This window comes from Lepus europaeus, chromosome 8, assembly GCF_033115175.1.
Source record: "Lepus europaeus isolate LE1 chromosome 8, mLepTim1.pri, whole genome shotgun sequence".
Lineage (NCBI taxonomy): Eukaryota > Metazoa > Chordata > Mammalia > Lagomorpha > Leporidae > Lepus > Lepus europaeus.
In genome coordinates, this window is record NC_084834.1 from 100,051,704 (window position 1) to 100,329,662 (window position 277,959).

A 277,959-nucleotide genomic window follows, 5' to 3' on the forward strand; every position below is an offset into this window, starting at 1 on the left:
ACACACACACACACACACAATCTTCCATCTGCTGGTTTAATCCCCAAATGGTGGTAACAGCTAGGTCTGGGCCAGATCAAAGCCAGGAACTCGGAACTCCATCTGACTCTTCCTTTTGGGTGGCAGGGCCCCAGGTACTACGGCCATCTCCCACTGCTCTCCCAGGTGTGTGAGTATGGAGTTGCACCAGCAGTGGAGAAGCAGGCAGGGGTCTTAACCTGCTGCACCACACAGCACTGGCCCAAAAATGTACTCCAGAAAAGATAATCATTTTTGTTGCTATTGTTCAATCTGAGAATCATCCTCATTGTCTGAAATGTCTGGATGACAAGCATATTTTTAGTTCTAGATTTTTAATTTAGTACAGTAAAATTCTTTTTTTAAATAACAAAAGTAATACAAATAATCCCAGAGTGTGAAGTAAAACTGCAAGTCTCTCCCCAGTAACCAATTCCCAAGGAATAGCCACCATTAATATGCTTATTCATCCAAACTTTTTCTCAGCTATACACTATATTATAATTCATCTGAGAAAGTAGATTATTTCCAGAATACTGGTACATTTGACTATTAAACCACTTCTTAAAAAAAGATTTATTTACTTATTTTTTGAAAGGTGGGAGGAAAGACAGAGAGAGAGAGACAGATAGAGAAAGAGAGATCTTCCATCTGTTGGTTCACTCCACAAATGGCTGCAACAGCCAGGGCTGGGCCAGGCTGAAGCCAGGAGCCTGAAACTCCATATGGTTGCCAACTTGAATAGCAGAGGCCCAAACACTTAGGCCCTCTTCTGCTGCCTGCTGCCTTCCCAGACATATTAGTAGAGAACTGGATTAGCTGGGACTCAGACTTGTGCTCTGATACAGGATGCTGGTGTCACATGTAGCAGCTTAACCCACTGTACCACAACCCCGCCCAGCCCCTGACAGTCAAATCTCTTCCTCTTCTTCTTCTTTTTTTTTTGACAGGCAGAGTGGATAGTGAGAGAGAGAGACAGAGAGAAAGGTCTTCCTTTTTTGCCGTTGGTTCACCCTCCAATGGCTGCCGCGGCCGGCGCACCGCGCTGATCCAAAGGCAGGAGCCAGGTGTTTCTCCTGGTCTCCCATGGGGTGCAGGGCCCAAGGACTTGGGCCATCCTCCACTGCCTTCCCGGGCCATAGCAGAGAGCTGGCCTGGAAGAGGAGCAACCGGGACAGAATCCGGCGCCCTGACTGGGACTAGAACCCAATGTGCCGGTGCCACTAGGCAGAGGATTAGCCTATTGAGCCGCGGTGCCGGCCTCTTTTTTTTTTTTTTTTTTTTTTAAGATTGATTTATCTATTTGAAAAGCAGAGTTACAGAGAGACAGAGGTAGCAAGAGAGAGAGAGAGAGAGAGAGAGAGGTCTTCCATCCACTGGTTCACTCCCCAAATGGCCACAATGGCTGGAGCTGGGCTGATCCAAAGCCAGGAGCCAGGAGCTTCTTCCAGGTTTCCCACGTGGGTGCAGAGGCTCAAGGATTTGGGCCATCCTCTGTTGTTTTCCCAGGTGCATTAGCAAGGAGCTGGATGGGAAGTGGAGCAACCAGGACTTGAATTGGTGCCCATATGGAATGCCGTTACTACAGGCGGTGGCTTTATCTGCTACACCACAGCACTAGCTCCAATGAATAAATTTTTAAAAGACTCAGTAAAATTTTTCATCCATTTTTTAAAAATGAATATTTATTTATTTGAAAGGCAATGCTATGGAGAGAGACACACATACAGGAAGAGAGAGATCTTCCATTTGCTGGTTCATTCCCCAAATGACCACAAAGGCCAGCACTGGGCCAGGCTGAAGCCAGGAGCCAGGAGCTTCATCCGGGTTTCCCATATGTGTGGCATTGGCCCAAGCACTTGGGCCATTTTCCGTTGTTTTCTCAGGCTATAAGCAGGGAGCTGGATCAGAATTGGAGCAACTGGGACATTAACTGGCACCCATGTGAGATGACAGTATTGCAAACAGCGACTTTACCCTCTATGCCACAACACCAGCTTCTTAAATAGTCTTCCATCCACTTCTTACATAGTCTTTATTTAATTTTTTAAGCCGGCGCCGCGGCTCAACAGGCTAATCCTCCGCCTTGTGGCGCCAGCACACCGGGTTCTAGTCCCGGTCAGGGCACCGATCCTGTCCCGGTTGCCCCTCTTCCAGGCCAGCTCTCTGCTGTGGCCAGGGAGTGCAGTGGAGGATGGCCCAAGTGCTTGGGCCCTGCACCCCATGGGAGACCAGGAGAAGCACCTGGCTCCTGCCATCGGATCAGCGCAGTGCGCCGGCCGCAGCACACCTACCGCGGCGGCCATTGGAGGGTGAACCAATGGCAAAAGGAAGACCTTTCTCTCTGTCTCTCTCTCACTGTCCACTCTGCCTGTCAAAAATAAAAAAAAATAAAATAAAAAATTTTTTAAACTTGACCTTGACGTTGTCATTCTCTCTGAATAATAAACACTAAGGATATAAAAATGGGTTGTTAGACAACTATCTTAAAAATAAACTTTTGGAAGGAATTTTTTTTGTTAGAGTGTGGTTTTATATGAAAATCATGGGAGATAAAAGTTTTTTTAAAAGGTTTTACCACTGGCTGATTTACAGATTACAAATCAGTATATAGGCAAAGTATGCTATTAGACTAGTCTAACCTAAACAGATGTGAGACTAGTGAAGACTTTGGAACAAATGCATTATAAAGTCTTTTATTTTTAAAAAATAATTTATTTATTTGAAAAAGTGATGGAAAGCGAGAGAGAAAGAGAGATCTTCCACCCACTGTTTCACTCCCCCAAATGGCCCCAATAGCTGGAGCTGGCCCAGGCTGAAGTTAGGAGCAAGGAATTACATATTGGTAACCTACAGGGGTGGCAGGGGCCAAGACACTTGCACCATCATTTGCTGCCTTCCCAGGAACATTAGCAGGAAGCTGGATCAGAAGTGGAGCAGTTGAGACTTCAATTGGCAATATGATATGGTATGCTGTGTCATAACTCCAGCACCAAGTCTTTCATATTTGCTTAATTTTAGGTTTATCATTCCCATCTAATTCTCCCATTGGAAAACTGATCATTTGTGTTCATTTACCTTGACTTCAAGAAAGTGTCAAGGCAGATGTTTGATGCAGTGGTTAAAATACCTCTTGGGATATCTGCATCCCATAACATAGTGCCTGAGTTCAAGTTCTGGCTGTAGCTTCTGATTTCAGTTTCCTGTGACTGTGTATGCTGGGAGGACAGCAGGTGATGATTAAAGTACTTGGGTCCCTGCCACCCAGATGGGAGACCTGCATTGTATTCTAGGCTCCTGTTTCAGGTTGGCCCAGCCCCAGCTGTTGTGGATCTCTTTCTCTCTGCCTTTCAAAAAAATAGAAATAAAATAAATGAAAAAGAAAGTATCAAGCCACTTTACATTTTGGCACTGTGACAAATATTCTACAAAACTCGAGTTGAATGAAAAGTCACATAAATCACTATTGTATTTATTTATTTATTTATTTTTTACTTTTATTTAATGAATATAAATTTCCAAAGTACAGCTTATGGATTACAATGGCTCCCCCCCATAACTTCCCTCCCACCCGCAACCCTCCCCTTTCCCGCTCTCTCTCCCCTTCCATTCACATCAAGATTTATTTTCAATTCTCTTTATATACAGAAGATCAGTTTAGTATATATTAAGTAAAGATTTCAACAGTTTGCCCCCACATAGCAACACAAAGTGAAAAAATACTGTTGGAGTACTAGTTATAGCATTAAATAACAGTGTACAGCACATTAAAGACAGAGATCCTACATGATATTTTTAAAAAATTGATTAATTTTCTATGCAATTTCCAATTTAACACCAGGGTTTTTTTTTTTTTTTCATTTTCAATTATCTTTATATACAGAAGATCGATTCAGTATATACTAAGTAAAGATTTCATCAGTTTGCACCCACACAGACACACAAGGTGTAAAAATTCTGTTTTAGTACTAGTTATAGCATCACTTCACATTGGACAACACATTAAGGACAGATCCCACATAAGAAGTAAGTACACAGTGACTCCTGTTGTTGATTTAACAATTTGACACTCTTGTTTATGGCGTCAGTAATCTCCCTAGGCTCTAGTCATGAGCCTTTAGGGTTCACCGACTTTGATCTTATTCCGACAGGGTCATAGTCAAAGTGGAAGTTCTCTCCTCCCTTCAGAGAAAGGTACCTCCTTCTTTGATGCATTTATTTATTAACACAATGGCTCCTTAATTCTTCAATATTTTGTCACTGCAAATACAATTGCACAAGGCAGTTTTTGAGCAGATCTCATTGGAGAACTCTATTTGACTCCAACGTAATTATTTGGGTCTATAAAGTCCATTTCCTGATGCTAGCATTGTGGCACAGTGGGTTAACCCTCTACCTGCAATGCCATCATCCCATATGGGCATCAGTTTTTGTTCCCGGCTGTTCCAGTTCTAACCCAGCTTCCTGCTAATGTGCCTGGAAAAGCAGTGGAGGATGGCTTAAGTACTTGGGCACTTGACATCCACATGAGAGACCTGGATGGAGTTCCAGGCTCCTGGCTTCAACCAGGTACAGCCGTGGCTATTGCAATAATTTGGGGTGTGAACAAGCAAATGGAAGATCTGTCTCTCTCTCTCTCTCCTTGTAATTTGCTTTCAAATAAATAAATAAATCCTTTTTTTAAAAAAGAACATTTACAAAGAAAATATGACTCTCTCCAACAAAAAGTTCATTTCTTGAATTTCCTCAGCTCCTGTGCTTCAACGAGCACGATCCGCATTAGGAGTTGCTAAGGTTTGGATTCTGTATGGTGAAAAATTCAGATTCCCTGGATTATCATAAAAGTAATCTGTACCACTTTTAAACACAAGGGTTTAATGAAAAGTATTTCTACAATAGAAGTTGTGCTTCAGCAATTTCAAATAAGTAAAAACACATTTAAATGTAAATATGACTGTAAATGGCCTGATGAAATGATGCATAGCACCAAGAAACAGTAGGATCATGTGTTCAAGGTAAGACATCCTGGACTGGAGACCCAGATCTAGGCCTAGATACAAAACAGATCTCGTGAAGTTGGAAACTTCATTTGACAGCTCTACTTTTTTTACCTGTTAAAAATGACACTTATGAAAAGATTCTTATTTTTTTACAAAAACAATTTTGTTGTGAAGATTGAATGAGCTGGGTCTGGGCCTCTTAACTTACAAGGCCTAAAGCCCACCAGATTATTATCAAGCCCCTTCTATCAGGTTCTATTTGCCTCTCAATCAGAAAAATTACTTGTAGCTTAGACAGCACCTTTCTTAGCTCCTCTAATAATGACTCTGTCCTTTGTTCTAGACCCTGTCTAGTGCACTTGAGCCTCATTCCTTTGTAATCATAACCTCTACTCTACCACCAATGGCTCTACTCCCAACCTGTGTGTACTGATGGTCCTCTTCCCCACTTAATGCTGTATAATTGTTCAGACCTGGTTAAGGCCACTCTTAGGATCATTGGTTACTATCCTCACCCTGTCTTTTATGACCTTGTCTAAATATGATCAGAGTCGGGGAACTTGGAAGGCTTCCATAGCCTTGGCAACTCATGACGACAGCCTAGGGTGGTTACTGGCGCCATAAACTAGAGTGTCAATTTGTTGGGTCAACAACAGGAGCCACTGTGCGCTTGCTCCTGATGTGGGATCTTTGTCCTTGATGTACTGTACATTTTGATTTAATGCTATAACTAGTACTCAAACAGTATGTTTCACTTTGTGTTTCTATGTGGGTGCAAACTGTTGAAGTATTTATACTAAATTGATCTTCTGTATATAAATAGAATTGAAAATGAATCTTGATGTGAATGGAAGGGGAGAGGGAGCGGGAGAGGGGAGGGTTGCGGGTGGGAGGGAAGTTATGGGAAGGGGAAGCCATTGTAATCCATAAGCTGTATACTGGAAATTTATATTCATTAAATAAAAGTTAAAAAAAAAAAAGAAAAAAAAAAAAGAACATACGAAGGAATGTTAAAAAAAAAAAAACATTTATAAGTTGTAATCTACTATACAAAAGCAGAAACAAGGCCATGAGATATTTATTTAAAATTCAGGGTAATATATATATATATATATTTAAGATTTATTTATTTGAAAGTTAGAGTTACAGAGAGGCAGAGAGAGAGGTCTTCCATCTGCTGGTTCACTCCCCAAATGGCTGCAACAGCTGGAGCTGAGCCAATCCGAGGCCAGGAGCCAGGAGCTTCTTCCGGGTTTCCATTGCGGGTCTAAGGGTCCAAGCACATAGGCCATCTTCCACTGCTTTCCCAGGCCATAGCAGAGAGCTGGATTGGAAGTGGAGCAACCGCAACTCAAACCAGTGCCCGTATGGGATGCTGGTGCCGGAGGCAGAGGCTTAGCCCAGAGCACCACAGCGCTTGCCCCGCAGGGTACTATTTCATTCATTCTTTTTTCCCACCCAAACTGGAGAGGTTTAGAATAGCGTTATACTTTTCTCCTTCATTCATTTTATTTGACCTTTGCTGCACAACTCAGACTTCGGTTAATCATATTCACTGTCTCATCTGATTTTAATGAGACAATACTGTTTATAAGACAGAGTGCACATGTCCACCATTAAGAATTTTAACCAGCTTCTGTAATATATTATGTGCTAAAGGGAAAAACAACACCACATTAAGCACATACTTTCCACTTTACTAATAAAACATTTACTGAATAACTTGTGGGGAAAATCTAGAGAGGGTTATTCTACCAAAAGTTGAGAACAGCCAACTACAGAAAAACTGAAAAGTAAATGAGGAGAAACCAAAGGTGAAAGATAATCAAAGACAAGCCTCTAGGGAATCTTTTCTCCAGTCAAGAAGGAGGTACTCAAAGCTTACTTAAAAGAGAGAGGAAAGAGCTATTAGAGTAGTAGAATAGCTGATTGGAAAGAATATAAGAATGGTGTGAAGGGAGTGAATTGGGCAAGCAGGATAGGAACAAAAGCACAAGTGTTCTTAAGGGAGAGAAAAATTGAAAAATGCTTACAAAAAGAGAGTAAGGTAATAAGCCAAGAGAGTGCAAATGTCCCTGAGGTTTCACACTCACAAGAGTGCTATTCATGTCCACATCTGTCTCTGCCACTAGATTTTTAGCTCCTTACAGCGAGGTGCCATATCTTATTCTTGTGTCTCCCAGGCCAACTAGCTCAGTTCTTTGTTCACAGAAAGTGCTCAATGAGTGTTCAGTTTCCTGTACTGTAGCTTACATGCTGGCTAGGAAATGCAGGGAAAGGGACAAAAAGAGACCAACTCAATAATTACATACTGGCTCATCTATCCATTCTACAAATCCTTGGTGAGCACCATGTGCTGGGAAGGTTCTGAGGATAGAGCAATGAATCATATGTGTTAAGATTCTGTTTTTCTTTACAAAAATATAACCCAGATCTCCCAAGTTTAGCAGCACAAGAAGAATTTCCAGATGATCAGGTGACAGCTGAACTGCAGGGCCCTGCCTGTTTCCCCTAGCTTTCTCTTGCCCTTGAGGCCCATAAACCGAATGCCCCTGAGACAAACACTGAGGGAAATGGGGGGCCTGCATCCTTTAAGCCCAAGAAAGGACAAATGACCTGTCCTGGTTTTCTGCATACACCTCAAAGAGTTTATAGAAGATTGGGGGAATTCAAAAATCCTAAATAAGATCATGAATTTGATAAGTTGAAGCTATGATACTTTGCTCTCCAAAGCTCATATGCATCCCTGAAGGGGACAGAAAAAAGGCAATTTTAAGACAGAACGGTCTATGTATCTTCCTTCTTAGCTCCCTGTGTGCCACCACATTGTAGATGAAAGGGAGTCATCTTTAATAACTGTTAGTTTGGAGTAGAGTCATCTTCCAAACATCCCAATTCCTTGATCTTTGAAGACCAAATGTCATGTCACATCAATTTTGGGCCCACCCACTTAGTAAAACCTCCCTGTCTGAGCCGTGCCTGTTTCCTTGGCAGTTGTTATCAGACCTGGTCCTTCAGACAAGACTCTACTCGCAGGTCTGAGGCTCTCCTCTCACGGACTCTTGAGGATAATTGCATCACAACATAATAAGCTGAACGTTCACCCAGGAGAGACAAACACACACTGTAACAGGATGAGTGAGAAGGGTTAGCTTCCCACGTAGAAGGCACCATTCTCTAGTTTCCTCGTCCATGACTCATTATAGAAATGGACTCTGTATATATTTCAAAACAATAATAGAAGGCTGAAAAATATTTGATCCTGTGCAGATATCCCACTAAATTCCATACTATGTCATACAGAAAGATGAAAAAAATTCATGTACAAAGGTTCAAAATTGCAACTCCTCCACTTCAGCTGAAAGCACTCTGGAAGGGAAGGTGATTGTGGAGAAGGGTGGAAAAAGAGAAGCTCCCTTTCACTTTTTAAAGATTTATTTGTTTGTTTGAGAGGTAGATGGGGCCGACGCTGTGGTGCAGTGGGTTAACGCTCTGGCCTGAAGCGCCGGCATCCCATATGGGTGCCAGTTCAAGACCTCGCTCCTCCACTTCCAAGCCAGCTCTCCGCTATGGCCTGGGAAAGCAGTAGAAGATGGCCCAAGTCCTTGGGCCCCTGCAACCGCGTGAGAGACCTGGAAGAAGCTGGTCTGGCTTCGGATCAGTGCAGCTCCCGCTGTTGTGGCCATCTGGGGAGTGAACCAGCAGATGGAAGACCTTTCTCTCTGCTTCTCCTCTCTCTGTGTAACTCTGACTTTCAAGTAAATAAATAAATCTTAAAAAAAAAAAAAAAGAAAGAAAGGTAGAATTACAGAGAGAGAGAGAGAAAAGAAGAGACAGAGATCTTCTATCTGCTGGTTCACTCCCCAAATGGCTGCAATGGCCAAAGCTGTGTCACACTGAAGCCAGGAGCCTGGAGCTTCTTCCGGGTCTCCCATGTGCATGCAGGAGCCCAAGCTGTTGAGCCATCTTTTGCCACTTTCCCAGGTGCATTATCAGGGAGCTGGATCAGAAGTGGAGCAGCTGGGACTGGAACTGGCACCCATATGAGATGCTGGTACTGCAGGCATGGCTTAACACGCTGCACCCCAGTGCTGGCCCCAAAGAGAGACTACTTTCAAAAAAATGTCTAGTAAGTGCTATAGCAACACTCACAAATATTACTGAATTTTCATCTCGTTGAATCTTCACATGGGTCCCATAAATTAGGAGCTATTATGCTTATTTTGTAAGTGTGCAAAACAAAACACAAAGGGTATACATGAAGAAGTCTATTCATATTTAGCTTATAATTATTGTGCTAAATTTGATTGAACCAAATTTCATGCACTCAATAGTCACTGTGAATTCACTATGTGCAATGTATTGTAGAGAAAACAAAGTGGCATACATTTTCTGAATTCAATTACTTCCAGTCTATTAATGGGGAAAATAATTCACTAATGAGGAGCTGTTCATAAATAATACAATGCACTAAAATAATATTTTCAGATGATAATAGTAAATCTTGAAGAAACTATCCAGTTGTTTAAGAAGTAAATAGCTGGTGAGAAAAAAAGAGGCAATAAACATTTAACAGTATACTTCCTGGACATGTTGGTTCAGGTTAAAAATTCTCAAGCTCTTTTAAAAATTGAATTTGCTCAGTTATAGTGAGTCATTCATTCAGAGACAGCCTTAGGCTAGGGACATTAATTAGAACCAATTGTTGCAGATCCAAACCTAGCACAAATCTGCACTTTAAAAGTCAGGAGTAGGGAGCAGCCTCATATCTTTTCAGAAAAGAATGGTTCTGGGAAGATCAAAAAGGAAAGCCAATACAAAGGGAAGTGCATCAGAAGGTAAGAAAAGTACAAACAGAAAGAGAACAGTGACTCTAAGAAGTAATAAAAACTACAATGTACAAGGGGACTTCAAAAAGTCAGTGAAAAATGGAATTAGAAGAGAAGTTTATGTGAGTACAACAATTTTTTTAAATCAATGCATAGTTTTTCTGTACTATGCGTTTTCTGTGAAGTTTCTGAAGACCTCCTCATGTAACATAGTAATTGCTAAACACACAATTTTTTTTAAGATTTGTTTTTTGAAAGTCAGAGTTAACAGAGGAGAGGCAGAGAGAGAAAGGCAGAGAGAGAGAGAGAGAGAGAGAGATCTTCCATCCGTTGGTTTGGCCACAGCAGCCAGGACTGGGCCAGGCGGATGCCAGGTTGGAGCTTCCTCTGGGTCCCCCATGTAAACACAACAATTTTAACATCAAAAAGACTTGGGTTTGGATGCTAACTGCCCTGAAGAAAGTTATTTGACATTGTTGCCCTTCATGTTCTTCATTAGTAGAGGAAAATAATAGTAATACTTACCTGATTGTAGTGGTTATAAAGACCAAATAGGCAAACACAAATAAAATAAACTATTGTGAGCTCTAGCATGTGGTTCCTATTTTGACCATTCAGTAAGCTAAGGTGATTTCCTTGAACTCAGTAAATAGTTGATAAACCACTAGTATCATATTAATTAAATGGAATACTAAGAAATCTATAAAATACATATTAAAACAGTGGTTCTTAAGTGGTTTGTTCCCACTCACGTGGGGCCATTTTGGGAGCTGGCAGGGAAGAGTTTTGGATATCACAATAAATGGTGTGGGGGCAGGTGCTGTGGTGTAGCAGGTAAAGCATCCCATATGGGTGCTGATTCCTGGCTGCTCCACTTCTGACCCAGCTCTCTGCTATGGCCTTGGAAAGCAGAAGTCTTTGGGCCTCTCCACCCACCTGGGAGATGTGGAAGAAGCTCCTGGCACCTGGCTTCAGATCAGCCCAGCTCCAGATGTTGGGACCATTTGGGAAGTGTACCTAGCAGATGGAAGACCACTGCCTCTGCCTCTCTGTAACTCTGCCTTTCAAATAAATAAATATTTAAAAACAAATGGTGTGAAAGTGGAGAAGTGATATTTGGGCAAGTGGGGAGGCTACAGTTGCTAGTGTTCTCAGGAAAGTCCTGGACATGGAAAGATGCATACCATAAGATTTTCAAGTGTCTCTTTGGGCAGACAGGAAAGACCTGGTTACAATACTCTGAGTCTAGAACCAACTCCATTTTATTTCTTAATGTTTTATGTTGTGCTTTTCCTCCCTCAGTCTTAATACAAATTTTCTAGAAATGCAGCTATTATGTAAATACATAAAAGAATATTTTGTTTTTCTTAGAATTGTGCCAAGAATAATTCATGACTTTGGAAAAATCATGTTAGACCAATGAGACATCAACACATCTGTATATCAGTTTGCTCCTGAAGCCCTGGGACTCTTTTTTTTTTTTTAATAGAAAACTTTTATTTAATAAATATAAATTTTGAAAGTACAACTTTTGGGGCCGGCGCCGCGGCTCACTAGGCTAATCCTCCGCCTTGTGGCGCCGGGTTCTAGTCCCAGTTGGGGCGCCAGATTCTGTCCCTGTTGCCCCTCTTCCAGGCCAGCTCTCTGCTGTGGCCAGGGAGTGCAGTGGAGGATGGCCCAAGTGCTTGGGCCCTGCACCCCATGGGAGACTAGGAGAAGCACCTGGCTCCTGCCATCGGAACAGCGTGGTGCGCGGGCCGCAGCGCGCCAGCCGCGGCGGCCATTGGAGGGTGAACCAACGGCAAAGGAAGACCTTTCTCTCTGTCTCTCTCTCTCACTGTCCACTCTGCCTGTCAAAAAAAAAAAAAAAAAAAAAAAAGAAAGAAAGAAAGAAAGTACAACTTTTGGATTATAGTGGTTCTTCCCCCCATATCCACCTTCCCACCCACAAACCATCCCATCTCCTACTCCCTCTCCCGTCCCATTCTTCATTAAGATTCCCTGGGACTCTTGTTAAAGCTACATATGGGTACAAGCATCTGACTTCTTCATGATACCCTCTAATGTAGTCCTGCTAGAGCATTTCATTATTTCACTATAAGTTATTACTTCTAATGATCCTGTATATTATAGATAAGGTATTATATTGCTTTTAAATCAAATTTTATGTTTATATATTAACTGTGTTCTCTTGGTGAGGAAATAAGTCCTTCTTTTTAGACATTTTATTTTATTTTATTTTATTTTTTAGACAGGCAGAGTGGACAGTGAGAGAGAGACAGAGACAGAGAGAAAGGTCTTCCTTTGCCGTTGGTTCACCCTCCAATGGCCGCCGCGGCCGGCGCATCACGCTGATCCAAAGGCAGGAGCCAGGTGCTTATTCTGGTCTCCCATGGGGTGCAGGGCCCAAGCACTTGGGCCATCCTCCACTGCACTCCCTGGCCACAGCAGAGAGCTGGCCTGGAAGAGGGGCAACCGGGACAGGATCAGTGCCCCGACCGGGACTAGAACCCGGTGTGCCGGCGCAGCAAGGCGGAGGATTAGCCTATTGAGCTGCGGCGCCAGCCGAGGAAATAAGTCCTTAAAATGCTCTGCTACTAAAGGAGAATGTTGGGTCTGAGGGGGTTGAGGCGCATGCTCTAGGATCATGCTAAGAAAATGTAACAACATAAGGTTCTGCAGCATTTGATCACATTTGTGTGTTTCATTTCTATGGAAAATTATGGCAGTGTATGGTTAGGTTCCAAAGAACCAGATAAGAAATGGAATGTGCATTCTAACTCTGACTTCATTATTATTATTTAAATATTTACTTATTCATTTTATTTGCAATGCAGAGAAATAGGGACAGATAGAGATGCAGCCAGCCAGCCAATCAGCCAGAGAGATACCCCATCAGCTTTTTTACTCCTCAGATGACCTTAAAGCAGGGCCTGGGCTAGGCTGAAGCTAGAAGCCTGGAACTCAACCTGGGTCTCTCACATGGGTGGCAGGTACCCAGCTTTTTGAACCATTATCTGCTGCTTCCTGGAGTGCACATCAGCAGGAACTGTAATCAGGAGCAGAGCTGTTTTCAAACCCAGGCACTCCAACACGGAATGTGAGTGTCCCAAGCAGTGTGTTAACCACTATGCCCAGGTCTATTGTTTTAAAACAGAAAACCCCAAGATTTAAGCTAAATTATTAACAGTGTGAGATTTTCTTTTTTTTTTTTATTAAACTTTTATTTAATGAATATAAATTTCCAAAGTATAGCTTATGGGTTACAATGGCTTCCCCCCTCCCATAACTTCCCTCCCACCCGCAACCCTCCCCTTTCCCGCTCCCTTTCCCCTTCCATTCATGTAAAGATTCATTTTCAATTCTCTTTGTATACAGAAGATCAGTTTAGTATATATTAGATAAAGATTTCAACATTTTGCCCATATAGCAACATAAAGTGAAAAAACTACCATTGGATTACTAATTATAGCATTAAATAGCAATGTACAGCACATTAAAGACAGAGATCCTACATAATTTTTTTTCAAATTAATTAATTTTCTATGCCATTTCCATTTTAACACCAGGTTGTTTTTTTTTTTTTTCATTTCCAATTCTCTTTATATACAGAAGATCACTTCAGTATATAATTAGCAAAGACCTCATCAGTCTGCGCCCACTCAGAAACGCAAAGTATAAAAATACTGTTTCAGTACCAGTCATAGCATCACTTGGCTTTAGACGACACATTAGGGACAGATCCCACATGGGGTGTAAGTACACAGTGACTCCTGTTGCTGACTTAACAATTTGACACTCCTGTTCATGGCGTCAGTAATCTCCCTAGGCTCTAGTCATGAGTTGCCAGGGCTATGGAAGCCTTTAGAGTTCGCTGACTTTGATCTTATTCCGATAGGGTCATAGTCAAAGTGGAAGTTCTCTCCTCCCTTCGGAGAAGGGTACCTCCTTCTTTGATGGCCCCATTCTTTCCACTGGGATCTCACTCACAGAGATCATTCATTTAGGTCTTTTTTTTTTTTCCATGATATCTTGGCTTTCCATGCCTGCTATACTCTCATGGGCTCTTCAGCCAGATCTGAATGCCTTGAGGGCTGATTCTGAGGCCAGAGTGTTGTTTAGGACATCTGCCATTCTATGAGTCTGCTGTGTATCCCACTTCCCATGTTGGATCTTTCTCTCCCTTTTTGATTCTATCAGTTAGTATTAGCAGATACTTGTCTTGTTTGTGTGATCTCTTTGACTCTTAGACCTATCAGAGCTATCAATTGTGAGCTGAAATTGATCACTTGGACTAGTGCGATGGCATTGGTACATGCCATCTTGATGGGATTGTGTTGGAATCCCCTGGCACATTTCTAACTCCACCATTTGCGGCCAGTCCGATTGAGCATGTTCCAAATTGTTCATCCCTTCCCTCTCTTTTTCCACTCTTAGATTTAACAGGGATCACTTTTCAGTTAAAATTTAAACACCTAAGAATAATTGTGTGTTAATTACAGAGTTCAACCAATAGTACTAGAACAACAACAACAACAACAAATACTAAAAAGGATAAAGTATTACATTGCACATCTAAAGCCAGGACAGGAGCTGATCAGTTCATTGTTGCTTATAGTGTCCATTTCACTTAACAGGTTTCCCCTTTGGCGCTCAGTTGTCACCGATCAGGGAAAACAAATGATATTTTTCTCTTTGGGACTGGCTTAATTCACTCAGCATGATGTTTTCCAGATTGCTCCATCTTGTTGCAAATGACTGGGTTTCGTTGTTTCTTACTGCTGTATAGTATTCTATGGAGTACCTGTCCCATAATTTCTTTATCCAGTCTACTGTTGATGGGCATTTGGGTTGGTTCCAGGTCTTAGCTATTGTGAATTGAGCTGCAATAAACATTAATGTGCAGATGGCTTTTTTATTTGCCAAATTAATTTCCTTTGGGTAAATTCCAAGGAGTGGGATGGCTGGGTTGTATGGTAGGGTTATGTTCAGGTTTCTGAGGAATCTCCAGACAGACTTCCATAGTGGCTTAACCAGTTTGCATTCCCACCAACAGTGGGTTAGTGTCCCTTTTTCCCCACATCCTCTCCAGCATCTGTTGTTGGTAGATTTCTGAATGTGAGCCATTCTCACCGGGGTGAGATGGAACCTCATTGTGGTTTTGATTTGCATTTCTCTGATTGCTAGTGATCTTGAACATTTTTTCATGTGTCTGTTGGCCATTTGGATTTCCTCTTTCGAAAAATGTCTATTGAGGTCCTTGGCCCATCTCTTCAGTGGGTTGTTTGTTTTGTTGTTGTGGATTTTCTTGATTTCTTTGTAGATTCTGGTTATCAATCCTTTATCTGTAGTATAGTTTGCGAATATTTTTTCCCATTCTGTTGGTTGCCTCTTCACTTTCCTGACTGTTTCTTTTGAAGTACAGAAACTTCTCAATTTGATGCAATCCCAAATGTTAATTTTGGTTTTGACTGCCTGTGCTGTTGGAGTATTTTCCAGGAAGTCTTTGCCTGTGCCTATATCTTGCAGGGTTTCTCCAATGCTCTCTAATAATTTGATGGTTTCGGGTCGTAGATTTAAGTCTTTAATCCATGTTGAGTGAATTTTTGTGTAAGGTGATAGGTATGGGTCTTGCTTCAAGCTTCTGCACGTGGAAATCCAATTTTCCCAGCACCATTTATTGAATAGACTGTCCTTATTCCAGGGATTAGATTTGGATCTTTGGTCAAATATAAGTTGGCTGTAGATGTTTGGATTGATTTCTGGTGTTTCTATTCTGTTCCATTGGTCTATCCATCTGTTTCTGTACCAGTACCATGCTGTTTTGATAACAACTGCCCTGTAGTATGTCCTGAAATCAGGTATTGTGATGCCTCCGGCTTTGTTTTTGTTGTACAGGATTGCTTTGGCTATTCGAGGTCTTCTGTGTCTCCATATGAATTTCAGCATCATTTTTTCCAGATCTGAGAAGAAGGTCTTCGGGATCTTAATGGGTATTGCATTGAATGTATAAATTGCTTTTGGGAAAATAGACATTTTGATGATATTGATTCTTCCAATCCATGAGCATGGAAGATTTCTCCATTTTTTGGTATCCTCTTCTATTTCTTTCTGTAAGGTTTTGTAGTTTTCATCGTAGAGATCTTTAACGTCTTTGGTTAAGTTTATTCCAAGGTATTTGATTGTTTTTGTAGCTATTGTGAATGGGATTGATTTTAGAAGTTCTTCCTCAGCCGTGGCATTGCCTGTGTATACAAAGGCTGTTGATTTTTGTGCATTGATTTTATATCCTGCTACTTTGCCAAACTCTTTGATGAGTTCCAGCAGTCTCTTAGTAGAGTTCTTTGGGTCCCCTAAATAAAGAATCATATCATCTGCAAAGAGGGATAGTTTGAGTTCGTCCTTCCCGATTTGTATCCCTTTAATTTCTTTTTCTTGCCTAATAGCTCTGGCCAAAACTTCCAGAACTATATTGAATAGCAGTGGTGAGAGAGGGCATCCCTGTCTGGTACCAGATTTCAGTGGAAATGCTTCCAACTTTTCCCCATTCAATAGGATGTTGGCCGTGGGTTTTTCATATATTGCTTTGATTGTATTAAGGAATGTTCCTTCCATACCCAGTTTGCTTAGAGTTTTCATCATGAAAGGGTGTTGTATTTTATCAAATGCTTTCTCTGCGTCTATTGAGAGAATCATATGGTTTTTCTTCTGCAGTTTGTTTATGTGGTGTATCACATTGATTGTTTTGCGAATGTTGAACCATCCCTGCATACCGGGGATGAATCCCACTTGGTCTGGGTGGATGATCTTTCTGATGTGTTGTTGCATTCTATTGGCCAGAATTTTATTGAGTATTTTTGCATCTATGTTCATCAGGGATATTGGTCTGTAATTCTCTTTCAATGTTGCGTCTCTTTCTGGCTTAGGAATTAAGGTGATGGTGGCTTCATAGAAAGAATTTGGGAGGATTCCCTCTTTTTCGATTGCTCTGAATAGTTTGAGAAGAATTGGAGTTAGTTCTTCTCTAAATGTCTGGTAGAACTCAGCAGTGAATCCATCTGGCCCTGGGCTTTTCTTTGTTGGGAGGGCCTTTATTACTGTTTCAATTTCTGTGTCAGTTATTGGTCTGTTTAGGTTTTCTATGTCTTCCTGGCTCAATTTAGGGAGGTTGTATGTGTCCAAGAATCTGTCCATTTCTGATAGATTTCCCTGTTTGCTGGCATACAAGTCCTTGTAGTAATTTCTGATGATTCTTTTTATTTCTGTGGCGTCTGTTGTTACGTTTCCCATTTCATCTCTGATCCTATTGATTTGGGTCTTTTCTCTTCTTTTTTTAGTTAGTTGGGCCAATGGGGTGTCAATTTTGTTTATTTTTTCAAAAAACCAGCTCCTCGTTTGGCTGATTTTTTGTAATGTTTTTTTGGATTCAATCCTGTTGATTTCTTCTCTGATTTTAATTATTTCTCTTCTCCTACTGGGTTTGGGTTTGGTTTGCTGCAGATTTTCTAGATCCTTGAGATGAGTTGAAAGCTCATCTATTTGGTGCCTTTCCAATTTCTTGATGTAGGCACCTATTGATATAAACTTTCCTCTTAACACTGCTTTTGTTGTATCCCATAGGTTTTGGTATGTTGTGCTGTTATCCTCATTTACTTCCAGAAAATTTTTGATTTCTCTTTTAATTTCTTCTATGACCCATTGTTCATTCAGGAGCATGTTGTTCAATCTCCATGTGTTTGCACGTGCTCTAGGGATTCCTGAGTTGCCAATTTCCAATTTCATTCCTTTGTGGTCTGAGAAGCTGCATGGTATGATTCTAATTCTTTTGAATTTGCTGAGACTTGCTTTATGGCCTAGTATGTGGTCAATCCTAGAGAGAAGAATGGGTCTTGCTTCAAGCTTCTGCATGTACTGCTGAGAAGAATGTAAAGTCCTTAGATGTAGGATGAAATGTTCTGTAGATATCTGTTAGATCCATTTGGGCTATAGTGTCATTTAAATCTACTGTCTCCTTGTTGATCTTCTGTCCTGTTGATCTGTCTATCTCTGAGAGTGGAGTATTGAAGTCCCCCAGTACTATTGTATTGGGGTCTAAGTCTCCCTTTAAGTCCCTTAACAAGTCTTTTAAATAAGCTGGTGCCCTGTAATTAGGTGCATATACGTTGATAATCGTTATATCTTCCTGTTGAATGGATCCCTTAATCATTATATAGTGCCCCTCTTTGTCAGAGATTTTCAACTTTATGGTTCTATGATTCTAAACAAGGTTTTGTGGATTATAGATTCAGGTTTTGTTTCCTAAAGTATGCTGTAAAAAAACAAACACTGCTACAACAGGACATTTATGAGTGTTAAGTAGTTAGGATTCAATGGTCAATACATTTGGGAAAACACTGGGTTAAAGAAAGTTAAACATGTCTCTTTAGGTAAGACTTCTTAATTTCCTTGTTAAACTTGAGAGTATTATGGGCTTTCAAGAAAAAAAAATGTGCCATATAGCATTTTCTGCATTTGAGTACAGAACTCCTCCCTCCCTGTACCCTAAGAATCTCATGGAGAGTAGCCCTGCATAGGAGGTGCTGTGACACACTAATTTAAGATGATGTATGGTATTTCAGAAGTTCTTATTTTCTAAGAACCAAATCCCCACAGTGTGTTCTCACGCATTATAACATGCAATGAGGAAAAGATTTTGTGCAGTGATTCTCTTAAATCTTATTTGATGTTGGAATCTTAACACACAAGATCAGGTTGGCAGAAAGAAGGAACTGAAAAGGTTAACTTAAGAACACTAATTAAAATGTGTGGTGAGCATGAGTCATTTTAGAACTAAAGAGTGAAAGAGAGGCTCTGTCTTTACTTCAAGAGATTTGCTCTATTTCATAGATGCTGTCAAAAACAAAACAGGTGTATTCAGTTAAATTAATTAAATCTGAAAGTTTGTAAACAGCACATTGTAGATATAGAATGTACCATTATACATTGAAAATAAATAGGAAGAGGTTAGAAGATTTGAAATGTTAGAAATATTCTTCTCACTGGGCTATTTTTGGAGACTGGGCCACCAATATAGAGAAGTCAAATAGAAAAGTAGAATATAATTCTGGAAAGAACGCAACAACAAGATCATCTCGGTTGCCGAAGAGCACAGTTCCTCTAGCTAATGATTATTTTAAAGGTCAGCTGGTGGAAGTCCACCAAATTTGTTTTGTGTAGGTGTATCCACAGTTGGTGTGGGTTTAAAACAAAACAACAAAATGCTTGACATTTAAAGAGTTAGTCCAGATTATATTAAGTCTCAAATTTCAAAATGTAAAGTATTTAATGCGTGGAATATCTGTTGTAAAATGTTAACATCTTGACAAATGGTGTGCTTCTGGACCACAATTTCTGGCACAAGGTGGTGTTTGAGAACCAATTTTAATCACATACTGAGGAAACTTAATCATGAAGGTCAATCTACAAACACAATTAAAACAAAACCAAATCATCAGATAATGGATTCTAAAAGAAAAGTAAGGTTTCTTACTTTACTAATGTATACAGTCCTTAAGGGCAAAAACTACACTACATTTCACTGGACAGTTAGTAAGTTCCAACACACACAAGCCATTAAAGTAGACTTCTGGGGTGGGGGCAGGGACTGTCATCCTACTAACCCAGGATCCAAATTCATTGCTTATGGGCCAACCAGATTTTGTATGTCTTCCAATGGAGAACACCATGAAGTACAGAATGTACCCATGATGCATTCTGGCCAAAAACATTTAATTTGAATCATTAAACCTTTAGCTACAACATCAAGGTTATAGGAGAGGAAGACAGTGGAACCAACCCAAATTCCTTATAACACAAGGAATCAATTAGACAAACCAGAAAGTATGACATTCTTCAGAACAATGTTGTCCGGATCCCTTCAACTCACAGTCACAAGAAAAGGGACAGTGCCAGGAGAGAGGCTGGAGAGCCATATTCGTTGGATGTGCTGTGTGATCCTGGAATGGAGACTGGTTTGAACAAAGCAGCTCTAAAGCACATTTTTATGTCACTAAGGAACTAAAAATATATCTATTCCGAGGCCAGTGCCACGGCATAAGGGTTAAACCACCACTAGCAATGCCGGCATCCCCTGTGGGCTGGTTTGTTCCAGGCTGCTTCACTTCTTTTTTTTTTTTTTTTTTCCCACACTTTATTCATTCATTTATTTATTTGTTTATTTATATTTTTGACAGGCAGAGTGGACAGTGAGAGAGAGAAAGATAGAGAGAAAGGTCTTCCTTTTTTGCCGTTGGTTCACCCTCCAATGGCCGCCGCGGCTGGCGCGCTGCGGCCGGCACACCACGCTGATCTGATGGCAGGAGCCAGGTGCTTCTCCTGGTCTCCCATGTGGGTGCAGGGCCCAAGGACCTGGGCCATCCTCCACTGCACTCCCTGGCCACAGCAGAGAGCTGGCCTGGAAGAGGGGCAACCAGGACAGGATCGGTGCCCCGACCGGGACTAGAACCCGGTGTGCCGGCGCCGCAAGGCGGAGGATTAGCCTAGTGAGCCGCGGCGCCGGCCTGCTTCACTTCTGATCTAGCTCCTTGCCAATGTGCCTTGGAAATCAGAGGAAGATGGCTCAAGTGCTTGGGCCCCTGTCACCCATATGAGAGACTCAGATGGAGTTCCTGGCTCCTGCCTTTTTGGCCTGGCCCAGCCCTGGCTGTTGTGACCATTTGGGGAGTGAACTCGGAAATGGAAGACATTTCTCTCTTTCTCTCTCTCTCTCTCTCTGTAACTGCCTTTCAAATAAATAAATAAAATATAAATATATAGGGGCTGGCGCTGTGGCGCAGTGGGTTAGTGCCCTGGCCTGAGGCGCCGGCGTCCCATATGGGTGCCGGTTCTAGTCCTGGCTGCTCTTCTTCAGACCCAGCTCTCTGCTATGGCCTGGGAAAGCAGTAGAAGATGGTTCAAGTCCTTGGGCCCCTGCACCCATGTGGGAGACCCAGAGGAAACTCCTGGCTCCTAGTTTCGGATCAGCACAGCTCCGGCATTGTGGCCAATTGGGGGGTGAACCATTGGATGGAATACCTCTCTTTCTCTCTCTCTCTCTCTCTCTCTGCCTCTCCTCTCTCTGTGTAACTCTTTCAAATAAATCTTTTAAAAATATATAAATATATATATATTCTGTATATTGGATAAAGTAAAAATTTAAATAATGGAAATCATTCGTTAATAAAAGCAGGCTACCAGATAGCATATATAGTAAGAGTTCACTTAGTTAAGGAAAGAGAGAGAATCAGGATGCACTCATATACCACTGGATTGTTAAATGTAGTGGGATGTAATGTTTTTATTTTTGCTTATCTGTATTTCCAAATTTTCTACAATGCAAATTCATTAATAATCGGCTACTTATAACAATAAATACATGGCCCTCAAAGAAATGACAGTTTCCCTATGATCTGTGAGGCTGTATTTAGTAAGAAAATATGACAAAGGTCAGTCTTAATGAATCTTAATGCTAGGAGTGAATGCAATATTTCCAGTCGGTTGCAAAAATTCTTCCACCCCACCCTACTCCTATCCCCCATTCCTCTGTCAGTCACATATTCCTGGGAACCTTTCAAAGTTAAAAATGAACTGTTCTGTCTGTCTGCTAAAGATACACAGAAAAGAGGACTTCAGCTCCTGGCCCCACTCTAGGAAACATTGGATGGAGCAGCTTACTCACTTGTGCCCCAGGAAAGGAGGGGCAGTAAGCCATATGGGCTTGAGTTGAACATTCACTAGGACACATTTTACTGATTAATAGGATTCCTGGGCCTAATGTGCAACTCAGCACTTTCTTCTTTACATTAGATACAGCCGACTGTGTTTCCAGCTCTGATATGCTAGCACATCTAGACAGAACCTGCAGAGCCTGTGATCACTGTGACAAAGCCTTTTGGGCTCTCTCTGTTCTACCTGTAACTGTCTTTCCACTCATCTCTCTCTTGCAATTCCAACTTCTTGCTTGCCACAGGGTAAATCAGGCAACCCAACTGAATTCATTTCCACGGGAAGGAATCCCCAACTTTGGTTCCATCTCAGTGGTGTAGCTCATTCAGTGCACTCCTCAGTATAGTATACTTCTAAAGACTCTACTATATTAAATGTCCTTTACTGATATGAAAAATAGACTTCATTTTTGAAAGAAATATAAAAGTGGTTCAAGTAGAAAATTAAAAGTACATGAAATAGGCTGGCGCCGTGGCTTAACAGGCTAATCCTCCACCTTGCGGCGCCGGCACACGGGGTTCTAGTCCCGGTTGGGGCGCCGGATTCTATCCCGGTTACCTCTCTTCCAGGCCAGCTCTCTGCTATGGACCGGGAAGGCAGTGGAGGATGGCCCAAGTCCTCAGGCCCTGCACCCGCATGGGAGACCAGGAGAAGCACCTGGCTCCTGGCTTCGGATCAGCGAGATGCGCCGGCCGCAGCGGCCATTGCAGGGTGAACCAGCGGCAAAAAGGAAGTCCTTTCTCTCTGTCTCTCTCTCACTATCCACTCTGCCTGTCAAAAAAAAAAAAAAAAAAAAAAAAAAGTACATGAAATAAATAGTCATTCCTCACATTACTTTAGGAAAATTATGATACTATGTTGTGCTTATAGAATAACATAATAGGTAGTAGAATCTTGATAACATGTAAAGTTTCTCTCCTTCTCTTCATTCCTTTATGTATGCCTTTCACTTTCTGTTGAATGTTTTGGCATTTGAATTAAGAAACTTACAATAAAAAGGAAAAATATATCCAAAGGTTAAACATCTATATTTTCTTTGAAATTTGGGATTTCATAGAGTTCTCACTGAAAAATCACCTTTATGGCAATTCACCTTTGAGCAGATTCACAGAGTATGAAGCCTGAGTTATATCACATAATCTTTGTATGAGTTCTAGTTCTAGATCCTAGAACTGCATGTTGCCTTGAAAAACAAGTACAAGAGAAACAGAAAAACATATCCTTCTTTGATGCTTTTAGCATGAGTGCACAGTGACATTTGGTATTTTTGTTAAGGCAGTTATGTGGGTCAACCCATGCATTAGCATATAATCTTCCATCTACCAAAAGAGTTAGTCACGTGGAAATATTAATCTATTCAATCAGACAATTGTAATTGCTGCACTATTAAAGGAAGGAAGGAAGAAAAGAGGATGGTAAGAGGGTAGGCTGGTTCTAGGGAACTAATTAGGGTGTGCTATCATAAAGCAAGGCCCTAAAGCTGATACTGAAGAAATTCGTTGTCAGAAGAGAGTCAAAAGAGACACACTTCTGTTAACCATTTGCTTGTCTTGTTGTAATAACAAAATTATAAGACATAATAATATCTAGTGTTTTTGCTACTTATTTTTTTTCATGATATTTTTGCTTAGCTATTTTTACCTTCAAGTTGTTCATGAGAAAGCTTTGAGAAGTGAAAATCCTGGTAAATTGCCAAAGGTAGCAAAATAATTTAACAATAAAATTATAAGTAGATGGGGCTGGTGCTGTGGCGTTGCAGGTCAAACGGCCACCTGCATTGCTTGCATCCCATATAGGTGCCAGTTCAAGTCCCGGCTGCTCCTCTTCTGATCCAGAAGAGGCAGAAGATGGTGCAAGTCCTTGAGCCCCTGCACCTGTGTGGGAGACCTGGAAGAAACTCCTGGCTCCTGGCTTCGGATCAGCACAGCTCCGGCCATTGCGGCCAGTTGGGGAGTGAACCAGCAGATGGAAGACTGCTTTCTCTCTCTGCCTTCTCTCTGTGTGTAACTCTCACTTTCAAATAAAATAAATAATTATTTTTAAAAAAAGAAAAAAAATAGAAGTAGAACATATTATTCCTGCCTCCCACTCTTGTGTAAATAGATCTGTGTATTTTTGCAATTTCTCAGACTTATGGTTATCTCTTCTCTTTGTGAAGAGATTTTTTTAAAAATAAATATGTGCTTTAAATATTTTCTATGTATGGTTATATCTTCTCACTATTTCATTGTTTTGTTTTCATGATTTTTTACTTTTGATAATATCTTACAGAAGAAGAATGCACAGTAGCTACTCCTTAAAAGCATCTTTTTAAAGTCTCGATACTTTTTTTTAACATTTATTTTATGTACTTGAAAGGCAAATAGCTGGTGCAGTTGAGGCTTGGCCAGGCTGAAGCCAAGAGCCTGGAGCTCTATGCAGGTCTCCCATTTGGGTGACAGGAGCCCAGGTACTTGTGCCATCTTCCACTGCCTTCCCAGGTACATTAGCAGGGAGCTGTATGGGAAGTACAGCAGCCTGGACTTGAACCAGAACTCTGATATGGGATGCCACTGTCATAGGCAGGGGCTAAACCACCTGTGCCACAACTCCACCCCACCTGCCCCTCCAAACTCACATATTAAAAAAGTTCAGCACAAACCCATATAATACGTTTATTAATTTAGTCAGGAAACATTTAAGTGCACACTATTCTTAGGCTTAACATTTAGTATTTTTTTAGTTTTTTACTATACCAAGCTTACACATCAGAGAGAGTCCCTTCTCTCACTGCTTTATGGGTGTTTAGTTGGGGGTAAGGCATACCTTGTTGTGGCGGCACTGAGTAAGGCTTCATGAAGGCGCATTGGAACAGGTGCTTGAAAGATGTGCTTGTTTGATCATGTGGAAATGGAAGGGTGGGAAACGGAAGCCAAGAACAACATGAATACAGGGACAAATGGGGAAAGTCAGTTAGGTGTGGGAAACAACTTTGGATGGAACTTTGGGTGAGCAAAGGAGAATGTGCTAAGTTTGGAACTGCTGAGTACAAGTTATAAAGATTCTGGAATAAAGGGCAGTGCAGGAGACTTTACTGATTAGCACTGGATTAGAAATATAGATATAAGGTTCAGTGCTGTGGCACAGCAGGTAAAGCTGCCTCTTGCAGTGCTGGCATCCCACATGGGCGCTGGTTCGAGTCCCGGCTGCTCCACTTCCAATCCAGCTCTCTGCTATGGCCTGGGAAAACAGCAAAAGGTGGCCCAAGTCCTTGGGTTCCTGTACACCTGTGGGAGATACAGACAAAGCTCCTGGTTCCTGGCTTTGGATTGGCCCATCTCTGGCCATTGAGGCCACTTGGGGAGTGAATCAACAGATGGAAGACCTCTCTTTCTCTCTCTCTTTCTTACTCTGCATCTCAGCAACTCTGCCTTTTTTTTTTTTTTTTTAAGATTTATTTATTTATTTGAAAGTCAGAGTTACAGAGGGAGAGAAGGAGAGGCAGAGAGAGAGAGGTCTTCTATCCGCTGGTTCACTCCCCAATTGGCCACAGTGACTGGAGCTGGGCCGATCTGAAGCCAGGAGCCAGGAGCTTCTTCCAGGTCTCCCATGCGAGTGCAGGGGCCCAAGGACTTGAGACATCTTCTGCTGCTTCCCCAAGCCATAGCAGAGAGATGGATTGGGAGTAGCCTGGACTCAAACGGGTGCCCATATGGGATGCCAGCACTGAAGGCAGCGGCCTTACCCGCTACTCAACAGCACCAGCCCAAACTCTGTTTTTCAAACAAATAAATAAATGCATCTTTAGGAAAAAGAAAAGAAATATAGATATGAACATAAAACACACACTCCTACACTTTCCATGGTATCTGCAATAGGAAAAGGCTGCAATTATTAAAGGGGAGAACTAATATATATATATAGTATATATATACTATTATATTATATATTATATATTAAAATTTCTTTATTCTCTCTCTATATATAGTATATATATAATATAATTTCTTTATTCTCTCTCTCTCTCTCTCTCTATATATATATATATATATATATAGAGAGAGAGAGAGAGAGAGAGAGAATAAAGAAATTTTAATACTTGACAACCCAGAATTTAAATACAGATGTTCTTTGGAATATCAAAAACAAAACTCTACCACCCTTTCAGAGATAGCAATAGAGACAGAGATTACTCATCAGTTTCAAAAAATATACCATGAAAGTTTTGTTGATAGTCCCTAATTTTGAGTTTGCTTTGCTAGAGTTAAAAGTTGTGTTTTATTTTATTAGCTTATTTGTTAGACAGGCAGAGTAACAGAGAGAGAGAGAGAGAGAGAGAGAGAGGGAGGGAGATATATATATAGAGAGAGGTCTTAGATCTACTGGTTCATTCCCCAAATAGCTGCAAAACTGGGAAGGTCCAGGCTGAAGGCAGGAGTCCAGAACTCCATTCAGGTCTACCAAGTGGGTTGCAGGAGCCCAAGTACTTGATGATCCTCTGCTGCTTTCTTACACACATTAGCAGGGAGCTGGATAGGAAGTGGAGCAGCCAGGCCTCTAACTGGCGCTCTGATATGGGATGCCACTGTCAGAAGCTGTGGCTTAACCTTTATGCCACAATGCCTGCCCCTAGAGTAAAAAATACTTCGTTATAAAACTCAACACAATGTCTTAACTCCACATTTTTGGACTCACCGGTCATTCAGTGTTGAAGTGATAGGTTTGTATTTATGCTGCATTTGCACTGAAGCTGCCCAGTAGTTTATTTATGGTGGCAGTGAGTTTAATTGAAACATGGTGTCACCTACCTTCCTTTTCAGCTGGTTGTGTCCTTTCATTATATTTTTTGATCAGTGAAATCTAAGCAAATATTTTTGGTAGACTTTCTAGGCAAGTGCTTAGGGGTAGGAGTAATTTTTTGTCTTTCCAGGAAGATGAATAGGAGAGCTGTAATCCTAATGGTCATATCTCTGTTAATGTCTTTGGTGTCTGAATGGAATAGAAAGCAGCATCCATCTTTGCAAACGAGTTAGAAAAATTCCTCCTCGAGGTAAATGCAATCCCTTAGAGTATCCAGCCTCCATTCATTTGATCAGATGCATTTGCAGTAAACAAACTGCACAACCATATGGGGCGGCTCTCACAGCCATATTGGAAAGCAGGAAAAGAAGCCATGCTCTAAAGATAGCAAAGTCCGATAGCGAGGGAGGTGGGTCCTTGCCGACCACGGATGTGCCACATTAGCTCTGAACTATTTCCAGACGTCTTTCACGTGAAAAAAGAATAAAATTTAAGTTACTGCTATTTCTGATTTATTTCACTAATAGCTAATTGCTATTATATAAAACTACATGTTATGCTTTGAGAACCGTGACTGTTAATTAATGAAGCCAAGACTCCTTGAGAATTATGTATCAGATATTCTGTGCTGTGCTAGGGATCAAGACAGAACTGAGAATTGAGGACAGATGTGTACATATGGTCAGAGGGGACTGTCACGTGGTTGCTCATCTTGTACACTGCACAGAGACATCAGACCAAGGGGTAAAGGGAGCCTGTACTTGGACAACCTGCCTTTAGACAGAGAGGGCAACTTTCTTCATGCATCCCCCAAAATGGGGTGCCTTTTTTTTAAAGACTTCAGCTCAACCCATAATCATGCCTTATTGTACTTTAGCTTAGTGATTTCCAAACTTACCTTAGCAGCAGTTAGCTTTCTTTGAAAGAATACTTAGTCATACAGAAACACAATGTATTAGTGCAGGTGTTTTGGTTGTAGAAGTCTCACTCAAGTTAGATTAGCTGTAAAAGAAAAGTTAGGTTACTCTAATCACACTCAGTGCAGTAGAGGTCAGTTCAGCATGCTAAAGGAGTCCATAATAGAGTTTTAGAGAACCCTTCAGAGAGGAAGTGATGCTTAAAGTAAATCTTGAAGGATGATTTCAAGAAGAGGGCAGAGTGGGAAAGAGCATCCAATGCTGAGGAAATAGGATGTACAACAGTAACTAAAAGACCATGTCCTGTTTCAGAAATGATGAGTAGTTCATTAAAGGCAGGGGTGAGAGAGGCTGCAGGATAAGTGGCTGCAGGTGGTAGTAGGAAGAGAGCAATCAATAAGGCACATATGAGGGCCTTATTGATTATAACTTGTGGCAAAATGGAATTAAAAAATAAGCTGGGGCCAGCACTGTGGCATAATGGGTAAAGCCACCACCTGCAATGCCAGCCAGCCAGCCAGCCATATGGGCATTGGTTCAAGTCCTGGCTGCTCTTCTTCCAATCCAGATCTCTGCTATGGCCTGGGAAAGGAGTGGAAGATGGCCCAGGTCCTTGGGCCCCTGCACTCAAGTGGGAGACCTGGAAGAGGCTTGAGGCTCCTGGCTTTGGATTGGCGCAGCTCTGTGGTCATCTGGGGAGTGAACCATCTGGGAGTGAACTCTGCCTTTCAAATAAATAAATGAATCTTTTTAAAAATAAGCTTATTTTGGTGAAAACAATTTAAAATCCATATTTTTTATAATACTTATTTTCATGAACTTTTTAAAAAATTATATTTATCTGAAAGGCAGAGTTACAGAAAGAGAGAGAGAGAGATCGATTTTCCATCCACTGGCTCACTCCCCAAATGGCCACAATGGCAGGGGCTGAGACAGGCCAAAGCCAGGGGCCAGGAGCTCCTTTCAGGTTTTCCAAGTGGGTGGTAGGGGCCCAATTCTGGGCCATCCTCTGCTACTGTCCCAGGCACATTAACAGGGTACTGGTTCGGAAGTGGAGCAACCAGGATTTGAGCTGGCACTCACATGGGGTGCTGGTGTTGCAGGTGCTACAATAGGCCCACAGGGCCCTCCATGAACTTTTTTTTTTTTTAACTTTTTGAATATTTATTTATTTGAAAGTCAGAGTTACACACAGAGAGGAAAGGCACGGAGAGAGAAGTCTTCCATCGCTGGCTCACTCCCCAATTGGCCGCAACAGCTGGAGCTGTGCTGAAGCCAGGAGCCAGGTGCTTCCTCCGGGTCTCCCACATGGGGGCAGAGGCCCAAGGACTTGGGCCATCTTCCACTGCCTTCCTAGGCCATAGCATAGAGCTGGATTGGAAGAGGAACAGCTGGGATTAGAACCGGCACCCATATGGGATGCTGGCGCCTCAGACCAGGGAGCTAACCCGCTGATCCACAGCGCCGGCCCCCTTCCATGAACTTTTAAGAGACCCCCTCATATGTCAGCATTTCAGAATTTTTTTGCATGAAAATAAACTTATTTTTTCAAAACAAACTTTTTTTTTTTTTTGACAGGCAGAGTGGATAGTGAGAGAGAGAGAGACAGAGAGAAAGGTCTTCCTTTGCCGTTGGTTCACCCTCCAATGGCCGCCGCGGCCGGCGCGCTGCGGCCGGCACACCGCGCTGATCCCAAGGCAGGAGCCAGGTGCTTCTCCTGGTCTCCCATAGGGTGCAGGGCCCAAGCACTTGGGCCATCCTCCTCTGCACTCCCTGGCCACAGCAGAGAGCTGGCCTGGAAGAGGGGCAACTGGGACAGAATCCGGCGCCCCGACCGGGACTAGAACCCGGTATGCTGGCACTGCTAGGTGGAGGATTAGCCTGTTGAGCTACGGCGCTGGCTTCAAAACAAACTTTAATTACCTTTTCTTAAAACATTTTGATGTACCCTTTAACAATTGTGAGGTTTTAGTCTACAACTTATGGGAAGTCACATAAGGGCCACAGTAATATGAAGAAAATGTGTTTTAGAAGATGTTGGGGTTATACTTGGTTGGAGCACATTAATAGACAAAATATAAAAACTCAAGTAAGAGGTGATGGGCTGACTCGAAACATTGCAGGAGTGGATGCTTGGAGCAGCGGTTAAGATGCTGCTTGGGATGCTGACATTCCTTATTACAGTGTCTTGGTCAAATCCTGGCTCTGCTTTGTAGTCTAGCTTCCTGGGAGGCAGCAGGTGATGGCTCAAGTACCTGGGCCCCTGCCACTTATGTAGAAGAATTGAATTCTGGGGCCCTGGCTTTAGCCTGGCCATGCCCTGGTTTTTGCAGGCAATTAGGGTATGAACCAGTGGTTGGAAGATTCATCTCTGTCTCTGTTTTTCTTTTATTCTTTTTTTTTTAAAGATTTATTTTTATTTATTTGAAAGAGTTACAGAGAGAGGCAGAGCCAGAGAGAGAGAGGTCTTCCATCCGATGGTTCACTCCCCAAATGGCCACAGTAGCTGGAGCTAGGCCGATCCGAAGCCAGGAGCCTGGAGCTTCTTCCAGGTCTCACATGCTAGTGCAGGGCCCAAGCACTTGAAAAATATTCTACCGCTTTTCCAGGCTATTAGCAGAGAGTTGGATCAGAATTGGAGCAGCTGGGATTAGAATCGGTGACCATATGGGATGCCGGCGCTGCAGGCCAGGGCTTTAACCTGCTATGTCACAGCTCTGGCCCCTCTGCTTTTCAAATAAAAATAAAACAAACACATTAAAATATTTTTAAAAGATTTACTTATTTATTTTAAAGGCAGAGTTACAGAGAGGCAGAGACAGAGAGAGACAGAGGTCTTCCATCCGATGGCCAGAGGTAGGCCAATCCGAAGCCAGGAGCCAGGAACTTCTTCTGGGTCTCCCATGTGAGTGCAGGGGCCCAAGGACTTGGGCCACCTTCTACTTCTTTCCTAGGCCATAGCAGAGAGCTGGGTCAGAAGTGGAGCAGCTGGGACTCGAACTGGTGCCCTTATGGGATGCTGGCACTGCAGGCGGCTTTGACCTGCTATGCTACAGCGCGGGCCCCTAACACATTTTTGAAAAACAGATTGGCAGTGCATTGAGATGAAGGGAATAGATTAATAAAGAAATGTAGTAGAATTGATAGATATAGGGGGCCGGTGCTGTGGCATAGAAGGTTAAGCCTCCACCTGCAGTTCCAGCATTCCATATAGGTGCTGGTTTGAGCCCCAGCTGTTCCACTTCTGATCCTGCTCTCTGCTAATGCGCCTGGGAAAGCATCAGAAAATGGCCCAAGTCCTTCAGCCCTTGTACTCATGTCGGAGACCTGGAAGAAGCTATTGGCTCCTGGCTTTGGCCTGGCATAGCCCTGGGCATTTGGGGAGTGAACCAGCAGATAGAAGATTTCTCTCTCTTTCTCTCTCTCTCTCTCTTTCTCTCTCTCTCTCTCCTTCTCTCTGTGCATTTCTGACTTTCAACTAAATAAATAAAAAAATAAAATCTGTTTTTAAAAAATCGATAGATCTTGGTGAGGATGGGAGAGAAAAGTTCAGGATGATTTCTAGGATTTGCATTGGGGAGCTATTTATATGTATGGTTTTGTAATCTTTAGCATGATAGTAACATTTTTAGTAGGATATGGCTATGCAAGGCTAGGAAGAAACTTTGAAGGAAAGACAATGAGTGCAGTTTTAGACAGACTGGTCTTAAATATGTGTAGACAGTCCATTTGGAAATATCCAGAAGGAAATTAACTATATCCATCTGAATGTGATTACTCTGGAGATGCTGATTTGGAATTCCAAAGCATATATGTGGTAGTTACAACTTGTAGGTATGATATCTAAGACAAAGAGAGTGTTTTTGGGTCTAATATGAAAAACTTTTCCATGGCTTAAAGAGGAGAGAGTTCATTAAGACTTCTTAGCTACCAAATATCTTCTATGCAGTCAGTGTCTGAAGTCGCCATTGTTGTGATTTCTCTTTTTTGGGTTAAGTTTGTATTTCTAAAACTCTTTTAACAACAGTTATCTAGAGACTAGTTATCTAGAGACTAGACTAGTTTTAGTTCCTAAAACTGATTTTGCTGCTGACTGCTTGGGTGATGTTCAGCAAGTCACTTTGCCTCAGATTCCTCATGTGGAAAATAAGGAAGCAGGACCATCAATATTTGGTAGTCTACAATTCATTAGTAATGACCTAGTGTGGTTTTATTCAGTGAGTTTTAAAAATATTTATTTTCATTTTATTTGAAAGGCAGGGAGAGAGATTGACCCCTCTCCCATTGGTTGGCTCAGTTCCCCAAATGTCTGCAACTGCCAGGCTGGGCCAGGCCAAAGCCCAGAGTTGGGGACTTAATCCAGGTCTCTCATGTGGGTGGCAGGGATTCAACAATTGGAACCATCATCTGCTGTCTCCTAGGGTGTCCATTCGCAGAAAACCAGAATAGAAGGCAGAGCCAAGATTCAAACTGGACACTCTGATATGGGATGCAGGCATTCTAAGCAATATCTTCACCACTCTGCCAAACACCCACAACAAGTTCATTGATTTTAAAATTTATTAAGCAGAAGTTATCTGCTTACCTGAAAGAACTGTCACATAGAAACATAATGTATTAGGATGTTTTGGTTGCAGATGTCTAATTCAAGTCAGATTACATGCAAGAGATAATTTATGCAAATTTACTAAATTTAGCTATATTATGTAAAAAGGTGCAGCTGGGATGCCAGAGGTTGCTGGAGTTTGAGATTGCCAGGAATTGCTCACTTGCAGTCCCCACTTCTCGTCTCTGTGGTAGTGTCATTCTACGTCATGCAGTATGTGACTACTCACCACTCTGACTTCCTTCTTGGCTTTCTGTTACAGTTGAATAACCCTTCTTTTTATTTATACCTGAAAACATCATGGGGAAAAATTGTGCTTGCTTAGGCTTCATTTATCTCTCCTTGTAGCCAAGGGGTTGGGGAATTCTCTTGAGCTTCAGTCGCCACTAGAATCATCTGTTTAGAGCACATGCAAGAATAGTTCCCTCAAAGAGAAAAAGCATTGTCTGATGAAAAAGAAAGGCAACTGGGCAAATAAACAGTCAATATTTAAAACAAATAAAATGGAGGCCTTCTAGATGAAGTCCCATCTCCCTGGTTCCTTCTGGGTACTCTACATGGCTTCTGAAACATACTGTTAGAGATCTTTGGATTAGAAAATGGATGGGATGGCATATAAATCACCTACAAGACCTTGAGAAGTGGAGCTACTAGGTACCGGGGTTGGTGATGCTTGCCTAATAGAAATTTGCTAGAATATAAGAAAGTACTAGAAAAGGTGCTAATATTGAATTGGGATGGAGATTCTATTCCTGGATGAAGGGGCCTAAGATGGGGAGCAGAAAAAGTGGAGACAAGAAGACATCAAGACAAACTTTGCTTACTTTATTTAATACTTTATGAAGAATCAAAGCATCATACAGCACAACACTGCTAATGGTGGAAAATGTTCATCTTTGGCTAAGATGGGGGGATGGTTCTTGGTGTCATCCACAGCCATCCTGGTGAAAGGAACAAAAGGGAGTTTGATGGAAACAGACTTGATGGGCCTGGAGAGGGGCAGAGGCAATGAGCAAAGTATCTCTCTTGGATGAGCATCCATAGTAGATAGTACATCAAAGAAATACAAGAAATACAAAGGAGAGGGAGAGAAATGAGTAAAAGAGGGGAAGATAGAAAGAAATACAGTTCAGTAAAAGGTAGACCACATCACAGAAATATAATTTGGAAGCCCTTTCACATGGTCTGGGAAGTAAACCTTCAAGATTATCTTGATGAATATTTGGTTTTAAATTAATTTTACTAATGAATATGAGGTAAACATAAATTCATTATTTTACCAACTATATTGAATAAGTATTTTGGAAAACTTATATACTGGGAGTAGGTGTTTGGTATAGCACTTAAGAGGCCTGCTTCCCAGATTGAGTACCTAGGTTTGATTTCCAACTTTAGCTCTGGACTTCAGCTTCTTGTTAATGAAGATCCTGGGAGGAAAAAGTGATAGCTCGAGTATCTGGGTTTCTGCCACCACCATGTGAGACCTGGATTTTGTTTCAGCTCTCAGCTGTCGTTGGCATTTGGGGAGTGAACCAGCCCCATTGGCAGCACTCTGTCTCTAAAATACATGAAAAAATGTTTAAAAAGAAAAGTTATACAGCTATTAGTATAAAATTGTGCATTGAAATCAGCAAAATTAATTTTTTATCAATGGTAATGATTTTCTTAAATACACAATGGAAGTATTTTGTTTGAACTAGCTGCTCAACAGAATTTCAGAGAAGTGACAAGAGTCTTAAGAGACCAGCTACCTACCTGAGCTATCAGCAAAACCACGGAGAGATAGGAAGATTTATTCAGATCAAGTATTAATCATTAACACAGGTGATCTCTAGAATATTTACCACATTTTTAATTCAGAAAGGATGAATGAATTCTGCAAAAAAGATTAAACCTACGTACTGTTTCTGAACAAATTGTACCTATACACTACTTTTTTTTTAAAGATTCATTTTAAGAATCTTTAAAAATAATTTATTTGAAGTTGGAATTAGAGGGACAGGCAGAGACAGAGAATCTTTCATCCACTGGTTCACTCCCCAAATGACCAAAATGGCCAGGGCTAGGCCGGGCTGAAGCCAGAAGGCAACAGCTCTGTCTGAATCTCCTATGTCGGTGCAAGTGCCCAGGAACATGGACCATTCTCTGCTGCCTTCCCAGGTTCATTATCAGCTCCTCTGCTGCTTTCCTAGGTTCATTATCAGGGGGCTGGATCAGAAGTGGAGCAGCCAGGACTTGAACCGGTGCCCATACGATATGCCAGCATCTCAGGCAGGGGCTTAACTCGGTATGCCACAATGTTGGCCCCTACACTGCTACTTTAAATCAATTTCATCAGAGACCTTACTTAAGCCATAAGCTTCAATAAGATAACTCACTTTTTTTTTTTTTAAAAGATTTATTTATTTATTTGAAATGCAGAAGTTACAGAGGCAGAGGGAGGGGGAGGGGGAGGGGGAGAGGGAGGGAGACAGAGAGAGAGAGAGAGAGAGAAAGTAAGTAAACCATCCACTGGTTAACTTCCCAAATGGCTGCAACAGCCGGAGCTGGGTCAGGCTGAAGCCAGGAGCCTCTTCAGAGTCTCCCACTTGGTTTCAGGGGCCCAAGGACTTGAGCCATCTTCCACTGCTTTCCCAGGCCATAGCAGACTTGAACTGGCACCCATATAGGATGCCAGCACTGCAGGCGGCTTCACCTGCTATGCCACAGCACCAGCCCCAATAAGTCACTTTTTTTTTTTTTTTTATTTTTGACAGGCAGAGTGGACCGTGAGAGAGAGACAGAGAGAAAGGTCTTCCTTTTGCCGTTGGTTCACCCTCCAATGGCCGCCGCGGTAGGTTTTTTCTTACAGAGATCTTTTTTCTTTTTTGATTAGAACAAAAAAATTGCAGCAACTTTCAAACCTGAAAAATTCCCAGAAATAGTATCTCAAAAACCAGTTACAATTCTGTTGCAAACTTTGATTTACAACAAAACTGCAATTTAAAAATGGTTAGGGGACTTGTGGTGTAGTGGGTTAAGCTACACAGCTTAACCACTTGAGCTTTCCATATGAGTGCTGGGTTGAGTCCCAGCTGCTCCACTTCCAATCCAGCTCTCTGCTGTGGCTTGGGAAAGTAGAAGATGGCCCAAGTGTTTGGGCTCCTGCCCAAATAAATATTTTTAAAAAATACTGCTTTTTTTAGTTTGCTTGTTTATCATGAATGGATAATGGATTTTTTTTTCAAAGATTTTATTTATTTGAAAGGCAGAGTTACAGAGAGCAGAGGCAGAGGCAGAGACAGAAAGAGAGGTCTTCCATCCACCAGTTCACTTCTTAGATGGCTGCGATGGCTGGAGCTGTACTGATCCAAAGCCAGGAGCCAGGAGCCTCTTCTAGGTCTCCTACACGGGTACAGGGACCCAAGGACTTGGGCCATCCTCTACTGCTTTCCCAGGCCATAGCAGAGAGCTGGATTGGAAGTAGAGCAGCTAGGACTTGAACTGGTGCCCACATGGGATGCCAGCACTGCAGGCAGTGGCTTTACCCACTACACCACAGCTCCGGCCCCACTTTTTTAGTGCTATATCATCCATATGAAATGGTATAAAGAGAACATCTCTGGCAACAAGAGATACTTAAACTTAACCTGCATTCAACTGATTTTTGTATACCAACATCCAGTATTTTTAGTGCTAAATGATACAATTACTGTGTTTCTTAATGGATTTTTATCCATTCAGTATTAAAAATTTAGAGGAAGGTGCTACTTTCCCTACAGTTAAGACACAGGCTAGGACACCTGAATCCCACACTGGAGCTCCTGAGTTCCATACCTGGTTCTAGCTCTTGATCCTGGCTTCCTACTAACACACACCCTGGAAAGCAGCAGCAATGGCTCAAGTAGTTGAAGCCTGCCACCCATGTGGGATACCTGGACAGAGTTACAGGCTCCTGATTTCTGACTGGGATAACCCCCTGGCTCTTGAGGGCATTTGGGGAGTGAACAAGCAGATGGGACCGCTGCCTCTCAAATTAAAAAATACACACACACACACACACAAAACACAACAGATAATGTAGAGGTCAACAATGAACACCACATAGAATCTTGTAAATCTGAGCTTCAGGACCCACATTTAGTATTATTATTATTTTTTTTAACATTCACAATGAACCTCTGCTTCTCTCCTACCACAATCACTTTTGCCGGGCAGCCTATAGGCGTGGGTAGATATGACTCAAGTAAAAATGCCAGTGCTATCAATTAGTCTATCTTCCTAGACAATGTTGTGATTATTAATTTTGTGTCACCCTTCATTCCATCACTTCTGATTTGTTCCGTGAGAATTTCCTGTTTATGTGACAGCCTCTTCTACAAAGAGTGTGAACTACTTAAGAATGGGAACTATATATGCTTGACCGTGTATCTATTTTCCAATGGTAAATACTGTGTCTTCAACATAACTCACTCTGCAAGTTTACTATAGATGCATGAAAAGTCAGAAATCTATCTATCCACAGGTATGTAAAGAAAGTTAAAAATCTTAGGGATAACACATTTGATTTAACGTTTCTTAAGTATTTATTTCCTTCTTTCCTTTAACTTTCGCTAAGTCTTTGTCCTTGGGGAACAGTGAGTGTCAAGGAGAAACACTGCAGTATGATGCCATTCAGGCATTCACAGGTTCACTATTCCGGGCTCCTTAACTGACCTGTTTGGTTTTGCTGCTTATAAAGCCAAAAATAATTATTCATTATGTCAGCCCAGACTTGAAATCCTCGGGAATGAGAGAGAGCTCTTCCACAATTACGACAACCTGGACTTCTTACAGAAAGTGGCATGGGGGTGGCGGTGTTAGCGAGGAAAACAGGAACTTAACAGGAGAGAACCAAAGCAGGCCGCGTCTCCTCTCGTCCGGACGGGTGTCTTCACGTTCATGCTTCCTGATGAAAGCAGCAAGTGTTCTGCTGCGATGGCTGACTCTTTTAAGAGCTGTTCGGTTCAGGTTTAAAACATGATTTGCATTTTTACCGTACCTTTCCCCACCAGAGATGAAGGAAGGCATTTTAATTTCAATATTAAGGCCCAAGATGAAATACAACCAAAACAATGTGCTCAGTGTGCTGAACAGCACTCCCGTGGGGGCGAAAAAAAAAAAACCAAAACAAAACAGTGAACCGTGCTAATGTACCCTTGACCAAAATAAATAACTCAAGTCCAGAGCATGCGTTGAAAAAGGGATTGAAATTGCGCAAAATTGCCATAGAGCTGTATTCAGCCTCTGGCTAATTTGCATTTTGGGTTTCTGGTGGTTGAAAGTTGAAGCTGGCTCAGGAAAAAAAAAAAAAAAAATTACAGCCCAGAAACTTAAAATATCAACGCCACACTTACCAATTAACACGAACATTTCTAGTTTACACTCGGATGTTTTCATTCTGTAGCTGGCACAAATAAACTGCCCCAGGAGCGTAATTCTATCGCGAGAAGGGAGGATGCGAAATTAGGACGGAGCTATCTCCACGCATTCTTTTATTTACCTTTCACGACACAACTTACAGGAGTTACACGTAAAACCCAAAACAAAAAACCGGAGTTGTCAGGAAACCCTCGCTTCGCTCACTTCGCCTCAGCCGGCGTCTCCTCAGCCGCCGAGACCGGCGCTCGGCTGCTCTCGGGCCGCCTGAGGCGAGCGCGCAGCGAGGCGCGTTCTTCCGTCTCTTCCCGCACGACTCAGTGAACGCGGGCTTGACATCCACCCAGCCTTCTCGGCCTTCCTCCCCGCGTCCACAGAGAGGACTGGGGAAGAAAACTGCAAGGGTAAAGCCGAAACCGGCAAGCCCCCTGGCCGCCGCCGCCGCCGCCGCCGCCGCGCGCACGCGCACGCGCACCCCCGGCGACCGCGGCGCGCGAGGGGCGGGCCCAAGGCGCGCGCCTGGAGCTCCGCCCCGCGGCCGCCCCGCCTCCTCCCCCTCACCCCACCCCTCAGCGCCGGGGAGTGACTGACTCCCGCCAGCCCCTCCACGTCAATCAACCCTCCTCCTTCTCGCACTCTCTGCACCTTGTTATTAATCTCAATACCGATATTGCCCGGACGTCTCTCCCCCGGCTCTCGGGGGGTTGTGAACGTGTGTGAGCGAGAACGAAGGCACCGAAAGCTGGCGTCTCTGTTCAGCCAAGGCCCCGGCAGCAACAGGCGCGGCAGCAACCCCCGCAGCGGCGGCAGCAGCCCCAGCGCCAGGAGGCCAAGGCCAAGGCCGGGCTCTGCGAGGCTCTCGGAGCTATAGCCGCGGCTTCGGCAGCTGCGGGGGCGCAGCTTCCTCCGGCGGCGGAGGCCTTCGCGTCAGCGGCCGCGGGGCCTCTCCAGTGCGACCAGGGTCACCGTCCTCGAAGCCCAGCGGCGCGGCCCGCGTCCCCCCTCCCCGCTCCGGCTCCTTTTCGCTCCCTCCGGCCGCCCTCCGCGCCGCCGCCTCTGCCGTTCCTCAGGCGGCCCGGCCCGGCCCGCCCGCCCCGCGTCCCCTCTGGCCGGTGCCTCTCCCCCCGGCGGGCTGCCTGCATGTCTTTACTGCCCTCAGCCCCGCCGCCACCGCCGCCGCCGCCTCCCCCGCCGCCGCAGCCCCAGCACCAGCCGCCTCGCCGCCGCCGCCGCCGCCGCCGCCCGGACCCTGGCGCGCTGAATGCAGGTGAGGCGGGCGGGGGGGACACGGCAGGCCCCTCCGCGACCCCGGGCCCGGCGCACCCGGCCGCCCGCGAGCCTCGGGCCCCGGGCCCGGCGTGCCGCGGCGGCTTCCCCTCGGGGCGGCCGGGCGTGGGTGTTTGTGTTTGCGTCTGCGGCCGCGGCTCCGGAGGGGAAGCATCTGTGGGGGCCCGCGCGCGCGCGCTCGCGGCGTGTGTGTGTGTGTGTGTGAGTGTGTGTGGTGTTTCCCCTGCCGCGGGGAAATGGCTGCTGTTGCTCCTTGTGGGCCGGAGGCAGAGAATGAGGTAGAGTGTTTGTGTGTGCCGCCGAGTCGGACCGATCGCGGGCGTTGGGGAGGACTAGCGCGTCCCCGGGGACATGAGGTGGGAGAGGGACGAATATGCGTGTGGGTGTGCGAGTTGGGACTTTGGCGGGCGGCCTGACGGCCCGCGAGTGGGTGTGTGTCGAGTGACCGGAGGGGGCGACGGGGTGACCCGCGCTGGTCGGAGGCGGGCGAAGGCTCCGGGTGTGTGTGTGTGGAGTGTCGGGGGGCGTCCGGGACCCCCGAGTGGCGTGTCCCTCCCCCTTTGTGGCCCAGGCTCCCGAGCCTCGCAGGTGAGAGCTGCCCCGCGGGGGCCGGGCCGGGCAGGGAGGTGAGCGAGTGCGGCCCACGCGAGGCGGCGGGGCCCGGCGAGCTGCGGGTCTGGGTTCCCGGGGCCGCGGCCGCGGCAGGAAGCGCGCCGGCCTGCAGCGCGGCCTAACCGCCTCGGCGCCCGCCCGCCTGCCCGGACGCCTCCCGGGACGCGGAGCCCGCGCGGGCGCTCGGTGGTGCCTCGGGCCTGGGCAGGTGAGAGTCGGAGGCGGGACGCGCCGACTGCCGTCGCCCCGGCCGCCTCCGCGTCCCCCGAGGAGAGGCGAAGGCTTATTTTGGCGTTCCACGGGCGCGGGGACCCCAGGGAAAGTGGTTCGGAGCCGTCCATCGCGGGGAAGACGCGCTGTCGAGACCACTTCCCTTCGGGCTGCGTGGAGGGACTGAGAAAACATTTGCGTTTTGTGTTGCAAATACTTTCTGGTTGGTGAGATGTAATTTTTTTTTTTTTTTTTTTGCTTCCACGAGGTCGATTCGCTGGGAGGGGCGGGGGAACACCGGGAACCGGGCTTTGCTGGCCTGTGGTGGTGGTGGCTTGGCTCGGCGTTGTGCATTTGAAATTGTCGTCTCCTGCCTCCTAGGGGAAAGGCGTGTTCGCGCCGGGCTGAGCGAGCCGAGCCGAACCGAGCCGAGCCGAGCCGGGAGGTCGGGGAGGAAGAGGAAGTTCCTGGAGCTGTCATGCTCCTGAACTCGGCCGCCCGCTTGGCTTGGGCTCTCGAGGTGGATTGTGTTGGAGTCGAGCGAAGCCGTGTGTACGCAGTAGAAGGGCAGCGCTGCCTTTGGGGAGATGCGGCTGCCTTCCCGCCTCTCATGATCCTCCTCGTCAGTCGAAGCGCCGAGCAGGCAGCCTCTATTGTGTACTCGGTGTGTGCTCCTGGAAAGCTGTTGGGAGAGTAGTCTTAAGCAAAACGCAATATGAGCCTGCTAGCTCATAGGCGTGCAGTGTGTTTCAGAACCAAGTGTAAATGGCATTTGGATAATTATTTGCTGATTTACTTTTGTCGACTCCACCCTCTTTACATTGGAACGGAGTTAGCTCATCTAGCTAGAACTCTACTATGGATAAAGCCATAGTACAGATTGAGCGTTTGTGGGCTGTGCTTTGAGTTCTGGCCAGAGGTTGCTTGTCCCTGTCTAAACCAGGTCTCATGAAGAAATAGTGCATCCTGCTCCCCAGCAAGAGATGGATGTTTGCTGTTGGCACTCCTGGAAGAACAACTTAGCACATGCAGTTTAGTGGAAAAAGGATGTTTTACAGACTTCAGTTACAATCCCAGCTATGCCATTTTTCTTAGTTATTTTGACCTTAGGCAAGGTATCTAGTTTCTACAGGACTGAGTTTTCGAGTATCTACAGGACTGTGTCTTCTAATCTGAAACAGAGAGTTAATACCTTTATGATACTACAGTTATGAGATTAGAAAGAGAAAACGTTTGGTACGTAGTAGATGCTTAGTTAAATTTTAGTTCTGCCTCTTGCAGCCCTATCAACATTGAAAAACATAAGTACCTATTAATTATCCAGAACAATATTATGTAACTGTAAGCTTAAAATCATGACAATGGAATATTTCTGTCCTTGGTTGTACATAAAGTATAAAAAACAACACATATAAAACTTTGTTCTAGAAATATCATTAAAATGGGCTAGTATATTAGTTTGTAGGGAATAGCTAAATTTTTTTTAAAGATTTATTTATTTTACTTTACAGTCACAGTTACACAGAGAGAGGAAGAGAGAGAAAGAGAGGTCTTCCATCCATCCCCTGGTTCACTCCCCAGATGGTCGCAACGTCCAGAGCTGGGCCGATCCGAAGGCAGGAGCCAGGAGCTTCTTCCAGGTCTCCCACATGGGTGCAGAGGCCCAAGGACTTGGGCCATCTTGTATTCTTTTCCCAGGCCATAGCAGAGAGCTGGATCGGAAGTGGAGCAGCCGGGTCTTGAGCCGGCGCACATATGGGATGTCAGCACTGCAGGCGGCAGCTTTACCCGCTAAGCCACAGTGCGGGCCCCATGATATTTTTCCTATTTTTTTAATTGCTAATCTCTAAGTTTCATTACCTCTTAGGGGTTTTTGTTATATTACCTTGGAAAAAAGTTTTAAGCACACATAGCATATATGTTCTAGTATACTGAAGTATTAAAAAGGATCAAGGAACCAGAATTTACCTATAGAAATCCAGGGTTAAGTGCTACAAAAGTAGCTCATGTTGTCTGATTCCAGTAAACGAAATCCTTTGGAATATTCTTCTGAATATAAACAAAAGTCCTGTATCAACTTTCAACAGTTTTCCATTTTCTGTGTTACTGTTTTTTTAAAAAAATTTTTTTAATCCATTTTCTGTTTTATATAGAGTCATAAATGTGTTGTTCTTTCGATTTTAACTGTATTGTGGGGAAAAATAATGTCTGAGTTTTATGAAATTTAAGTAAAGGCAACAGGGAGGTTGAAGGATGTTTTTTGGGTAAAGGCAGGGCAAAGAGAATGTAGGAGGAGTTTCTTTGGTTTCAGTTTATAAGGTCTCTGATTACCAATGCCAGTTTTCTCAGTGAAGCCTTATGTCATTATTATTGGTAACAATACTGATAAATTTTCAGGAAATCTCACTAGCTTTTTCTAACATTAAAATTTCAATATAGCTTTTATATGCAAAAATTTATGTGAAGGATAGTAGGAACAACTTTATTAAAATGGAAAATGCCATGTTTTTGTTAAGTGTGTTGTGGTATGTGTTCACAATGAACAGAATAATCTGCTTGTATATAATTTTAAGGAATCCTAATACTTTCAAAACAATGAAATAGAAATGAATTTTGATCTTAGCACTAGGCAAGTAATTTTTGTTAGATATTATGAATTACAGTATTTTGAAGCAATTTTTTTTTAAATTGGGTGAGTTGGAGAATGCATTACTTGTTAATTATGAAAACAAATTATACTGAGCTATTAAAATTTGTACAGTGAAAATCACTATTAATAATAGGACTGATCATGCTGCCATTGTTCAAATTAAAGGAATTGTATTTCAATGAAATCAATGTGGAAAAATTGTTTAGGTTTTGAAATTTAATTTACGTAAAGGAGCTTTTAAACAATCTTTTCTAAATATCCATTATTAATGCCTTTAGTTAGGAATTGGAATACTTAGGGATTTTGTCATGTATCACTTGGAATGATGCTAATTAATTAGGGTAATAAATGTACTCAAATTTTAGTGGCTTAACACATAGAAGTTCATTTTTTGCTTACAAGACAGTACAGTGCAGGTGTTCTGGTTAGTGAGCTTGTGGCTTTCCTTGTGAGAATTTATTTTTTTAAAATTTTTTTTTCTTAATTACATTTCCGTGGACTTTTTTTTTTTTTTTTTAATTTATTTAAAAGGCAGAGTTACAGAGAGAGGGAGAGAAAGACAGAGATGTCTTCCATCACTGGTTCACTGCCAGTGGCCACAATGGCTGGAGCTGGGCCAGGCCAAAGCCAGGAGCCTGGAGCTTCATCTGGGTCTCCCATGTGGTTGCAGGGGTCCAAGCACTTGGACCATCTTCCACTGCTATCCCTGGCACATTAGCAGGAAGCTGGATGAGAAGTGGAGCAGCTAGGACTTTTACTGGTGCCTGTAGGTGATGCCAACACTGCAGGTAGAGGCTTAACTTTCTATGTCACAGTGCCAGTCCCTTTTTAAAATATTTGTTTATTTTATTTGAAAGAGTTACAGAGAAGGAGAGGCAGAGAGAGAGAGAGATCGATCTTACATCTGCTGGTTCACTTGCCAAATGGCCAAAGTGACCAAGATGGGCCAGGCCTGAGCTAGGCTGAGCCTGGACAGCGAAAACTCTTTATCTGTAAGGGGTTTGAACAATAAATGAATTTCAGTATTTATTTAAGGATTTACATTTTACAGAGAACATTACAGTTGGATTCTGTAATTTTTTCCTTTAAGATTTTATTTATCCGTTTGAAAGGCAGAGATAGAGGAGTCTTGTTGCAGTTGATTTCTTCTGAGAGGATTCGTTCTGAGAGGAGGAGTGTGGTGGGGGCAAGAGGCACAGAGTCACCATACAGACCCCTGGAGTCTGGTGAAAGCAGGCCTGAGGCAAGCAGCCCGCAGACTCGTTTATTTCAGCTGCTACAGCTGCTTATATAGCCAAGGCAGCCAATCTGGTCAAGGGATGGTCTATGCCTTAACCAATCACAGCCTGTTGCCAGGCAGTTTCCAAAGCCATCCAATCACAGCCTGTTGCCAGTCAGGCTCTGTTGTCATGTGGTTTCCGAAGCCATCCAATCACGGCCTGTTGCCAGGCAGTTTCTGTTGTCAGCGGCCATCTTGGCATGACCTTCTCACCTCAGCGGCCATCTTGGCATGACGTTTTCACTTTCTCATTCCACCACACAGAGTTTTTTTTTTTTTTTTTTTTTTTTTTAAGATTTATTTATTTATTTGAAAGTCAGTTACACAGAGAGAGAAGGAGAGGCAGAGAGAGAGAGAGAGGCCATCTGCTGGTTCACTCCCCAACTGGCTGCAATGGTTGGAGCTGCACCAATCCGAAGCCAGAATCCAGAAGCTTTTTCCAGGTCTCCTGTGTGGGTGCAGAGGCCCATGATTTGGGCCATCTTCTGCTTTTGCAGGCCATTAGCAGCGAGCTGGATCTGAAATGGAGCAGCCTGGACTCAAACAGGTGTTCAAATGGGATTCCAGTGCTGTGGGTAGAGGCTTAACCTTTTAAACCACAGCACTGGCTCCTGGATTCTATAATCTTTAGTGAGTTTATTCATTACTATTCTGTATTTTCACTATGGTTTACTGGGTTCTAGCAGAATTATTTCTCTGTATTTTGTAGTCAGTTCAGATCAGTATTGTAAAACTCTGAATTTTATTTCCTGGGGTATGTTTTCATAGGAAACACAATATTTTTCTTTGCATTTTTTTTCTGTTGCTAGAATAGAGCATTATTATTAGTAGTACTTTATTTTAAGGAAATACCAGTTAGTTGGACCCTACTGTGATCTTTTGTTGCTGTTGTAGTGATTCAAGTGACCAACATTAATATATGTGAGACTTAACCTAGAAAGAACAATAAAATCATCAAGTAAACAACAAGAGATTAATTATTAACCGTGTTCATGCTTCAGGATAAAATTACTACAACTTTCTTTGAGTAAGTGCACTCTAACAGTGGACTTGGAGCTGTAATACACTAAATGGATTTTGTCTCTGTACAACTTTCATTTTTTTAAAAATTATTTGAGAGGTAGAGTTGAAGAGAGAGAGAGAGAGCGAGAGAGCGATATCTTCTGTCAGCTAGTTTACTCCCTAAGTGGCCACAACCTGCTGTGTCTAGACCAGATTGCAGTCTGGAGCCTGGAATTGTAGCTGGATCTTCCACGTAGGTGGCAGAGGCCCAACTATTTGAGCCACTTTCCACTGTTTTCCGGCTTTCCCAGGTGCATTAATGGAGCTGGATCAGAATTGGAGCAGCCACGACTCGAATTGGCACCCATATGGGATGCTCTGTGTTACTTTTACTTACTATGATTTTTTTTTTAAAAAGTTATATTTATTTGAAAGGCAGGGTTACAGAGAGAGAGAGAGAGAGAGAGTTAGTTCTTCCGAGAGAGAGAGAGAGAGAGAGAGAGAGTGAGTTCTTCCATTCTCTGGTTCGTTTCCCAAATGGCTGCAGTAGCCAAAGCTGGGCTGATCTGAAGCCAGGAGCCAGGAGCTTCTCTGGGTCTCCCATGCTGGTGTAGGGGTCCAAGGACTTGGGCCATCTACCATTGCTCTTGCAGGCCATAGCAGAGAGCTGGATCAGAAGAATAGCAGCTGCGCCCATATAGAATGCTGGCACCACAGCCTGTGGCTCCACCTTAAGTAGGCCACAGTGATAGCCCCACTTAATTTGATTTTTTAAAAAAGTTTATTTATTTGAAAGGTAGAGAAATGAAAATAGATATCTCCCATCTGCTGATACACTCTCCAAATGCCCATAGTAGCCCATGCTGGGCCAGGCTGGTGACAGGAGCTGGAAATTCAGTCTGGGTTTCCCACGTGGGGAGTAGGAACCCAACTACATGAGCCATCACCATTGCTTCTCATGGTTGCACATAAGCACGAAGCTGCATTTGGTAGTGAAGCTGGACTGGAACCAGATGCAGGCATCTTAGGAGTTATATTTCGCACAGTGTCAAACTTCTTCCTTTTTTTTTTTTTTTTTTAATTTATTTGAAAGGTAAAGTGCAGAGAGAGAGAGAGAGAAAGAATCTTTCATCTGCTGGTTCTTTCCTCAAATGGTTGCAACAGCCAGGACCAGGAGAAAGCCAGAAGCCAGAAACTCCATCCTGGTGTCCCACATAGTTGCAGGGGCCCAAGTATTTGGGACATCTTCAGGCGCTTTCCGAGGTTCATTAGCAGGGAGCTAGAATGGAAGTGGAGCGGCTGGAGTATGAACAAATGCTCTCATATGGGATGCCATCATCACAAGCAGTGGCTTGATCCCCTGTGCCATGACTCTGGACCCCAGTACTTTTTATTCTATATATATAGATATACACACACATGTATATATACCTTTATATATACATATTTTTATCTTTATTCAATAAAATATATTTGAGTAGCCTTATTAACTTCTCCATTGTAAATATTTCTAGTTTTTTGTATCTTGAAAACTAAAACTAAAAATTGTGAGGACCCATTCTGTATCAATTATTATACCCAGTTCTAAAGAAACATATGAAAGATGCAGAAAAGAGCTTTGCTAGGTTATAGCTTTATGAGTACAGGGGATAAAGCATATAATTTAGTTTTTTCAAAGCAACGAATACAAAATATGCAAACCAACATAATATAAACTGTATATAACTATTTGGAGTGCGAGTAACATAAATGGAATGGTGCATAGATCAGGAATTACCTAAAGAATTGTTATTTTTTTTTAAGATTTATTTATTTGAAAGGCAGAGAAAGAGAGAGAGAGAGACAGAGAGAGAACCTTACTCTGCTGGTTCATTCCCCAAATGGCAACAACAGCCAGGCCTGGATCAGGCTGAAGCCAGAAGCCAGGAAATCTATCCTGTTTCCCATGTGCGTGGCAGGGGTTCAAGTATTTGCCTTCCCAGGTGTATTATCATCAGGAAGTGGGATCGAAAAGTGGAGTAGCCCGTACTCAAACTAGTACTCCGACAGAGTATATTGGCATTTCAAGTGGATGCTGAACCCACTGCATCAAATGACAGCCTGCTTTTTCTTTTTTAAAGTAGCTTTTTTGGTGATATAATTTACATAGTAGAAATAACCCATTTGAAGTATACAGCTCCATAGTTTTTAGTTTATTTATGGTTGTGTAACCATCATCATAATCACTTTAAAGAACATTTTTGTCACCTGAAATATAAACCCTAAATTCTGTTAAGAATTGTTCTACACAGTAATTGATTTACTTTCTGTATAGAATTACCTTCTTTGGACATTTCATATAAGTGAAAATATGTGTGCTTTTATGAAGGCATTCTTTTACTTAATATGTTTTCAGTATTCATCCATGTAATATTATTTCATTATTTTCATTTCAAATATTATGCCATTTTATGTGTATACCACATTTTGTTTACCATTTATCAACTAATACACGTCTGGGATTTTTTCCACTTTTTGACTATTAAAATTATGCTCTGTGAACCTTTTATTGTGTATATATGTTTTCAGTTCTTTGGAATATATGCCCAAGAATGAAATTGGTATTATATAACATAATAGAAATATGGTATTTCATGTTCATACTTATGAGGAATTTCTAGAGTGTTTTTAGAGCAGCATACTATTTTACATTCCCAGCAGTAGTATATGAGGGCTCCAGTTTGTTCACATCCTTGCCAGTTGCCTGTTGTTTGATCATCTCTTTCCTGGTAGATGTGAAATGATACCTCTTTGTTTTGATTTGCATTTCTTTTGTGGCTAATAATACTGAGCATCTTTTTCTGTGATTATTTGCCATTTGTGTATATTCTTTGGAGAGATTGTGAGAAAGGTTCAAATCCTTTGCCCATTTTTATGTTGTTACTTTTTATTATTGGGTTGTCCTTTATATGTATTAAAGATTTGTACCTATTACATATGGTTTGCAAATATCTTCCCTCATCCTGTGAGTTGCCTTTGCACTTTCTTGATGGTGTCTTTTCAGACACAAGTTTTACCATGATGAAGTCATGTTTCTTTTTTCTAGTTGCTTTTGTGTGTTTGGTGTCCTATCTAAGAAACCATTGCCTAAACTAAGATCACAAAAATATGTTCTATTTTTGTTCTAGGTATTTTCTCTCTTACATTTAGGTCCTTGACCAGTTTTGACTTAACTTGAACATTATATGATGATGATATTATGGTGTAGAGATCTAACACTTTTGCATATAAATATTCAGCTGTTCCAGTGCCATGTGTTAGATTATTCTTTCCCCCATTGAATTGTATTATCACGGTTGTTAGAAATCAGTTGATCAGTCCATAAATGTGAAGGCTTAGCTTGAGAATTTCAGTTCTATTCCATTGATCCATATTAGCCTTATACCAGTCCCTTTTTTTTTTTTTTTAAGGTTTACTTATTTATTTGGAAGGCAGAGTTAGAGAGAGAGAGAGAGAGAGAAAGGGAGGGAGGGAGGGAGAGAGAGAAAGGGAGGGAGGGAGACAGAGAGAGAGAGAAAGAGAACCTTCCATCCTCTGGTTCACTCCCCAAATGATTGCAATGGCTGGGTCTGGGTCAGGTCAAAGCCAGGAGCCTTATATGGGTCTCTCACATGGGTGCAGGAGCCTAGGGACCTGGGCCATCCTCCACTGCTTTCCCAGATGTACTAGCAGGGAAAGGAAGTGGAGTGGAGCAGCTGGGACTCAAACTAATGCCTATGTAGGATACTAGTGCTGCAAGTGGTGGTTTGACCCACTATGCCACAGCGCTAGCTATCAGTGCTGTTTTTATTATTGTACCTTTGTAACTGAGAAGCATAAATCCTAGAAAATTTTTGTTCTTTTTCAATATAATTTTGGTTATTTGGGTCTCTTATATTTTCATATCAGTTGTAGGGTCAGCTTGTCAATTTCTACAAAGAAGCCAGCAGGAATTTTGATAAGATATTTGTGTAATCTGTAGATAATTTGGGAAGCATTGCCGTCTCAACAATATTAAGTCTCCCTGTCCATGAACATGAGATGTCTTTCCATTTATTTAGATATTTAATTGCTATTGATGATGTTTTACAGTTCTTAGAGTATGAGTTTTATATTTCTTTCTTTCTTTCTTTTTTTTTTTTTTTTTTGACAGGCAGAGTGGACAGTGAGAGAGAGACAGAGAGAAAGGTCTTCCTTTTGCCGTTGGTTCACCCTCCAATGGCCGCCGCGGCTGGCGCGCTGTGGACGGCGCACCACGCTGATCTGAAGGCAGGAGCCAGGTGCTTCTCCTGGTCTCCCATGGGGTGCAGGGCCCAAGGACTTGGGCCATCCTCCACTGCACTCCCTGGCCACAGCAGAGAGCTGGCCTGGAAGAGGGGCAACCGGGACAGGATCGGTGCCCCGACCGGGACTAGAACCCGGTGTGCCGGCGCCGCAAGGCGGAGGATTAGCCTAGTGAGCCGCGGCGCTGGCCGAGTTTTATATTTCTTTTGTTGCATTTTTTTCAGATATTTTATTTCTTTAGATGCAGTGGTAAATGGAATTTCATTTTCAGGTAGTTCAGTGCAAGTGTATAAAGACTTAATTTTTGTGTATTGATTATATATCCTATCCCTTGCTGAACTTACCAGTTCTAATAGTTTTTAAGTGGATTCCATAGACTCTTCTATAAGTAAGGAACATATCATTTGGAAGTACATATAGTTTCACTTCTTTTCCAATGTGAATACATTTTATATCATTTTCTTGCCTAATTATCTTGGAATGAACCTCCAATATATTGTGGAAAAGAAGTGTCAAAGCAAACATTTGATTCACAGCAGATCCTTCTCTAGTTTCAGATCATAGAAAGCATTCAGTCTTCCTCCATTAAATATAATGTTAAACAGAAACAGAGTTTTCATAGATGTTATTAAGTGAGGAAATTAATTTTTATTCCTAGTTTGTTGAGTTTTTCTTTCTTTCTGTCTTTTTTTTTTTTTTTTTTGCTGGAAAGCTGTTCAACGTTGAGTTTTGAAGAAAGTGTGAAATGTGGATTAGGTAAATAAAGATGTGCAGTGATTGTGTATCTCATGGCAGGTATAGGGAAAGAAACCAGCCCATTCACCAGTGACCTCAGCCCTTTTAAGAGCTGCTGTGTTCAAAGGACTTGCTTCATCTCTCTGGCCTGTTGTTTTTATCAGACTGGAGAACAAGGAACTAATTTCTAAGGTGCTTGCTTCAGGGTGAAAGAATAACTAAAATCTTACTTTCCTAGTTTAGTGAGTATAAACCTTTGAGGAAAAAAAAAAAATGACCAGTGATGAATGGCATAATTGTGTAGGGAAGAAGGGCTAGACTCTCCCACCCCCCATTTCCCTATCTGTCTTTCTTCTCCTTCCTACTCTTTTCATGGTTTCTAATAATCTTTCTGTCAATCCATGTGTACATTTTGAGGTCCTTAATCCTTTACTGAAGATTTGAATAATCTGAATATTTTGAGTAGTGGGGTATTGTTTCTTTTGAAAAAAAAAAAATCCAATAAAAACATTATGGAGAATTTCTGTTTAGTTTGGTAGCTAGGTTTGGAGGGGAAACAGGAACCAGAGAGAATGCTAATTCACAAATTAAATATTGACTACAGAATTAAAAAGAGGTGAACTAACCTTTGCTATATTGGAGGTATGGTTAATGACGAATTCTGTGTTTAGTCTAGTATAGTTAGAATCTATCATTAGACTCCCCCCTCCCAAACATTTCTGCATCCATGGTTTGGCTTTTGTAAATTTTCTTGATAGTGTTCTAAAAAATGTAATTGATTTCTTAGGAATTTTGTTCTGTAAGGTAAAGCTAGGTTTGGTTTGGTTTCGTTTTGTTTCTCTTTTCTTTTCTTTCTTTCTTATTTATTTATTTATTTTATTTATTTTACTTGAAAGAGTTACAGAGAGAGAAGGAGAGGCAAAGAGAGAGAGGTCTTTCATTCACTGGTTCACTCCCCAGTTGGCCACAATGGCCAGAGCCGCGCTGATCAGGAGCCAGGAGCTCCTTCCAGGTCTCCCATGCGGGTGCAGGGTCCCAAAGGCCTGGGCCATCTTCTACTGCTTTCCCAGGCCATAGCAGAGAATTGGACAGGAAGTGGAGTAGCCAGGACTCAAACTGGCATCCATATGGAATGCCAGCACTGCAGGCAGTGGCTTTATTTGCTATACCACAGCACTGGCCCATAAAGCTAGGTTTCACTTGGGTGATTGTTTTGTTTAGCTTTTGAAAAAAAATTTTTTTTGACAGGCAGAGTGGACAGTGAGAGAGAGACAGAGAGAAAGGTCTTCCTTTGCTGTTGGCTTACTCCCAATGGCCACTGCAGCCAGCGCACTGCGCTGATCCGAAGCCAGGGGCCAGGTGCTTCTCCTGGTCTCCCATGTGGGCGCAGGGCCCAAGGACTTGGGCCATCCTCCACTGCACTCCCAGGCCACAGCAGAGAGCTGGACAGGAAGAGGAGTGACTGGGACAGAATCCAGCACCCTGACCGGGACTGGAACCCGAGGTGCTGGCGCCACAGGCGGAGGATTGCTTTTGAAATTTTAATTGTGTTTCCATGTAGGTACATTGTGATTAGGTACATATATTTGGAAAAATTTTTACTTTTTACTTGTTTGAAAGGCAGAGAGAGACACGGAGATTCCATTTGCTGGTTTGTTCCCTAAATGCCTACATTAGCCATGGCTGGACTAGGCCTAAGGTAGGAGCCCAGGACTCCATCCAGGTATCCCATATGTGTGGCAGTGTACCAAGTAGTATTCCAGCCATCATCTACTGCCTCGCAGGGTGTACATAGGAAGCTGGATCAGAAGTAGAGGAACCAGGCATTGTGCTAGGATATGGGATGCAGACATCCCAAGTGGTGTCTTAACCAAACACCTCTCCCCACACCTCTTTGCTTTCTTTTCTTTTTTACTTTTTTTTTGACAGGCAGAGTGGACAGTGAGAGAGAGAGAGACAGAGAGAATGGTCTTCCTTTGCTGTTGGTTCACCCTCCAATGGCCGCCGTGGCCGGCATGCTGTGGCCGGCGCACCACGCTGATCTGAAGGCAGGAGCCAGGTGCTTCTCCTGGTCTCCCTTGTGGGTGCAGGGCCCAAGGACTTGGGCCATCCTCCACTGCACTCCCGGGCCACAGCAGAGAGCTGGACTGGAAGAGGGGCAACCGGGACAGATTCTGGTGCCCCGACCGGGACTAGAACCCAGTGTGCCGGTGCCACATGCGGAGGATTAGCCTAGTGAGCCGCGGCGCTGGCCAACCTCTTTGCTTTCTGATGACTGTGATTATTATATTTAAACAAAATAAAACCCAGAAACTACCCACTTACAGGATCTGTTCTACCATAGATTTGAATTTAGTATAGTGCTTTGCAGCATCAACATGTAAATTTATGAAACAATATGATGTGAATTATATACAGAATGGTAACCTTGAGACATTTTAAGAACTGGAGTCACCGAAAATATGTCTACCCTATTAGTAAATATTTATTGAGAGTCTACTCGCTACAAGTTGTTGTATTCAGGGTCCTAGGGAATAAAACAAAATTTAGACTATAGTCTCTTTACCAAGGAATGGAACTAACACTGATTACTGGGTGTCGAGGACTGTCAAAAGCCACTTCCTGCCCCTTTTTTTTAAGTTTATATTTATACTTATTGTTTCATTTATTTGAAAGGCAGAGAGAGAGAGAGAGAGAGAGAGTGAGCGAGCGAACGAACGAGTGATCCATCGATCTTCCAGCTACTGACTGGTTCAGTTCCCAAATGCCTGTAATAGCCAAGATTGGGCCAGGCCAAAGGCAGGACAAGACTTGTTAGGGACCCAAGTACTTGCCCTCACCTGCTACCTCCCCGGGGTTGTGTATTTTTCTTTCTTTCTTTATTTGAAAGAGAGAGGAGAAAGAGGGGAATCTTCCTTTCACTCCTCAAATGAATGCAATGGCCAGAGCTGGGCCAGGCCTAAGCAAGGAGCTTCTTCTAGGTCTCCCAAGTGGGTGCAGGGGCCCAAGTACTTGGATCCATCTCCAGCTACTTTCCCAGGTGCATTAGCAGGGAGCTGGATGGGAAGTGGAGCACCAGGACTCGAACCAGCGCCTATATGGGATACTGGCACTGCAGACAGCGGCTTCACCCGCTACGCGGCAATGCTGGCACACAGGGTGTCTATTAATAGGAAACTGGAATTGGATATTGTGCTTAGACTTGAATGCAGGCACTCCAGTATGGGATATGAGTGTCTCAAATGATTTTTTAAAAATATTTATGTATTTGAAAGGCAGAGTTACAGAGATGCAGAGGCAGAGAGAGAGGGTCTTCCATCCGTTGGTTTACTCCCCAAATGATTGCAACGGCCGGAGCTGGGCTGATCTGAAGCCAGGAGCCAGGAGCTTCTTCCGGGTCTCCCACATGGGTACAGGGGCCCAAGGACTTGGGCCATCTTCTACTGCTTTCCCAGGCCATAGCAGAGAGCTGGATTGGAAGTGGAGCAGCGGGGACTGGTGTGCATATGGGATGCTGGCACTGCAGGCAGCAGCTCCCCCCCCCCCCCCATGACTTCTTAATTGCTGTGCCAAATGCCTATCCCTACTGGCCTTTATTATTAGAAAATATTCAAGTTAACTTATATGCGCAAGGTTGCCATTGGATCTGTTTGATTCCAAAACTCTTAGACATTTTTTACTTGTGCGGCATTTAAGTTTGGATTAAGCAAACAAGGCAAAATATTCCAGCTGACAAGTTAACATTAAGTGGTGTAATATACAGAACACATAAAGATTTTAATCTACTAGGATGAATAAGAGAGGATGAAATCGCTCTTGCTTTTAGAAGGAGGAGAAAAAGGAAGAGGAAACATTAATAGTTTACTGCAACATCTTCCTTGTTGTTTTATCGACTTCTGTTATTGCTTCTTTAATTTCCTTTCCTTTATATACTCTGTCAGCAGAGAAATCCTTGTAAAATTCTCTAATTTAAAATCCTTTGGTAATAATGATAGTTACTATTTTCTGGTTATCAGCTATGGTAGGGGTTAAACTGTAAAGACAGGACAGTTTGTAGGACAGGAGTTGGTAAGCTTTTTCTGTAAAGGGACAGATACACTGTATGTTTTGCCTTTGTGGTCAGTCAGGTTTCTGTCACATACTTTTTTTTTCTCCAAAGATTTTAAAATTTTTCTTATTTGAGGGATAGAGTTACAGAGAGAGGGGGATAGACAGAGAAAAAGGTCTTTCATCTGCTGGTTCACTCCCCAAATGGCCGCATGTCCAGAGTTGGGCCTGTCTGAAGCCAGGAACTAGGAGCTTCTTCTGAGTCTTCCACAAGGGTGCAGGGGCCCAGGCACTCAGGCCATATTCTGCTGCTTTCCCAGGCCATAGCTGAGAGCTATGAGGAGAGACCAGGACACAAACTGGCACCCTTATGGGGTGCTGGCGCTGCCCGCAGAAGCTTAGCCTACTGCACCACGGTACCCAACCTCCCATTTTTTTTAAACAATCCTTTTAAAATATAAAGACTATTCATTGCTGTTCAGTCTACTGTGTGCAGTTCATAGATCCCTGTGTTGGAGAGTTATATGAATTAACTAATTTCTTGTTATAATCCTGGTAAAATTGATATTATTAATCCCTGTTTTACAGGTGACAATACTGAAGCATTCCAAATTGGATGAAAGTTACATGGCAAGGAATTGACAAGGTCAAATTTAGGTCTTTGAAATCCTTAAGCTTGTGAACTTTCCAGGATATTGGTATTTCCTCTTGCAGATAGGAATCAGATGCAGATTTCATAGTTTTTTTTTTTTTAAGATTCATTTATTTATATATTTGAGAATAGATTTACAGAGAGAGAGAGAGAGACAGAAAGATCTGCCATCTACTGGTTCACTCCCCAAATGGCCGCAATGTCCAGAGCTAAGCTGATCCAAAGCCAGTAGCCAGGAGCTTCTTCATCACGTGGGTGCACGGGCCCAAGTGTTTGGGCCATCTTCTGCTGCTTTCCCTGGGCCATAGCAGAGAGCTGGATTGGAAGAGGAGCAGCCGGGACTAGAACTGGTGTGTGTGAACAAATTTGTAGATGCAGGAAGACACATCCCGCCTCAAGGGTGAATGGGAAATTAAGTTAGTATCTGGTTAACTTTTGGGGCCTGAGTGGCCCCAAATAAGGCACATTGGAACATGATTATGGAGGGGCTTAATGCTTGGGTAAGACATTTTAATTTTGTCTTTGAATCATTGACACAAAGATTTCAACTTTAAAACTGCAGGTGGTTGTTTAAATTCATAAATTGTGGCAGGCATTTGGTACAGCAGTTAAGATGCTGCAGAGTATGCTTGTATCCCATATTGCAGAGCCTGAGTTTGAATCCCAGCACTGCTTCTTATCCCAGCTTTCTTATACTGTGCGTCTTTAGAGGTAGCAGGTGAGGGAAGAAATACTTGGGTTCCTATCATTGACTTACGAGACCCAGATTGAGTTCCTAACTGCGACTTCAGCCTGGCCCAGCTATGGCTGTTGCAGGCATTTGGGGAGTGAACTAGCAGATGAAGCTCCCTCTGTATCTGTCTTTCTCGCTGTTTCTCTGCCTTTTAAATATAAATAAATTAACAAAATCCATAAACTGGGGTCTGTTATTTATAGTTGACTTTTGTGCTGTAATATTGCTTTAAATGTTTTTATAGGATATTCATTATCTGTACAGTTAAGACTAATAGATACTACAAATGTGACTGGAATCTCATAATTATCAATATTGTTAAAGACATAGAGAAGCATTGAATGATTTTGAGCAAGATGGCAGTAGTTAGAAACTTTAAAAAAATTTATTTATTTGAAAGGCAGTGTTGGGGAGAGAAAGATCTATTTGATGGTTCATTCCCCAGATTGCAATGGCCAAGGCTGGGCCAGGCGGAAGCAAGGAACCCCAAACTCCACATCTAGTAGGTCTCTCACATGGGTGATAGAGGTCCAAGTACTTGGTCATCTTCTGCTGCTTTCCCAGACACTACTATGGAGCTGACTCAGAAGCACAGCAGCTTGAATTGAGTTTTATAAAGGTTAATATGGTTGAGGCATGCAGAATTAGGTGAGAAGAAGAGACTGATGAAGGGAGGTCTTTTAAAGATTAAAGTATAAAGTGGTAAGTCAGTAAATACGATCTATGTTTGTTGGGAGTGAAAAGAAAAGTTTTAAGTCACACCAATGATAGAATATGAAGAAAGAGACAAATGACAGAACAGAGGAAGAGTTCAGGGAAGGAAATTACAGAATTTATGTAAAATGAACTGGTGATTTCTGTTGTTACCTGAACTCGGGTACTACTAGCTTTATGCCTGAATAATTAAAATAGTCTCGATTGGTTTTCCTGGGGCTGGTGTTGTGGCATAATGAGTTAAGCCCACTGCCTGTGATGTTTCCCATTTGGGCATCTTTTGATCCAGCTCCTTGCTAATAGCCTGGGAAAAGCAGCAGAAGATGCCCAAAGTACTTGGGGCACTGCCATCCATTTGGGAGACCCAGAAGAAACTCCTGGCTTTGGCCTGGCTCAGCCCTGGCCATTGTGGCCATTTAGGGAGTGAACCAGTAGATGGAAGATTGCTTTCTCTCTCTCCTTCTCTTTCTCTCTGCCTTTCTCTGTAACTCTGTCTTTCAAATAAATAAATAAATTTTAAAAAAATGATTGCTATTTCTTTCCTAACTGTGATTTTTTTTTTAACTTTTATTTAATGAATATAAATTTCCAGTGTACAGCTTATGGATTACAATGGCTTCCCCCCCCCCCCATAACTTCCCTCCCACCCGCAACCCTCCCCTCTCCCGCTCCCTCTCCCCTTCCATTTGCATCAAGATTCATTTTCAATTCTCTTTATATACAGAAGATCAATTTAGTATAAAGATTTCAACAGTTTGCACCCACATAGAAACACAAAGTGAAACATACTGTTTGAGTACTAGTTATAGCATTAAATCACAATGTACAGCACATTAAGGACAGAGATCCCACATGAGGAGCAAGTGCACAGTGGCTCCTGTTGTTGACCCAACAAATTGACACTCTAGTTTATGGCGCCAGTAACCATCCTAGGCTGTCGTCATGAGTTGCCAAGGCTATGGAAGCCTTCCAAGTTTGCTGACTCTGATCATATTTAGACAAGGTCATAAAAGACAGAGTGAGGATAGTAACCAATGATCCTAAGAGTGGCATTTACCAGGTTTGAACAATTATACAGCAGGAACTAGGAGCTTCTTCCGGGTCTCCCATGCGGGTGCAGGGGCCCAAGGACTTGGGTCATCTTCTACTGCTTTCTCAGGCCACAGCAGAGAGCTGGATTGGAAGTGGAGCAGCCAGGACTAGAACCGACACCCACATGGGATGCTGACGCTTCAGGCCAGGGCTTTAACCTGCTGCGCCACAGCGCTGCCCCCCCCCCCCTTTTTTTTTTTTATAGATTTAGAGAGAGTGATTTTCAAAACTGGTTCATTCCCCAAATGCCATCAATAGCCAGTGCTAGGCCTGGCTGAAGTCAAGAGCCAGGAACTTCATATGGGTCTGCCATGTGGGTTGCAGTAACCCAAGTACTTGGGCCATCATCTGCCGCCTCTAGGTGCATTAGCAGGAAGCTGGATCAGAAGTGTGGGATAACCAGTATATTCATATTGGATGCAGGTGCCTGCTGGGGCACACAACACCTGCCCCACAGTGATATAATTTTTTGCTTATGCAAATATACAGTTTCTCTGAGATTTATGGACCCTAGGTGAATGCTTCTAAAAATTTTTTTCATTTTATTTGAAAGGCAAGAAGAGGGAAGGAAGGAAGGGAAGGAGGGAGGAAGGAAGGAAGAGGGGTAAGTGGGGAAGAGAGATGAAGATAAGGAAGGAACAAAGGAATGAAGGAAGGAAGAGGGATTTAGGCAGGGAGGAGAGATGAAGACCTTTCATCCACTAGCTTACTCCCTGAATGCCCACAACAGCTGGCAAGACTGAAACCAGGAGCCTAAATTAATTCTTTCTGGGTCTCCCATGTGGGTGGCAGGGACTCAGGAACTTGAGTCTGCTGCCTTTGTATGCATATGGACATTTTTGGCTATTACAGATCTGTGAGAATCCATGTATGAGTTTTTATGTAGTTATATGTTTTCTTTTGGATATGTGACTAGGAGTGGAATTGCTAGGTAATAATGGCAATTCTGTATTTAACTTTTTGAGGAATTGACAAACTTTTTAACAGCAGGTATACCATCTCACATGTCAAAACCTTGTGTTTTTTAATGGCTTCTTTCTAACGCATTTTATTGATGAGCCGTCATTCAATCCATTAATGACTGACAATTTCTGCATTTTTGGTGTTTATTAACACTAATGAAATGAAAATGTGTAGGTACTCCTTTGTATACTTTTTTTAAAGGATGAATTTCTAGAAGTGGAGTTGATGGATCAAAATAATTACACATTTAAAATTTTAATACATCTTGTCAGATTGTTGTTAGGAATACATAAAATTATACTTCTACCAGTTGTGTAATAGTTGCCTGTCACTCCAGACTTTTAGTCACATCATTCATTTTTGCCATTCTGAGTCATATGTTTGCAATTTTTTGACTAATAGCAAGGATACCTTTTTTTTCCCCTCACAATTTTTGGAGCTACTCTGTTCTCTGTGATTTACCTGATCATGACCTTTACCCCTAATTTTTCTTTTGGGGTGATTGTCTTCTTACTGGTTTGTAAAAGCGGTTTATGTTTTAAAAACATTAATTTGTTATCCACTATAAATATTACTCAGACTATTTCAGTTTTCTCCTTATCTTTTGACTTTGGTCTTTGCCTTATAGGCATTAAAAAATTAAAACACTGTTTAATGTGTTCTTCTTTTTTAAAATAGTTTTTGTCTTAGAGTATCCTGTAGCTGAAGATTATTTTCTGTGTTTTAAGAATGTCTAAAATTAAACTTGGTATGGTTTTGTAGAAAGAAGCTTGGATTTTATTGTCAGACTTACCTGTGTTCAAATTCCAGCCCAACATCTTACTAGTTTTGAAGTGTTGGATGTGTCACAACTTCTCTATACTTCAGCTTCCTAGTCTTGAAATGCAATTATTAATATTTAGTGTATACTTTTAGTGCAGTTAAATTTGATAATGCATACAAATCTTGTACCATACTAGCTGGGCATTTAGTGCATAGGTTTCTTGTTTACTTTGTCTTCCATAAGCCCAGTTAAAATCTGGTTTTTCCAGAAGGAAAGAGAGAGGCAAGTTTCAGGAAATAGTGTGGTCCTAAGTTTTAAAACCAGAGGATCTATGTATGTGGGATGAGTATTGACTAAAAATGAAATTGAAAATTCAGTTAGTATGATTCTTTGATGTTTAATGAGAACATTTTCAGTGGCAGGGTGAGAGACAGCAGTATTTAATGGGATGAGACCTAAACTCATATGTAAATGCATATGCAACATGTATGTATTGTTTTTCTTACCTGCAAGAAATAATTCTAACTGTTCCTTTTCCTCTCATTTTTAGGGTAGTAGTAAAAGGATAGGGTTAGCAGTACTAACACATACTATATCTTTTATTGTGTATATAAATTGTACACAAGTTTAGGTACTTTTTTATCATTAGTTACAAATTACAGCATTTGCAGCACATTTTATAACTGTTTATCAACTTGGTCAAGAACTACTGCTCATTAGAATTTTGTCAGCATAGCTGCCTGCAACACTGGCATCCCATGGACACCAGTTCTTGTCCTGGCTGCTCTGCTTTTGATCTAACTCCCTGCTAATGGCCTGGGGAAGCAGTGGATGACAGCCCAGGTACCTGGGCACCTGCCGCTCATGTTGGAGAGCCAGAAGAAGCTCCTGGCTTGGGCCAGTGGTGGCCATTCTGGCCATCTGGGAAGTGAACCAGTGGATGTAAGATCTCTCTTCCTTCTCTTTCTCTGACTCTTTCAAAATAAGTAAATCTAAAAAAAATGTTATTTGTGAAAGTAGCTGTTTTGTGGAATTCATGCAATTCTTCATTAAATTATAGTGATTTATAAACTATTATGTTTCCTTTGTGGAAAGTAACTTTAAGTACATTTCAGAGATGGTAAATAGATAAATGTTAGTGATTGTTTACATTTTTCTCCTCTCTCCTACTGTAGAGTAGGGGATACAACTCTGTAATGGGTATTTGATAAATGTTTATTAAGTGTTACATCCCTCCGCTTCGTCTGCCTTTTGGTAAAACAATGTCAAGAAAGTTGAAAATATTTTTTTAGGAAAAATAGAGATATATTTGGCTCTTATGCAAATGAAGTACTAATAGACATGGATTATATATAATTAGGTTTCAGAAAGTGGTATCAAAATCTTTGAATCTAGATGACTGCCTATTATTCCAAATATGTTGTATGTATACTGTACTGTTATTTTGTCAGCTTCAAAACAATAAGGAAATTCTGTATTGGTTAGCTCAGGAGGAAGGTAATGAGTTTAACAAAACAGGAAACCTGCTTTTCTAACCTTTGATGAGCTTGTGAAGTCGGCATTTTGACTGCAGGACTGAAATTTGGAAGAAAATTATGTTTAGTTTGCCTGTGACTTTTGTAGAGTATCTCCTTGCCAGGAAAACATAGAAGTCCAAGTTAATGCTCTGCTGCCTTGGTGGGGAATGTTCAACAATACTCTTCCTCTGCTGACAAAATCTGGGATCTGTGTTTCTTAGTGGCTGGTTTCTGCTTTCGCATAGGGCCAAAGATCCTTTTCCTGGAACCAGCTTGACTCAAAGCTTTTGAAAGTTCTCTTGTTCTTCATCCTTTCAAGCAACTATTTTAGGAACTGTTTTAAAGTTGACACCCCTTCCCTTCAAATCTTTTCCGCTAGTACAAAGCACCACCTTTTTGGCAGTCCTTTCTATGAGTAGGGTGGATACTCGTTAGGCATTTATTTGTGCCAAAAGTTAAGGGCTAACTCTTTGTTTAATGCTATCTGCTTTGCATCAGTGTGAGTCAGTGTTACCCTTACCTTTCTTTTAAATTCTTTCATAATTAAGATGTTGGTACTTTGAAGCTCTTTCCTGGATGTCACTTTTCTTTGTAATTCATCAGATTTTATCCCAGTCAATTACTGAGCTTTTTCTGTTTTATTCCACTGGTTTTTAAAATAATTTTGTTTTTTATTTGAGAGGTAGAGACAGAGAAAGATAGCTCCCCATTCACTGTTTCATTCCCTAAATGCCCACAATGGCTGGTGTTGGGCCAGACTGAGGTGGGAATTGGGGACTCATTCCAGGTCCTCCACATGGTTGGAAGGGACCCAAGTACTTGAACCATTACGTCCTGCCTCCCAAGGTGCAAATTTGTAGGAAGCTAGAATTGGGAATGAAGCCAGAACTGGAACCCACGAACTCTTAGAGGGTATATAGGCTTCCCAACAGGCAGCTTAACTGTTGGGCCAGAATGTCTGTGCCCCTTTTCCTGTTTTTAATGGAGACTTACAGATTTCCATATGGCTTTTCTACATTCTGAATGATTCTCAGAATAGTAATACTAGATTTTAATGCCTGTTTTTATGTGTATTTGATAAGTTTATCTAACATTGAAGCATTGTATAATTGGATTCAGGTCCAAAGTTGGGACAGCTACTATGGTTAGTCTCTGATTTGTTATTTTATATTTGATATTTAAAATATTTTCCCAAAGAAATAGAAAAGCTAAAATAATTATGAGATTTATTCAATATGAAAATGGTTCCTTAATGAAACCCTTAGTTTTGGAGCCAGTGCTATGGCACAGCAGGTTAAACTGCTGCTTGCAGGGCTAGCATCCCATATGGGTGCTGGTTTGAGTCCTGACTGTTCCACTTCCTATTCAGCTCCCTGCTAATGCACCTGGGAAAGCAGCAGAGGATGACCCAAGTGGTTGGGTCCCTGCTACCCACGTGGGAAACCCAGATGAAGTTGTGACTCCTGACTTTGGCCTGGTCCAGCCCTGGCTGTTTAGGCCATTTGGGGGGTGAGCCAACAGATGGAAGATCAATCTCTTTCTCTGTCTGCCTCTACCTCTTTGTAACTACCTTTCAAATAAATAAAATTGTATTTTTTTGTACTGTCAAATTCACTTCTAATGCTGGAAACCAGTTTTTTTTTTTTTTTTTTTTGACAGGCAGAGTAGACAGAGAGACAGAGAGAAAGGTCTTCCTTTTCCGTTGGTTCACCCCCCAGTGGCCACTGCAGCCAGTGCACTGTGCTGATCCGAAGCCAGGAGCCAGGTGCTTTTCCTGGTCTCCCATGTGGGGCAGGGCCCAAGGACTTGGGCCACCCTCCACTGCCTTCCTGGGCCACAGCAGAGAGCTGGATAGGAAGAGGAGCAACCGGGACAGAATCCAGTGCCTCGATCGGTACTAGAACCCTGTGTGCTGGCGCTGCAAGCGGAGGATTAGCCACGGCGCCAGCCTTTTTTTTTTTTAAAGATTTATTTTATTTATTTGAAAGTCAGAGGTCCACTCCCCAATTTGCCACAATGGCTGGAGCTGCGCTAATCTGAAGCCAGGAGCCAGGAGCTTCCTCTGGGTTTTCCCACACAGGTGCAGGGGCCCAAAGACTTTATACTGCTCTCCCAGGCCACAGCAGAGAGTTGGATCGGAAGTGGAGCCGTCGGGACTTGAACCAGCACCCATGTGGGATGCTGGCTCTGCAGGTGGTGGACTTACCCGCTATGCTACAGCGCCAGCCCTGGAAACCAATTTCTAGGCCTTAAATTGTTTTTAACTGCCATAAAAATTGTACAGTTTTGGGGTGGATGTTGTGGTATAGCAGGTTAAGCTGCTCGTTGGGGCACCCACATCCCATACTGGAGTGACTGAGTCATGCACCCAGCTTCCTGCTTATGCACACATAGAAAGCAGCAGATGATGGCTCAAATACTTGAGTTCTTGCCACCCATATGGGAGACCAGAATTAAGTTCCTGGCTCTTGGCTTCCGCCCAACCTGGCCCTGGCTGTTGGGGCATTTAGGAAGTGAACCAATGGATGGCAGATTTATTGTTTTCTGCCTTTCAAATTCATAAAATAAATCATTTAAAAATTGTACATTTTTATAGGATGAAACCAATTTCTTGAATTAGTGTTTTTCCTGATGTAATGTAATGTCCCTAATTTATATGCAGATGATTGCTTGCTTATGTAAACAAAACAATTTTTTTGATAAATAAAAAAAAGTTCAATTTTATATTCTACTAGAGATGTAGAGCCTACATTTGGAAAGTAAGAGAAGGAAAAAGATGAAACATTTTGTATAAATTGTTAGACTGTTACTTTAGCGTTTTCTTATTTAAATACATTGTACTGAATCCCATTTTTCTAGTGGATATGTTACTTTGAGCAAAAGAGCCCTCATACTTTTGATATGCTTATGTTTTAATGATATGGCTTATATTTGATATTTTTATAGGTACCCTTGCAACTTGAGTTTAGTATGAGTCTGCACATATTTTCAACTTTGTTTATAACAGCGAAGATTTTTTCTTTATTGTTAGGTTTGAAGAAACACTCTGCTTGGATTTTTGTTAATATGTATTTCAGTTTATACAGCTAATTAATTTAGGAGAATACTTTTCTTTGCCAGTACTTACATTGATCAGCTGTTTTAGGAGAAAATTTGCAGTAAACTCTTACTGAATTCTAGATATCCTTTTGAGTACAGTAAGTTTGCTTCTGATTTTTCCCTCCACTTAACTTTTTTTTTTTTTTTGGTAAAGATTTTCAAAATAAATAAAGTCAGAATTAACACAGAGAGAGCGGGGCAGACAGAGATCTTCATCTTTTGCTTCACTCCCCAAGATGGCTGCCATGGACAGAACTGGGCCAGGCTGAAGCCAGGAGCCAGGAGCTTCTTCCAGGTCTCACACGTGGGTGGCAGGGGTCTAAATGCTTATACTAGCTTCTGCCGCTTTTCCTAGGCCATTAGCAGGGAGATGGAATGGAAGTGGAGCAGCCGGAACACAACCAGCACCCAGATGGCATCCCTGCATCACAGGCAGCAGTATTACCTGCTATACCACAATGCCAGCTCCTCCTCTATTTAACTTTAATAGGTTAATTTAATAGAAAATAGGAGTTCAAAGGAAATTATACATCAGTTAAATAAAGGAACCTTTGATTATCAGTATGTTGAGAATAGACAGATGATATTTATTCTTGAGCATATGCCATATATTTTAGATATTTCTGTCTTTACTACTTTAGTATGTAGTGGAGTGGAAACTTCTGTGACTTTCTCTGGATATATCTAACATTTGTTTCTCTAAGGGATATGAGCTGTATAAGGGTTAAGCTCACATAGAACTGGGAAGAGGCCGGCGCCGTGGCTCAATAGGCTAATCCTCCACCTTGCAGCGCCAGCACACCGGGTTCTAGTCCCAGTCGGGGAGCCGGATTCTGTCCCGGTTGCCCCTCTTCCAGGCCAGCTCTCTGCTGTGGCCTGGGAGTGCAGTGGAGGATGGCCCAAGTGCTTGGGCCCTGTACCCCATGGGAGACCAGGATAAGCACCTGGCTCCTGCCTTTGGATCAGCACGGTGCGCCGGCCGCGGCAGCCATTGGAGGGTGAACCAACGGCAAAAGGAAATCCTTTCTCTCTGTCTCTCTCACTGTCCACTCTGCCTGTCAAAAAAAAACAAAAAACAAAAACAAACAAAAAAAACTGGGAAGATGGAGCACAAATGAAAAAGACTTATTAATGTATTTGAAGGGCAGAGTGACAGAGGGAAAGATCAAATACCTGCAACAGTTGAGGTTGGGCCAGACTGAAGCCAGGAGTTCAGAACCTCCATCCAGGTCGCCTACAGGAGCCCAAGTACTTGGATCATCTTTCACTGTGTTCCCAGATGTATTAGCAGGAAGCCGAATAGCCAGGACTTGAACCAGCACTCCACTATGGGATGCAGATAAGCCAAGCTGTGGCTCACACTGTGCAACAGTGCTCACTCCTCAAACCATTGTATTTATTTCAATATCTATGCTAGTGACTGATGAAGTAGGAAATTGAAGAGAAAGAACTGTTAGTGTGAGAATTCATTATAATGATGGAAACATGTTACTTTTGTCTAATCTCTAAAATTGAATAGTAAGCTATTAAATGGTTGTATAATATTTGTTGTTCATGTGTCAGAAAAATGAACTATTTTTGAATCACTATTTATTCCAGGTTACTTGGGTTTTAGGGTATTAGATAAGATAGTTATAAGGTTTTGGATATTTCCAGGTTTCTGGCCATTTTCTCATCTGTCTTGTTAGAGATCTCTGTATCTCTGAGGTTTCTAATCTATGCATATGAAGAAAAATGAGAATTACGTTATAAACTGTATTAATATATAGCCATCTGGTGGGCTGTTTTAAAAATCAAGGCCTGGTATTGCCTCCTACTCAACAATCCTGCTTCTAGATGGGTATTTGGAAATCTGTTTGCTGAAATGGCCAAACTTACTTCCCCCCCAACAGAATTACTTGAAATTTATCCGTGTTGCATATATATTTTTTTCTTTTTTCTTTTTTTTTTTTTTTGACAGGCAGAGTGGACAGTGAGAGAGAGAGAGAGAGACAGAGAGAAAGGTCTTCCTTTGCCGTTGGTTCACTCTCCAATAGCCGCCGCGGCCAGCGCGCTGCGGCTGGCACACTGCGCTGATCTGAAGGCAGGAGCCAGGTGCTTCTCCTGGTCTCCCTTGTGGATGCAGGGCCCAAGGACTTGGGCCATCCTCCACTGCACTCCCGGGCCACCATAGCAGAGAGCTGGACTGGAAGAGGGGCAACCGGGACAGAATCTGGCGCCCCGACCGGGACTAGAACCTGGTATGCCAGCGCCCAAGGCGAAGGATTAGCCTATTGAGCCATGGCGCCGGCTCCGTGTTACATATATTGATAACTTATTCCTTGCTGAGTACATTGTATGGATTTTTAAAAATTTTTTAAATTTTATTTTTTGACAGGCAGAATTAGTGAGAGAGAAACAGAAAGGTCTTCCTTCTATTGTTTCACTCCCCTAATGGCCGCCACAGCCAGTGCTGTGCTGATCAGAAGCCAGGAGCTAGGTGCTTCCTCCCGGTCTCCCATGCGGGTGCAGGGCCCAAGCACTTGGGCCATCCTCCACTGCCCTTCCTGGCCACAGCAGAGAGCTGGGCTCAAAGAGGAGCAACTGGGACTAGAAACCCGGGTTGCCGGCACCGCAGGTGGAGGATTAGCAAAGTGAGCCACAGTGCCGGCCACATTGTATGGATTTACCATAATTTATCCATTAGGTAGTTGGTGGACATTTGTGTTGAGAGAGAGAGAGAGAGAGAGAGAGAGAGAGAGAGAGAGAGAGAGAAAATTTTCATTCTCTGCTTCAATCCCCAGATGGCTGCAATGACCATTATTGGGCCAGGCCAGAGCCAGGAGTCAGGAGCTTCATCTGGGTATCCCATGTGTGTGGCAGGAGCCCCAAGCACTTGATTCGTCTTCTGCTGCTTTCCCAGGCTGTTAGCAGAGAGCAGGATCAGAAATGGAGCAACTGGGAAATGAACCTTCATCCATAAGGGGATGCTGGCCTTGTAGGTGACAGTTTAACCTGCTATGCCACAACACCAGCCCCTGTTCTTCAGTTTTCCACTTTCACAAATGGAGCTGCTAAAGACACTGAGTTTGGTTGACTCTTTGGGTGAACAGATGTTTTTGTTTTTCTTGGGTCATTATATAGGAATGAAATACCTGGGTCATACAGTAGGTGTATATTTAACTTTTTAAGACTGCCAAACTATTTTATATATATTTTTGTATAAATTATTATTATTATTATTATTATATAAATATATATTATTATTTTTTATTCTCACCTACAGTAGTATAAGAGTTCCAGTTGTTTATTATTCTAACTTGGTCAAAATTTTAGTAATTTTAGTAGGTATATAATAGTTTCTTTAATTTTAATTTAATTTTCATTTTCCCAATGACTAGTGATGCTAAACATCTCCGTGCTTATTTGTCGTCTTCTTTGGTGAAATCTTTGTTGAAGTGTTTTGCCCATTACAACTATTTTGAATTGAATTTGAATTTGAGAGTTCTTTGTTTATTCTTGAATATACTTTTTTTTAATCATACAAGTGATCTGCAAATACTTTTCCCAGTTTTCTATATTTTCTTTCTTTTTTTTTTTTTTTTTTTTTTTGACAGGCAGAGTGGATAGTGAGAGAGAGAGACAGAGAGAAAGGTCTTCCTTTTTGCTGTTGGTTCACCCTCCAATGGCCGCTGCGGCCGGCGCATCTCACTGATCCGAAGCCAGGAGCCAGGTGCTTCTCCTGGTCTCCCATGCGGGTGCAGGGCCCGAGGACTTGGGCCATCCTCCACTGCCTTCCCGGGCCATAGCAGAGAGCTGGCCTGGAAGAGGGGCAACCGGGATAGAATCCGGCGCCCCAACCGGGACTAGAACCCGGTGTGCCGGCGCCGCAAGGTGGAGGATAAGCCTGTTAAGCCACGGCGCCGGCCCTTTGTTTTCTTTTTTTAAAAAGATTTATTTATTTGAAGTAGTTACAGAGAGAGAAGAGAGACACAGAGCGAGATATTCCATCTGCTGGTTTACTCCCTAAATGGCTGCAACAGCCTGGGTTGGCCCAGGCCAAAACTGGAGTTTCTTTTAGGTCTCCCATGTGGGTGCAGGGGCCCAAGCACCATCCTCCACTGCTTTCCCAGGTGCATCAGCAGGGAGTTGGATCGGGAGCAGAGCATCCAGGACTCGAACTAGTGCTCATATGGGCTGCTGGCACTGCAGTCCCTCTTATTTTCTTAATAATTGTTTCAAGAAGCAAAAATTTATGATGCAGTCTACTTCATCAGTTTTTATCTATCTTTTGTTTTGGTGTTTAAGAAATCTTTGCCCAACTAATAATCATTAATATTTTCTTCAAGATGCTTTTCTCTTTCATGTAGGCCTGTTTTGAGTATATTGTGTATGGCATGAGGTAAAGATTGAGTTTCATTTGCGTATGATAGTCTAGCACTGCTTATTAAAGATTATATTTTCCTCATTGAGTTGCCTTAGTGCCTTTTTTGAAAATTAAATAACCATAAATGCATGAGGCTGCTTCTAGACTCTTTGTTGTCTTGGACTGTTTTTTTTGTCTTTGATATGTCTGTCTTGTTTCCATGATTAGTTTGGCTTCATAATAAAGCTTGAAATTAAATAGTGCAAGTCCTCCAGTTTTTTCTTTTCAAAGTTGTTTAAAAGTAGCTCTTAAGTTTTTTGTGTTTCTCTAATATCTACATGCTGAGATTTCATTGGAATTGTGTTGACTCTAGATACCAGTTTTGGGGGAATTGGCATTTTAACAATATTGAGTTCTGGTAAATGAATATGACATGACTCCATTTATTTAATTATTATTTTTTTAAACATTGTATTACAGTTTTCACTGTACTGGTCTTGCATATCTGTCTTCATGTGTATCTCTAAATGTTTATAATTTTTATGTCATTATAAATTGTACTTAAAAACCTTGATTTCAGGTTGTTTGTTACTTGTACATAGAAATACAGTTGGTATTGGAGGATATATTTGTCTTGTAACCTTATTAAACTTGTTCAGGTAGCTTTTTTTTTGTATGGTCTGTAGAATTTTCTACATGTATTTGTTTCCTATGAGTAAAGATAGGTTTAACTCCTCCTCCCAGTCTCAAAACCATCTGTTTTTTTTTCCCTTGCTTGCAAGGAAAAAGGCTTGTAGTTAAAAAGTTGAAAAAAAGCTTGTAGTTACAAAGTTGAATAAAGTGAAAGCAGACGTCTTCATCTTGTTTCTGATGTTTAGGAAAGCATTCAGAATTTCGGCATAAGTATGATGTTAGCTATAGGTTTTCCATTCATGCCATTATCAGGCTGAGTATATTCTCTCCCCCTTTTTTGTATTGAGAATTTTTCTTTTAAAATAGGAATGGTTGTTGGTGTTTTCAAGAGCTTTATTTGTGTATTTGTTGAAATGATTATGTATTTATGGCACATAGGTGAATTATTATTTGTTTTCAATATTTATTTATTTATTTATTGAGAGGCAGAGGGAGAGATAAAGATCTTCCATCTACTGGTTCACTTCCTAAGTGGTCACAACGGCCAGAGCTGGGCCAATCTGAAGCCAGGAGCCAGGAGCTTCTTCTGGGTCTCTCACACGGGTGCAGGGGCCCAAAACACTTGGGCTATCTTCCACTGCTTTCCCAGGCCATCAGCAGAGAGCTGGATTGGAAGTAGAGCAACCGGACTTGAACCAGCACCTGTATGGGATGTGGGTACTGCAGGCTGAGGCTTAACCTACTATGCCACAGTGCCAGCCTTGTTTTTTTTTTTTTTTTTTTTTTTAATGTTAGACTAACTTTGCATCCCTGGGATAATTACCACCTGCTATATGGTAAATTATCCTTTCTATGTATTGCTGGGTTTGAGTAACAGTTTTAGAAACATTTTTGAATCTGTATACATAGTTTTGAATCTACATACGATATAATTTTATTTCTTGTTCTGTGTGTCTGCTTTATTTAAGAGCTTATGTAGAACTGGCATTATTTTGTTCTTAAAGGTTAACCAAGGTTTCAGAACTCCTGGATCATATAAGATTTCTAAAAATTTAATTCTGTTCTCATATTATAGGATGTACATATTCGTAGCAACTGCTAGGTCTTATTGCTTATTAAATGTATCTGGTAGTGGAGTGGAGAAGTAAGTTTTGCTAGGTATAAGAGCAAGTCAGTATTTTCTTTGAATTTTTTCAGTGACTCAGAATTGATCCCAAGGGACTGATGATAAGTAGAGAGAAAAGCAAGATTTCATATATATAACCATTGTGTGCTTGAGTTGGCTTGTGCAGGCTTGAAAGAACCAGTTGTTAATTATTTAGGAACTTTCCTAGACAGTTATTAAACCGAACCTATTAAAAATCAAGTTATATAAACATAAAATTAAATAACATTAGAAACATTGCTTCCTAATTTTCTTACCTTTTTTTTTTTTTTTTTTTTTACTGTGTATGTTCTTGAGGTTGTTTGAGGTATATTTGAAATACTGTGTAGTGGGCAGGCGCCGTGGCTCATTTGGTTAATCCTCCGCCTGCGGTGCCAGCCTCCCTTATGGGTGCCAGGTTCTAGTCCCGGTTGCTTCTCTTCCAGTCCAGCTCTCTGCTGTGGCCCGGGAAGGCAGTGGAGGATGGCCCAAGTACTTGGGCTCCTGCACCCACATGGGAGACCAGGAGGAAGCACCTGGCTCCTGGTTTCACATTGGGGTAGCGCTGACTGTAGCGGCCATTTGGGGTGTGAACCAACGGAAGGAAGACCTTTCTCTCTGTCTCTCTCTCACTGTCTAACTTTATCTGTCAAATAAAAAAAAAAAAAAAAAAAGAAATACTGTGTAGCATTGTGATAGTGGTCATCTCTTCCTAGCTCCTCATTCATTGAGATATTTCCTTGGATATCTTGAAACCTACCATTCATGTGGGACATTATATATTACAGATGCATGTGTGAGAGTGTCTGCATCACAGAAATAGGCAAATAAAGACTAATTTGTTGTCTAGATATTAGAAAATTATGGAGGAACTGTTAATCCAATTTAAGATGCAATGTTTTGAGTCTGTTGTGTGTAGCACAAAATGTTAAGACATATTCTCTCAGTGTTAGAAAACCATTATCAACAAAGAAACTGCTCATGTCTCTGATAAACAACTGAAGTTCTGATAAATCTTTTCTTTTTATGTGTTTATTTTTATTTATTTTTCATATTTGAAGGACAGAGTGAGAGAGAGAGAGAATGAATTTTCCATCTGCTGGTTTACTCCCCAACTTCCTGCAACAGCCAAGGCTGGGTCAGACCTAAGCCAGGAGCCTGGAACTCTATCTGGGTCACCTTCATGGGTGGCAAGGGGCTCAAGCATTCAAGCCATCTCTTATTGCCTTCCAGGATGCATTAGCAGGCATGCTGGATCAGAAGAAAAGCGTTAGGGACTCCTACTGGCCCTCCAGTATGGGATGAGGGCATCCCAAATGGTGGCTTAACCCGCTGCCCCACAATTCCCATCAGTCGGATGACTCTTCGTTGCTTTAGTTTTGTTTTTTTAATGTACATGAAATGATCAGCTGTCATTCATGTTGCAGTTATATTCGTTTGTCAGTTGCAACTCTAGGTTGGCTATAGAAATGATTTTAGCTGAAATCAATGATTACATGGAATTTACAATGATTTTTATTTTTTTTTAAGAGATTTACTTTTTTTTTATTTGAAAGGCAGAGTTAGGTAGAGAGAGAGAGATATCTTTCATCCTCTGGTTTACTTCCTAAATGGCCACAAAGACCAGATCTGGGCCATACCGAAGCCAAGAGCCAGAAGCTTCATTGGAGTCTCCCACATGGGTGCAGGGGCCTACTTGGACCATCTTCTACTGCTTTTCCAGGTGCATCAGAAGGGAGCTGGATTGGAAGTGGAGCATTTGGGACCTATATGGGATGCCTGCACTGCAGGCAGCAGCTTTATCTGCTACACTACAGTGCTGGCCCCATACAGTAATGAATTTTATGTATTACTTTTCAGTTTTGTGTTCCACATGCTTCATATTATTAAAACTGATAATAAGTACACCCACATACTCTTCTCTACTAGAAAGCTTGTCTGTCTTCACGCACTGAACAATTCCTGTAGTTATGTTGACTGTTTTTCTCAGATCCCCTTGCCAAACACCCAGCAATCAATGGCTGCTGCTTAGTACTCAGAGAAAGGCCCAGAATTTTTTTTTTTTTTTTTAAAGATTTGTTTACTTATTTGAGTTACAGAGAGGGAGAGGGAAAGACATACAGAGATCTTCTAACCGCCAGAGCTGGGCCTATCTGAAGCCAGGAGCCAGGAGTTTCTTCCAGGTCTTCCATGTGGGTGCAGGGGCCCAAGACCTTGGACCATTTTCTGCTGCTTTCTGAGGCACATTAACAGGGCGCTGGATCTGAAATGGAGCAGCTGGGACGTGAACCAGTGCCCTTATTGGATGCTGGTATTGCAGGTGCTGGCTTTTTACCTGCTAAGTAGCAGTGCTGGTTCTGCAAATATTTTCTATTCCAGGAAAGGAAGTTAATTGTTTGAAGGTAAATTATTATTCTTGGGCACTCATAAATGACCTTTAGGCTCTTAAAAACAAAACAGCTAACTATGTGTATTTTATTTGGATTTAAAATTACTTTACAACTATTGAATAAATACAGTGTTAAATGTTTTGGATAGTAAGTTTTAAACACACTTCTGAATACAATATTTTTTTTTTAAAGATTTGCTTTATTTATTTTAAAGACAGAGTTACACAGAGAGGTAGAGTGAGAGAGAGAGAGAAAGAGAGAGAGAGGTCTTCCATCTGATGGTTCACTCCCCAAATGACCGAAATGGCCAGCGCTAAGCTGATCTGAAGCCAGGAGCCAGGAGCTTCTTCCAGGTCTCCCACGTGGGTGCAGGGGCCCAAAGTGCTTGGACCATCTTCTACTACTTTCCCAGGCCATAACAGAAAGCTGGATTGGAAGCAGAGCAGCCCGGACTCAAACCGGTGCCCATATTGGGATGCCTGTGTGTGTGTGTGTGTGTGTATTCTCTGAGAGGGATATGATCTTGAATGTATTTCCTTTGATTATTAGGTTTGTCATATTGAAATATTTTTCATAGTAGCCAATGATTTTAAGATTTATTTATTTATTTGAAAATCAGAGAGAGAGAGAGAGAGAGAGTGAGTGTCAGACTTTCTTCTGCTGGTTCATTCCCCAGATGGGCTGAGCCAAAGCCAGGAGTTCCTTCTGGGTCTCCCATGTGGGTGCAGGGGCCCAAGGATTTGGGCCACCTTCCACTGCTTTTCAGACCATAGCAGAGAGCTGGATCAGAAATGGAGCATCTGGGTCTCGAACCAGCGCCCATTATGTGATGCTGGCACTGCGGCTTTACTCGCTATACCACGATGCTGCTCCCCAATGATTTTTTAAAATATTATATCTGTATGAGTGATTTTATAGTAGAAAAATACCTGACATTCACTGCTTAAATAATGCTCAAGCAAAATCAGGTTAATTTTTCTCAATCAGAATATGAAAAAAAACTTTAGAAAAATGTAATGGGTACAACATGAATAAGGGTTAGAGAAATTATAGGCCTATGAGCCTTATAAGCCTTATAACAAAAATGCTTTTCAGAAATGCTAAATGTTCTGATTTTTAAGATTTATTTATTTGAAAGAGAGAGAAAAAGTAAGAGATGTTACATCTGTTGATTCACCCTACAGATGGCTGCAATGGCCAGGACTGGGTCAGGCCAGAGCCAGTTTCTTCCAGGCCTCCCACATGAGTGGCAGGGACCCAGGCACTTGGGCCATCTTCTACTGCTTTTTATCAGGGAGCTGCATTAGAAGTGGAGTAACTGCGACAAACCCGTGCCCAAATGAGATGCTGGTGTTGCAGGCTGTGGCTTTATCCGCTTCACCACAACGTTGGCCCCTCATTAGTTTTTGTATTTTTCACAGTACAAGATTGTTATCTTGATATTTTGCAGCTGTTTTTAGGTCATCACCACCAGCAACGTCATTTCATCTTTTGGAGGCTTTATTGCCACTGTATGCCGTGCATTTTGTTGCATAGATAACTAGTTGATCTGAAGTAGATCCCTAAGAATAAATTTTGAGTCTTATTTACAGTATTTCTATGCAACAAAAAGTTCTTGTTACTACTGGTACCTAATGACCTGGTTTGCCAGTAGAATCACAGAAAAAATGTCTTCACTGGGTTAGGAAACCAATTGCTGTCACCTAAAATTAAATGTATGATATGTGTTTAATCTGTTTAGCTTAATTCCGTAGTAAAACTTTTTTCATTTCCCATTTAAAACTTTTTTTTTTAAGATCTTATTTATTTATTTGAGAGCTAGAGTTATAGACAGTGAGAGTGAGAGACAGAGAGAAAAAGATCTTCCTTCCGTTGGTTCACTCCCCAAATGGCCACAACGGCTGGAGCTGCGCCAATCCGAAGCCAGGAGCCAGGAGCTTCTTCCGGGTCTCCCACATAGGTACAGGGGCCCTAGGACTTGGGCCATCTACTACTGCTTTCCCAGGCCACAGCAGGGAGCTGGATTGGAAGTGGAGCAGTCGGGACTAGAACCTGGACCCATATGGGATGCCTGCGCTGCAGGTGGATGATTAACCTACTGTGCCACAGCGCCGGCCCCTAAAACTATTTTTAAAAATATTTGAGAGGCAGAGAGAAAGAGAGTGACTGAGAACACTGCTTTCAGATGGTTTACTCCTCAGCCTATGACAGCCAGGGTGAACTTAGTCCAGGTCTTCAGGTGAGTAGCAATGACTCACAGCTACTTGAGCCATCACTGTAGCCTACCAGGGTCTGCTCTAGCAGGAAGCTGGAACAGGAGAACAGGAACTGGAGGCGAGTGTCACCTGACACTGATACGGGATGTCTGTACCTGTGTTTAACTGACAGCCAAATGCCTGCCCTATGCTTTCTCCTGTCTTTGGTGGCTCTAGAAATTATCTGTTATTCATCATCCTCAACCTTAGTGATCAGGATGTTTTGTTATCTCTGTTCTTATTTCAGAGTAGTGACAACAGGGAGTACAACTATCAGATGAGGAAAATAAAAAGTAAAAGTAATAAGAAATGCCAAATTCCTTATAGAATGTTTTAAAAGAAAGATATTCTAAAACTTTTTCAGGTAGTCCCATGAAAACGTTTGATTCTCCATGAGGAGAAAGCCATTGTCTGTCTTGTTCACTGTTGAACTTTTAGTGTCTGGAACAATAAATGGTAATAGTGGGCATGCAAGGAATATTTCTTGAATAAATGTTAAGTTGGTTAGAAACATAAGACTCGGAAGACTATGCTCAAAATGATGAGTGATTTTATTGTCATAAAACACAAGTTCGGTTTTGTTTGTTTAGAATCATAGAGCTGGATATGTCATGAAAATTTGGACTGAAGTTCTTTTTGGATGTTTGTATTATTTATTATCTATGGACTTTAGTTGAATATAAAATTAGGACAAATGCCATCTAGAGGCCCTTGACATAGAAGTGGGATGGAATTGCTAATTTTTTTTATCTCAGTGTGCCTCTGAATTCTTGTTGATTGCCATCAATCTTTAATTTTGTCAATATGATCTATATATAGTGCAAATTGCCAGGTACTGTTTTAGTATCAACTGGTAAGTCCATTCATGTATGGCACAGCTTTTGGGTGATGGTTATGGTGATAAAAACTATGTGTAGTTGAAAGTTGATATTGATGAGGGTATTTGCTTTGTTAAAGTAAATATAGACACGTTTTCTCAGGGAGGAAGCTCATAGTGGTTAATACCACATGGAAAGATCATGGTGTTTAGTAAGTAACATCCATAATCTTTGATAATAGTTGCTGTATAAGATTTATCTGTGATTGTTTAAAACTGTAAAGTCATTGATATTTGCTTAAAAATGTAAGCAGGATATCTAATGTAGACATCATTTTATGTTTGTCTAATTTTGGGAATTCTGCACACATCTGCTTCCCCACCTAAGATTGCTTTTGTAGTGATGATCACTTAATATTTCTAATGATTTGTATTTTAGAGTTGGATTCATTAAGTTATAAGTCTTTAATTTATGAAGTACTCTTTGGTCATTCTAGCATTCACTCTTAATGTGAATCTTAAATGAAATAACATTAATTGTCCTGAACTGCAGACTGAGATCCTAAAACTTAGGTTTGTGAGAGTGAAACTGTGGTCTAAGAGAGATCTTTTATCTTTCTATATGCTAAGGGGGGTACTTTTTATTTATTTATTTATTTGAAAGAGTTACAGAGAGGAGGAAGGGGAGGAGGGGATATATATATATATATATATATATATATATATATATATATAGAGAGAGAGAGAGAGAGAGAGAGAGAGAGAGAGAGAGATTGAGAGAGATTGAGAATCTTCTATCCACTCTTTGGTTCATTCCCCAAATGACTGCAACATTCAGGACTGGGCCAGGCCGAAGCCAGGAGCTTCTTCTGGGTCTCTCACATGTGTGCAGGGGCCTAAGCCCTTGAGCCTTCCTCTGCTGATTTCCCAGGCACATTAGCAGGAAGCTGGATCAAAAGTGGAATAGCCAGGACTCAAACCGGCACCTGAATGGGATGCTAGCACTGCAGGCCATGGCTTTAACCTGCTGAGCCTATAGCACTGGCCCCAAGGGGTACTATTTTTATAAGCTACTCTTAATAACCAGTCTTGTTGTATGTTTTGTTGTAGCTTTTAACAGTTTGCTCTAAATCATCTCATTTTTTTTTTTTTTTCCAGAAGGAGTTATGCTGCTTTGTTCCCAATATAAAACCTGAGATTTGGGATTTTTTAGCAGTAGCGTATTTGGGTGTATTTCATATGTATTTTGTAATATGCTATTCATGAAATAGCTTGCTATATAGGTATCATACCTTTATTTCATTTGTAGTTTTAGAAACTTGAAAAATTTTCATGCAAAATTACCCTAGTAATGTACAATACTGCTTGTAATTTAGAAAACATTGTAATATATTTTCCATGAAGTCAGTATTTTACAGGTTTACCACAAGTTTTTGATTAGTGGGACTAGAAGACTGATAAATTTGTGAGTCTTTGCAATATGTTGTGTTTTAATGGCCTTTGATGATCTCCACCATCAAACTTATTTTAGGATAGTTCATATAGAGACCAAGAAGTAAAAGATAAGCAGTCTCCTCATTTAGAATTGAGAGTTACTCTCAGAAATTTTGCAGAAGAATCTCTGAAGACTAAATAGGTGATAGGCTCAGGGACAGGGAATGGATGGCAGGTTCTTGTTTCTTTTTTTAAAGATTTATTTTACTTGTTTGAAAGACAGTTACAGAGAGGTAGACAGAGAGGTCTTCTATCTGCTGGTTCACTCCCCAACTGACTGCAACTGCTGGAGAAGCCAGGAGTCAGAAGCTTATTCCGGGTCTCCCATGTGAATGCAAGGGCCCAAGCACCTGGGCCATCCTCCACTGCTTTTCCCTGGCTTTTCCCTGGCGTGTTAACAGGGAGTGAGATTGGTAGAGGAGCAGCCGGAACTCGAACTAACACCCATATGGGATGCCAGAACCTAGGCCAGAGCCTCAACCTGCTGATGGCAGGTTCTTTGAAACAGCTTGTACAGTTAGTCGGGAAATGTTGTGGAGTCTTTTTCATAGTGTTGAAATGGGATCAAAGACTGGTAACTGAAAGATGCCACAAAGAGATTTTATCTATTTTGTTACATAATTAGGATCTCCAGTGTAAGTGAGATCCTTTGGCAACTGATGTAAGGTCAGTCGGGGTGCCTGGGTTCAGCTCCTGGCTGATTGTGTAGACAGTGGTGATGCCTCAAGTAACTGGGTTCCTGCACCCATGTGGGAGACTTGGATTGAATTCCTGGTTTTGGCTCTGACTGTAGCAGGCACTTGGGGAGTGAACCTGTAGATGGGAGCTCACTCTTTCTGTTTGTTTCTGGATTTCAAATAATAAAAAAAGGTATTGTAGAAATTGGAACTAACACAGTTCAAAACCTGATGTTTGGAGCAGTAGTGAATCATCAAAACTGTAGATTCTACTAAATTAATTAACTCAATGTAGATTCCATCAGATTATCCAAATCTAGATTTCATTTAGAAAACTAAATGACTTTTTTTTTTTTCCAAATAAAGATTTCTTTATTTCTTGAAAGGCAGAGTTACAGAAAGGGAGAGATAGATCATCCATCCCTTGGTTCACTCCCCAGAAAGCTGCAGTGTCCTGGGGCTAGGCTGGACTGGGCTGGGCTGGGCTGAGCTGAGCTGAGCTGGAGCCAGGAGCCTGGAATTCCATCTGGGTCTCCCATGTAGGTGACAGGGGCTCAGGTACTCAGGCCACTTTCTGCTGCTTTCTCAGGTACATAAGCAGGGAGCCATATTGGAAGTGGAGCAGTGGAATCAAGTCAGTGCTCACATGGAATAAAGGAGATTAAGGCAGGGGCTTAACCTACTGTGCCACAGTGCTGGCCCCTAGTGAATTGTGTTTTTTTTTTTTTTTTTTTGACAGGCAGAGTGGACAGTGAGAGAGAGAGACAGAGAGAAAGGTCTTCCTTTTGCCGTTGGTTCACCCTCCAATGGCCGCCGCGGTAGCGCGCTGCGGCCGGCGCACTGCGCTGTTCCGATGGCAGGAGCCAGGTGCTTCTCCTGGTCTCCCATGGGGTGCAGGACCCAAGGACTTGGGCCATCCTCCACTGCACTCCCTAGCCACAGCAGAGAGCTGGCCTGGAAGAGGGGCAACCGGGACAGGATCGGTGCCCCGACCGGGGCTAGAACCCGGTGTGCCGGCGCCGCAAGGCGGAGGATTAGCCTGTTGAGCCACGGCGCCGGCGTGAATTGTGTTTTTATTGACATCCTCATCAAATCCAAGAGAGATTTCTGACTCAGACTATGATGGTGTTAATATTATTTGGTCTCTACATATTAAAGATATTAGTAAATATTTTATGCAGCTTTTTTTTTTTAAAATAACTCAAAGATTTACAAAGATGGAAACATGAAAAATTGAAAATATAGAGGTGGGCATTTGGCACAGTGGTTAAGACTGTTTTGAACACCTGCATCCCGTATCGAATGGACACCTGCATCCCATATCGAAGTGCCTGAGTTTAAGTCTAACTACACTCTCCATTTCAACTTCCTGCTACTATGCAGCCTGGCAGGCAACAAGTGATGGCTCAAAGTACTTGGGTTTTGGCCACAATAGGGGATACCTGGACTGAGTTTTTGGCTCCTCCCTGGTTTAGCTCTGACTGTTGTGGACTTTTGAGGAGAGAACTGGCAGATGGGAGAAATCTGTCTCCCTCTCTCTCTTTCTGTGTTTCTTTGCCTTTCAAATAAAGTGAAAAGTATTTTTTTTTAATTTAAAAGTTAATTGGTACCAGAAAAATGGTAATTATTAATATATCTAACTTTTTAGAATATTTGTGGATTATTTGCTTCAGAATGTTAGAAAGGCATTGACTGTAAATTTGCTGTGGATGGAAAAAGTATGAAGTAGGAGGCAGATTTTAGGATTTCAAAGCATACAATTATTCCATAAATACATATCAACCACTAACTCTAGTGGGAACCATAATTAATGCAATCCTATTAAGTTGGTCTTTAATCCTGTGCCTTGTGTTTTTAAAAACTGTTGTGAAATTTATTAAACTTGTGGTTCTGCAAATTTAATAGTCTTTGTGTTTTATGCATCCTCATTGTAGATAATGCATTATGTAGCATGTCTTTGGGTCTATGTTTGATTTGGCTTTGTTTAATCTTGTAATGTTATCTGAAAACTTTATTTTCAGAAATATTTTATGTAGGCTGAATGTAGTAGAAACACTCCCCCCCCCCCCATGGAAAATAATTGTATTCTTTATGCTCTGAAGCTCTAAGACATTTATGGAAAATAAATATGGCTTAATATCACCCTGATTGTATGATAATATTAAAGAGCTAAATATGGAAACTAATTACTATTAACAGATGAACAGATCTGAAAAACTTTCTTTTTTCCTCATTAAATAAATGTAAAGAAATTTCTTTTCAGGATTGAGGGAAGCTATGATATAGGAAATTTCAGTTGTGTTCTTATAAATTGGCTTTGATTTCCATTTTTAAAAAAACGATTGACTTATTTGAAAGGCAGAATTACAGAGAGAAAGGGAGACAATGGGTCTGGGGTATGTTTGGGGAGAGTTATTCCATGTACTAATTCACTCCCCAAATGGTTGCAACTACTGGTCCTGGGCCAAGCCTACATCAGGGGACTGGAATTCCATCTGGGTCTCACACATGAGTGGCAGGGGCCTGCTTAGGCCACCCTCCCACTGCTTTCCCATGTGCAATAGCAGGGAGCTGGATCTCAAGTAAAGCAGCCAGGACTCAAGGACTCACATGGGATGGTAATGTCACAGGTAGTACTTAACCCATTGTGCCACAGTGCCGGCCCTAGCTTTGATTTCTTGATAGGCAATAGATTATCTCTGATTTTTTTCTGAAGTAACATATATATTCTCTTTATGTAACAAATTTCAGAATACCTGATGGTAACTCATTTGGGTATAAATTCTAAACTCAGGAAAAGCACCAGGGGCCAGTGTTGTGGCATTGCAGGTAAAGCTGGTGCCTGTGATGCTGGTCCCATGTGGGCTCCTTTTTGTATCACTACTGTTCCACTTCCAATTCAACTTCTTGCTGTTTGCCTGAGAGAAGCAGCGGAAGATGGCCCAAGTGGTTTGGCCTCTGCCACCCAGTGGATGGAGGATCACTCTCTGTCCCCCTCACCCCAACTCTGCCTTTTTAGACTTATTTGAAAGAGGTACAAAGAGAAAAGAAGAGTCAGAGATGTCTTCCATCTGCTGGTTGGTTCACTCCTCAAATGTCTGCAGTGACCAGGGCTGGGCCAGCATTGGCCCCATAATTGGTTTTTATAAATAAAGTTTCATTTAGTTTTATTTATTTGAAAGGCAGAGTGGGGGCGGAGGATGCGCTCACTCTCTTCCATCCACTTATTATTCTCCAAAGCTCACATCTAGGGCAGAACCAGACTAAAGCCAGGTGCTAGGACCTCAGTCCAGGTCTCCTGTGTGGATGGCAAGGACTCAAATACTTGAGCCACTCCCTGCTGCCTCCCAGGTGTGCATTAGCTGGGAGCTGGAATTGGCAGTAGAGTTGGGACTTGAACCTACACACTTTATATTGGATGTGGGTGTCCTAAGCCCTGTTTTAACCACTATGCCAAAGTACATGACCCATGACAGATTTTATTACTACCAAAGAGCAATTCTTGTATTGGACCCTTTGAATAAGGTTACTTTTAGAGCAGTTTGTCATAAAATAACATATCTGAGGGATTTTAGGCCTAGTTCATCATTGATGATTCTTTAGTAATAATTTTGGTAGTTACATGAAGAAAACTGTGTAATATTTGTTTTAGTTAGCTGGCCATGTGTCAGTTAGGTGGCCATGTAATGCATCCAAATGAGACGGTTTTTCATGTGAAAAGGATGCTTTTGATTGCAAGTTAACAGAAAACACAGCTCACACTAGCTTAAAAACAGTAAGGGAATATATTGACTTGTATATCTGCAAAGGCCAGGGTTTGGGAGTGCTACAGGTGTGATTCACTAAGGACCCATGCTCTGTTTCTCAATTTTTTGGACTCTAAATTCTATGGCTGGCTCTTAAAATAATCAGGTAGCTGCTAAAGATGATCTGGGCTATTTGTTTATCACCAGCGGGAGAGAGGAGCTTCCTTGTCCCATGAATATAGAATGAATCTAGAGGGCTTGTGTTTTTAGATACTTCTGAGGAAATCTGTGTAAAAAGGGAATGTTACATGCTGATTGCTTTAGGCATGGGACATGTCACTGAGGTAAGGATAGAATTACTTGGTTCTAGACTAGTCAGAGAAAGGTCAAGCAGTGCAGATAAATGAAGAGTAAGGGGTTAGGAAGCAGCAAAATGTTCATAGCTTGCTTGCTTTTTCCCTTAGGCATCTGTTAATGAGTTTCTGTAAGAGCCTAGCATACAGATAAATGTGTTTTTCTTCACATGAAAATTGTAGTGTAAAGTGACTTACCAGCTTGGCAACAGGAAAGAAAAAGAAAACTCACTCTCTCACTTTTCATGTCTTCTGTAAGACTGTAATCAATTATTGCTGTTGTTGTTTTAACAGACTAATAGGGATGCCAAAGGAAAAATATGATCCTCCAGATCCTCGCCGAATTTATACCATCATGTCAGCAGAGGAGGTAGCCAATGGGAAAAAATCTCACTGGGCAGAATTAGAAATTTCAGGTGAGTAGAATCTGAAGCATATAGTTGGGATGTAATAGTAATAATGAACAAAAATTGACTGTTGCCATATTTATTTCTTTGTTATACATTTAAAAATAGATGGACTAAATGAAAAAATACGGGTGCTGTGGTATAAGTGTTTAGCTGTTAGTAAATAAATACCTTTGTTCTTGTCCTTTGTAAGAACTGGCAGATCAAATTGAGGATATTGTGGTTTCAGTTTCTAAGTAAAATTAGATTCTTAGATGCAGTCTCTTCAGGGTGATTATTTTTATTTTTGTAAATTGAAATCTTTGCTGTCTTCCTATCATCCCAATGTTGAACAAGAAGGCAACCTAGAAGCTATTGTTTCTGATGGCTATGTCTAACAAATATGTGACAACTCTATAGAATATTAGGATTTGTCAGAATAGAATTTGATTCCTAAAAACTTATAACCAGTTTAATAATGAGGAAAAATATCAGACAAACTCAAACTGAAGGACATTCTACAAAATACTTAACAAGTAATCCTCGGAATTATCAAGTTCATGAAAAATAGGAAAAACTGAGAACACATTACAGACCAGAGGAGGCTAAGGAGACATGATGACTAAATGCAGAGTGGTTTAGCCTGAGTTGAATCCTGGAACAAAAATGGGCAAAAACTTGTGAAACTCAAGTGAAGTAGAGTTTAATTAACAGTAATGAACCTTATGATTGTGTTATTTTGACAAATATATCATGGTGATATGATTCTAATATTAGGGAAACTGAATGATGGGTAGGCAGGAACTTTGTATTAGCTTGCTAACTTCTGTAATCTAAAATTATTACAAAATTAAAAGTTTATTAGGTACAAAGACTTTTTATGAATTGCTACAATGTAGATTATATGAGGAGTTGTCAAAAAGTTTATGGTGGGCCAGCACTGTGGCTCAATAGGCTAATCCTCCGCCTGCGACGCCGGCACCCCAGGTTCTAGTCCCGGTCGGAGCACCGGATTCTGTCCCGGTTGTCCCTCTTCTTGTCCTACTCTCGGCTGTGGCCCAGGAGTGCAGTGGAGGATGGCCCAGGTCCTTGGGCCCTGCACCCTCATGGGAGACCAGGATAAGCACCTGGCTCCTGGCTTCGGATCAGCGTGGTGCGCCGGCCACAGCGGCCATTGGAGGGTGAACCAACAGTAAAAGGAAGACCTTTCTCTCTGTCTCTACCTCTCTCACTGTCCACTCTGCCTGTCCAAAAAAAAAAAAAAAAAAAAAGTTTACGGTGTCAAAATTGCTGCTGATTAAGAATCACAGTTAAACTGTGGCTAAAACTGAAATAGGTTTTTCTTTTACCCATAACCTTTTCACATGAAAACTTTGTTTCCTATTAAAAAACATTTTAAGTGATTATATACAGCAAGAAGGAACATGCCGTAGGAAGAATCCTGAACAGAAGATAAAAGTTTGAGTTTACTGCCTAATATCTGTATAAAATGTCACATTTCGCCTTTTAGATTTTGTGCTGTCCTTTCCTCCTGTGCTGGCTATCAAAATCTGTTTGGAAAATAATAAAAAATTAAAATACTGTTGTAAAGCTTATGAAATATCTTAATGTAAATTATGCTGTATAATTAATGATTATTATAGCTAAGACAGGTATCTCTTTATAGAACCTGGCACTAGATGACTTTCCTAGAGTTACACAGCTAATAAAGATAAAGATCAGGACTCTGAACCAAGTCTTTTGACTTTTTCCAGTATATGTTTTACTATAGCCTTCAGATGCCAATTGATTGAGCTTATCATGTGGTATCTTCTTGAGTATGTTGCACTTTGTGAAAAATCTTAATCCAGAGTAAATTAGTCTATAATTATGACATCAGAAAGCCGGGGAAGTTGGCTTCTCTAAGTTTGGTTCTAAATCACAGTAACTTATTCTTGTCTATTTAAGGTTTGTAGGGTGAATCAGGCCCTGGATATAGATAAATTTAGCCCTCCTAATTTTTTTTTTAAAGGACTTCTTTTTTTAAAAAGAAGATTTATTTTATTTATTTGAATGAGAGTTACAGAGAGAGGTAGAGACAGAGAGAGGGGTAGGTCTTCCATCCGCTGGTTCACTCCCCAGATGGCCTCAACAGCCGGAGCTGCGCCAATCCGAAGCCACGAGCCAGGAGCTTCTTCCGGGCCTCCCACACGGGTGCAGGGGCCCAAGGACTTGGGCCGTCTTCTACTGCTATCCCAGGCCTTAGCAGAGAGCTGGATCAGAAGAGAAGCAGCCAGGACTAGAACTGGTGCCCATATGGGATGCTGGCACTTCAGGCCAGGTCATTAACCTGCTGCGCCACAGTGCCAGCCACAGCCCTACTAATTTTCATGGAATATATGAGAAACACTTTTGTTAGGATTGTGATGCTAAAAAAAAATTCAGATTATTCCACTACTAGACCTCAATTCAGATTCTTTCTCAATGAACCAGACTGCAGTGGTCTTTATATTTTGCCATATTTCATTTAACATAGAAGGTTCGTGAGAAAGAGTGGTTGTCAGGTGCAAGTGGCTTGAGATTAAAGGAGGACCAGATGTCTTTTGGAATCAATCAAATGGCATTAATTACAAAATTAAAGTGTCAAAGATACACTGTCTATATGAATTTGCAACATCTTCTACCACATTTTAGTCCTTGCAGCTCGGTCTTCATCTTGGACCTAGTTTTATGCTTTAATATTTTACCTTTTAGGTAGAGTGCGGAGCTTAAGTACATCACTTTGGTCATTGACACACTTGACAGCGCTGCACCTAAATGACAATTACCTTAGTCGCATTCCACCTGATATTGCCAAGCTTCATAATCTGGTTTACCTGGATCTGTCATCCAATAAACTCAGAAGTTTACCAGCAGAACTAGGAAACATGGTGTCTCTCAGGTAAGGAAATACTACATACGTAAGTTACCATATTTAATCCTAAATTTACTGAATATGAAACTAATGGGCTGTTAGCCATCTTACAGTAGGATTTACATATGCATGTGAAGATGGAATGATAGAAACTGTCTAAGCATAATGCTTGAGTCACCCTCCATTAAACTCTTCCTTACTTGAAACTTGGAGTTTCCTGGCTAAGAATGTTCTTGTGTTGCCTGTTTCTTGTGACAGACCTCAAGTGGGGAGAGGCTAAAACATTTAGTCTCACTTTGGGCTCAGGTAAGAGAAATCATAAATAATGAAATTTTATTTGTAGTCAAACTTTGAGGAACTTATCTGTATTCTGTAAAACGAGGTATACTTGTATTTTATAACTCCTTAAGGAAACCTTAAAACCTGATAAAATGGTTTTGTTTCTAGTTCTTCAGTATTCTCTAAGGATTTCTTCATAGGAGAAAATTTAACTGAAATCCTAAGACTTTGCATCAGTATTCCCAGTGAAAACCAGAACTACTTTCTACCTTGTTTATATACTTTGTTTATATACTAATATTTTAAAAATTGCAATCACATGTTTAAAATTAAACATGAATATTGTTTTAGGATCTTTTTAGGATCTTGTGCATCACCATTGAATTATGAGTTTGCTTTGTTCTGAGTTTCTACTTTATGGTTATCTACTAATGAAAGTACTATTTATTTTTTCTATACTCTGCTAAAATTTTTTGTCATAGACTTAGACCTTATCTATGCTATCCTATGCCTATTTGTACCATCTTGTGCTTAATTTATGCTCTATGTTTCTGATTGTTTATCATTGTGCTTTTTTTGTGTTTTTTTTTTTTTTTTTTTTGGACAGGCAGAGTGGACAGTGAGAGAGAGAGAGACAGAGAGAAAGGTCTTCCTTTGCCGTTGGTTCACCCTCCAATGGCCGCCGCGGCTGGCGCGCTGCGGCTGGCGCATCACGCTGATCCAAAGGCAGGAGCCAGGTGCTTCTCCTGGTCTCCCATGGAGTGCAGGACCCAAGCACTTGGGCCATCCTCCACTGCACTCCCGGGCCACAGCAGAGAGCTGGCCTGGAAGAGGGGTAACCGGGACAGAATCCGGTGCCCCGACCGGGACTAGAACCTGGTGTGCTGGTGCCGCTAGGCAGAGGATTAGCCTGTTGAGCCACAGTGCTGGCCCTTTTTGTGTTTTTACATTTCCTATTTAATTATCTTTTGCTTCCTTAGCTAATTTCTTTGTCTCTTTTGTTTTCATATTTTTTTGTCATGATGTTGTAATCAGTTATAAGAAATGATGCGATATTACAAGTATTGGCTTTTTTATATGAATTAGACTAGGTCCCAGTTTATCTGTTGTCTTTGGATACTGATTTGCATATGATAGACATTTTGGGTGAAGAGAAAAGAGTGTGGATTTAGCTAGAGATTGACAAGCAGTTCCTACACTTCTAACTTTAATCTGTGTTTGAGAATAAGTAAATCATAGAAACCCTGTTAACAGTTGTGACAGTCATACATTTTGTAGTATTTTAATATTGTACAAAATTTTTGGATGAATATACTGGAATGCCTTGGATATAAACATCACTCATGGTATGTCAGAGGGAAGGTTAAAGCTTACAAATGTGAGTTTTAATGAAGTTTGGTATATTAAAATGAAGCAATGTTTTTTTTTTTTTAAACAGGGAATTGCTTTTAAATAACAATCTGTTACGGGTTTTGCCTTATGAACTTGGTCGGCTCTTCCAGCTACAAACTCTAGGTTTGAAAGGTGAGTGTTTTTTTTTTTTAAGATTTATTTAATTTAGTTTGTTTATTTGTAAGAGTGACACAGAGGAAGAGGCAGAGAGAGGTCTTACATATGCTGGTGAAGCTGTACTTATGCAATTTGTGTTTATTGAATAAAAGCTCTCTAAAAAAAAAGAAAAAACATATGCTGGTACATTCCCTAAATGTTAACTCTATCCTGGTCTCCCATGTGGATGGTAGGGGCTCAAGTACTTGGGCCATCTTCCATCTTCTTCTGCATTCCCAGGCACATTAACAGGGACCTGGACTGAAAGCAGAGCAGCTGGGACCTGAATCAGCCTTCGCATACAGGATGCGGAGTCACAAGCAGCGGCTTAACTTGCTATTCTACAATGCTGGCCTTAGTTGTTGTTGTTCTGGTTTTTTTGTTTGTTTGTTTTAAAAGATTTATTTATTTATCTGAAAGGCAGAATTATGGAGAGGCAAGGGCAGAGAGAGAGAGAGAAAAAGAGGGAGATATTCACTACCCAGATAGCCACAAGGGCTGGAACTCCACCCATCAGAAATCAAGAGCCAAGAGCCTCCTCCATGTCTCATGTAGTGAAGTGCAGGGGCCCAAGCACTTGGTCCATCTTATACTGCTTTCCCAGGTCACAGCAGAGAGCTGGATCAGAAGTGGAGTAGCCAGGACTCTAACTGGCGCCCATATGGAATGCTGGTGCTGCAGGCAGCAGCTTTACCCATTACGCCACAGTGACGGCCCCAAGACAGATTTTCTTGTCTACTGGTTCAGTCCCCAAGTGCTAGTGTGTTTCTAGCACAACCAGGGTTGGGGCAGGCTGAAGCCAGGAAACCACAACTAGGTCTAGGTCTTTCATATGAGTGGAAGGGACCCAAGTACTTGAGCCATCATTTGTAGCATCCTAGGGTGCACATCAGCAGGAAGCTGGGTAGGAAGCAGAGGAGCTGAGATTCAAACTCTATTCCAATATAGCATGTGAGTATCCCAAGTGTGATTTACCCTCTGTGACAAATACCCACCCCGTGTTCTGGGCTTTTTAGTCTGATTTTGAAAATGTGATTTTACTTAGTGTGTCTGTCTGTCTGTCTCTCTCTTTGTTTTAACATTTACTTATTTATTTGGAAGTCAGAGTTACACACAGAGAGAAGGAGAGGCAGAGAGAGAGAGAAAGAGGTGTTCCATCTGCTGGTTCACTGCCCAAATAGCTGCAATGGCTGGAGCTGCGCTGATCCTAAGCCAGGAGCCAGGAGCTTCTTTTGGGTCTTCCATGTGGATGTAGGGGTCCAAGGACTTGGGCCATCTTCCACCTCTTTCCCAGGCCATAGCAGAGAGCTGGAAGAGCTGATTGGAAGTGGAGCAGCTGAGAGTTGAACCAGCACCCCCATATGGGATGCTGGTACTTCAAGTGGCGGCTTAATCTAATATGCCACAGCCCTGGCCCCTTTACTTAGTCTTGAAAGAAAAGTAGTTCTTCGGATATCACATTGAACTTTCAGTGTGTGCCATCAGAGTAATGAACTCTTATGGGGAAAATTTTTTGTTTTGTTTTTGTATTTTATCTTTACTTTCTATAAAACTCTTAAATTTGTTACAGGAGCTATTTTAAATTAAAACTGTAGTCCTTCCTACAGACTTTTTTTTTTTTTAAAGGATGGCTTTATTTACTGATAGAATAAGCCATAGGCAGGGTGCCCCTTGTTTAGCATTTGTTAGAACAGATAAAATAGCATTGACATTTTATATGATTATAAGAAAGAAAGCATTGCAATAGTTAAGATTAGCTATATATAATTAAATACATTAATAAGTGATAAGTTATTGTATCTAAATAAAATTCATTAATCCTAAATTACTGCTCTCCTCTTAAAACATGCATTTTGCTCATTAAGTTTGGGATGAAAGTCTTACTCAATTCACACAAGTACAGGCATTGTGGTACATAAGTAGGTTAAACTGCTGCTTGCAATGCCAGCATCCTGTATCAAGTGCCGGTTCAAGTACCAGCTACTCCATGCTTCTGATCCAGCTTCCTGCTAGTGAACCTGGGAAGGTAGTGCCTGATGGCTCAAGTCTTTGGGTCCCTGCCACCCACAGTGAGAGCCTGGATGGAGTTTCAGGCTCCTGGCTTTGGTCTGGCCCAGCCTTGGCTGTTGCGGGCATTTTGGGGGAGTGAATCAATTGACAGGAGATCGATTTCTCTCTCCCTCTCTCTCCTTCCCCTCACTCTGTCCCTTCCTCTTTTCCTTTCTCTCCCTCTTCCTTCCCCACTTACTCTTTCTGCCTTCCCTCTCTATGTCATTTTGCCTTTTCAATAAATGAATCCTTTAATAATTTATATAAGTACTGAAATGTCTTAATTTTGTTCTGTGGTGTAGCTATATGAATCAAGGTTTATTTTTAAATTCAGAGGATTAACTATGAATACTATATTGATTGAATATTTTTGCTCTGTACTTGTAGGAATGCAGGTCAAAAAGCCATATGAAGTATATACTTTCATGTATTTTATTTTCCTTTTTCAAAGATTATTTGAATTTCCATGAAAATATACTATTTGTATTTGCTTTTGTCATGTAATGGAGCATTGAATGATGAAGTTTAAGAATGGAAAAAATGCTGATATTATTGGTTGAAATGCCAAAAATGACATTAGGCTTCCTTACAGAGTTTCATAAATTAGATAATTTGAATGGTCTGATTGTGATTTTAGTTCTTCTCTAGGATTATTATGATTTTTATTATTTTGATATATAAAATGGAGAGGGGAATACTTACATTTGAAACACTTTCCTGATAGTTAATACAAGGCATTTGAAATTTAACTTTTGAGGGACATTTCACCATGTTTTGTGTATTTTAAATCTCATTCTCAAAAAAATGAAAAAGCCGTTAAGCTAGAGGAAGAATGGGGGCAAATCATTCCCTTCTATTACAAAATTATGGAATGATTTCATTACAATCTTAGATTCATGCAGTTGAATCAAGTAGATCTACCCTTGTGTGGATTTGCCCTTATATAGACCACATTTCTGAAAAAATACATTTCTTACTCTCTCATAATTCAATTCCATGTTGTATAGAGACATGTTTGTAGAAAATTCAGACTAAATGTCAGCTGAATGAATCAGTCTGGTTATTTGTTTCCTTGGGTGCTTCGTTCTAATGCACTAGTTGCAATGTCTTTCAAGTTACTGCCTTTGTTTGCCCTTTGCTTCTAGTGGCCTTTATCTCAAGTAATGCATATTCATTAAAATCTTTTCTCGAACCTCTAGTCTGTCAACTTGGGCACCAGCTCTGCTTCACCTACTGTGACCTCGCTTTGTTCATAACTATGGGTGCTTCAGTTTGTTCTATAGTAAATATAGATTGAGTATCCCTTACCAGAAATGCTTGGGACTAGAAGTATTTTGAATTTCAGTTTTTCTTGTGTTTGGGAGTATTTTCATATACTTAATGAGATATTTTGGGGGTAAGATCCAATTATTTTATTTAAAGATTTATTTACTTGAAAGGCAGAGTTAAAGAGAGAGAGAGAGAGAGAGAGAGAGAGATCTTCCATCTTCTGGCTCACTCCCCAAATGGCCACAACAGCTGGAGCTGGGCTGGTCCAAAATCAGGAGCCATGAGCTTCTTCTGAGTCCCATGTGGGTGCAGGGGCCCAAGCACTTGGGCCATCTTCCACTGCTTTCCCAGGCACATTATCAGGGAACTGGATTGGAAGGAAGTTCAGTAGCTGGGGCTTGAACCAGTGCTCATGATTGGCACTGCAGGCAGCAGCTTTACCTTTGTTCCACAGCACTGGCCCCATAAGATCCAATTTTAAATATCACCTTCATTTGTGATTCGTATACCTTATACACATAGACTAAAGGTAATTTGATACAGTATTTTTAGTGTGCTAATGTTTTTACCAAGACCTGGCATGTGAGGTTGGATAGTTTTCCACTCATGGTTGCATGTCAAGTGCTCAGAAAGTTTTGGGTTTTGGAATATTGCAAATTTCAGATTAGGAATGCTTAACCTGCATCTATATGTAGCCTTTTTGTCTTTTTTGAAAAGCTGTTTAGGTTTTCTGTCAGTGCCATTTTTTGTTCAGGTGATTCAGTATAAAAGAGCAAGGAACTTTCATAAAGGAAAGAAAATGAGAACTTTTCCCACCTTTTAACAAAGTTTGAGGTGGTAAAAACAAGAATGGCTTTATGAAGCAACTGAAGGAATAAGGTGTCTTTATTTTCTTCCTTTGAAAAACAGGTGAAACTTTTAAAAAATTTACTTATTTATGCAAAAGTCAGAGGTACAGAGAGCAAGTAAGAGACCGAGATCTCCCAACCCTGCTTCACTCCCCAGATGGCCCCAATGGCCAGTGATGCACCAGGCCGAAGCCAGGAGCCAGTAGCTTCATCCAGGTCTCCCATGAGGATGGCAGGGGCCCAAGTACCTGAGCCATCTTCCATTGCTTTTCCCCGGCTGTGAGCAGGGAGCCGGACTGAAGTGGAACAGCTAGAGTCATAAAGGGTGCCGGCATCACAGACTGGCTGCGTTGCCCGCTATGCCACAGTGCTGACCCAGACAAGTGAAACTTTTAACAGTGATCTGGCTCATCTTAGACTAATAAGATGTGTTTTTATTTTTATTTATTATTATTTTTTAATTTGAAAGGCCAAGTGACAGAGGAAGAGCGGGATTGGGGAGGGGATGAGGAGTGTGGGGTGGGGAGAGACAGACAGGACAGAGACAGAGACAGATTGATTAGATCTGCCACCTGCAGATTCACTCCCCAAGTGGCCACAATGACCAGGGCTAGTCCAGGCTGAGGCCAGTAGCCTGGAACTCCATCCTGGTTTCCCATCTTGACCATCTTCAGCTGCTTTTCTAGGCACATTAGCAGGTGCTGGATTTGAAGTGGAACAGCCAGAGCTCTTAACCAATGCTCCGTTATGGGATGCCTGCATCTCTAACAGCAGCTTAACCCACTGTGCTATAATACCAGCTTACAAGAAACAAATTTTTAGAAATTGTATTTTAAGACTGAAGGACTGTGGATGGAGGATAGATTACCTGAGAAATTAGGGTAAGAAGGCCAATTTTAAACCTATAGGCAAGGTCAACCCAATTATGTCTCTTAAAAGTTCCAGTTATTGACCTTATGGAAGTTGTAAGTAAAAGCATTTCTCATAGTTACTTTAAAATTCATCTCCTAAGATATAAGACAAGACTTTGTCTGCCATATGGGCTGAGTTGTCCTCAAGAATTAAACATTGATGCCCATGTCACAAGAATATGTAGGAACTCAGTAATTCTATTTCTAGCCTCTTTCTCTTAAAATAAGGTGAACCTTGTCTGTGGAAGACTTTTTTAATTCATGAAATGTATCATAAAAGAGTAATGACTAAATGAATAATGATATGCCCATTACCCAATAGTCTTACTATCTTATTTTTTTTAAAAATTTTTGATTTGAAAGGCACAGTTAGAGAGGGAGAGACGAGATCTTCCATCTGCTGGTTTGTTCCCCTTATGGCTGCATTGGCTAGGGCTGGGACAGACCAGGGCAAGAGCTTTTTCCAGGTCTACCTTTTGGGTACTTGGATCACCTTCTGCTGCTTTCCTAAGCACTTTAGCAGGTATCTGGATTAAAAGTGGAGCAGCAGGGGCTTTAACTGGTCATATGAGATGCTTTACTCACTATGCAACCGGTGCCCACGTGGTAGCTTTACCCACTATGCAACAATGCCAGCCCCCTCACTATCTTTTTTCAAAAGCACTTGGAAATGTAATTTTCACTGATGTAGGAGGCAAAGTGTATTTATTTATCGATTTCTAGAAACTCATATATAACACAAAAATAAGGGAACAATCTAGTAGAAAAGAACTTAATGATTTATATAAAAGGATATACAAATGACTAAACATTTGGAGAGTTGATTGACCTATGCATAGTAATTATGTGTGTGGAAGCTATTCAGTTACCATTTTTCATGTATAAGAGCAGAATAATTCAGATGAAATAATTCTGTTGGTTGAGATTATATGGAATTAGCATAATTGTGCTTTGTCAGTGTAGGTCTTCTTCCTCAAGTTTTTTAAGATTCCTGTATGCTTTCTCATGATTATATCTTCCTGCCTTCTCTCAGAGGTTACTGTTGTCCAGAATTTAGATATCAGGTTAAGAATGTATTTGTGTTTTACCATTTATGTAAATTGAGTCCTTCACATTGTAATTTTCTGTTACTAAAACATGTTTTTATGATTCAGTCATGTTGATGTGTATGTGCAATTACAATTCACTTGCAGACAGATATGTGAATATGCTGTGATTTATTCATTATATTGTAAATATTTAGATTGTTCCCTTTTTTTGGACTGCTTTAAGCAATGTTACTGTAAGCACTGCAGCCACAAACATTCTAATTCTAGTACATATCTATAATACAGTTTCTAGGAGTGGAATTGTAGGGTTTCATTGGTCTGTATATCTTTAGCTTTATTGTGTAATGCCATATTTTTTTTAACTTTTATTTAATAAATATAAATTTCCAAAGTACAACTTTTGGATTACAGTGGCTTTTCCCCCCCATAACTTCCCTCCCACCCGCAACCCTCCCATCTCCCGCTCCCTCTCCCATTCCATTCACATCAAGATTCATTTTCAATTATCTTTATACACAGAAGATCAATTTAGTATATATTAAGTAAAGATTTCAACAGTTTGCACCCACACAGAAACACAAAGTGTAAAGTACTGTTTGAGTACTAGTTATAGCATTACTTCACATTGTACAACACATTAAGGACAGAGATCCTACATGGGGAATAAGTACACAGTGACTCCTGTTGTTGACTCAACAATTGACATTCTTATTTATGGTGTCAGTAATCTTAGGTGTTTAAATTTAACTGAATAGTGATCCATGTTAAATATAAGAGCGGGAATAAGAGAGGGAGGAGATGTACAATTTGGGACATGCTCAATTGGACTTGCCCTAAACGGTAGAGTTAGAAATGTGCCAGGGGATTCCAATTCAATCCCATCAAGGGGGCATGTCCCAATGCCATCTCACTAGTCAAAGTGATGTTTCAGTTCATAATTGATTATAATGATAGGATTAAGAGTCAAAGGGATCACATAAACAAGACTGGTGTCTGCTAATACTAACTGATAGAATTAAAAAGGAGAGAACTATCCAACATGGGAAGCGGGATACACAGCAGATTCATAGAATGGCAGATGTCCTAAACAGCACTCTGGCCTCAGAATCAGCCCTTAAGGCATTCAGATCTGGCTGAAGAGCCCATGAGAGTTTCTCAGGCATGGAAAACCAAGACACTCTGGCAAAAAAACAAAACAAAACAAAAAAACAAAACAAACAAAAAAAACCAAAAACCTAAATGAAAGATCTCTGTGAGTGAGATCCCAGTGGAAAGAACGGGCTGTCAAAGAAGGAGGTACCTTTCTCTGAAGGGAGGAGAGAACTTCCACTTTGACCATGGCCTTGTCTAAATAAGATTGGAGTTGGCAAACACAAAAGGCTTCCATAGCCTTGGCAACTCATGACAAGAGCCTAGGGTGATTACTAACACCATAATGTTTTACAAAGTACTTGTTCTTTTTTTTTTTTTTTTTTTTTTAAGATTTATTTGTTTATTTGGAAGTCAGAGTTACAGAGAGAGAGAGAGAGAGAGAGAGCAAGAGAGAGGTCTTCCATCCCATGGTTCACTCCCCAGTTGGCCGCAATGGCCAGAGCTGCATTGATCCGAAGCCAGGAGCCAGGAACTTCTTCTGGGTCTCCCATGCAGGTGCAGGGGCCCAAGGACTTGGGTCATCTTCCCAGGCCACAGCAGAGAGCTGGATTGGAAGTGGAGCAGCCGGATTTCGAACCGGTGCCCATATGGGACACTGGCGCTTCAGGCCAGGGTATTAACCTGCTGTGCCACAGCACTAGCCCCTTTCCTAATTGTTTATAAGGTTGAGCATCTTTTTATGTGTTTAGTGGCCATTAATGTTTCTGCTTTGAAATTACTATTGATGTCTTTGGCTATTTTCAATTGAATTATTTCTTACTGATTTATGGACCATTTTGTGTTATAAATATCTTCCGCTACTCTTTGGATTTTCTCTGTTTTCTTTGTGGTATCTTTTAATGAGTGAATTTGATTTTTTAAATTTAGTTGAATTTTAAAATATTTTGTTATTAATTAGTATGTTTTGTTGAAGAAATCCTGCTGTTCCCTAGGTCTGAAATACATTCTCTTAACGTTATCTTCTAAAAGTTGTAGTTTTTTTCTTCATGGTTAATTCTTTTTATTTTTTTAAAGATTTATTTATTTATTTTGAAAGAGAGAGAGAGAGAGAGACAGAGAAAATGCGCCCACCAGATGGGAGATATTATGTATGCTAATTCACTCCCCAGACAGGCGCAACAGTTAGTGCTGAGCCAGGCTGTAGCCAGGAGCTTCATCTGGGTCTCCCACGTGGGTGGTGGAGGTCCAAGCACTTGGACCATCTTCTGCTGCTTTCCCAGGCTATTAACAGGGAGCTGGATGGGAAGTGGAGCAGCCGGGACATGAACAGGCAGCAGCTTTAGCTGCTGTGCCACAATGCTGACCCCCATGGTTAATTCTTTAATTTATTTGGAATGGGTTTTTCAGTACAGTAGAAGAGATCTGAGTTTTTGAGTGATCTATTCTTGATTTTTCTTTTATGTTTAGCAAATTATTGCTTGGTCATTTAGTGAAGTTCTTCCTTTTCCCACTGATCATTGAAGTTACCTCTCTCATATCACTTATGTGTAGCTTTATTTTGGGGATCTCTGTTCTGTTCCAGTGGTCAATTTATCTAATCTTGTCCTGATTGCCATGTTATTTAATTATTAATATAGCTTTATATTAGGATTTGATCTGTTTTGTGAAGTCCTCTCATTTTTTAGTAGTGTTTTGACTGTTACTCAAATCTAAGGAATTCCGTTTTTCAGAAAAAAACTGTTTGTTTCTTGGAATTTATCGATATTCTGGAGCAGTTCAGAAAGAATTAACATCATAATTAAAATGAATCTTCCTAATCATGAATTTGAGCTTGCTATCTATTTATTTAGATTTTATTTACTTTTTGCATAGTAGTCTTGTACATCTTTTGTTATTTATTTTTGAGTACCTTATGAATTATTTCTATTGTAAACCATGACTTTTTGTTTTTAAAGTTTTTCCCCTTGCTTATTTGTTGAGTTTTAGAAATATAATTAGTTTTTTTTGTTTGTGTTTTTAATTAATCTTACAGTAAGCTTTCTTGACTAAACTGAAATTTTTTCTAGAATGTTGTCTCCCAATTATTTTGGATTTTATATGTAGATAATTATTTTCTGGTAATACAGTTTTGTTTATTTTAAATTCTTGTGAATTTAATTTCTTTTCCTTTAATGCACTAAAATTCTGCACAATATTGAATAGGAGCATTAATAGTGGGTATGCTTCTGTTATTAATTCTCAACGAAATGTTTCTAGTAGTTTTCCATTAAGAACGATAGTTACTGTGTATTTTTGGTTAAAAAAAATTCCATTTTTTAGATTCTACTGATTTTCTGACTTTCCTAAGTTGTTAATTCTTTTTTTTTTTTTAAAGACTTATTTATTTATTTGAAAGGCAGAATTACAGAGAAGTATAGGCAGAGAGAGAGAGAAAGAGAGATCTTCAATCCACTGGTTCACTCCCCAGATGGCTGCAGTCGCTAGAGCTGTGCTGATCCAAAGCCAGGATCCAGGAGCTTCTTCCAGGTCTCCCATGCAAATGCAGGAGCCCAAGCATTTGGGCCATCTTCTTCTGCTTTCCTAGGCCATGGCAGAGAGCTACATCAGAAGTAGAGCAGCTGGGACTTGAACTGGTGCCCCTATGGGATGCCAGCACTGCAGGAGGTAGCTTTACCTGCTATGCCACAGCACTGACCTCAAGCTGTTAATTCTTGTTTAAATATTTTATCAAATGCTTTTCTTTATCCATTGAGATAATATTTTTCACATTTCAAAGGCTGGTTTGATAGATTACACATTTTTTCCCAACTTCAACCACATTTATATCCCTGAGCTAGACATAAGTTGGTCATGTGGTTATATGCTTTTATATTCTGCTGGATGTAATTTGACAATGTCTGTTAAGAACAGTGAAGGTATGGAGGCTTTACCCTACTTACAAGCTTCAAATAAGTTAGCAGATTATTGCTTCATGGATAATGGCAGAAGACGTGAGTCTCTTGGGTCAGAGACAGAGCCAAAATGGGACCAGGTGTGCGCTTTGTACACAGAATGTTTGCATTGCAGTTGAGTAAGTCAGATAAAAGGGTCCAGTACTTTTTAGGCAAACAGGAAGTTCTATAACAAACAGTAAAAAAAAAACTAGTTTTGCTTCCCCAGAGGGAACAGTTCCATGGTAGTAATGCTGTAGCTGCCTTGACCTATTCAGTGGCATTTAGAGTTAGAAAAACCGTGCAGTATCAGGAGACAGATAAGCTGTGCAGTCTCACCTTACAAGGATGCAGAGGGAAGCATAAGGCCTGCTTTCTTGCCCAAAAATATATTTTCATGGATTTTTTCTATATGTTTATGAATAAACTGGACTTGCATATTTCATTATTTTTATTCAAGAATGTGTAAGGTTTATATTGGCTTTTGAAACAGTGGAAGAAAATTACTTACTTTTCAGTTCTCTAAAGAGTTTGTATAAGCTTGAACTAATCTGTTCCCTGAAATTTGGTTGAACAGCGCTGTAAAACCATTGTTGCCCAATGTTTTCTTTGAAGAAATTATTTACTACCTTAGTATACAAGATTGTTTCAAAAAGCTCATGGAAAATAGAATTAAAAGATAAATTTAGGGATTGGCATTTAGCCTAGTAGTTAAGAGACTCCTGTGTCTCACGTTGGAGTGTCTGGGTTTGATTGCTGTCCCCAGCTCCTGACTCCAGCTTCCCGCCGGTTCAGATCCTTGGAAGCAGTGGTGATGGCTCAAGTGATTTGGGAAAGCTGGACTGTGTTCCCTGCTTCAGCCCAGCCATTGCATGAGCATTTGGGGAGTGAACCAGCAGATGGGAGTTCCTGTTCTCTCTCTGTATGTATGTATGTGTATAAGAGAGAAATCTCTACCTCTCACATTTAAAAAATTATTTTAAAAATTATATAAAATTTATTTTGGTACAAAAATATTTGGAATCAATGCCTGGTTTTCTCAGTCTGTATTTTCCATGAACCCTTTGATGATACCTCATATTTTTGGTTACAAGAATTACTGAGAGTTTCTTATTAATCATTCAGTTTTGTTGGACCATATCTGTACCATTGGAATTTATCTTTTTTTAAATTTAGAAATTTATTTGCATAAGTACTGATAATATTTCCTTACTATAAATTTAGGCTCTGGTCCATTCGTAACTGTATTAACTCTTTTCATTTTTAGGGTTGTTTCTGAGATGGGCATTTGGCCTGGTGATTGTGACATTAGTTAACATGCCTAAATCCCAAGGCAGGCGTTGTGGCTTAGCATGTAAAGCCACCGCCTGAGATGCTGGCATCCTATATGGGTGCCAGTTGGAGTCCTGGCTGTTTCATATCTGATCCAGCTCCCTGCTAATGCATCCAGTAAAGCAGTGGAGGCTAGCCTAGGTGGTTGGGCCCCTGCACCCATGTGGGAGACCTGCATGAAGCTCCTGGCTCCTGGTTTTGGCCTGGCTCAGCCCTGGTTGTTGCAATCATTTGGGAGCATGAACCAGCAGGCGGAAGATATCTATCTCTCTGTGTGTCTCCCTCTCTCTCTAACTCTGCCTTTCATATACATAAATAACTTTTTTTTTAAAGATTTATTTTATTTATTTGAAACATAGAGTTAGAGAAAGAGGTCTTCCATCCGCTGGTTCACTTCCCAGATGGCCGCAACAGCCAGAGCTGCGCCGATCCGAAGGCAGGAACCAGGATCTTCTTCCTGGTCTGCCGCGTGGGTGCAGGGGTCCAAGGACTTGGGCTGTCTTCTACTGCTTTCACAGGCCATAGCAGAGAGCTGGATCGGAAGTGGAGCAGCCGGGACTAGAACAAGTGCCCAATTGGGATGCCGACGCTTCAGGCCAGGACTTTAACCCACTGCGCCACAGCACCAGCCCCATAAATAACTCTTTTTTTTTTTAAATTCACTTACTGTATTTGAAAGGCAGAATTACAGAGAGGGAGGGACTGAGAGAAAACTTTGATTTGCTAGTCTACTCCCCAAATGGTTGCAGTGACTAGAGCTGGGCCAGACCAAAGCCAAGAACCTAGAGCTTCTTACTCTCCCATGTTGGTGCAGGGGTCCAGGCACTTGGGCCATTTTCCACCGCTTTCCCAGGTATATTAGCAGGGAGCTGGATTGGAAGTAGAGCAGTTGAGAATTGAGCCGGTGCCCATGTGTGGGATGCCAGTGCTGTAGGTGACAGTTTAATCCACTAAGCCACAGCGCTGGCCCTAATAAATAAATCTTAAAAACAAAACAAAAAACAAACAAAAAAAAAAGAGGATGCCTATATCTTATGGGAGTGTCTGGTTCAATACCTGCCTCTGGCTGGTGATTCCAGCTTCCTGTTAATGCAGACCCTAAAAGGCACAGAGATAGCTCAAGTAGTTAGTTGGCTTCCTGCTACCCTCATGGGAGTCCTGGATTGTGTTCCAAGCCTCAATCCAGCCCTGTCATGGGCATTTGTAGGGGGTGAACTGGTAGATGGGAGCATGCATTCTCTCTCTCTCTCTCTCTCTCTGTCTCAGTCTTTCTCTCTCTTTCCCCTGCCCCCCACCCCCGGCTTTCTAATAAAAAAAATTGCTTCTTCTATCTTTATTTTTAAAGATTTATTTATTTGAAATAGTTAGAGAGGGAGAGAGAGAATATTCCATCTGCTGGTTCACTTCCCAGATGGCTGCAACAGCCAGCGCTGAGTCAAGCTGAAGCTAGGAACCAGGAGCTTCATCCAGATTCTCCCACCTAGCACTTAGGCCACCCTCCACTGCTTTCCCAGGTGCATTAGCAGGGAGCTGGATCAGAAATGGAGCAGCTGGAACTCAAACTAATGCCCATTTAGGATGCCAGCATTGCAGGTGGTGGCTTTACACACTTCGCCACAGCACCTGCCCTGGGATTTAGACATGTTAACTGTTGTCATAATCACTAGGCCAAATGCCCATCTCAAAAACAATCTTAAAAATGAAAAGAATACCCTGAGGGCTGATTCTGAGGCCGGAGTGTTGTTTAGGACATCTGCCATCCTATGAGTCTGCTGTGTATCCCACTTCCCATGTTGGATCTTTCCCTCCCTTTTTGATTCTATCAGTATTAGCAGATACCTATCTTGTTTGTGTGATCTCTTTGACTCCCAGACCTATCAGAGCTATCAATTGTGAGCTGAAATTGATCACTTGGACTAGTGCGATGGCATTGGTACATGCCATCTTGATGGAATTGTGTTGGAATCCCCTGCACATTTCTAACTCCACCTTTTGCGGCCAGTCCGATTGAGCATGTTCCTAATTGTTCACCTCCTCCCTCTCTTTTTCCACTCTTAGATTTAACAGGGATCACTTTTCAGTTAAAATTTAAACACCTGAGAATAATTGTGTGTTAATTACTGAGTTCAACCAATAGTACTAGAACAACAAGAACAACAACGAATACTAAAAAGGATAGAGTATTACATTGTACATCTAAAGTCAGGACAGGAGCTGATCAGTTCATTGTTGCTTATAGTGTCCATTTCACTTAACAGGTTTCCTCTTTGGCGCTCAGTTGTCACCGATCAGGGAAAACAAATGATATTTTTCTCTTTGGGACTGGCTTAATTCACTGAGCATGATGTTTTCCAGATTGCTCCATCTTGTTGCAAATGACTGGGTTTCATTGTTTCTTACTGCTGTATAGTATTCTATGGAGTACATGTCCCATAATTTCTTTATCCAGTCTACTGTTGATGGGCATTTGGGTTGGTTCCAGGTCTTAGCTATTGTGAATTGAGCTGCAATAAACATTAATGTGCAGATGGCTTTTTTATTTGCCAAATTAAATTCCTTTGGGTAAATTCCAAGGAGTGGGATGGCTGGGTTGTATGGTAGGGTTATGTTCAGGTTTCTGAGGAATCTCCAGACAGACTTCCATAGTGGCTTAACCAGTTTGCATTCCCACCAACAGTGGGTTAGTGTCCCTTTTTCCCCACATCCTCTCCAGCATCTGTTGTTGGTAGATTTCTGAATGTGAGCTATTCTCACCGGGGTGAGATGGAACCTCATTGTGGTTTTGATTTGCATTTCTCTGATTGCTAGTGATCTTGAACATTTTTTCATGTGTCTGTTGGCCATTTGGATTTCCTCTTTCGAAAAATGTCTATTGAGGTCCTTGGCCCATCTCTTAAGTGGGTTGTTTGTTTTGTTGTTGTGGTTTTTCTTGATTTCTTTGTAGATTCTGGTTATCAATCCTTTATCTGTAGTATAGTTTGCGAATATTTTTTCCCATTCTGTTGGTTGCCTCTTCACTTTCCTGACTGTTTCTTTCGAGGTACAGAAGCTTCTCAATTTGATGCAATCCCAAATGTTAATTTTGGTTTTGACTGCCTGTGCTTTTGGAGTATTTTCCAGGAAGTCTTTGCCTGTGCCTATATCTTGCAGGGTTTCTCCAATGCTCTCTAATAATTTGATGGTTTCGGGTCGTAGATTTAAGTCTTTAATCCATGTTGAGTGAATTTTTGTGTAAGGTGATAGGTATGGGTCTTGCTTCAAGCTTCTGCATGTGGAAATCCAATTTTTCCAGCACCATTTATTGAATAGACTGTCCTTATTCCAGGGATTAGATTTGGATCTTTGGTCAAATATAAGTTGGCTATAGATGTTTGGATTGATTTCTGGTGTTTCTATTCTGTTCCATTGGTCTATCCATCTGTTTCTGTACCAGTACCATGCTGTTTTGATAACAACTGCCCTGTAGTATGTCCTAAAATCAGGTATTGTGATGCCTCCGGCTTTGTTTTTGTTGTACAGGATTGCTTTGGCTATTCGAGGTCTTCTGTGTCTCCATATGAATTTCAGCATCATTTTTTCTAGATCTGTGAAGAAGGTCTTCGGGATCTTGATGGGTATTGCATTGAATGTATAAATTGCTTTTGGGAGAATAGACATTTTGATGATATTGATTCTTCCAATCCATGAGCATGGAAGATTTCTCCATTTTTTGGTATCCTCTTCTATTTCTTTCTGTAAGGTTTTGTAGTTTTCATCGTAGAGATCTTTAACGTCTTTGGTTAAGTTTATTCCAAGGTATTTGATTGTTTTTGTAGCTATTGTGAATGGGATTGATTTTAGAAGTTCTTCCTCAGCCGTGGCATTGCCTGTGTATACAAAGGCTGTTGATTTTTGTGCATTGATTTTATATCCTGCTACTTTGCCAAACTCTTCGATGAGTTCCAGCAGTCTCTTAGTAGAGTTCTTTGGGTCCCCTAAATAAAGAATCATATCATCTGCAAAGAGGGATAGTTTGAGTTCGTCCTTCCCGATTTGTATCCCTTTAATTTCTTTTTCTTGCCTAATAGCTCTGGCCAAAACTTCCAGAACTATATTGAATAGCAGTGGTGAGAGAGGGCATCCCTGTCTGGTACCAGATTTCAGTGGAAATGCTTCCAACCTTTCCCCATTCAATAGGATGTTGGCCGTGGGTTTTTCATATATTGCTTTGATTGTATTAAGGAATGTTCCTTCCATACCCAGTTTGCTTAGAGTTTTCATCATGAAAGGGTGTTGTATTTTATCAAATGCTTTCTCTGCGTCTATTGAGAGAATCATATGGTTTTTCTTCTGCAGTCTGTTAATGTAGTGTATTACGTTGATTGTTTTGCGAATGTTGAACCATCCCTGCATACCGGGGATGAATCCCACTTGGTCTGGGTGGATGATCTTTCTGATGTGTTGTTGCATTCTATTGGCCAGAATTTTATTGAGTATTTTTGCATCTATGTTCATCAGGGATATTGGTCTGTAATTCTCTTTCAATGTTGCAGTGGGTAAAGCTGCTGCCCACAGTGCTAGTATCCCATATGGACGCCGGTTTGAGTCCTGGCTGCTCCACTTCCGATCCAGCTCTCTGCTATAGCCTGGGAAAGCAGTAGAAGATGGCCCAAGTACTTGGTCTTCTGTGCCCTTGTGGGAGAAGCTCCTGGCTCCTGGCTTTGGATTGGTACAGCTCTGGCCGTTGTGGCTAACTGGAGAGTGAACCAGCAGATGGAAGACCTGTGTGTGTGTGTGTGTGTGTGTGTCTGTGTCTGTGTCTGTGTAATTCGGCCTTTCAAATAAACAAAATCTAAAAAAAGGGTTATATTTATTTGAAAGATAGTCTCACACACACACACACACACACGCTCAGTTCCTTTGTCTGCTAGTTCACTCACTAAATGGCCACAATAAGTGGGCCTGGGTCAGGCTGAAGCCAGGAGTCAGAAACTGCATTCAGGTCTCCTGTGTTGTTGGCAAGAGCTCAAGTACTTGAGCCAGCACCAACTACTTTCTCAGGCACATTAGCAGAGAGCTGGACTGGAAATGGAGCGGCCCCAGGTACTTCCATATGGGATGTTGATACTGTGCAACAATGCTGGCCCTGCCTCTTTAATATTAGGGTTTTATCGTGTAATGTGTTTTGTCTGCTATTGTAGCTATGCCAGTTTTCTTTTGGTTAATGTTTGTCTAATATATCTTTTCTCATCTGTTTACTTTCAACTTTTTATGTACTTAGGCTTAGTATTTTTTACAGATAATGCATAGCTAGACTGTTTTTTAATCCAGTCTGACATTTTTCTTAAATGTGTGCTTCAGACCAGTTGCCTTCTCTATACTATAATCAAATTATTGATGTTTATGTGTCATTGCCATCCTACTTTTAGGTGCCACTCTTTGTGTAAATTTTCCTTTTTTTTTTTTAAAGATTTATTTATTTGGGGGAAAGTCGGAGTTACACAGAGAGAGGAGAGGCAGGGAGAGAGAGAGAATGAGAGAGAGAGGTGTCTTCCATCTGCTGATTCACTCCCCAAATGGCCACAATGGCCAGAGCTGTGCCGATCTTAAGCCAGGAGCTAGAAGCTTCTTCCAGGTCTCCCAAGCGAATGCAGGGGCCCAAGGACTTGGACCATCTTTTTACTGCTTTCCCAGACTATAGCAGAGAGCTGGATCGGAAGGGGAGCAGCTGGGTCTCGAGCCCATATGAGATGCCGGCACTGCAGGTGTCAGCTTAACCCACTATGCCACAGCGCCGGCCTCATGATAAGCCTTGATGTTTGAGTATTATGAGACTTCCAACTTGTTCTTATTTTTCAAAGTTGCCTTTAAGCTATTGTTTATTTTTTAAACATTTATTTTTATTTGAAAGTCAAACTATCAGGGAGTGGGAGAGAGAGAGAGAGAGAGAAAGAGAGAAAGAAAGAGAGAATCTTCCATCCGCTGGTTCACTCCGCAAGTATTAACAACAGCAAGGGCTGGAAGGGGCCTAAGAGAGAGAGAGAGAGAGAGAAAGAGAAAGAGAGAATCTTCCATCCGGTGGTTCACTTCGCAAGTATTAACAACAGCAAGGGCTGGAAGGGGCCTAACACATGGGCCATTATCTGCTGCCATTCCAGGCACATTAGCAGGAAGCTGTGTGGGAAGAGGAGGAGCTGGGACTTAACTGGAACCCTGAAATGGGATAAGGGTGTCCTGAGTGGTTAACCTGCTGCATCACAGCACCCTCCCCCTTCTGTTAGTAAAATGGCGCAGTCTTATCTGTGGTGCCATTTATGCCTCGGACGCCATCTTAGGCCCTGGCCCCCAGCACCACCTTGCATAGTAGGCTTTGGTCCTAAGCCGCATAGGATTCGCTACTCCTACTTCCCTGCTCAGTTCCTGGCAAAGGTTTCAACAGGACCTATTCCCGAACACCTGCTCTCTCTCTGTCTCTTACTCTCTCACCCTCTCGCCCTCTCGCCCTCTCCCCCCTCTCCCCCTCTCCCCCTCTCCCCGAGGCCCATTGGGCTTCCCCAACCTGACAATATACCTTTCCTCTAACTCTTGGTGTGTTTTGTGGCAGCCTTAAATCTGCCATGACACTTTTAGATATTTCGCCTTTCTATGTAAATTTTAGAATCTGCTTATGATTTGTGCTGGAATTTTTATTGGGATTGTATTGAATAGGTAGATCACTTTGGGGATAATCAATGCTTCAATCTTGAGGTTTAATACTGAGTTTTTCAATTCAATATAGCTGCATTTATGTAGATCTTTGATTTATTTCTTTAATGTTTTCTACTTTTTAGTATGCAAATTGGCAAATATTTTTCCAGATTTTTACATACAATTTGATGTAGTTTTAAAATTTATCTCAGTCTTTTTTCCCACGAACTTTTTTTTTTATGATTTATTTACTTATTTATTTGAAAGGCAGAGTTACAGAGAGGCAGAGGCAGAGAGAGAGAAATCTTTTTTTTTTTTTTTTTTTTTTTGACAGGCAGAATGGACAGTGAGCGAGAGAGACAGAGAGAAAGGTCTTCCTTTTTGCCGTTGGTTCACCCTCCAATGGCCGCCGTGGTAGCGCGCTGCGGCCGGCGCACCGTGCTGATCCGATGGCAGGAGCCAGGTGCTTTTCCTGGTCTCCCATGGGGTGCAGGGCCCAAGTACTTGGGCCATCCTCCACTGCACTCCCTGGCCACAGCAGAGAGCTGGCCTGGAAGAGGGGCAACCGGGACAGGATCGGTGCCCCGACCGGGACTAGAACCCAGTGTGCCGGTGCCGCAAGGCGGAGGATTAGCCTAGTGAGCTGCGGCGCCGGCTCGAGAAATCTTCATCTGCTGGTTCACTCCCCAAGTATCTGCAACAGCTGAAGCCAGGAGCCAGGTTCTTCTTCCTGGTCTCCCATGCAGGTGCAGGGACCTAAGCACTTGGGCCATCTCCCACTGTTTTCCCAGGCCATAGCAGAGAGCTAGATCAGAAGTGGAGCAGCCAGGACTCTAATCAGTGCCCATATGGGATGCTGGCACCACAGGTGGAGACTTTATCTGCTATGCCACAGTGCTGGCCCCACTATTTGATACATTTTGATGTTGTAAATAATACTGCTTGTTAAGTTTTAATTATTCATGTTTCAGAATTAAACCCAGTTTTTAAATTGATCTTATCTTGCAGTGTTTGTAGACTGGTCATCTATGAGAAGAGATCATTTAATTTCTTCCTTTACAATATGTAGTTTTAGTTTCTTTTTCTTGCCTTATTACACTAGCTAGAACCTCTGGTACAGTATTAAATAGAAGTGGGATAGTATACATCTTTACTTTAATATTGATAGTAGAGGCCATCTTTCAACATCAGCATCAATTGAAGAGTTTGATAATTTTTCCTTCTGTTTCACATTTGTTGATGGTTTTTGTCATTGATGCAAGTTTTGGAAGAGTTTCCAAAACATTGCTGTAATTGCTTTCTTAAATGATTGGTTGAGTTTTTTTTTTTTTTTTTTAATAAAACCATATGTGCTTGTAATTTTCTCTATTGAAACATTTAACTTCTAATTCATTTGTTTTTCTTTTTAAGAGATGCAGGACATTGAGATTGTCCCTTTTTGTCTTTTTTCCTCTTTGTGTCTTTAAGTGTATCGTATGTCTTTTGTAGATAGTATATAATGATTTTTTAATGAATTCTGCTAATCTTGATGTCTTAGTTCATTTTATGTTGGTATAACAAAATCCTACAGGCCACTGCCAAGTAAGGAGGTTTGTTTGGCTCATGATTCTAGCAGCTGAAAGATTCAAATACCATAGTGCTGGCATTCTGGTGAACATTCCCTGATTGGGTCACCAAAGGATAGAGAAGCAGAAAAGGGATGCATCTCCTGCAGAAGAGGCTAAGCATGTTAGATGGCCTTGCTTCGTACCGTTCCATTCTTGCTAGAAGAAGTTCAGTTCTGTTGAGAACTATGTTAACTACGTGAGAACTATGGTGTCCCGTGACCTAATTACCTTCCTCCAACCTCTACCTGTTAAAGGCGCCACTGCTTCAACACTGTCCCATCCATTTTCATTTATGTAATTACATTTATTTAATTTCTTATAAAATAGGATTTATTACTGCCAATTTGCTATTTGTTTTCTGTGTCATATGTCTTTGTTTCTGTATTCCTCAACAAAACCTTGTTTTGTGATAAATATGTATTTGCTAATGTACTAATTTAATTCCTTTTTATTTCCTTTGCTGTATTATTTTGATTTTTATGCTTAAAGGCTACCTTGGAATTACAATTAACATCTCCATTAGTCAGAATTCAATTTAGATTATTGTCAATTTAATTTCAATAGTATTAAAAAAGTTGTATCTAGGCCGGCGCCGCGGCTCACTAGGCTAATCCTCCGCCTTGCGGTGCCGGCACACCGTGTTCTAGTCCCGGTCAGGGCGCCGGATTCTGTCCCGGTTGTCCCTCTTCCAGGCCAGCTCTCTGCTGTGGCCAGGGAGTGCTGTGGAGGATGGCCCAAATACTTGGGCCCTGCACCCCACGGGAGACCAGGATAAACATCTGGCTCCTGCCATTGGATCAGTGCGGTGCGCCGGCCGCAGCGCGCCAACCGCGGCGGCCATTGGAGGGTGAACCAACGGCAAAAGGAAGACCTTTCTCTCTGTCTCTCTCTCTCACTGTCCACTCTGCCTGTCCAAAAAAAAAAAAAAAAGTTGTATCTATAGCTCCATTCACCTCTTTTGTGCTGTTATTATCATAGATAATATGATTATAGATATTATAGATATGATTATAGATTATCATAGATAATATGATATGATCATAGATAATATGATTCTTACATGCTGTGCGTATCAACATAGATGTATAATTATTGCTTTATATAATTGTCTCATCAGATAAAAGAAAAAAATTAAAAATGCATTTTTGCTTTCTTTTTTATTTACTGCCACTCTTAACTGTTTCATTTAGAATTGAGTTACTATCCAGTGTCTTCATTTCAGCCTGAAGGAACTCCTTTTAGTATTTTTTGAATAAATAGTTTGTAGTGACAAACCTAGTCGATTTTTGCTTATATGGGAATGCCAACCTCTCCTTCATTTCAACGTCAGTTTTTTTCCAGTCCAAAAATTCTTACTTGACAGTTTTTATCCCCTTAGCACTTAGAACATGTTTTACTGCTTTTGAGCTTTTCATGGTTTCTGATGAAAAACCAGCAGTTAATCTTACTGATGAATCTATACATGATGAATCTCCTTTCTTGTTACATTTTGGATTCTCTCTGTGTGTATTTTAAATATTTATTTTATTTATTTGAAAGTCAGGGAAGGAGGGAGGGAGGGAGAGACAGAGAGAGAGAGAGAAAGACACAGAGAGAGAAAGAGAGAGAGAGGGGTCTCTTACATTGCTGGTTCACTCTCCAAATGGCTCTAGCAGCTGGGGCTAGGCCAGGCTGAAACCAGGAGCCAGGAGCTTCATCTGCATCTCTCATGTGGGTGCAGGGGCCCAAGTACTTGGACCAACTTCCATTGCTTTCCCAGGCACATTAGCAGGGAACTGGATTGAAAGTGCAGCTGTGGGTTTTTGAAACGGTGCCCATGTGGGATGCTGGCGTCGCAGGCGGAAGCTTAACCACCAGAAAGGCCTTTCTGTATTCTTGACTTTTTCCGAATTTTGTTATAATTTATCTAGGTGTAGATCTCTTGCATCTCATCCTACTTAGAATTTAGCCTCTTGGATACATGTATTCATGATTTTCATAAAATTTGGGATGCTCTGAGCATTTTTTTTTTTAAATTTTTCAATTGTTATTCTTTTCTATCTTTACCTTCTGGGACTCTTCGCTTTGCAAATGTTGGGACCCTTCATGGTTCTCTGAGGCTGCATTTGCTTTTCTTATTTTGTCTCTTGGGTCTTCAGACTGTACCAATTCAATTCAACTATCTTTTAAAAACTTACTCATACTTCCTTTTACCTGCTGAAGTCTGCTGTTGAGCCCTTCTAGTGATTCTTTTTCTTTTTCTTTTGAAGATTTGTTTATTTGAAAGAGTTACAGAGAGGCAGAGGCAGAGAGAGAGAGGGGGAAAGGGAGGGAGGGAGGTAGGTTTTCCATCCGCTGGTTCACACCCCAAATAGCCTCAGTGGCTGGAGCTGGGCTGATCCGAAGCCAGGAGCTTCTTCTGGGTCTTCCATGTGGGTGCAGGGGCCCAAGGACTTCAGCCATCTTCCACTGCTTTCCTAGGCCATAAGAGAGCTGGATGCCAGCGCTGCAGGCATCCAGCTTAGCCCACTATGCCACAGCTCCAGCCCTTGATTATTTTTCACTGTACTTTTTTACTTCATGATTTGTTTGCTTCCTTTTTTGTAATTTCTATTTCTTTTTTGATAGTCTATTTGGTGAGACATTATCTTTGTACTTTAACTCTTTAGATATGGTTCTCTTTAACACTTTGAACGTACAGATGCTCCTCAACTTACAATAGGACTGTGTCCTGATAAACTTTAAATTTATACAGTTTCTTTAAATGTATATAATCAGGTTAAATACAGTAGAATTCAGTTTGGAAAATTGATATCTTTATAGAGTGCATTTTTGTCCAGTCTTGCAATGTTAAGTCTTATAGTTTTCATTTTTATCTTTTACTTTAGGCAATCCTTTATCACAGGATATTCTCAACTTGTACCAGGACCCAGATGGAACCCGAAAGCTACTGAACTTCATGCTTGACAATCTAGCAGGTAACTATTAATGAAAAAGCGGTAAACTGTACAAATGTATTTTTAAAAAAACATTCATTTATGTATTTTGAAAGCAGAGTTACAGAGAGAAGGAGAGAGAGAATGAGAGAGAGAGAGAGGGAGATCCCTTTCATCCACTGGTTTGCTTCCCCAGATGGCTGCAATGGCCAAGACTGGGCTAGGCCATAGCCAGGAGCCAGGAGCGCTGCCAGGTCTCTGGGTCGCTCATGTGGAATGCAGGGGACCAAGCACTTGGGCAATCTTTCAGTGTTGTCCCAGACACATTAGCAGGGAGCTGGATCAGAAATGGAGCAGCTGGGACTTGAATCGGCATCCTTATGGGATGCTGGTGTCACAGGTGGCAGCTTAACTTGCTGTGCCAGAGCACCAGCCTCTACATATATTAATAGCACATATATCAGATATTGCCTAAAAGCATGTGACTATTTTTTATAACTATTTGTAGAGTTGGAGTTTCTGCCTTTAGTCATTTCTATGGTAGTATGATGTTCTTTTCATGTTCTGAGTGTTTTCTGTTTACTAAGAAATATGTTAAGAACTTTAGTTACCTTAACTTGTTTAATCTTTCTAAGAACCTAGGAGGTAGGAATTTTTACTCATTTTTTACAGATCTAAATCCTGAGATTCAGAGACCAAGCAGTTTACACATAGTTAAAAGGGGTATAAAATCAAAAATTTTTTTCTCTTAGTTACAAAGATATGTATTTTTTAAAAAATTTATTTGAGAGCTAGAGTTACAGGTAGTGAAAGGGAGAGACAGAGAGAAAGGTCTTCCACCCACTGGTTCACTCCCCAAATGGCTATAAGATCTGAAGCCAGGAGCCAGGAGCTTCTTCTGGGTATTCCACGCATGTGCAGGGACCCAAGTACTTGGGCCATCCTCCACTGCTTTCCCAGGCCATAGCAGAGAGCTGGATCGGAAGTGGAGCAGCTGGGACTTGAATAGACATCCACATGGGATACTGGCTCCACAGGCAGAGGATTAATCTTCTGTGCCACAGCGCCACAGTGCCAGCCCACAAAGATATGTATTTATCAGTTGTTTCAATTTGATATAAATTACTTGGAACCTACACATTTTATGTATTTTTTTTAATGAATGAAATAACTATAGGTGATCATCAGCTTACAGTGTTTTGGACTTCATAATATAGTGTGAAAATGTGCCCATGCAACCATTCTTTTTCACTTTCTGTTGTATTTAATGAGATAGTCAGTATTTAATAAAATAGGCTTTGTGTTAAATAATTTTGCCCAACTGTAGGCTACTTTAAGTGTTCTGAGCATGTTTAGGCTAGGCTAAACAGTATACTTGATTAGGTTAGGTGACTGAGGCTATTTTCAACCAACAATGGGTTTATAGGGCTGTAATCCCAATATAGGTCAAGGAAGATTTGTAGTTCAGTGCCCTACACGTTGTGGAAAATTTGCAGGCAGGCATTTAAGAACACTAGAGTTATGTGACTAAAAGGATTGTATTCCAGATGCATGTTTATTTATATAGCAAGAGTTTTTTTTTAAGTATTTGACTTAAGACATTTTTGTGTTTTATTGAAGCACTGAAAATATGGGTAAAAGTATGAAGATATCATTAAGTCAGTTATTTTTCTTGGGATAAAGTCTTCCAAAGTACAGAGTTCTGAAATAGGGCTCAAGAAATTGAGAATTAAAGCATAGAGGACATCATCACAATATTTTAGACATTCCTTCCTCCACCTTGTAGAGTTTATGATAAGGTAAAACCAAATTAATATGACCTAAAAAGTGTTTGGCTGAAAAGACTAGAAATTGGTGAAAGAGAATTAAGCAAATTTATTGTTGATCTTTTTAGTAGGAGTATGTGGCCATTTGAGCTAAAATTAAATACCTCACTTGTCTATACAGATACAGCCAGTTGACCTTGACATATGCTGTGTGTCTGTTATTTCTAATGAGTTCTTTGTGTGTTTTATACAAGTTGTTTGTTGGTATATGTATTGCAGATACTTTCCTCCTAGCTATTGCTTGCTTTTCCTTCTCTTAATTTATCTTTTGAGGAACAGAAAAACTTAAACATATTTCAGTTTATCTATCTGTTCTGTTAGGGATACTGCTTTTGTGTCCTCTTTAAGAATTTTTCTCTACCATAAGGTCATGAGTATATCTTTTATGCTATTATTTAGAGACTCTAAATGTTTTTTTAAGTTTTATTTATTTATTTGATAGAATTACACAGAGAGAGAAGGAAAGGCAGAGAGAGAGAGAGAGAAAGGTCTTCCATCCGTTGGTAACATTTGGAGCTATAACCTTCCTGGAATTGATAAATTGTGTGAGTTTTTGCACACATAATATTGACCAAGCAATTTGTTGATAAGATTATCCTTTCATTGTTGTTTTTAGTTTATTCTTTATCATAAATTCACTGTTAGTATAATGTATGGGCTTGTTTCTAGAGTCTCTATTCTTTCTCATAATTTTAAAAATATGAGAAAATTAATTTTAAAAATTGATTTATTTGAGAGAGGCAGAGTTACAGACTGAGAGAAGTCTTCCATCCACTGGTTTACTCCCCAAATGGTCCCAACGGCCTTAGCTGGGCTGACCCGAAGGCAGGAGACAGGAACCTCCTCTGGTTCTCCCTCGTGGGTGCAGGAGCTCAGGCATCTTTGCTATCTTCCACTGCTTTCCCAGGCAATAAGCAGAGAGCTAGATCAGAAGAGGAGCATCTGGGAAACGAACCAGCACCCATATGAGATGATGGTGCCACAGGTGGAGGCGCAACCTATTACTCCACAGTGCTCCAGAGTTTTCTAAGGAATTTGTAATTATTTGTTCAAGCAGATGGATACTCTCAAATCTGTCAGATAATTTCAACATCTGATTCATGTAGTGTTAATGTTGTGATAGACTCTTCTCACTACTAGTTGTGATTTTCCTGGTTCTTAATGTGACCAGTGATTTTTATGTGTACTCCAGGCTTTTTGGACGTTACGTTAGGTGACTCTTATCATTTCTAAGTCTTCAGTTGTGGCAGACAGTTGCCCTGTTTAGCTTTAGCATGTAGGTGTTGTTCTCGCTTCCAGTTTTAGCAGACACCTCCACTGTGGGCAAAGCAGGCCCACTGCTGTCAGCCAGTGTCAGATATCGGATGGGTTGCCACTTAGAAGCTGGAGATACTGCTTTTATTAGAATGGATCACTGTTATTTTTTTTATGAGAAAGTAACCCATGTAACTATTCTGTTCTTTAGTCTTATTATTGACCAGACGGCTTCGTCTTTTAAAAATTGCTTTTAAATATCTCACATGAAGGGGCTGGCCCTATGGCCTAGCTGGTTAGGCCACGGCCTGCAGTGCTGGCATCCCACTTGGGCATGTTTGAGTCCTTGCTGTTCTACTTCTAATCCAGCTCCCTGCTGATGCTCCTAGGAAAGCAGTGGAAGATGGCCCAAGTTCCTGGGCCCCTGCCACTCACGTGAGAGACATGGAAGAAGCTCCTGGCTCCTGACTCTGGCCTGGCTTATCCTTGGCAGTTGCAGCCACTTGAGGAGTGAATGGAAGATTTCTTTGCCTCTTCTCTCTCTCTTTCCCTCTCTCTCTCTCTCTCTCTCTCTCTCTGTAACTCTGCCTTTCAGATAAATAAGTGTTTAAAAAAAAAAACTTAGAAGACTATATTATTAACCTTGTTAAAATTCTTGTTAAGCTACAATTCCCTTTGTCCATTACCTTTTATCTCAATCTATCCCATGTAGGTAATCATGATTGTAAGCTGGATGTATATACTTGTGCTTTATTAGACATTGATTTATGTACAAAACTTACACCAGGAGAAATTTTATATTCTAAATCTTTGATGTGCTTCTAGAATTTTCAAATAAATTTATAATTTTATTATATAGCTTTCTACTTCTTAATTAAAAATATTATTTAATCGAGAGGCAGAGGAATACAGAGACAGAAAAGCAGATAGCTGTCACTCCTCAAATGCCCACAATTGCTAGGGCTGGGTCAGGCCAAAGCTGGGAACCACTGACTAAATCTGGGTCTCCACCTGGGTGGCAGGGATTCAACTACTTCATCTATGACAGGTTGCCTCCTAGAGCTGGCATTAGCAGAAGATTTGAATTGGCAGCAGGGTTGGTACGTGAGCTGTTTTTTTCTACTTTTCACTCAGCGGTTTTCTTTGGATATTTTTCTACTTTTAACACATATACAGACTTCAAAAATTTCTATAAACTTCAGAAAGTTTGTAGAAATGCTTATTAGTAAAAAGTTGCACAAATTTCAAAAGGTTTTTTCATGCCAATATAAACATGTTGTAATTTTTCTATGAACTTAAAAGAAAAAAACTTGTCTTTAAACTTTATTTGGGAAGCGTAGACAAAGAAAAAACTCTCATACACTGGTTCACTCCTGCAATGGTTGAAGGTCTGAAGCCGAGAACACCGTCTGGACTGTGATGTGGATTCCAGGAACACAAGTACTTGAGCCACCACTGCTGTTTCCCAGGGTCCTTGTTAGCAGGAAGCTGGAATCAGGAACCAGAGCTGGGTATTTATTAAAACCCAGGAACTCTGGTGTGGGGCATGCACACATTGACTGGCATCTAAATTGCTAGACTGAACCCCTGCCCCTCCATGAACTTTTAAAAAATACTATGATGTGGGGCTGGAGTTGAAGCATAGCTGGTAAAGTTGCCTCCTGCAGTGCCAGCATCCTTTGTGGGTTCAGGTTCACGTCCCAGCTGCTCCACTTCTGATCCAGCTCTCTGCTATGGCCTGGGAAAGCAGTAGAAGACGGCCCAAATCTTTGGACGCCTGTGTGTGGGAGACCTAGAAGAGGCTTCTGGCTCCTGGCTTTGGATTGGTGCAGCTCTGGCTGTTGTGGCCATCTGGGGAGTGAACCAGTGGGTGGAAGACCTCTCTCTCTGCCTCTGCTTCTCTATAACTTTGCCTTTAAATCTTTAAAAAAATTACCCTGATGTATCTTGTTTCTTTTCATCTGTACCATAGATTTCCTTAAAATGGATATAATTTAGCCATTTCACCTTTGCTTTTGTTATGAAAAACAATGCTGTGATGAATACTTTTTAAAAATTCTGTTTTAAGCAGAAGGGGCTCATCTCAGGAAATAACTGCTAGATATGGGAACATGGCTTTTTTAAATTTTAGAATATGATGCCAGTTTGTTCTCCAGGTAGTTATATGAATTTGTATTCCCACAGCTGTACATGCAAAGTGGCTGCTTCCTGTCACTGTCACCAACTCTGGATATTATTAAATTTTAAAAAAGTTATGTCAGAGCATCTCATCTTTTTAATTTTCCTGGTTACTGGTGAGACTGAGAATCCTTTCATATGTTTTTGGCTATTTGGATATTGTTGATGAATATATATTCAACTTTCACTGATATGTTGTGATATGTTAAGATTTGGGAACCACCAAGATGTTCACATTAACTTATTTATTTTGAGAATTTTCTTGATCTCTGAGTTTTTAACATCTTTTTTTTTTTTTTTTTTTTTTTTGACAGGCAGAGTTAGAGAGAGAGACAGAGAGAAAGGTCTTCCTTCCATTGGTTCACCCCCTCAAATGGCTGCTACGGCCGGCGTGCTGCGCCGATCCGAAGCCAGGAGCCAGGTGCTTCCTCCTGGTCTCCTATGTGGGTGCAGGGCCCAAGCACTTGGGCCTTCCTTCACTGCCTTCCCAGGCCACAGCAGAGAGCTGGATTGGAAGAGGAGCAACCGGGACAGAATCTGGTGCCCCAACCGGGACTAGAACCCGGGGTGCTGGTGCCGCAGGCAGAGGATTAGCCTAGTGAGCCACGGCACTGGCCCATCATTTTTATTTGAAAGGCAGAGAAACAGATAGAAAGATCTTCCATCCACTGATTCATTCCCCAAATGTGCGGTGTAGCTGGTGCTTGTGGGCCAGGCCAAAGCCCAGAGCCTGTAACCCAATTTGGATTTTCTCCGTGAGTGACAGGGACCCTTCAGCCTCTCAGGATGTGCATTAGCAGGAAGAGGGAATCGAAAACAGAACCAGGGCATGAACCCAGGCACTCCAATATAAGATGCAAGTTAAATCTTAACTGCTGGGCCAAATGTTCACTCTGATTTCTGAATTTTTAACTAAGCCACCTTATGTAGATTTTGCTGAGAATCCAAGAGCTAGAAACTTTTTTTTTAACTACTATTAATTTGATTTGTATATATGACTTTTCATTTTGGAGACAATTGCCATGATTCTGGAATGATGCTCCTAGCAGGTACAGCGTGGTTCTAGTATTCAGTACATTGAGCCTGTTGGATGAATTATTTGTGCTCTTGTGGTAACATTTGTTTCTTTCCTGGCAGAATACAGAATATGTGATTAAATGTTCACTCTGAAAATATGGCTGCTAAAACAAAATAACAGACTTTAGGAACACTAAAATGGTTTAGTAAAGTAATGCTTTTTTAGATCTGGGACTACTATGGTCAAAATTTCTGGCTGGTTGAAGATAGGGTGTTTTGTTTTAAAGGAATACATTTCTCAACCACTAATAATATGGGTAAATCTATAAACTTGAATCAAGTTGTCCTGTAAGTAAATTTTTTAGAAGGAAGAAGAAAAAGTAGCAGTTAAATCTTAAATCAGTGAATTTTTCTTTCATCTGGTAATTGGGTAGCATTTAAGTTCTATAATATTGATAACTATATCTGAGCATTTAATGTTTAACCAGTGCCTTCCTTTTTCTATACAATGTAATTCTAGTCTTATCTGTTTCTCTGTGTTGACATTATATAAAAGAGTAAAATCAGAAAATGAGATCCCCTTATGGAAATTCAGTTATTTTTATTATACATTTATATATTTCTGTATCTTAAAGATGTTTGAGTATTTTGATCCATTAGTGTGTTGGAACTTCACATAGCTTTGATTTCTCATGTGGAATAAAGCCAAATGAATACAATTTACATATAAATTTAAGATGAGATTTACTTAATGTTTTAAATAAAAACTTCTTATAAATACTTTGCAAATGTCGTTAATAATTTGTTCAGCATTTCTTCTGTTATTCTCTGCCCATCTCTTCTTAAACTTCTTATGGTTCTAAATCTTTTATTAAATTTCATCATTAGATACTTATGTTGATTTGTGGACCATTACGGAGGCTGATTTTACATTATTAAAAAAAGTAAAACTGATTTTAGAAAATATAAAATTAACTTACATATACAAAATTTTTTTTTTTTCAGTTCATCCAGAGCAGCTTCCTCCGAGGCCATGGATTACATTAAAAGAACGAGACCAAATTCTACCATCAGGTAGTTTTTTCTCATTCTTTCTTGACTTTGTGTCAGAAATACTTAAATACCATCAGAGCTTCGTGATCTATGGATAATAAGCCTTTGTTTGACCTACCATTTATAGATGAGTTTAAAAATACTGATGGGTAGAAAGGCCTAGGTGCAGGTGTCTTGTATCTTTCACAGTGAAGCAGCTCTTGGTTTTAAAATTAGTCCTTATATTATAATACAGCTTTTGAAATGGCATCTTCCCACTGAGAATTGAATGGTCTAAGAAAAATAATAAGAATGGCTTTTTTTTCTGGTAAGTTTTTAACTACTTAGGCACTTTACCTTTCTTGAGAGGTAGGCTGATAACTTTTTAGAATTTTTTGAAAGATTTGTTTATTTAGAAGGCAGAGTGACAGGGAGAGAAGGAAAGACAGAGCGAGAGTGAGCCTCCATTTACTGGTTTCTCTGAATACATTTCTCATCATCTGAAACTGAACCAACATCAGTCAAGTGTTCCTTAACCTTAGGTTCTTCACATCTTTTTAAAATAAATGGTTCTCATTTATTTCTTGCCGTTAGTCTCACCAAGGGTGTTTTTTAAAAATAGAAATACCTGGACCCTGATATTCTGACTCAGTCTGGACTCAATCAGCAGTTGTTTTTGCTTTTGTTTTGTTTTGTTTTGTTTTAAGTTTGCCAAAGTGGTTCTGATGGGGAAGCAAGGGTAGAGGATAACTGATGAAGATTAGAATTTTTTCCGTATTTTAACATGCACATGCCTATGAATCACTTGGGGATTTTGTTAAGCTATTCAGCAGTTACATTTTTGTTAAGCTATTCAGCAGTTATATTTCAAAGCTCCCAGGTGATGTGTAGCTGATGCTGCTGGTCCTTAAAGTACACTTAAAGCAAACCATCTTATCCTGACTATTAGTTTGTTCACAGTCCATTTATTATTCAGGGTCATTACAAAAATTATTTGAGAGAGAGACAGAAGGAGAGCTCTCTTCACTGTCCAAACGCCTGCAATGGCAGGCACTGGGCCAGGCTGAGCTGAAGCAAGGAGCTAAGAACTGAATCATGTGGGTGGCAGGAACCAACTACTTGAACCGTCACTCCTGTCTCCAGGTCTGCATTAGCAAGAGGCTGGAGGCAGGTGATGAACTCAGGTACTCCGATGAGATGAAGGCATCTTTGTCTTTTTCTCTTCTTTTCTTTCATTTTTCTTTAGATTTATTTATTTATTAGAAAGGCAGTTACAGAGAAGCAGAGGCAGAGAGAGGGAATGATCTTCCATCTGCTGGTTCATTCCCCAAATGGCCAGAGCCAGGAGCCAGGAGCCAGGAACCTCTTCTGGGTCTCCCATATGGGTGCAGGGGCACAAGGACTTGGGCCACCTTCCACTGTCTGAGCCTCTTAACTGCTAGGCCAAATGCATATCTTAATTCAAGAAAATTTTAAGATGAGAATTTCGTTTGACAAATGAACATTTGATTGGCAAAATGTATTCTCTTGTAACTAAATTTTGTTACAGTCTGTACTATTCTAGCTCAGAATAGGGTCACCAGTACAAGACCCAAAAGAGTTTTTAGATAGTATGTTAATAAAAAGTAATGAAGTTAGAGTCCTTTAATTAGAGGGAAACTAAAATGTACTTTTGTCCCACTGTACAGAGAAGCTTTTCTTGGCAAATTATGTACAAAAGTTAGCATGCTGATTTAAAATGAGTTTTTTTATTTATTGAAGTTTCTTTTCTTTTCCTTTTTTTTTTTTTTTTTTAAACAGGCAGAGTGGACAGTGAGAGAGAGAGACAGAAAGGTCTTTATTTATTGAAATTTCCTCAAAAATCTCAAGTATGAACAACATTCTAATTCAAGGCTAATAAAGAACTTCAGTATGATGTATTCTAATGAAATTTTAGTATTTCTATTTTAGTATTTACTATGTTAATTTTCCTCTAGTCTTTTATAAAGATGATTTTTGGATTATATATGTATTCCTGTGCAGGTTATGCATGATACTGCTTTAGAAAAAGTTGCCTAATTTTTCCCTGTTTTTTGTTTTTCTCCCACTTCTTAGCATCATTCACGGTTATGTGTTACAATGTGTTATGTGATAAATACGCCACCCGGCAGCTATATGGCTATTGCCCCTCCTGGGCATTAAACTGGGAATACAGGAAAAAGGGAATTATGGAAGAAATTGTTAACTGTGACGCAGATATCATTAGTCTTCAGGTAACACTATAGAGATTAAATTGTCTTTAACTTAAAGGTGAACTTAAAAATAATAGAAGTTCTTCCCTCTGGGAGTGATCCTTTGTTTGAAGTGAAACTCTAAAGGAATTATTTTATTTCTTTCTCTTAAAAAAGGAACAATTTTAATAAGCATTTAAGATATTCCACAGGGAAACTATGTTGCTTAGTATAGCCATCCACTTAACATTAATTTGCTATTTTCTTAAATGAAAAAATAGTCTCACCCATTACTCATGTTAAGAGTTCATCCTATGAAAAAACCTTTGGTATTACTGAAAGAGAAAACTACAAATGATTGCTGAATCTTTTAGGAATATAAATTTAACTTATAATAGAGTTGTTAAAAAGAAAAAGTGCTTCCCCACAGTTAAAATATTATATTGTAAGTCATGCATTTTTGCCCTACTTTGTAAGGAATTTACTCATCTGTTTTATAATTTTATTGTAACAAAGACTAAAAAATAGTCCTTTTCATGGAATATGTATCACTTTTTTCAACATTTGGCTAATAATTAGGTAAAAAAATTATCCAGTTAAAAAGTAATTTTTTTCAGCTACTTTTCTTAGCTACTTTCAAAGCATTTTAAAGACTTAAATTTTTTTTTAACATTTTGATTTGACAAATAAGAATTGTTTATATTTGGGGGAGTAGTGTGATATTTTTGATACATATGTACATTGTAGAATGAGCAAGTCAGGGTAATTAACATATTTATCACATTGGTTAAGTATTTCTTTTTTTGAAAGATTTATTTGTTTGAGAGGCAGTGTTACAGACAGAGGAAGGGACAGATAGAGAGGTCTTCCATCCACTGGTTCACTTCCCAAATGGCTGTAACAGCTGGAGCTCAGCTGATGTGAAGCTAGGAGCCAGGAGCTTCTTGTTTCCTGTGCTGGTACAGAGGCCCAAGCACTTGCGCCATCTTCCACTGCTTTCCCAGGCCATAAGCAGAGTGCTGGATCAGAAGAGAAGCAGCTTGGCGCGAACCAGCACCTGCAGTCAGTGCTGCAGGTGGAGGTTTAACCTACTATGCTACAGTGCCAGCCCCTATTTTTCTGTTGTCTTGGAAATAACAAGAAGTAAACATCTTCAAAATTAAAAATATTCTTCTGAACACTAAGACTGACACAGAGTTGAGGGGAGGAAGAGGCAACCGAAATTAGACTGTTGTAGTTACTTGATTTGGTTTCATATATACAGTAGTAGTCTTGGTCTTCTAAGTACAGCTTAAAGAATAAAAACAGTTCAAGAAAATTGCTTTTCTGTGTTAAAATAATACCATGTTATAAAGTGTTTATTTTAGGGAAATTTAAATTTGCGAGAAAAGATAAAGTATTATGTAAAAAAAATCTCATTCCTTGTCTCAAAGATAATTGCTCTGTCAAAACATCTGGAGTGTTTTCTGCATATTTTCTTTGTATTCACTTACGAATTTATTTACAGACATATTTTCAAGATAAAATTGAGACCTTAATGTTGGTATATTTTCTTTTTTGTTACAATTGTTTTTAATGTACTATTCATGTTACTAAAATTCTTAAAAACACATTAATATGTGAATATATATTTATTAATATAGCCTTTTCCATACTGTTAGAAATTTAATTTTTATGGTGTTTTGCTTTTTCCAAATTATGCTGTTTTGAGCATTTATATACATCATTATCTTTGTATTTGATTATTTCATTTTGAAATTTGTTAAAAATATTTAAGGGACAAGGGATAAATTATTAGCAGAGAACAAATAATGATTGACAACTCCCTAAAAATATGTTAAAGTAGAATTTTTTAATTGATCTGTTTTTCTCATTCTGGGATATCATTCCTTTTCACCATGATTCAGCAGAATAAATAATTTTAAAATATACCTTTTTATATATCAAATTTACTGTTCCCTTCTACCTTATTGGTCATACACTAAATTTACTTATTTGTTTTGGGGAAAGTATAGTGGAATGGAGTCAGGAGACCCAGGTTGTAATCTTGCTCCAGCTGCTAACCACCTGTGTAAGCATGAGGCATTCAGGTCACTCTTCTGTTTTCCTCATGTTTAAGGAGTTAGCATAGTCAATGGCAGTTGCTAGCAGCAAGGTAAGATGGTCACCTGCCATGTGAACTGTTTTAATTTAATCAAGCCTACTGATAATGCTGAACATTTTAATGTCTTAACCGAAGTTATACACTGTCATGTAGATGATAACTTTTCTTTCATCTCAGGAAGTGGAAACAGAGCAATACTTCACTCTCTTTCTGCCAGCATTGAAGGAGCGTGGATATGATGGATTTTTTTCTCCAAAGTCACGTGCCAAAATCATGTCTGAGCAGGAAAGAAAGCATGTGGATGGTTGTGCAATATTCTTCAAAACAGAAAAGTGAGTTTAGTAAACAAAGCACAAAAGTCGAAACTTACTTCTCTTAATCATCACACATCTAAACTTGTCTTTGGTTTGACCCTTTAAAATAACAAAAAGCTAGAAAGCAAGGGTTGTACAATTTAAAAAACTGTTGTTAATGATTTATTTCTTAGGCCATGTTTTGGAAACAAGGATGCTTAGTATTCTATATATCTTTATTGCCAAATAACATAAAATTTCTGAGACTTGAATATGGTCTTAAAATTGTGTTTCAGAATATATTTTCATAAAGTAAAATTTTTTATGTAAAAAACTGTTACCTTTTATGATTATCAATATGAAATTGGATTTTTTATAGTTGTTCTTTTTTCAGAATTATTCATCTTATAAACTTTTTCATTGTTTTCAATTAACATTTCAAACTTGATTTACTTGTTCATTTATTAAATGCTTACTGAGCATTTGTTTTGTCTCAAGTCCAATGCCAGATACAATAGACACAAAGGAAACACAGTTTCTAATGTCATTGAAAGCTCAAATCAAGTAGGAAAAGGTAGCCATATAAGATAACTACAATTGAAATATGTAAAGTTTGATAGAGGTTAAATCCCATGGTTGATAATTTGCATTTGATACATAAGATAGATAATCATCTGCTTCATCTACCTGGTTAGCATAAACCTGCAGGGTAAGCATATACATTTTCTCCCTGATTATTACCTATTATAACAAATTCAGTCACTTTTTGTGGATACAGCTGTATTACTTGCATGGCATATTATTCTAAGTTAAAGAAGTTTAGTGAATTTGTAAGAGATTTGGTCTACTTCCCATTTATCTGTGCCTATTTTCCTGTCCTTTCCACGGATTTTCATTAGATGTTATTCTCATTCTGGTTGATATTTAGGGCATATCCCTATAGTAATTGAGGTCAGAATATACTAAATTTTTCTAGTGTTTTGGTATTTTTTGTAACTCTTAACAATAACAAATGTTGTTACTTTCATAGTGTTTACCACATATCAGATCTTCTCTAGTTATATGGATTGTCTTACTTAATTTTAGAAGATACTCTTAATGAGTAGGTATACAGCTATTGCATAATTTTTATAGATGGAGAAATCATGGCATAGACAGGCTCAGTAATTTGCCCAAGGTTACTTGTTAGTCTGACTTCACAGTCCATACTTTTAGTCACTGTAATAAACTGAACCTTAAGCTTCTTATTTGAGCTTTCAGTGTTACTTTGTACTTCAGTCAGGAAAATTGCCTTTAATTGGACATTTGCTACCTATTGTTCATACAGAAATTAGCTTTGAAACACTTCAACCTAAATTTAAGAAAATAGTGTAGGGTTAATCTTATGAGTTAAAATTAACTGAAAATTGATCTCTGTAAATTGGAAAGCAAGGAGGAGAATATCCAATGCTAAACTATTTGGGAGGGAAGGAGAGGAGGAAGAATCACCATGTTCCCAAATTTGTATATATTAAATGCATGAAGTTGTATTCCTTAAACAAAATAAAATATATGCATATATTTTTAAAAAGTACTAATATCATTTAGACAACTAACAACAAATTATTTTGATGTACCATTGTTTCTTGGAAGATAATATGGGGGACTTTATCATTTCCCTCACAGTTTTCAGAGGAAAAAATCTAAAATTCCTTAAGTTTACTAGATGTGGTTAAGATTTTGAAATTATGAAACTTGTCTTGGAAGCCTTAAACTTTGGATATTTGTAATGAATTACTAAAAATGCTGTGAAATAGTTAAGAAATGAGTACAAAGGAAATAATGAGATGCATTCTTTTTTTCCCTTCTTTCTTCAACTCTTTGTTCCTAAATAGTAACATAGACCCAGCAACATTCAAGATTTTGAGTGTGACAACTATTACATTGTACCTCCTCTGAGCTTCTTCTTTCTGGAAATGGCAGGACTATACCTCCTGTGATAGATTAAAACCATCTTTCCTAGTACCAAATATTTATCCAACACTTTCTATCACAGTATCCTATGCTAAACTATTTGGAATTTAACATTAAGTACATTACCCTGTCTTCAGTGTTACTTTAGATTGGCGAGATAATATAGTGAAAAGACTGAGTTTTTGAAACGAGGTGTTTCTCCTTCACGTTTATTTAGCTGTATAATCTTTTTTTTTTTTTTTTTAAATATGATAGGTACAGATATAGATAGTGAGAGAGAGAGAGACAAAGGTCTTCCTTCCATTGGTTCACCCCCAAAATGGCTGCTATAGCCAGCGCTGCGCTGATCTGAAGCCAGAAGCCAGGTGCTTTTTCCTGGTCTCCCATGTGGGTGCAGGCGCCCAAGCACTTGGGCCATCCTCCACTGCCCTCCTGGGCCACAGCAGAGAGCTGGCCTGGAAGAGGAGAACCGGGACTAGAACCCGGCGCCCATATGGGATACCAGCACCGCAGGTGAAAGATTAACCAAGTGAGCCACGGCGCCGGTCCTAGCTGTATAATCTTAAATGAGTCATTTATCCTATCTGGACCCATTTCTTAATTTGTATATATTCTTACCTTGTAAGATAAACTTTTTGTGTGGTTTACAAAACTAACAGAGCAAAAAGATGGTTTTAGAAGAATGCTTTGACTTTCTCCTTGTTTTTTCTCAGTCTTTTTTAAAGCCAGAATGTTTGATAATTCCTGATTTTCATTGATGAAGATAAAAGTATTTCTTAATAAAAGCTAGGACAAAGATTACCAATATTCAGAGAATTAGAAAGCAGTGCAATGTATTACTAATTTATTTTAAAGGGAGAGTGATGGAGATACAGAAAGAGACCTTCTGTCCTCTAGGTCACTCCCCAAAAGGCCACAGTAGCTGGGGGTGCGCCATGCCCAAGTTAGGAGCATGGAACTCCATCCGGGTCTCTCACATGAGTGGCAGGGGCCCATGGAATTGGGCTATCATCTACTGCTTTTCCAGGCAGGGAGCTGAAATCAGAAGCAGAGCTGCTGGGACTTGAACTGGTGCTGCTAAACTCGTAGCACCACAACACCAGTTCCTACAATATTCTTTAAGTCATATTATTCTAGGTTAATTTACTATTTGGGCAATCAGAGATACTTCAAGATTTGGTAGTAACTTTTGGTTATCCCTAGGAACATTTTTTTGCTAGATACACCAGAAAATAGGATTTTGATTGATAAAATGCTAGAAATCAGCTTTTGCTTTGTCTTTATCTTAAGTATTATCTATAATTCAAGGCATTTAATAAAATATAAACATACATACATGTATGTATGTTTGTATTTTAATTATACATAAAATTTGTGCATAGAATCTGAGTTGTAAATGTTTTAGGCCTAGAATTTAAATTTCTTTTTGCCATGTATTTGTCCTATAGCCTTTACTATTAGAAATGAGATCGTGGAACCAGATACAAAACTTGAAGAAGTCTAAAATGAGAAAAAAATGAAGTTGAAACCAGACCTGGTTACTAGACTTACTTGCTGTTCCTGATGTTAGCAGTTCTGATTGTGTGATCATGCTTTATTTTCAAATCAATGAGAAAGGGAAAGATGAGAACAGCAATTTAGAATAGTGTGACCATTACACTGTGAAGAGGCAGTTATTGTCATAGGATTGGGGACTTAGGTTATCATGGTACTTGGTTGTTCCTGTATTACCTCATTTGATAACCTGCTTCCGGGAAAGGCCACAGTCTTCCTTTTCCTTTCTGTGTGATTATAGGTGGTTTTGTGCTTGGAAAGAGGGCATTCAAAAGGTACAATATTATTCCAAAATGGCCTTTTATAAAATTTCTATCTCTTTTCTCATGCTAGTTTCTATTATAGGTGGAGTGCTTTCAGTGATTAAAAGAACTGTACAAATATAGGGTCGTGATAATTTTTTCCCCTTGTTTATCCCTGTCTCTAATATTGTCTTTTCTAATTATTTTCTGGCACTCCCATGATTATTTGAATAGACCAAAGAACATTTTATAGCATGTAATACTGAATATGCAGCAAGAACTTGCCATTTATTGGTGGATATTTAAGATGGTAATGTATGGAAGAGAAATTTATTTTATATCCCTTTAATTAAAAGATCTAGAGCTAGATTTAGTAGAAATCAGTTAGAGGAAAGCAAATTTTCATTAAGAAAGAGATTTCCAATAATTGGATTCCCACTCTTCTCTTTTTTCCCCAAAAATAATGACCTGGCTTTGGTAGAAAACTATCCTTTTATTAAAAATATTGCTATTAAAGCAGGATTTTTAACATTCCTGTGGAACTCTGTGTTGTTATAAATAAACATTATAAGTTCTATGAATATTTATAAGATATCTCAAAAAATAAATGCAGTTCTTAACTGTAATTTAAAAACAACATGTACTCTAATATTACAAATACCAAATTTTAGTACTTTGGGAATCACTGATATGTTTCTGAAGTGCTGCTTAATCAACTTTTTAAAAATTTTTATTTAACAAGTAAGAATTTCCAGAAAAAAGCTTATGGATTACAGTGGCTCCCCCCCCCCCCCAATAACTTCCCTCCCACCCGCAACCCTCTCATCTCCCTCTCCCTCTCCCATTCCATTCACCTCAAGATTTATTTTCAATTATCTTTATATACAGAAGATCAATTTAGTATATATTAAGTAAAGATTTCAACAGTTTGCACCCACACAGAAACACAAAGTGTAAAGTACTGTTTGAGAGGGATCACACAAACAAGACTAGTGTCTGCTAATACTAACTGATAGAATCAAAAAGGGAGAGAACGATCCAACATGGGAAGCAGGATACACAGCAGACTCATAGAATGGCAGATGTCCTAAATAGCACTCTGGCCTCAGAATCAGCCCTTAAGGCATTCGGATCTGGCTGAAGAGCCCATGAGAGTATTGTAGGCATGGAAAGCCAAGGCACCCTGGGGGAAAAAAAAAAAGACCTAAATGAAAGATCTCTGCGAGTGAGATCCCAGTGGAAAGAACGGGGCCATCAAAGATGGAGGTACCTTTCTCTGAAGGGAGGAGAGAACTTCCGCTTTGACTATGACCCTATCAGAATAAGATCGAAGTCGGCGAACCCTAAAGGCTTCCATAGCCTTGGCAACTCATGACTAGAGCCTAGGGAGATTACTGACGCCATAAACAAGAGTGTCAAATTGTTAAGTCAACAACAGGATTCACTGTGTACTTACATCTCATGTGGGATCTGTCCTTAATGTGTTGTCTAATGTGCAGTGATGCTTTAACTAGTACTGAAACAGTATTTTACACTTTGTGTTTCTGTGTGGGTGCAAACTGATGAAAGCTTTACTTAGTATATACTGAATTGATCCTCTGTATATAAAGATAATTGAAAATGAAAAAAAAAAAAACCTGGTGTTAAATTGGAAATTGTATAGAAAATTAATTAATTTTTAAAAAATATCATGTAGGATCTCTGTCTTTAATGTGCTGTACACTGTTATTTAATGCTATAACTAGTACTCCAACAGTATTTTTCACTTTGTGTTGCTATATGGGGGCAAACTGTTGAAATCTTTGCTTAATATATACTAAACTGATCTTCTGTATATAAAGAGAATTGAAAATGAATCTTGATGTGAATGGAAGGGGAGAGAGAGTGGGAAAGGGGAGGGTTGTGGGTGGGAGGGAAGTTATCAGGGGGGGGGGAGCCATTGTAATCCATAAGCTGTACTTTGGAAATTTATATTCATTAAATAAAAGTTAAAAAAAAAAGTACTGTTTGAGTACTAGGTATAGCATTGATTCACATTGTACAACACATTAAGGACAGAGATCCTACATGGGGAATAAGTGCACAGTGACTCCTGTTGTTGACTTAACAAAGCTTAATTGACTTAACATCTGTGTATCTTTGTGAATCAGGATTTTTTTTTATTAATACTTTGTAACCAAGTCAAAATAGAGAAGTCAGCTGACTATTGTGTCATCTGTATCCTCTCTTTTCAAGTTTGTATACTCATCAAAACAGGCTGTTTCCAGTAATTAAGTTTGTTTTAACTTAATACTGCTTTTTATCTGTTTCATATATGAGAGTCTGACTAGAAACTGTTTGAAGGGGGCCCACGTTGTGTCATAGCAGGTTAAGCTGCCGCCTACGATGTCAGGATCCTGTATGGTTGCTAGTTTGAGTCCCGGGTGCTCCACTCCAGTCCAGCTCCCTGCTGATGTTACCTGGGAAAGCAGCCAAGAATGCTTAAGTCCTTGGGCCCCTGCACCCACGTGGGAGACCTGGAGGAAGATCCTGGCTTCTGGCTTCTAGGCTTCAGCCTGGCCCAGCCCTGGCTGTTGCAGTCATTTGGGGAGTGAACCAGCAGATGAAAGATCTCTGTTTCTCTCTCTCTCTCTGTAACTCTGACTTTCAAATAAATAAATAAATAAATAAATCTTAAAAAAATGTTTGCAGAAGTCTGATATGGAGGATGGTCACTCTTGTCTGGAGCATATTTTGAATTTGTTTTTTCTTGTTTCTCTTGCCTTATACCAGGCCACCATGATTTCTCTAAACTTCAAAATCTTTCTAATTGGGCTCTGAGTTCTATTTTGACCTGTGTAATCTGTTCTCCACAAATAGCTTGTATGATCTTGAAAAACTATTAACAGTATTTGCTTGCTTACAACACTTAGTTGTTCCTTTCATTTCCAGCATAATTTCATACCCTTTGATTTCTTTCCCAGCCTGAGAGAGAGAGAGAAAGAGAGAGAGAGAGAGAGAGAGAAAGAGAAAGAAAGAGAGAGAGAAAGAAAGAAAGAGAGAGAAATAGATCTTCCATCTGCTGCTTCACTCCTGAAATGGTTACAGTGGCCAGGCTGGTCCAGGCCAAATCCAAGAGCTTCATCTAGATCTCTTACATGGGTGCAGGGATCTAAGCACTTGGGCCAACTTCTGCTGCTTTCCCAGGCGCATTAGCAGAGAGCGGGATTGGAAGTGGGCAAGCCAGGACACAAACTTGCGCTCATATGGGATGCCTGTTTGACAGGTGGCAGCTCAATTTGCTGTACCACAACACTAGCTGCCATGTGTCTCTCTCAAAGCTAGGAGGAAGGTGGGGCAGTGGGGCTTTCACAGGAGTAAAGATGTCTTCTCTCCACTTAACAGTGTAGTGAAAAGTATATTTAGTAGGTTTTGATAATTTATATATTTCACAACATTATTAAAATTAGGCAGGAAGAAGTTAAATGAGTTAAGGCCATATTGGTATTAGTCCTACACCCCCCACCCCCCACCCCCGCCCCAATTGAAAGAGAGATAGCAAGCTCTCGAGCTGGTTCACTCACCAAATGTCTGTGACACCCTGGGCTGAGCTAGTCTGAAGTTAGGAGTCAGGAATTCAGTCTATGTCTCTTAATGGATGGTAGGAATCCAGTTACCTTTTTTATTTTTAATTTGAAAAGCAGATTACAGAGAGAGAGGGTGAGAGGGAGATATCTTCCATCTGCTGGTTCATGCTCCAAATGACCACAGTGGTCTGCTGGGGCAGACTGAAGCAAGGAGCCTGGAACTCCGTCCTGGTCTCCCGGTTGGGCGGGCAGTGGCTTCACACGCTGTGTTACAATGTGGGCCCTGAACCCAATTACTCGAGTCTTTACTGCTGCCTTGTAGGGTCTGCATTAACCAGAAGTTGGAGTTAATAGCCAAAGGCAAGTGTGGAACTCAGGCACTCCAGTATGGAACATAGGTATCTTAACCACTGGGTCAGCTGCCTGCCCCCATACGTCTATGAAATGTCAGCAGTAGAGTAAGTCTACTAAATTCAGCAACTCTACTATATTTAATAATTTGCCAGTAAGAAAAGAAAATGCTGTTAGCACAGAAGCTGTCATCACAGGAAGAGTTATTTCATCATCACACAGAATCTGTTTTTCTGAACATTTATGTATATCCCTGTATTTTTGTTGCCAAATATCTTGATGTAGTATGAATAAAACTCCCAAGTAGGTTAGGTACATTTTATTCTGTTCTTTCTCATTAACTTGCTGGCTCAAGTTAAGATTGTGTGCACTTTTAAATACCAGAAAATTCCAACAGCAGATGAAACAAGTAGGGGAAGAGTAATTTTTTTTTGCACAAGAAATCTAGAAATAGGTGGTCCAGGGCTGGTTTAGCTGTTTTCCCATCCATAGAAGGTTGGCTTTTGCCTTCCTCCATCTTACTACATGGGCACAAGATTGTTGTTCTTTCTCTATGCACTAGCTAGAAGGGGCAAAGGTGTAAAAGGATAATGGAACATGTATGTTCTTTGCTAGGTGGGGCCTCGGATGTGTTATTTTTTTGGAGAAATCGTATTTCTTGGGTTTTATTAGCCAAAACCATATCACATGCACACGAGCAGCTACAAAATGAAAAGGAGACAGTGGATAATATCTATAACTTAAGCCCCTTTATTTGATGTCTTTTAGCGTGATAGTCTAAGTACCTAAAATTGCAATGATGCATTTTACCTTTTAGATTTACATTGGTGCAAAAGCATACAGTGGAATTTAACCAAGTGGCAATGGCTAATTCAGATGGATCCGAAGCTATGCTAAACAGAGTGATGACAAAAGATAACATTGGTGTTGCTGTGGTATTAGAGGTCCACAAGGAACTATTTGGAGCAGGTGAGTACAAGTTAACATGTTCTTACTAAAAATAACACTATCTCAAGTTTTCTTAGCTCAAAGCAAATGAAGAGAATCTTGCTGTTATTTATGGCAAAGTTATTTTCGTGTTTTCTGAGGATAGTTAAAGGAGATGGATTGGAAAATAGTACTAAATCTGTAAAACATCACGTTTCTTGGGATATTCTATGGCCTCTGTCAGTGTTTTTCTTCCTTCCAGGTAATCTGTGTGAAGTCTTTTTAATATACTATTATTTCCAAAAGATTCTTTGAAATAGGGAATGTTTTGGTTGTGCTGAATTTAGATGATGAATTGGGATGACTTATTCTCTTTTGAACCATATTTTTGGCTTTTTGAGTGTGAATCTTTTGTCTTTAAGGTTAAGTGCTTGACATGTCTTCTCTAATTACTTTGTTATACCTTGGTTATTGTAAGAGCAGAATCTTTTATCTACAGTACTTCAGAGTGTTAGATTATTTATAGCCTCCTTCAGAGTAAAAACCTCATTATATACTTTACATTATTCAAAGTTTAAAAAAACCCTTTTGCTTGCCTTTGAAAATTTCATCATTTATTAGTATATTTTAAGCAAGAGCAAGAAGGGGGTAAGACCACATTAGGGGTTCCCCACCTCCTTAGTTTTTACAGAAGAAAAGACTTTTGCCTTGAGTATTGATTTGAATTATTCATGCATGTAAATCATGCTTCCTTTTCTTACCATCCTATAGCTTACCCTTCATCAAATACAGTTGGTCTTTCATGGATTTCTAGTTTTCTTTCTGCTTTATCTTTCTGTTTTTGCCTACTTTTATATCTTTTCCAATTCTGTTTTTCTCTTTTATACTTTTGGAGTTTTCCTCCAAATTTCCAGAAGATTAATTCTACATTGTATTGTAGATACTTCTGCTTTCTGAAATATGTATCTCTTGTGCTCCTGGAGGGAAATTTAGTAAAGTGCTTATGTCTCCTTGAAGAGGCAAATTTGTACATATTTAATACAATGAACATTTAGTTAATGACCAAAAGTGACACCATAAAGTTGTAAGAAAAGAAGACACCTTAAAACATTTGGGTTACAGTTATTTTTTCTTTTCTTTTTTTTTTTTTAAACTTTTATTTAATGAATATAAATTTCCAAAGTATAGCTTATGGGTTACAATGGCTTCCCCCCTCCCATAACTTCCCTCCCGCCCGCAACCCTCCCCTTTCCCGCTCCCTTTCCCCTTCCATTCATGTAAAGATTCATTTTCAATTCTCTTTGTATACAGAAGATCAGTTTAGTATATATTAGGTAAAGATTTCAACATTTTGCCCATATAGCAACATCAAGTGAAAAAACTACCATTGGATTACTAATTATAGCATTAAATAGCAATGTACAGCACATTAAAGACAGAGATCCTACATAATTTTTTTTTCAAATTAATTAATTTTCTATGCCATTTCCATTTTAACACCAGGTTGTTTTTTTTTTTCATTTCCAATTCTCTTTATATACAGAAGATCACTTCAGTATATAATTAGTAAAGACCTCATCAGTTTGTGCCCACACAGAAACTCAAAGTATAAAAATACTGTTTCAGTACTAGTTATAGCATCACTTCGCTTTAGACGACACATTAGGGACAGATCCCACATGGGATGTAAGTACACAGTGACTCCTGTTGCTGACTTAACAATTTGACACTCCTGTTCATGGCGTCAGTAATCTCCCTAGGCTCTAGTCATGAGTTGCCAGGGCTATGGAAGCCTTTAGAGTTCGCTGACTTTGATCTTATTCCGATAGGGTCATAGTCAAAGTGGAAGTTCTCTCCTCCCTTCGGAGAAGGGTACCTCCTTCTTTGATGGCCCCATTCTTTCCACTGGGATCTCACTCACAGAGATCATTCATTTAGGTCTTTTTTTTTTTTTTTCCATGATATCTTGGCTTTCCATGCCTGCTATACCCTCATGGGCTCTTCAGCCAGATCTGAATGCCTTGAGGGCTGATTCTGAGGCCAGAGTGTTGTTTAGGACATCTGCCATTCTATGAGTCTGCTGTGTATCCTGCTTCCCATGTTGGATCTTTCTCTCCCTTTTTGATTCTATCAGTTAGTATTAGCAGATACTTGTCTTGTTTGTGTGATCCCTTTGACTCTTAGACCTATCAGAGCTATCAATTGTGAGCTGAAATTGATCACTTGGACTAGTGCGATGGCATTGGTACATGCCATCTTGATGGGATTGTGTTGGAATCCCCTGGCACATTTCTAACTCCACCATTTGCGGCCAGTCCGATTGAGCATGTTCCTAATTGTTCACCTCCTCCCTCTCTTTTTCCACTCTTAGATTTAACAGGGATCACTTTTCAGTTAAAATTTAAACACCTAAGAATAATTGTGTGTTAATTACTGAGTTCAACCAATAGTACTAGAACAACAACAACAACAAATACTAAAAAGGATAAAGTATTACATTGTACATCTAAAGTCAGGACAGGAGCTGATCAGTTCATTGTTGCTTATAGTGTCCATTTCACTTAACAGGTTTCCTCTTTGGCGCTCAGTTGTCACCGATCAGGGAAAACAAATGATATTTTTCTCTTTGGGACTGGCTTAATTCACTCAGCATGATGTTTTCCAGATTGCTCCATCTTGTTGCAAATGACTGGGTTTCGTTGTTTCTTACTGCTGTATAGTATTCTATGGAGTACATGTCCCATAATTTCTTTATCCAGTCTACTGTTGATGGGCATTTGGGTTGGTTCCAGGTCTTAGCTATTGTGAATTGAGCTGCAATAAACATTAATGTGCAGATGGCTTTTTTATTTGCCAAATTAATTTCCTTTGGGTAAATTCCAAGGAGTGGGATGGCTGGGTTGTATGGTAGGGTTATGTTCAGGTTTCTGAGGAATCTCCAGACAGACTTCCATAGTGGCTTAACCAGTTTGCATTCCCACCAACAGTGGGTTAGTGTCCCTTTTTCCCCACATCCTCTCCAGCATCTGTTGTTGGTAGATTTCTGAATGTGAGCTATTCTCACCGGGGTGAGATGGAACCTCATTGTGGTTTTGATTTGCATTTCTCTGATTGCTAGTGATCTTGAACATTTTTTCATGTGTCTGTTGGCCATTTGGATTTCCTCTTTCGAAAAATGTCTATTGAGGTCCTTGGCCCATCTCTTAAGTGGGTTGTTTGTTTTGTTGTTGTGGTTTTTCTTGATTTCTTTGTAGATTCTGGTTATCAATCCTTTATCTGTAGTATAGTTTGCGAATATTTTTTCCCATTCTGTTGGTTGCCTCTTCACTTTCCTGACTGTTTCTTTCGAGGTACAGAAGCTTCTCAATTTGATGCAATCCCAAATGTTAATTTTGGTTTTGACTGCCTGTGCTGTTGGAGTATTTTCCAGGAAGTCTTTGCCTGTGCCTATATCTTGCAGGGTTTCTCCAATGCTCTCTAATAATTTGATGGTTTCGGGTCGTAGATTTAAGTCTTTAATCCATGTTGAGTGAATTTTTGTGTAAGGTGAAAGGTATGGGTCTTGCTTCAAGCTTCTGCATGTGGAAATCCAATTTTCCCAGCACCATTTATTGAATAGACTGTCCTTATTCCAGGGATTAGATTTGGATCTTTGGTCAAATATAAGTTGGCTGTAGATGTTTGGGTTCATCTCTGGTATTTCTATTCTGTTCCATTGGTCTATCCATCTGTTTCTGTACCAGTACCATGCTGTTTTGATAACAACTGCCCTGTAGTATGTCCTGAAATCTGGTATTGTGATGCCTCCGGCTTTGTTTTTGTTGTACAGGATTGCTTTGGCTATTCGAGGTCTTCTGTGTCTCCATATGAATTTCAGCATCTTTTTTTCCAGATCTGAGAAGAAGGTCTTCGGGATCTTGATGGGTATTGCATTGAATGTATAAATTGCTTTTGGGAGAATAGACATTTTGATGATATTGATTCTTCCAATCCATGAGCATGGAAGATTTCTCCATTTTTTGGTATCCTCTTCTATTTCTTTCTGTAAGGTTTTGTAGTTTTCATTGTAGAGATCTTTAACGTCTTTGGTTAAGTTTATTCCAAGGTATTTGATTGTTTTTGTAGCTATTGTGAATGGGATTGATTTCAGAAGTTCTTCCTCAGCCGTGGCATTGCCTGTGTATACAAAGGCTGTTGATTTTTGTGCATTGATTTTATATCCTGCTACTTTGCCAAACTCTTCGATGAGTTCCAGCAGGCTCTTAGTAGAGTTCTTTGGGTCCCCTAAATAAAGAATCATATCATCTGCAAAGAGGGATAGTTTGAGTTCGTCCTTCCCGATTTGTATCCCTTTAATTTCTTTTTCTTGCCTAATAGCTCTGGCTAAAACTTCCAGAACTATACTGAATAGCAGTGGTGAGAGAGGGCATCCCTGCCTGGTACCAGATTTCAGTGGAAATGCTTCCAACTTCTCCCCATTCAATAGGATGTTGGCCGTGGGTTTTTCATATATTGCTTTGATTGTATTAAGGAATGTTCCTTCCATACCCAGTTTGCTTAGAGTTTTCATCATGAAAGGGTGTTGTATTTTATCAAATGCTTTCTCTGCGTCTATTGAGAGAATCATATGGTTTTTCTTCTGCAGTCTGTTAATGTAGTGTATTACGTTGATTGTTTTGCGAATGTTGAACCATCCCTGCATACCGGGGATGAATCCCACTTGGTCTGGGTGGATGATCTTTCTGATGTGTTGTTGCATTCTATTGGCCAGAATTTTATTGAGTATTTTTGCATCTATGTTCATCAGGGATATTGGTCTGTAATTCTCTTTCAATGTTGCGTCTCTTTCTGGCTTAGGAATTAAGGTGATGGTGGCTTCATAGAAAGAATTTGGGAGGATTCCCTCTTTTTTGATTGCTCTGAATAGTTTGAGAAGAATTGGAGTTAGTTCTTCTCTAAATGTCTGGTAGAACTCAGCAGTGAATCCATCTGGCCCTGGGCTTTTCTTTGTTGGGAGGGCCTTTATTACTGTTTCAATTTCTGTGTCAGTTATTGGTCTGTTTAGGTTTTCTATGTCTTCCTGGCTCAATTTAGGGAGGTTGTATGTGTCCAAGAATCTGTCCATTTCTGATAGATTTCCCTGTTTGCTGGCATACAAGTCCTTGTAGTAATTTCTGATGATTCTTTTTATTTCTGTGGCGTCTGTTGTTACGTTTCCCATTTCATCTCTGATCCTATTGATTTGGGTCTTTTCTCTTCTTTTTTTTCGTTAGTTGGGCCAATGGGGTGTCAATTTTATTTATTTTTTCAAAAAACCAGCTCCTCGTTTGGCTGATTTTTTGTAATGTTTTTTTGGATTCAATCCTGTTGATTTCTTCTCTGATTTTAATTATTTCTCTTCTCCTACTGGGTTTGGGTTTGGTTTGCTGCAGATTTTCTAGATCCTTGAGATGACCTGAAAGCTCCTCTATTTGGTGCCTTTCCAATTTCTTGATGTAGGCACCTATTGCTATAAACTTTCCTCTTAACACTGCTTTTGTTGTATCCCATAGGTTTTGGTATGTTGTGCTGTTATCCTCATTTACTTCCAGAAAATTTTTGATTTCTCTTTTAATTTCTTCTATGACCCATTGTTCATTCAGGAGCATGTTGTTCAATCTCCATGTGTTTGCACGTGCTCTAGGGATTCCTGAGTTGCCAATTTCCAATTTCATTCCTTTGTGGTCTGAGAAGCTGCATGGTATGATTCTAATTCTTTTGAATTTGCTGAGACTTGCTTTATGGCCTAGTATGTGGTCAATCCTAGAGAGGGTTCCATGTACTGCTGAGAAGAATGTAAAGTCCTTCGATGTAGGATGAAATGTTCTGTAGATATCTGTTAGATCCATTTGGGCTATAGTGTCCTTTAAATCTACTGTCTCCTTGTTGATCTTCTGTCCTGTTGATCTGTCTATCTCTGAGAGTGGAGTATTGAAGTCCCCCAGTACTATTGTGTTGGGGTCTAAGTCTCCCTTTAAGTCCCTTAACAAGTCTTTTAAATAAGCTGGTGCCCTGTAATTAGGTGCATATACATTGATAATCGTTATATCTTTCTGTTGAATGGATCCCTTAATCATTATATAGTGCCCCTCTTTGTCTCTCCTAACAGTTTTTGTAGTAAACTTTATGTTGTCCGATATTAAGATGGCTACTCCCGCTCTCTTTTCATTTCTGTTGGCATGGTATATCTTTTCCCAGCCTTTCACTCTCAGCCTGTATGGATCATTGTTGGATAGATGGGTTTCTTGTAAGCAGCAAAAGGATGGGTTTTGTTCCTTAACCCAATCAGCCAATCGGTGTCTTTTAACTGGACAGTTCAAGCCATTAACATTCAAAATGACTATTGAGAAGGAGTAACTTTGCCCTGCCATTAGCCAAAGATACTTTCTAATATATGGTTTGAGATACCTGTGATCTTTTGGTTTGAGGTTTCCTACCTTTACCTTCTTTCATATTGGTGACCGTGTTTCTGTGTTTCTGTATGTAACACATCTTTAAGCATCTTTTGCAGGGCTGGACGAGTGGCGACAAATTCTTTCAATTTCTGTTTGCTGTGAAAGGTCTTTATTTCACCTTCATTCATAAATGAGAGCTTTGCAGGATATAATATTCTGGGCTGGCAGTTTTTCTCTCTTAGCACCTGGGCTATGTCTCGCCATTCTCTCCTGGCTTGTAGGGTTTCTGAAGAGAAGTCAGCTGTGATTCTAATTGGAGATCCTCAGAGTAATCTGGTGTTTCTCTCTTGCACATTTTAGGATCTTTTCTTTGTGTTTCACTGTGGTGAGTTTGATTACGACGTGTCGTGGTGAGGATCTCTTTTGGTCATGTTTATTAGGGGTTCTATAAGCTTCCTGTATTAGGATGTCTCTCTCTTTCTCCAAACCTGGGAAGTTTTCTGCTAGTATCTCACTAAAAAGGCCTTCTAATCCTTTCTCCCTCTCCATGCCTTCAGGTACTCCTAGAACCCGAATGTTCGGTTTTTTAAGAGTATCCTGTAGATTCCTGACAGTATTTCTTAGATTTCTGATTTCTTCTTCTTTTCTTTGATTTGATTGTTTCCTTTCCTGTTCTCTGTCTTCTAAGTCTGATATTCTCTCTTCTGCTTCGTCCATTCTGTTTTTAAGGCTCTCTAATGTGTTTGTCATTTGATCTATTGAATTCTTCATTTCATTATGATTTCTCGTCACTATCACAGTTTCTTGTTCCACTAGTTGTTTCATTTCATTTTGATTCCTCCTTAATATTTCATTTTCACGAGAGAGATTTTCTATCTTGTCCATTAAAGATTTCTGTAGTTCAAGAATTTGTTTTTGAGAACTTCTTAATGTTCTTATCAATTTTTTGAGATCTACTTCTTGCATTTCTTCTATCTCCTCATCTTCATAATCTTGACTTGGGGTGTCTTTTTCATTTGGGGGTGTCATAGTGTCTTCCTTGTTCTTGTTAGCTTGGTTTTTGCGTTTGTTGTTTGGCATGTTGGAGATATTTGGTTTCTTCACTGTGGTGTTTTTTCTTGTTACACTATGGCTCTATATTAAGTGGACTTTCTGCTTTCAGTGGAGCCTTAGAGGCTTGAGATGAGTGTGGACTGAGAGCTGTGTTTGGTTCCTCAGGATTGAGGGTGTGTCAAAGATGACACTCCCAGGTTAGGTGTGGTAAATCTCTCCCTCTTTTTTTGATTCAAAAGGGAAGTAATTCCGCACAGCTGAACGTAATTGGAGGTAGTTAGCAGGCAAATGATATACCCACAGGAGCCAGAGATCGGAAGCTCCCTCCCACGGACCACACAGGGAATCTCTGCTGCCCTCAGTGTGGGCTCCAACTCTCCTGCAATCTCCCACTGGGCCGCCAAGTTAGATGCCAATCTCCTGCTATTTCACCCCTCCCCCCAGAGTCAGGTTTTTCTGCTAGGCTCAGGGCCGGTGCAGACCCGAGGTCGCCCTGCCCATGACGTACGTCCAAAATGGCGCCCACTCTGCCCCGCCCACCCGCGAGAGGCGAGCGGAGAGAAACCTGCATCCGTATCAGTCACCCCTTTCTATTTCTTTCCTCTCTCTCCTCCAGTCAGCCCGGCGAATCCCTCCCCACGGAGCCTCAAGCCTCGTTCCCTCTAGCCTCCTCCCTCCGCCTGCCCGCCGGCGCCTCAGGCTACTGCGGACCGGTTCACCTCGCGCGGACCGGCTCACCTCGCGCTCCAGCGCCGGCGCGCCGAGTCCGCCGCCAGCGCCCCGAACCCGGGCTCCCACGCTCCCCACGCAGGTCCACCGTGAATCACTAGTTCCGGAAGAGTTTCCTATGCTGTTTCATCCCCTACTCTTCCTTGACCCTGCAGTATCTCCACTTATAATAACCTGTCTCTCTCCCGGACTAATAGTGTGCTCCCTGCCTATTCCGCCATCTTGCCGCTCTCCCCAGTTATTTTTTCTTAATGTTTATTTTCATTTACAAGAGAAACAGAGTGCTTAATTGATTGATTGATGGATTGGTCTCCCACCTGCTAGTTCATTCCCTAGCCTGTAACAGCCAAGGCTTGGCCAGTCTGAAATTGTGAGCTCCATCAGGTCTCCAGTTTGGGTGGCAGGGACTTAAGTATTCTTGCCATTATCTTCTGTGTCTCAGGATGCATTACCAGGAAGCTGGAGTGGAAACAGAAGTCCTGAGACACAGAGCAACACTCCAATATGGGAAGTGGGTATCCCAAGGGACAGCCTAATCCACTACTCACTGCTCAACATCACCTACCCCCTTCAACTGTTTAGCTTATGATCAAATCGCTTTAAAAGTGACTACTTCTGCTGCTTTTCCCAGACCATTAGCAGGGAGCTGGAGCAGAAATGGAGCAGCTGAGACACGAACCAGCACCCATGTAGGATGCTAGCATCGCTACACTATAACACCAGTCTCAATTTTAAACATATTATCCTATATACTATTTGGAAAGTACCATGTTAATATTTTTGACAGAATTTTTTTAAATAAAAGAATTTTAGTGGGGGGAAACAACCTTAGACATTTTCTAGAGTAATATCTCATTTTCCAAATGAACCCAAGCACCAAAAAGATGTCCAGGATCATAGAAAGTAGTCATTAATAAAGCCAGATGTTTATTAGACTTTGAGCCAACTACTCCCTAATTCTCATTTTTTAAAAAAATTTTGTTTGGAAGGCAGAGAGAGAGTGTGTGTGTGTCTGTTCATCCTCTTGTTCACTCCCCAGATGCCTAAAATAGCTGGGGTTGGTCTAGCCTGAAGCCAAAAGACTGAAACTCAGTCTGAGTCTTCCAGCTGGGCTGCCAGTGACACAAAGTACTTGAGCCATCACCTGCCACCTCCCAGGGTATGCATTAGAAGGCATCTGGGATTGGGAGTTGTGCTCCATGGCCCAGGCACTCCAATATGGGATGCTGTTGTTACAAGTGGCATACCAACTACTGTGTCAAATGTCCATCCCTCAAATATCTTAACTGCTATGCCAAATACATATTCCATAATTTTCATTTAAAAAATAACATTATGCAGTTTATGATGTCATTTTGGGTAGCAAATATACTTCTTTATTTTGTTTTGCACAGGTTAATATAATGTTATTCTTTATTCTACTGACTTGTTGCTGTTGTGCTCTAGAAATGCTTGGTGAATGAAGGCAGGCCAGATTTAAATTAAGGCTTAAGTAACACACATAACTGAAAACTTCCTCACTAATTTACTTTCATAGTTAAGATTATCTAAGATATTTAAGAGAGAGATATAAGAGTACTTGTTTAAACTAGGAACTCAGGAAAATGAGAGTACTATGATCAAATGTTGACTATATCATATTGTTACTCCTGACTTGTATGCAACATTGAGTAGGGGGGTCAGCAAACTTTTTCTGCTGTGGGCCAGATAGAAAGTATTTTAGGCTTTTTGGGCCGTAGATGTTCTTTGTCACAGTCGCTTGTGGGGATTTAGAACTCTAAAAATCTAAAATTGTCCTTTGCTTCCACTTGATGTACAAAAACATGTGGCATTCCACATTTAACCATAGGCTATAGTTTGCTAAATTGATCTGGAAGAGTAATTCCTATATTAAGATACCCAGAACCTTGACTTCTAGCTTTATGATATAAAATAGAAGATATAAATTCATGGAAAAGAACAACAAAATGATCTATTGAGAAAGCACCATAAGATACGACTTGTCTTTAAATAAAATATAACTTTTTCTGTTTTTTGTAATACTTAAATTTAGGTATGAAGCCAATTCATGCTGCAGACAAACAGCTGCTTATTGTGGCAAATGCCCACATGCATTGGGACCCAGAGTATTCTGATGTGAAACTCATCCAGACCATGATGTTTGTCTCAGAGGTTAAAAACATTCTGGAGAAAGCTTCTAGTAGGCCTGGCAGCCCAACCACAGATCCTAATTCTATCCCGCTGGTGCTATGTGCAGATCTTAACTCATTGCCAGATTCAGGTATTTATAACATTATTTTCTCATTGCTTTTAATTTTGGTTTCACTCTTTGTTCAAACCCTAACTAGTTCCTAGAACTTTTAGGGTAGATAATTTCTCTTCTAAATTAGGAAGTATCAGTGAAAATCTCAGGAATGAGACATGAGGTAATTGAGAAAAGTTTAATAAAGAAGCTATTTCCAAAGATGTGGGCAGAACTAAGGAATACAAAGCAGTGATTGATGCGATATTGTGCCATTAAGAGTTAGGGTCTCTTTACCACCTCAGCAACAAATTGTTGAGTGCCATAATAAGAACATGGAAAAGTTTGTTACTACTGTAGAGAGAGTCTTTTTATAGGAGCATTAGCTTTGAATTGACTGATAGAATCCTTGCCAAACGAGTTGGAAGGGATCTGGCTGGGGAAAGTGTGAGTATACTCCTACTTCCCCTGGATCCTATCCTCCAGTCTCCTCCCAAGGCTGCCCATTGACCAAATCCAACTAGAATTTTCATGGGGAAGGGCCTTGCAGTTGATGGAGTAAATATCAGCCTCCCAATGCACAGAGTCGAATGGAAAATAGTGATCTGAAGGGGCAACCAGAAAATACTCAGTATAGGTGGCTATCTAGTTGAGTAACCTTGGCAACTTTTCAGTGAATTCATTAAATGATATTAGGTATAGAAGAATGATCAAAAAATTTTTTGAACTCTGCTAAACTTATTTTAGATCTTTGTAAAAATCAGTTCTGCCCTTTGGGTGTTAAATTCTAAATGTAAAACATTAAATTATTACTCTTGTTATTATCAAAGCATTTTCTTTTTTTTTTTTTTTTAATATCTATTTTATTTATTTGAAAGACAGAGTTATAGAGAGAGGTAGAGACAGAGAGAGTTCTTCCACCTGCTGGTTCACTCCCCAGATGGCCACAATGGCTGGAGCTGTGCCGATCCGAAGCCAGGAGCTTCTTCCGGGTCTCTCATGTGGGTACAGGGGCCCAAGGACTTGGGCCATCTTCTACTGCTTTCCCAGGCCATAGCAGAGAGCTGGATTGGAAGAGGAGCAACCAGGACTAGAACCAACAGCCATATGGGATGCCTGTGCTTCAGGCCAGGGCATTAACCCACTGCGCCACAGCGCCGGCCCCAAAGCATATTCTAAATTTGGTTTATTGTCACTATCAGTTTGTTTAAAGTTATTTAAAATAATCACTCAAAAAAAAAAAATAACCAAACCTTTACACTTGGAATATTAAAAAAAAAAAAAAACATTGTTTACAAATCTTTGTCTTTAACCTCAATACCCCAGTTGGCATCCTAACTACATCTTTCATTCCTAATCCTTAAGTTGCATTGCTCTCAAGTGCAAATTTTCCTCATATTTCATTTGATTTAAGTAAACTAGCTGTCATTTGGCAGCATAGCATAAGTGAACCGACTCTGGAGCCAGACTGTCAAGACTGGCTCCTGGTTCTGCTGTTTATGAGCTGTGCTATCTGCGACTGAGTTCCCCATGTTTAATAAAGGAATAATTTTATTCACCCCATGGAGTTATTGGTGAGGTTTATATGTGCCACTTAGAACAGTTCCCACCAGGTAGTAAATGTTAAGTGATAGCTCCACTTGACCTTACCCACAGCACAGATACTGCATTCATTACTTACTATGTCTTGTTGTCATTTTTGATCACAAATAAAAAGAGATGATGTAACAGTTTTCACTAATCATCATCATAAGAAAGGTTGTGGAACTTTCTTCATGTTGGCTATAGTGGAAACAGTGTACATTTTTGGATATTGCTATTTCAATTTTTAGACAATGAAAGCATTTTTGGCTAAGTGGCATATCTGGCTTATAAATGAGAACCAGAGAATTAAGGTTCAAAATATTGTCTGTCTCACACCAGATGCTGAAATGTTGAAGGTAAAGAAATCTGCTTTCATTGTAAATTATTTTTATTATATATGCTATATTTGTATATTTCCAAAGTTGTCAGTTGACCATGTTCAATGGGAGAAATAATAAAGAGGCACTGATTTGAAATAACACTTAAAAGGCATTTAGAATCAAAACCTTTCTGATGAATGCCATACAGGTCTAAGAAATCATCTTCAGTATGAAGAACCACTAAGATAACTGAGGATATTTCTGGGTGATCCTGATACTTTGCTCCAAAGTAGACACTCTTCAATTCGATTGAATCATATCAAATTGCTTATATTTAGCTTTTAAAAAAATTTTTTTTAAAAAAGAACAAAGAAGATAGTTTAATATGACTCAACCTGATATAGCCACTATATCCACCTGGTAACAGGTCTTGCCTATAAAATCTTGTGGAAGGATATATGCTAAATGATAATGTCCCTGGTTTCCTAATTCAATAGGTGTTGTGGAATATTTAAGCAATGGAGGAGTAGCTGACAACCATAAAGACTTCAAGGAACTAAGGTACAATGAGTGTCTTATGAACTTCAGCTGCAATGGAAAGAATGGAAGCTCAGAAGGGAGAATCACACATGGCTTCCAACTTAAGAGCGCCTATGAAAATAACTTGATGCCTTACACCAATTACACCTTTGATTTCAAAGTGAGTGGCAGCCTCTGGGATGAAATGAAAATTATTTAAAATATAAGAATGTGACAAGAAAAGTACAATTTTTTCGTGATTACTTGTGTAATCTTCTGATTCTTAAAATGTCTAGGCTGAGTATGCTCCTACATGTAAACAGGTTTGTTAGATTTTGTTTTTTGTTTTGTTTTTGTTTTTGACAGGCAGAGTGGACAGTGAGAGAGAGAGAGAGAAACAGAGAGAAAGGTCTTCCTTTACTGTTGGTTCACACTCTAATGGCCGCTGTAGCCGGCGCGCTGTGGCCAGCGCACTGCGCTGATCCAAAGCCAGGAGCCAGGTGCTTATCCTGGTCTCCCATGTGGGTGCAGGGCCCAAGAACTTGGGCCATCCTCCACTGCACTTCCGGGCCACAGCAGAGAGCTGGACTGGAAGAGGGGTAATCGGGACAGAATCCAGCACCTCGACTGGACTAGAACCCAGTGTGCCAGCACCGCAGGCAGAGGATTAGCCTAGTGAGCCACAGTGCCAGCCTGTTAGATTTTTGTGGTTATTATTCCAGGTTTCTTTTGGGGATCACATTAGAGAAGATTGCTCTTAAAGTCCGTTTTATATCCATGTATTCATGCTAAGATATTTCCAGTTGGTGGAATACTCTAGCTTAAAAAAAAAAATAGGAAAAGGAAGAATTTCTTTTTTTGCCAAATAAGAAATGAGTTGGAGGGCCCATTGTGTAGTACTGGCCGTTCTTTGGAAAAATTGATAGTGGCAACTTTATGTAGTTTTCTCTCTTTCCCCACTGCCAATTTTCTGATTGCTTTATATACTTTTGATTCCTTGTATTGTACGTTTGTTCAACTTTCTGGCATTCTGGCAACTATACTCAAATCTCAACTCTCTTCTGAAAAAGGGCACATGTTAGAAAGTTTTTTGGGAGAATTAAAGGAGGGATTGGATTAAGATGGCAGAGTAGGGAGGGAGCTTGCTGCTCTAGTCTAGAAGATAGTTTAAAAAATGTGGAAAAGGTACAGACTCAAGGAAGAGTTAAGAAAACAGCAGAAGAAACTCTACACAGATTGGAGAGACAGCAGATCTAGATGCAGGGCCAGGACAGCATACAACTCAGGGCCCCAGCAGCCGAGAGTCTCCACACCAGCATTGAGAGTGAGGGGACCAGAGTACAGCAGACCAAGCCACTGGTGTAAAAGCTGCAGGAAGAGCCTAGAGGGAATCAGGCTTGGAGCCCCGTGGGGGATAGTGTACTTGCCAAACTAGAGGAGAAAAAACAAAAGGGGAGGCATGTTTCTCCCCAGTTACCCTGCAACTGCATCCTGTAACAAGCTTACAGAGAGCGGGTCCCATCTGGTACATACCTAACAGCTGCACCAGCTCATGTCTGCACCCAGCAACCAGCCAGCTTGAGACTTCTGAGTCTAGTGGGTGCTCATGACTGTGGGAGGCTTGTGTGCCAGGACTATGAGACCACCGAGGCTGCATGGAAAGACTCAGGGTGTGGCAGGAACTTTGAGCAGTCATTATGGGAGGCTTCACACAATAGGAGCTCCCTGGTTACTTGCGAAGGACATTACTGGGGAGTCTGAGCTGACACTGAGGACTGTACAGATCCTTTGTGTGGTCCTTGTGGCAGAGTGGATGAATAATATACCCACTGGGGCTAGTGCCCAGGAACTGGTTTCCTTTGAGGAGAGGAGCTCAGCCGTGGCTATGCGGACAAGAACAAACCTCCCTCTGATTTAAAAAAAAAAAAAAAAAAAAAGATTTACCATGACAGGCCAGGGTGTGTCAGCTCAGACACAACCCTTCACTCTGGAGCACTGAACAGAGCTTCTTGGCCACACCTACAACATGCCTCTAGGTATTCCCTGAAAGCAGAGACTCCACTAATCCACACATTGTCCAGTGATAAAAACCGCCAGAGCAGAAAAACAAAGAAGCAACAAATGAGTATCTTCACAAATGCTAAATGACCAATGTACCAATTCAAAAAACAAGAAGGAAGACAACATGATTCCCCCAAAAGAACGTAACACTCCAATACTAGATTGTGAAGCTGATGAGATGGAAGAAATGCCAGAAATGGAATTCAAAAACTTGATCATAGGATTACTTAGAAGTTATCAGAAGCAAATGCATGGACTGATGAAATCCATACATGACATGAAGGGAAATTTCTCCCATGAAATTGAGATCTTAAAAAGAAATCAAAATGAAATCTTAGAAATGAAGAATCCAATAGAATAAATAATAAATGCAGTGGGAAGCCTTAACAACAGAATTGGTGAAGCAGAAGAAAGAATATAAGACATAGAAGACTAAGCACAGGAATTTATACAGTCAGATGAAGCACAAGAAGAAGAAATTAGAAAACTAAAAAAACACTGTTGGTAATCTATTGGATACTATCAAATGACCCAACATATTGGTTCTAGGAGTTCCTGAAGGCGTGAAAAGAGAGAAGGGATTAGAAGGCCTTTTTTAGTGAAATAATAACTGAAAATTCCCTAATTTGGAGAAAGAAAGGGACATCCAAGTACAGGAAGCATATAGAACTCCTAATAGACATGACCAGAGAAGATCTTCACATGACACACTGTAATCAAATTATCCAAAGTAAAACAAAGATTCTAAAATGTGAATGATAGAAACGCCAGATTACTTTAAGAGGATCTTCAATTAGACTCACAGCAGACTTCTCATCAGAAACCCTACAGGCTAGGAGAGAATGGTGAGATATATTCCATATATTAGTGAAAAGAACTGTCAACCCAGAATACTATACCATGCAAAGCTCTCTTTTATGAATGAAGGTGAAATAAAGACCTTCTATCACAAACAGAAATTGAAAGAATTTGTCACCACCTGTCCAGCCCTGCAGAAGATGCTTAAGGATGTACGGCACACAGAAACATGGTCATCTGTACAGAAGAAGGTAAAGGAAGGAGCTCTCCCAGTAAAAGTACAAAGGAAATCCAAAGCAAAAAATAGGAATAATTATGGAAAAATGGCAGGGCAAAGTCATTACTTGCCATTAGTCACCTTGAATGTAAATGGCCTCAACTCTATTTAAAAGATACATACTGGCTGAATAGATTAAAAACAGAATTCATCTATTTACTACCTACAAGAAGCACATCTCACCAACAGATGCACACAGAGTGAAAGTGAAAGGATGGAAAAAGATACCCCATGCTAACAAAAACCAAAAATGAGCTGGTGTAGCCATCCTAATATCTCACAAAATAGACTTTAACACAAAAACTGTTAAAAGAGACAAAGAAGGACACTGTGCAATTGACTAGGGATCAATTCAACAGGAAGATGTAACTATTATAAACATATATGCACCTAATTACAGGGCACCTGGCTATTTAGAAGAAATGTTATGGGATCTAAAGGGAGACATAGACTCAAATACAGTACTAATAGGGGATTTCAATACCCCACTTTCAGTGATGGACAGATCAACCAGACAGAAAGTCAATAAGGAAACAGCAGAATTAATCAAGTTAGAAAACATTTGGGAAACCCTGCAAGATATCAGCATAGGCAAAGAGTTCTTGGAAAAGACCCCAGAGGCACAGGCAATCAAAGCCAAAATTAACTAATGAGATTATACCAAATTGAGAAACTTCTATACTACAAAAGAAGCACTCAGGAAAGTGAAGAGGCAACCAACAGAATGGGAGAAATTATTTGCAAACTATGAACTGATAAAGGATAAATAATCAGAATATATAAAGAGATCAAGAAACTCCACAACAACAAAACAAGTGATCCAGTTAAGAAATGAGCAAAGGACTTAAAACAGACATTTTTCAAAAGAAGAAATCCAGATGGCCAACAGACACATGAAAAAATGTTCAGGATCACTAGCCACCAGGGAAATGCAAATCATAACCACAATGGGGTTTCACCTTACCTCACCTAGAATGGCTTTCATACAGAAATCAACAAACAAATGCTGACAAGGATGTGGGATAAAAAGGTACCCTATTCCACTGTTGGTGGGAATGAAAACTGGTGAAACCACTATGGAAATCAGTTTAGAGATACCTCAGAAATCTGACTATCATGTGACCCAGCCATCCTACTCTTGGGAATTTACCCAAAGGAAATGAAACCAGCAAATAAAAGAGTTATCTGCACCCCCATATTTATTGCAGCTTTATTCACAATAGCTAGGATATGGAATCAATCTAAATGCCCGTCAACTAAAGATTGGATAAAGAAGTTAAGGAATATGTACTCTATGAAATACTGCACAGTAGTAAAGAAAAATGAAATCCAGTCATTTGTAACAAAATGGATGAATCTGGAACACATCATACTTAATGAAATAAGCCAGTCCCAAAGGGACAAATATCATATGTTTTCCCTGATCTGTGATAACTAATAGAGCACTTAAATGGCAGTCTGTAGAAGTGAGATTGACACTTTGAGAAGCAATGACTTGAACAGCCCTTGTTTTGACTGTCAAGGAACAGTTTCTTTTTTTTTTCTCCATATTATTTGTTGAACTCTTTACTTAACATAGTTAATCACGTGTATAAAGTCAATTGAAAATATTTTTTAGTAAAAAATAAGAGTGGGAATAATAGAGGGAGGAGGAAGTTTGTAACTGTAAAGCTGTATAGTTCTTCATACATCCCTATGGACTTACTTCTAAGGGTACAGTTTAAAAACTTGCCATGGCTCCCCAAGTCCCATTAAGCTGGTGGTAAGCATGCCATCTTAAGTGTTAAAGTGATCATATAGATAGGATTAAGTGTTAAAGGGATCTTATGAATAGGTCTAAATGGTTGGAAACAATAATAGAATTTAAAAGGAGGGAATGTTCCAACATGGGAAGCAGTCCACACAGCAGACTCATAGAATGACAATTTTTTAAATAGCACTTTGACCCTAGAATCAGCCTTTAAGACATTTGGATCTGGCTGAGAAGCCCATGAGAGCATTTCAGACATGGAAAGCCAAGACACTGTGGCAAACAAACAAACAAAAAACACTCTACACGAAGGATCTCTGTGAGAGAGACTCCAGTGGAAAGAAGTAGCCATGAAACAAGGAGGTAATTTTCTCTGAAAGGAAGAGAGAACTTCTACTTTGCTTATGGCCTTGTCTAAATACTGATGGAGATTTTGGATTCAAAAGGCTTCCATAGCTTAAGCAGCTCATGTCAAGAGCCTTGGGTGATCACTGACGTCATAAATAAGAGTGTCAGTTGTTAACAGGAATCACTGTGCACTTCCTCCCCATGCAGGACTTCTATCCTCAATGAGTTGTATTATGAGAATTAAATGTAAAACTTGTTCTCCAGCAGGTTTTGTCTGTATGTGTGCAAATTGTTGATATCTTTAGTTGATCTTCTGTGTATAAAGTTTTTTGAAAATGAATCTTAATGGGCCGGCGCCGTGGCTCACTAGGCTAATCCTCCGCCTTGCGGCACCGGCACACCGAGTTCTAGTCCCGGTTGGGGCACCGGATTCTGTCCCGGTTGCCCCTCTTCCAGGCCAGCTCTCTGCTGTGGCCAGGGAGTGCAGTGTAGGATGGCCCAAGTCCTTGGGTCCTGCACCCCATGGGAGACCAGGATAAGCCCCTGGCTCCTGCCATCAGAACAGTGCGGTGCGCCGGCCACAGCGCACCTGCCGCGGCGGCTATTGGAGGGTGAACCAACGGCAAAGGAAGACCTTTCTCTCTCTCTCTATCCACTCTGCCTGTCAAAAAAAAAAAAAAAAAAAAAAAAAGAATCTTAATGGAGAATGGGATTGGGAATGGAGAGGAAGAGATGATGGGAGAGGAAGAGATGGGGTGGGAGTAGGGGTGGAAGGATGGATATGATGGGAAGAATCACTATATTCCAAAAGTTGTACTTATGAAATTTGTACTCATTAAATAAGTTTCTTTGGGAAAAAAAAAATGTGTTTGGTTTAAGAAGACTGAAGAGAATTTAATGAAATACCAAAGGACATTTATACAATGGACTCTTAGATTTCTAATAACTTTTTTCTATTTTTAAGGTTAGCTCATTTCAAAGAAACAAATAGGAGAAAGAAGGGATACTCATATGCTGATGTTATTAGTCAGCTTTTGTAATTATGAAGTGAAAGAAATTGCCTAGAAATTAAATCTAATTTAGACTTTAGGTGTTAGAGTAGCTACTTCAGTCTATGGATATTCATTTAGTTCCAATCACTTATAAGCAGTTATGTGTTGGTAAATATTTAATAGCTACCTTTCTGGGAAAAGAAGTCCTGATTTTTAATGTTTATTAATTTTTGTGGTGCAAGTATTTCCACAGGAATATATTCTAACTCCCACTTGTGATAATCTTTGAATTCAGAGTTAGGAAGAGATGCTAAGAAAGCTGGTTCTCACTAACTGTGGCACACTACTGCTCTTAAAGGAACACTTCTACTGTAAATAGTGATGAATTTCTTTTCTTTTTTTAAGGATTTACTTATTTATATGAAAACCAGAGTTACAGAGAGAGGGGGAGAGGCAGAAAGAGAGAGAGAGAAATCCTCCATCCATTGGTTCACTCCCCAGATGACCACAGCAGTCAGGCTGGGCCTGGCTGAAGCCAGGAGCCAGGGGCTTCCTCCAGATCTCCCATATGGGTGACAGGCGCCCAAACATCTTGGCCATCTTTTGCTGCCTTTCCCAAGCCATTACAGGGAGCTGGATAGGAAATGAAGCAACCAGGACATGAACCAGTGCCTGTATGAGATGCTGGTGTTGTAGGCAGCGGCTTCCCCCCTCTGGGTTTGTGTAGGAACTAGACAGGAATAAATTTGACTTGCCTTTTTTGCACATATGCATAGCCTGAGACAGTAAAACCACATTTTTCGTTTGTTTGAGCTAAGACTTTCGTTTTTGAGATATACTGATCAAATCATATTATCAAATTCCAGGAGGAACAGTTGATATGTGTATACATGTTCTTGCAAAATGATTTTTGCCTATTTTTTAAAGATTTATTTATTTGAGAGGCAGTTACAGAGAGGCACCAGCAGAGTCATAGATAGGGGTTGTCCATCCGCTGGTTCGCTTACCAAATGGCCATAATGGACAGATCCCAGCAGGTCTGAAGCCAGTAGCCTGGAGCTTCTTCCAGGTCTCCCACCTGGGTGCAGAGGTCCAAGACCTAGGTCATCTTCCACTGCTTTCCAGGCACATTTGCAGGGAGCTCAAGGAGAACTGGAACAGCTGGCATTCGAGCTTGTGCCCATATGAGATGCTGGTACTGCAGGTGGTAGCTTGACCTGCTACGTCACAGTGCTGGCCCTGCCTAGTTATTTTTATGCAGCCAGGAAATTCAGAATTTACAGTTCTCCAAAGCTTATGAAAATGAGTATATAAACTAAAGAACAGGTTAGAATGGTTAACTATGTCTGTTATTTTGCATGTATGTAATTCATCTGAAAACAGGTTTTACCATGGTTTTGTTCAGATGCACTTGGATATCTTGATGTGCAAGTAATTGAAAGTAATGTGAGCATCATTGAAAGAATTTGAATTATTTTTCATTAACTATGTGTGCATTTATATAAATACCCTTATTTATATAAATATCCTTATTTTCTACTCAGTGTAACTGAAAGTATATTGTTCATAATGTTAGATTTAACTAAACCAAGTAGACCAAGATGCCTAGACATAATTTGTTATGTCAGTTTATCACTTAGGCACAAATGCAAGGCTTTATGAGTTAAATAGAGTGTTGTTTCCCGATTGAGCTATCTTCATTGATTGATTGATTGACAGGCAGAGTTATTGAGAGAGAGAGAGACAGAAAATTCTTCCTTTTTCTGTTGGTTCACCCCCTCAAATGGCTGCTACGGCCGGCGCGTTGCGCAGTTCCAAAGCCAGGAGCCAGGTACTTCTTCCTGATCTCCCGTGCGTGTGCAGGGCCCAAGCACTTAGGCCATCCTCCACTGCCTTCCTGGGCCACAGCAGAGAGCTGGACTGGAAGAAGAGTAACCGGGACAGAATCTGGCGCCCCAACCAGAACTAGAACCCAGGGTGCTGGTGCCACAGGTGGAGGATTAGCCAAGTGAGCCATGACGCCGGCCAAGCTATCTTTATTTCATGTAATACATATTGAAGACTTGAGCCTTATTTGAAACACTGCCAAGACAATAGGTCAGAAGTACAGGTTATACAGTGATGTGGTTTTACAAACTATGGATTGTTCTTTATTAAGTCTTGAGTGTTACCATTTTTTTCTAAGCATTTCGTTTTTTCTTTTCTAATCCCCACTGTCTTTGCAGGGCGTGATTGACTACATTTTCTATTCCAAGACTCATATGAACGTACTTGGTGTCCTGGGGCCTTTAGATCCTCAATGGCTGGTTGAGAACAACATCACTGGGTGTCCACACCCTCACATCCCTTCAGACCACTTCTCACTGTTAACACAACTTGAACTCCATCCTCCACTCCTGCCTCTTGTCAATGGTGTTCACTTGCCGAATCGGAGGTAGTGGAGTACTCCCCCGCAGAGACGGGGATCTGTTGCTATGGACCTGTACAGTTGTAAATCAAAGTATGTAGGAGTGAAGTATGGCCATCCTTAAGCTGCTTCTTCAGGTTCCTTTCATTATGTGTTTGCTATAATACTTTGTACATTTTTGTGCATACTGATATCATTTGGCACTAGGGCTGGAACCAAAGTATTACTGTTTCTAAATTTTAATTTTACATGTTTTAAAATTGGTCCTTCTTCATATTGTATTAGGAGACAGCATCCATAATTTTTAAAGCACCAGGTTGAAGCCCAAAAACAGGGTATTTGTTTTTCCAAAACAGATATTTTCTTTTGAATGGTTTTATGAGCCAACCAATTTTGTAAAAGGCAATTTTTAAAGACTATACATACAGATTTTAAGCTGAATGATGGCATGCCATGCAGGGAAAGCTTTCTTGAATTTCTGTGTCTCTTTATAACAAACCAATTTTTCCCTCACCAAGTCATTTGCACATTAACAAAAGCACTTAAATTTGCTTGATCTGTACATGAACTATGAGATAGCCTCTAACCATAATAAGAAAATTTGAGAAATTAAAGATTGTACAATATCATTTTGCATCAAGCATTTAACAGCACATGACAGTTTGTTGGCCAATTGTTGTTGGGTTTTTGTTTGTTTCTATTAGTTATTGTCTTGTTAGAAGTATTAATTCTAAACCTGTCTTTCCAATTTACTTTGAAGGGAACAACAGGTAATTTATACTGCCACATGTCTTCAAAATAGAATTCAGTATGTTTGTGATGCCCACACAATTGCTGTCTATTATTTTTCATTATTCTGATCTACCTTTTCTGTCTAGCTTTATTGGGAAAACAGATATTACATCATTGATATAATTTTGGCCATTATAGTCAAGTGTTAACAACAACAAAATCTCAGAAACCAATTGCTGAATTAAAAGGCCTTGATCAAAGAAAGTTTCAGAAGGGAAAAACATACAAATATTTCATTTATTTCCCAAAGTAGATTAAGTTGTTGATTTTGGCTTTTTGCAGTAACATTAGAAAGGATTTGGGGGACAGAGAGAGTTGAGGCAGTAGTTGAAAACCTTGAATCATTTTTCCTGACTCTAGCTGCCAAATGGCCATCATATGCTTTTAATCTTTGTTTCCGTTGTTTGTCAGGGTTGAATTAAGAAGCTACTGGTTTATTCCCAACTGTTGATGCCGTTAAATATGTTGGAATCTCTTTTTGGCCCAAGAAGGGCTAGCTGAAAATCTGTGACTCAAGAGGCAGTGAACATAGTATCGTTTTTTGGGGAAAAATTAGTTGGCTACTTGATGTTAATTATGGCACAGTAACAGGAAAAGGTTGTGTCTGTGTTTTTAAGTTTTTCTTTATTCTGCTTTTTTGCTGCTATAAGAGTTTTCTGAAATTTATATTTTAAACTTTTCATGCACTTTACTGTTTCTAGTCTCAAAATGTGATATTTTTAATAAACAAGAAATTTTCCATTATGTGAATGAAATTTTAAAAGAAAATAGCCTATATTTGTGTCTCCCTAATATATAAAGTACAGGTCAAATTTAAATTATTTAATTAGTTTTAAATATATACAATTTGTCTCCTATTTCAAACCTAAAAACTTAGGCTGTTTTATTAGTCTTAAATGATGCATTTCCTTTGGTCATTTTATACTGATTTCTTCCTTAGTAAATTAATCAGGCTATATAAGATATTTCCCCGAAGGGTAATTTTAGTGGGATGAGGGTGGTGGGATGATGTAATATCATTTATGGGATTGCATCAGGAGGGTTCTGTAAAGCCTAAACTCCCTTTTAAAAGTGCCTAGTGATAGAGGCGTTGTCATCTATTAATAATTGGAATGTAACTGTAGTTCAGTGAAGTTTGATGTAAATATTCTTTTAAAAATCTTAACGAACCAGAAAATAAAAAAACAAGTGAGAAGGAACAACCTTTAAGATGACAGATTTTCCTCAACGTGCAGGTATCCCTTCTTATATACCTCAAGCATCCAACATCTAGCCATGCAAATTGATTACCTGAAGCATAGTACTGGAAAGTAGAATAGCATGAAAAACTTAATTTTGTGGACATTACCTTTTTTTGTAATCAGCTACTGTATGTTTTATTTTAGATCTTTTGTTTTGGGTGTGTTTTCTGCTCTGGAGGTATATGCACTAACAAAACATTTTCCTCCTTTTCATATACGCATGTTTATTAGCAATGTGAGCAATATTTCCTACCATACTTCACTCCCGATATTTTTTGAGATGTTTGTATAAAATGGAATTTAAAATTCACTTACGATTGTATATGAACCACAGAGGAGCCCATTTATTAATAAAAAAAACTTTTTTAATAGTTAAATGTAGAGGGGAAAAATAAAAAAAAATTGGGAAACATTGTAAACAGCTTAAGTTTATTTTGTGTATGATCGAGGCACTCTGTTGCAGGAAGGTGTGTAATTGGGTTCTCTCTGCTTCCAAATGCACTCTTTCAAACCATTCATTATCCTGTGTATTTTTAATGTGGTTTTAGTAAATGTTGGTAGTAGCTCTGTTGAAGTAGGTTACTGTGTTATGTTTTGGGTGGCACACATACTTGGGGCATGGTAACCCAAATTTCATGTGCACGGTTTCCCTTTAGCCCACTGCCCAAGTTTCACACACCCTTCACCCTTTGTTCCCTTTGTAAAAGGAGTGGTATCGGTTTTGAGCTGCCAATTCAGATGATCAGAAATGCTGCTCTCCTCAGCATTGTCTTGTTAAAACGCATGCCATTTGGAACTTTGGCAGTGAGAAGCCAAAAGAAGGAGGTGAATGACAATGACGTACGGTTTATATTCAATGAAAGTAAAATATATGTATTCATATACTTTCTAGTTCTCAGAATAAGTTAATAAGCTTTATGCCATTGGGCTGCTACATATTTTATCTGAAGATAAAAGAAAATGGGGGCATTTTTAGATGTGATACTTTTTTAAAAAATTGTTCAATATAATTTCTGGTATTTGTCTAAGAACTGGAGTGTTCTTTAAATTTCTTAAAACAGTGTTGTTTGAGGAAGGAAAAACTGCACTGTTTGCTTTATAGCAGTCATATAAAATGCACGTCAAGTCACCCACTCTCTCAGGCATCAGTATCTGCCTCATAGCTTTACACATCTTGATGGGGAATATTGCAGCATCCTCAGGACTGACATCTGGGAAAGGCTCAAATCCTCTTACTGCTCCTTGCTTGTTGACTTTGTTTTAAAATATTGTGCCTGGTGTCAACTTTTAAGCAACAGCACTGCCTAAAAGCAAGCAGAGAACAGAATCCCAGCACCATTCTATAGGCAACTTTTTAGAATTCAGATATAGTAAATCTGTTCAAGATTTATGATGTTTTATGTAAAAAAATTTTGTACAACATAGCTGAATATTTTTGTTTCATTTCTTTGATGTAAGGCGTGTGAACGCTCGTTTGAATATCACATGTTAAAGTCAGGTATGGCACAATGGGTTCTGAGACCAGCTTTCCGCACCCCCTCTCTCCCTCTCTTTTGCCTTGTTCCAAATTCTTTTGATGTTTCTTTGCGGATAGTCATAAGCAGATATTTAATTTTACAATAAGCATCCTATGTGAATGTATTAGAAGAAGCCACTGTGTTTTGATGTTACAGTTTGCAGAAATATAAAGCTGTTTCTTATTTGCCCCTACTTTTTGTTGTCTTAAAGTTACATATTAAATCACAGAAAAGCAAGGGAGAAAGTGGAAATATATCTGAGTCTCATATCACTTGATTCTATAAATTATATTCAAATTGAGAGTTTGGCAATATTCAAACTGGAAATGGGCAAACACATTTGTGTTCCATTTTAAAATTCTGTCTCCTAAGTATGGATAAATGTGTGAAACTTTAGGTTTGTATTTTCATTTCTAAGAATTTCTAAAATCGTTAATGCCATCTATACTTTCAGTATCAAACAACAAAGAGTGGAGAAAGCACAAGGAAAAAAGAAAAACAGGTTACATATGTTTTTTGAAGGAATCAGATATAAAGTTTGTCATTCTTAATACAAGGCTAGATTTTCTAGTGATAGAAGTTGATTATGTACCAAAACTTATTTCTAAGCTTTTAATGTTCTGAGTTTGAGATACTTTACAAGCTTTGCAAAAGATGCTGACTGATAAGTAGCTTTGATCACAGAAAACATGATCAGTTTTTGCTACAGTGATGGTTTTATAGCAAGCAAAGGGTATATGACACATTCAAAATAGTGTTCATACATATTTTTTGACAGAAATGTGAATTCTCACATTTGTAAGGTTTTCTTTTTCTTCATGTGTCCTCCTCTTTAGAAAAGATTTATTTACCCCTTTGCTTTTGTGTATCACATTTGTAAAACTTTGTGAGTTGTAGAAAGACATTAGGGAAGTGAGAATGACTCTTCTAAGCCAGGAAGTTCAGTTAAGAGTTTTGAATTTGTAGACAGATGAAACTTTTATGCTTTTCTTTGCTTTGGGTGGTTTTAATTTTGTAATAGTATCATGATCACCAAATTTTAAACTCTACATAAGTAAATTAGTACATTTTTAACCTTGCTTGTTTACCAAAGTTATATTGTGACCTATTTAGGAGCAGGGTGCCAAGAGCATCTTTCATTTTATAGAATGATATATACATTTTTATTTTAAAAGTACCATCTAAAGCATAAGTATAAGAAAAGATAAAAGAAAGCCCTTACATGTATACTGCACGATGTTCTGAGTAGCAGAAAGAAACTAAAAAGATCCACAGAAAAACAGAAAACCAAAACAGTTTTTTTCAGGAAGGTGATAAGGGGAGAGCATGTGTAATTCTTGTTTTAACCAAATACCATCTTTATATAAACTTCTCTGTTAAATCACAAGTCCTACAACAAGAAATAGGGAGATACCAGGAAAAGCAAGCTTTATTAACTTAGTAATTTCTTTTGGCATTAGTTTAGTTGGACTTGAAATATTCTTGGAACCAAAGGAAAAACAAACATGTTGAGATTTTCATTCAGCCAACATGACATCAAAGTAATGGAGTATTTTTAAGTAAAATAGTTCACTTTCAAAGCATATAGAATAAGGATATTTCTGTCTATTAAGTGTTGTTTTTCTATGTCACATCATATAAACTATAGCACTGAACTGAAATTTTGTTCTCAGAAATAAATCACATATGAAAAGGATATGCAGATGCCAAGTGATATGACTCTTTGGCATGGTAGCATGGTATATTCAACTTTCAGAATCCTTCCGAAGGTTCAGTTTGGCACCTAGTACCAGTTATTTTTAACAGTCTCTCCATTTTTAGGTAATATTCCTTTTTGTGTGTCTGTCATTTTAAACTCTAAAGCAGAAGAATCATGGTAACCCTCTCAGAAGCGATCCTTTCTTGTCTGTTTCAGTTTTCAGTTAGATTTGAATTACGGTTGTATTTTCTTACAAACTGTCAATTGTTGTTTGTACCACATTTGTTTAATTTGCCTGTAGATGTGAGAACTCAGAATTGACTCAGTGTTGATGTATCAAACAATGGCTTTGCTTCTTACTGAACAAACTTAGTATCCTGCTACTTGTTTAAATCTTGAAGCAGAAAGTGATGCAGTATCTGGGTTTGTATTTATTCAGAAACTGTACTGTCATTTTTCTGTGCGTAACTTGCTAAAAATATATTCCCTACCTGTGAAATTCCTGAGCGGTGCTCTGCCAACTTTTGGGGGGAGGGGTTTGGATGGCTGTGTTACTGCACACTGGATCTGGAATTATTCAGTGTTGTGAGTGGCAAATTTCTTAAACACCAGCAGCACTGAGAAGTGCACTATGGGCATTCGTACAGTTGTCCAAATGCAAACAATCTTTCATCTAGGAGAAGCTGGGGTACAGAGTTCAATAGGAATACTTTGGAGTATTTGAGAAGGATGAACATTTCAGCTTTAGCTTTGTTGTCTATGGAGTGGCATAGTATGGAGAATTTTTTTTGGATTTTTTTTTTAAGAGAAAAAGTGTGTATGTATTCATATTTTTTTTCTGAAAGGGTGAGGGTGATGGTCAAATTCACCATGGATTAATTTATATCTTTTGTTGTAACTTTTTCCAACCATATGACAAGTGCCAACTAATTGTCCATGGATGAAATACTCTTCTATTCAATTTACTATTTGAGTCGGGGGCGGGGAGGAAGAGTTCATTTATTTTCATTTCCTGGCATTAAGTTAAACAGTTCTTTATTTTGCATATATTTGAGTCATGTTGTGGCCTGTAAAGTATTTTTATAATTAATTCTAATGGTCAGAAAGCAAAGCACATGATTTTAAAACTGAGCAAGATCTGGTAGTTTTTTTCCTGAATACTTGGTAGTTTCTATGGATTCTATTCCAGAACAAAATTCTGCTCTTTTAGGTTGTATATTTACTTTGCTTTTATCCTAAAAAAAAGCCAAGCATTAAATCAACTTGCTATTGTGTTCCGATAATCAGTTTAAAATCTAAGATTTTCTTTTTCTTTTTTTAAATTAGAAGATTTAATTAAGTGCCATGTAATTGTAGCTTGCTAGTGTTTAATGTATAATAGATTGATTCTGTGGTGTTCTAACCATTTAACACTCTGTCATCCTTGGAGAAAGTGATTCTGCTCTTATTGAACACATTCTCTGACAAAATCACCAGCTGCTTTATTTTTCTATTTATTACAATTAAACAATTGATGCGGTCTGAATCTTGACCAAACTGCTCAGCTGAGATGTTTTTCCACAATAGACACTGTACAAAATGTGCGTGCAAAAGGACACAGTTGGGTGGTAGTATTTTTTCATTAATGTGAACATTGACTAAACAAAGCAGTCCTGCCTTTTAAATCTTGTGGCAGCTCAGAAGGGAGGTGCTTAAGAACCTTAACTACTATGTCAGATGACAAAATACTTTTTTCCATTTTGGAGATTGGGTACTGCTCACACATGATGTATAGGGCTAAATATATGCTTGTTTCCTTGCACCTGTGTACTTCCCTATCTCTCCACCCCCCTTCCCTTCCCTGTAGGCAATAAATGGCCATTTTGCAACTGCATACTTTTGTCTTGGTTTTTGACTCTTTATTTGTACAGTTTAAGTTTCTGCTTTTTGGTTGATATTTCTCTTCTAAAGTGAAGTAAGGAGCCCAGGTAATTCAGGAAACAATTAGAAAGTCAAGCTACTTTTTTTTTTTTTTTCTACATCACTACTTAAGTGCTTTGTTTAGATAGATTCCAAAGTTAGTTATGTGACTTGATTTGCCTGAAGAAATCCAAGCAAAAGGACATAATATCCCTTCTGAATAGAACTTGAAGAGCCAGTATATAATTTGCCCTATTAACTTGTCTTGCCTTGGTGATCATAGCAGAAGATACTGTGCTGGAACCTCTAATCCTAGATCCTTGAGTGACTTTGATCAACAGAATCCCCCTGCTGAACTTTGGCCACATAGTATAAGAATGGACTGCTAAATCTCAATGTGTTTGCGGAATGAAGGTTTGTATATTAGGGCATAATTTAGCCCATCTTGACAGACAACCATTGAAAGGGTCAGCTCAGTTTCCAGTACTGACCAAACTCAGAACTAGATCTACCAAGATCTAGAATAAATTCAATCTATAGACATTCAAATGTCATCTGAATAAGGGACTACAGGAGCTATATGAGGGATCTTCACAGAGTTCACTGGAAACACATGTTATGAAAGAAACATGCCTGGATTTGGGGCTGGCACTGTGGAGCAGCAGATTAATGCCCTGGCCTGAAGCGCTGGCATCCCATATGGGCACTGGTTTGAGACCCAGCTGCTCCACTTCCAATCCAGCGCTCTGCTATGGCCTGGGAAAGCAGAAGAAGATGGCCCAAGTCCTTGGGCCCCTGCACCAGCTTGGAAGACCTAGAGGAAGTTCCTGGCTCCTAGCTTTGGATTGGCGCACTGGCAGTTGCGGCCAACTGGAGAGTGAACTATCAGATGGAAGACGTCTCTCTTTCTGCCTCTGCTCTCTCTCTGTAACTCTGACTTTCAAATAAATAAATAAATAAATAAATAATTTTTTTTTTTAAAGAAACATGCCTGGATTTAAGGATTTTGTGCTCTAAAACTAATTTTAATTCAATTTTTTTGATGTACGTACACTCATAAAGATGAAAGACAGGCTCCCTTTCCTCTATGAATTCATATTTCAAGTAGTCTTCTATTTCTGACATAGGAGAATGTAGTGATGTGTCCTAGAATAAAAATATCTTAAAACCTTAGGATGGGGGGCTGGGGGGAAGAGGAGAAAAAGCACCCAGTGAAATAATTAGGAATTCTGTAAACTATGTTTAGGGATATTCAAATGAAAACTGATTTTCAGATACGGTGTGATTGAGAACAGATTATTGAAGATAGTGGAACAATAGAAAACTGAGCTGTCTAGTAGAGTAAGTGCTTGAGGTAAACAATGGCAGATACTTTGAAGCATATTGCCAAGGGCAGGCGTGTAGACTTGGCTTTATTTATTTATCTTTCTCTTCCAAGGACCCAATGTGAACCTGACATTAACCCTGAAGGCATTGTCTTCACAGAACCCTGTATGTTGGCCAAAAGTAGAGCCACTCACATAAAGAAGTGGATCTTGAAGTTCTCCAGGTTTGAAGATACCTGCTTTATTAAGAATATACTCTGGGGGCTGGTTTTGTGGGGCAGGATGTTAAGGTGCCTCTTACGACTCTAGCATCCCATATTGGGGTGCTTTTTTGCTTCCTATCCAGCCTCCTGCTAATGTGCTGGAAAAGGAACAGAGAATGACCCAAGTACTTGGGCCCCTGTCATCCACGTGGGAGACCCTGGCTTTGACCTGGTTCACCGCCAGCTGCAGCTATTGTCTTTGTCTTTCCTTTCCAGTAAACTTTTTCTTTTTTTCCTTTTTCTTCTTTCTCTCTCTCCCTCTCTAAATTGATGCTTTAGAGACAGGACCTGGAAAACATTCAGGAAGTATCCTTGCATCCCATCATATACCATTGGGCAAAATGCATGCTCATTGCTAAAATGGAAATAAATTGCTTGGTGGCGTAGTGGGTTAAACCACCACCTACAATGTTGGCATCCCATATATGCATCAGTTTGAGTCCTAGCTGTTCCATTTCCAATGTAGCTCCCTGCTAATGTGCCTGGGAAAGCAGTGGAGGATGGCCCAAGTACTTGGGCCCCTGCCACCCATATGGGAGACTCAGAAGAAGCTCCTGGATCCTGGCTTTGGCCTGGCCCAGCTCCAGCCTTTGTGACCATTTGGGTAGTGAACCAGCAGATGAAAGATTTGTCTCTGTCTTTACGCCCACGCCCCTATAACTCTGCCTTTCAAATCTTAAAAAAGCTTTCAAAAAATTTGAAATGGCTCCCACAAACAGTGAACACTAGAGAAGGCCTTGCGTGTAGGTAGTTTATTTGGGTAAGTGATCCAAAAATGAAATAAGGAATGAGGGAAAGCCAAGTCAAGGGTCATTGTTGGGTTAATCACCGCTTTGGGGTATAATCCTGCCAAGGACCCTCTGAGGCGCTAAATACAAGGTACCCTAATGTTGTCTTTATGAGGGACTGGTAAAGAATTTACTTGTGGATTCTATTTCCCATGAGGTAAGTTACCCCATAGGGGTTAATTCCTTTTCCCATCCATATTTGTGCATGTATGAAATTCACTCAGGATGTTCCTGCAGGTATCCCATATAGAGATAGTGGGGAAGTAGGACTGAGAGTGAAGAAGATGAGAAATAGTTGGTGTGACGGGCAAAGTACATCAGGTTACACCTGTGTGGTAAGTAAGTGATCTGAGTGTGGAGCAAGGCACAGAATTGAACATGTTGTATGCCTTGTACCAACGAGACATGTTTGGGCTCAGTGTTAAGTCCATTTCATCACAGACTTCTAGGTTGACAGGTTGTAATCTCAACAAAAAGACAAAGCATAATGGAGCAAGGTAATTCTATTGCTGCAACTGGTTGAGGCTGTGATTAATATTTTCATTTTCCTTCTCCCATCATATGTTCCAGAATTTACCTCTCTTCATACTAACATGTCATTTGTTTTAGGGTTCTTTCTTGAGGTTAAGTATCTAAATCCCAACAAATAGAACAAGTTATATGAAATTATATTTGTTGGGTCATGGTTCCTTGTGAAAGAACCAAGACGTGCTCTGGGCATTCCCTGAGTTTCAAACATGCTCCTTCTTGCCTTGTGTTTTATAACAGCAACTCTGTCTTTTCATGGCAATATGGCAGGTCTTTGCTCCTACACAGGACTGTAAGCCCAAAATGACCCCTTCCTGAAGGCAGCTTATATCTAATGTCTGGACATATGTGGCTGTAAAGTTCTTGTTTTAGTTCACCTTAGCAACTCTGAAGAACCATCCAATCTTCAGAATTTCCAGGTTACCTCTGTTGAGAGTAATTGTCTTCCTGGACTCCTCCCTTGGTCCAATCCCAATTCCTTTCCTTTCATTATTTCATTCGAAGAACACTGGTAAGTTTCCTGCCCACTAATCTCCCTGTTAGATTCTGCTTCCCAGGGGACAGAACCTGCAACACCGAATTGCAAGGTGTTACGCCAGCAGTATATTAGAATGGTCTCCAGGACTCTTTGCTGAGACTTTAAATCTTAATTCATTAGATAGTGCCACCATATCAATTAATGTAATCTTATTTGAGTCCCATGGTGCACACATTGAAGATTCTTCAGTTCCTGGTCATAATGTTAGCCCAGGACTTAGAATTCTGTGGCTATGAACGTTACTTTATTCTGGTCTAAGTACTGTGTTTCTCTGCTCAGGCTGCACTGTGATGTGGTCATAGTTACTGGTCTCCAGACAATGAGAAGAACAGCTAAAGGGGAGAGGCTTCCTCTTGTGAGGTACCTTTTACAGGTGATTTATCCAGGCAAAGGGAAGTTTCTTTCCTTCATCAAGGGAAAGGACTTTGAGGCTTCAATTTCTGGGAATTCAAGTTTGCCTAGCTGCTCTGTTGAATGTTTTCATTCCAGGTCTTAGGGTCTCAATTCAAATGCAGAACCATGTTGATGTGTGCTTCTGCTACTATTGTGCAAATTCTAATACTGATCTTGAATAGTATCTTTTCTCCATAGCTACTGATGGTCTTTAAACACTGCCATGGATGCCTTCTGATGTTCATAGTAAGCTTGGGGTTAATAGTTGGTTCATCTGAGCCTGGTAGTTTTCTTTTTTCAAGGTATCTAATGTCAGTTTTGAAAGCCAGATAACCCCATAATCCTTAAACTTACCATTGACTTATATGCTTTAAATGCTACTGATCCCTACATAGGCCAGTACTTCTTCCCAGTTACACTTCAGATCCACCACCAGTGAAAGCATACCAGCGATCATCAGCCTCCACTGGCATGACTAGAGTAGTCCAGGACCAGAATCCCATCTTGAGTCTTTGCCTCCCTGAGCTACTTCTGATATTATCTTGGCCCAAGTTTCCCAAAAGGACAGAACCTGAGTTTTCCTTGTAGGTAGTAAACTTTGGGTTATCATCTTAAGAAACAAGATAGGGACTGAGAATTTATCAGTTCAGTGGAGAGTTATTGAGTTGATCATCTCTGTGGGCAACTGATGTTTGATTTTATAAGGACTATTATTAGGATGCATTCAGAATATTCATTTAAGATTATTCACTGGCTTCTGTACTCCCATCAGTCAGAAGTCACTTACCTGGGTGTTAACTCTCTTGTATTTCCAGCTTTTTTTTTTTTTTTTTCAAATAGAGCATGATGAAGAATTTTGAACATCTGTTGAAGCAAATGAAGGAAATGTACTTAAAATTACAACTGAAAATGATGAAGTTCTTGCCAAAATTTAATCATAATCCTGTATTTTATAAATATATATACTTGTATTTCTTATTTGTAAATCATAGCAAATATGTAAATTATACAAAAATGGAATTTCCTATTATGGACTTCATTATGTACCAGGCATTGTTTATATGCTTCATAAACATTACTCATTTAATCTTTGCAACAACCCAATGAAATCATATTATAACTGTTAATTTTCCAAATGAGTAAACTGACCCAGAAAGTTTTGCAACTCAATAGCTTTGTGATCTGGGGCATGAGTTGCTATAAGAAACAAGAAAGGGCTCTGCAGCATGCCCAAGTTGTAGTACATGTGGTACTTCCCCTTGGGTCATAGAATCCTGCCAACCCATGGGTTAAATTGGTAAACAATGGAGTCAATGAGGAATGAATTTAGTAGCCAGGAATACATGTAAGTGTCTCTTGGTACCTTCTTCCTAATGTTGCCATTAAATTTACAAATGCAGGAATCATGGCTTGAAAATGGCACAGTAACTGAGTCTGAGTTACCCCACAGGGTTTACCATTAAAACCAACAGAGGTGAGAGCTGAAAAAGAGAAGAAGCTGTGGGGGAGTAGGTAGGGGACTGCTCAGGATTAAACTTCTGAGGTTCAGGAAGCAATGTGGTCCAACAGGCCTTAGCAATTTGCATGGGAAACTCTGGAGCTATGTCCTTCAGAATTGCCACATATTGACAGAAGGGTACAAAGGCTTAATGACTCCACCTTCACTAGTCACCAGAAGTGGAGGAGGGAAAAGGTGAAAATTGATTGTGGCTCCAGAACTGCTGGAGAAGAGGTTGGGATTACTGTCCTTGCCTTTCCCTTGTATGTGTCCTTGAGGGGTAGAGATGGTGAGAGGAAGGTACTTTGAGAATAGATTATACAAAACAAGTGACTCAGAGTGGCCCAATGTGATTCTGTGGTATACTTTGCCTGTTCTCCACTTTAGGGACTCAAAAAACATTGTCTCATCTGCTGGGATTATAGGAAGAAGAGCTGCCTTGCCCAAGATCATATCCCATTGGAGGTAGGTAATAGTGGGCAGCCCACAGCCAATGACTGGTAAGTGTGTGGTTATTAACTCTTGGCCCCTTATGGCAATTGTGAAGGGATATGTCAGTCTCCATGCAAATGACTAGGCCTTTGTTGAGACAGCATTGCTTCCTTCACTTCCCAAATTTGATTCTGGGCACCCTCATAAAAAACTTCCCGAATACCAATCTTCATCTCAAAATCTGTTTGCTGTGGCATCCATCCTGTAGCCAGGAGAAACATGTTTTGCCTGGCAGATAGTTATACCAGTGCTTTGGATTACAGAAAATCTTGCTATTAAAAACTGTAATATTTGGCATGTAAGGTAAACCCCCCATGTGTGTGTTTGTGTTTATTAAGTATATACAGAATATTTAAAGCTATATAAAAGATATCAGGGAAAGCATATTTTAAAGATCAGTGTACCAGAAAAAATGATGCTGAAATTTGTATGTAAACACAGGTAGACCTTGAATAGCTAAAGCAATCTCTTACAACAAAAACAAAGCTGGTGGCATCACAATACCAAGTTTCAAGACATAAACAAGGCAGTTGTAATAAACAGCCTGGTACTGGTACAAAAATAGATGGATAGACCAATGGCACAAAATAGAAACAGGAGAAATCAATCCAAGCTTCTACAACCCAGACTTGTATTTGACCAAGGATCTAAAATCAATCCGTGGAACAAGGACAGTCTACTCAACAAATGGTGCTGGGAAAACTGGATTTCCACATGCAGAAGTATGAAGCAGGACCCCTACCTTACACCTTACATGCAAATCCATTTAAAGTGGATTAAAGGCCTAAATCTATGACCCCATACCATCAAATTATAAGGAACATTGGAGAAACCCTGCAAGACATTAACACAGGCAAAGAATTCCTGGAAAAGACACAGAGGTACAGGCAATCAAAGCCAAAGTCAACAAATGGGATTATATCAAATTGAGAAGCTTCTGAATTGCAAAAGAAACACAGCATAGTGAAGAGACAACTGACAGAATGGGAGAAATTATAAAATATGCAACTGATAAAGGATTAACCAGAATATATAAAGAGAGATCAAGAAACTCCACAACAACAAAACAAACAACCAAGTTAAGAAATGGGCCAAGGACTTAAACATTTTACAAAAAAAGGAAATCCAAATGGCTAACAGACACATGAAAAATGTTCAGGATCACCAGCTGTCAGGAAAATGCAAATCAAAACCACAATGAGGTTTCACTTCACACTAGTTAGAATGGAATTCATACAGAAATCAATAAACAACAAATGCTAGCGAGGATGTGAGGAAAAAGGAACACTAATCCACTGTTGGAGGAAATGTAAACTGTGAGGGAAAAGGAACACTAATCCACTGTTGGAGGAAATGTAAACTGATAAAGCCACTATGGAAGACAGTATGGAGATACCTCAGACATCTGAATATAGACCTATCAAATGACCCAGCCATCCAACTCCTAGGAATTTACCCAAGGGATATTGAATCAGCATATGAAAGATTTATCTGCACCCTTGTGTTTATTGCAGCTCTATTCACAATAGCTAGGACATGGAATCATGCTAAATGCCTGTCAACTGAAGACTGGATTAAGAAATTATGGGGTATATACTCTATGGAATACGACACCAGGGTTAAAAAAAAAAAAAATTTTTTTTTTTTTTTTGACAGGCAGAGTGGATAGTGAGAGAGACAGAGAGAAAGGTCTTCCTTTTTGCCGTTGGTTCACCCTCCAATGGCCGCTGCGGCCTGCGCACCACGCTGATCCAAAGCCAGGAGCCAGGTGCTTCTCCTGGTCTCCCATGGGGTGCAGGGCCCAAGCACTTGGGCCATCCTCCACTGCACTCCCGGGCCACAGCAGAGAGCTGGCCTGGAAGAGGGGCAACCGGGACAGGATCGGTGCCCCGACCGGGACTAGAACCCGGTGTGCCGGCGCCACAGGGCGGAGGATTAGCCTACTGAGCCGCGGCGCCGGCACTAAGATCTATTTTCAATTAACTATGTACACATAAGATTAACTCTATACTAAGTAAAGAGTTCAACAAATAGTATTTAAAAAAAAGTTCCTCAACAGTAGAGACAAGGGCTGTTCAAAGTCATTGTATCTGTCAATTTCACTTCTACAAATTACCTTTTACGTATCTATTAGTTACTACAGATCAGGGAGAACACATGGTATTTGTCTTTTGAAGACTGGCTTATTTCATTAAATATAATGTTTTCTAGTTGCATCCATTTTGTTGCAAAATGGCAGGATTTCATTTTTTTTTTTAGACCTCTGTGTAGTATTCCTTGGTGTATATGTCCTATAATTTCCAGTCTTCAGCTGATGGATATCTAGGTTGATTCCATAGCTTACCTATTATGAGTTGAGCTGCAATAAACATGGGGGTACCGATAACCCTTTCATATGCTGATTTCATTTCTTTTGGCTAAATTCCCAGGAGTGGGATGGCTGTGTCATATTGTAGATCTATGTTCAGATTTCTTCTTTTTCTTTTTTAAGATTTTATCTATTTATTTGAGAGGTAGACTTATTGACAGAGAGAGGGAGAAGCAGAGAGTGAGGTCTTCCATCTGCTGGTTCACTCCCCAAATGGCTGCAACATCTGGAGCTGCACCTATCTGGAGCCAGGAGCCAGGAGCTTCTTTGGGTCTCCCATGTGGGTGCAGAGGCCCAAGCACTTGGGCCATTTTCTACTGCTTTCCCAGGCCATAGCAGAGAGCTGGATAGGAATTGGAGCAGCCAGGACTAGAACTGTCACCCACATGGGATACTGGTGCCGCAGGCAGAGGCTTAGCCCATTATGCGATATCACTGGTCCCTATATTCAGATTTCTGAGGTATCTCCACACTGTCTTCCACAGTGGCTGTACCAATTTACATTGCCACCAACAGTAGATTTAAGGTACCTTTTTCCTCATCCTCATCCTTACCAGAATTTGTTGATTTCTGTGTGAAAGCCATTTTAACTGGGGTTTGGTGAAACCATTTGTTGAAGAGACTGTCCTTGCTCCATGGGTTGATTTTAGCTCTTTTGTCAAACTGAAGTTGGTCATAGATGTATGGGATTAGATAGAGTGGAGCCCCTATGGTAAAACTGTGGTAGCTATATAAAAAAAAAAGTCCATACAGAAACAGAAGAGTTCACTTCCTTTCTCTTCTATATAATGCCCTGTGGTGCTTACGAATTCTGTCAGTGAGATCAACAAGAGGAGGGGTAGAACAAAGTGGTAGCTAAGATGCTACAGCAATTGTCTTTCTCCAGAGACACCCATCTGAACAGTTATTCTTGCACCAAACCACCTTCACAACTGCTAAGGAAACAAGGTGAGAGAACACAGTGCCTGGTTTTAGTATAATAATAAGAAAAATAATACATTGAAGAAGATAGGAAAGAGTCACCCATGTCACCAATCACCCATCTCCAAATAGTATGATGTAAAGATACTTCTTAGTTGGGATAGTGCTGGATGGGGGCCCGCCGGCTCTGGTTCTTAGCCTAGTACCTGCAGACCCAGCCTTTGGACTCCTTAGCCAGGCAGACATGAGACTGCCTTCACTACACCTTCCCCAACCTCTGACTTTGGAACAAGACTCCTCCAGCTGCTAGGAGACAGGGCAGGAAAGGGCGGCTAGGCCTTTGCCTTGAAGCTCAGTGCCAGCCTTGATAAAATGAGATCCAGCAGCAGATACAGCCCAATGGCCTCTACCCCACATCAGTGCTCTCAGATGGAACCCCTAGATCTGCCCTGGCAAGAAGAAACCCAAGCCCTGCAGTGGTGGGCTTGTTTCAGTTTGTGTCACTGTCAGCCTTGCCTGACTAATGTGCACCCTCAAGATGGCACTGGGCCTGGTGAGTGTGAGCCCCAGGTGCAACTCAGCTAGTGGCAGCCCAGGTGTCACCCTTTTCCCAGCCTTGGGCTATCAGCAAAAGTTAATACTCTAGCTTCTAAGGAGTAGGGCACCAAAATAAGAACAGGATTGCATTTTGGAACTTATTGCTAGGCTGGTAAAACCCATTATTCAGGGAGATCCCAGTAGTTCTCCCCAGTCCAGTGCCTGAATGGAGTTTCTGGACCTGTCCCAGGGCCAAGTAGAGACCTGGGACTCCAGTGGATTGCACTTATAGTTTGGTTTCACCCATGGCTTCTTGTAGTTACTTTGGGCACAAGTTCACCCCAGCAGCAGCCAACCCATAGCAACATGGGCATTTTTCTTAGCCCCATGTTGCACTGAGATGTTGATGGATGGGCTGTGGATTCTGTTATCTGGTATTGGAGTTTTTGTGTCCACAGAACTTCTCACTTTATTCCTCCCTGAAGCATAGGAAGTACAACAGAGACAGTAATTGTAATTTTGGGAAGAAGAGTTATTTGGGTGCCAAGACATTGCATAGGAGCTTAGAACCCATGCCCCACCAGAATTTGGGCCAGTGCTACCACAGTTGTGGCCATATCCCTGCCACAGCGGTGATCCAGGCAACCCCTCTAGGATTCTGGACTGGTTTATCAACTACTGGTGATCCCAGCTACTGCAGGCTTGAGGGCCAATTCTTTGCCAACCCAGCCCAACTACACATGCTGCCACTGAGATTCACACAATACTGCTGAGTCAGAGAAGAGCACAATTTGTCCCCATTGCTGCTGCTATCAGTTATACTGATACAGGGTGTCTATACTGGAACTAAAGCCAAAGCAGCCTACCAATCTGACACCTGAAGACACATCTTCCGAGAAAATCTTTCACCATGAAAACCACTCATTAAAGTGATAGAAACAACTAATCCACAAATGTGCATCTACAGAAATAAAAATATCAGTGTAGTAATACATGAAGTATTGAGAAGCAGGTGATATGATGCTCCCAAAGAAACACACTAATGCTTTAATAATAGATCCAAAGAAGAAGTTGATAAAATGCCTGATAATTCAAAAGAATAATTATAAGGATGTCCAAAGAGACATAAAAACACACAAAAAGATACAAGACAATAAAGCAGACTATTGAATGAAATCAGGAAAACAATGTTTCCTATAAATGATAAATTCAGTGCTGAATTTTTGAAATGCAAAAGAACCAAAATGGAATCTTAAATTGAAGAACTCACTAAATGAAATTAAAAATACAATTTAAAGCCTCAGCAACAGACTAGATCAAGCAGAAGACAGAACACCTGAAACTGAAGGCAGATTTTTGGAAATATCCCAGTCAGGAAAAACAAAGTTATAAAAAAGGAATGAAGACAGCCTCTGAGACTTTAGGGTCCCCATTATATGAACAAGTATTTTGTAGAGAGAAATAAAGGCATAAAAAGCTTTTTGAATAAGGAATTGCTAAAATCTCCAATTCTTGAGAAAAGTAAACATTCCAGTACAGCAAGCCCATAGGTCTCTAAACAGACGTGACCAGAGAAAATGCTTATTGCAACACATCATAGACCAACTCTGAAAAGTACAACACAGAATGAATTTTAAAATCTTCAAGAGAGCCAAGTCACACTTAAGGGAGCCCCAGTTAACAGTAGGTTTTTTTTTAAAGCCTAAACCTTATAGGGTAGGAGAGAATAGAATGATGCAGTCCGAGTTCTGAAAGAAACTGCCATCCACGAATAGCATACACAGAAAAGCTACTTTTTAATTGAAGGAGAAAACTTTCAAAGCGACTTACCACCATCAGACCAAATTTACCATCATGAAAACATGTGAAAGTTTAAACTCGGGCCAGCGCTGTGGCTCAACAGGCTAATCCTCCACCTAGCGGCGCCGGCACACCAGGTTCTAGTCCTGATCGGGGTGCCGGATTCTGTCCCGGTTGCTCCTCTTCCAGGCCAGCTCTCTGCTATGGCCCAGGAGTGCAGTGGAGGATGGCCCAAGTGCTTGGGCCCTGCACCCCATGGGAGACCAGGAGAAGCACCTGGCTCCTGGCTTCGGATCAACGCAGTGCGCTGGCCGCAGTGCGCTGGCCACAGCGCGCCAGCAGCGGCAGCCATTGGAGGGTGAACCAACGGCAAAGGAAGACCTTTCTCTCTGTCTCTCTCTCACTGTACACTCTGCCTGTCAAAAAAAAAAATAAAAAATAAAAAAGTTTAAACTCACTAGAAGAGTATATATACACAAAAGAGAAATATAGAAGAATCAAAACTTAGTAATGCCACAAACTGCCAACCATGAAAATAAACAACAAGAGAGGCTAACAGATGATATTAAAATAAATAGGATAAATAAATATTGTCATTGCAGATCAATAATAACTTTGAATGTTAATGGGCTAAATTCCCCAATTAAAAGAGACAGACTGGGCCAGTGCCATGGCTCAATAGGCTAATCCTCCACCTGCAGCACTGCCACCCCGGGTCCTAGTCCCGGTCAGGGCACCAGATTCTGTCCTGGTTGCTCCTCTTCCAGTCCAGCTCTCTGCTGTGGCCTGGGAGTGCAGTGGAAGATGGCCCAAGTCCTTGGGCCCTGCACCCGCATGGGAGACCAGGAGAAGCACCTGGCTCATGGCTTCAGATCAGTGCGGTGCACTGGCTGCAGCGTGCCAGCTGCAATGACCATTGGGGGGTGAACCAACAGAAAAAGGAAGACTTTTCTTTCTCTCTCTCTCACTGTCCACTCTGCCTGTCAAAAAAAAAAAAAAAAAGAGAGAGACAGACTGGCAGAATAGAGAAAATGAAATCAATAGTCACTGCTTAGAAGAAATTTACTTCACCAGTAAAGACACACACTGAGGGTGAAAGGATGGAAAAATACAGTCCATGCAAATGGAAATCAACTGATCAGGAATAACTCTACATATAATAGACAAAAATAGACTTTAAAGATAAAAACTGTAAAAGAGACCAGGAAGTTCAAGGGATTAATTCATCAAGAAGATGTAATAATTCTAAGTGTTTAAGTACCTAATGTTGGGTCACCCAGAGAGGTAAGCCCCAACACAATACAATTGGAGGACATCAACATCCCATTTTTGTCAAAGACAATCATTCATACCAAAAAACAAAACAAAAACCCAACAAATAAATGTCAGAGTTAAACTATAATATTGATTAAATGCACCTAACAGACATTTACAGAACACAACAGATGTAGAATAGACATTCTTTTCTTTAGCACAGGGAATAGTCACACTATTTAACAGACCACAGCACAAGTCTCAACAAGTTAAAAAAAAATGTCTAAGTTATATCATGTGTGTGTGATTTTTCTTTTTACCACAGTGAAACAAAATCAGAATTAGCAACAAAAGAAACTTTAGGAATTATACAAATACATGGAGACGGAATAACTTGCTTCTGAATGAACAATGTATTATTGAAGGGGCTGGCACCTGCAGTGCAGGCATCCCATTTGGGCACTGCTTTGAGTCCCAGCTGCTCCAGTTCCAATCCAGCTCTCTGCTATGGCCTTGGAAAGCAGTAGAAGATGGCCTGAGTCCTTGGGCCCCTGCACCCACATGAGAGACCTGGAAGAAGCTTTTGGCTCCTGGTTTTGATTGGCACAGCTCCAGACATTGAGGCCAACTGGGGAGTGACCAAGAGGATGGAAGACCTCCCTCTCTCTCTTTCTCTAACTCTGAATTTCCAGTAAATAAATAAATCTTTTTAAAAAACCAATGTATTATTGAAGAAACTAAAAGGAAAAATTTTAAATTTCTTGAAACAAATGAAAATGGAAACATAACATGTCAAAGTATACAGCAAGAGCATTAGTAAGAGGAAAGTGTATAGCAATAAATGCCTACCTAAAATAACCAGATATCAAATAAACAACATAATGATGCATCTCGAGGTCCTAGAAAAGTTAAGAATGAACCAAACCCGAAGTTGGTGTAAGAGAAGAGAGACTAAAAAAATGCAAAAGATCAATAAAATGAAGAATTGGCTTTCTGAAAAGATGTATAAAATGAATAAAACTTTAGTAGGCTAAACCAGGTAAAATAAAATACCCTAATTAATAAAATTAGAGATATGGAATGAGGTATCACAGTTGATACCATTTAGAAATACAAAAGTTCATTACAGACTATTATGAATGACTTTATGCAAATTGGAAAACTGAAGTGAAATGGGTAAATTTCACTGACCAAAAGTGAGCATGAAGACATGGAAAACCTGAAGAGATTAATAACAAGTAATGAAGCTGAATCAGTAATCAAAGGTTTCTGAACAAAGAAAAGCCCAGGACTGGATGGATTCACTGTTGATTTCTACCAAACTTATAAGAAAGAACTGGCACTAATCCTGTTAAATTATTCCCAACTATTGAAAGGAAAGGAACCTTTACAATTCTTTTTACAAAGCTAGCAATACTTTGATTCTACAACCATAAAAGGGTAAAACAGAAAGGAAAATTATAGATCAGTGTCCCTAGGAAGAACCTAGAGGGAATGAGGCTTGAAGCCCTGTGGGGGAAGTTCACCAGCCTAACTAGAGGAGAGAAAAAAAATAGAAGGGACTGGTACAGACATGATTCTCTCTCTCCACTCACCTTACAAAGGTGGGGAAAAAAAATACAGCAGGTGCCATTTTGGACATACATAAAAGCTGCATCATCACAGGGCTGGGCCTGCCCTCAGCCAAGCAGAGAAACCTGACTTTTGTGGGGAGAAATAACAGGAGGTTAAGACCTAGTGAATGTGTGGAGCTTATGAACTGGGACTGTGAAAAGACAAAGCAAAACAAAACTGAAGATGTGTGGGAGGACTTACGGTGTGCCTGAGAGGTGAGTACTTGGTGGGAGATGCCACAAACTCAGTAACCTTGGCAACCCAGTGGGAGACATTGCAGGGGAATCTGAGCTTACACTGAGAACTGCAGAGATCCTTTGTGTGGTCCCTGGGACAGAGCAGACGAATATTATACCCACTGGGGCTAATGCTCAGGCACTGATTGCCATCAAGGAGGAGAGCTCAGCTGAGCAGAATTATTTCCCTTCTGAATAAAGAGAGAGAGAGAGAGACTTACCATGCCAAACCTGGGTGTGTCACCTTTGGCACACCCTTAACCCTGAAGAACTGAACAGAGCTCTCTGGCCACACCCACCACAGGCTTCTAGAGATTCACCAAAAACAGTCCACTTAATCTAGTCATAGTATAACAAGAAAAGCCACCACAGTGAGGAAAAGAAAAAGAAGAAACCAAATATCTCCACAATGTCAAACAACAAATGCAGAAACTGAGGAAACAAGAACAAGAAAGACATTATGTCACCCCCAAATGAACAGCACGCTCTAATACAAGATTATGAAGGTGTTGAGATAGAAGAAATGCAAGATACAGATTTCAAAAAGTATGATAAGGGGCTGGTGCTGCAGCTCAATAGGCTAATCCTCCACCTGCAGCACTGGCATCCCAGGTACTAGTTCTGGTCGTGGTGCCGGATTCTGTCCTGGTTGCTCCTCTTCCAGTCCAGTTCTCTGCTGTGGCCCAGGAGTGCAGTGGAGGATCGCCTAAGTCCTTGGGCCCTGCACCTGCATGGGAGACCAGGAGAAGCACCTGGCTCCTGGCTTCGTATCAGCGCAGTGCGCTGGCCACAGCGCGCCAGCAGCGGCGGCCATTGGAGGGTGAACCAACAGTAAAGGAAGACCTCTCTCTGTCTCTCTCTCTCCACTGTCCACTATGCCTGTCAAAAAAATATGGTAAGAACATTTAGAAGTTATCAAAAACAAATTCTTGAACTACAGTAATCCTTACTGGACAGGACAGAAAATCTCTCTTGTGAAAATGAAATATTAAGGAGGAATAAAAATGAAATGAGGAATTTAGTAGAACATGAAATTGTGATATTGAAGAGAAATCAAAATGAAATGAAGAATTCAATGGAACAAATGACAAATGCATTTGAGAGCCTTAATACAGAATCAGTGCGATATAAAGAGAATATCGGATTTAGGAGACAGAGCACAGGAAAGCATTTAGTCAAACCAAAGTAAAGAAGACGAAATTAGAAATCTAAAAAATATTGTTGGAAATCTACAGGATACTATTAAAAAACCCAACATTCGGGTTCTAGGAGTTCCTGAAGGCATGGAGAGAGGGAAAGGATTAGAAGGCCTTTTTAGTGAGATACTAGCAGAAAACTTCTCGGGTTTGGAGAAGGACAGACATCCAAGTACAGGAAGCACATAGAGCCCCTAATAAACATGACCAAAAGAGATTCTCACCACAACACTTTGTAATTAAACATAAAGAAAAGATTCTAAAATGTGCAACAGAGAAACGTCAGATTACTCTCAGAGGTTCTCCAATTAGACTCACAGCAGACTTCTCATCAGAAACCCTACAGGCTAGGAGGGAATGGCGAGACATAGCCCAAGTACTAAGAGAAAAAACTGCCAGCCCAGAATATTATATCCTGCAAAGCTCTCATTTGTGAATGAAGATGAAATAAAGAGCTTTCATAGCAAACAGAAATTGAAAGAATTTGTCACCACTTGTCCAGCCCTGCAAAAGATGCTTAAAGATGTGTTATATACAGAAACACAGAAACAGGCCATCAATACAAAAGAAGATAAAGGAAGAAAACCTCCCAGTAAAAGATCGCAGGAAATTCAAAGCATATATTAGAAAATATCTTTGGGAAAATGGCAGGGCAAAGTCACTACTTATCAATAGTCACATTGAATGTTAATGGCCTCAGCTCTCCAGTTAAAAGGCACAGACTGGCTGAATGGATTAAAAAACCAAACCCATGTATTTGCTGCTTACAAGAGACACATTTTTCCAACAAAGATGCATGCAGACTGAAAGTGAAAGGTTGGAAAATGATATTCCATGCCAACAGAAACCAAAAAAGAGCCGGCATAGCCACCTTAATATCAGACAAAATCAACTTTAACACAAAAAAAGAGAGACAAAGAGGGGCACTATATAATGATTAAGGGATCAATTCAACAGGAATATATAAATATTATAAATGTATATGCACCTAATTACAGGGCACCCGTTTATTTAAAAGATATGTTAAGGGACTTAAAGGGAGATTTAGACTCCAATACAATAGTACTGGGGTACTTCAATACTCCACTTTCAGAAATAGAGAGATAACTGGACAGAAGATCAACAAGGAAACAGCAGAATTAATGGACACTATAGCCCAAATTGATCTCACATATATCTATATATATATATATAGATATATATATATATCTACAGAAGTTTTCATCCTACACTTAAAGAGATTACATTCTTCTCAGCAGTACATGGAACCTACTCTAGGATTGAACATATACTGGGCTATATAGCAAGTCTCAGCAAATTCAAAAGAATTGGAATTAAACCATGCAGCTTCTCAGTGGAATAAAGCTGGAAATTAGCAACTCAGGAATCCTTAGAGCATATGCAAACACATGGAGATGGAACAACATGCTCCTGAATGAACAATGGGTCATAGAAGAAATCAGAAGAGAAATCAAAAACTTTCTGGAAGTAAATGAGGATAGCAGCACAACATGTCAAAACTTATGGGATACAGCAAAAGCAGTGCTAAGAGGAAAATTTATATCAATAGGTGCCTACATCAAGAAATTGGAAAGGCACCAAATAGATGAACTTTCAACTCATCTCAAGGATCTAGAAAAACTGCAGCAAACTAGACCCAAAACTAGTAGAAGAGAAATAATTAGAGAAGAAATCAACAGAATTGAATAAAAAAATTACAAAAGATCAGCCAAATTAATAGCTGTTTTTTTGGAAAAAATGAATAAAATTGACACACCATTGGCCCAACTAACTAAAAAAAGACAAGACCCAAATAAATAAAGTCAGAGATGAAAAAAGGAATGTAACAGCAGACACCACAGAAATAAAAAGAATCATCAGAAATTACTATAAGGACTTGTATGCCAGAAAACAGGGAAATCTATCAGAAATGGATAGATTCCTGGACACAAGAAACATACCTAAATTGAACCAGGAAGACACAGAAAAACTAAACAGACCCATAACTGAGTCAGAAATTGAATCAGTAATAAAGTCCCTCCCAAAAAAGAAAAGCCCAGGACCAGATGGATTCACTGCTGAATTCTACCAGACATTTAAAGAACTAACTCCAATTCTCAAACTATTCAGAACAATCGAAAAAGAGGGAGTCCTCCAAAATTCTTTCTATGAAGCCAGCATCACCTTAATCCCTAGGCCTGAAAAAGATGCAGCATCAAAAAAAAAAAATTACACACCAATATCCCTGATGAACATAGACGAAAAATCCTCAATAAAATTCTCGCCAATAGCATGTAACAACACATCAGAAAAATCATCCACCCAGACCAAGTGGGATTTATCCCTGGTATGAAGGGATGGTTCAATGTTCACAAATCAATCAATGTGATACACCACATTAACAAACTGCAGAAGAAAAACCATATGATTATCTCAATAGATGCAAAGAAAGCATTCGATAAAATACAACACGCTTTCATGATGAAAACTCTAAGCAAACTGGGTATAAAAGGAACATTCCTCAATACAATCAGAGCAATTTATGAAAAACCCACGGCCAGCATCCTATTGAATGGGGAAAAGTTGGAAGCATTTCCACTGAGATTGGGTACCAGTCAGGGATGTCCACTCTCACCACTGCTATTCATATAGTTCTGGAAGTTTTAGCCAGAGCCATCAGGCAAGAAAAAGAAATTAAAGGGATATAAATTGAGAAGGAAGAAGCCAAACTATCCCTCTTTGCAGACGATATGATTCTTTATTTAGTGGTTCCAAACAACTCTACTAAGAGACTATTGGAACTCATAGAAGAGTTTCACAAAGTAGCAGGATATAAAATTAATGCAAAAATCAACTGCCTTTGTATACACAGGCAATGCCATGGCTGAGAAAGAACTTCTAAGATCAATCCCATTCACAATAGCTACAAAAACAATCAAATACCTTGGAATAAACTTAACCAAGGACATTAAAGATCTCTACGATGAAAATTACAAAACCTTAAAGAAAGAAATAGAAGAGGATACCAAAAAATGGAAAAATCTTCCATGCTCATGGATTAGAAGCATCAATATCATCAAAATTTTCATTCTCCCATAAGCAATTTATACATTCAATGCGATACCAATCAAAATTCCAAAGACATTCTTCTCAGATCTGGAAAAAATGATGCTGAAATTCATACGGAGGCACAGGAGACCTTGAATAGCTAAAGCAATCTTGTACAACAAAAACAAAACCAGAGGCATCACAATACCAGATTTCAGGACATACTACAGGGCAGTAGTTATCAAAACAGCATGGTACTAGTACAGAAACAGATGGATCGACCAATGGAACAGAATAGAAACAACAGAAATCAACCCAAACATGTACAGCCAACTTATATTTGATCAAGGATCCAAAACCAACCCCTGGAGTAAGGACAGTCTTTTCAACAAATGGTGCTGGGAAAACTGGATTTCCACTTGCAGAAGCATGAAGCAAGACCCCTACCTTACACCTTACACAAAAATCCACTCAACATGGATTAAAGATCTAAATCTATGACCGGACACCATCAAATTATTAGAGAGCATTGGAGAAACCCTGCAAGATATAGGCACAGGCAAAACTTCTTGGAAAAGACCCCAGAGGCACAGGCAGTCAAAGCCAAAATTAACTATTGGGATTGCATCAAACTGAGAAGTTTCTGTACTGCAAAAGAAACAGAAAAGTGAGGCAACCAACAGAATGGGAGAAAATATTTGCAAATTATGCAACCGATAAAGGATTAATAACCAAAATCTACAAAGAGATCAAGAAACTCCACAACATCAAAACAACCAACCCACTTAAGAGATGGATGTGCCAAGGAACTCAATAGACATTTTTCAATAGAGGAAATGCAAATGGTCAACAGAAACATGAAAAAATGTTCAGGATCACTAGCCATCAGGGAAATGCAAATCAAACCCACAATGAGGTTTTACCTCACCCCGGTTAGAATGGCTCACATTCAGAAATCTACCAACAACAGATGCTGGAGAGGATGTGGGGAAAAAGGCACCCTAACCCACTGTTGGTGGGAATGCAAACTGGTAAAGCCACTATGGAAGTCAGTCTGGAGATTTCTCAGAAATCTGAATATAACCTTACCATACAACCCAGCCATTCCACTCCTTGGAGTTTACCCAAAGGAAATTAAATTGACAAACAAAAAAGCAGTCTGCACCTTAATGTTATTGTAGCTCAATTCACAACAGCTAAGACCTGGAATCAACCTAAATGCTCATCCACAGACGATTGGATATATAAATTATGGGACATGTACTCTGTAGAATAATATAGAGCAGTAAAAAAAAAATGACATCTGGGGGCGGAGCCAAGATGGCAGAAGAGTGAGGGCGCACACAACAGTTTGGGAAAAGAAATTTAAACAAGGATGGAGTTACTGTACCCTGAAGAAGAGTCTCAGAGGAAAAAACTGCAGAGGAAAATCTTCCGGATCTAGTGGATGCGCCACGGAGGACCTACTGGGAGAGTAAGGTGGCCCACTGCTGTGCCGCGCCGAGCCCTGCCGAGCCGCACCTAGCAGCACCCAGTCTCGCCGCGCCGCACCGACCTGACCCGACCCGCACGGAGGTGCGCCACGGACACGGCCCACCCACAGAATTTGAGCCCCGGCGCTGGAAGCAAAGGTCACCGGGAGCCATTGGCCGTGAAGGTTAGACCGTGGTTGGAGCTCACGCGGTGTGGAGGGGGAGCTACACCAGGCTGACTGGAAGAAAAAAAAAAGGGGGAACCAGCTGGGACACCAGCCTCTCTCTGCATTCTCCTTACAAACCCCAGAAAGACAAAGAGCTGGGACCACTTACTTTACATAAGTAAAACAAACTCCTTAGCCTAGGCAACACTGAAGAATCAGAGCTCTTTGGCGACACCTCCAAGATGCCAAACAAACATAGAAACCAAGGCAACAAGAGCAAGGAAGACACTATAATGCCCCCAAATGAAAAAGACACCCCAATTCAAGATTATGAAGATGATGAGATAGAAGAAATGCAAGAAGCGGATCTCAAAAAATTGATAAGAACATTAAGAAGTTCTCAAAAACAAATTTTTGAACTACAGAAATCCTTAAGGACAAGATAGAAAATCTCTCTCGTGAAAATAAAATATTAAGGAGGAATCAAAATGAAATGAAACAACTAGTAGAACAAGAAACTGTGATAGTGACGAGAAACCATAATGAAATGAGAATTCAATAGATCAAATAATAAACACATTAGAAAGCCTTAAAAACAGAATGGGGGAAGCAGAAGAGAGAATATCGGAATTAGAAGACAGAGAACAGGAAAGGAAACAGGCAAACCAAAGAAAAGAAGAAGAAATTAGAAATCTAAAAAATATTGTTAGGAATCTACAGGATACTCTTAAAAAACCGAACATTCGGGTCCTAGGAGTTCCTGAAGGCATGGAGAGGGAGAAAGGATTAGAAGGCCTTTTTAGTGAGATACTAGCAGAAAACTTCCCAGATTTGGAGAAGGACAGAGACATCTTAGTACAGGAAGCTCATAGAACCCCTAATAAACATGACCAATAGAGATCCTCACCACGACACATTGTAATTAAACTCACCACAGTGAAACATAAAGAAAAGATCTTAAAATGTGCAAGAGAGAAACATCAGACCACTCTCAGAGGATCTCCAATTAGACTCACAGCAGACTTCTCATCAGAAACCCTACAAGCGAGGAGGGAATGGCAAGATACAGCCCAGGTACTAAGAGAGAAAAACTGCCATCCCAGAATATTATATCCTGCAAAGCTCTCATTTGTGAATGAAGGTGAAAGAAAGACCTTTCACAGCAAACAGAAATTGAAAGAATTTGTCACCACTCGTCCAGCCCTGCAAAAGATGCTTAAAGATGTGATACAGGCAGAAACACAGAAACGCGGCCACCAATATGAAAGAAGGTAAAGGAAGGAAACCTCACAGCAAAAGATCACAGGAAACCTAAAAATGATAGGGCAAAGTTACTACTTATCGATAGTCACATCAAACGTTAAAGGCCTGAACAATCCAGTTAAAAGACACCGATTGGCTGATTGGGTTAAAGAACAAAAGCAATATATCTGCTGCTTACAAAAAACACATCTTTCTAACAAAGATGCACACAGACTGAAAGTGAAAGGCTGGAAAAAGATATACCATGCCAACAGAAATGAAAAAAGAGCGGGCGTAGCCATCTTAATATCAGATAACATAAATTTTACCACAAAAACTATTAGGAGAGACAAAGAGGGGCACTATATAATGATTAAGGGATCCATTCAACAGGAAGATATAACGATTATCAATGTATATGCACCTAATTACAGGGCACCAGCTTATTTTAAAGACTTGTTAAGGGAATTAAAGGGAGACTTAGACCCCAATACAATAGTACTGGGGGACTTCAATACTCCACTCTCAGAGATAGACAGATCATCAGGACAGAAGACCAAATAGGAGACGGTAGATTTAAATGACACTGTAGCTCAAATGGACCTAACAGATATACAGAACTTTTTATCCTACACAGAAAGACTTTACATTCTTCTCAGCGGTACATGGAACCTTCTCTAGGATTGACCACATGCTAGGCCATAAAGCAAGTCTCAGCAAATTCAAAAGAATTAGAATCATACCATGCAGCTTCTCAGACCATAAAGGAATGAAGTTGGAAATTAGCAACTCGGGAATCCCCAGAGCACGTACAAACACATGGAGACTGAACAACATGCTCCTGAATGGGTCATAGAAGAAATTAAAAGAGAAATCAAAAATTTCCTCAAAGTAAATGAGGATAACAGCACATCATACCAAAACCTATGGGATACAGCAAAAGCAGTGTTAAGAGGAAAATTTATATCAATAGGTGCCTACATCAAGAAATTGGAAAGGCACCAAATAGATGAACTTTCAACTCATCTCAAGGATCTAGAAAATCAGCAGCAAACCAGACCCAAAGCTAGTAGGAGAAGAGAAATAATTAAAATCAGAGAAGAAATCAACAGGATTGAATCCAAAAAAACATTACAAAAAATCAGCCAAATGAGGAGCTGTTTTTTTGAAAAAATAAACAAAATTGACACCCCACTGGCCCAACTAACTAAAAAAAGAAGAGAAAAGACCCAAATCAATATAATTAGAGATGAAAAAGGAAACGTAGCAACAGACACCACAGAAATAAAAAGAATCATCAGAAATTACTACAAGGACTTGTATGCCAGAAAACAGGGAAATCTATCAGAAATGGATAGATTCCTGGACACATACAACCTACCTAAATTGAACCAGGAAGACATAGAAAACCTAAACAGACCCATAACTGAGACAGAAATTGAAACAGTAATAAAGGCCCTCCCAAAAAAGAAAAGCCCAGGACCAGATGGATTCACAGCTGAATTCTACCAGACATTTAAAGAAGAACTAACCCCAATTCTCCTCAAACTATTCAGGGCAATTGAAAAAGAAGGAATCCTCCCAAACTCTTTCTATGAAGCCAGCATCACCTTAATTCCTAAGCCAGAAAAAGATGCAGCATTGAAAGAATTAACAAGGTGGTACTCTGAGTGCATCATCCAGGAAGCGGGACAGGAGCTTGTGAGCGGGTTGGGCGATTGCTTGAAAGGGGCCATCACTGTCTGGCTGGAAAACATACCATCGGTACCGATGAACATTATCGTGTATCGGGACGGAGTGGGAGACGGTCAGCTCCAGGCCTTGCTGGACCATGAGATACCCCAGCTAGTGAATTGCTTAGAAAGCAATTTTCCTGTCCGAATCAATCTCACTTTCATTGTGGTGAAGAAACGGATAAACACCAGATTTTTTCTCAAGCAACAAGGAGGACTTCGGAATCCGTCTCCAGGAACAGTAATCGATGTGGAATTGACCAAGCATGAATGGCACTGGTTCTAGTCCCAGCTGCCCTTCTTCCAATCCAGCTCTCTACTATGACCTGGGAAAGCAGCAGCAGATGACCCACGTGCTTGAGCCCCTGCACCTGCATGGGGGAGACCAGGAGGAAGCACCTGGCTCCTGGCTTCAGATTGGCGCAGCTCCAGCCGTTGTGGCCATCTGGGGAGTGAACTAATGGACGGAAGACATTTCTGTCTTTCCTTCTCACTGTCTATAACTCTACCTCTCAAATAAATAAAATCCCTGATGAACATAGATGCAAAAATCCTCAATAAAATTCTGGCCAATAGAATGCAGCATCACATTAGAAAGATCATCCACCCAGACCAAGTGGGATTTATCCCTGGTATGAAGGGATGGTTCAATGTTTGCAAAACAATCAACGTGATGCACCACATTAAAAGACTGCAGAAGAAAAACCATATGATTCTCTCAATAGACTCAGAGAAAGCATTTGATAAAATTCAACACCCTTTCATGATGAAAACCCTAAGCAAACTGGGTATAAAAGGAACATTCCTCAATACAATCAAAGCAATTTAAGAAAAACCTACGGCCAGTATCCTATTGAACGGGGAAAAGTTGGAAGCATTTCCACTGAGATCGGGTACCAGTCAGGGATGCCCACTCTCACCACTGCTCTTCAATATAGTTCTGGAAGTCTTAACCAGAGCCATCAGGCAAGAAAAAGAAATTAAAGGGATACAAATTGAGAAGGAAGAAGCCAAACTATCCCTCTTTGCAGACGATATGATTCTTTATTTAGTGGATCCAAACAACTCTACTAAGAGACTATTGGAACTCATAGAAGAGTTTCACAAAGTAGCAGGATATAAAATCAATGCACAAAAATCAACAGCCTTTGTATACACAGACAATGCCATGGCTGAGAAAGAACTTCTAAATTCAATCCCATTCTCAATAGCTACAAAAACAATCAAATACCTTGGAATAAACTTAACCAAGGACATTAAAGATCTCTACGATGAAAATTACAAAACCTTAAAGAAAGAAATAGAAGAGGATACCAAAAAATGGAAAAATATTCCATGCTCATGGATTGGAATAATCAATATCATCAAAATTTTCATTCTCCCAAAAGCAATTTATACATTCAATGCAATACCAATCAAGATACCAAAGACATTCTTCTCAGATCTGGAAAAAATTATGCTGAAATTCATATGGAGATACAGGAGACCTTGAATAGCTAAAGCAATCTTGTACAACAAAAACAAAACCAGAGGCATCACAATACCAGATTTCAGGACATACTACAGGGCAGTAGTTATCAAAACAGCATGGTACTAGTACAGAAACAGATGGATCGACCAATGGAACAGAATAGAAATACCAGAGATGAACCCAAACATCTACAGCCAACTCATATTTGATCAAGGATCCAAAACCAATCTCTGGAGTAAGGGCAGTCTATTCAATAAATGGTGCTGGGAAAATTGGATTTCCACATGCAGAATCATGAAGCAAGACCCCTACCTTTCACCTTACACAAAAATTCACTCAACTTGGATCAAACACTTAAATCTACGACCCGAAACCATCAAATTATTAGAGAGCATTGGAGAAACCCTGCAAGATATAGGCACAGGTAGCCGGCGCCACGGCTCAGTAGGCTAATCCTCCGCCTTGCGGCGCCGGCACACCGGGTTCTAGTCCCGGTCGGGGCACCGATCCTGTCCCGGTTGCCCCTCTTCCAGGCCAGCTCTCTGCTATGGCCAGGGAGTGCAGTGGAGGATGGCCCAAGTTCTTGGGCCCTGCACCCCATGGGAGACCAGGATAAACACCTGGCTCCTGCCATCAGAACAGCGCGGTGCGCCAGTCGCAGCGCGCCTACCGCGGCGGCCATTGGAGGGTGAACCAACGGCAAAAAAGGAAGACCTTTCTCTCTGTCTCCCTCTACTGTCCATTCTGCCTGTCAAAAAAAATCACTTATAAAAAAAATCATTTATAAAAAAGATATAGGCACAAGCAAAACTTCTTGGAAAAGACCCCAGAGGTACAGGCAGTCAAAGCCAAAATTAACTATTGGGATTGCATCAAATTGAGAAGTTTCTGTACTGCAAAAGAAACAGTCAGGAAAGTGAAGAGGCAACCGACAGAATGGGAAAAAATATTTGCAAATTATGCAGCAGATAAAGGGTTGATAACCAGAATCTACAAAGAAATCAAGAAACTCCACAACATCAAAACAAACAATCCACTTAAGAGATGGGCCAAAGACCTCAACAGACATTTTTCAAAAGAGGAAATCCAAATGGCCAACAGACACATGAAAAAATGTTCAGGATCACTAGCCATCAGGGAAATGCAAATCAAAACCACAATGAGGTTTCACCTCACCCCGGTTAGAATGGCCCACATTCAGAAATCAACCAACAATAGATGCTGGAGAGGATGTGGGGAAAAAGGGACACTAACCCACTGTTGGTGGGACTGCAAACTGGTTAAGCCACTATGGAAGTCAGTCTGGAGATTCCTCAGAAACCTGAATATAACCTTACCATACAACCCAGCCATCCCACTCCTTGGAATTTACCCAAAAGAAATTAAATTGGCAAACAAAAAAGCCATCTGCACATTAATGTCTATTGCAGCTCAATTCACAATAGCTAAGACCTGGAACCAACCCAAATGCCCATCAACAGTAGACTGGATAAAGAAACTATGGGACATGTACTCTATGGAATACTATACAGCAGTCAAAAACAATGAAACCCAGTCATTTGCAACAAAATGGAGCAATCTTGAAAGCATCATGCTAAGTGAATTAAGCCAGTCCCAAAGAAACAAATATCATTTGTTTTCCCTGATTGGCGACAACTAACTGAGCACCAAAGGGTAACCTGTGGAAGTGTAATGGACACTATGAGAAATAGTGACTTGATCAGCTATGGTGCTGACTGTTGATGTACAATGTAATACTTTATCCTTTTTAGTATTTTTTTTGTAAACTTTGTAATTAACACACAATTATTCTGAGGTGTCTAAATCTTAACTGAAAAGTGATCCCGGTTAAATATAAGAATGAGAAAAGGAGAGGGAGGAGATGTATAATAGGGGACATGCTCAATTGGATTTGCCCCAAATGATGAAGTTAGAAAAGTTCCAGGGGATTCCGATACAATCCCATTAAGGTGGCATGTACCAATGCCATCTCACCAGCCCAGGTGATCAATTTCAGTTCACAACTGATCACGCTGATAGGCCTAAGAGTCAAAGGAATCACACAAACAAGATTAATGTCTGCTAATACTAACTGATAAAAAAAAAAGGGGGTGGGAGAGAAGGATCCAACATGGGAAGCAGGATACACAGCAGACTCATAGAATGGCAGATGTCCTAAATAGCACTCTGGCCTCAGAATCAGCCCTTAAGGCATTCGGATCTGGCTCAAGAGCCCATGAGAGTATTTTAGGCATGGAAAGCCAAGACACGCTGGGGAAAAAAAAAAGATGAATAAGAAGAAGACCTAAATGAAGGATCTCAGCGAGTGTGATCCCAGTGGAAAGAACAGGGCCATCAAGGTAGGAGGTAACTTTCTCTGAAGGGAAGAGAGAACTTCCACTTTGACTATGGCCTTGTCGGAATAGGATCGAAGTTGGCGAACCCTAAAGGCTTCCATAGCCTCGGCAACTCATGGCTAGAGCCTAGGGAGATTACTGATGCCATAAACAAGAGTGTTAAATTGTTAAATCAACATCAGGAGTCACTGTGTACTTGTGTCCCATGTGGGACCTGTCCTTAATAGGTTGTCAAAGGTGAAGTAATGATATAGCTAGTACTGAAACAGTATTTTTACACTTTGTGGTTATGTGTGGTGCAAACTGATGAAAGCTTTGCTTAGTATATACTGAAGCTATCTTCTGTATATAAAGATAACTGAAAATGAAAAAAAAAAAAAACCCTTGGTGTTAAATTGGAAATTACATAGAAAAATAATCAATCTTTTTTTAAAAAAAATATCTTGCAGAATCTCAGTCATTAATGTGATGTACACTGTTATTTAATGCTATAACTAGTACTCCAACAGTATTTTTTCACTTTGTGTTGCTATGGGAGGACGAACAGTTGAAATCTATATATATACTAAACTGATTTTCTATATATAAAGAGAATTGAAAATGAATCTTGATGGGAATGGAAGGGGAGAGCGAGTGGGAGGGGGGAGGTTTGCGGGTGGGGGGGAAGTTGTGGGGGGGGGAAGCCTTTGTAATCCATGAGCTGTACTTTGGAAATTTATATTCACTAAATAAAAAAATAAAATAAAATAAATAAAATCTGGTCATTTGCAACAAAATGGAGGAATCTGGAAAACATCATGCTGATTGAAATAAGCCAGTCCCAAAGGGACAAATATCATATGTTCTCCCTGATCGGTGACAACTAACCGAGCATCAAAAAGGAAACCTGTAGAAGTGAAATGGACACTATGAGAAACAATGACTTGTTCAGCTCTTGTCCTGACTATCAAGGAACAACTTAATACTTTATCCCTTTTAGTATTTTCTTTTTCTACTTAATACTATTGGTTGAACTCTTTAATTAACATACAATTATTCTTAGGTTTTTAAATTCAACTGAAAAGTGATCCCTGTTAAATATAAGAGTGAGAATAAGAGAGGGAGGAGAGGTACAATTTGGGACATGCTCAATAGGACTTGCCCCAAATGGTAGCATTAGAAATGTGCCAGTTGATTCCAATTCAATCCCATCAAGGTGGCATGTACCAATGCCATCTCACTAGTCAAAGTGATAAGTTTCAGTTCATAATTGATTTAATGATAGGACTAAGAGTCAAAGGGATCACATAAACAAGACTAGTGTCTGAAAATACTAACCAATAGAATAAAAAAATGGAGAAAACGATCCATCATGGGAAGCAGGATACACAGCAGACTCATAGAATGGCAGATGTCCTAAACAGCACTCTGGCCTTAGAATCAGCCATTAAGACATTTGGATCTGGTTAAAAAGCTCATGAGAGTTTTTCATGCATGGAAAACCAAGACATTCTGGCAAAAAAAAACCTAAATGAAAGATCTCTGTGAGAGAGATCCCAGTGGAAAGAATGGGCCATCAAAGGAGGAGGTACCTTTTTCTGAAGGGAGGAGAGAACTTCTACATTGACTGTGACCCTGTCTAAATAAGATCAGAGCTGGCAAACTCAAAAGCCTTCCATAGCCTTGGCAACTAAGGACAAGAGTCTCGAGTGATTACTGACACCATAAGCAAGAGAGTCAATTGTTAAATCAACAACAGGATTCACTGAGCACTTACTCAGCATGTAGAATCTCTGTCCATAATGTGTTGTACTATGTGAATTAATGGTATAACTAGTACTCAAACAGTATTTTACACTTTGTGTTTCTGTGTGGGTTCAAACTGTTGAAATCTTTACTTAATATATACTAAATTGATCTTCTGTGTATAAAGATAATTGAAAATGAATCTTAATGTGAATGGGATGGGAGAGGGAGTAGGAGATGGGTTGTTTGCGGGTGGGAGGGAGGTTATGTGGGAGGAAAGCCACTGTAATCCAAAAGTTGGACTTTGGAAATTTATATTTATTAAATAAAATTTTAAAAAAATGTCAGGCATTACCCCAGGTATCTGAGGCAATGGGTGAACTCCAGAAAGGGGTAGGGCAGTGAACAAGGTTGAAACGTAGACACTGTGTGACTGAGAGAAAATATGACATATGCTTCATATTTTTTTCGAACTGGCTTCTCATGCACACACCAAATAAAATGAGAGTAAAAATCTACTGTAATGATAATACATACAAGAATTGAGCAGCAGACAAAATTATACACTCTTTCCAAGTAGAAATGACTGCATTTAATGGCTTCTGGATGACTTAGCTTATTTTATAATTAATTAATTAATTTGAAAATCATAGAGGTAGGGGAAGGTATATGAGCATGAAAAGAGAGATTGAATTGTCTTTCTTCTGTTGGTCCACTTCCTAAATACATGAGTTACTTGGAAGTTTTCCTGATCCCCTACATGGTTGGCAAAGACCGAAGTACTTGAGCCATTACCTGCTATTGCACCCCCAACTCTGCCCTCTCAAGGTGCACATTAGTAGAAAGTTGGATAGGAAGTGGAGTTGGGCTTCAATACAAAAGGTGGATGTTCCACTGTTTGAATTCTTGCATCAAACACCTACCCTTAGATGAACAATTTTATATTCTATATTCTAAATATATTCTATATTTTAAATATACAAGCAACATTTTTTTCCAACAAAATGAGGATAGTAACAAAAAAGAGGAGGGAAGAAACAAAGTTTACAGAGTGAGAAAGAAATCTGTGTGAATACAAGTTTGATTACAAGAAATCCAGAGCAGGTTGATTGTGCACTATGTGGATGGCATAGTGATTGTTCTCTTTTATTATTTGCCTTAAAACATCATATTTAAGTCTCATGTGATAATTTCCTAACTTGATATTTGCAAGGATTAAATATTCTGCCAAAATGAAATACTGCATATTACTGCTCAGTCTTCTACATAGAATGACAAAAACATGACACCAAGTTTCTTCTGTGCAGACATTGCAAAAGCAGCCCTCCATTCTTTAAAAGTACTTTCATTATAAGTTCACATATTCCCATTTGCCTATCACATATTTTCTGAAGACATTTATTTTGCCATTAACACAGATCACCTACATTAAATTTTTTTCTTAGGCCAAAATTTTTGTAATGCCATCTTACCCTGGGTCACCAAAGATACTTGATTTTAGTCCTATGTGCATGAAAAAGCACTCAAGAAAAATCATTCGTGTTGCCCAAAATCAGTATGAGTAATCAACCTACTTACATAGCTTCTGTCATGGTCGCTCTACTGTTCAAATGATAATCCTTTATTTGTGGACATTTTGCTGAACTTTTTAAAGCACACTCTATATTAGGTTATTTTCACTTCACATTTCTATTTCCTACTGTAAACCTCCTATTGCAACATTTCTTGAGGAATAATTCTGTAGTTTCTAGTGCAATGTTTTACTTACACCTCAAGTATTAATTGAATGCTTACTATATACTAGGCCCTGTGCTAAGTCAATGAGACAGCCGAGAACAAAAACAGAAGAAATCTTTTCTTTACATTACATGGGATACACCACCTAGAAAGGAGATAACAATGGATTCAGCACACAGATTTGTTGTCAGGGGGTTTGAGTTCAAATCCTGCTTCGACATCCACAAGTTATTTTGTTATACAACTACTTCTTAGTTTCAAATTACTTATGTGTAAAAAAATGGAGAACTCTTATCTGAGTTGTTTGTTGCTATGCTAAATCAGATTATTTAAGTTCACTTCCTAGATGGCTGCAATGGTCAGAGCTGCACCAATCCAAAGCCAGGAGCTTCTTCTGGGTCTCTCACGTGGGTGCAGGAGCCCAAGGACTTGAGCCATCTTGTACTGCTTTCCCACGTCATTAGCAGAGAGCTGGATCTGAAGTGGAGCAGCCAAGACTTGAACTGGCAGCCATGTGGGATGCCAGCACTGCGGATGGTGGTTTTACCTGTTACACCACAGAACCAGCCCCTTGAACATAGATTTTTTTTCCCCGTAAGATTCCAAAAGCACAGGCAAGGAAAGCAAAAGTAGACAAATGAGATTATATCAAACTAAGATAGTTTTGCGTGGCAAAGGGAACCACCAATCAAGTGAGGAGACAACCAACAGAACAGGAAAAAATATTTTGAAACTAGTCATCAAAGGATTAACATCCAGAACATATATGGAACTCTAAAAACCAAACAAAAAAAGCAACAATTCAATTAAGAAATGAGCAAAGGATCTGAACAGACATTTCTCAAAAGAAGAAATACAAATGGCCAGCACATTCCTGAAAATCACTCAATAATGATCCCAGTGGAAAGAACAGGTCATCAAGAAGGAGATACCTTTCTCTGCAGGGAGAGAGAACTTCCACTTTGACTATGACCTTGTCTAAATATGATCAGAGTCGGCGAACTCAAAAAGCCTCCATAGCCTTGGCAACTCAGGACAAGAGCCTTGGGTGATTACTGATGGCATAAACAAGAGTGTTAATTTGTTAAGTCAACAACAGGAGTCACTGTGCACTTACTCCTCATGTAGGATCTCTGTCCTAAATGTGCTGTACATTATGATTAATGCTATAACTAGTACTCAAACAGTATTTTTCACTTTGTGTTGCTATGTGGGGGCAAACTGTTGAAATCTTTGCTTAATATATACTGAACTGATCTTCTGTATATAAAGATAATTGAAAATGAATCTTGATGTGAATGGAAGGGGAAAGGGAGTGGGAGAGGGGAAAGGTGTGGGTGGGAGGAAAGTTATGAGGGGGAAAAGCCATTGTAATCCATAAACTGTACTTCAGAAATTTATATTCATTAAATAAAAGTTAAAAAAAAAGAAAATCACTCAATATTATGAGTCACTAGGGAGATTTAAATCAAAATCACAGTGAGGTATCACCTCACTCCAATTAGAATGGCTATTACTGAACAGTCAATAATAACTGCCAGTAAAGATGTAGAGAAAGGGGAATCTTTTTATACTGTTGGCAGGAACACAAATCAGTACAGCCATTATGGAGAAATGGCCATTATGGAGGTTCCTCAGAAAACTAAAAATAGATCCAGTATATTACCTAGTTATCCCATTTTGGACTATAATCTGAAGGAAGTGAAAACATATCAAAGAGATACCAAGGGGCAGATATTGAGGCACAGTGGGTTAAGCCACAGCTCATGACACTGGAATACCATATTGCAGTGCTGGTTTGAGTCCTGGCTGTGCTGCTGCTGCTTTTTTTTTTTTTTTTAAAGATTTATTTATTTACTTGAAAGAGAGAGAAGGAGCAGCAGAGAGAGAGGGAGAGGGAGAGGGAGAGGGAGAGGGAGAGGGAGAGGGAGAGGGAGAGAGAGAGAGAGAAAGAGAAAGAGAAAGGAAGGAAGGAAGGAAGGAATGTAGGTAGGTGTTCCATCTGCTGGTTCACTCCCCAATTAGCCACAATAGCTGGAGCTGTGCCAATCCAAAGCCAGGAGCCAGTGCTTCTTCTGGTTCTCCCACGTGTGTACAGGGGCTCAACAACTTGGGCCATCTTCTACTGCTTTCCCAGGCCACAGCAGAGAGCTGGATCAGAAGTGGAGCAACTGGGACTTGAACTAGTGCCCATATGGGATGCTGGCACTGCAGGTGGTGGCTTTACCCACTATGCCACAGCACTGGCCCCCTGTGCTGCTTCTGCTCCAGCTTCCTGCCAATGAGCCTGGGAAGGCAGTAAACTATGGCCAAAGTGCTTGTAACCCTGGACTCACATGGGAGACCAGAATGGAGTTCCTAGCTCATGGTTTCAGCCTCAGTCAGACCCGGCTGTTGTGGCCACTTGGAAAGTGAGCCAGTGGATGGAAGATACCTCTCTCTGCTTCTCCCTCTCTGTCTTGCAAATAGATAAATCTGGAGGATAGAGAAAGGGAGAGAGACAGGGAGTAGGAGAAGGAAAAGGGGATGGGGAGGGAGATGGAGACCCGTACTCCCAAATTCACTGCCACACTATTCACAATAACCCAGATACAGAATCAAGCTAGGTGTCCATTGTTGAATGAATGGATATAGAATGTGTGGTGTATATATCCCATGGGATATTATTCAGCATAATAAAAGTGAAATCCTGACATTTACAGCAAAATGTGTGGAGCTGGAGGTCATTGTATTGAGTGAAATAAGTCAGACACAGAAAGACAAATACCACATATTCTCTGTCCTATGTGGAAGGTAAAACAATGGATCTGAGGTGAGAATAATGATTACCAGAGGCTAGAAAATGTGGGGGAGGGTGGGTGGAGGGAGATTTGATAACAGGTTCTAAAACACACTTAGATAGAATACGTTCTGATGTTCCGATGCACATCAATCAGAGCTGCTATAGTTCTATGAAGAACTGGGAGAGAGGAGTTCATAGGTTCCAAACATAAAGAAAAGCAAACAGAAACACTGATTGCCTGACTTGGCCAGTTTCTGCTGAATACATGTATCAAAATATCACATTGTAGCCCATGAAAATGTACAAGTGTTACATGTCAATAAAAAATTAAAGAAACAAAGCTGTAACCGGAGCCCAATCCAATAGGTCCTATCTGATCTTCGTCAAACTCCAAAACTGTGAGCCAACAGAATAAACCTTTTTCTGTATAAAGTTAACCTCCCTCAGTATTCCATTATAATAATGAAAAGCTGACTAATACAGATGTTAAGTCAACAGCTTGTCAGAAGATGGGCTGCTTTTACTAGCAAGGAATGTTTAGGGAGTTGGGTAGTTCAGGGCTGACAGCCCCATCTTTGTCTGCCCAAATGTCAATGTATAAAGACTCAATGTGCCAGCCCCCTGCCTTCTAGCACACACAGCACATGCCCTGAATGCTAGGCCCGTTGTCTGGTGTGGAGAGCCCTCCATCCTAATGTGTTGCAGCCAGAAGGGGGGTACACAATGTACATTCATGGGGGACATGAGGCTAAGCCATTTGTAGAAAATCTGCATCTAGGTTCAGGTTTCATACACAGCAGGGCAGCACCTTCACTGTGTTGGTAATAAAGAAAAATGAGAGAGAGAGGGAAAACAAACCAGAAACCAGAACAGTAACAAGAATTCTCGCTGTACAACTTCTTTCTGATAGAGCCCATACCTTAGCAGAAAGTACCTGATGATAGAACTATACTTCTAACCTGTCTTGCAACTTTGCAACCTATTTTATCAGGCCTTGGCAACAGATCTATGCAAATGACCACATTGCTTGATTTGGGGTTAAAAGTTCAAGACCATGAGCTTATCTTTTTTACACTCTTCAGGGCAGCCAGAAGTATCCATCTATGTAATCATTAATTACTATCATAATTGCCAAGGGCAGCAGTTACTTAACCAAAGCTTTTGTTTCACTTGTACCATGTGTCAGAGCTTATATTTTAATTATGATTCCACGTAATGGTACAAACTTCCAGTGTCCCATTCCCACCTAGAAGCAGCTCATCATTGCATTCATGGTGAAATCAAGAACAACACATTCTTAAGATTTCCATAGTGAGTAGCATTTTCTTGAGACATTCCTGGATTAAAAGTTGTATTAGTTAAGAGTCTTTTAGAAAAAAAAAACCAACTGTGGCTATAACAGCCAGAAGCCTTTTACGCAGGGGATTGGTTACACAACTCATGGAAGAGCTGGAAAGCCAAACGAAAGATATTGCGTAGAGTACTGGAAGTTTTAGCCAGAGCCATTAGGCAAGAAAAAGAAACTAAAGGGATACAAATTGAGAAGGAAGAAGTCAAACTATCCCTTTTTGCAGACAGTATATTTCTTTATTTAGGAGACACAAAGAACTCTAAGAGACTATTGGACTCATAGAGGAGTTTGGCAAAGTAGCAGGATATAAAATCAATGAAAAATCAACTGCCTTTGTATACACAGATAATTCCTCAGCTGAGAAGATCTGCTAAGATCAATCCCATTCACAGTAGCCACAGGAGACCTCGAATAGCTAAAGCAATCTTGTACAACAAAAACAAAACCAGAGGCATCACAATACCAGATTTCAGGACATGCTACAGGGCAGTTATAATCAAAACAGTATGGTACTAGTACAGAAACAGATGGATAGACCAATGGAACAGAATACAAACAACGGAAATCAACCCAAACATGTACAGCCAACTTATATTTGATCAAGGATCCAAAACCAACCCCTGGAGTAAGGACAGTCTTTTCAACAAATGGTGCTGGGAAAACTGGATTTCCACTTGCAGAAGCATGAAGCAAGACCCCTACCTTACACCTTACACAAAAATCCACTCAACATGGATTAAAGATCTAAATCTATGACCAGATACCATCAAATTATTAGAGAACATTGGAGAAACCCTGCAAGATATAGGCACAGGCAAAACTTCTTGGAAAAGACCCCAGAGGCACAGGCAGTCAAAGCCAAAATTAACTATTGGGATTGCATCAAACTGAGAAGTTTCTGTACTGCAAAAGAAACAGAAAAGTGAGGCAACCAACAGAATGGGAGAAAATATTTGCAAATTATGCAACTGATAAAGGATTAATAACCAAAATCTACAAAGAGATCAAGAAACTCCACAACAAAACAAACAACCCACTTAAGAGATGGATGTGCCAAGGACCTCAATAGACATTTTTCAATAGAGGAAATGCAAATGGTCAACAGAAACATGAAAAAATGTTCAGGATCACTAGCCATCAGGGAAATGCAAATCAAACCCACAATGAGGTTTTACCTCACCCCGGTTAGAATGGCTCACATTCAGAAATCTACCAACAACAGATGCTGGAGAGGATGTGGGGAAAAAGGCACCCTAACCCACTGTTGGTGGGAATGCAAACTGGTAAAGCCACTATGGAAGTCAGTCTGGAGATTTCTCAGAAATCTGAATATAACCTTACCATACAACCCAGCCATTCCACTCCTTGGAGTTTACCCAAAGGAAATTAAATTGACAAACAAAAAAGCAGTCTGCACCTTAATGTTATTGTAGCTCAATTCACAACAGCTAAGACCTGGAATCAAACTAAATCCCCATCAACAGAGGACTGGTTAAAGAAATTATGGGACATGTACTCTGTAGAATAATATAGAGCAGTAAAAAAAAATGAAATCTGGTCATTTGCAACAAAATGGAGGAATCTAGAAAACATCATGCTGAGTGAAATAAGCCAGTCCCAAAGGGACAAATATCATGTTCTCCCTGATCGGTGACAACTAACCGAGCATCAAAAAGGAAACCTGTAGAAGTGAAATGGACACTATGAGAAACAATGACTTGATCAGCCCTTGTCCTGTCTATCAAGGAACAACTTGATACTTTATCCCTTTTAGTATTTTCTTTTTCTACTTAATACTATTGGTTGAACTCTTTAATTAACGCACAATTATTCTTAGGTGTTTGTTTAAATTCAACTGAAAAGTGATCCCTGTTAAATATAAGAGTGGGAATAAGAGAGAGAGGAGAGTACAGTTCAGCAAATGCTCACTTGGACTTACCTCTAATGGTAAAGCTAGAAACGTGCCATGGGACTCCAAATCCCATTAAGTTGGCAGGTACCAATGCCATCTTACTAGTTAAAGTGATCAGTTTAGTTCATAATTGATCATAACGATAGGAGTAAGTGTCAAAGGGATCACATAAATAAGACCAGTGTATGCTAATAATAATTGATAGAATTAAAAATGAAGGCTCTAACATGGGAAACGGGATACACAGCAGATTCATAGAATGGCAAGTGTGCTAAACGGCACTCTGGCCTCAGAATCAGCCCTTAGGGCATTCAGATCTTTCTAAAAAGCCCATGAGAGTTTCTCAGGCATGGAAAGCCAAGACACTGTGGCAAAAAGTGACCAGAATTAAAGATCTCTGTGAGTGAGATCCCAGCGGAAAGAATGGGCCAAATAAGGAGGTACCTTTCTCTGAAGGGAGGAGAGAACTTCCTCTTTGATTTTTGCCTTGTCTAATTAAGTTCGGAGTTTGTGAACTCAAGAGGCTTCCATAGCCTTCGCAGCTCATGACAAGAGCCTCAGGTGGTCAATTTTTAAATTAACAATAAGAGTCACTGTGCACTTACTCCTCATGTCGGATCTCTGTCCCTAACGTGCTGTACTATGCAAATTAATGGTATAACTAGTACTCAAACAGTACTTTATATTTTGTGTATCTGTGTGGGTGCAAACTGTTGAAATCTTTACTTAGTGTATATTGTTTATGTTCTGTATATAAAGATAATTAAAAATTAATCTTAATGAAGAATGGGATGGGAGAGGGAGTAGGAGATGGGATGGTTTGCTGGTGGAAAGGGGATTATGGGGGAAAACTGCTATAATCTAAAAGTTTCAAAATATATACATTAAATAAAAGTTTTCTAAAAAAAAAAAGAAAGATATTGAGGCAACCCTGGAATTAGCAAAAGCAGCAAAGTGCTATTGCTCTCTGGGCTAATGGGGTGGAGGACAGGACATCATGTCACCAGAGCCCAGAAACTGAGCCATCTAGTACCTGCTGGAGCCCTCAGTGAGGATCTTGTGATATATGGGAATATACTAGAATTTTAAAAACTTCATGGAAAAATGAAGCTAAAAGATAGGTTTATTTTTATGCAAAATCATTTTGAAATCCATTCTTTTTTTGTTTTTCATAATATACATTTTCATGAGCTTTTTGTAGACTCTTCATGCAAAGGACTATCCTGTAGGAAACAGCCACTCTCAGAGATGCCACTGAGGCACAGAAGGCCAAGGAGGAGCACCTTGGCTCATTTCCTTCCTCCTGCATAGAATCCAATGAGGTTTTCCATTTACCAGACTGACTCAGATGCCACTTATCCGGGAAGTCTGGGCAAGCAGCTTCCAAGATGTAGGCAGAACTAGGGAAGGAAGGGAATGAAGCTGAGACTAAGCAGGCAAATGACTAGCACAGGGAACATGTGGCTTTTTTATAATTATAAACATATTAGGTGCTATGAATGGATTCACACTTAGGATACAGTACAGCGCTTGCTTCAGAGAAGCTCACAAATATACGGAAGCTTGCATATACACACATCTGTCATTAACAGTAACAGCAAGAATGCTAGCTATGTGATACAATCCTCACATTATTTCTAGTAGGGCTACCTAGGTATACAGAAGAAGTCATTATAGATACCATCTTATAAGGGGCATGCAGTTATTTAAAGTAGCAAGCTTTTAAATAAGAGTATCTAAGTACATTCCCTATTCTGAAGTGCAAAGAACATACATTTTCACCCCTGTAAGCATCACTTTCTTTAGTGACTCGCAAATACATAGCCAAGATTTTCTAAATTTAGTAGACCACAATGATGTAAGAAAATGAGGTACTAAACAAGTGGAGAGGAAAGCAATGAATCATGCCTTGAGCTATTTATTTCTGCTGAAACTTTAAACTGTATTTTTAGTATTTTCACATCTATAAAATATTCTATGGTTGATAAAGGGAATCCTCCTTTTCTAAGAGTCTTATTTTAAGCCAAGAATACTCTTGGCACACTTTTTGTATTATGCCATTAATAGTTTGTGAACTATACACACAAAAAGTCAGATAAATTTGGAAAGTTGAGGTTTAGATGCTTTATATTCTTTTTTTAAAATAATTTTGTGACTTTCATTTTTTAACTTTTATTTAATAAATATAAATTTCCAAAGTACAACTTTTGAATTATAGCAGCTTTCCCCCCATAACCTCCCTCCCACCCGCAACCATCCCATCACCCACTCCCTCTCCCATCCCATTCTTCATCAAGATTCATTTTCAATTATCTTTATATACAGAAGATCAACTTAGTATATACTAAGTAAAGGTTTCAACAGACTGCACCCACACAGACACACAAAGTATAGAGTACTGTTTGGGTAGTAGTTTTCTTGTTAATTTGCTAGATGCTTTATATTCTATATCAAGCTTTTAAAAGAGAGAAACATCGGAACATTATGGTGTTTTTTTTTTTTTTTGACAGAGTGGACAGTGAGAGAGAGAGAGAGAAAGGTCTTCCTTTGCCATTGGTTCACCCTCCAATGGCCGCCACGGTAGGCGCGTTGCGGCCGGCACACCGCGCTGATCCAATGGCAGGAGCCAGGTGCTTCTCCTGGTCTCCCATATGGGTGCAGGGCCCAAGGACTTGGGCCATCCTCCACTGCACTCCCTGGCCACAGCAGAGAGCTGGCCTGGAAGAGGGGCAACCAGGACAGAATCCGGCACCCTGACCGGGACTAGAACCCGGTGTGCCGGCGCCGCAAGGCGGAGGATTAGCCTATTGAGCCACGGCACAGGCTGGAACATTATGTTTTGAATATGCAAAGTCTCTGCCCCGTGCTTCGGAAGTTAGATTTAGACATTGACCCAATGATCCATGGAGTGCTTTCCACTTTTTCCCCAGTGGAAGGAGGAAAGATTTTCTAGGGGGACTAGCCCTGTGGTGCAGATGCCTGAGCTGCTACTTGTAATACTCTTATCCCATATCAGAGTGTAGTGTGAATCCCAGCTGCTCCACTTCCAATCCAGCTCTTTGTTAATGCACTTGGGCAGGCAGCAGGAGGTGGTCCAAGCATTTGAGCCACTGCCACCCGTGTGGGAAACCCTGGTGGAGTTGCTGGCTCCTGGCTTCCACCTGGTCCAGCCTTGGCTGTTGTGGACATTTTGGGAGTGAACTAACAGATGGAAGCAAGCACTCGCTCTCGCGCTCTCACGTGCACTCCCTCTCTCAAATAAGTAAAAACAAATCTTTTGAAAAAATGAAAAAGATTTGCTGGAGGGGCTGATAGCATAAGAATATGCTACTTGGGGCCGGCGCTGTGGCACAGCCGGTTAAAGCCCTGGTCTGCAGTGCCGGCATCCCATATGAGTGCCGGTTCTAGTCCCGGCTGCTCCACTCCCTATCCAGCTCTCTGCTATGGCCTGGGAAAGCAGTAAAAGATGGCCCAAGTCCTTGGGCCCCTGCACCCACATGGGAGACCCAGAAGAAGCTCCTGACTCTTGGCTTCTGATCAGCCCAGCTTCAACCATTTTGGCCATTTGGGGAGTGAACCAGCGGATGGAAGACCTCTTTCTCTGTCTCTACCTCTCTCTGTAACTCTTTCTTTTTTTTTCAGTTCATTTTTTTTTATTTAGTAAATATAAATTTCCAAAGTACAGTTTATGGATTACAATGGCTCCCCCCCCCCATAATTTCCCTCCCACTCGCACCCCTCCCATCTCCCGCTCCCTCTCCCATTCCATTCACATCAAGATTCATTTTCAATTATCTTTATATACAGAAGATTGATTTAGTATATACTAAGTAAAGATTTCATCAGTTTGCACCCACACAGAAACACAAAATGTAAAATACTGTTTGAGTACTAGTTATAGCATCACTTCACATTGGACAACACATTAAGGACAGATCCCACATGAGAAGTAAGTACACAGTGACTCCTGTTGTTGACTTAACAATTTGACACTCTTGTTTATGGCATCAGTAATCTCCCTAGGCTCTAGTCATGAGTTGCCAAGGCTATGGAAGCCTTTAGAGTTCGCCGACTTCGATCTTATTCTGACAGGGTCATAGTCAAAGTGGAAGTTCTCTCCTCCCTTCAAAGAAAAGTACCTCCTTCTTTTATGGCCCTGCTCTTTCCACTGGGATCTCACAGAGATCTTTCATTTAGGTCTTCTTCTTTTGTTTTTGTTTTTGTTTTTTTGTTTTTCTTTTCCCAGAGTGTCTTGGCTTTCCATGCCTAAAATACTCTCATGGGCTCTTGAGCCAGATCCGAATGCCTTAAGGGCTGATTCTGAGGCCAGAGTGCTGTTTAGGACATCTGCCATTCTATGAGTCTGCTGTGTATCCTGCTTCCCATGATGGATCGTTCCCTCCCTTTTTGATTCTATCAGTTAGTATTCACAGACACTAGTCTTGTTTTGTGTGATCCCTTTGATTCTTAGACCTAAGAGTCATCAATTGTGAACTGAAATTGATCACTTGGACTAGAGAGATGGCATTGGTACATGCCACCTTGATGGGATTGTATTGGAATCCCCTGGCACATTTCTAACTCCACCATTTGGGGCAAGTCCGACTGAGAATGTCCCAAATTGTATATCTCCTCCCTCTCCTATTCCCACTCTTATATTTAACAGGGATCACTTTTCAGTTAAAATTTAAACACCTAAGAATAATTGTGTGTTAATTACAGAGTTCAACCACTAGTACTAGCACAAAACATAGAAAAAATACTAAAAAGGATAAAGTATTACATTGTACATCAGCAGTTGTTTCTGAAGTCTTTTTTTTTTTTTTTTGACAGGCAGAGTGGACAGTGAGAGAGAGACAGAGAGAAAGGTCTTCCTTTGCCGTTGGTTCACCCTCCAATGGCCGCCACGGCTGGCGCACTGCGGCTGGCACACCACGCTGATCCAATGGCAGGAGCCAGGTGCTTCTCCTGGTCTCCCATGGGGTGCAGGGCCCAAGCACTTGGGCCATCCTCCACTGCACTCCCTGGCCACAATAGAGAGCTGGCCTGGAAGAGGGGCAACCGGGACAGAATCTGGTGCCCTGACTGGGACTAGAACCCGGTGTGCCGGCGCCGCAAGGCGGAGGATTAGCCTAGTGAGCTGCAGCGCCGGCCGTGTTTCTGAAGTCTTGAATGCTATCCAGACTACTAGTTTCTCAGTTTTACACTGTAATGCTTTCCATTCTTTGGTTAAGACCCATAAACTTCTGATGTTACAAACTCACCACTTATAAACTATGTGACACTGAATACTAGACTCAGTGTGAAGAAGGCAAGAGATTAACTAATATGTGTTTTCCTATCAGATGCACAGCAGTCCCTAGGCATACTTTTAGGGGTAATAAGAGGCATAGAGCCATTAAGAAATACATAGGATAAGTCAGGGAGGGGAAAGGATAACAAAGACTAGACTCTGGAGCTCTACACTGGGGCAGTATCTTTCCTGTGTTTGCACACTGTCCTCTATGCTTATTAAATAAATTCAATAAAGAAGACTTAGAGACATGATAGCCCTTCACATATTTGGGAGAGGAATTATCATTTGGGAGAGGAATTGTTGAATCTTTCTTATAGCCACCATTTCTTTAATTCTGCCCTCCCTCAAAGTCACACAGAATAGGAGAATTTTTAAACTTTTAGGATTGTTTAACAATTGGCCACAAAGAGACTTCCTTGCTATTACTTTTGGACAGAACATGGGAGAAAATTTGGTTTCTGTAGATTATCAGGCTAGATGACCACTACCTGGCCCTCCAATGCTGCCACTTTTCATTAAAATTCTTTTCAAGTTTCATTTATTTGAAAGGCAAAGTTATGGAGAGAAAGGGAGAGACAGAGGGAAAGAGAGGAGAGAGATCTTCAATTTGCTGGTTCACTCCTGAAATGGCCATAGCAGCCAGGGCTGAGCTAGGCTGAAGCCAGGAGCTGGAACTCCATCTGGGTCTCCCACGTGGGTGCACAGGCTCTAGCACTTCAGCCATCTTCTACTGCTTTCCCAGGTCCATTAGCAGGGAGCTGGAAGGGAAGTGGAGCAGCCTGATCTGTGACCATCACCTATATGGGATACTAGTGTTGTAGGCAATATCTTTACCTACCTCACCACAACACTGGCCCCTGTTACTTATAATTATACAATCTTGAGTTTTTATTGATATATTTATGTTCATATTCACAAATGAAATATCTTCAAAGTATGCAAAGAATAAAATAAAATGGAGAATTTGGAGACAGACCTATTGCCACATTATTCTTAAAAGTAAATGCATCTTTCTATCATTAGTCCTGTTCCTCTTGTATTTCTTTTTTAAAAATTTTTATTATTATTATTTTTGATTTGACAGGTAGAGTTATAGACATATGAGAAAACCAAGTAGACATACTTGGATAGGAAAATAAGGTCACAATGGAGCATTAAGCCAAAAGAATTTCAAATGTGTGTATCCTTTGTATGAATACACACACATACATATAAAATGTGCGACTGAAGGAAATATAATAGCTAATTTATTTGGCATAATTGGACAGTGGCTCAGCTCTTAACATAATTACACCTCTTAAATTCTGCAAAAGTTCATTTAGTTCTTTACTCTCTCATCTTGAAAGATGCTACTAAGCATGATGAGGAGGGAAAGGGAAGTTTTTGTTTCCCTCATCACAGAGTTACATTTTTTAAAAAAATTTTGATTAGCATATTGCTCACAAATTTCTGTGGGGAATTTTTGTGGTATCTCAGCACATGCTCCGTGTATAAAATGGTCAAGTCAGGTGGTCATTGTTTCTCAACACTCTTCTAATCCTCTGGTCCTGGAGAGAGGCAGTTTAGTGGAGTGTGAATCCCACACCCAAAGAGGGTCTGCCAACTCCTCGATCAAGATCTTGGCCCTTACTTTCCTCTACCTTCCTATAGTACTCAAATATAATAGTATTCTATAGTATCCATCCATTTCTTTTGAAAAAAAATTATTCTCTTGGCTTCTGAGAACTTTCAGAAGAATTGAAGATTGCTTAGGAGAAATAACTTTTTCCTTACCTGTCTTGTTCCTTTTCTATCTTCACTACTTGCTTCCTTTTATTTTTTACTATTCCATCCATTATTCCTGTTTGGATGCCTCTCTAATGTCTCTCTTTACACCCTCACCTCTGTTTTTAGTCTTGTGTTTCTTAATCACTCCCTTGGAAATTTGGGGGGATACCCAATTTCATTATTCTTAAAAGTAAATGCATCTTTCTATCATTAGCCCTGTTCCTTTTGTATTTCTTTTTTTTAATTTTTATTATTGTTATTTTTAATTTGACAGGTAGAGTTATAGATGGTGAGAGAGAGAGAGAGAGAGAAAGGTCTTCCTTCCTTTGGCTCACCCCCCAAAAGGCTGCCATGTCCGGCACTGCTCTGATCTGACGCCAGGAGCCAGGTGCTTCTTCCCAGTCTCCCATGCGGGTGCAGGACCCAAGCACTTGGGCCATCCTCCACTGCCCTCCCGGGTCACAGCAGAGAGCTGGACTAGAAGAGGAGCAAGCAGGACTAGAACTGGCGCCTATGTGGGATGCCGGTGCCACAGGCGGAGGATTAACCAAGTGAGCCACAGCACCAGCCCCTCTCTTGTATTTCTTAGTAGGGTAAGTAAAAGATTGCAGTGAAGGCCAGTCAGACAGTACAAGTGAACGAGCACTAGGACTTAATAACTCATATTTTTCTCCTCTCCTTTTTATTCTGTACAGATCCATTATTACCAATGTAAGTTCTACAAAGGGCCACTGGCAGTCTATTACAAGGAACTTACTCTAAATTCAGTAATCAACTCAGTCTGTCAACTCTATTTACTCTGGAATTTCTCAAATTGAACTTCTTCCATCTTGTGGATATTCAGGTACTGAATACACAGCTAGAAGGTGGTATATGTTTGTGCTTGTAATAGAAAAGGATGATGATATATAATCAAGTGTGGGAATTCATAAAAATGGGAAAAGTATAAAGGAATTAATTGAATCTGAACTTCTGTTTCTAATCTGTCCAGATTCCAAGGCACAAAGAATGGGCTTAGCTGAAGACTTGTAATGACTCGCCCTTTTTCTCTAATGTTGGGTAGAGGTATTCTCTGCCCTGATTACATTCTGAATACAGAGAAAAAAAAATTTACTGGAAATAGCCTCTTTGTTTAACAGGACTGAACATGTTTTGAGCACCTGCTCTCTGAATACATATTAAAGAAACCCCTCTAAGTAGATGCCGTTGTCCACTTGTGGAAATACTCAGCTGTCTGGGGCACAAGTGTTATGTCATGTGGGCTCTCCGTAGCTCTTGCCATAGTCTGAAAACTAATTCCAGAGAAAGAAATAAGAAATCCTGCCAGTCTGTATGCCAAAGGTCCTATGATGCCTTAGATTATGGTGTCTGGGTGTCATCATGTGAAGTAAGTCCAGCATAGAAAGTCAGATATCACATATTCTCACTGCTATGTGTAGTCTAAGAAAGGGGGATCCAACAGAACTAAGAGTATAATGATGGGTGTCAGAGGGGAGCAAAGGAGGTTGGGGGGAATAGGGAAAAGTTGATTAATGGGTATAGGTTATAGCTAGATGGGAGTAAGAAGTTCTGGGTTTCTATTGCACAGTTGGGTGGCTATAGATAATGTTATTGTAATCTATATTTGTAGATAGAAAAACAAACAAACTAGAAGACAGGATTGAGGGATGTTTTCACCCTAAGGAAATGTCAAATGTTTGAAGACATAGATACGCTAACCCTGACTGGAGAGTACACAATGTACTGGGACATCACATAGTACCCTATATATATGGACAATTTAAATGCATCTGTTAGTGTTTTTTTAAATTCAAAATCAAACACACTTCTTTTTTGCCCATTTTCTATAATTAGGGCAACCAGCACACAAAGTTCTGATGTTGCTTGTCTGGTGGGGCTATCACTTTCCACTGGGATCAGGTGCTTATGCATCAGCAACTTTTCTCTAGTGACAGGGACTTGTGTCTTTAGAGATGCAAGGAGGAAAGCTTGGTGAAAAAAGGAAATGAGAAAAGTGTTTGCTCGATTCACTCTTCTGTTCCCATTAGCTGTGACTCAGAAAGGTGCCACGCAGAGGGTCTGGGAGGACTTTGAGAAGAGAGAGTAGAGAAAAGACAGACATGAAAGCGCTGCTTTTGTATGTGGTACTGTTGAACAGTTGGCATGAGAAGAAAGAGTTCCAGGAATGGGTGGAAGCAATGCTGTGATTTATCCCTGCTGCTAGCTGTGGCTTCATGTTGGTAACATTGCTGTGCTCCAAGCAGAGTGATCACATCGGCATTGATTTGCTACTACTATGAATATATAAAAGTGTTTTAAAGCTAATAGCAGCTCTTTTTTATGTTTTTAAAAATATAGGTGTTAAAAATGGTTGAATGAAAACCTTTCAAAATAGCTACTTATGTTTAATTCATTATTATATCCTGTGTTTTCCACATAACTATTTCTCTAGATCAATGAATGTATTGCAAAACCACAGAATATTGTGAAACCAATGAAAACATTTGTTTGTACTATCACATAGCTAAATTTTATAGTTATTGAATATTTAAATTACTTCTAATATTTAGCTATCATGTATCACTGAGACTAACACAAATGTACCAATACCAAATTTTCAATACCAAAACTTTGCAAACACTTAGAATGAGTGGGATTACAGAAGAATATTTACATATTGTGAGACTTACACCTAGCTACGTGTGGAAGCTGGGCTTTGTAATCTACTTCCACAATTAAAGTCCAGGGAGCCAGGGGTTAAACTCCTAGCAGATGGTGCTGCTGCTAATGCTGCTGCTGACTGAGCCTGCCAAGAATGTCTAGAGTTGCTTACACAGGGTTAATGTAGGCCTGTGGGAAGACAGCTGGGCTGTAGCAGAATTAGAGGTCAGGAGGTTAGCCACATTTTCCTGAAAACAGAGGACATGCCAGAGTCAGGATCAGGGAAAGCCATTTAGGGAAAGGAAAAAGCAGAAAGGTTCTATTTAGGGAGCAATTGAATGAGAGGGTAGATGGAGCTAGGGTAGAACACAGTAACTGCCAAATATGGAGGAGGGACATGGAGAAGCTATGGGAGACAGAGACAAGCATGGCAGAACACCGTCCAGACAGCCTCAGCGCTGGAGTTATGGAGAGAGGCCATTCCTCCAGCTCCTCCCCCAGTGCCAGGGACTGCTGTCACATACTTTCCCCAGGCATGAATGTGGGTTAGAAAGTGCTCTTTCTGCCAGGCTATCAGATGTTTACTTGAACACAGCTAGTTTGTGCAGGAAGAGGTTACAATGGCATGCTGTCAAGTTGGAAGAAGAGATTAATCTCTTGGGATTAAAATCTCATCAAGGACAGTGGCTGACATCTATTGCAGTCCAAATCCTGCAAATGCTTGGAGAGTCTGTTCTTATTGGAGCACTGTGAAGGGTATTATCAATGTTTGAAATTTATGGTGGTCTGAGGAATTAGCTAACACCATGATTGTAATGTAAGATGACTTAGAAAGTCAACCTATCTTTATGTTCAATTTCCTGCATAAAATAAATGTTAAATAAATATGTGGGTAGTTCAAAAAGTTTGTGGAAAATGGAATTAAAATATAAGTGTAAAAGTCATTCATACACATGAGTTTTTTTTAAAAGTTCATTAAAACTGCATATTATGAAAAAACTATGCCTGGATTTCAGAAAAGTTCTATATCAAAAAGCATCTTTCAATTCAGTTTCCCCTGAACTTTCTGAAGTATGCTTGTGGATTTTGAACTATCAAAGACCCAGGTTTTGCATGGTCTACAGAAAGATATAAGAACAGACTATGGGCTTTGATGCTAAATAGATCTGAGTTTGCCTCAATTCATTTCCTTACTGGCTGATCTTGAATAAAGTTCTCAACCTGTCTGAGCACTAATAAAAATAAGAACTCTAAGAGGGAACTGTGCAAAGTTCTTGTAAGGATTAAATGGGAAGATGCGTCCATGCACGCCCTTGCTGAGAGCCAACACTCTGCTTTGCCTTCACCCCGACCCTGACCAAGCCTATGCCGCTGCTCACTGCCTCCTCTGCAACACCAGAGGGCAACATCATCCCATTCTTACTGCAGCTGTGAGCGTCTCTGCAGACAGGGTTTGTGTAAACGCTTCAGCAGAGGAGGAGGAAGAAACTGCTCCAGAATGCAAATAGGGCAATGAGGGATAAACCCTGGAAGGACTCCGGGGCAGCTGTTGTGTCCCTCTGTGGGTGACAGCTGTGTATGAAGGCCATCGGAAAGCACCACTTCAGCCACTGATTCCTGCCAGCTGGGTTAGGAGGACTTCTGGTGCTAAGAGCATACAGAACCTGAGACTGGGAATCTAAATGAACCTGCTGTTTACTACAAGAAAACCGCTGTCCTTGTATGGTCTCTCTCAAAAGGCTGCTGGAATTTGTTTACTAAAGAGTCAGAACTATGGTGACTGCATCTTCTGGCTTGTCTGGGACAGTCCTGCTTTATGCCTGTGATCCTAGAGTAATCATTAATAGTACCCCCTTTTACTTTCAAAGTGTTTCACTTTGTAGGATAACTTATGTGGCCATACCACTCACAATCCTAGGAAAGACAGAATACAATGGATCTGACTTAGTAAGAATCCTTGGATCTGGTCTTAAGACCCTGCATGCCCTTTGGAATCTGAAAGTGACAGATGTATCTGGCTGAAGATCCCTGCTCTGTGTGTCATTTGCAATTTATTTAATATCTTTAAACCCCAGTTTGCTGAGGCAGAGAGATAACAGCAGGACATGAATGCCTTGTCTCATTTAATCCTCCTAATTAAACTGCTTACTTGAGTCCCTAGCTCACAGTGAAACAAGGTTGCTAGCCTTCTTATGAGTTTTACGGTTTGCTGTAAGATTTAGGCTATTACCTGTATAGTGGTAAAGGAAATGAGACCAGAATAAAATGAATTGCTCAAAATAAGAACCAAAACTAAGACCCATTTCTCAGAATTCCTTGTCTAGTCCACCAGTGTGGTTGCCGCTTCTATGGAGGTCATTCAAGGTTAAAGATGTGATCTAGTCTCTATTCTGAAGTCTTTAGCAAACACTGGGCACAATATTATTCTGGAGCTTAGAGGACAACAGACCTCTGACTCTTCACTGCATTTTTATTTTTATTGCAAACTATTTCAAATGAGAATAATTTTGAATACCAGAGTACACACCTCTATCAAATCCTAATATTGTTGGGGCTGGGGCTGTGGCATAGCGGATAAAGCCGCTGCCTGCAGTGCCAGCATCCCATGTGGGCGCTGGTTCAAGTATCACAATCCAGCTCTCTGCTATGGCCTGGGAAAGCAGTAAAGGATGGCCCAAGTCCTTGGGTCCCTGCATCCATGTGGGAGACCCGGAAGAAGCTCCTGGCTCCTGGCTTTGGATCAGCACAGTTCCAGCTGTTGCAGTCAGTTGGGGAGTGAACCAGCGGATGGAAGACTTCTCTCTCTCTGTCTCTCCTTCTCTCTCTGTGTAACTCTTTCAAATAAATCTTTAAAAAAATATTTTAAAAATATCCTAACATTGTTTCATATCTGCTGAAATTACTTTCAAAGAACTTGAATGTTGTAAGTATAGTTAAGACCACCGTGCTCCCCTCTCTTATTTACTAGACAGGCTTCAAACTGTTTTAAGATGGGCATCGTACTATATTCCTCTGCAATTATTTTTGTTTTTGCTTAATGTCACCAACAGTGCTGTTAAATACTGTATCACATACCATTATATTACTCATTTCCTCTTGATACATATTTCAGGTTCAATTTTACATAATTATGAGTCATGCTGCAGTCAACATCCATGGTATAAAATTCTCGTAATGTGAGAATTTCTCTAAGGGTTCTTTGTACTTCAAGTGGGTTAAATAAAAGTTTAAAAAAAAAAGGAAAGGGATTAAAAAAAATGTGCTTGCGGAGTCTAAGGGTATGAATATCCTCAATTTTGTTTAACATGGTCAAATTTCATCTGATACTACCAGAAGCTTTATAAAGTGGTTTTTATTCTATTTACATTTTTTTCTGATGAAATTATGAATTTGGTTTTTTTTTGAAAGAGGAACCTTACGTATTCCCACAGCCAAGTCAAGAATGCTGGTTGTAAAGCACAAGCACCCTGAAGAGGTGGGGAAATGAGTACTTACTGGATTCTTACCATGTCCAGACTCCAAGCTAGGTGAATTACATTTGCTTTTTCAAATTGCTGTTCATTGAAACTTATTACCTATCAATTAGCAAGTCCTAGTAATTTTACCTCAAAAAACATCTCTTAAATTCACTCCTTCCAAATTTACGACATTTTTATGAAAATACGGGAGTACTGGGTCTGGCACTGTGGCATAGCGGATAAAGCTGCTGCCTACAGTGCTGGCATCCCATATGGGCATCGATTCGAGTCCTGGCTGCTCCACTTCTGATCCAGTTCTCTGCCATAGCCTGAGAAAGCAGTAGAGGATGGCCCAAGTGCTTGAGCCCCTGCACATGCGTGGGAGACCTGGAAGAAGCTCCTGGCTTTGGATCAGCACACCTCTGGCCATTGCAGCCCACTGGGGAGTGAACCAGCAGATGGAAGACCTCTCTCTCTCGCTCTCGCTCTCTCTCTGCCTCTCCTTCTCTGTGTAACTTTGACTTTCAAATAAATCAATCTTTTTTAAAAAAGAAAATATAGGAGTACTTTAAAAAGATCATAAAAATGGAATTAAGAGATCAGTTTATTTTGGTGCAAATATTTTTGAAGTCCACGCATAGTTTCTTAATAATCTGCATTCCCACGAGCTTTTTGAAGACTGCTCATCTGGATGATACCTGTTGAACTAAACCAACTCATCTCCTGGCTTCTCCCATCCTTGCTAATCTATTCTTTGCAGTTGCTGGAATTTGTTTTCTTTAATGCCTCAGCGGGATCTGGTCACTCCCTTCAATGGAAACTTCTTAGATTTCCCTCTGACTGCAGGATAAGCCTCCAGCTTTTTGATGAGGGCCACATTTTGCAAACTAGGGAGTTTTCCAACATCACCTCCTTCCCACCTCCTCCCCCTTCATCATTCTGCTACAGCAGAGAAACTAGTTTCCCAAATGGGCCTGTACTTTTCAAGTCAGAAACAACATAGCGAAGTCATGGAAGTTTGTGTATTCTTCCCCTACTCTCATCTCAGGCTCTACCACCACACATAGCTTTGAGTGCTTCATTCTGCCTGGAGCGGGAGCAGGAGGACGGCTTACTTCAGCAGGGAGGGGTTAGTTGGATGTTTGAACTACATACCTTAACTTGTGTTTAATATCTAACTCAACTAGGATATTTTTGAGGATGAAGTGAAAATAATTAAAATGATAGATTTTTTGGAATTTAACTATGCAACATATTTGTTTTGTTATATTGGTAGATCTATAAAATAGATCAGTTAAACTGTCCATGAAGACAGTCATCTCTGAAGGTAAAGTACTAAGTAGTACCAATCTATCTTACCATTCTTGAATCAAAGGAGGAATGGAAGTTAAAGTTACAGAGATTCTACTTTCTAGTATTAATCGCCTTGTAACTTTATTAACTATGCTGAAAAATATGAGCATAAAAATGTGATTAGTGGGGGGCGGAGCCAAGATGGCGGATAGTGAGGACGTGTGCCTTAGTTTGGGAAAATAAACTTTCATAAAAGCGGAATTACTGTAGCATCAGGAAAAGACTCAAGAAAAAAACTGCAGAGGAATCGCTTCCGGATCTTGTGGAGGAAACACAGAGGACTTACAGGGAACCCACCGCGTGGAAAACCAACCGAGACAAGCCGAGCGGCAGCGGCGGGAGAGGCAGAGCCACAGAATCTCGCCAGCGCGGGAACGGAGGAGGGTAAGAAAGACAAAGACCTGAGAAGTCCGAGACATTGGGGGGAGGGGGAACAGAGGCCTCTCCCTTCACTCACCAAGCAAAACAAAGAGCACCGCGATTTTACATATGTAAAGCTCAGCCAAACTCAGTATCTTTAGCGAAACTGGAGAACACATTGAGGGCTGCATAAACTCTGTGTATGGTCCCAGGGGTAGATCAAACGAATACTCACAGAGGCTAGATTTCAACTACCCTCAACTCCACTCCCAACTGAGTCAAAAAAAAAGAGAGAGAGAGAGAGAGAGAGAGAGAGCGTCCCAGCAAGGAGCAAATAATCTGGGAGAGTCCCTCTTTACACAGCCTTAAAACTCAAGAAACAAGCATAGCTCTCTGGCCACACCCATCACAGCCCCTAAGGCTCCAACAAAACAGACAGCTCACTTAGAGGCATAGTATAACGAGAGAAAAAAAAAAACAAAAACAAAAACAAAAACACCACAAATTATCTCTAACTTGCCAAGCGGGAACGGAGGAGGGTAAGAAAGACAAAGACCTGAGAAGTCCGAGACATTGGGGGGAGGGGGAACAGAGGCCTCTCCCTTCACTCACCAAGCAAAACAAAGAGCACCGCGATTTTACATATGTAAAGCTCAGCCAAACTCAGTATCTTTAGCGAAACTGGAGAACACATTGAGGGCTGCATAAACTCTGTGTATGGTCCCAGGGGTAGATCAAACGAATACTCACAGAGGCTAGATTTCAACTACCCTCAACCCCACTCCCAACTAAGTCAAAACAAAAAAAAAAAAAAAAAAAGAGAGAGAGAGAGAGAGAGAGCGTCCCAGCAAGGAGCAAATAATCTGGGAGAGTTGCTCTTTACACAGCCTTAAACCTCAAGAAACAAGCATAGCTCTCTGACCACACCCATCACAGCCCCTAAGGCTCCAACAAAACAGACAGCTCACTTAGAGGCATAGTATAACGAGAGAAAAAAAAAACAAAAACAAAAACACCACAAATTATCTCTAACATGCCAAGCAAGAAACATAGAAGCGGAGGTACCAAGAACAAGGAAGGCACTATGACGCCCCCAAGTGAACAAGACATGCCAATGCAAGATTATGAAGATGAAGAGATAGAGCAAATGCAAGAAGCAGATTTCAAAAAATTCACAAGAACATTAAGAAGTTCTCAAAAACAAATTCTTGAACTACAGAAATCCTTAATGGACAAGATAGAAAATCTCTCCCGTGAAAATGAAATATTAAGGAGGAATCAAAATGAAATGAAACAACTAGTGGAACAGGAAATTGCAATAGTGAAAAAAAACCTCAATGAAATGAAGAACTCAATAGATCAAATGGCAAACACATTAGAGAGCCTTAAAAACAGAATAGATGAAGCAGAGGAGAGAATATCGGAATTAGAAGACAGAGAACAGGAAAGGAAACAGTCAAATCAAAGAAAAGAAGAAGAAATCAGAAATCTAAAAAATACTGTCAGGAATCTACAGGATACTATTAAAAACCCAACATTCGGGTTCTAGGAGTTCCTGAAGGCATGGAAAGGGAGAAAGGATTAGAAGGCCTTTTTAGTGAGATACTAGCAGAAAATTTCCCAAGTTTGGAGAAGGACAGAGACATCCTAGTACAGGAAGCTCATAGAACCCCTAATAAACATGATCAAAAGAGATCCTCACCACGACACGTCGTAATCAAACTCACCACAGTGAAACACAAAGAAAAGATCCTAAAATGTGCAAGAGAGAAACGACAGATTACTCTCAGAGGATCTCCAATTAGACTTACAGCTGATTTCTCATCAGAAACCCTACAAGCCAGGAGAGAATGGCGAGATATAGCCCAGGTACTAAGAGAGAAAAACTGCCAGCCCAGAATATTATATCCTGCAAAGCTCTCATTTGTGAATGAAGGTGAAATTAAGACCTTTCACAGCAAACAGAAATTGAAAGAATTTGTCGCCACTCGTCCAGCCCTGCAAAAGATGCTTAAAGACGTGTTACATACAGAAACACAGAAACACGGTCACCAATATGAAAGAAGGTAAAGGAAGGAAACCTCAGAGCAAAAGATCACAGGAATCTCAAACCAGATATTAGAAAATATCTTTGGCAAATGGCAGGGCAAAGTTACTCCTTCTCAATAGTCACATTGAATGTTAATGGCTTGAATTGTCCAGTTAAAAGACACCGATTGGCTGATTGGGTTAAGGAACAAAACCCATCCTTTTGCTGCTTACAAGAAACCCATCTATCCAACAATGATCCATACAAGCTGAGAGTGAAAGGCTGGAAAAAGATATACCACGCCAACAGAAATGAAAAGAGAGCGGGCGTAGCCATCTTAATATCGGACAACATAAACTTTACTACAAAAACTGTTAGGAGAGACAAAGAGGGGCACTATATAATGATTAAGGGATCCATTCAACAAGAAGATATAACGATTATCAACATATATGCACCTAATTACAGGGCACCAGCTTATTTAAAAGACTTGTTAAGGGACTTAAAGGGAGACTTAGACCCCAATACAATAGTACTGGGGGACTTCAATACTCTACTCTCAGAGATAGACAGATCAACAGGACAGAAGATCAACAAGGAGACAGTAGATTTAAATGACACTATAGCCCAAATGGATCTAACAGACATCTACAGAACATTTCATCCTACATCTAAGGACTTTACATTCTTCTCAGCAGTACATGGAACCCTCTCTAGGATTGACCACATACTAGGCCATAAAGCAAGTCTCAGCAAATTCAAAAGAATTAGAATCATACCATGCAGCTTCTCAGACCACAAAGGAATGAAATTGGAAATTGGCAACTCAGGAATCCCTAGAGCACGTGTAAACACATGGAGATTGAACAATATGCTCCTGAATGAACAACGAGTCATAGAAGAAATTAAAAGAGAAATCAAAAATTTTCTGGAAGTAAATGAGGATAACAGCACAACATACCAAAACCTATGGGATACAACAAAAGCAGTGTTAAGAGGAAAGTTTATATCAATAGGTGCCTACATCAAGAAATTGGAAAGGCACCAAATAGATGAGCTTTCAAGTCATCTCAAGGATCTAGAAAATCTGCAGCAAACCAAACCCAAACCCAGTAGGAGAAGAGAAATAATTAAAATCAGAGAAGAAATCAACAGGATTGAATCCAAAAAAACATTACAAAAAATCAGCCAAACGAGGAGCTGGTTTTTTGAAAAAATAAACAAAATTGACACCCCATTGGCCCAACTAACTAAAAAAAGAAGAGAAAAGACCCAAATCAATAGGATCAGAGATGAAATGGGAAACGTAACAACAGACGCCACAGAAATAAAAAGAATCATCAGAAATTACTACAAGGACTTGTATGCCAGCAAACAGGGAAATCTATCAGAAATGGATAGATTCCTGGACACATACAACCTACCTAAATTGAACCAGGAAGACATAGAAAACCTAAACAGACCCATAACTGAGACAGAAATTGAAACAGTAATAAAGGCCCTCCCAAAAAAGAAAAGCCCAGGGCCAGATGGATTCACTGCTGAGTTCTACCAGACATTTAGAGAAGAACTAACTCCAATTCTTCTCAAACTATTCAGAGCAATCGAAAAAGAGGGAATCCTCCCAAATTCCTTCTATGAAGCCACCATCACCTTAATTCCTAAGCCAGAAAGAGACGCAACATTGAAAGAGAATTACAGACCAATATCCCTGATGAACATAGATGCAAAAATACTCAATAAAATTCTGGCCAATAGAATGCAACAACACATCAGAAAGATCATCCACCCAGACCAAGTGGGATTCATCCCCGGTATGCAGGGATGGTTCAACATTCGCAAAACAATCAACGTAATACACTACATTAACAGACTGCAGAAGAAAAACCATATGATTCTCTCAATAGATGCAGAGAAAGCATTTGATAAAATACAACACCCTTTCATGATGAAAACTCTAAGCAAACTGGGTATGGAAGGAACATTCCTTAATACAATCAAAGCAATATATGAAAAACCCATGGCCAACATCCTATTGAATGGGGAAAAGTTGGAAGCATTTCCACTGAAATCTGGTACCAGACAGGGATGCCCTCTCTCACCACTGCTATTCAATATAGTTCTGGAAGTTTTGGCCAGAGCTATTAGGCAAGAAAAAGAAATTAAAGGGATACAAATCGGGAAGGACGAACTCAAACTATCCCTCTTTGCAGATGATATGATTCTTTATTTAGGGGACCCAAAGAACTCTACTAAGAGACTGCTGGAACTCATCGAAGAGTTTGGCAAAGTAGCAGGATATAAAATCAATGCACAAAAATCAACAGCCTTTGTATACACAGGCAATGCCACGGCTGAGGAAGAACTTCTAAAATCAATCCCATTCACAATAGCTACAAAAACAATCAAATACCTTGGAATAAACTTAACCAAAGACGTTAAAGATCTCTACGATGAAAACTACAAAACCTTACAGAAAGAAATAGAAGAGGATACCAAAAAATGGAGAAATCTTCCATGCTCATGGATTGGAAGAATCAATATCATCAAAATGTCTATCCTCCCAAAAGCAATTTATACATTCAATGCAATACCCATCAAGATCCCGAAGACCTTCTTCTCAGATATAGAAAAAATGATGCTGAAATTCATATGGAGACACAGAAGACCTCGAATAGCCAAAGCAATCCTGTACAACAAAAACAAAGCCGGAGGAATCACAATACCTGATTTTAGGACATACTACAGGGCAGTTGTTATCAAAACAGCATGGTACTGGTACAGAAACAGATGGATAGACCAATGGAACAGAATAGAAACACCAGAAATCAATCCAAACACCTACAGCCAACTTATATTTGACCAAAGATCCAAATCTAATCCCTGGAATAAGGACAGTCTATTCAATAAATGGTGCTGGGAAAATTGGATTTCCACATGCAGAAGCTTGAAGCAAGACCCATACCTATCACCTTACACAAAAATTCACTCAACATGGATTAAAGACTTAAATCTACGACCCGAAACCATCAAATTATTAGAGAGCATTGGAGAAACCCTGCAAGATATAGGTACAGGCAAAGACTTCCTGGAAAATACTCCAGCAGCACAGGCAGTCAAAACCAAAATTAACATTTGGGATTGCATCAAATTGAGAAGTTTCTGTACTTCAAAAGAAACAGTCAGGAAAGTGAAGAGGCAACCAACAGAATGGGAAAAAATATTCGCAAACTATACTACAGATAAAGGATTGATAACCAGAATCTACAAAGAAATCAAGAAAATCCACAACATCAAAACAAACAACCCACTTAAGAGATGGGCCAAGGACCTCAATAGACATTTTTCGAAAGAGGAAACCCAAATGGCCAACAGACACATGAAAAAATGTTCAAGATCACTAGCAATCAGAGAAATGCAAATCAAAACCACAATGAGGTTCCATCTCACCCCGGTGAGAATAGCTCACATTCAGAAATCTACCAACAACAGATGCTGGAGAGGATGTGGGGAAAAAGGGACACTAACCCACTGTTGGTGGGAATGCAAACTGGTTAAGCCACTATGGAAGTCTGTCTGGAGATTCCTCAGAAACCTGAACATAACTCTACCATACAACCCAGCCATCCCACTCCTTGGAATTTACCCAAAGGAATTTAATTTGACAAATAAAAAAGCCATCTGCACATTAATGTTTATTGCAGCTCAATTCACAATAGCTAAGACCTGGAACCAACCCAAATGCCCATCAACAGTAGACTGGATAAAGAAATTGTGGGACATGTACTCCATAGAATACTATACAGCAGTAAGAAACAATGAAACCCAGTCATTTGCAACAAGATGGAGCAATCTGGAAGACATCATGCTGAGTGAATTAAGCCAGTCCCAAAGAGAAAAATATCATTTGTTTTCCCTGATCGATGACAACTGAGCGCCAAAGAGGAAACCTGTTAAGTGAAATGGACACTATAAGCAACAATGAACTGATCAGCTCCTGTCCTGACTTTAGATGTACAATGTAATACTTTATCCTTTTTAGTATTTGTTGTTGTTGTTGTTGTTCTAGTACTATTGGTTGAACTCAGTAATTAACACACAATTATTCTCAGGTGTTTAAATTTTAACTGAAAAGTGATCCCTGTTAAATCTAAGAGTGGAAAAAGAGAGGGAGGAGATGAACAATTTGGAACATGCTCAATCGGACTGGCCGCAAAAGGTGGAGTTAGAAATGTGCAGGGGATTCCAACACAATTCCATCAAGATGGCATGTACCAATGCCATCGCACTAGTCCAAGTGATCAATTTCAGCTCACAATTGATAGCTCTGATAGGTCTAAGAGTCAAAGAGATCACACAAACAAGACAAGTATCTGCTAATACTAACTGATAGAATCAAAAAGGGAGAGAAAGATCCAACATGGGAAGCAGGATACACAGCAGACTCATAGGATGGCAGATGTCCTAAACAACACTCCGGCCTCAGAATCAGCCCTCAAGGCATTCAGATCTGGCTGAAGAGCCCATGAGAGTATAGCAGGCATGGAAAGCCAAGATATCATGGGAAAAAAAAAAAAAAGACCTAAATGAATGATCTCTGTGAGTGAGATCCCAGTGGAAAGAACGGGGCCATCAAAGAAGGAGATACCCTTCTCCGAAGGGAGGAGAGAACCTCCACTTTGACTATGACCCTATCGGAATAAGACCAAAGTCAGCGAACTCTAAAGGCTTCCATAGCCCTGGCAACTCATGACTAGAGCCTAGGGAGATTACTGACGCCATGAACAGGAGTGTCAAATTGTTAAGTCAGCAACAGGAGTCACTGTGTACTTACACCCCATGCGGGATCTGTCCCTAATGTGTCGTCTAAAGCCAAGTGATGCTATGACTGGTACTGAAACAGTATTTTTATACTTTGCGTTTCTGTGTGGGCACAGACTGATGAGGTCTTTGCTAATTATATACTGAAGTGATCTTCTGTATATAAAGAGAATTGGAAATGAAAAAAAAAAAAAACAACCTGGTGTTAAAATGGAAATGGCATAGAAAATTAATTATTTTGAAAAAAAAATTATGTAGGATCTCTATCTTTAATGTGCTGTACATTGCGATTTAATGTTATAATTAGTAATCCAATGGTAGTTTTTTCACTCGATGTTGCTATATGGGCAAAATGTTGAAACCTTTACCTAATATATACTAAATTGATCTTCTGTATACAAAGAGAATTGAAAATGAATCTTTACATGAATGGAAGGGGAAAGGGAGCGGGAGGGGGGAGGGTTGCGGGCGGGAGGGAAGTTATGGGAGGGGGGAAGCCATTGTAACCCACAAGCTATACTTTGGAAATTTATATTCATTAAATAAAAGTTTAATTAAAAAAAATGTGATTAGTACCTTAAATACATTACATATCTACAAGCTTCTTTCTGAATTGGTTTTTTTTTTTTTTTTTTTTTTGACAGGCAGAGTGGACTGTGAGAGAGAGAGACAGAGAAAGGTCTTCCTTTTTGCCGTTGGTTCACCCTCCACTGGCCGCTGCGGTCGGCGCATCTCGCTGATCCGAAGCCAGGAGCCAGGTACTTCTCCTGGTCTCCCATGCGGATGCAGGGCCCAAGCACTTGGGCCATCCTCCACTGCACTCCCGGGCCATAGCAGAGAGCTGGCCTGGAAGAGGGGCAACCAGGATAGAATCTGGAGCCCCAACCGGGACTAGAACCCGGTGTGCCAGCGCCACAAGGCAGAGGATTAGCCTGTTAAGCCACGGCGCCGCCCCAAATTGGTTCTTTTTGTAATGGGGGCAGACTGGGTTTTCAGAAGCTGGAACTTGTAAGATAAGATCAGTACTATTCACAGTAGCTACAAAAAAATTAAATACCTTGGAATAAACTTAACCAAGGCAGAGAAAGATCTCTACAATAAAAATTGTAAAACAATGAAACAAAAGAAGATGCAAAAATATTGAAAAATCTTCTATGTTCATGGCTTGGAAGAATTAATATCATGAAAATGTCCATAATACTCAAAGCAATTTACAGATTCAGTATGATCCCAATCGAAAAACCAATGACGTTCTTTTCAGATCTAGAAAAAATAATGTGGGGCCAGTGCGGTGCCGGCATCCCATATGGGCGCCAGGTTCTAGTCCCGGTTGCTCCTCTTCCAGTCCAGCTCTCTGCTGTGGCCTGGGAAGGAAGTGGAGGATGGGCCCCTGCACCCACATGGGAGACCAAGAAGACGCTCCTTGCTCCTGGCTTCAGATCGGTGTAGCTCCGACCATTGCGGCCATCTGGGGGGTAAACCAATGGAAGGAAGATCTTTCTCTCTGTGTCTGTAACTCTGTCAAATAAATAAATAAAACTCTTAAAAAAAGAAAAAAGAAAAAACAATGCTAAAGTTCATATGTAAATAAAAGAGACCATGAATAGTTAAAACAATCTTAAACAATAAAAACAAAACCCGAGGTATCATAAAACCAGATTTCAAGACATACTACAGGACAGTTATAATCAAAACAATCACATACTGGCACAGAAATAGACATGTAAACCAATGGAATAGAATAGAAATGCCAGAAATTAATCCATGCAATCACAACCAACTAATCTTAGACAAAGGAGCTAACATCAGTCTCTGGAGAAAGGAGAATCTCTTCAACAAACAGTGCTGGGAAAATTGGATCTATGCATGTAGAATTATGAAATAAGACCCCTACTTTACACCTATATAGGAATCAATTCACAATGGATCAGGGATCTAAATATATGACCTGATACCATCAAATTACTAGAGAACATTGGAAAAACTCTGTAAGGTATTGGCATAAGCAAAGACTTCTTGGAAAAGACTAAAAAAAAAAAAAAAAAAACCAGGCAATAAAAGCAAAAGTATACAAATGAGATTACATCAAGCTTAGAAGGTTGTTCACTGCAAAGGAAACACTCAACAAAGTGAAGAGGTAACTGATAGAATGGGAGAAAATATTTACAAACTATGCAACTGGTAAGGGATTAATATCCAGAATCTAAAAAGGGCTAAAGGAACTCAACAACAAAACAGTAAAGAAATGGGTAAAGAAATTGAGCTGGCATTTTTCAAAGGATGAAATACAAATGGCCAACAGACACATGAAAAAATGCTCAGGGCCACTAACTATTAGGGAAATGGAAATAAAAATCACAATGAGGATTTACCTCATCCTAGTTAGAATGGCTATCATCCAAAAATCCCCCCCCCAAAAAAAAAAACAATAAATGCTGGTAAATATGTGGGGGAAGAGTTACCCTAATACATTGTTGGTAGGAATTTAAACTGGTACAGCCATTATGGGAGACAGTATGGAGATACCTCAGAAATCTGAAAATAGGTCTACCATGTGACCTAGCCATCCCACTCCTGGGAATTTACCCAAATGAATGAAATCAGCATATGAAAGAGTTATTTGATCCCCACCATGTTTATTGCAGTTCAATTCACAATAACTAAGATATGGAATCAACCCAGATGTCCATCAACTGATGAATGGATAAAGAAAATGTGGTATATATACACTGTGGAGTACTTCTCAGCCCTAAAAAATAATGAAATCCCATCTTTTGCAATAAAATGAATGCAAATGGAAACCATTATACTTAGTGCAATAAGGCAGTCCCAAAAAAGACAAATATCATATATTTTCTCGGATGTGTGATATTTAATATAGAATATAAGAATATTATATTATCTCAATATCTTATGTTAAGTAATATTTTTATAGGAAGATCAAACTGTTAATGCATTAAATACTACTGGGTTTCAGCCAGTAACATGCCAGTCTAGGGATCCAAGATGAATTCACTACCTGTTCAAGTTCAGTGTGACTCAGGGATTCACCACTTTGTTTGGAGTGTGAGGAAAGGGTACTACTTAGGGCACTTAATTACTAAGAAATGAAAAGAAGCTTGTCCTGAAACAATCTTACTTATAAGGTAGTATCATTGCTTGAGTCAAGGACCTTATTACAGCAAGGAGGTTCATAAAAAAAATCATTGATATGTATTTTCTCTAATAATGTACTAAGGGTCTGCACTGGGGCAAGCAAGTATCATTTCTCTTTATTTTTAATAAATTTTTAGTTTAGAACAATTTAAACTTTTTTTTTTTATTTGAGAGGGAGAGGGAGAAAGAGGGGGAGGAGGGAAAGTGATTGCCATCCACTGGTTCATTCTCTAAATGCCTGCAATGGCTGGGACTGTGCAAAGCTGGGAGGCAGGAACTCAGGCCAAGTCTCTCTCATGGATAGCAGGAACTTAACTGAGCCATCACTATTGCCTTCCCAAGTCTGCATTAGCAGGATGCTGGAGTCAGGTGTTGGAGCTTGATTCTGAACTCCTGTACTCTGATATGGGACATGGGTGGGTGTCTTAACTGCTGGATTGAATGTGCCCTAGAGAAGTTTAGACCAATATGGGTATCAAATTTACATATAACTATTTTCCTTATTATTAACATTAGTATGAAGCCTTTTTACAATTAATAAGCTAAAATTGATGTATTATTACTACCTTAAATTTATCATTTATTCACATTTGTTTGTTTATTCTCTCTACCTGATGCCTTTTTTCTTTTCCAGGAGTGTATTTATTTGTCATTTCTGTTTAGGCTCCCCTTAGTGGTACAGTTTATAAAACTTTTGTTGTTTTTTATTATTTTGGTAATGTTGAGAAGTCCTGGTTAGGTATTCATAAATGTCCCTTATATGGGGTTTCTCTCAAGATTAGACTGAGCTTAAGCATTTTTGGGAGGAAGAACACATTGCTAGGAGGCCATTTTTATCACATGATATGAAGGATCCATATCTGAACAACTTATGACTGCTCATGTTGACCTTGAGCACCTGCCTGGGATAGTATTTGTCATTTTCTCCACTGTAAAGTTATTCTTTAATAAATCTCAAATGTGAATTCTATGCTGCCAGCAAGATCTTCTCTGTATACCAGAAGCTTATCAGGTACTGTAGATTGAAGGCAGAGATGAACAATGGAATTTTCTTTTCCATTCAGGTACAAAGATAAAACTCAAAGGTGAAACTCAGAAATGAAACAACTGATTTGTTTTGATAGAATGGAGATTTACATATCTTCTTTGGAGAAATTCTTTAAAATCCATTAGTCTATTTAAAAAATTGTGTTTTTGTATTGTATTATAGTAGCTCTTCTTGAGTTGTCTTAAAGGGTCTTTGCCAAACAGTCTTATTGGGAAGGGTTACAAGGTCAAACTGGGAGACTACGGGAACCCAGGTACTGAGAGCTACATGTGGTCATCAGAAGGAGACATCACATTTGTTAAAATAATGTAGATGGGTCTCCTGAAAACCCACAAAAGCATTTAAGAGAAAAAGAGCTAAGATATGGGCATACAACGTAAACTAGCACCAGTGTCATGAAAATTTTCCTTGAATTTTTCCCTTTTACCCCCCTCATCTTCTCTAGGTGCCAGAATAAATGGTTAATTAACCAATAACAGGAAGAGGAGGTAGAGGGAGGCAGCCAAAACTTGGGGGGAGGGAAAAAATGTTTGAATGGATTGAAAAAGTTTTTACTTATATTTAACTGATTTTCTTTTTACTAATTCAAACATAAACTTATTAACACCTGGGAATAACTAGAAAAATCATTGGAATTGCATTAAATTTCATTATTTCATTTGGGGATGGAGAAGACTGAGTGAGCTCAGTGGAGTCAAAGAAACTGGCATGAATTAAACATTAATCCAATTTATAATTTCACTTCTACTGGGTTTAGCTTATTTGATTGCCCATTACAAGATCTTAGAGCTTGTCAATGTGATATGAACGTCAAAAGGCATGATTTGTGTGTGTATGTGAGACCATGTGTGAGTGAGTGAGTGAGTGTGCGTGTGTATAGTGGGGAGGCACTCAAAGGGAATGTGGATTAAAATTTAAAGAGAAAAGTTCTGAGAAGCTGAGTCTAGGCTGTTGGTAGGATGGTCAACTTTGACACTGTTCTCAATCCACAAAGTGTAGGGATGAAAATAATGAAGTTGACATGTAGGAAAGTGAGATATTGTTCTGACACTGATGGAGAAAACCATAGAATGTTGGAAGAAAATGTGGTGAAGAAAATGGGATTACTGATAAGGTACTTTGGAGCTATGATCTGGAAGCTTCAGTGAGAAATGTGCCAACCATGTCTCTTGGCTTTGTTTTAGGTTGTGGTGGGAGAAGGGAAGTCAGCTAATTAAGAGACTTCAGAAGAGAGGAAGTCTATGTACAGTTACAGGGGTTTGGAAAGAAAAAATGAAAAAAATCCAGCAAAGAGTGTTGATAAGCAGCAGCAATGATAAAGAACAAGTTCAGGGTGGGAGGCTGGCACTGTGGAACAGTGGGTTAAAGCCTTGGCCTGAAGTGCTGGCATCCCATATGGTCACCAGTTCTAGTCCTGGCTGCTCCCCTTCTGATCCAGCTCTCTGTTATGGCCTGGGGAAGCAGTAGAAGATGGCCCAAATCCTTGGGCCCCTGCACCCGCATGGGAGACCTGGAACAAGCTCCTGGCTTCGGATTGGCACAGCTCCAGTTGTTGTGGCCATTTGGGAAGTGAACCAGCAGATGGAAGACCTCTCTCACCTCTCTCTCTGTTTCTTCCTCTCTCTGTAACTCTGTCTTCCAAATAAATAAAAATAAATCTTTAAAAAAAGAACAAGTTCAGGGACATGTCTAAGGCTGAGGAAATAGCAGAAGTTCATGCAGAGGGGCCAATGGTTTGAGAGATCAGGGAGATGGAGGAGGGAACAGAAAGACAAGGGGAAAAGGAACAATGGTACAGCTGACAGAACTACTTTGTCCTAAGCTTTCCATGATAAATTTGACGAATTGGTATCATAAACTTGGTTGTATGAACAGGGATCCCATTATTAAGTTACAAACCCCAAATTCCAACACTAAGAACAACTTGGGATTTCTCTGATCAGTGGTCTTTTTTTTATTATGAAATTCTTCAATTTGGAAAAGGGACTTTCCAGTGGAAATAATAGACTGCAAATTGTTTACTTGGCAAAAACACCATTAGACTAAGCTAAGGACCTTCATCCATAAGGATATGATAACAGAGTTTACCTGCCAAGTGCATTTGGAATGAGATGATAGGGAAATTTTCTCTGATTTGTAAGGCAAAAAAAAAAAGTGTTTGGAAGATACTGTATTTTTCATTTGAGAGAAATGCAGCCATGAAAAAGTAAAGGCAAAAATGTTAATTAATGAGTAAACTGGGCAGGAATCAAACAAAAGATGGGCTGGCATAGTTTTAAGTTGTTAGCCAATGATGTATCTTTATATTGGAGCAAATAGGGAAAGACTCTTCAGGAATATTTCCTTAGATTTATTGGCCCCCATTTTCCTTCCAAAGAATATTTCATGTTGAAAAAGGACAGGAAGAAAAAGCATTATGTGTGGGAGTGACAATTAAACTACTTAGGTTATCATATATAGATATAAAAGGAAATGTTTGAAAGTCTGCTCCTACTGCCTTTTTCCACTCAAGGTATGCTTGTTGTATGTTGACTTCCCAGCGAGCCCTGCACCCTGTGCTGGCCATCACTCAGGAAAGATATATCCATGATTCCTACCCTATAGAGCACATGTGCTCCTAGGAAAATAAGATGAACCACATCAAATACCAAGAGAGAACCAATAAAGAAGGATTTGGAGTAAATTACTTCATTGCCTGTAACCATGCATATTGATAGAAATGACAGATAGCAATTTCATGGTTAAAGCAACTGTTTCTAGATTGTAATATGAGAAATGCATCTTGAAAGATACCATTTCATAAAAACAGCAAAAAAAAAAAAATAAAACAAACCTTGGCAATCCATCAGAATATTTCCTAATGTTTACTCATGGAAGAGTAGTGACCTTAGATTCCTTGAGGAACAAGGTTCCGTGGTCAAATCTGAGAAATGGGGCATACCATGTCTCCTTCCTGGGGGGATCATAGTACACATTTGTGTATTAAAAATCTTTAAAAGGGGCCAGCATTGTGACAGCAGGTTAAGCTGTCACTCACATTGCTGGCATCTCATATCAGAGGTGCTGGTTTGAGTCCCAGATGCACTACTTCCAATCTAGCTCCCTGCTAATGCACCTGGGAAAGCAGTGGAAAATGGTCAAAATGGTTGGGCCTCTGCAACCAATGTGGGAGACTCAGATGCGGTTCCTCGCTGTTCCAATCATTTGGGGAGTGAACCAGCAGCTGGAAGATCTCTTTCTCTTTGTCTCTCTCTTTTTGTGTGTCACTCTGCCATTCAAAAAAAAAATTTTTTTTAAATAAACTCTTAGAAATCTTGTGGCAAAAAACTCATGTTAAAACTGGACAATCTTGTGCATCTGAAATTACTATAGAACCCCTTTTGTTTATAATTGTTAAGCCACTTGGGCAAATGCTGTACTAAAAGATACATCTGAAGTCCTCAGGATTTGATGACTTGGAAAAGCAAAGAGAGTAAAACTGATTTGCATCTGGATAAATGGTTTATTTGTCAACATTCTCAATAGAAGCCAAAGCCTTAAGGGCGCAGCCTCTGTACAGCAAATGAGACCATGAAAGTAACTCCCGGTGCCTTGAGGAACAGTACAGACCTTTACTGTAGGGTTTTACACAGTAGGCTATCCAGAGATCTTCTCAGTGACTTTTCTGCAAATATTCTTTCCATTTCCTGGAAGTCTGTATTCACAGACATGAAGATCTCTCTCCTGTATTTCATCTAAACATTTTCCTCACTCTCTGCTGGACCCTGTCTGCTCCCTCCATCTTCACTCTTTATGATCCACCTTCCAGTTCAGATTTCACCCCCACCTGCTGGCTATATTCCTACACATGGGGCATCTGCAGACCCCAGAAGTTCCAGCCCTTGTGTCTCTTGCTTTCCATGCAGGGATGCGCAAGAAGCCTATTTTCATTTTCACCCTCATTTTCCTCATTTTCTTTTCTTTTTTTTTTTTTTTTTTGACAGGCAGAGTGGACAGTGAGAGACAGAGAGAAAGGTCTTCCTTTTGCCATTGGTTCACCCTCCAGTGGCCACCACAGCCAGTGTGCTGCGCTGATCTGAAGCAAGGAGCCAGGTGCTTCTCCTGGTCTCCCATGGGGTGCAGGGCCCAAGCACTTGGGCCATCCTCCACTGCCTTCCCGGGCCACAGCAGAGAGCTGGCCTGGAAGAGGGACAACTGGGACAGAATTCAGTGCCCCGACTGGGACTAGAACCCGGTGTGGCAGCGCCACAGGCGGAGGATTAGCCTGTTGAGCCGTGGCACCAGCCTCACCATCATTTTCTTATGAGGATTTTTAGAAGAGCATTTTTAGTGATGGGTCACCCATACCTACCAAAGGCAACTTTCCTAATCACATCTAATGTCCCTGAAATTATTTTTAAAAATAGTTAGACTTATATCGGATAACCAGATTCCAATCTGATAACCCAATCTCAAGAAACATCTACAACGTTTTGCCAGATTCAGATCTGTAAGACAGCTTCTACTCTGCATTTTGACTTAGAGCTATCCTTTTTTTCCATTTCCAAAACTATGGCAAAATAGCCTGAGCAGATGTCCCCTTATGCACATCCAGCTCAGAAAAGCCAGAGAAGAAGAAAGGAAGTCTTCAGTGAAGCTGAGAAATCAGGGTGGAATTCCAAAGGTATCAGAGTCCTGGTGTTGGAAGCGAATGGCACCCCAGTGCCATTGATGCAGAGAGGCTAGGGAAGCCTTCTATCTGGTGTTGTGTTCTCTCCACCAACTTGGCGGCCTTGTATGGATGCTTTGTCACTACAGAACAGAAAAGGAAAAAGCCTCTGGGCCTGGTGATGGGGTGACATCCAGGAGGAATCACATCTGGCAGGATTGAAGGAGGACGAGGACAGTCGAGATGCCACAGCTCCCCAACCTCTGCACACTTCCTCAGTCAGACCTCACTGCCTCGATCCCAAGGACTTTGTTGGAGTGAGATGTTTATTAGTGACGTCAGCCTATTAAATCTGGTTTTACATGATGTACAGGAAAATGAAGTGACTGAAATAAAAAAGCTCACTAATAGAGGTGAACTCCAAAATGCATACCGTTGAAGAATAAACAATGAGTTGGGGGATCAAATCAAGAAATTCTCCCAAAAGACTTCAGATAGATAAAGTTAGAATATGGGACAGAAAACATTGAGAGGATTGTATTAGTAATGAAAACATCATTTTATTGTTTTATTGTATAATTAGAAAGGTAGTAAAATGTATTAAAGAGAAAATTTTTTTAGCAAATGGTGACCATAATTTCCTCAACTTCTTATTGAAAATATTTGTTCATAGAAATCTCTAGATACATTATGGTGAAATTTAAAAATATCAGAAAGGAAATTTTCAAAAGCTTTAATAGGTAAAGATCACTTACTAAGAGCCAGGAATCTGGCCACCTTCCCAAAAGCAAAGGAAGCAAGATAAGTGATCAAAGTATCTTGTTGTAGAATAAGAAAAGGTTCATTGAAGAAGACAGCAAGGAAAGAGTTGCTCATATCACCTCTCCCCCAACTCCAAGCAATGCAGAGTAGGGAAGGGAGTGGGGAAAAAGTCCAGACTTGCAGCCTTCTACCAGGCCTCCACTGTAAAACCCAAAGGCAATGTCCCATGGCTGTTGCTCCCAGGTGAGTACCTGCAGACTGAGCCTCTGGATCCTTTTTTTATTTGTAACAGCATGTGATTTTTATCTTTTTAAAACTTTTATTTAATAAATATAAATTTTGAAAGTATAACGTTTGGTGCCAGGGGATTCCAATACAATCCCATCAAGGTGGCATGTACCAATGCCATCTCACTAGTCCATTTGGTCAATTTCAATTCACAATTGATCACACTGATAGATCTAAGAGTCAAGGGGATCACACAAACAAGACTAATGTCTGCTAATACTAACTGATAAAATCAAGAAGGGAGAGAAGGATCCAACATGGGAAGTGGGAGACACAGCAGACTCATAGCATGGCAGAAGTCCTAAATAGCACTCTGGCCTCAGAATCAGCCCTTAAGGCATTTGGATCTGGCAGAAGAGCCCATGAGAGTATTTTAGGCATGGAAAGCCAAGACACTCTGGAAAAAAAAAAAAAGACGACGACCTAAATGAAAGATCTCAGTGAGTGTGATCCCAGTGGAAAGAATGGGGCCATCAAGGTAGGAGGTACCTTTCTCTGAAGGGAGGAGAGAACTTCCACTTTGACTATGACTCTGTCGGAATAAGATTGAAGTCGGCGAACCCTAAAGGCTTCCAAAGCCTCGGCACCTCATGACTAGAGCCTAGGGAGATTACTGACGCCATAAACAAGAGTGTTAAATTGTTAAATCAACATCAAGAGTCACTGTGTACTTACGTCCCATGTGGGATCTGTCCTTAATGGGTTGTCCAATGTGAAGTAATGATATAGCTAGTACTGAAACAGTATTTTTACACCTTGTGTGTCTGTGGGTGCAAACTGATGAAAGCTTTACTTAGTATATACTGAATCGATCTTCTGTATATAAAGATAATTGAAAATGAAAAAAAACTTGGTGTTAAATTGGAAATTGCATAGAAAATTAATCAATTTAAAAAAAAATATCATGTAGGATCTCTGTCATTAATGTGCTGTACACTGTAATTTAATGCTATAACTAGTACTCCAACAGTATTTTTCACTTTGTGTTGCTATGTGAGGGCAAACTGTTGAAATCTTTACTTAATATATACTAAACTGATTATCTGTATATAAAGAGAATTGAAAATGAATCTTGATGTGAATGGAAGGGGAGAGGGAGCAGAAAAGGGGAGGGTTGCGGGTGGGAGGGAGGTTATGGGGGGGGAAGCCATTGTAACCCATAAGCTGTACTTTGGAAATTTATATTCATTAAATAAAAGCTTTAAAAAAAAAAAAAAGAAAGTACAACGTTTGGATTATAGCCTCTTTGGCCAGGTGGCAAAGGCACTGCTGTTACTACTCCTCCCTCAACCTTGGGCAGATAATGAATAAGCCTTTGACCACTGGAGAGCATGATGGGGGAATAAACTCAGTGCTGGCCCTGCTGCAGCATGATCCACCAGCAAATAAAGCCCAAAGGTCCCTACCCATAGGCTACTACTCATGGAGCATCTAGACCTGCTTTGCATAGGCAGAGATCTGAGTCCCACTAGGACAGACTCGTGCAGTAGCCTTTGTCATCATCTGCACACCCAGGAGACTGAGTGCCCTGCCACTGAAAGTGCTCCTAGACGTAGCAACACAGTGTAATGTGTGGACATTTGTTGGATACATTTGTTTACAAGTGAGCTTTAAAAACATCTTTGGAGACAACCTGGGAAAACCTAATGTGATCCATAGTTATATTGAGTTGTCAATTTTGTTGTCTTGTGGTTAAGTTAAAAAATACCCTTTATGTTGGTAGTGTACATGGAAGTGTTTCTTGATGAAATGATATGATGGTGTTGATTTTTTTTGAAGTGTTACAGTGCAGTCAACCACTAGGGAGAATGCTAAGAACTTCCCATTTTCATTCACATCTTCCTTCCCAGTAGAGCCCCAACTTTCAGTTGGTCACCTAGGCACTTAGTGAAAACATTCACTTGTTGGTTGGTATGATGAAATAACTACAATTTGGCCTGTGATGCGTATAAGAAAATGCTGTGTGAAATTTCCAATAAGCTGCCCAAAAGGGGTTCTAATGGTTTTCTTTCCTTGGTCCATTCTGATGTTGGAAACCTTGGTTTATTAGATGGAGATCTGCCCCCATATTTGAGTATTAGAATGAGGGCAACAACTTAATGATGACAGAGAAGAGACTGTAAGGAGCCTGAATCTCTGGTGACCATCAAGCTACTATATAAACCTGTGGCTGTTTACCTCTGGACTTGTAAAAAATGAAAGGATTTTACAGTGAGCATGTGCAACTCATCATTTAGATGCTACTATTAACACTTTGCTATACTTTGTTTATATCAGTCATCTATTGATCTCAAAACAAATCTTAAAAATCAAGTGTTCAGGTGGGCATTTGGTACAACAATTAATTTGCTAATTGAGATATTGGGATTGCCTGCTTTCAAGCTTTGACTCTGCTTCCACTTCCCACTTATTGTTACTGTGCTACCTGCGAGACAGCAGGCGATGCCTCAAGTACTTAGGTCCCTGCCACTTACACAGGAGATCCAAAATGAATTTCCATCTTCTTTATTTTTTTTTTTTTTATTTTTTATTTTTGACAGGCAGAGTGGACAGTGAGAGAGAGACAGAGAGAAAGGTCTTCCTTTTGCCGTTGGTTCACCCTCCAATGGCCGCCGCGGTAGCGCGCTGCGGCCGGCGCACCGCGCTGTTCCGATGGCAGGAGCCAGGTGCTTATCCTGGTCTCCCCTGGGGTGCAGAGCCCAAACACTTGGGCCATCCTCCACTGCACTCCCTGGCCACAGCAGAGAGCTGGCCTGGAAGAGGGGCAACCGGGACAGGATCGGTGCCCCGACCGGGACTAGAACCCGGAGTGCCGGTGCCGCAAGGCGGAGGATTAGCCTGTTGAGCCACGGCGCCGGCTCCATCTTCTGACTTCATCCTGGCCCAGTCCCTACTGTTGTAGGTATTTGTGGGGAGTGAACCAATGAATAGAAGATCTGTCTCTCTGCCTTTCAAATAAAATTAATTAAGTGTTAACAAATAATTGAACTCTGTTTAATTTTATGCATGCTGGTGTATTTTGTAAAAATTGTGCACTAATATGTTTAATTCTGAAACCCCTCAAAAATTGACACTTCAACACTCACAAAAAGACTTAAAACTGTCTTGTGTGAAAAAAAGGATTACGATCATTTGTCATCATAGAAATGCAAGTTAAAACCATGTTGAGCTACCACTTTGCATTTACTAGAATGGCTGAAACTAAGATGACTGATAATGTCAACTGCTGGTGAAGACATGGAGCAACTGGAATTCTCAGATGCTGCTGATGAAAAACTAAATGGTATAACAACTTTGGAAAAGTAGTTTGGAAGTTTCCTATAAATAAACGTGTACAATATGACCTAAAAATTCCACTTCTAAATTTCTATTAAACCAAGTGAAATAAAAACAGTCTAGAAAAGATTTGTATATGAATATTTATAGCAGCATTATTCCTAATAGCCAAGAAGTAGAAACACTTGCCTATATACAGATGACTAGATAATTTATATAATAACTAACTACAAGTCAACAATAAACTATGAATCTATACCAAAATACACCCATATATCTTGAGATTATATTGATAGTGTTAAAGTAACTTTTTCTCTTTTAATATTACCATGTATTGAAAAAAGGAAATCAATGCTATAAAATTCAATTTTAGTCCTTCTATTTCTAATAGAAAATTTTCAAGTATGTTTGTATGTAATAGTATCTCCAGAGTTATTGTTATGTTTTCCTAATTGTCTAACAGTTCCTCTATTTTACTGGGGATTTCAAAGGCTGTGGGAGAACAGTGTGTAGCTGCTGTATTGTCGTGCTTTAAAATGTGCTTTAAAACATTATCCTTCCTTCAGAATTTCTAAGTCCACACAGCAACATACTGTGAATTTTAGGAATTTAATCCAGGTGTTTCAAGTGCTCAGAATGGCTCTGTAGCCTTTTGATCTAAAGAAAACAAAAATAAAAATCAACTTTCAAAGTACTGTAGTTGAAGAATCCCTGTGATATGAGTATTGAGTAGAAGCTCAAGAAACGTAGACATTAATTGTATTTTTCAAAAATAATTATGAGAAAATATCCATGATGTAATATGAAAAAAGCAGTGTAGAATCTAGTGATATGGAGTCAGCTGTTTAAATCTGTATAATCATAACTTTCTTCCATGAAAATTTAATAAAATTTATGAAAATTTAAATAAACTTACAAAAATTTAAACTTAGCAAAGAGATAGTTTATCATTCTATTTTATAACATCACTATGAAAAGTACACAAGGGAGAAAATTGCTATAAACTTTATATTTAATGACACTTCATTTTGTTCAGCTCCAACTACAAATCTATTCCTCCCTAATGTCCTATCTTTTTATAAGAAAGTAAATATTGTGGTTGTTAGTAGTCCAGGCTCTGCAGCCAGACTGTGTTTAAACACTGGCATAACTGCTTGCTTACTTCAAGTCCTCAGTAAATTGTTTAAACTCATAAATTTAAATACTTAAGCTTAAACTCTGAGATTACTTATGCAAAATGAAGGTGATAGAAATACTTTCTTCACAGGGTTGTCATAAGAGTCAAATGAGTTCATGGATACAAAACATTCAGAATAGTGAATGGCACATTGTAATCTGTGAATAAATATTAATTTGAAAATTATAAGTGCATAGTCCTATATGTTTATGAAGTTCTAATGATTACTTGTTGAGGCAAACAGCTTCAAAAATGGTTCCAGTGATTCATACTTTTGTGTATTCCCATTCCCTTTACTGTGAGTTTAATCAGATACCTTGATTATAATAGCTTATAGAAAAGGTGATAAGATGTCATTTCTGGGATTAGGTTATGAAACGTGGTGATTTCTGTTTTGCTCTCTCTCACTCTGATTCTTTTTAGTTGTTCATTCATATAAAAACAATCCACTATATTGTGAGGTGCCCTACTGAGAGGACCATGTGTTCAGGAAGTGTGGATGTCCTCTGGCCAACAGCCAATAGAGACCTGAAATCCCATCCCCCAACTCCAACAGCCTGCAAGGAACTGAATCCTGCCTACAACCCTGCAAATGAGCTGGGAAAAAGACTCTTCCCTATTCAAGCCATGAGATGATTGTAGCCCTTTGGACACATTGCCTGGAGCTGGAGGCACTGATAAATAGGACCCAACTAAGTTGTCCCTGATCCACAGAAACCCAGTTGTCCCTGATCCACAGAAACCCTAACTAGTGTTTTTGTTTCAATCTCCTAAGTTTTGATGAATTATTTAATGCAGTAATATATAATTAATATGTTTTCTGGTACCAGAAGTGGGGTGCTGTTATAATAAATACCTACAAATGTTGAATTTCTTTGGGACATGGGACAATACTGGAAAAATTTTGAGGGCCATGATAAAGAAAGTCTAATCTGCCTTGAACAAGCTGTTAATAGAAATCTGGACCCAGGACACTTCTCTATAAGAGCACAGGGAAGTGAGGCTGTGTATACATGCAAGAGTGAAAATCAGCTTTTTGTACACCCAGGCTTGTGGCAGTCTTATTCACAGACATGGAAAACAATCAAAGTACCTATTGATAGAGAGGAATTAGCAAAATGTGCTATAGACAGACAATGGAATGTTATTCAGTCTTTGAAAGAAAGTAAATTCTGATCTATGGTACATCATAGATGAACCTTCACTTATGCTAAGTGAAATAAGCTACTCACTAAAAGACAAATACTAGATGAGGACTCTTATATGAGGTAGACCAGTCAAAATCAAAGAGACTCAAAGTGGAATGGTGGATTGGTGGATATCATAGATGAGAGAGAGGGAGTGAGGGATTACTGTTTAATGGTGTAGGATTTCAGTTGTAAACCAGGGGTAGTGGTTGCCTGGCATTATGAATGTATTTAATACTATTAAAACGTACACTTCAAAATGACTAGAATGGCATGTCTTGTGTTTTGTGAATTTTACAATTGTTAGAAACAGAAAGTGAAAAACACGTTATTGGAAACAGGTGGAAGGGGAATCCTTGTTATATACTCATAGATGACTGTCATCTGTACCCTCAGGGGAAATAGAAAATATGCCCAATGAACTTGCTGCTCTAGCTTAGGAAATTTTTAAATACTGAGGGCGTTTCTTCTTGCTACCTGTAAAACGCAAGAGAAGAGAAAGAAATTGAGGGACAAGTCATCAAACAAAAAGGAGCTAGCACTTGATGGCTTTGAAAATTTTCATTATTTCCAGCCAACAATAACAACAACAAACCAACATTAAGAAATCGCCTCTGAGTACTGTTGGAAACAGTGAGCTAGGGAAAAGCCAAGGAACAGACTGCACAACATTTTGTTCCAGCTTCAGAAGATGAAAGGCTAGCTTATGACCAGGTCTGCAAAGGGCCTTGAAAGAGACTAGATGCAATTGCAGACTTGCAACAAGGAGGGCTCTGGAAGGTCAGAGTGTCCTCTCTCATCTCTCTCAGCAGAAGGCCAGTGTTGACAGAAGCTTATCTGGAAGATTTGTCCAACGGTGTGAACCCCAGTGAACAGCACAGGCGGTGAGCCAAGATTTTGAGGAAACTGTATCAACAAACACTGCTGGCTTTGGACTGAAAGCAACAGAGATGCCACAGAGCTTCCAAAGTTCCACTGAAAGGAAGCCGACTGAGAAAATTACTCAGCCACAAGCAGGTGCTTCCTTTGATGAGGCGGGATGGATGATTCAGAGGGTGTGGGACTCAGAGCCTAGAGAGAGGAGCTGAGCTCAAGGAGAATTATTCTTAGACCTTGAAACCCCAGCAAGGAATGCCCGGCATCTTCCTGCTGGATTCAGAATTGCTACGGCAGTGACTCATTTGTGTGTCCTGCTCCCCACTTTTTGATCAGAAACATCTACCAAAATTACCCTATGCCCGTTCCATCGTAGTACCTCAAATGCAGGAGGGGCAGGTAACTACCTTGTCAGTTTTGCAGGTGTATTCAAAGAGGAAATGTACCCAAGGAGATGTGTTTAAGAAAAGCTACCCATGGCTTGCTCATATCTGGACCTTGTATAGGTGAGAAGATTGTGGGTTTCAGTACAGACACTCACTGCCCACGAGAGCGGTAAAGCTGGGGAACTGGAACTGTAGTTATGATATTTTAGTATGCAGTTGGCAGGGTTCTGTGGTTGTTAATCAGAGCCTGGGGTGAAGTCCTCACTCCTGTTGATTCAGATCCTTTGTCTGGTGCTGGGTCCCTGGGTCTGGCCTCGGCTCATCTGCCTGGTTCGCTTCCTTGCCTGTCTCCTGTCTGCCTGAGTTCACCTCTCCGGGTGTTCTGTCCCGCCTCTCTGGGTGGAGGCGCCCGCTGGCATGGATTCTCCACCCTCATTCCTTTCAGGCTGCTGAGGCTGTTTGCTGTTCAGAAGTGGGAGCGTCAGACTCTTGGTATCCTGTGACCATCCTCTGTGTCACCGAACATCGCAGAAACAGCTCCCGGGAGATAACTTCTGTTCATTTTCTTTGTCATATGTAGTGGATACTTTTGGTTCTTTGACACCTATCCCCAACTTCAAAAAGTCACTCGGGACAAAGGCATAAGCAATAACTTACTTTAAAGGACTTGAATTCTGCCTGAATACTTAGCTGCAATACAAAATATGGTTCTAAGCATGTTACGTAATTCATTACATACCTATCCAATGGGTGTATGTTCACCGACAAAGATATGATTTTATTTCCAAATATGAAAAAGTTCAAACTAGTGTCAGGACACATGGAGCCTGGGGTGTCTCAGGTGAGAATTCTGCCTTTTGAATGGTAATTTGTTTCTTAGAGATGATTTTTGCTTTGGTTACTATATTTCTTTCTTTTTTTTTTTTTTTTTGACAGGGAGAGTGGACAGTGAGAGAGACAGAGAGAAAGGTCTTCCTTTGCCATTGGTTCACCCTCCAATGGCTGCCGCACCCGGCACACTGTGCTGATCCAATGGCAGGAGTCAGGTGCTTATCCTGGTCTCCCATGGGGTGCAGGGCCCAAGCACTTGGGCCATCCTCCACTGCACTCCCTGGCCACAGCAGAGAGCTGGCCTGGAAGAGTGGCAACCAGGACAGAATCCAGCATCCCAACCGGAACTAGAACCCGGTGTGTCTGCGCTGCAAGGCGGAGGATTAGCCTGTTGAGCCGTGGCACCGCCTGGTTACTATATTTCTTTAAGTCAGGTGACAGCATAGAAAATGCATGACCTGTGCCTCTCTTTCGGTCAAGTCGCTAAACCACTCTGCCACAGATCCCAGTCATAGACCCCATTTTGCAGACAAAGAGGTAGGGACAGAAGACTCCTGCTCTGAAGGGCTACATCAAGGGTGGATGCTCCAAATACAATGCTGTTGTACAGTGACTGAATCACAGTTTTATCCCTGAGGGCAGCCACACAATTCTTTGGATTTTTTTTTAAAGAAGAGCTTAAAAAAGCTCTTTTCAAATTTGTAAATGCCTCGTCTGTTACTGCACTGAGTTATTCCTGCTCTGCCATTTCCAAGGAATGCACAGCAAAAGCTCAACTTTCCTTTGTGCCTGGCAGACAAAGATAAAGAACGGGCTCAATGCTGGCCCTGCCCAAGTAAAACAAGGGAGGACAGGCTGTGTCACCAGCTTCCAAGTCCTGGAAGAGTTCAGGGTGTCTCAATGGGAGCCAGGGAGAAGTGATTCTCCAAGAAGAGTGGCATTCTCAAGATGACAGCTTCAAATGTTAAACGGAAAAATCAGCAAGAATGATATGAAACTGAGATTTTACTATCAACAAACTATTTGTCTCCTTCTACAATATTGCACATAAGTACCCAGGGTAGAAATGAAAGGCAATATAAGTGGCAGGTGGCTAATATGGCAATAACAGTTCATCTTTATATATAAGGATACACACACACACACACACATCCATAAAGACATAGCTAAATCATGTTAGAGGCTTATAAAGAAACTAGATGGGGGCTGGTGCTGTGGCGTATGTAGCAGGTAAAGCTGCTGCCTGCAGTGTCGGCATCCCATATGGGCGCTGGTTCGAGTCCTGGCAACTCTACTTCTGATCCAACTCTGCTATGGCCTGGAAAAGCAGGAGAAGATGGTCCAAGTCTTTGGGCCCCGCACCCATGTGGGAGGCCTGGAAGAAGCTCCAGCTGTTGCAGCCATTGAGGAGTGAACCAGCAGATGGAAGACCCCTCCCCCCTCTCTCCCTCCCTCCCTCTCTCTGCTTCTGCCTCTCTCTTTATAACTGACTTTCAAATAAATAAATAAGTAAAATCTTTTTTTTTTTGACAGGCAGAGTGGACAGTGAGAGAGAGACAGACAGAGAGAAAGGTCTTCCTTTGCCGTTGGTTCACCCTCCAATGGCTGCTGCGGCTGGCGCACTGCGCTGATCCGATGACAGGAGCCAGGTGTTTCTCCTGGTCTCCCATGGGGTGCAGGGCCCAAGCACTTGGGCCATCCTCCTCTGCACTCCCAGGCCACAGCAGAGAGCTGGCCTGGAAGAGGGGCAACCGGGACAGAATCTGGCACCCTGACTGGGACTAGAACCCGGTGTGCCGGCGCCGCAAAGTGGAGGATTAGCCTATTGAGCCGCGGCGCCGGCAAAAAATCTTTTTTAAAAGAGGAATTAGATAATAACAAAATAACTTTGGAGGTACCAATTGTAATATTTGCATCCATATGTTCACTCCCCAAATACCTGAAATGACCAGAACAGGGCCAGTCAAAAGCCAGGAGCCAGGAGCTCCATCTGAATTTTCCATATGGGTGTCAAGGGCCCAAATGCTCGAGCCTGCTACCTCCCAGAACACATTACAGGGATCTGGATCAGAAGCAGAGTAGCCCGGACTTGAACCTGTGCTCTGATATTGGATGTGGGCATTTCATGTTGCGGCTTAACCCATTGTGCCAAAACGCCCACCATATTGACAGTTTTTAAAAACTGCACATCCTAATTACGTGAAATTATGCTATTTTCAGTGCTGGCCAAAACCCAAGAGTCCTAACCATTCTTCCTCTGCAGTATTAGGAATGCATTATTTTCTAACAATGTGACCACCTGAAACTCAGGAAAAGATTCTGATTGCATTCAGAAAAGTACCAACGAAGGGGAAGGAAATTCTGGGCCGATATTAATTATTTCAAGGCAGAAGTTACTTGGGAGGATTTATAGAGCCCCCTCCCTCCAAAAAAAGACTTGCTGCGCTTCTGCCCAATGTGTAAAATTTTAGATTTTTTAAGAACTAAAATGAAAGCCGTCAGTGACGTAACTGTTCTTGTCAGTGTTTTTCAGGCCAGCCCAGGCAGTTGTCTTCTCAGAGTCTGCAGGCTCTCAGCCCTCCTTTTCTGCTGCCTCTCCTCACTGACAGCTTGGCCATGTGAGGCAGCGGAGTGCCTGTCCCTGGGGAACGGAGAAGCCAGACAGGTCACACAAGTAGGACAATAAGATAGAGCCTTGCCCTTTGTGTCTATACCTAAATATCTATAGATGTATATTTACCTGTGGAGATACAGATATGTATTTTTAATTTGAAAATGTTTTGCAGTGAAGTGAAACAAATGCTATGGAAGCTTCCATTGGGAACATTTTGTGTGGTTGAGAAGGTACTACTTGATAAGACACTGGGATAGGAACAAAGATTTGCAGGACACTCAGGTGCAGGCAGAGCTGCTCAGTGTGGGGAAGGGGAGAGAATTTTCTAATTATGCTACTGATAAAGCAGAGAATGAGCTGACTCAGAAGTGCTGAGAGGGTGGCTCCAAGCCCAAGCACAGGAGTCTTCAAAAAGTTCATGGATAATGTGTATTATGAAAAAATATACACGGATTTCAATTTTTTTTTGGCAGCAAAATGTGTTTTAATTTGATTTTCTCACAGTCTCTTTGAAGTTCTCTTGTATATTGCCTAAGGTTTAGCAACTATGCAGGTCTGTTTATTTAATTTTGAAAAATTTACACTTCGAATTTTTTGGCACAGGCAAAACTAAACATGTCTGCTCTTGACGGAAATCAATGCTCAGAAACACAATTTTGAAACTGCTTTCAAGTGTTCTAATCAGATGATTGGATGCAGTTTTCAGGACTTATTTATTTGCCCTAAAGTTTACAGGTGAATATAGCTGAACTATGTGTGCATATTCTGAGATGCTCCACTTTTCTATGTCAATGAAAGTTTAGAGGTTAAGATCAAATAGGTTATATCACCAAAACAGAACTCCCTACCAATGAAGAGATACAGAAAATATTGAAAAAGGAAAAAAAAGTTGAAAATGAGAAGAGTGAAGCAGTTTGTGGGAAGAAAAGTAGAAGTCCAGGATGCTAACAATCAGTATGACATAATATTAGAAGCACACATTGCCTTAGTGGACTGGGATTAACTTGGGCATTGCACACTTAATATGATGAGCACTAACAGCAGGCTGGCTGAGAGGCCCTTCAGCCCAGGGCTTATGATGCCTGAAGGAGGCACATGCTATTACACAGCATCTGTCTCTGGGGAGCCACTGTATCACACACCTCCTGGGACCCACTTCAGATCCTCTCAACCTCACCTGTCTCTGATTCCAATTCTGCTCAGCCTCCAGCTGACCTCTCCAGGGAGCAATTGAACAGTGTCTACTTTCACTTGCAACACATAACACCCACTTCTTGTCTTCTACCATTGAGCTACATCATGCAAACACAATTCTCTTTCATTACTAAGGTAGAACAATTTTTATTACTAATAACTAAGAGTACTGAGTTGCACAAGGGAGGAGATGCAGAATGTCAGTTCCACTACAAAGGTCATTGTAGGGGCTGGCACTGTGGAGTAGCAGGTTAAGCCTCTACCTGTGACACCAGCATCCCACATGGGTGCAGGTTCGAGTCTCGGCTGCTCCAATTCTGAGCCAGCTCCCTGCTAATGGCCTGGGAAAGCAGCAGCAGATGGCCCAAGTCCTTGGGGCCCTGCACTCATGTGGGAGACCAGGATGAAGCTCCTGGCTTTGTCCTGGCCCAGCCCCACCATTGTGGCCATTTGGGGAGTGTGAACCAGCAGATAAAATCAATCTCTCTCTCTCTCTCTCTCTCTCTTCCTGTAACTCTTTCAAATTAAAAAAAGAACTTAAAAAAATGTTATCTTAGTCCTCACTGAAACCCCAGGAGTGGGTAGTAGGCATTCCAGTTTTTTCTTTTAATAAAAGTGTACTATTTAACCATTTAAAACAATAATTATTTTATACTTTAATATTTTGCCATTTTCACTTGGAATGTAGACATTACATGCATATGCATTATTATTTTCTTGAAGACAGAGACTTTAACATCCCAGAGTGAAGGATTTTTGACAATGATCACAACAGTGTTGTCATTTACACTGTGTGATTCAGTGAAGCGCTGGTTGTAACTACACACCAGTGATAGATATCCACAGTTCTTATATTCTCTATATAGTAACTTTCACAAATAAGAGAAAATAGATATTTGTCTTTCTGTTTTAGCCATTTAAAAAATTTATTTTCATTTACTTGAAAGGTGGTGGTGGGGAGAATGAATCCATTATCTCCCTATCTGCTGGATGCCTGTAACAACCAGGTCTGGTCCAGAGCAAATCTGGGAGCTGTGAACTCAGTCCAGGCCTTCCATGTGCATGGCAGGGACTCAACTACTTGAGCCATCACCTACTGCCTCCAAAGGTGCTCATGAGCAGGGAGCTGGAATCAATAGCAGAGCCAGGACTTGAGCCCAGGCACTCTCAAGTGGGAATATGATGTCCCATGAGGCATCTTCATCCTGGCACCAAACACATGCCCCATTCAATCCATTTTCTGGGGCTTAGAAGAGAGATAAGTAGTTGGCCCAAAGTCACCTGGCTATTACTTGAAAAAACTAGAATTTGAATTAGGTCTAAATCCTAACTCAGTATTTATTCCATGCAGCCTGTTATGCCTCTTAAATATTGATGAGATAAATGACTGAAATTGAATACATCAGGGGTTGGGGGCTGGGGACTAGTTTAAAGCAATTATCTAATATAATAGAATTTATAAAAGAGCAGAGAAAATAAGAGCAAAGAGTCCCATAGCAGAAACAAAAACAACTGTATAAGAGGAGCAAGAATGGGGTTGGCATTGTGGAGTGGGCGGTTAAGTTGTCGCTTGCAGTATCAGCATCCCACACTGGTGGCAGTCTGAGTCCCGGCTGCTCTGCTTTTGATCTGGTTTCCTGCTAATGTGCCTAGGAAGACAGTGGATGATGGCCCAAGTGCCTGGGCTCCTGATAGACATGTGGAGAAACCAGAAGGAGTTCCTAACTCCTGGTTTTGGCTTCGCCCAGCCCCAGCTATTGTGGCCATTTTAGGGGTGAATTAATGGATGGAAAATCTCTATCATTACCTCTCTGTCACTCAGCTTTTCAAACAAAAAAACAAACAAATCTTTAAAAAAAAAAGAGGAGCAAGATTGAAGATTTGAAAATGAGAACTTGAATTTCAAACCTGGTTCCATCACTGATCAGCTGTGTGGCACCAGGCAAGTCCTTAGAATCACAGAATCCTGATGACAGAGACCTCAGGTTGCACTGTTCAGTAAGCTCATTTACCCATGGGAAAATGGTGCTCAAAGCCTTGAGGTGAAACTTTTGCCAACATTTTGGTGAAAGGTGATGGTATCATTTGAAATATTAATGCCTGAGGTGGGTAATCTTAGGAGATAGCCTGTGCCCTCAACACCTCTTCACGACCATGTTTTTCTTTCTCCCCTCCTTCTCAACTCACTCAATTGTGCAATTCTCTACCAAAGGGGAAATTTTTGCCTGATTCCTTCTAAATGCTAATTCAGACTTCCCCTTCATACTTTCAGACCCAAAGTGAATTCAGCTGGATGAGACATTTTTCCATACATTAATAAGAACAAGCACTGAACTTCACCATGTGCCAATTACACACACGTTCTTCAGAAAGTTCATAGGAAATGGAATTAAAACATAAGTTCACTTTGGTGAACTTTGAAGTCCATGTCAATGTTTTCACAGTGTGCATTTTCCATGAACGTTTCGGCAATCCTTCGGATGTGTTACTCCCTGCTCGTCTGGAGAATCAGGGAATTTGGTTGGATGGCTTCTGTTGTCTGTTTCAATTCCGAGAGTCCATGATCTCATTGTCTTTTCCTTTCTACCTCACTTAAGATTAGATATATTTCAATTTCTAATGAGAAAAGTTAATGACGGGAAGGAAATCTTCCTCAGGATAGGGTGAGCCCAAGACCAAAACCAATACCTTGCTCTAAGTCGGTCTGGGTATGTTGCCTTTCTTAATTCTGTCCTACACTAGTGAGAAAGATCCTTATCTTGAATCAACTGTGCTAGTTGCTTGCTTAGCTCCTGTTGAACGGTAAAGGAAAAAGTCCCTTCTGGCCTATTTGAGAGCTGTATTGCCCTGCTGTCAATAACAGAGAACAACAGTGTCCTGTCACACAATTCCTCCATGCAGAGGGGTCCTTGGCAAACAGGAGTGGAGTGTTAACAATTATTGCTGAACACTAGCCAAATATGCAGTGGTTACCTCTCTAGACTCACCAAGTAGCTTATTTTGTTTTGTTTCTCAAACAATAAATAAGTTAGAATTGTAAATTCCAGCAAGTCTCATCCAAGATCATTTTGTTCTTGTTTTAATAACCAGTTCTCAGGAAACAGACACTACTTTTCCCTAAAGACATAACTACAAAGGGTGTAAGAGTGTTACTGGACTGAATGTTAATTTAAAAATATCATTGCCTTTTAGGTAAGAGTGTTAACTATGCTCATGAAAAATCAGCTATGCCCCTTTCTTCAAAGTGAGAAAGGGTAGGGGGCCCATGCTGGCCCTCTGCAGTGGGTGTTCTAGCCACAATGCTAACACCCCCTGCAGCTCCAAAGTCTTGACAGTGACTCATTTCTATTTCAAGACCCTAAAAGCACCCGATGTTCTCCAAAGTTGTTTTTCAGGTTTTCCTGTCACATTCCAGGGAGAGATGTAATCACCAGCCACCAGAACTGGTCCAGATCCTACTGCAAGGACAACATCTGTGCAGATGGGTTAAAGAGTATCCAAGGTCACACTTTGCTCCATTTTGTTGTGACACTCCCTGCCCCAGGAGGAACTTAAGCCTTATTAGCATAATATGCGGCCTATGTGGGTTTATGTTTCCAGACTGTGCCTATGTGAACTTAAGCCCACCTCTGCATGCAGTGACAAGAACTCACCCTGTTGCATCCCATTTCCCAACTCAGGGAGCCACAGTTTTGGAAATGATTCCCTGTAGTCTCCTATTTGCTGCAAATAAATTACTTTGCATGACAACCCTGACCTGCTGTGTTTCCTAAAGCTCACCAGGAAGCTAGCCCACAATTTTGGGTGTGTAACAAAACTGTCATTCAAAGAAGAAGGCAAAAGGAAGGACATGCAAGAACTCAAGAATTAATGTTCCCAAAGTCTCCTCTTAAGAAATCTAGTGGAGAGCAAACGTCAGCCAGCCAAGAGATCACTGGACAAAGGATCAGCACAGCACTCTGTCCTGCTCTTAATGCTGCTAAAGGATGCTCCCAAGTCTTCAGGTTTGGGCTGCATTGAACTACCATTCATAGTCTGCTGTCACTCTGACAATGAAAATGATATTCCTGAAAGCTTGTCCCAATACAGTCCATTTGGGCATAGAACAAGAAAGTAGTACCATGGCCCCAAATCTCAGGGGATGGAAAACCGGTCAATGTAATTCACACAATGTTCTATATAGGAGAATGTTCAGATGAAGTGATTGCTCAAACCCTCTAGAGTGGTGGTAGTTGATGATTTTATGGCATTTTGCCATGACATAAATATGCAAGACTTTGAACTGATTGTCACCATTTCCTCCTCAAAATTGCCACAAACAATAAAGTTAATGCTGGCGAAATGTCCTCCTTCAAGCAGAGTGGCTATGTCCCAACTCACAAGGAGGAAAAACTGAAATTTTTTAACCAGCCAAGTTTCTCAGCCCATGAAACAGAATCACATTATGAAGGCTGAGCCTGCCTTGGCATACTCCTGCACTGAGCACTCTGGGAGAAGTTATGGGACTCCTTTCCAACGGGTAGGGTCAACTTCTTAGGATTCTCATTCTGAAAAGACATCAGGAACCATTTGCTGCAATTTGATCATTTTCCAGATGATGCCACGGAGATTTGACTGAAGGCCCAGAGGGAAGACTGTGCTGAACTAGAACCATCTCAACTGCCTTTTCACTCGTGCACCAAGGGTTGCTTCAAATCATCTCCATTTTCTTCAAGTGCGCCGGACACCCCCTCAAAGCTCAACAGATGGATGGGTTCAGATGGGTTTCTATCTCACAGAAAAATAAAAACATTAAGATAAAAACTCTCTTGACTTCCTGTCACCAACTCTGAATATCTCCTCCTGCTAAACTGGAGAGAAGACCTTCTCTCTGAGGCAAACATCCCTCCTGTATCTGTTACCACTTTCTCCTCGAAACTGCCACTGGCCACCAATTGCCTTCCAGGACCCCAGCTCTGCCGTACCTCCACGCTCTTTTCCTCTGCCGGCTTTTCCACACTCAGGGACACTTCAGAAGTCATGGTTGTGTTTTATGCCTTCAGGTAAAAAGAAAAAAACAAAAGAGTATAAATAAGGCTGAATATTAGTGTTTGTTGATTCTCATGATGGGTACATGGAATTTATAACTTCCATTTCTGCATCTTTTCTATCAACATTTGTTTTCCTCAAAAGAGAATAAACATTAAAAGCTGTGTTATGGGTTCAGTCAAGATCAGAAACTGTAAATGCAAAATAGCACCCAGCCATGGGGACCACACAAAGTCCTTGCTTCCCTCTAGATTTTACACTGAGAGTGGGGGAAGTTTTGGGTCCTGCTGTCTGAAGCTGTCTGAGGTGAAAAAGGAAAGTGAGCTGCAGAGAATGTTCTGTTTACACTTGAGGAGGGGACTTCCAAACTCCAGTGGAACAGCTGTGAAATTATTTACTTATAGGTGGCCCAAGAAGTTGGCTGGAAGTGACCATTTGGAATTTTTAGAACCTTTTCAGAGTGTTATTAAAAACATTACCAACCATAATAAAAACACAAAGAATGTCATAGTTCACCCGTTTATTGGATTCTCAAATATCTGCTAGCAACGACTCAGTGTATAAGACAGATCGATGAGTGGAACACATGCTTTCTACTATAATATATTTAACTTCATACAGAAAAATCACAGCTATTCTAGAAAACCTGTGCACTTCCCCTTTCTAGATCCATAAGCCCCACTGGATTTATACCTGTTCTTTCCTGGTTTTCTTGACACAGCCATCACCAGCCTCCCTCCCCATCCACAGTCAGACCCTCCTGTGCCCTGGAGTGCCAGGCACCCTCCTCCCTCTTTCGGGACTTCATGCTGCATCTGATCTCTCGTCTCCTCTGCCTTCATCCTTTGCCTCTGATTAGGTGATCCCCACTATATTTAAATATATTTCCATTTTTCTCTCCTCACAAAAAGAAACTCCTCTATTGATCTTACATTCGTCTCCAGCTGGCTCTCAGCCTTTTCTCTGACCTGCACAACCTAACCTCTGCGATGCAAATTTAAAAAGTTCTTTTGTTAAAGGTGAATTTCTACCCTCTGTTTCCATTTTCTTCTTCCCTCTCATTCCTCAACCCTGGTGCTATCTGGCACACTCTCCAAAGTCCTTTCATGTCACCATTGACAAAGGTGTCCCCTGGATGGGATGAGCACCATTGTTTAAGAATATTATATTTTAATTCACTAATTTCTTTCTTTAAAAGATTTATTTATTTTACTTGATAGCCAGAGTTACAAAGAGAGGGAGACAGAGAGAGTGCTTCTGTCTGCTGGTTCACTGCCCACATGACCACAACAGTGGAGGCTAGGCCAGGCTGAAGCCACGAGCCAGGAGCTCGATCTGGGTCTTCCACATGGGTCTGTACTGCTTTCCCAGGCACAATAGAAGGGAGCTGGATTGGAACTGGAGCAGACAGAACTTGAACTAGTGCTCATATGGGACCCTGGCATTGAAGGTGGTCTGTTAGCTCACTGTGCCACGATGCTGGCCCCTCACTTATTTGAAAGGCAGAGAGACAGAAAGTGAACTCTTGTCTGTTCACTTCCCAAACACCCACAACTGCCAGAGCTGGGCCAGTCAAAACTGGGACCCTGAAACCCAGCCCAGGTCCTCCTGTGGGTGGCTGGGACCTGACTACTTGAACCGTTAGGTGCTGCTTCACATGATATTCATTAGCAGGAAGCTGGAATTGGGAGTAACACCTAGGCACCCTGATGTGGGATGCATGCACCCCAAGCAGCGGTTTAACTCCTGCACCAAATAACCACCTTCTAGAGGGAGAAGAAAGCAACTTATTATTCATTATTAGGGCATTTTGGGACTTGGAAAGAATCTGGGTAGATGTCATAGTTTTTCTTGTCACTCTCAGGCATTAATAAAGAATTTAATCTTTTAGGTGCTTGAAAAATTTTGTATTAGACTGGACATAGACTTTTATCTCTAATCCAAATTCCTGTTCAGGCTTTTAATACTTTTGTTTTTTAAAGGCAGAGTGACAGAGATGGGGGTTGGGGGTAAGTGGGGCGGGGGAGAGAAAAAGAGAGAGAGAGAGAATGATTGATTGATTCCATATGCTGGTTCACTCCTCAAGTGCCTGCAATAGCCAGGGCTGGGCCAGGCCACAGACAGAAGCCAGGAACTCCATTCAGGTCTCCCTTGTGGAGAAACCCAAGTACTTGAGTCATTAACCACTGCCTCCCAGACACATCAGCAGCAAGTTGGAGACCAGCCAGGACCTAGAACTGGCATTCCCATCTGGGATGCATGCATCCCAAGCAGTGGCTTAACTCTCTGCCATGCCTGTCCCTGAGGCCTATCTTAAGCATGGGTGACTTCTGCAGGATTTCTCTTCTCAGCTTCTTCCTCTACTCACATTGTTTTCCCTACCTCCTCCAGGGCTAGTGTACAAACTTGCTTTCCTCACTGGTGGATAAAATTGACATTGATGGCCATGGCTGATACCTGCATATTCTGCATTTGAGAGGGCAAATCTAACCTTAAGGTGTCTGTCTGTCTCTCTCTCTCTCTCTCTCTCTCTCTCACACACACACACACACACACACACTTGTAACTCCTCCACAATTACATATCAGAATGCTAAAAAAAAGTTCATAGCAGGGCAGGCATTTGGACCTACTGGTTAAGGTACCTGGTGACTGGGTTTGATACCTGGCTCCTGCTCCTGACTCTGGCATCCTACTATTGCAGACCCTGGGAAGCAGTGGTGAGGGCTCAAGAAATTGGTTTCCTGCAACCCACATGAAAAACCTGATTGAGTTCTAGCTCCTGGCTTGTTGTGAGCATCTGTGGAGTGAACTAGTAGATGGGAACATGCTCCTCCCATCAAATAAAAAAAAATTTTAAAGAATCAATTGACCATATATGTGTCTATCTCTTTCAAAAATAAGAAAATCATGGAAAATGTATACTATGAATAAATTATGTATGGATAACAATATTTTTTGTACCCAAATAGAAAATAAACTTCCCTTTTTATTCTATATCCTACAATCTTTTTGAGGTACCCTCTTTTATGAAACTGAGCCTCAGAATCCATGGAGAATTGGTTTCAGGATTCTCTATGGATACCACAATCTGTGGATACTTAAATCCTTTCTATAAAATAGTGTTACAGGGAAATGGCAAGGTGACCCCAGTTCTTGTCTCACGTAGAAGCAGCATTTCCACATGGACAAGGCAGTGAGCAAAGTAAGATTCATGTAAGTCAGACACCTCTTGATACAGCAGTGAGGAAGCAGGACTCCAAGAGAGGAAGACTCAAGAAACAGGTTGAAGGGTAGTCTTTTAAGCAAAATTCAGTGACCAATCAGAGGTCAGAAACAAAACCCATCAGATGGCTGCAACTAGAATTGTGTCTAGCCTGCTCTTGATAAAACAAAAAAGCCATCCAAAGGGTGGGATAGGTAGCTTCTTTCTATTCTCATGATAAAACTAGAAACTCAGAAGGGTGAGATTGACACTTTTGTCTTGCTAAAGGAAGCTTCTGGGCAGAAGCCAGCCTCTTGTCCACTCTTAAAGAGACAGGGACCTGACTAGTTCATCTACCTCCTCACAATAGCACAGTATTTGCATATAATCTATATACATCCTTTTATTTAAATCCTTTCTAAATTACTTATAGTACATGATTCAATGTAAATGCTATATAAATAGCTGTTATACTGCATTGTTCAGGGAGTAATGGCAGGGGAAACTCTGTAAACTTTCAGTACAAACACAAGTTTTTTCTCAAGTATTTTTCAATTCATGGTTGCTTGGATCCATGGATACAGAACCCACAGGCACAGAGGGCCAACTGTATGTTTCGTAAAAAGATTTATTCAAGGAATTAGTTCATGTGATTGTGTGGGAACAAGTCTGAAACCTGGTGGGCAGACCAACAGGCTGGGCCTCTCAGTGGGAACCAAGGCTGGGTCCACAGAGTTTTCTTTCTCTGGGAAACTTAACCTTTGTTCTTTCAATGGACTGGATTTAATCTAGGCCCATCCAATGGGTTCTTCTTACTTTCCATGTTTCCTGCCTTCTCTGGACCAGTACGCCAGGCTAATCTAGTTGATGATTTGCCTTCAAACTTTCCCCCCACAATCTCTAAAAGTGTCTCCTCAAATTACTCCCTAAGAAATTACATCTATGTAAGAAAGTGAAATCAGAGAAGACCCCCTAAAATTTACACTAAACATGTGGCTCTTAAGAAATGCCATCTGGGGTGCCACACATGCTATCGGAATTTCGGGTGCCTTACGATTTCACCACAGGCTTATTACTAAATCTCTGATATTAATAAGCCCGAGAGGGTTCTTGCCTAATATTTACAGAAGAATTCTAAATACCAGCACAGATAAACGAGGCAGCATGGTACATTTTAAGCTTTTATTTAGTGAGAAAGATGCATAGGAGAGTAAGAGCTTTATTTAAGAGAGGGAGATAATAGGGGTTCATACCGAGCACCAGGAACCAGCCACATGGATGAGCATCTAGGCCAGGAAGCCTAGAGCACATGGCCTGAAGGCCATGTGCCCTGGAGGTACAGGGCTACAGCCAGCCCCCTCCTGGCAAGAGGCCAGGGAAGGAGAGAGAGAGAGCTGGACCACACCATGTCCCAGCTTTTAACCCACTCCCAAAGGGGAGTGGTTAATTAAGCTGATTGGCTGGTGGACACCTAGGTGTGGCCAGGTAGGGGAATGAGGCCACACAGGGGTGTGGCAAAGGTGTGGTCTTCCAGTCTACAAATCTAATCAATTTTAGCCTGCATGCCTGCCTACTTCAAAAGGACATACTTGGGAGAAGCACCAAGATGGCAGAAAAGGGAGGGAGCTTACTGCTTTAGTCTAAAGGAAGATAGTTAAAAAAAATGTGTAGAGAGTACAATCTCAGTTAATAGTTAGGGAGAAAACAGCAAAGGAAACTCCATGCAAATTAGAGGGACACTGTGGGCTGGCGCCACGGCTCAATAGGCTAATCCTCCGCCTGTGGCAGTGGCACACAAGGTTCTAGTCCCGGTCGGGGCACTGGATTCTGTCCCGGTTGCCCCTCTTCCAGGCCAGCTCTCTGCTGTGGCCCAGGAGTGCAGTGGAGGATGGCCCAAGTGCTTGGGCCCTGCACCCCATGGGAGACCAGGAGAAGCACCTGGCTCCTGCCTTTGGATCAGCGCGGTGCGCTGGCTGCAGTGTGCCAGCCGCGGCGGCAAAGGAAGACCTTTCTCTCTCTGTCTACTCTGCCTGTCAAAAAGAAAAAAAAAAAAAAAGAGGGACAGTGTGGATCTATGTGGAGGGTGTGGACATGCACAACTCAGGACCCCAGCAGCCAAGAGCCTCAGCAGCAGCTTTGGAGAGTCAGGCGAGACCAGACTGCAGCAGCCCAAGCCACATACACCAGCTTGTGTCTGTGGGCTCATAACCAGTGGAGAGGAGATGCCTGAATCTGGCTGGGAAAATTGACAGGGGGCTGGGTACTCGTGACTGTGGGAACCTTGTGTGCCGGGACTTGCAAACACTGTGGCTATGTGTGTAGGTGCAGGGTGTGGCTGGGTCTTTGGGCAGTCACTGTGGGCAGCTCCACACACTTGGGGCTCCCTGATTCCTTGGTGAGGATCACTGCTGCAAGATCTGTGCTCACACCAAGGACTGCACAGATCCTTTTTGTGGTTCTTGTGGCAGTGTGGATGAATACTGTATACACTGGGGCTAGTGCCAGGCATTGGTCTCCTTTGAGGAAAGGAGGTGAGTGTGACTATGACAACAGAGCTGAACAAATATCCCCTCAGATAAGAAAAGAGAAGTTTTACCATGCTAAATTTGGGAGTCTTCTTGGGCACTCCCCTCACCCTGGAGCCCCAAACAGAGCTCCCATGCTACACCCAGCACACACACCAGGGTATTCACTGAAAGAGCAGACATTCCACTAATACAAAGAGGCATAGTCCAAAGATAAAAGCCATCACAGGGGGAAAAAAAAGCCAATAAATATCTCCACAAATGCCTAAACAAAAATGCAGTAATTCAAAAAACAAGAATAAGGAAAACAACATGCTGCCCCCAAAGGAACACAACAACACTTCAATAGTAGAATGTGAAAGTGAAGATATTGAAGAAATGCTAGAAATGGAATTCAAAAAAAATGAAAGGATTACTTAGAAGTAATCACAAGGAAATCCATGAACTAAAGAAATACATTATATGAAAGAAGATTTTTCTCATGAAACTGAGATTTTAAAGAGAAACCAAAACAAAATATTGCAAATGAAGAATTCAATAGAATGAAAAAAATGTGGTGGAAAGCCTTAACAACAGAACCGGTGAAGCAGAGACAGAATATCTCACTCAGCTGTGGCAAAAGAAAATGACATAAATGAAAGATCTCTGTGAGTGAGATCCCAGCAGAAAGAAGGGGCCATCAAAGAAGGAGGTACCTTTCGCTGGAGGAAAGAGAGAACTTCCACTTTAACTATGGCCTTGTCTAAATAAGATAGGAGTTGGTGAACTCAAGAGGCTTCCATAGCCTTGGCAGCTCATGACAAGAGCCTCGGGTGATTACTGACATCATAAATAAGACTGTCAACTGTTAAATCAACAACGGGAGTCACTGTGCACTTACTCTCCATGTAGGATCTCTGTCCTTAATGTGTTATACTATGTGAATTAATGGTAAAACCAATATTCAAATAGTACTTTATACTTTGTGTTTCTGTGTGGGTGCAGTCTGTTGAAATCTTTACTTAGTATATACTCAGTTGATCTTCTGTATATAAAGATAATTGAAAATGAATCTTGATGAAGAATGGGATGGGAGAGGGAGTAGAGATGGGATGGTTGCAAGTGGGAGGGTGGTTATGGGGGGGGGAAGCTGCTATAATCCAAAATTTGTACTTTGGAAATTTATATTTATTAAATAAAAGTTGAAAAAAAGAATATCTCAGTCAGAAGACAAATCACTGGAAATTTTACAGTCAGACCGAAAGAAAAAAAAAAAAAAGAAGAAATTAGAAAACTAAAAACCATGTTGGAGACCTATGGGATAATATCAAACTACCCAACATATGGGTCTTAGAATTTTCTGAAGGCATGGAAAGAGAATGGATTAGAGGGCCTTTTTAGTGAAATAATTACAGAAAACTTCCATAATTTGGAGAAAGAAAGGGATTTCCAAGTACAGGAAACACATAGAACTCCTAATAGACATGACCAGAAAAGATCTTCACCACAACACATTATGGTCAATTCTCCACAGTAAAATGTAAAGATTCCAAAATGTTCATGTAGGCTTGTCCAGTGAGGCCCACAATGTCATGATGGTGGGGTGATGGCATTCTTCAACAAGAAGCACCAGAGTCAAATTTCAGTGAACATGTGCATTTATTAACAATCAGGTACAAGCTTTTAAAGGACAAAGAGGAGTAGCTAGTTCAGGGTAGCAACACAACTTCTATAGGACAAAGCAGATACTGGTACACTACACTATACTCTACACTTCTCTAATCAGCTTGAAGGTCATGCAGCCTACATAGCCTTCCCAGTGGTCTTTATGGGTCTGGGCCACACTCAGGAGCTGTACAAGTCCCCTCAATAGGAAGTTGGGATGGGGGAAATGTGCATGGGGCCACTGCTGCCTGCCAGCAGTCAGGTCATATATGGGTCTTAGTGTGCTGAGCCCCCTACCAGGGTCTTTCCCAGGAGGCATGGTGTGCTATGCCCTCTTAAACTCTTGCCTGGGCTAGGCAGGCAGTCTCCCAGCCAGGCAGAGGATCACCCCATGTGCATGAGAGACATGCCAGATTACTTTCAGAGGATCTATTATTAGAGTCACAACAGACTACTCATCAGAAACCCAACAGGCTATGAGAGAATGGCAAAACATATCCCAAGTCTTAAGAGAAAAAAACATATCAACCCAGGATACTGTACCTTGCAAAGCTCTTACTTATGAATTAAGGTGAAATAAAGATCTTCCATAACAGAAGTTGAAAGAATTTGTCACTACTCACCAGCCTTACTAATGATGCTTAAGGATGTGCTACACACAAAAACACAGAAACATGGTTATCACTCTGAAAGATGATGAAGGCAGAAAATCTCCCAGTAAAAGTACAAAGGAAATCAAAAGTAAAAAATAGGAATATTTATGGAAAAACATCAGGGCAAAGTCATTACTTATCAGTAGTCACCTTGAATGTAAATGGCCTCAACTCTCCAGTTAAAAGATACAGACTGCCTGAATGGGAAAAAAAATAAAAAACATCTATTTGCTGCCTACAAGAAACACATCTCACCAACAAAGATGACTGAAAATAAAAGACTGAAAGTAAAAGGATGGGAAAATATATTCCATGGTCACAGAAACCAAAAAAGAGCTGGTGTAGCCATCCTAATATCAGACAAAATAGACTTTAACACAAAAACTGTTAAGAGACAAAGAAGGGCACTATGCAATGATTAAGGGATCAATTCAACAGGAAGATGTGACTATAATAAATGTATACATGCACCTAATTGCAGGGCACCTGACTATTTAAAAGAAATAAAGGGAGATATAGACTACCACACAATAGTAATGGGTGCTTCAATACCCCACTTTCAGCAATGGACAGATCAACCAGACAAATTCAGCAAGGAAACAGTTAATTGACACTACAGATCAAATGGACCTAACATATCTACAGAACCTTTCATCCTACAGTTGCAGAATATGCATTCTTCTGACCAGTGCATGGAACTTTCTCTAGGATTGACCACATACTAGGCCATAAAGCAAGTCTCAGCAAAAACATGTGGAGACTGAAATAAATGTTCCTGAATGGACAGTGGGTCATAGGAAAATCAAAAGATAAATAAAAAAAAACTGTTGAGAAAGCTTTTTTTCAAACTATTTATTGAACTTTACTTAATATAGAGTTAATCTGTGTATAGTTAACTGAAAATAGATCTTAGTAATAAATAAGAATGGGAATAGGTGAGGGAGGAGGAAGAAGGGTGGTAGTGCGAGTGGAAGGGTGGGTATGGCAGGAAGAATCACTATAACCATGTTCCTAAGACTGTACTTATGAAATGCATGGTTTGTATACCTTAAATAAAATGTTTATAGAGGAAAAAAAGACCATATTTTCTTTGCAAATTGTGGCCTAATCTTGTCCCATCCTACCCTTCTTCAGATTCTAAGTCAGCATTATTTAGGAATTTGGGAATTGTCACTGTATTTGATAAAACACACTATGCCCTCCTTGAAATACTTTCCTCCCTGGGATTTTATGACACTGAAATTTTCTCATTTTTTTCCTCCATTTTCATCTTCTGCCAAATTGCTAAACATTGGGATTTGTCTTGGGTCTTTCTTAGCACTTACACACCACACTTCCTCCTAGGAACAAGATTCTGAAATGAAGACCAGTGTACAGGAAATGTGCTAGGGAGAGTCTTGGGAGTACTCTTGGGTTCAATTACATGGCAGAGGATTAGGTTGCAAACCTACCAGGGTGTAATGCAATCACAAGAGCCCAGAGATCCCATGGGATATTCTGAAGCTGAAATGGCATCTGTGATATTTAATTGTATGTGTCAACTTGACTGCACAGTGGGGTGCATGGAATAAACAATGTCTCTGGATGTCTGGGAGGGGGTGTTTCTGGACAAGATTAGCATTTGAATTGGTGGATTTAGTAAATTAGATGGCTCTCCCTGATGTGGTGGCATCATCAGATCTCTTGAGGACCTAAAGAGAACACAAAGCAAAAGGAAGGAGGGATTCAACCATTTTGCTTCCTACACTGCCTGCTTGAGCTAGGACATTGACCTTCCCCAGTGCTTGCTCTGGGATTTCCACCAGGGTTCCCTTGGTTCTTGGTCTTTGAACTTGCACTGGAACTACACCAGAGGCTTTCTTAGCTTTTTGACTTGCAGATGGCAGATCTTGGGACTTCTCTGTCTCCTGGATTGTGTGAGCCAATTCCCCTTTATAAATCTCTTCCTATACATGTATATTAACATTAGTTCTGTTTCTCTGGAGAACCTTGATATTGTCAGTATAATTCTGAATCTGGACCATCAGTATGTTGCTCTATCTCACAGTGGGTTCCCCAACCACTTGGGAGAGGGAATAGAGGGATTTCAGGCATTTGAAAGATATTAGAATCATAGATAAACCTTCTAAATGATTTAAATTTTTTTCTATTTTGTTTGAAAGGTAGAGAGAGAAATCTTTCATCTGCTGGTTCACTCCTCAAATGCACACAACAGCCAGGGTTGGGCCAGGCTGAAACTAGGAGCCCAGAATTCAATTTCCTATTGAATTTTCTATTTTGTGCAGAAAATTTCTTCAGTGCTAAAGATCATACTGCATAAAGAAGGCCAGGTCTGTCCATTCCCCATCATTATTATAAGAGTGTTCTAGGAGTCCCTCTGGTATCTGGATGGTTTAGGCAATTGGAGGTACTGGCAGGAGACTTGAGGGCTGGCCATTGGTTCCCACTCCTTCCCTGCTGAGCCATGACTTTGGCAGGGGGTGCACTTCCATGGCTTCAGCTCTTGCTGGTTCACCTCCCAGCCCCTGTTAGTTCTGCCCACAGGTGTATGAAGAAGCCAAAGAGATTCTTCATAGAACACTTTATTTAAACCCTTTGGGGGGCATTTTTGAGCTCTGATTAATGACCACCTTGCAACCCTCACTTTTCTCATCTATTGTAACATGGGGGCAATAAAAGAACCTACTTAATTGGGTAGAATTCAGGATTAATTGAGATAATGCTGGTAAGATTCTTAATACATACTAGTACTCAGTAAATATTAACTTATTTTTACTCCCAATATTGCATGCCAACTGCAGATAAGTTGAGATGACTTTGTGTCACTTTGTCTGAAAGTTAATTGGAGAACAGTGGTTAGAGTATCACATAGCCCAAGTTCAGCTCCTATATTTCTCACCACAAATAACCTTTCCTTGCCCTTGTCCTCCCCTGCTTTCCCTCAGCTTTCTGTAACTGGCACTTTCTAATTCTTTTAGTATGTGTGCGTGTGTGTGACTTACCCAAGCTTCTCTCACTTGAATTTTTTCTTTCCCATTCTCAAAGCACAAGGCCATTTTGTTACTTCTCTTAAACAAAGAATCTGGTGATGACAGATTCAGGATTTGGGGGTAGAGCCAACAGCTGCAAGGATTTGAAGCTTTGGAAGATGAATGGAAACCCTGAAGTTGACCCTGAGACTCTGCCTCAAGTAGCCTTGAGAAGGCTATTTTATTTTGTTCAACAACACATTTCAGCAAATGGGTAAGATGACTGGGGAATGGTTGGGAAGATGGATAATACCCAGCAAAGGAAAAATTAATAGGATTAAGGACTAAGTGTTTTCTTTCCCCCACTCTGGATATATTTTTTCTTAAAAGTTAAAACACAGTTCTGGAGGAATGGATCATTCTCTTAAACCTCAAACTGTCCTAAAGTTATTAAGAGTGGCCTCCATCCAAAAAGGCATTTGAAGATACTAATTATAAACAGATTCCAAGTGACCTAATCAATCACCATTGTGGCTGTTACTTTCTCTGCATTCAAACACGCTGCAGTAACCAAATTTAGACACTTTATGTGTTAGAGGATTTAAAAAGGCTTCTCTGGCTTTACAGAAATAAAATCTCCCACCACTGAAGCTGAGTTGTGTTTGTTAAATTGTGACAAATATTTCATACTAATGTAAGATGTTAATAATAGGGGATGCTGGGTATGGGTATATGGAGATTTTGTGCCACTTAATTTTTGTTCTATAAAGTTAAAACTGTTTGAAATAAAACATTTTAAAATATCTCATAACACTAATTTGGGTGTTAACATGAAGAGCATTATGCAGTGCTAGAGGGGTATGGGTAAGAGCGGAGGAACTGCTATGAGGAAATGCTGCTTCATGTCCATATTTTACAAACCCACAGGCATTTCTCTAGTTTGAGTTTTGAAGGAGAAGCAAACATCTTGAGGACAGGAACCGTCTTATTCATCTGTGATGCTGAGAATTGCCTCTCTCTTCTGGGCACCATGATTGATCTGATAGAAAAATGGGCTTAGATACCAGCTCTGCCATTCAGCATCTCTATGTTCTTTGCTGTTACTGTAATTCTTTAGATCTCAATTCGTTTACTTATAAAATGTGGGTAATACCTACTTCATGAGGCTGATAGGAGGTGTCAAGGGATGTGAAGACATCAGGTGCAAATCTGGGTACAAAACGATGCTCTGTCAATGTCCACTGCCCCTTTACCAAAGCAGATTTTGGGGATGAACCAATTAATAAGCTTAGATTTAAATTTTCAGCCATATTAAAGTCCAAAAGTTGTTAAGCCGGGGTTCAGGATCATGTTAACAGCCAAAGTATGGCCGGTGCCGTGGCTCAACAGGCTAATCCTCCGCCTAGTGGTGCCAGCACACCGGGTTCTAGTCCCGGTCGGGGCGCCGGATTCTGTCCCGGTTGCCCCTCTTCCAGGCCAGCTCTCTGCTATGGCCCGGGAAGGCAGTGGAGGATGGCCCAAGTGCTTGGGTCCTGTACCCCATGGGAGACCAGGATAAGCACCTGGCTCCTGCCTGATCAGTGCAGTGCGCCAGCCGCAGAGCGCCGGCTGTGGCGACCATTGGAGGGTGAACCAATGGCAAAAAGGAAGACCTTTCTCTCTGTCTCTCTCTCACTGTCCACTCTGCCTGTCAAAAAAAAATTAAAAAAAAAAAGAGCCAAAGTAATTGAAACCTGTCCCTTGTGGCTCTCCCTCACAGCAGCCCCTCCACTCTCGCGCATTATCTCCCAGTGCTAATGCTCTTCAACATCAAGATGTGTAATGAGGAGTCACTAGATGTTTTACCCCAGCTAAGCCTCCAACTCATGCTGCTTTATCACAACCACCATCAAGAATCTATTCCTGTCCCTCTCCATAGAAATCATTACACCATTGTTAAATGTCAATGTTCCTCTTATAACTCCATACCTAACTTGGGGACAGTCCCCAAGTAGGCTGATGCCTTCCTGAGTCTTCCTACCTGAGGGCACTTTCTATCTTCAAGAGCTTCCTCAGCCCATATAGAGGGCAGAAAGAAGTGTCAACGTGTTAAAACCTGCTCAGGGTTTGCTCTGCCAGTAGAGAGAGGAGGTGCTGAATAAATACTCTGACCTCATGACGCCAAGGGAAAATTCTGAGGCATGTTCAACAGTATCTCTGAGAAGGTCCCTGGGGAGGACTGCTTCCCAGTTGTCTGCAACAGTAACATTCTCATCAATGGAATTTTTATTGACTTTCCTCGCTTCCCTATTTGTTGCAGACTGGAATCCCCAGAGAGCTTAGAAGGAGATTAGTATTCACTACGTTTACTGGAAAATGCTTTCAGGATTAATCCTTGTGCAGGAAAAGAAGGAAGCAGAGTTGGGACAAGGGACAAGTTTCAATGTCACTCTCAAAAAAGCATCAGCTGATGCCATAGGGCAATATGAAACTGGGAGGGCTCTTGAGAGTTGTCGGAGTTGGAATAATGGGGCCCTTCACTGATGAGTTATTTCAGACCCTGTCTCTAAGAATGGGAGTCAGCTCATGCGGTTGCTCTTTTCAGCTGAGGGCAATTTTTGGAGAGGGGTAACAGCTGAGAAGTGTTATCCAGCAGCAATCCTGGCAGCTGGGGGGAATAAATCCCTCAGTCACAGAGGCGATCTGGGCTGTGCCTCAAAACCTCCACTGCAGTCAACAATTCACACATGCAGATTCACTTCATCTAGGAGGAGCTCCTGTTGGTTTACGATAGCTTTTTTACTGGGGAAAACTTATAAAAGGAAAGTCACACAGATAAACTACAGCCCTTGTAGCTAGCACTAACCTCAAGGGCATCACTGATGCCAACTACCTCCCTCTACTATCCTTTGTGGACCTCCCTTACCCTAAGTACTTCCATTGGTCTTTGAGACTTCCCGCATTTTTAAGATTATTTATTTGAAAGGCAGAGTTATGGGGGAGGGGGTAGAGAGAGAGGGGCAGACAGAGGTGAGGGGGGAGAAAGTCTTCCATCCACTGGTTCACTTCCCAAATGACCACAATGGCTAGGACTGGGCTGATCTGAAGCTAAGAGCCAGGAGCCTCCCACATGGGTACAGGTGTCCAAGCACTTGGGCCATCTTCTGCTGATTACCCAGCCACATTAGCAGAGAGCTAGATTGGAAGTGGAGCAGCCAGGACTCGAACTAGCACCCATATGGCATGCTGGCACCACTGGCAGCAGCTTTACCTGCTATGCCACAGCACTGGCCCTGAGGCTTCTCTCATTCTTGAGGACTCAGCCTGGTTACCATTTCCTCAACATGTGTCTACTTGTCCATTTATAGAAGAAATTGGGATTACCAAGAGATGCTTAAGTGAATTGCTTGGTGCCAAACAAGGAGTCTTCATTTTTAAATTTTTTAAAAATCTTTTTGACAGGCAGAGTTAGACAGTGAGTGAGTGAGAGAGAGAGAGAGAGAGAGAGGTCTTCCTTTTTCCATTGGTTCACCCCCCAAGTAGCCACCATGGCCGGCGTATTGCGACCGGCGCACTGAGCCGATCCGAAGCCAGGAGACAGGCGCTTCCTCCTGGTCTCCCATGTGGGTGCAGGGCCCAAGCTCTTGGGCCATCCTCCACTGCACTCCTGGGCCACAGAAGAGAGCTGGACTAGAAGAGGAGCAACCAGGACAGAATCTGGCGCCCCAACCGGGACTAGAACCCAGGGTGCCGGCGCCACAGGCAGAGGATTAGCCTATTGAGCCATGGTGCCGGCCACAAGGAGTCTGCAAATAGTCCATGGAAATACATTTTATGAAAACAACATCTATGGATTTCAAATTTTTTATACCAAATAAACTTGTACTTTTTCTTCAACTTTTATTTAATAAACGTAAATTTCCAAAATACAACTTTTGGATTATAGCGGCCTTTCCCCCCATAACCTCCCTCCCACCCACAACCATCCCATCTCCCACACCCTCTCCCATCCCACTCTTCATCAAGATTCATTTTCAATTATCTATATATAAAGAAGATCAACTGAGTATATACTAAGTAAAAATTTCAATAAGCAGCACCCACACAGATACACAAAGTATAAAGTACTGTTTGAATACTGGTTTTACTATTAATTCCCATAGTACAACACATTAAGGACAGAGATCCAACATGGAGAGTAAGTGCACAGTGACTCCCGTTGTTGATTTAACAGTTGACAGTCTTATTTATGACGTCAGTAATTCCCCGAGGCTCTTGTCATGAGCTGCCAAGGCTATGGAAGCCTCTTGAGTTCACCAACTCCTATCTTACTTAGATAAGGCCATAGTTAAAGTGGAAGTTCTCTCTTTCCTTCAGCGAAAGGTACTTCCTTCTTTGATGGCCCCTTCTTTCTGCTGGGATCTCACTCACAGAGATCTTTCATATAGGTCATTTTTTTTTTTCCCCAGTGTCTTGGCTTTCCACGCCTGAGAAACTCTCATGGGCTTCTTAGCCGGATCTGAATGGCTTAAGGGATAAACTTGTACTTTAAAAAAAATAACATATCTGGACAAGATCTAGTTTGAACCACTAAGAAGGATAGGACATTGGAGCTGGTGTTTTCGTGCAGCAAGTTAAGTTGCTGCCTATAATGTTGGCATCCCATACAAGCATTGGTTTGAGTTCCAGCTGTTCCACTTCCCAACCAGCTCTCTGCTAATGTGTCTGGGCAAGCAGCAGAAGATGGCTTAAGTACTTGGACACCTGCCACCCATGTGGGAGACCTGGATGGAGTTCTAGGCTTCTGGCTTCTGCTTGGCCAAGCCCTGATTATTGCAGCTATGTGAGGGATGAACCTGCAGATTAGAAGATCTTGATCTCTTCTTCTTGCTCTATAACTCTGCCTTTTAGATACATATCTTTTTTAGAGATAAGACATCAGTTTGAGAAGAGCCCTATCAGAGCAATGTGGATTCTGCTAAAACTGGAATAAGAACAAACAGCAAATTGATAGTGAGGCTTGGGTAGAAGAGTGGAGAAATTACCGATGCTTTACAAAAAGTTTATGAGGACTATGTCCCAAAGGAATCAGCAGTTACTACTCGTTGTAAGAAGAGATGAAGGCTGGTATTGTGGTGCAACTTTTGGTGCTGGCATCACATATTGGAGCTCCTGTGTCCCATCTATTGTACTTCTGATCCAGCTCCCCACTAATGTGGCTAGGAAACCAGTGGGAGATGGTCCAAGTACATGGGCTCTGGCCGCTCGTGGGAAACCCAGATGGAGTTTCTGACTCCCAATTTTGACCTGAGCCAGCCCCAGCCATTGTGATTATTTGGGGAGTGAAGTGGTAGATGTAAGATATCCCTCCCTCTACCCCTACCCCTACCCCTGTCAATTTGCCTTTCAAGTGAATACAATACAATACTTTTTGTGTGTTGTTAAAAAAGGAGATATGAGATGATGCTGACTGGGAAGCACACAGTGGGAGACCATTCATATCAATTGGCAAGAAAAAACTTAACCTTGTTCGTGTCCTGATTGAAGCACCAATGATGAACAGTAGAAACAATAACCAATATAGACATCTGAATTGATTCAGCTTACAGAGTTTTGACTGACAATTTAAGTGCAGCAAACTTCCTGCTCAATGGGTACAAGAACTGCTGGACTCGGGTTAGTTGCAGATAGGAGCCAGGCTTTCCTTTGAAATTTGACAAGTGGGATCAAGATCCTTAAATACTTCTTTGAAGAATTAAAAGAGGAGGTGAAACATGGCTCTACCAGTGTGATCTTGAAAACAAAGCACTACCAAAGCATTTGTTACCAAGAGGTGGAAGGGGTCCAGTCAAAGTAAAAGTGGACCAATCAGGAGCAAACGTTATGACAACAGATCTTTGGGATGCTCAAAGTATTTTACCCGTTGACATTTTGGAGGGCCAAAGAATGACAACATCTGCTTATTAGGAGAGTATTTCGAGAAAGTTAGCTGAAGTCTGAGCAGACAAATGCCCATGAAACCTTCCCCAGAGTCCTTCCACACCTTGACAGTGCTCCTACTCATTCTTCTCACCAAACCATTTGCAAGAATGTTGATGGGAAGTCACTAGGCATCCACTCTAGAATCCTGATTTTTCTCCTTCTGAATTTTTGTTTCTTAATCTTAAAAAATCTTTAAAGGACACCTATTTTTCTTCAGTTAATAATATTAAAAAGTCTCCATTGGCATGGTTAAATTCCCAGGGCCTTGTTTAGGTCTAGACTAAATGGCTGGCATCATGGCTTACAAAGTGTCTTGAACTTGAAGGAATTACCTTGAGAAATAAAACATATTTTTAATGCTTTTTTCCATGAAATTTTTGTAATCTCTTCATATTCCTCTTTGGTTGTGTAAAAGCAGCCCAATTTTCCCTGATAGTCTACCAAGATAGTGACGTTTCTTGATTGCTGGTACTTTGGAAGGGGTAGTGCAACATTCTAAGGGGTTTCCAAAATTTAAAGCTAATAGGATTCTGACTATATCCTTAAATATTTCCTATTTGGGAAACCAGTATCTGTATACCTAAGCCACAGGGCCTAGGGTGGCAAGGATGTACATCTTTAAGCCATTAATCCAAGTGTTACTTTTGCAAAGAAAAAAATGCCAATAGTGTCTCTAGGTGCCATAGTAAAGTAGCCTTGTACTTTTACCCCCTTGGCTTTTGGATCCATGTAATCTTTGAGAGCCATCCCTGTTTCCATGTGGTTTCTCGCTCTCTCCCTCTAAGATTTATTTATTTGGGATTAAGATGGCAGAGTAGGGAGGGAGCTTACATTGCTAGTCTGAGAGAAGATGGTTTAAAAAACATGGAGAGAGTATAGTCTCAGTGAAGAGTTAGGGAAAAAACAGCAGAGGAAACTCTACACAAATTGGAGGGACACAGTGGACTTATGTGGAGGGTGTGGATATGCACAAATTAGGACCCCAGCATCCAAGAGCCTCCACACCAGTTTTGGAGAGAGGCGAGACCAGACTGCATCAACCCAAGCCACTGGTGATAAAGCTGCAGGAAAAGCCTAGAGGGAATTGGCTTGCAGCACTGGTGGGGGATAGTGTACTTGCCAAGCTAGAGGAGAAAAAAAGGGAGTGGCATGTTTCTCCCTCCCTATATAATAACTCTGCTACAGTATGCTATAACAAGCCGATAGAGAGCAGGTGCCACTCTGGACATGTGTAACAGCTGCGCCAGCTAGTGTCTCTGCCCAGCAACCAGCTGAGCAGAGACTTCAAAGTCAACGGGGGTGCAGGGCACTTGTGACTGTGGGAGGCTAGTGAGCTAGGACTGTGAAAACAATAAAACTGGGGATGTGAAAACACTGAGGCTGTGTGGGAAGGCTAGGTTGTGGCTGGGACTTCAGGCAGTTTCTGTGGAAGGCTCCACATGCTCAGCGTCCCTAGCTCCCTGGTGAGGGACATTGCTGGGGAATCTGCTTACACCAAGTACTGCACTTTGTGTGGTCCTTGTGGAAGTGTGGATGAATATTATACCCACTGGGGCTAGCGCCCAGGCACTGGTCTCCTTTGAGGAGAGGAAATGAGCTGACTCTATGCCAACAGGACAGAAAAACCTCCCCCTGATTTAAAAAAAGAGGAGCTTTACTATGCCCAACATGGATGTCACCTTAACACTTCTTTCACCCAAGAGCACTGAAAAGAGTTCCCTGGCCACAACCACCACATGCCTCTAGGTATTCCCTGAAAGCAGACACTCCACTAATCCACACATAGTCCAAAGATTAAAGCTGCCAGGGCGAAAAACAAAGAAGAAACCAATGAGTATCTCCACAAATGCTGAATAATAAATGCACCAGTTTAAGAAATAAGAAACACAACATGACACCACCAAAAGAACACGACACTCCAATACTAGATTGTGAAGATGAAGAGTCTGAAGAATTGCCAGGAATGGCATAAAAAAATTGATCATAGAAATAATCAGAAGTAAATGCACAAACTAATGCAATCCATACATGACATGAAAGAAAATTTCTTCCATGAAACTGAGATCTTAAAGAGAAAGCAAAATGAAATCTTGGAAATGAAGAATTCAATAGAATAAAAAATGCAGCAGAAAGCCTTAACAACAGAATCAGTAAAGCAGAAGGAAAAATATCCAACTTCGAAGACAAGTTTCAGGAAATTATACAGTCAGACAAAAAACAAGAGGAAGTTAAGAAGACCTAAATGAAAGATCTCTGTGAGTGAGATCCCAGTGGAAAGAATGGGGCCATCAAAGAAGGAGGTACCTTTCTCTGAAGGGAGGAGAGAACTTCCACTTTGACTATGACCCTATCGGAATAAGACCAAAGTCAGCGAACTCTAAAGGCTTCCATAGCCCTGGCAACTCATGACTAGAGCCTAGGGAGATTACTGACGCCATGAACAGGAGTGTCAAATTGTTAAGTCAGCAACAGGAGTCACTGTGTACTTACATCTCATGTGGGATCTGTCCTTAATGTGTTGTCTAATGTGCAGTGATGCTATAACTAGTACTGAAACAGTATTTTTACACTTTGTGTTTCTGCGTGGGTACAAACTGATGAGATCTTTACTAATTATATACTGAATCGATCTTCTGTATATAAAGATAATTGGAAATGAAAAAAAAAACAACCTGGTGTTAAATTGGAAATGGCATAGAAAATTAATTAAAAAAATATTATGTAGGATCTCTGTCTTTAATGTGCTGTACACTCTTATTTTATGCTATAACTAGTACTCCAACAGTATTTTTTCATTTTGTGTTGCTATATGGGGGCAAACTGTTGAAATCTTTACCTAATATATACTAAACTGATCTTCTGTATATAAAGAGAATTGAAAATGAATCTTGATGTGAATGGAAGGGGAGAGGGAGCAGGAAAGGGGAGGGTTGTGGGTGGGAGGGAAGTTATGGGAGGGGGGAAGCCATTGTAACCCATAAGCTGTACTTTGGAAATTTGTATTCATTAAATAAAAGTTTAATAAATGAAAAGAAAAAAATGGCTTTAAAAGAGAAAAAAAAAACCAAGAGGAAGTTAGAAAACTAAAAAACACTGTTGGGAATCTACAGGATACTATCAAATGTTCCAACATATTGATTCTAGGAGTTCCTGAAGGTGTGGAAAGAGAAAACGGATTAGAAGGTCTTTTAGGTGAAATAATTATAAAAAAACTTCTCCAATTTGGAGAAAGGAAGGACACCCAAGTACAAGAAGCTCAAAGAACTCCTAATAGACATGACAAGAGAAGATCTTCACCATGACACATTGTAGTTGAACTCTGCAGAGTAAAACATAAAGAAAAGATTCTAAAACATCACAAGAGAAATGCCAGATTACTATCAGAGGTTATCCAATTAGAGTCACAGCAGACATCTCACAAGAAACCCTACAGGCTAGGCTAGGCGAGAATGGCAAGATATATTCCAAGTCTCAAGAGAAAAAAACAACTGTCAACCCAGAATACTGTACCCTGCAAAGCTCTCACTTCAATACAATAGTAGATCAGAAATAGTTCGCATTCCCTTGGAACAGACTACAGTATGCTTAGAATATTATATTTTACAGTGTTGCCACAAGATTAGGTTTACTTTCTTTGTCCTCTTAGAATTTCACACTGGTCTACAATACTCATGATATCATGATAATCTGACTACACTGCATGTACATGGATAGACTTATGGGAAAGGCACAAAGAATGAAGATCTCAATTTCACATAGTAACCATCATGAAAGACCATCTATGGGCACTTATTACCCAGATAGAATTATTCAATCAGATGGCATCATCCAGCCAAGTGCTGGCACAATAGGTGCGCAAATAGAGTGGTGGTGGCATTAGATATAGATAGTATTCATGAGACCAACAACACAGCTTTCCACTCAGCAGTGCTGCCCTAGATGTTGCTTCTGCCAATTGGCCATGCAGCTAGCAACAGAAACCAAGGCTGAACTGAAAAATGGTCCTCTCGAGAAGATCAACCAACAATGCGATGGCAATGGGGCTATAGTTGACCCTTGCCACCCTAGAAGGGAGAGAAATTCATTTTTATTAGAATCAACACATACTTCATGAGAATTTTTCCTTTCTTGTCCCAAGGCCTCAGCATGTACCACTAACATGGCCATAGAGGGTTTGATCCACATAACATGGCATCAGAACAGAAGACCCACTTTTACAGAAAAGGAACATGGCAGTGAGCAGATGACCTCTGGCTCTACTGGTGCAGTCCCACACCACACTACTCAGATTTATCATTCCAAGGAACACTTCTAAGGCCTTCATCCCTGGGAACACAGGGAAGAACAAATGCTGAAACTCAAAGCTCCCACTGTTTTCTCTGGGAGAGATTTGCCAGTGTTTCCTGCCAACTGCCATGGTTGACTGTGGAGTTTTTAATCCAAATTTCATCAGAGAAATAACTTGGCCAAAAAAAAGTTGACTTCTGGTAGCCTGAGCAAGAGCTTGGCTCTCTCTAAGCCTTCTCTGTTGACTCCCTACTGTCCACCAAGTCCTCTTGGAAGGAGCTTGTCACCCATCAACTCCCCTGATTTTATGGGCCATACCCAAGGGACTAGACCTTCTGTCTCTGGGATCAGAGGTGACTAGGTATGCCTGAATTTTCCTAGGGCACAGAACAAAGAGGTGGTTTTAAGCAGGCGTAGAGGCACTTATAGGAGCTACACTTTCTCGCAGAAACAGTTCAGAGAAGGGATTATAAAGAAACACATCTCTTAGTTTCTCCCAATAAGGGATTTCCCTACACACCATTATAGTGGCTACCTACATTTTCTTCTAGCCAGCACTGGGGACTTAAAAGGGCAGACAGGCAGTGAACCATAGACAATCTGAGCAGGAGCTCAGTACTCACCCCAGAAGTAACTCCAGCCCTGCCAACTTCTCGGGGCCAGCTGGCCTGCACATTCCTCTACTTGCCCCAGCTTTTGCAGCTCCCACCTGAAGGATGGCATTCAAGACCCATTGGCTCTGGAATCAGAGGGGACTGAGTATGTGCAAGTCTCTCTAGAGCACAGAACAAAGAGTTGATTTTAAATGGGTGCATGGCCACCTCCAGGAACCATGCCACCTAAGAGTAGTGCAGAGAATACATTTAAAGTACAGCTCTGTTTCTCCCGGAAAGGATTTCCCTGCAACCCAATGACCTGGTTTCTGACCAACTTGCATAAGTAAGTCAAAGGGGGACACAAACAGTCAGCTTCAGAGCAAACAGTGGGCTTCTGGCAGTCTCAAAATATGTGTAGCCTTCCCCAAATCTTTCCCCCTGCTGTTCTAGCGATGGTTTCAGGTCTACTTTTTTGAAGGGATTTGTTCATGTGCAGAGTGCTACAGTGTCTATAAATTTCATTATGAGACTATCCCCTTACTCACCTAGCTCTGGGAGCTGGTGGGCCCTGCATTCGTGAGTCTCCTTAGACTATGGCAATCAAGGAGGAGGACATGCCATGGGTCCACTTGCAGTTGCTGTTCTTCCAGGATCAGAGCACATGGCCTGAATGTGCGTGCGGGTGCTTGCTGCAGAGTCCCTCCCCGTTAGTGGAGAGAGATTGGGAGATAAATGCATTCTCTCTGGTTCAGTACAAGGATGAAAGGAACTGTAACACACCCAGCACCCCAGTATTTCCAGGTTCATCTAGAGAATTAGGTTTCTATGTTATCCACTTTGGGGTACTGACAGGATGTGGCACATCTTGGTCTACAGTGGGCCACCAAAACCAGAGACAGCAGTTTGGACAAACACAAAGATCCAAGAGGCACCTTAGAAGTCTCTGGCTGGATAGATTGATGAGATTCTTCTATCACACAAGTGTAAAAACTGGGAAAGAAATTTCTCAAAATCACTGAGACCAGTACAGAGTATCAAGAAAAATGAAGTGAGGCTGGCATTGTAGCACAGTGGTCACTACCTGTGACCCTGGCATCCCATGACTGCTGGTTTGAGACCCGCTGCTCTACTTCTGATCCAGCTCCCCACTAATGCACCTGGGATGGCAGTAGATAATGGTGTAAGTCTCCCACGTGGGTGCAGGGGCCCAAGGTCTTGGGCCATCTTCTACTGCTTTCCTATGCCATAGCAGAGAGCTGAATTTGAAGTGGAGCAAGCAGGACTCGAACCGGTGCCCATATAGGATGCCAGCACTGTAGGCAGCAACTTTACCTACCACGCCACTGTGCTGGCCCCATAAATAAATATTAAAAAAAGAAAAATGAAGAAACAGGGAAATGTGTTACAAATATAAGACCAGGATAAATCCCCAGATATCAAGAAGACAAGTCAAGAAAATCAGAGACAAAACAGGAGATACTATGACTTAAACTACAGAAATCCAAAGGCTCATCAGGGACTATTATGAATAGAAAAAAAAACACCAACAAACTAGAAAATTTAGAAGAAATGGATATATTTCTGGACCAAAACTGAACCATGAAAACATAGGAAGCCTGAATAAACCAATAACAAATAATGAAATTGAATCAGGACTCTAAAGTCTCTAACAAAGAAATGCCCAGAGCTAGATGGCTTTACTGCTGAACTCTACCATACTTAAAATAATTATTTATTTGAATGGTGGAGTGGAGGGAAAGAGTGAGAACAAGGGAAAATGAACAAGTGTTTGGGTTTGCTTCCCAAATGTCCATATCATCCAGGGTCAGGCCCAAGTCAGGAGAGGGAGGACTCAGTCTGGGTCTTCCATGAGGGAGGAGGGAATCCAGATACTTGAGCCACCATCTGCTACCTCTGCCAGGGTGTGCATCAGCGGAAGCTGGAATAGGGAGAACTGGGACTTGAACCCAGGCGCTTTGATATGTGATACAGGCATCCTAAATGGCATCTTAACTGTGATGGCAAAATCTACCCCATTGTTGAAATTTTAAGCAAGAATTAATACCAGCTCTTCTGACATTGTTCCAAATATTAAAAGGGAAGGAATCCTTCTAACCTAACTTCTACAAGGCTTGTATTTCCATGACACCAAAACCAAAGATCAACAAGAAAAAAGTACAGATCAATCTCCCTGATGGGAGTCACTGTGCACTTACTCCCCATGTAGGATCTCTATCCTTAATGTGTTGTACTACGTGAATTAATGGTGTAACTAGTACTCAAACAGTACTTTATACTGTGTTTCTGTGTGGGCGCAAACTGCTGAAATCTTTACTTAGTATATACCAAATTGATTTTCTGTATATAAAGATAATTGAAAATGAATCTTGATGTGAATGGGATGGGGGAGGGAGTAAGAGATGCGTGGTTGCGGGTGGGAGGGTGGTTATGGAGGGGAAAAGCTGCTATAATCCAAAAGTTGTACTTTGGAAACTTATATTTATTAAATAAAAGTTAAAAAAAATTAAAAGAAAATCTCCCTGATGAACATAGATGCAAAAATTCTCAAAATATTCACAAAAATTTTTGAAAATATATTTATTTCAAAGTCAGAGTCAGAGTCAGAATGAAGGGGGGGGGGAGAGAGGAGAGGAGAGATATCTTCTAATATCTTTCATCCAATGGCTCACTCCCCAAATAGCTGCAATGGTCAGGGCTGGGCCAGGCGAAGCCAGGATCTAGGAGCTTCACCCAGGTCTCCCACGTGGATGCAGTGATCCAACTACTTGGCTCATTTTCCATTGCTTTCTTAGGTGCATTAGCAGGGAGCTGGACTGGAAGTGGAGCAGCTGAGACTCCTACCAGAGCCCATATGGAATGCCAGCACCACAGGCAGCAGTTTTACCCAGGAGGCCACAGCACCACCCTGAGAACACTCACTTTTACCACTTTCATTCAGCATAGCAGGATAAATTAGGCAAGAGAAAGAAATAGAGAGTGACTTCCTCTGTTCTGATTTGGATAAATGATCACTGTTCTAAGATGACACGATCTTCATATATAAAAACCCCAGATTCCACCAAGAAGCCATTAAAACTAACTAGCAAATTGAGCAAAGTTGCAGGATACAAAGTCAACACAAAAAATTGAGTAGCTTTGTTATATAGCAGCATATAACAAATCCTCTGGAAAAGAAACCAAGAAAGCAATATCATACACAATAGCTATAGATGAAACAAGACATCAAGGAATAGATTTAACTAAAGGGTGAAATATTAGTACTATGAGCCTTTGATGGAAGAAATTAAAACAGACACAAAGAAATTGAAAGACATGCCATGTTCATGGAAAGAATCACTATTATTATTATTATTATTATTATTATTATTATTTTTGCCAGGCAGAGTTAGACAGTGAGAGAGAGAGAGAGAGAGTTATAGATAGTGAGAGAGATAGAGACAGAGAGAAAGGTCTTCCTTCCATTGGTTCACTCCCCTAATGGCCGCTACGGCTGGTGCTGTGCTGATCCGAAGCCAGGAGCCGGGTACTTCTCCTGGTCTTCCATGTAGGTGCAGGGACCCAAGCACTTGGGCCATCCTCCGCTGACCTCTGAGGCCACAGCAGAGAGCTGGACTGGAAGAGGAGCAACCAGGACTAGAACCCAGGGTGCCAGGGCTGCAGGTGGAGGATTAGTCAAGTGAGCCATGGCGCCGGCCAAGAATCACTATTATTAAAATGTACGTATTACTCAAAGATATTTACAGATTCAGTGCAATCCTTATCAAAATCCCAATGAAATTTTTCACAGAGCCAGAAGAAATCCTACTAAACTTTGTATGGAACCACAAAAGATCCTGAATAATCAAACTGATCTTGAGCAAAAAGAACAAAGCAGGAGGCTTATACTACTTGACTTTAAAATATATTACAAAGCAATAGTAATTAAAACAGCATGCTATTTGCATAAAAACAGATCTATAGGGGCTGGCTTTGGGGCACAGTGAGTAAAATATCTGTTTGCAATGCTGGATCCCACATGGGCACCATTTCAAATCATGGCTACTCCATTTCTGATCCAACTCCCTGCTAATGGCCTGGGAAAGCAGCAGAGGATGGTGCAAGAGCTTGGGCCCCTGCAACCACATGGGAGATCTGGATGAAGCTCCTTGCTCCTGGTTTGAGCCTGGCCTAGCCCGGGCTGTTGCAGCCATAAGGGGAGTGAACCAGCAGATGGAAGATCCCTGTCTCTCCCTCTAACTCTGCCTTTTGAATAAATAAATTTTTTAAAACCAAAACAGATCCATAGACCAGTAGAACAGACTACAGACCCTAGAAGTAAATACACAGATCTACAGCCAACTGTTATTTAGCAAAGGTGCTTATAACATGGGTAGTTTTTCCACAAATAGTGCTGGAAAATTAGACGTCCACACACAGAGACTCAAATGAGACCCCTATCTCTCACCATGTCAGAATGGGTTAAAGGCCTAAATTTAAGACCTGACACTTTGAAACTACCAGAAAAAACATAGGAGGAACCCTTCGAAACATTGGAATGGGCAAGGATTTTCTGGATCAGAGCCAAAAGCACAAGAAACAAAAGCAAAAATAGACAAATGGGATTCCATCACGCTGAAGAATTTATATACAGGAGGAAACGGAGTGACGAGACAACGTACACAGAGGAAGGAAACATTTGCAGGCTATGGCTCTGACAAGGGATTTTCATGCATAATACATGAGGAATCCAAACAACTAAGATATGGACAGATCTAGACAGACATTGCTCAAAGGAAGACATACAAATAGCCAACAGGAACATGAAAAAGTGCTCATCACTAATCATCAGGGAAATGCAAATCAAAACTAAAGTGAGATACTGTCTCATCCAGTAAGATTAGCTATTATCACAATGACAAAAGATAGCAAGTAATGGCAAGAATGTAGAGAAAAGGTGACTTGCCCACTGTCAGTAGGAGTCTAAGTCAGTACAGCCATTGTGGAAAACTGTGTGGAAGTTCTTCAAAAGCCAAAAACAAAACTATAATATGATCATCTATTCTAGGTATGTATCCAAGGGAAATGGTATCAGTTTGTCAGACATTTGTGCTCCCATGTTTATTGTAGCACTATTCATATTAGCCAAGAAATGGAAGCATCCTGAATGTCAATCCACCAATGAATAAAGGAAATAGGATACCTATACAAAATGGAATATTACTCAGTCAAAAAAAAGGGAGAAATCTGGTCATTTGCAAAAAACATGGATGGAATTAGCAGTCACTGTGTTAAGTGCAATCAGCCAAGCAGCTAAGACAAGTACCACATGATCTCACTCATATATGGAGTCTAAAAAAACCGTGATCCCCAAAAAAGTTAGAAGTATAATGGTAACTATAAGGTTCTGGGAGAGAAGACGGCGGGAGAGTGGAATGCAAGAAGGTTGATGAGTTCCAGGTTAAAGCTAAATGGGAGTAAGAAATTCTGGAATTTTATTGCACAATAGGGCAATGATAGACAATATGACTGCACTGTAAACTTCATTTAGAAAACACAATTAAAAGATGGGATTTTGGATGTTTTCACCAGGAAGAAATGTTAAATGAAGAGATAAGTACGTTTGCCCTGATTGGACATTACACAACGTGTACGTGTGTTGCAGCATCATGTGGTACCCTATAAATACGTTCAATTTTTGTGTCTGTTAAAAATTATTTAAGAAGATCTAAGATAGCAAGTGTTGGTGAGGATATAGATAAAAGAGAACCCTTTTCTAATGTTGGTAAGAATGCCAATTATTATAGCCATTTTGGAAAACAGTATGTAAGTTTCTCACAAAACTAGACAAAATTGTCACATGATCAGCAATCCCACTTTGGGAGATATTTACGAAGGAACTGAAATCATTACCCTGAAGAGACATCTGTACTCCCAAGTCCATTGCAGCATTGTTCATAACCGCCAAGATCTTGCAGCAACCCGATTACCCATCAACAAGTGAATGAATTTTAAAAACTGGTCTACAATATACCTGATGAACATAGACACAAAAATCCTCAATAAAATTCTGGCCAATAGAATGCAACAACACATCAGAAAGATCATCCACCCAGACCAAGTGGGATTTATCCCTGGTATGCAGGGATGGTTCAACGTTCGCAAAACAATCAATGTGATACACTACATTAACAGACTGCAGAAGAAAAACCATATGATTATCTCAATAGACGCAGAGAAAGCATTTGATAAAATACAACACCCTTTCATGATGAAAACTCTAAGCAAACTGGGTATGGAAGGAACATTCCTCAATACAATCAAAGCAATTTATGAAACACCCACGGCCAGCATCCTATTGAATGGGGAAAAGTGGAAGCATTTCCACTGAGATCTGGTACCAGACAGGGATGCCCACTCTCACCACTGCTATTCAGTATAGTTCTGGAAGTTTTAGCCAGAGCTATTAGGCAAGAAAAAGAAATTAAAGGGATACAAATTGGCAAGGAAGAACTCAAACCACCCCTCTTTGCAGATGATATGATTCTTTATTTAGGGGACCCAACGAACTCTACTAAGAGACTATTGGAACTCATTGAAGAGTTTGGCAAAGTAGCAGGATATAAAATCAATGCACAAAAATCAACAGCCTTTGTATACACAGGCAATGCCACAGCTGAGGAAGAACTTCTAAGATCAATCCCATTCACAATAGCTACAAAACCAATCAAATACCTTGGAATAAACTTAACCAAGGACGTTAAATATCTCTATGATGAAAATTACAAAATCTTAAAGAAAGAAGTAGAAGAGGATACCATAAAATGGAGGAATCTTCCATGCTCATGGATTGGAAGAATCAACATCATCAAAATGTCCATTCTCCCAAAAGCAATTTATAAATTCAATGCAATACCAATCAAGATACCAAAGACATTCTTCTCAGATCTAGAAAAAATGATGCTGAAATTCATATGGAGACACAGGAGACCTCGAATAGCTAAAGCAATCTTGTACAACAAAAACAAAGCCGGAGGCATCACAATACCAGATTTCAGGACATACTACTGGGCAGTAGTTATCAAAACAGCATGGTACTGGTACAGAAACAGATGGATAGACCAATGGAACAGAATAGAAATACCAGAAATGAACCCAAACATCTACAGCCAACTCATTTGATCAAGGATCCAAAACCATTCTCTGGAGTAAGGACAGTCTATTCAATAAATGGTGCTGGGAAAACTGGATTTCCACATGCAGAATCATGAAGCAAGACCCCTACCTTTCACCTTACACAAAAATTCACTCAACTTGGATCAAAAACTTAAATCTACGACCAGACACCATCAAATTATTGGAGAGCATTGGAGAAACCTTGCAAGATATAGGCACAGGTAAAGACTTCTTGGAAAATACCCCAGAAGCACAGGCAGTCAAAGCCAAAATTAACTATTGAGATTGCATCAAATTGAGAAGTTTCTGTACTTCAAAAGAAACAGTCAGGAAAGTGAATAGGAAACCGACAGAGTGGGAAAAAATATTTGCAACTATGCAACAGATAAAGGGCTGATAACCAGAATCTACAAAGAAATCAAGAAACTCCACAACATCAAAACAAACAACCCACTTAAGAGATGGGCCAAGGACCTCAATACCTCAGTAGACATTTTTCAAAAGAGGAAATCCAAATGGCCAGCAGACACATGAAACAATGTTCAGGATCACTAGCCATCAGGGAAATGCAAATCAAAACCACAATGAGGTTTCACCTCACCCCGGTGAGAATGGCTCACATTCAGAAATCTACCAACAATAGATGCTGGAGAGGATGTGGGGAAAAAGGGACACTAACCCACTGTTGGTGAGAATGCAAACTGGTAAAGCCACTATGGAAGTCAGTCTGGAGATTCCTCAGAAACCTGAATATAACCCTACCATACAACCCAGCCATCCCACTCCTTGGAATTTACCCTAAGGAAATTAAATTGACAAACAAAAAAGCTGTCTGCACCTTAATGTTTATTGCAGCTCAATTCACAATAGCTAAGACCTGGAACTAACCCAAATGCCCATCAACAGTAGACTGGATAAAGAAATTATGGGACATGTACTCCATAGAATACTATACAGCAGTAAGAAACAATGAAACCCGGTCATTTGCAACAAGATGGAGGAACCTGGAAAACATTATGCCGAGTGAATTAAGCCAGTCCCAAAGGGACAAATATCATATATTCTCCCTGATTGGCGACAACTAACTGAGCACCAAAGGGGAAACCTGTTGAAGTGAAATGGACACTATGAGAAACAGTGACTTGATCAGCTCTTGTCCTGTTGATGTACAATGTAATACTTGATCCCTTTTAGTATTTTTTTTTTGTTCTAGTTAATACTATTGGTTGAACTCTGTAATTAACACACAATTATTCTTAGGTGTTTAAATTTTAACTGAAAAGTGATCCCTGTTAAATATAAGAGTTGGAATAGATAGGGAGGAGATGTACAGTTTGGGACATACTCAATCAGACTTGCCCCAAATGGTGGAGTTAGAAACGTGCCAGGGGATTCCAATACAATCCCATCAAGGTTGCATGTACCAATGCCATCTCATTAGTCCAAGTGATCAATTTCAGTTCACAATTGATGACTCTGATAGGTCTAAGAGTCAAAGGGATCACACAAACAAGACTAGTGTCTGCTCATACTAACTGATAGAATAAAAAAGGGAGAGAGCGATCCAACATGGGAAGCAGGAGACACAGCAGACTCATAGGACAGCAGATGCCCTAATCAGCACTCTGGCCTCAGAATCAGCTCTTAAGGCATTTGGATCTGGCTGAAGAGATGAGAGTATTTTAGGCATGGAAAGCCAAGACACTCTGGCAAAAGAAGAAAAAAAAAAAAGACCTAAATGAAAGATCTCTGTGAGTGAGATCCCAGTGGAAAGAATGGGGCCATCAAAGAAGGAGGTGCCTTTCTCTGAAGGGAGGAGAGCTTCCACTTTGACTATGACCCTGTCGGAATAAGATCGAAGTTGGCAAACTCAAAAGGCTTCCATAGCTTTGGAAACTCATGACTAAAGCCTAGGCAGATTACGGACGCCATAAACAAAAGTGTCAAATTGTTAAACCAACAACAAGAGTCACTGTGTACTTATGTCTCATGTGGGATCTGTCCTTAATGTGTAGTCCAATGTAAAGTAATGCTATAACTAGTACTGAAACAGTATTTTACACTGTTTCTGTGTGGGTGCAAACTGATGCAATCTTTACTTAATATATACTAAATCGATCTTCTGTATATAAAGATAATTGAAAATGAATCTAATGGAATGGGAGAGGGAGCGGGAGATGGGAGGGGTGGGAGGGAAGTTATGGGGGAAGGAAGCCATTGTAATCCATAAACCGTACTTTGGAAATTTATATTTACTAAATAAAAGTTAAAAAACTGGTCTATACACAATTGAATACTATTTACTTTTTTAAATAATACAATTCTGTCATTTGTGAACATGGGTGTATCTGGAGGACACTATGCTATGAGAAATGAGCCAGAGCCAGAAAAACAAATATCACACGATCTCGCTTGGATGTGAACTGTGAACTCACAGAATGGAGAGTAGAATGGTGGCTGTCAAAGGGGATGTGTGTGAGGGGTGTGGAGTGGGTCTAGAAAGGGGACGTTGGTCAAAGGGCACCAAGTTACAGTTGGACCGGAGGAGTAAGCTCTGCTGATAACGACTCACAGTTGACTGTTTGATAGTGATGTATGTTTCAAAATTGCCCTGATTAGGTTTTAAAGTCTGTTCTCACAAAGAAATGATAAGCATGTGATCTGAGGGGTATGTTGACAGTCTGATTTGTGCTCCCAAAATGTACAGATGAATTGAAGCATCACACTGGACCCCACAAACATATGCAATTATTTGCCAATGAAAAGAAAATGAAAAGAAATTGAGAAAGAGAGAGTAAGAGCTAGCTAGAAATGTGTGTTGCCACACTGCTAAATCCCGTGTCCCAAGAAAGTACTGTCATGCTGGTAAGTTCTTCCCTCTTTGACTTTGTGTCCCCAAGCCTTGGTCTGGCTGTCACAGTGTTTACGGTCACAGGTAGACACTAGGTCTCAGACGCGGTTGGCAATGTGGACTGGGGCCTGCAGGTCCTTTGGGGAATGATCCCTTTCCCCCCTTGCAGGCCCAGGGCTTGGGCTGTGAGCTCATGCTTGCTGATCTGGTGGCCAGGAAGAGTCGGGGTGGAGCCCACCAGGTCAGAGAGAGCCGCTTCCAGCAACGCAACCCCCACCTCAGGACTCACAGGTGGAGGCTGAGGGGTCAGTGTCTATCGTCATACTATCTGTTGGAAGTTTTACTTAGTGTAGGGTTAACCTTAGGAGTATAAAGTAAACTAAAAATAGACCTTTGTAAAAATTAAGAATGGGAATAGGAGAGAAAGGAGGAAGGGGGCGGGGGTGCATGGGCGGGGTGGGGGGAAAGTATCACTATGTTCCTAAATCTGTGTATGTGAAATACATGAAATATATATATATATACCTTAAAAAATTTTTAAAAAGTAAAAAAGAAAATATAGGTACAGGTTTGAGTGTGCCTCTAACACCTTTAGAGGAAGAAATGCCATTTGTACTTCGAAATAAATGTCATATTGTAAAACCGCATTAATCCAGATTTTCCTGTCTAATGCCCAGGGCCCCTCCTTTCCCAGTCTGGGCCCTGACCTTGGTACTGCAGACCTGAGCAGGTTGAGTCCAGCCTCTCCTGGAGCCCAGCTATGGTTATGACCGAGTCTGAGACCTGCCACCGACTGTATTTGCCTGTGGCTTGTGTTTCCAGGAGAGGGGAGTCTCAACATGCTCCAAGGAGACCTCTGCCTTACTCCGGTCTTAGTCCGTTCAGGCTGCATCGACAAACTACTGTAGACCGAGAGGCTTATAAGCAATAGCAGTGTGTTCCTCACCGTTGTGGAGGCTGCGAAGTCCCAGACTCAGCCTGTGGGGAGGCCACTGCTTCCTCAGAACCAGCCATCTTCTCGCTGTGACCTCGCGCGGGGCTGGGGGCTAACAAGCTCCCTGGAGTCTCTTATAAGGCCACTAATTCGATTCACAAGGCATCTGCCTGCATGACTTAATCACCTCCCAAGCCCCGCCTCCTGCCACCTTCACCTTGGGGCTTAGGGTTTCAACATGTGAATTTGGGGGTGGGGGGTGGGCACAGTCGTTCAACCATAGCAACCTCGTTTCCATGGCCAGCTCATCATTTTGTGCCTTCTATCATCTTTTTCCAAATCATCTCCTACCTCCAGCACAGTCAGCCAGCACCATTAGTTTAAAATGACTCTCACCCTATTCTGGCATTTCTCAAATGCCTGATACATTGCACCTGCTGGTGCACTGCCTCCCACCAGTTTATCATCCAACCCAGTTCATGACAGGTGGAAGTATTTAAAGCCAGTGCCTGTGCATGTTCCTTGTAAGACCAGCATCAAAGGCCTCATTGCCAGCTGGCTGGGGAGGATGTGGTTCCCTGCCTTTTTTTTTTTTTTAAGACTGATGTATTTATTTTGAAAGTCAGAGTTAGAAAGAAAGAGAAGGAGACACAAAGAGATCTTCCATCCACTGGTTCACTCCCCAGATGGCCACAAAGGTCAGCGCTGGGCCAGGCTGAAGCCAGTTGCTTCATCCAGGTCTCCCACATGGGTGGCAGGGGCCCAGACACTTTGGTCATCTTCTGCTGCTTTTCCCAGGCCATCCGCATGGAGCTGGATCAGAAGTGGAGCAGCCAGGATTTTTTTTTTTTTGGAGTATAATTTTTTTAACATTTATTTAATAAATATAAATGTCCAGAGTACAACTTTTGGTATATTATAGTGGCTTTTTTCCCCCTATAGCCACCCTCCCACCCGCAACCATCCCATCTCCCGCTCCCTCTCCCATTCCATTCACATCAAGATTCATTTTCAATTATCTTTATTTACAGAAGATCAATTTAGTATATACTAAGTAAAGATTTCAACAGTTTACACTTTGTGTTTCTGTGTGGGTGCAAAGTACTATTTGAGTACTAGTTATACCGTTAATTCTCATAGTAAAACACATTAAGGGCAGAGATCCTACATGGGGAGTAAGTGCACAGTGACTCTCCTTGTTGATTTAACAATTGACACTCTTATTTATGATGTCAGTAATCACCCGAGGCCTTGTCATGAGCTGCCAAGGCTATGGAAGCCTTTTGAGTTCGCCAACTCTGATTTTATTTAGACAAGGCCATAATCAAAGTGGAAGTTCTCTCCTCCCTTCAGAGAAAGGTACCTCCTTCTTTGATGGACCATTCCCTCTGCTGGGATCTCACTCACAGAGATCTTTCATTTAGTTTTTTTTTTTTTTTGCCACAGTGTCTTGGCTTTCCATGCCTGAAATACTCTCATGGGCTTTTTAGCCAGATCTGAATGCCTTTAAGGGCTGATTCTGAGGCCAGAGGAGCAGCCAGGATATTAACAAGTGCCCGTATGGGATGCCAGCAGGGCAGGTGGCGGCTTTACCCACTAGGCCACAAAGTGCTGGCTCCCAGAATCACGTCTTCTGCTTCCTTGAACAACTTCTCACGTCCACTTTCGCAGGTCATCCTGGCGAGCATGCTGACCAGCACACGAGCAAGCAGAGAGCTAGTCTGGGAGTGCATTCAGTGTGAACACCTGTTGGTGAAGGGCAGGAAGGGGAGTTAGGGAGGTTCAACGCGAGGCACACACTGCAAAGACCTCAGGGAGCTGGTAGGCAGCTTTCAAGTTGGGATGTCCCTTCAGCTTTGACTCACCTAGGGGAGGACACCCTTGCATCGACCTGTCCTCAGACCCAGGCTGCTCCTGGCCAGGGGGCATGAACTTAGGCGAAATTCCCAGAGGCCCTCAGCTGCTGCCAGTCCCATGCCCAGCAGCTGGGGGAGTGAGGGCTTGGTTCCTGAGGGTGAAGCTTGTGGGCTGGCACAGACGCCGACACACCACGGCCTTTTCCCAAGCCTCTTTGTGCTGCCTGGGTCACATTCACAGCCAAGTCCTTTCACCCTAGTGCCTGGGCCAGGGTTAGGTTCTGCAGGATCCTGAACTTAGCCTCCCAGGAGGCTAAGCACTTTCAAGATAGACAGGTACTGGGGTGGTAAATGTAAAGATTACCGATAATTGCAGTAATAGCTAACACTTGGAATTTTTTTTATGGGTAATAATTCACACCCTCACTTTGTATGCCTATGGAGTGAAAGTGTTTGGCCCCCCAGTTTGACTGCTCTGCCATCTCCTTCCTTGCTCAAAACCGCGACCATGCCTCCCATTGCTCCTGCAGCCCTTTGCCGAGGATGGGGTGTAACTGTGTTGTAACTGTGAGCTTGGCT

General features: G+C 40.7%; 1 protein-coding gene and 1 long non-coding RNA gene across 5 annotated transcripts; one reads left to right on the plus strand and one right to left on the minus strand.

Moving 5' to 3' along the window:
- Positions 1–34,728: 34,728 nt before the first annotated feature.
- LOC133765663 (uncharacterized) lies at positions 34,729–37,733 on the minus strand. Its single transcript, XR_009866614.1, has 3 exons — positions 37,453–37,733; positions 37,288–37,370; positions 34,729–34,815 (listed from the first exon to the last, which is right to left on the minus strand). It is a non-coding gene; the product is annotated as an uncharacterized LOC133765663 (long non-coding RNA).
- Positions 37,734–38,485: 752 nt separating this feature from the next.
- CNOT6L (CCR4-NOT transcription complex subunit 6 like) lies at positions 38,486–154,561 on the plus strand. 4 transcript variants are annotated; one of them, XM_062198622.1, is made up of 12 exons: positions 38,486–38,576; positions 81,115–81,236; positions 83,940–84,126; positions 85,817–85,902; positions 108,547–108,636; positions 115,875–115,943; positions 117,996–118,153; positions 120,393–120,547; positions 128,992–129,143; positions 139,371–139,598; positions 141,961–142,163; positions 150,434–154,561. In XM_062198622.1, exons 2-12 carry the CDS (start codon positions 81,125–81,127, stop codon positions 150,644–150,646), a joined length of 1,653 nt encoding a protein of 550 aa, XP_062054606.1. In that variant the 5' UTR covers positions 38,486–38,576; positions 81,115–81,124; the 3' UTR covers positions 150,647–154,561. The 4 variants fall into 4 exon arrangements, with proteins under 4 accessions (XP_062054606.1, XP_062054604.1, XP_062054605.1 ...); XM_062198620.1 differs by lacking the exon at positions 38,486–38,576 and adding an exon at positions 38,854–38,874; XM_062198621.1 differs by lacking the exon at positions 38,486–38,576 and adding an exon at positions 39,122–39,184.
- The last annotated feature ends 123,398 nt before the right edge of the window (positions 154,562–277,959 follow it).

Excerpts from the sequence above, each read along its gene's own strand:
- CNOT6L (XM_062198620.1), top strand. Across the intron at positions 118,154-120,392 it reads CAGATATCATTAGTCTTCAG|GAAGTGGAAACAGAGCAATA; the intron begins GTAACACTATAG and ends CTTTCATCTCAG. Across the intron at positions 120,548-128,991 it reads ATATTCTTCAAAACAGAAAA|ATTTACATTGGTGCAAAAGC; the intron begins GTGAGTTTAGTA and ends TTTACCTTTTAG.